General features: G+C 55.2%; 9 protein-coding genes across 21 annotated transcripts; 5 read left to right on the top strand and 4 right to left on the bottom strand.

Moving 5' to 3' along the window:
- Window positions 1-3771: 3771 nt before the first annotated feature.
- Window positions 3772-10347, top strand: TMUB1 (transmembrane and ubiquitin like domain containing 1). Of its 3 annotated transcripts, none has more exons than XM_089533989.1 (3): window positions 3772-4358; window positions 5002-5473; window positions 9498-10347. In XM_089533989.1, exons 2-3 carry the CDS (start codon window positions 5061-5063, stop codon window positions 9859-9861), a joined length of 777 nt encoding a protein of 258 aa, XP_089390115.1. In that variant the 5' UTR covers window positions 3772-4358; window positions 5002-5060; the 3' UTR covers window positions 9862-10347. The 3 variants fall into 3 exon arrangements, with proteins under 3 accessions (XP_089390115.1, XP_089390114.1, XP_089390116.1); XM_089533988.1 differs by having other exon boundaries at window positions 3773-4036; XM_089533990.1 differs by lacking the exon at window positions 3772-4358 and adding an exon at window positions 4372-4552.
- Window positions 10348-14758: 4411 nt separating this feature from the next.
- Window positions 14759-21795, top strand: FASTK (Fas activated serine/threonine kinase). Its single transcript, XM_089533987.1, has 9 exons — window positions 14759-15260; window positions 15367-15609; window positions 15692-15840; window positions 16509-16728; window positions 16838-16997; window positions 19101-19192; window positions 19955-20342; window positions 20955-21069; window positions 21298-21795. The coding sequence occupies exons 1-9, from the start codon at window positions 14843-14845 to the stop codon at window positions 21382-21384; spliced, it is 1872 nt and encodes a 623-aa protein (XP_089390113.1). The 5' UTR covers window positions 14759-14842; the 3' UTR covers window positions 21385-21795.
- Window positions 21728-62633, bottom strand: SLC4A2 (solute carrier family 4 member 2). Of its 7 annotated transcripts, XM_089533982.1 has the most exons (24): window positions 62549-62633; window positions 56559-56665; window positions 39039-39200; window positions 35479-35650; window positions 34835-35097; window positions 34609-34742; window positions 33476-33702; window positions 32586-32722; window positions 31577-31757; window positions 30467-30602; window positions 30031-30211; window positions 28426-28537; window positions 28139-28323; window positions 27819-28044; window positions 26637-26849; window positions 26365-26513; window positions 25278-25472; window positions 24890-25105; window positions 24484-24573; window positions 23820-23986; window positions 23400-23653; window positions 22976-23145; window positions 22373-22546; window positions 21728-22248 (listed from the first exon to the last, which is right to left on the bottom strand). In XM_089533982.1, exons 3-24 carry the CDS (start codon window positions 39075-39077, stop codon window positions 22168-22170), a joined length of 3702 nt encoding a protein of 1233 aa, XP_089390108.1. In that variant the 5' UTR covers window positions 39078-39200; window positions 56559-56665; window positions 62549-62633; the 3' UTR covers window positions 21728-22167. The 7 variants fall into 7 exon arrangements, 6 of the variants coding, with proteins under 6 accessions (XP_089390108.1, XP_089390109.1, XP_089390106.1 ...); XM_089533983.1 differs by lacking the exons at window positions 56559-56665; window positions 62549-62633 and adding an exon at window positions 36224-36339 and having other exon boundaries at window positions 39039-39115; XM_089533980.1 differs by lacking the exons at window positions 39039-39200; window positions 56559-56665; window positions 62549-62633 and having other exon boundaries at window positions 35479-36203.
- A 3839-nt stretch (window positions 62634-66472) lies between these two features.
- CDK5 (cyclin dependent kinase 5) lies at window positions 66473-73157 on the top strand. The gene is made up of 12 exons (XM_089533978.1): window positions 66473-66560; window positions 66659-66747; window positions 67025-67092; window positions 68925-68985; window positions 70265-70321; window positions 70433-70528; window positions 70626-70700; window positions 71239-71335; window positions 71645-71714; window positions 72214-72274; window positions 72367-72447; window positions 72824-73157. Exons 1-12 carry the CDS (start codon window positions 66524-66526, stop codon window positions 72908-72910), a joined length of 879 nt encoding a protein of 292 aa, XP_089390104.1. The 5' UTR covers window positions 66473-66523; the 3' UTR covers window positions 72911-73157.
- Window positions 73158-73443: 286 nt separating this feature from the next.
- Window positions 73444-83412, bottom strand: ASIC3 (acid sensing ion channel subunit 3). The gene is made up of 11 exons (XM_089531487.1): window positions 82802-83412; window positions 80858-81008; window positions 80137-80264; window positions 79630-79780; window positions 78811-78867; window positions 78524-78677; window positions 78187-78278; window positions 77726-77805; window positions 76218-76295; window positions 75633-75694; window positions 73444-73924 (listed from the first exon to the last, which is right to left on the bottom strand). Exons 1-11 carry the CDS (start codon window positions 83336-83338, stop codon window positions 73846-73848), a joined length of 1569 nt encoding a protein of 522 aa, XP_089387613.1. The 5' UTR covers window positions 83339-83412; the 3' UTR covers window positions 73444-73845.
- Window positions 83413-84708: 1296 nt separating this feature from the next.
- Window positions 84709-96805, bottom strand: LOC149310241 (uncharacterized). Of its 4 annotated transcripts, XM_089533973.1 has the most exons (17): window positions 96739-96805; window positions 96404-96510; window positions 93939-94120; window positions 93295-93410; window positions 92903-93070; window positions 91844-92282; window positions 91149-91253; window positions 90784-90862; window positions 89768-90000; window positions 89433-89675; window positions 88808-88906; window positions 88021-88214; window positions 87708-87882; window positions 87316-87472; window positions 86433-86586; window positions 85472-85583; window positions 84989-85261 (listed from the first exon to the last, which is right to left on the bottom strand). In XM_089533973.1, the coding sequence occupies exons 1-17, from the start codon at window positions 96754-96756 to the stop codon at window positions 85086-85088; spliced, it is 2757 nt and encodes a 918-aa protein (XP_089390099.1). In that variant the 5' UTR covers window positions 96757-96805; the 3' UTR covers window positions 84989-85085. The 4 variants fall into 4 exon arrangements, with proteins under 4 accessions (XP_089390103.1, XP_089390099.1, XP_089390102.1 ...); XM_089533975.1 differs by lacking the exon at window positions 84989-85261 and having other exon boundaries at window positions 85490-86187; XM_089533976.1 differs by lacking the exons at window positions 87708-87882; window positions 88021-88214.
- Window positions 96806-99011: 2206 nt separating this feature from the next.
- Window positions 99012-112631, top strand: LOC149310240 (protein HEG-like). Its single transcript, XM_089533972.1, has 13 exons — window positions 99012-99110; window positions 101209-101334; window positions 101991-102122; window positions 102371-102501; window positions 102817-102875; window positions 104002-104174; window positions 104419-104547; window positions 104863-104905; window positions 107172-107209; window positions 107946-108033; window positions 108931-109090; window positions 110906-111153; window positions 112354-112631. The coding sequence occupies exons 1-12, from the start codon at window positions 99038-99040 to the stop codon at window positions 111065-111067; spliced, it is 1314 nt and encodes a 437-aa protein (XP_089390098.1). The 5' UTR covers window positions 99012-99037; the 3' UTR covers window positions 111068-111153; window positions 112354-112631.
- Window positions 112632-119853: 7222 nt separating this feature from the next.
- Window positions 119854-125961, top strand: AOC1 (amine oxidase copper containing 1). Of its 2 annotated transcripts, none has more exons than XM_089531485.1 (5): window positions 119854-119903; window positions 120929-122504; window positions 122998-123286; window positions 123836-123968; window positions 124119-125961. In XM_089531485.1, exons 2-5 carry the CDS (start codon window positions 120947-120949, stop codon window positions 124395-124397), a joined length of 2259 nt encoding a protein of 752 aa, XP_089387611.1. In that variant the 5' UTR covers window positions 119854-119903; window positions 120929-120946; the 3' UTR covers window positions 124398-125961. The 2 variants fall into 2 exon arrangements, with proteins under 2 accessions (XP_089387611.1, XP_089387612.1); XM_089531486.1 differs by lacking the exon at window positions 119854-119903 and adding an exon at window positions 120610-120624.
- Window positions 125962-129043: 3082 nt separating this feature from the next.
- On the bottom strand, window positions 129044-213665 carry KCNH2 (potassium voltage-gated channel subfamily H member 2). Its single transcript, XM_089533971.1, has 15 exons — window positions 213530-213665; window positions 209312-209542; window positions 181284-181448; window positions 178717-179172; window positions 177581-177795; window positions 154960-155385; window positions 147484-147871; window positions 144392-144591; window positions 141070-141322; window positions 134756-134949; window positions 134548-134647; window positions 132734-133012; window positions 131209-131404; window positions 130121-130322; window positions 129044-129680 (listed from the first exon to the last, which is right to left on the bottom strand). Exons 1-15 carry the CDS (start codon window positions 213603-213605, stop codon window positions 129495-129497), a joined length of 3567 nt encoding a protein of 1188 aa, XP_089390097.1. The 5' UTR covers window positions 213606-213665; the 3' UTR covers window positions 129044-129494.
- Between the last annotated feature and the right edge of the window lie 28420 nt (window positions 213666-242085).

Genomic DNA, 242085 nt, shown 5'->3' with positions numbered 1-242085 from the left:
CTCTCTCTGTCTTATATCCTGTTTTATATCCTTTCTCTGGCTTATATCCTTCCTCAGAGGGGCAGCCTGACGCACAAATCCTCCCCTGACGCACAAACGGACGGTCTACAGGACCCCTGGAGGGCCCAAACAGGCCCCTCAGCTAGGCTTCTCCAACACGCACCCCACAGGCAGCCAGAACGGAGCATGGTTGGTGTTCATTGAGTGCATCAAAGCCCCCCCCCATTCCTTCTGTGGCTGCCTATAGGGGCAGAGGAAGCCCAGAGCACCCACCTGCAGGGACTGCCACCCCTCGGGTCGTGTTCACGAGGTATTGCCCCACTGGCAGAGGCACATGGGGGGGGGGGGAGGCCCAGGAGGAAAGAACTGAAAGGAGAGCAGGTGAGGGGCAGTCCTGGGAGTAGTCACAGGGAAGACGGGTGGGGCTGACCCCCTGCAGGCCTAGCTGTGTGGGGTGCTGCCCCTTTCCCAAAGTGGGATTGTGCCCTGGGACCTCCTGCAAGTGAAACATGGGCTGTTCCTCCAGGTGCCAGTTCATCCTGCAGCCCATCAGGCAACGGGGGCAAGAGGAAAATGGACACGCTCCCCAGAGCCTGATGGTTTACCCTGGGTGCGACTGAGCCTGCGGCTGGGGATGATGGGTTAGGAGGGCACATCTCACTGGTGTTTGTGTTCAAGTCTGTCTCAAGGGGTCCAGGCAGAAAGGGGCAATCACATCCCTTTCATCCTGGCTTCAGGCCTGGATCCGGAAGAGAGCACTTGTGTCACCTTGGTGGATGGCGTCTGCCAGGACTGGACTGGGGACGTTGCTCCTACTGGACCCATGAGTGGCTCCAACACTATCGACTCTGGTGCCAGGGGACTGGTCCACAATGGGCCCAGTTCTTCTCAAAAGGTGCTGGGGGATTCTACTGACCACTGACCTATGGGGTCCCTCAGCACAGCATTGTCCCCTATGCTCTTCACACAAATTGCAGGGAGAGGCTTTTCAGTTTGGGAGGTTTGGTGCCCTCAGTACACTGCTTTTCTGCTTTCCATCTCACTCCAAGGGAGCTGCTTCAATGCTAAACCGTCTGCCATTGGTAATGCACTGAATGAGAGAGAACCACTTGATATGTATTTCAGACAAGAGAGAGGTGCTCCAGGTCAACTGAGAAGCAGGTCAAGGAGTAGGGCTTCTGCCTGATGTGCCGGAGGTGACACTCCCTTCCCCAAACTCTCACCTTCTGTCTTGGAAATGCTCTTGGACTCATTGCTGGCCTGGAGGTCCAGGTTTTGGTGGTGGCCTGTTGTGCATTTGCACAGCTAAGACTGGTGTGGCAGCCTCCTTGTGTTCCTGGAGAGGGCAGATGCATGTGTCACTAGAGACATGGATTACTGTGGTCACACTTTACGTGGGCTGCCCTTGGAAACGGCCTAGAAACCCCAGGAGGTCCCAAAGGCTGCAGCTGGACCAGGGCTGGTGGTTATAGAGAGCACCTCATAGAATCATAGAGTTGGAAGAGACCGCAAGGGCCCTGATCCAGTCCAACCCAATCTGCCATGCAGGAAATCTCAATCAAAGCATCCCCAGCAGGTGGCCATCTAACCTCTGCTTAAAGATCTCCAAGGAAGGAGACTCCACTAGACTCCGAGGAAGGAGTGGGTTCCACTGTCAAACAGCCCTTACTCTCAGGAAGTTCCTCCTAATGTTGAGCTGGAATCTCTTTTCCTGGAGCTTGCCTCCATTGCTCCATTGGGTCCTATTCTCTGGAGCAGCAGAAAACAAGCTTGCTCCCTCTTCAACATGACATCCCTTCAAATATTTGAACAGGGCTATCCTATCACCTCTTAACCTTCTCTTCTCCAGGCTAAACATCCCCAGCTCCCTGAGTCGTTCCTCATAGGGCATGGTTTCCAGACCCTTCACCATTTTAGTCTCCCTCCTTTGGACACATGGCTCCAGTTTCTCCACATCCTTTTTAAATTGTGGCGCCCAGAACTGGACACAGTATTCCAGGTGGGGCCTGACCAGAGCAGAATACAGTGGCACTATGACTTCTCTTGATCTAGACACTATACTTTTATTGATGCAGCCTAAAATTGCATTGGCCTTTTTAGCTGCTGCATCACACTGTTGACTCATGTTCAACTTGTGGTCTACTTGGACTCCCAGATCCCTTTCACACGTAGTTTCATTCAGCCAGGTGTCCCCCATAATCCTATATCTGTGCATTTCATTTTTCTGCCCTAAGTGCAGTACCTTACATTTCTCTGTGTTGAATTTCATTTTGTTAGCTCTGGCCCAGCTTTCTAGTCTATTCAGGTCATTTTGAATCTTGATCCTGTCCTCTGGAGTATTAGCTATTCCTCCTGATTTGGTGTCATCTGCAAATTTGATAAGTATGCCCCCAATGTTTACCTCCGATGTTTACCTCACTGCATCAATGGCTGCCAGTTTATTTCTGGTGACCATTTCCTTTCCTTTCTCATGGCTCTCTTTTCAACAAGAGGCAGAGACCTTTTTATTTCACCTGGCCTTTAGCATTTAACTGAAGGTGACAAAAGGGACCTTGAATGGACCCTGCTCTTCTTTCCTCTGCCCTGAATTTGTCAAAACTGTTTTAGATGTTTTAACTGGATTGCTTGGTGTTTAAAAAACGCTTGAAACCCTTGTTCTAGCTGTATTTTGTGAGCTGGCTTGAGCTGGGAGTCGCCAAACTGGGGGACCTCCAGGCCCTTCCTGGGCAAGACATCTTGGAGATCTCCCCCATCTCTTTTGTCTTGGAGGGAAACCAGGGCAGTCAAACCGGGGGAAGGGCATGTTATGCTCCGCTCCCCCAACCGAATGGACCTGGGCGACTGGGGTGCCCCAGAGTTTGCAGGGAGGGCCCTGGGACACCTCCTTCACCCCAGCCATTGACACTGGTTGCAAAGGGGTGCCCCCACCCCACCTTCAGGCTGCGACTGTGCTTCCGCATGCACTCTGGAGCCATGGCTCCTTCCCAGCTCTCCCCTGGCCAGCCTCAGCCCACCCAAACCAGGGTGGAACCCCTTCCCCATGGGCCCCTCCTCCCAGGGCCACTGCCTCATTGCCCACCCACATCCTGGCATCAGTTGGCAGCAGCTGCCAGAGCAGCCAGGGGCCGATTACACCAGGCCATAGTAGCCGGTTCAGAGCCGGTGGAGTGACTCCTCTGTGAAGGGGCAGCGGCGCCTGTGGCAAATGCGGCCATGCTGCCCTTGCGCCAAGTGTCTGTCTGTCTGTCTGGAGGAAAGGCGGCGGCGGCGGCGGGGGTCAGTCTTCTCTTCCGCAAAAGGGGCAGCAGAGCAGAAGCTGCTTTCCTTCTGGCCAAAGAGAAGCTGCAGATCAGGGCCCTCTGTCCAGAGCGGCCAAGATCCGGATCAGCGCCAGCAGGAAGGCTTCGCCGCGGGAATCGAAACACTGAGAAGCCGGAGCTCGTCCCGAGGCGGAAAGGGCGGCCGAAGGGAAGGGACCCGGGGAGCTGGGGATGTTCAGTCTGGAGGAGAGAGGGTTAAGGGGTGACATCGTGAGCAGGGAGACACGGGAGGCGAGGCAGCAGGGGCCCTTCCTTCAACAGCGTGACACGCTCCCTCCTCCATCAGTTCGGCCGAGCCTCCCTCTTTGGAGGCTAGGCGGAGGCTGGAGGGCCTGGGTCCCGGAGGGGGGCAGTCCTTGGGGCCTCCAGGACGGAGGCAAGAGGAGGCCGAGGGGCCCTCTGCTCCGGGGAGCCCCACGCGGGGCGAGGGAAGGCGGGTTCAGCACATTGCGACTCGGGGCCATTCCCCGGAGGGGCGCCTGCGGCCACGTCCGACCCGGGGCCCCGGAGGCGGAACAGGCTTTAATCGCGGCCCGGAAATGACGTCCGAGCGGCGTCAAGGGGCTCTTCCGGTGGGAGGCCGGAAGTGGGCAGGCCCGAGGACTACGCGCACCACAATGCCCCGCGGCCGGAAAAGAGGCAAGCAGGCAGGCGAGGGAGGCCAGAAGCCGGGAGGCGCCGGAGGAACGGAATGGCGGCAGCTGCGGCCGGAGGCGGTCAGTGAGCGAGAGAGAGAGAGAGCGAGAGCGACGGAGGGAGGGAACGAGGGAGCGGGGCGCGGAGGCCTTCCTCGCAAGACTCTTGCCGAGCCGGCGAAGGGGCGGGGACACGCAGAAGCCACGCCCCCTCCCTCCGGAGGAGCAGACACCGTGGGGGGCGGGGCCGTTGCACTGGCGTCGCGGGGATGACGTCACCGGCACTCACGCGTCACACACACACACACGTTGATCTCACCCCCTGCCGCAGGAGCAGTCCTGACCGGAGGCCCCGCCTCTCTTCTGACGCACTTCCGGCGCCCCTCCTCTCTCCCTCTCTCTGGTGCGTCAAACTGTCGCCCTTGAATGGGATGGTTCTGCGCGCATGCTCAGTGCCTTGCGAGATCTCAGCAATAGCGATATTTGTTTCTTACCCGCCTCTCCCTAATGATTGAGGCGGGGCACAAAAACGGCAGTGGTTTCATGTGGGGCGAGTGGAGATGCTCTTAAAAGAAACCTTAAGAGGGCTCTTAATAGGTTGTTACCGTTCGTACATCTGTCCTCCCTCCGGGGCTTCGAGGGCGGCGGGCGGAGGCCACAGTCCTTCCCCCCGAAGGCATTGGGGCCCAGTGGTGCCTCCCTCCCGCCCTCCCACCATCTGGGCCCGCCCCCGCGACCCCCAAAGCGCTTTCCTCCAAGCGACCCCCAGCTTTCCTCCCTAAGAAGCAGTGGCCTCCGAATCGGAGGGCAGAGGCATCGCCCCACAAGTGCAGGGTCCCTGGATGGCGGCAGAGGGGAAGGGGATGGGGGCCGGGACCAAGAGCCCCTCCCTCCCGGCCCCTGGGGGAGGGGAGCAGCACTTGGGGGGAGGACTCCTCCATCGAGGGGGGCTGAACGGAGCCCCCTCCCCGTCTTTTGGAGGGGTGGCAGGCCCCCAAGTGCCCCCACTCCCTCTCACCCCCTCATCTTTATCTCTCTCCCCACAGGCTGGTGAAAGGCTACCTTCGGTCCGATCCCCCCGCTGCCGGCTGCCCACCTGACCGCCATGGCCCTGATCGAAGGCGTCGGGGACGAGGTGACGGCGCTCTTTGGGGCGCTGGCAGTGCTGCTGGTCCTGGCACTGGCCTGGTTCTCCACGCGCACGGCGGCAGACCGGGGGGACCCCCTCTTGGCCCCTGTGGCCGTGGGGCAGCAGGAGGAGCCCCGGGGGGAGGAAGAGGGGGAGCCCTCCTTGGCAGCTGCTCCTGACCGGCCCGGTGGAGGACCTCCCAGAGATGCCCCACGGCGCAGGACGGTTCCTGGGCCCACCCCACAGCCCCCACTGGTGCCGCCCCCGGCGGGGTCAAGCACAGAGTCTCCTCCCAGGGAGGGTGCCTTCATCCTGCGGCTGAAGTTCCTGAACGACACGGAGCGCCTGGCCAGAGTGCGCCCGGAGGACACGGTCGGAGCCCTCAAGAGGTAGGTGGGCGCCTTCCCCCTCACATTGACCCTCCCTCCTGTGGCTTGCACCTACGTTGCCCAGTGGCCTGGCGAGACGCTGTGCCAGCCTGTTTTCCAGCAGGTAAAGGAGGGACCTCTTGGCACTCGGCTGTGCTCCTAGGGAGCTGATCCTAGGAGGTCAGCCGTTTTTCCACATTGCCCCAGAAAGGACGTGCTGGACGTTCTTTCTTTGTTAGTCCAGCTGCTCCAGACTCCCTTCCCTTCTTTGCTCTGGGTCTTTCTCCCCTTTTTCTCTTTCTCTGTCAAAGAAGAGGGAGAAGCTTTCTGTCTGCTGTCCATTCCCTTGCTCTTCCCACTCCCTCCTTCATAGCCAAGTTCTGGTCAGAAGGAGCCAAACCCACAGACACTGTTTTTCATCTGTGGCTCTCAGGGCTCATTTAGGGCTCTGGAGTTTATTTTGAGCTGCGATACATAAACTCCAGAGGTAGTTGTCTTGCTGCCAGAATTATTTGCTTTGCATCCCTCCCCAGGGAAACTCGCCAAGATGACAAGGAGGATCCAGAGGGAGAAGGCAAATGTGATTCTGATTGCACTGGCATAGCCCAGGAGGACTTGGTTCTCCAAAATTATGCACATGGTAATGGACTTCATGCCCCTACCAGTCCAACAAGATCTGCTGCCACAGGACCTGGTCTGGGCTGGCTAATGCGCCACGCCTGGAAATTGAGTGGGGTATGTTGAATGACCGTGGCTGTGCAGCAGAGATGGTCAATGCCATTCTGGCCTTGAGGTGTCCCTTGGCAGGCCCTTTCCCAGATGGCACAAACATAGACAGGTGTCTTAGTGTTTCAGTTTCCTCCCTGCTAGAGTTTCTCCAGGAGGACATTGACGACAGGGTCAGCTCCAACATGGCTGAGTGACAGGATGCAGCCACCATGTCACTGCTACCGGACACCCAAGTAGTCTCCTCGCACCTCTGTGTGTGGGTGATACTGGAAGGGTCTGGCCAATCTGGTTGTGCCCGCAGTGCACCGCTTCTCTGCCTGGGACTATCCTGAAGGCGTTGATGATTTCACCCTTTGAACCTTTGAGGGAAGTGTTGCTCAAGCATCTCTCCTGGAAGGCCCTGTTTCTAGCCATCGTCACCTCAGGAGGCATATATTTGGGGCTGGAATTGCTCTCTGTATGCAAGGAGGGTTCTGTCTTCAGCTAGAGTTGGTGGTGCTACAGCTGGACCTGGCCTTTGTCCCCAAGGTTCATTTAAGCTCCCATAGAGTGCAGGAGATGATCCTCCCATCCTTTGGCCCCTATCTTTGAAGGAGTTGGAAAGATCCGACAGACCCTGGACATGTGCAGGACCATTTGGATTTGTCTGAAAGAACAAGCAGTTTCCGGACCACAGGTGCACTGTTCTTCCAACCCTTCTGGAAGGACAATAAGGTCTCTACCTGCACCCTAAGCAGATGGATCAGGTCATGCATAGCTGCCTGTTAGGAGCCACTAGAGATTCCTCCACCAGTGGGTATCATGGCACACACCACCTGGAGTGCCTCCACCGCCTTTCAGCAGGCAAGCAATGCACCTTTTGCTCTACCCTGCGGGTGTTGGCTTAGTAGAGTGTACTGAGTCCCCCCCCTTTTTTTGGGGGGGGAATGGGTTAGATTTTCTGCTGTTGCCGCAGACATCACACTTCTTAAATGGAGCAGGCATTTTCCGAAGTCAACAAGTTGAAAGGGAAAGTCCAGAAACGAGGTCAGCAGTCCGAGAGTTCGAAGTTACCAGGGGCGGGAGACAAAGAATGGTCAAGAGACGGTCCGAGGTCAAAAACGAAAGTGATTCCAAATGCAAGCTAAAGCGAGCGAAGTTCCCTGAAGCAGCTAGCGCGGCGGAAAAAAGGAACTGGGGCAAGAGCGGGAAGGCAGGGGCCTTATAACGGTTGGGCGGAGTTACCGCCAAAAAGTTTCTATATGTTGCAAAGTAAACTTTGCCCAGTGATTCCAGAAGGTTCCGAGCAGCACTGCGCAGGCGCAGTGAAACCCATTTGTATGATTCGCAGAGACCACGAAGAAGAAAAATTGTTTTCTTTCTGGAGCATATGTTTCTTTGGCTGTTAGAGAGAGTGACCTCCTGTTTTTCCTGGCTGCCTGGAGCTGGGGAAGGGGGAGCATAACCCAAGCTAGGCGCTACAAGAGGTCCCTCTTTTATCTGCTGGAAATAGACGTATCACGCAAGCCCACAGTCCTGGTTTCATCTTTGACTCTTCTCTGTCGTGGATCCCTCAGATCCAGATCACAGCCAAGGCTTGTAGATTCCTTTTGTACAATATTGCCAAAATCCGACCTTGTCTCTCTGCCTCTTCTGCCAAGATCCTGGTCCATGCCCTAGTGATCTCACGACTGGATTCCTGTAACGTCCTCCTGGCTGGGCTTCCTCTTTCTCACCTCCGTCCTTTAATCTCTGTCCAGCATTCAGCTGCACGCATTATCACTTCCACCCACCGCTCTGACCATATCTCCCCTGTCTTGGCATCCCTTCACTGGCTCCCACTCCCTTTCCGCATTCAGTACAAGCTCCTGCTGTCGATGTTTAAAGCCCTCCATGGACTGGCCCTCCTTACTTATCAGACCTTCTTTCTCCTCACCTTCCCACTCTGTTGTTCCCTCTGTTCTGGTAGTCAAGGCCTGCTGTCCCAGCCCAGGATTTCCTCTGCCTCATCCCAGATTTGCCCCTTTTCACTCGCTGCCCCTCACTCCTGGAACCTTCTTCCCCCGCGAGACACAAGGGCCCTGATCACTTCTTTAACCAGCTTCAAAACGGAGCTGAAGACCATCCTGTTCAGAGAAGCCTTCCCAGGCATTGCATAATTGTCGCTTGCTATTTGATGTTCTTTTGTTGCCTGTTTTATTGAATCATTTCCTGTATTGCTATGTATTTATATGTATTATCCTACTAGAGAGGCCCCCTCCCCACCATCTTTCCCTTCTCCTTTTGTGTCATGTCTTTTTAGATTGTAAGCCCAAGGGCAGGGAACCGTCCAATTAAAAAGATTGTATGTACAGCGCTGTGTAAGTTTACAGTGCTTTATAAATAAAGCTTAATAATAATAAATAATAATAATCACAGGTAAGAATGTACTTTTCTTCTGGAAAAACTCCCATAACATCAAGAAGTAAATATAGCAGAGAGGCAAGCCCTTTTTTTGGATTAGTGCACACAAAACCATTTTAGGTTTCCCTTCAGGGCTCTCCAGTCCACTGAACTGAGAAAATATTGAGCAACCTCAGACTAAAGCCCAGAGCAGACTCGCTGCCTCACTGATGGGCACTGAGTGGCACAGACTGGCCTTGCCCAGCAGGCCCACAGGAAATCCTATCTTCTGCCGTCCGGTTGGTACCCCCACAAATCAGAGTGACAGATCCCCAATGGAGGGGAACATGAAGTGGTTGGTCCCTGCCATCCTTCCATCCAACTGTCCTGATGCCCCCCACCCCACTGGCATCCCTTGTATTGGGATGGAGGCATCTTCTCTCTTCCACTTCTTACCACCCTGCCATTGTTTGCCTCCTCAGGGTCCTCATGGGAGGAGGGCCACTTGTCTTGGGCTTAGGCCCCCCTGGAGCCCCTCGGACACCTCCTCCTGGAGTAGCAGGTCATGGCTCAAGACGTGGGGGACACTTGCTCCCCCCAACTGGCCACATGTGGGAGGGCAGCAGAGATGTGTACAGGCAGAGCAATGGGGAGGAGCAGGGTGAGGCTGCTAGAAGGTCTTTCTCGGCATCTCACGGCTGCTGGGAGCATGGCCTCTTTGTCTGGGAATGCTCCCACCTGATTCCTTGGGCCTCAAAGAAGTGAGCGAGAGAGAGGATCCTGTCCAGCTCTCTTGCCTAGCTGATGTGGCAGAAGTCGCTTGGTGGCATCTGGGAAGGGGCCAAGGGTCCAAATGGGTGGACAGAGGGTCAGCACTGGTGGGGGAAAGGAGGGATCTGGGCAGCCACTGGGCTGCTCAAACACTGACTACTGCTCTTTCTCTGCCTCCACCCAGGGCCCACTTTCCCGGCCAGGAGCAGCTGGTGCGCCTCATCTACCAGGGACAGCTCCTTCGGGACGACTCACAGACCCTGGCTGCCTTGCACTTGACTGACCACAGCGTCTTGCACTGCCACATCTCTCAGCACAGGCCGACCCCTGCCCCCGCCGGGGGTCCTGCTCATGCTGGGGCCCACGTTGGGGCCCACACCGCCTTGAATGTGGGCAGCCTGATGGTGCCGCTGTTTGTGTTGATGGTGGGCGCCCTATGGTACTTCCAGATGCAGTACCGCCACGTCTTCACCACCACAGCCACAACCTGCCTGGCCGGACTCACCCTCATCTTCAGCTTTGTTGCCTTTGCCGTCTACCGCAGATAGCACCTGGCCCTGGTGAACAGGAGCCTCCTGAGCCCATAGTAGGACTCGTCAGCCTGTGAGAGGAGGTGGACCTGCCTCTGCCCATGGTGCCAGGAGGTTACGCATGCACACGCTCTCTCTTTCACACACATCCTGGGCTCCTCTGGGTTGTGGGCTGTCCCAGCCATGGCCTCCGGGTTTCTGAACGTTGACTGCCTGCCTTGGGCGGCTCTTTTTGCCTCCTCTCTGGGGAGATGTGCACCGGACCCCTTCTGCAGCATGGGCTCTGGCTCCAATGGCCTCACGGCTGCAGTTCCATAGCTCATACCTGAAGACGGAGTATAATTGACGGGACTCCCACCCCCTCAATAGCGTTCAGGCATCGTCCGCCCCTCTTCCTGGATGGAGCCTGTTGCTGGGTGTGCCCCTCCTGGGTTGGAGGAGGAGGGGGCTATGCCTGACAAACGCTTACCTTGGAATTAAAGCTGTGAAGGACAGGAAGGGGTCTTCCCTCTCTCTCTCTCTCTGGGGGAATGATGTGGGGAGGGGGCCTAAAGTCCGGCTCTAATGGGGGTTGTTTAAACCTCACTTGCTGGGGTTTGCAGTGCCCTTGTAGGTGGTCCAGGGGTCCCTATGGACACAGGCATACAGGGCTCCCCGCAGGCAGTTTGCTTGGGCACAGGCCTTGCAGCATCCCTGGGGGGGAAGTGTGTTGGGGATTCCCTTTGTCCAAGGTTGCTGCTGCATCTGTCCCTTTTGGCTGCAGGGAGGCCCTTGAATAAGCCCTGGGCCAGAGACAGACCCTAGACCCTCTGCTGCCCCCCCCCCCCCCCCAAGTCCCAGCCTGCCAAGAGTATGAAGGCAGAGGGGCTGCTTTAGACTAAAAGGGAGAAGTGGTTAGTGGTGCCTGGGCTTGTGGCCTCTGCTGACCGCATCATGCAAATGCTGCGGGAGGCTGGCTTCCTCTGGGGATCAGGTTCACTGCGCGCCTTCTGCCTCCTGTATTGCTATTGTGTTTCTCCATGCCCGCTCTGACTTCTGGCATCCCCTCCTGGGGTTTTCTTGGCAAGGTTTGCACCCATGTCGACTTCTGAGGCTGAGTGTTTGTGACTGGCCCAAGGGCACCCAGTGAGTTTTCATGGCTGAGTAAGGATTTAAATCCTGGTCTCCTATAATGCAACACTCAAGCACCACGCTGCCTGTCGCTTGGTTTTCTTGGCCAGGTTTCTTCTGAGGCAGTTTTCCTTTGCGTTTCTCTGAGGCTGAGGGAATGGATTGCCCAAGGGCACCCAGAGGGGTTTTGGGGCTGAGGGGGGATTTGAACCCTGGTCTCTTGGGAGACTTAGTCCAGTGCTGAAACCATGGCACCACACTAGCTCTTCTGGTCTACTTTCTCTATATCCTGCATAGTTTTCATTTTATAATCTTCTCTATCTGCTTTAAGTGCCATTGAAGAGGAGGAGGGGAGTATCACCCCACCTGTCTCCATTTTTCCTAAGCTCGCTCCCCCCTCCTCCCCCCCAAATATTTCTTTCCAGCCCGCTGGACCAATTTCCCATCTGATTATCAAGCCACATGGAGTCGCACTGTGCTCTCCTGGACTGCAAGGTGCGCTGGGGGTCAGCCGCTCGCTGCCTCCAGCCTGGCCAGAGACTGCCCATGAGCTGACCAGCAGGGAGGAGGCTGGCTGCCTCCGGCCACCTTTTGCAGACCCTTGACCTGACGGCAGCCAACTGGCTGAACCTGGCCATTTGGCTTGGATAGTTCTAGTAACCTCTTTTCAGCAAGGTTTGATTGGTTTTAGAGCCCCTTGGACCAGCCCTGCATCTTACAACAAACATCTGTTTGTTTCCCTTTCTAGGTGTCCAGACAAAAAGTAGCACTTCACTAGGCAGAGGAAGCTGACTAAAACCACGGCATCTACGTGGATTAAACATTTACCTTGGAACAAAGCCAACAAGAGCCCACAGCAAAATGGGGGCTAGTACTTCTTATCAGCGGGGCACATAATGTTTTCCTCTCTGGCCCACAGACAGGACTGTGGGGGGCAGTTGCAAAGGGGGCCTGAGCAGGCTTGTTTCCCAGCCATCAGTTTCCTGGCCTCAGTTCAGCTAAACAATCCAGGCCCAGGCCTGCTGCAGGTGGGCAGAGACCCTTGGCACCTCAAAAACGAGAGGATAGTCCTTGGGGCAGGGCTGATGCTGATCCAAGGGGAAAACCTGCTCTACCTTTGATTATAAAGCAGGATGGAGGGGAAGCAAGAAGCTCTTGTTGGGGGAAGAGGGGCATTTCAAGGTTTTGGGACCACAACTGCCAAGCAGTCCCACCAGCCCACATGTCTGCCACTGAAGGGCACTGTCAGGACCTTTGGTGGAATGGCACCTGGCGGATGTGCTGCCGCAACAGCAAGAGCAGCACCTTTGCATTGCCAGTAGTGAAGCCCCAAGATGGCTGTTGACTTGGGTCCAGTTGCACCCATGCCTCTGCTTACTTGGCTCCAGAGGATCTGCAGTAAGAGATGGCACTTGCTCCGAGCCTGAACTCAAAGAGTTATCTTTGGCAGAAGAGCAGCATCTGTCCTCTGAAGGTGCCTGAGACCTTGGAAGGTGCAGCACCTGGGAAGCCTCTGCCAAACCTCAGAGGGGGCAGATGGTGCTGGTGGCAGAGGACAGAAACTGAAGGGTCTGGGTGCAGTGGTAGCTATTGCGTCCAGTTTCCCAGTCGAAGGGAAGGGACAGAGAAGCAGTGGAGGTGAACAACCGGCTCTGCAGATGCTGCCATTAGGAGCAGTTTGGCTTCCTGGACCACGGCGAGTGGTTTCGTGAAATGGGCTTTTGGCAAGGGGTGGCTTGCACCTCACACCAGTCGGCCAGAATGGTTTTGCCAAAAGCCTTGGAGATCTGATCAGGAGGGCTTTAAAGTGAGTTATATCAGGGAGGGCCCCAGTCTTGCTGAGGGCGGGAATTCCTCAAATGCTGGAGATGGTACCCCAAATGTTATACAGAGAACAAGGCAAATACGATGGCGTTACAAGCTTAGTAGAGGAAGGGAATGCGGTGGATGTAGCGTATCCCTGCAAACAAGCCAGTAAAATGTTGACTAGACAAAACGGCTCTTGGGTGGATTTGTATTTCGTTGATTGGTTGGACCCAAAGGGTGCTCAGCCATGGCTGCTCTTCTTCATCCTGGAGAGAAGTGACCAGTGGGGGGTTGTCCTGGGCCCAGTTTGCTATTCAACATTGACTTGGATGACAAAATTAGAGGCATGCTTATCAAATTTGCAGGTGACACCAAATTAGGAGCAGTAGCTAATACTCCAGAGGACAGGATCAAGATTCAGAATGACCTGAATAGACTAGAAAGCTGGGCCAAAATGAACTTCAACAGGGAGAAATGTCAGGTACTGCACTTAGGAAGGAAAAAGGAAATGCACAGATATAGGATGAAGGAGAGACTTGTATGTGAGAAAGGGATCTGGGAGTCCTAGCAGCCCAGAAGTTGAACATGAGTCAAGAGTGCGACGCGGCAGCTAACAAGGCCAATGCGGTTCTAGGCTGCGTCAATAGAAGTCTAGTGTCCAGATCAAGGGAAGTCATAGTGCCACTCCAGTCTGCCTTGGTCAGGCCCCACCTGGAATAATCCTGTGTCCAGTTCTGGGCAAAACAACTCAAAAAGGACATGGAGAAACTGGAGCCATGTGTCCAAAGGAGGGCAACTGAAATGGTGAAGAAGGGTCTGGAAACCATGAAGCCCTCCCTCTGAGGAGAGACTGAGGGAACTGCTGGGGATGTTTAGCCTGGAGAAGAGAAGGTGAAGAGGGGATATGATGAGAGCCCTGTTGAAATACTTGAAGGGAGGCCATATTCAGGAAGGAGCAAGCTGCTTTTCTGCTGCTGCGCCAGAGAACAGGATCTGGAGCAACGGATGCAAGCGGCAGGAGAAGATTCCACCTGAGAGCCAGGGCTGTTGGACAGAGGAGCACACTCCTTCCTTGGAGGGCTTTGAACAGAGACTGAGCGGCCGTCTCCCAAAGCGGTGTATGAAGACACACCCAACTCAAGGTGGCGGCAGCTCTGGGTGCGCAACGCCGGTCCCCTGGTGAGATCAAACTCTTTACCCAAAAAGGCTCTGAAGCTGAATGTAATGTTCAAAAAAAAGGGGGGGGGGGGTTAATTTAAAGGACAAAACTAAAGAGTTTTCTCCTGCCAGCCCTAGATAAAAGAGACTTTAGAGTTTCAGCAATCTTCAGGGCGTCATCTTTCTGGGTCTGATGTCAGTTTGCTCTCCTCTCTCAATGGAGCTGCGGCAGGGTCTTTCAGCTCCTGAATTCCTTTATTCACTTGCTGATGGTAACCAAAATGGCTCAAGTGTAAGGAATGCCCTTTCCGGCTGCCTGGGCCTCTTTGCCACCAAAGGCAGCTCTCTCTCTGCTGCTCACAGCCAAGACTGCTCCCAACTAAAGGCTTCCAGCTACAGCAGAGCATGCTGGGAAAGGGCAAAGCCAACCTGGAAAGAATGCAGGGGGTCCTGTAGCTCCTCCCACAACTCATGCAAAGAACTCTTCCTGCACTAAACATACTCTGGCCTGAACCAATGTGAAAGGAAACGCAGGACATCACAGGCTGCTTTGACTGGGAGTTCCTGCACGGCTTCTCCTCGGGACTCTGGGCAGCAAAGGACCGCCTCCTCCACTTCCGGTCAGCTGACGGTAAAAGCATAGAGGAGGAGCCATTGCGACGCTGCTGCCGCCGCCGCCCTTGGCCCCGCCCTCCCCTTCCTCCCGCGAGACTTCCTTCTGCCCGGGGGCGGGGCTAGCGGGCCGGGAGCGGAAACAGGAAGTCCGTCCCTCCGGCGTTATGCTGCAGGGAGTTCTGGTCCTGGTCTGAAGGCGGAAGCGGAGTGGTGGGCGGGGCTTCAGGCGGCCAGGTCCCGGCGGAAGTCCGGTCCGTTCTGCGTCCCTCTGGGAGTCCGGGGCGGGGTCTGCCGGCGCTCTCCGCCCGCCATGCTCCGCCTGCGGCTCCGGCTCCTCCTACTTCTCCGCCCGCTCGGGCCCCGGGGCCTCTCCTCCGGTGGCAGGCCTCCGGGGGCCCCTGCAGCCGCCGCCGCCGCCTCGTCGTCGTCGTCGTTGGCGCTGAGGCGCCTGGTGGAGGCCTCCGCCAGCCCCGGGCGCCTGCTGCGCTGGCTCTCGCAGAACCCGTGGCTGTCCTCGGCCTCCCTGCTGGCCCTGGCCCTGGCCCGCCTGGCCTGCCTGCTCTGCCTGCCCCCGAAGGGCCAGCCCCGGCCGCCGCCGGCGGCGGTTCCAGTCCGGCTCCTGCTGGCCCAGCCCGACTTCCGGTTCCTCAGCCGCCGCCTGGCCCCGCGCTGCGCCCGCCTCGACCCCGCCGCGCTGCTGGGGTGCCTGGTGGCCTCCGCCCTCCTGGGTAGGAAGGAAGGAAGGAAGGGCAGCGAGCAGGGAGGGGAGCGGCTCCCGCTCGGCCTCTGACCCCTTCCTTCCTTCCTTCCCTCTCTCTCTCTGTCTCTCCCCAGGGCTGCCCAGCCAGTGCCCCTTGGTCCGGGCGCTGGAGAGGGAGGCCCAGCGGAGGAAGCAGCAGCCGGGGCACTCCTTCCCCCTCCGGCCGGAGAAGGGCCTGGCCCCCGTGGAGGAGATGCTGGCCCTCTGGCGCCCGGAGGCCAGCCCCGCAGGGAGAGCAGACAGGGCCCTGGCCGCCCTCTTCCAGTCCAGGCTCTTCCGCCAGCACCGCCAGGAGCGCTTCCTCCGCAGCATGGCAGGTCAGAGGGGGCCCAGTGGGCGCCTGTGCCCCTTCCGCCTGCCCTGCGCTGACCCCCTTCTTCCCTCCCTCCCTCCCCGCAGACTGGCTCCCTGGCAAAGCAGAGGCCCTGGCCCCCTCCACCCTGGCCTTGCTGGCCAAGCACCTGGCCAGGCACCGCCTGCGAGAACCACGGCTGCTGGACGCTCTGGCCGCCTTCCTCCTCAGGCGGGTCGAGCGCTTGGACGGAAAGGTGAGTGGACGCAGCGCCTGAGCCCTCCGGACGCGGGGCGGTCAGTTGCTCATGGCCGCACAAGGAGCCACACAATCACAGCACACAGGCCTTGCTCTCCTTCCCTTCCTTCTATGGCAGCTGGTGGTTCCGCCACCCAACGGCACTCATTGCCAGACGCCTTTCCTGCCGCCTTTGGGGCTGGGTCCAAGTCCCTGGAGCAGCAGCAGCAGCAGCAGCAGCAGCAGCAGGAGAGAAGAGCCTCCCTCCACCCGAGATGCCTGCCCTTCTGACAGAGGGGGGCTCTCAGAAAGGGCTGTGGGGCCCTGCTCCGGAAGGGAGGGCCAAGAGGGTCCCTGGGGTGGGGGTGGGGTGGACTGCCATGGGGCTCCAGAGATGCCAGTGAGTGCAATGGGGTCTCCCCAGGTACCTTGGGGGGGGCCTTCTTCCACAGTGTCTTCCCCCTCCCCATACTTTCAATCTGGGGAATGATAAGCAGCAGGAAACATTCTTCTTTGGAGGTCTTTAAGCAGAGGCTGGATGGCCATCTGTCAGGGATGCTTTGATTGAGAGTCCCTGCATGGCAGAAGAAGGGGGTTGGACTGGGTGGCCCTTGTGGTCTCTGGGATTCTATGATTCTAGGGCCCTGAGCCGAGCCTCCCTCACTCCGGGGCCTTGCCTCCCTGCAGATGATCCAGAGGCTGGTCTTCCCCTTTGGCCGCCTGAACTACCGCCCCGCGAACCACGCCGAGCTCTTCCCCCGACTGGCGGGGGCTCTGGGGCAGAAAGCCTCCCTCCCCCCACTGGCCACCCTCAATGTCCTGCTGTCCCTGTGCCAACTCCAGTTCTGCCCCCCAGCGACCCTCCTGCGCCGGGTCTTCTCTCCCGCCTTCCTTGCAGATGTCACTGGTATGCGCCATGAAGAGAGGGGGGGTGGCTGGGGGGCACTTCAAAGTGACACGCACGATTGGCCAGTGTCCACCTCTGGCTCTTACGCAGCCTCTCTGTCCTCCCCCAGGCAGCCCCTGTGGGCAGATCGCACGGCGGTACCTCTCCCTTCTGGACATGGCTGTGGTGCTGGAGGACCCAGGCTACGACGGACCCCGCCTTGACCCAATGTACCGCGTGCGGATGTTTGACGGGGCCCTCACCGCAGACAGAGCCAACCGCCAGTACAGGTCAGAGGGCCCTGCAGAGGCGGGTGGAAGGAGAAGGGGCTCTCCCACCTGTTTTCTGCCCCCTCCCCAAGACCACCGAGGGGGGCCTTTGGAGTCTGTACCCGAAGGGGGAATGGCTGGATATGGGGAAGGAAGGGCCATGGGGCGATTGAGGGAAGCAGACCCCTAAGAAAGGGGCAGTGGGCAAAGAGTTTCCCAGCAGGAGGCAGGTGGAGGCACCGCTGCTCTTCCTCTTCCCGATGGAGGATCTTCTCCAAAAGATTTTCTGGACGGAGAATTTTTGGCAAGTTTCTCTTTAATCATTTTTTGAGGGTTTTTGGGGGGCTCTGTGAATGCCATGTTCTAGAAGAGTGTATTCCTGACGATTCGCAAGCAGCATCTGTGGCTTTGGCTTCTTCAGAGAATGCTGGCCTGGAAAGGAGAGATATGTGTATATATACACACACACACACACACACAGACACACTGTGAACCATTCTCTTTAATGTTTGTTACGCTAAATACATCCTAAAACAATTTTAACTGGCAATGTGTTTCTTCACTACAGTTTTAAGAAACCTTGGAGTTAAAAATGAGTCACTAGCTTTCCTTTTCTCAGACTCCTTCATCACACCCATCTTCCCTGTTTGTGAAACGGATTGTCAGGAAACAGTCACTCAAAATGGTGGCTTAATCCTCTGGAACATTTAGGAACATTGTTTAGTTTTTGGCCAGTTGGGATAATCCAGTGAATTGGCAGAGATACCAGTTCACATAGCTTTGGGACTTGTGCCCAAAATACGCCTGTGGACTCTGCCACTTTGGCACTTTCCTGCAGGGAACCCCCCCCCCCCCCCCGCCAAAAGGGCCCCAGGGAAGAGGGATTTCCTCCTCTGGCCTCGGAGGAGCGGCAGATGGGGAGGGGGAGTTGTGGAAGGGGTTGTGTTTTAGGATGGGATGTTCCATGACATTCCAGAATAATAATAATAATAATAATAATAATAATAATAATAATAATAAAATATTTATTTATAGCCCGCCTTTCCATAGATCAAGGTGGGTTCCAACAATAACAGTACAGAGTAAAAACACATTACACAACAACAACAGTTATACATTAAAATCACAATAGCAATATCCAACTAGCATAAGACGTTTACAACAAAGATAATAACGGTGAGGGGGAGGAAGGAGGCTACAAAGGGAGAAAATTAGGGGAAAGCTGTTTGGAACAGGAAGGTTTTTAGTTCAAGGGAGGAACCGAGCAGAGCTCACTGGGAAGCGCGTTCCAGAGCAAAGGAGCCGAGATGGAATAGGCTCTACGCGATGTTGTGGCGTGTTTAGAATCTGGGACTGTCAGCAAATGCTTCCCGGCCGATCTGAGTGTGTGGGGCGGATTATATGGGGAGAGGCGGTTCTCCAAGTATCCTGGGCCCAGGCCATTTAGGGCTTTATAGGTGATAACCAACACCTTGTATTGCGCTCGGAAGCGAATGGACAGCCAATGGAGTTCTTTTAGTATCGGTGTTATATGGGTGGCCCTGGAAGATCCAATAACCACTCTAGCTGCCATATTTTGAACCAACGGTAGCTTCCGGGTATGGTACAAGGGTTGCCCCATGTAGAGCGCATTACAGAAGTCCAAACGAGAGGTTACCAGAGGAATGTTGTTCAGAGTTCTCTCTACAAGGCCCAGCAACATAGAAAAGAGATTTACAGCTTGAATTCAATATATTATTTGGGGAGCAGATGGAAAACCAGAACATTCCCAAACGTTCTTGGGTTGTTCTCCAGGAATATATTCCTATAAAAATGTTGTCTTGAGAAGGTTATCAGTTAATGGGGGGGAGGAACCCCCCCCTGGGTCCTCAAGGGGTCTGCTTGCTGCCTCCCCTTAAGGGCATGAAGGACCTCCAGGCCAGGCTGGGGGGCGGGCGGCTGGTTGGTCAGCTAGCCAGGCATCACGCTTGGACCACGTACGCATGTGTGTTCCTGCATGGCAGAATGGGATTGGACTGGATGGCCCTTGTGGCCTCTTCAAACTCTATGGTTCTGTGCTTGCGCAAGGGGCACCTCGCTAGGTCTTGTTGTGTTGAACCCCCTCTTGCTTTTACTGTCCCCTAGCTACAAAGGCTTGGTGGGAGAGGGACTCCAGCAACTGGTGGGGCCAGACTGCTACTTGCAGGACGAAGTGGTGCCTCCAGGATACAGCGTAGGTAAGAGGGGCGCTGTGGGGGGCAGAGATGCGGGGAGGTCGGGGCAGCTGCTCCATTGAGGACTGGTCTTCTCAGAACAGAGCAAGGGGCAGCGCAGGAGAAGGGGCCACAGAGGTGGGTGGGTTCAGCTGGAAGCCTCCAGTAAACATCTGCCCAACTGTCTGTTTTTGGGGCCTGTGGGGATTGGGGGGGATACGTGTCTTTTGAGAGCCGAAAAAGATGCTTGGCACCTAGGTCTTTGGGTGGTTTCATGGTGGGGATGAGGGTCCTTTTGGGGGCGGCCTCTAGGGAGCAAGTCGGTTTAGAAATGCAGTGGCCTGGATGAGTGCCATAAGAGTTCCCTGTGACATCTTCCTCTTAAAATTTTGGTCTGTTTAAACATGTTAAGTGGGCATTAAATTTGAGTCTTTTTCCAGAGCACAAGTCTTGCCAACTATTTTTAACTGCCAGGGAGATTTGGAGGGACAATGTTTATAGTCAGATGTTTTAGACAACTTTCTAATAGTGTTAGCAAAATTTCCAAACTCTTGTTTTGGAACGTACTTTCTTCTTGCTTTTTCTGATCTTCTTCCTGCCCTGGGGGCGGTTTGCCCCTGAGCATGTGTGGAATTCCTTTTGCCACTCCGAGTCTCGCATCTTTCCCTATGGACATGGGATTGGGCTTGAGTGCCAGCAACTCTGCTTGCAGTTGCTGGTCTCTGGGGCTTTTCTCCCATCTCCCTCTCGCCCCTTCAGACTTCCTGCTCAGGGTCTCCTCTTCAGGTCAAGTATTCCCGCTGGAGGGGGACCTCCACGCGTCTACAGCTGCCACCATCAACACTGCTGTCATCGGAACCCCCGTCTCAGAAGCATGGAACGCACCCCTCCCCAGGCCAGAGCAGCTGGAGGGACCCACAGCAGAGGACAATCGCCCCAGCTCCTCGTGCTCCCCAGGAACAGCTCCTCTGACGACAGAGACCACCCTGGGCAGCTGGACCTGTGGCAGTGCTGGCAAGGCAGACCACCTCTGTTTCCTCACTCAGCAAGAGCCCATGGAAGCGATGGACCAGTCTGCTCCAGGGGTCCTGGCTGAGCCCCCCATCTCCCCTGACTTACCCAGTGCTGAGGGAATCAGGCAGAACAGGCCACAGAAGGCAGAGGAAATCCACAGGTATCCACCTCGAGGGGCCATTTCACAGGTGCTTTGCCCAGCATGGGGAGGGGGGTGTTGCATCACTGCTGTGCTTGCTGAGAAATTCACACACCCCCTTCCTGGCTCCTGCTCAATCTTTTTTCTTCCGGCTATTGCCCAACCTTGCACCAGAGGTGCTTGCATGGTGGGTCAGGTGCCACGGACCCTTATTTTCTGAGGGGTTGGATCTGCCTGCCTTTCCCAGGAGATGCAGAGTGTGTGGTCAGTCTCTCAAAGCAAGGGGGCTTTGGGCTGTGGGAGGTATTAGCCTTGGCCATGGGGTGGGGAGCACAGCCTTGGCCAGGCACCCCTGTGCCCACAGGAGAATGTGCCTTTCTTTGGGGTGAGAGAGCTGAGCTCTTGAGCTTGCACACAGTGACGGGCTTCCTTCTCTTTGGCACCCCATTCTGACCCCATACCCTGTCCTCCCCATCTGAGGCGTTTCCCCTCTAGCTGCCCCATGTACGGTGCTGGGGACCTGAGGGTGGGTGCTTGGCTTGCTGTGGGGTACAGAATTGTAATGGGCAGCTCCCTTTGGGGCTGGGGAGGCATCGGTGGCAGCTCATTGCCCTCTCCTCATCCCCCAAACAGGCTGGTGCTGTCCATCAACGACAAGTGGCATTACTGCCAGAACTCGGAGGTCCTGGTGGGCTCCCGGGCCATGCGGAACCGGCACCTGCGCTTGCTGGGCTACCGCCTCCTCCAGGTGAGGCCCCTTGCAGCCCGATGCCCCTGTCTGAGCCACTGGGGGACACAGGGAGCCTGGATTTTTGGCCTGCCCCCCAGCAGACCGCTGCCTTGTAAGGGTGGCTCTGTTTGCTGAGCATCCCTGTAGTCTGCCAGAGGGAGGGAAAGGGCCCTTCCCCATCCCACAGGACTGCTTTGTTTTAGGGGGAAGGGTAGTGGTCTCACTGGCTCTCTCTGCCCCCTTCAGTTGCCCTATTGGGAACTGGAGAGACTGCGTGGCATTGAGGAAGCCCAGCAGTACCTGTGCCAGAAGCTGAAGGAGCTCCAGCCCTGAGCTGAAGGGATGGAGAGTCTGACTGGTATGGGGAATGTTTTCCTGGCTGCAAAGGAAATGGGGGAGGCCAGACGGACCCCTTGCAACAAAACAAGTGGGGAGCCCAGGCAGGCGCACTCTGCTTTGTGGATGCCCTCTTGCCAGCCAGCTGCCAAAAGCCAGGCGTCTGCCCCAGTTCCCAGCACCTCCCTGGAATATGTCCTATTTGGTTTCCTTGAGAGAGTTGCCTCTCTGTTCTCCTTTTGAGTAGGAGGGGTGGGAGTAGTAGTGGTGGGAAACTGGACACCCCACAACCCCTTCTTGCCCCAAAAAGTCATCCAGGCAGGAAGGGGAGGCAGTCTGCTCAGATTGTAATAAAGCTATTTATTGACACTTTTAAATTAATCTTTTAAATAAGATCATGCCACTTTAGAGCCACTGGCTGATTGTCTTCTTGGAAGAGGTGTGTATGTGTGCCCCCCATCCCTTTGAGGGGCAGAGCTGGGCCATGCTGGTCACTGTGGACGAGATGCGCAGGGGCAGCTCTTTTGGACGGAGAATGCCATGGACGCAGAGCGGTGGGACGGCTTGAGCCTGGCTTGTTCCTCATGCAGCCTCCACTGCCACCCCCCAAAGTGTAGGGTGCCGCCTATGGTTGCTTGAGCTGGGTGGATGCAGAGAAGGCACTAGGTTGGTGGTGGGGGGCACAGGGGAGGCGTGAGCCATGGGGGCCCATCTGGATCACGGAGAAGCCTCTCCAGTCCCTTTCCTGGTGGGCTTTGGTGGCACTCATCCATGCCCTCGTCACACGGGCATAGACATCTCGTGGTATTCGTCCACCCCGGTCCTGGCATCCAGGATGGGTTCAGCCTCGGCTGCGTCCAGCTGAGGAAAGAGGAGGGCAGGGGTTGGAGCAGGCGCTCACTCCCAAGCCAGCACACACCAAAACTGGATGTGCTTGTGGCCCCCTCAGTGGGTCTGAGATGAGGGCATGGGACATGGCACTTACATACTGCAGCTCTCTCTCGGTGAAGATGCGGCTGAGGAGGCACAGGCGGAGTGGCACAGTGAGGATGAGGATGAAGGGGAAGGCCAGCGAGGCCACAGTGGACATCACGGCCCATAGCGCAGCCAGGCAGCTCAGCTGCAGGAGCGTGAAAAGGTGCATTCGCAGCGTCCGCACCTGCAGAGGGGAAGATGGAGCCAAATCATCAGCGCCAGAGCAGCAAAGGACGGGTGAACAGACAGCTGGATGAGAGGAGGCCTCTCCCGAAACCCCCGCACCCCCTCAGGAGCCGCTTGCCATGGGGCAGACATGAGAAAAGCTGGGACTGTGGGGCCCTGGTGTCTGGTCTCGCCAAGAGACTTAAGGAACAGGGACTCTGGCTGCCAAGGTCAAGCTGGCTGGGGCTTCTGGGAGCTGAAGTCCCAAAAAACTGGAGGCGGCTGGCTGGGCTAGCTGTCTTTGGACTTCTTGCAGCCTCTCCCCCTTGTCTTTGATGGCCAGTTCAGTGCACTGGTCACTAGCCCTCCCTTGCACAGGACAGAACTGACCAGAGCCTCTGCCACCATGGGACCCCTACACCAGCCCTCCTCCGACCCGAGTGCAAACCTTCTTGATGTAGCCCTCGTCTGGGTGGTGCTTGGGCGGCATCAGCAGCAGCTGGAGGCGTTCATAGAACTGGATCCCATTCAGGGAAGTGACCCCCATGTAGAGGAAGATCCCAAACAGCACTGCCAGGGGGATCTTGCGCAGGAGGTCCCCAATCACGATGGAGAGGCCTGGACAGTGGAATGGGGCAGAAGCAGTGGGGCGGCTTAGGGGTGGTGTCCAAAAGTAGCTCCAGTCCCCTCAACCAGTGCCAGCTCCCTAGGGTCACCCACGTTGCTGAGTGGGGCGTGTGAGATGGGGGCCTGGAGGGTTGAGCCAGTCCTTGTTTTTGGCCACGAGGCTGCTACAAGGGAAGCCGTCCTGTGGCCCTGAGCCATGCTCTCCCACTGAGCTGGACAGGGGAGGCGGATGGTACAGGACTCACCAACGAGGAAGGCCACCAGCAACCCTGTGACCCGCTGCTCCTTCACCTCTTGGATCTTGGGCTTGTCCCCGGGAGCCACAGCCTTGCTCATGACGGTCAGGGCATTGGCGTGGGTAACCGAGCGCACAGTGGCCGCTGTCAGCCAGGGCAGCCCGAAGAGGGCGCAGATGCCCCCCAGGGCCACGATGATCAGGAGGTCGAGGTGGAACCCAGAGCCCTTCTGCAGCTTCCGCTCCTTCTTGCTGATGATCAACCTGGGGAGGGGAAGGAGCAAGTTGCAGCCGCCGAAGCCCCTTAACACAAAGGAGAGGGCTACAGGTCCCTACCAGAGAGAGCCCCCTAGTTGGAGGACTGGGGGAGGAGAGGCAAAGAGGACCCCCCCCCCCCCGAACCCGATGGCTGTTTGCTTGCCTGACTTACGTAGTGATTTGCGTCTCCATGAAGATGAGGATGAAGACCAGCATGGCCGGGAGCCCACAGCCAAACATCATCCAGATGGGGAAGGGCATGGCCTGGCCCAGTGGGTTGATCACCCAGCCCCGCTTTTGGGGGTCTGTGACGGAGAATCCGTGGGGCACTGACAGTTTCTGTGGAGGGGAAGGGGGGCAGATGCGCAATGTGGCTGGGAAGTGGGGAAGTGGTGTGCAGACCAACCACCTTTCCTTGCCCAGTTAGCCACCAGGAGTGCTCGGTGCAGTTCCTAGGGCATAATCCTGCGGTTGCCCTTGTTCCAGCAGATATACACTTTTTGGCTGCGTTGCAACTCTTGCTCTTGACCCAGTTGTGCACAGGGATGCCCAATGGGACCAAACGGATGGCAGAGCCAACCCAACGTGGACCCCAGGGCCCCCTTTCCTGCTGCACATATGCTGTTCCCCGGAGGTTGGCTGAGACAAACTGCTCCAATTCGTCGCAGGGGGTGCTATGCGGCACGCAGGCCTGGCATTGGATCTCATCTGGGTAGGTCAAGGCTCATGTGGGGACACTCAGGCACATCAAAATGGAGGAAGGTTATACAATTCCAAAGGGACTCAGGGCCCACTGCTGACACCCCCCCCCCAGAAAGGCAGCTGCCTGCACTTACCTGTGTGTAGGTGTCCTCAATGTTGTAGTCCACCAGCACCATAAACAGGATGGCGATGGGCACCCCAAAGTCACCAATCACTCGCCGGACCTGCCCAGAAAGACTTGCTCAGACACAAACCGCTCCCCCAGACCCTTGCCGTTCGCTCCAGAGCCCATCTGCAGGCAAAGATCCTTTCCCAAACGGCCCTCAGAACTGTTTTCAGGCCGGGGTTTCTCCTAAACACCTAAGTGATGACGACAAAGAGCCCCTGAGCATGAGCAAAATTTCTGCCCTCTCCTTCCCACCCAAAGAAAGATCACCGCTGCCACCTCAGGCGAGGATGGCTAGCAGCCCGTTGGCTTCTTCTGTCCCCCACTAGCCACACCAACCGACTGCCCTCCTAGTTGCAGTGCAGACCACGCACCCCACCGGGAAAGAAGCGGCTGTTCTTGAACTTGCGCAGGAAGAAGGCAATGAAGAATGTCCCAGCCATGAGCACCAAGGACAGCAGGGCGGTGTTGGGCTGACCAGTCAGTTCGGGGGACACCTGGTGCCTGCTGCTGTCATTCCCTTGACTCTCTGGGACCTGGATGGAGTCGTTGAGCTGCAGGCAGCTGTTCAGCGGGTGCTGCTGGAAGATCTGCTCAAGGGAAAGGGGGTCACTCGCCTCTCTCACAGGGAGACCCCTCCAGACAGCAAGCAATTGACTGCAATGCTTCTGGGGCTCTCTTGCCCAAACAAGTGCCCCCCCCATTTCAGACGGCTGCCAGCATTCCCCCTCCCTCTGCGTCAAACCCTCTCCCTAGGGTCACCTTGAACAACTTGAAGAAGGTTTCATAGATGAAGATGAGGGAAATGAGAAAGGCAAAGATCTCCTGGGTGAAGCGGGTAACGTAGCGCACCAGGAAGCTGCCCTCAAAGGCCACCATCAGGATCCCGATGATGATGAGCCAGAAGCCAATCCAGACGCGGCCCACCAAGTAGTCCAGGCTGTAGGATGTGCAGAACTGGACACACAAAGGAGAGGGTGCCAGGAGGTGCAGAAAGCAGGAGGCGCACCTTGGGATGGGGAGACCCCACCAGTGGAGAATGCACTGGGTTTCACTGGTTGCCCAGAGTCCTTTCACCACCTCCCCCCCCCCCCCATTGTTCAGGCCAATGCTTTAAGCAGCCTGAGGGGGGCGGGCAAGCCTCTGGCCTCTGGCATGTCCTGCCCTGTAGTCAATCCACCCGTCCTCAATCCTGTGGCCAAAGATCCCTCTCCCATGGAACAGCAGAGGCACTGCGCAGGGGACTGTCTGCCTGCTCCGCTGTCCTCCTTGTCCAGCCAAGAGAGGACAGTGGAGACTCAGAAGCAGTGGGTCAGTTCCCTGTTTGGGGGGGGGGGTAGAAAGACTGGTGGAAAGAATATTCCTGTCCATTGGCTTTTTTTGCCAATTAATGGGTTTCCTGATGCTCAGGAAATCCCAGTAAGAAGTCATGGAGTTGGAAGAGACACCCAGGGGCCATACAATCCAACCTCTTTCTGCCATGCAGGAATACTCCATCCTAGCCTCTCTGTTCAAAAACAGCCTCCAATGAAGGAGACTCCATCCTCCTCTGAAACAGCAGAGTGCAAAGTCTTTGGAGTAATTATTCAGTGCAGATGGTTTTTATCCAGATATTTTTTTTTCAACAGAGACATGGTTTCTGCAGAAAGTGTGTGGTTTTGCACTGATAAATTGTGGGGTTTTTGTCTAAAATATTTTTTCCGGAACATCCTCGGATGCAAATACCTCCCAAAAGAGAACTGGGGATAAATCTTTTCTGCCTCCCTGGGGAGAAAACTACAGCGACTACCCTGCATGTGTGGATGAGAGATGCCAAGACCAGCAGCAAGGAGGGAGCCCCCAGACTCACCATGTAGAAGGCCTCCTCAAATACGAGAAGAGGCCCCGAGAAGCCAATGATGAGGAGGGGCTGCGCACCCAGCAGGCAGAAGACAATGCCTTGCACCGAGGTGGAGATGATCAACTCTGAGACGCCAATCAGACCCTCCGTCTTCTCACCTGGAAGGGACACAAAGCCAGGGCTCAGCCAAGGCAGCAGAGCCCCGTCATGGCCCTCCCTCGGGGCTGCCCTGAGTGCTAAGGCCAGTGGGGTCTTTGCAGGGCCAGCTCCTGCTCACTCACCCAGCAGCCCCCCAAAGGTGATGGCGGGAGACAGAGCCGCAAAGTAGATGAAGATCACGGCAGCCAGGCACTGGGCGTCCAGCGCATCCCGGAAGTCGCTAAGGTACTTCGGATAGCGCTGGCGGATGTCCCGGATCAGCCCCCCGAAGGGACGGCCCGTTCGCCGGAGTGAGTCAAGCTCCTCGGTCTCCAAAACCGACAGCTTCAGCAGCGCTGAAGAGAGGGAGGGATTAGCGAGAGGGGCCCCAGACCCCAGACCCCACCTGCATTGCGGCCCAGCTCCTCCTGCTCCTAGCATCCCTTTGGAATCTGGTCTTGTCGTTCTCCCAAATGGATCCAATGCAGGAGTCCTGGACAGGGCTGGCTGAATGTAAGAATGGGGATGCTGGATGCAACCCACTTGGGGTGGAAGGAAGGGGTCTATCCGTCCCCATCTCCCCTCTGAGCCGAAGTCTGCCCAGCAACTCAGGAAGAGGGAGCCCATCAATCACTGGGGTGGTGGTGGGCCATGGCATGGAGGCTTCCTGGGGCCATAGACCCCTTGACCCTGGCTCCCTTTTGGGGCTCCCAGGCCCCATGAGTGAGCCAACTGGAGCGGTCTGAGGCTGGGTGGGACCCCTGGGGAGGTCTGTGGGTTTTTGGAAAACACCCCCTTTGCGAGGCCCCTTTCCTTGCACATGCATGCGCACGCGCTCCTGTCCGGCCAGAGAAAACGTTCCCCTCCCAGCAGTGGTTTAGCCACTGACTGTGAGCACTTTTAAAAGCCTGCTGACCTTTTGTCTTTGCAAAGGATTTGTTTTAAATGGTTTCCATTCTGAGAATAGTTCAGCCGCATTTTAATAAGCTCTTTCTCAGTGTTTTTTCTTATGCCTCTGCCTGTGCTTTTATCAGTTTCAGTTCTTGTGAGGCACTTTGACTCCTGGTTTTGGAGGAAAGGCGGGATAACAACGCCAGCAAACAAGGCTGCTGCTGGTGTTGCTCATGAGTAGGCTGCAGCTACGCCAGAGCACCTGGAGTGGACAGAGGCGGGTGGGAGCCCCACAAGACCGCCAGACCCACGGAGGGGTATCGGAGGACCCCAAAGGTGCTGATGATGGGGGGCATGAGCTACTTTGGTTGGCCAGTCTTGGCCGGAGCTGCTCCATGCATGGGCAGGTAGAGGAGGATGGCCCCTGGCCCTACCTTTCTCTTCTGGAGACTTGGGCTCAGCCACTGGCCCCAGAAGCAGCCGCCGCTCTTGCTCCTCCCTCCGCCGCAGCATCTCGCGCTGGAAGTTGGCCACGCTCCGCAGGAGCTCCTCGCCTTGGACCTCGGAGGGCGGCAGGACCACGCTGCAGTCCAGGAACTCATTGATGGCGTTGAGCAGGTCGTTCCGGTCGTCGGCCAAGTAGGCGGCCTCATGGAAATGCTGGGGGCAGATGGGGAGAGGTGGGCTCAGAGGAGGCCCAATCCCAGGCAGTGCGCTGCAGTGGGGGGCTGGGGCAGGGCGGTCTCCAGCCTACCTTGTCGGACATGAGGGTGGAGATGGAGCGCCCAATCTCGTGGTAGTCCATGTTGGCATTCCGAGGGCCCAGCAGCACAAAGAGGAACCGGACTGGGATGGGGACCTCCAGCACCGCGTCCAGCTGGACCGCCTCCTGCAGCCGCACAAAGGCCATTGTGGGCTGGTCCAGGAACTCCACTGACCCTGCGGTCAGAAGGGAAGGCAGGAGGGCATGCATGAGCGAGGCCTAGCAGAAGACACTCCACCACCCCGTCCCCCGTGGGGCCATGGCTGCCTCTCCCTTACCCACAAGCACCACCGTGGCCTCGGCGTTCTCCGGGATCTTCTCCAGCAGCTTCAGCTCGTGTTTGGACTTGGAGCGGGTGATGCTGCTCAAGACGGGGGAGGCCAACTCCTTCTGGGGGAGCAAGCAGGGAGCGGTCAATGCCTGGTGGCCGTCCGTCCCTGAGCCCCCATCACCCACTGACCACAGCGACACCCCCATCTGCACTAATCAGAAAATGCCAGGGCAAATTCTACAGCATCTTCTGTTAAGGCAGCGTGCATCAAAATGGGAAAGGAAGAGACAGATTAAATGGCACCAGGGCATTCGATGCCGTTGGGCAGTAGCTGGGAAACCTTGCCCTGAAAGATCTTTTCATTCCCTTTCCAACGCCTTTTTGCTTTGGAGAGGTTCTTGCCTGAGGGGTACTGAATGGCAGAGGGGAGCTGCTTTTGTTCTTATAGTTATCCTCAAATGCTTTTTCAATGGTTAAAAATTAAAATTTTAATGTTGTTGTATAAACTGATTTTATTATAGAGATAGATATCAATTTTGCTTTAACCTGTGCAGAGCCACTACTGGGAGCCAAGCAAACTATTCTTTGCTGCAGCAAAGAATGGAACTGCTATCCTAGCCTGCATTAAAAGAAGGCAAAGTTCCCAAGTCAAGGGAAGTAATAGTCCCACTATACTCTGCTTTGCTCAGGCCTCATCCAAAGACCTGTGTTCAATTCAATTTGAGAAGGATATAGACAAGTTGGTGCTGGCTCAGAGAAGGGCAACGAGAGTTATGAAGAACAAAACATACGAGGAGAGGCTGAAGGAGCTGGGCATGTTCAGCTTGGAGAAGAAAGGACTGAGGGATGACATGAATGCCCTCTTTAAATACCTGCAGGGCTGCCCCAGAGAGGAGGGGCAGGACTGTTCTCTGCTGCCCCAGAAGAGGACTAGCTGTCGTTGTTTTAAGTTACAACATTTGGGTTGAACATGAGATGCAACTTTACAGTGAGAGCGGCTGAGCGATGGAAGCGATTGCCCAGAGAGGCAGTGGGTTCTCCATCTCTGGACACCTTCCATAAGAAGGTGGACAGCTCACTGCTGGGGATGCTTTAGTGCAGCTGTGCGTCGCGACCCCTTTGGGGGTCAAACAACCCTTTCACAGGGGTCACCTAAGATCATCAGAAAACATAAGATCATTGGAAAACATACATAAACCGAGACGAGAATAATTTTATGGTTGGGGGTCACCACAACATGAGGAATTGTATTAAAGGGTCGCGGCATTAGGAAGATTGAGAACCACTGCTTTAGTGGGAGACTACTGAGCGGGGGGACTGGTCCTGAGGGCCAACCCTATGATTCTAGGTAGTACCTAAAGAAAGATTTCTTTCTTATTTATTTATTAGGACAGCGAGTGCTGGCTAGACAGGAAGGAGTTCCGGCCCTCCCTTGCTGCATAGCTGGGGGCTCAGTCCTCCTTCCCTGCTTTCCTCAACTTTCCTTCTCATCAGGTGTGCTTCTGGGGGGTGGAAGATGCTCCATTTCCCTCCACCACTTTGTGTGTGTGCGCGCGCGCAATTGTGCTGATGGGCACAGGTACCTGGCAGCCCAAGAGCCGAGGGGTCTCACCTCCTTCTCTATGTCCAACCGGGACTCCTGCTCCATGGGGCCACCAATGAGTGGGTCAGTCACTGTTGGCTCAGCAGCCTCCGTTATGTGGTTGGTGCTGTGATAGTGGCCCAGCAAGGAGCCTACGGAGCTGGCGGAGATGTTGCGGGGGAAGGAAAACTCCTTCTCATCTGAGGGGTGGCTGAGGAAAAGGCAAGCACGGACTCAGCTGGCATCCTCTGGGCCCCTTGGCTCTGTCCCGGGAAGGGGTGCTTTCCTGCCCACCATCCCTGACCGTGGTGGAGCTTGGGAGGGCACAGGCTGCCTCTGTTGCCCCATAAGGGAAGCTTCCACATGACTGGCGACCTCTGTGCCCTCCAACCAGCCCCACTGTCCCCCTTGCTGGGATCAACAGTGGTCTCATGGATCCCAGGGGATCGGCCCCCGCTTGACCCACCTGTGCTTCAGCAGGAGCGCCCGCAGGACGTTAGCCCGGTCATCAGCACGGATCTGGTCTGAAATGATCATCTGTTCCACCACCTGGTGCGCCACCCCTGGCAGGGTCTTCTGGTCCAGGTCAAGAAGGACAGCACCTAGAGGGGAAGAGGGCAAGCTGGTACATGGGAAAGATGGCGCAGGCCCGTCTTGGGAGAGGGCGGCACGTGTGCATGTGGACCCCCCATGACTGCAGTGGTTTCTTAGGTCTCCAGGGGCTGTGGCACATTCAACCCAAAGGAAAACAGATTAGCGTCTGCCAGGCTGGACGAGAGATGGAAGACGCCAATGCCCCACAAAAACCTCCTCCCCCCACGAGATTCTGGTCATTTTCAGCACAGCACAGCACCCCCCCCCCGCAGAGTCTGCATTTGGTTTCTGTGGGAGGTGGCTACCAATGTACTTTCAAAGGTGGGATTCCCAGCCACTAGTTTCTCAGCTGGAGGCTCAACATCCTTTTGCTCCAAAGATAAACTGCACCCCAAGAGATGGCCTGCCACCCCATTTTCCCCAAGAGGAAAACAAAGTGCCAATTTCTCTCCTTTTGCTGGAGGAAGGAAGGATCCTACACCTGAGCGCTCCTCTTCCTCCTCCCCACCAGCCCTACTGCACCCAAAGGCGCTCCTTCAGCAACAGGTCCATGCCGTGTGATGGGTGTCTACTTGGGAGGAAGAGCACTGGGGCTCCCAGGGACAGAAAAGAGACCTATAACCAGAGTGGCATGAAGGGAACCCAGAGCCTCCTCCCCATGGCACTCCAGGGGGCTGGGAGGTGTGGCACTGCTGAGGCCACTTTTGACCCCTTCCACTCTCTGCCCCAGAGCAAAACCCCCAGGGCTTCCATGCCCAGCCTGGCCATGACCTCAGGTAGCTCCATGGGCAGGAGGCTCTTTTCAGGGGCTTCCCAAGAGCCTTGCAGGGCAGATGCCACAGAGGAAGGGGTGGAGGGGACCCTGGGGAGGGGGAGCTTGCAAGAAAGTTCTTCCAGAGCCACGAGGGCTACTTTCAAGGCTCTCCCCAGCCCTTTTGGCACCTCTGCCACCCCTGCCCTCTAAGCCTGTTGCGTGGCCTACCGTGGGAGAGGGTCCTGCGCAGCTCCAGCAGGCTGCGGAAGGAGAGGGAGGCCACGTGGGGCTTGCCCCAGCGGTCCGTCTCCTCCTCCACGTCCTCCTCGAACTTGATCCACCGGGCCGTCTCCTTCCACTGCATTTCCTGGTTCTTGTCCACAATCAGCTCATTCAGCTCCACAAACACCTGCACCAAGGAAGACTGGATCAGGGCCAGAGAAGGGGGTGGGGGCCAGCAAGGTAGAGGGGCAGTTCAGGGGGGGCACTACCCATGGGGGCACTAAAGGCAAGGTGGGAAGGCCATGAAGAGATCGGGATTTGTCCTATGCCATGCAGGTGCCCAGGCCAGTCTAGCTGGATTGGGCAAAATTCATGCCCCCCCCCAGCTCATTTGTCTGGACCTCAGCCACAGGGGTACTCCTCCGCCTATCCAAGCATAGGGGTCACAGATGGGGTGGATTGGACACAGGCAGCCCCCTCTTCTGCACATTCATTTGATGTGCCGAAGGGTCATATGAATCCTCACTCCCCACATGCCTAATAAGGGAAGCTGGTGCTTCTTCTCTGCCCTCCCTGAATCCCACCCATCCACCCCACAGTGGAAGAAAACTTGGCATATGGGGCGGGGAGGGCGAGTAGCCACTTTGAGTCCCTATATCGGGATATAAGAAAATAATAATAATAATAATAATAATAATAATCTGCCCCACCAGAAAATCAATTCCTCAAGAGGGAGACCTGGAATGAGGGTTTGAGGCTACAGATCTGCTTGTGGGCCCTGGTTCAGCGTCAGGCAGTTGTGGGTCCCATCCCTGGCAGAGAGCACATCTGCTTCAAGAGGTCATAGGAAAGGACCCTTCCACCCATTGGGACCCCCCGAAGGGCAGCCCTGGGGAGGGAGCCTCTTGGGAGCCAGCATCTGCCACCAGAAACTGTCCTGGGCCAGGAGGAGCTGAGGGCACAAGAAAAGGAGCCCCTCGTGCCCTCCAGCCCACTGCCAGCCCCTGCTGCTCACCTCGTGGGGCTGGCGGTCCGTCTTGCGCTGCCGAATACTGGACTCCCTGCGGCCCTTGCCAACGTGGACCACCTGCCCCTTGGTGCTCTTCCGGACCAGATGCCTCCGCACTCCAGGCACATCCTCAAACCTGTGGCCTGCAGGAGGGAAGTCCATAGGCATGAGAGGGGCTGATCTAGGAGGGAAGATCCTGCCCTAACAGGCCTCTGGGGGGTCCTCCTTCTCAGCTCCTGGGGCTGGATGCTGGTGGAAGGGATGGCAGGAACCTTGTCCCCAGTGTTTCCTGGCCAGCCACAAGGGACACAGACCCCAAACCTAAAGCCCAGGGTGGGCCCTGCCCAGCTCTGCTGCTGTCTGCCCCGTCCCACGGGCCTGAAGCAGGGCCTGGCACCCAGCATTGCCAAACCTGACCAGGGCTGGAGCCCAGGGGCACGACAGGGCCACATATGTGTCCACAAGAGCCACAGAACATGTACGCTTGGGCCCTTCATATGAGTGGGAGGTCCATCTGTGGTGGTCTGTGTGCGAAAAAGGTATAGGGGTCCAGCCAGGCTCAGGGCTCTCATGCATTTGCTCCAGGCCCTGGGGATGTGAGGGCCTGCACATGATCATGCCCCCTGCTTCTCTCTCATTCTCCCCTTCACAAAACCTCTGCCCCCAGAAGGTCCTCCAGGGCCCCCATAGGACTCCTTGCTGTTTTTACTGCCATGAAAAACACAGGCGCCTCCCTGATGCTTTCCATCCAACTCCTGGCAGGGGAGACCTCCGCCGCTCTTGCTGTGCCTGCTCTTGAGGGATGTGAGGAGGAAAGAGACCCTGTCTGACCTCAGGTGGCTTCCCTGGGAAGACGGCGGCACCCCAGCCCCCTTCCCAATCACTCACTGACTCACTCTTCATGTAGTCCAGGTCAGCAGAAGCCAAGGTCTGGGCCTCTGACTCGTCTGTGGGCACTTTCGGGTAGCGGGCCTGGTCGATGCCCGTCTGGCTCCCAATCCGCCGGCGCTCATTGAGGTTGTAGCTGCGGTGCCCGAGCTGTGACTTGGAGAGCAAGCGCCCTGGGGAGCTGCCCTCGGCCGTGCCAGGCCCCTCAGGGCCACCGGGATCCTCGGCATCTGAGCTGTGAGAGAGGCCATCATACGCATGCATGCACACAGCCGGCCCCCTTCCGGTCCCCCTCCCACAGAAAAGCCCCCAGCAGCTCCTCTTGGCACCTATGCAAAGCCAGTTTCAGTATAAAAGGCCTGGGTAAGGGAGGGGGAGACTTCTACCCCACCTTCACTTCCAATCCTACCCCCAGCCCAACTGGGGAAGGAGGAAGGGGACCCTGGAAAGAGCCTTCCCCCAACTCCTTGCAGGAGTGGCGCCTGGGAGCTCCGTAAGTGCAGGAAAGATGCACAGATAAGTTACAAATTAGATGCAAACAGCCCTAAGCCCATGGCCGTAGCCCCCTTTTCCAGTCCCACAGGTTCAGGGAAATGGAACAGCAGACCTCCAAGGCAGGAAAAGTGAAGGAGGTAATCATAGAATTGGAAGAGGCCCCAAGGACCATCCAGTCCAACCCTATTCTGCCATGCAGGAACTCTCAATCAAAGCATCCCCAGAGATGGCCATCTCTGCTTAAAGACCACCAAGGTAGGAGACTCCATCACACTCCAAGGGAGTGAGGGAGGAAGGAAGGAGAGGAGCCAGTGGCACTTTTGCCCCTAGCCACAGGGAGCTACGGAGTCACTGACACCTGGGCCCTGTGGTCCTGCTTACCCCTGTTTGGGGAAATCCAGGGCCACAAATCCATGGCCATGAAGGACCAGCTCCCTTCTGCAGATGAAGGACCCTTCCCATCCCTCCCTGTCTCGCCACCTCCCCCCTTGCCAGGAATGGTGCCATGTCCACCCAATGAACATACCCTCTTTTTTGCTCATACTGAATGAAATCCCCTCCCATTTTCTGCTGGGAACTAGAAGTGACAGACAGAATGGCCCAGAGGAGGTCACCCTGCCCCAAAATCCCCTCTGGGGGCCCTCACCTGCTTGCCTGGGCCCCCCTGGCAAGGGCAGCTTGGAGGTCCCCGGTGCTGGAGGGGGAAGTCAAGATCAGCGCTGGGGGAGAGGGCCCCCCCTCTGCCTGGCGGTCCACTGAATCATCCTCCTGCAAGAAGAACTTGGGGGGTGGGTGGGGAGAGAAAGCGGGTCACACTCGGGACTCGGGGGGGGGGGGGAGAAGGGGGTGCCCCTCCCTCTGCTAGGCCCTACCTGCACCCCCTCCTGGGAGCGCCCATGGAGAAGGGCCTGCGGGGGGCTGTGCTCGGCCTCCTCGGTGGTTTCCCCGGCCTCCGCGTCCTCGTCGCCATCCTCCTCGTCCCCCTCGGCTTCCTCCTCAATGATGGGCGTCTCTCCAGGGATTGAGGCCCTCCGGGACCGCGGGGTCTTCTTCTTGCCAGCCTTCTTCCGACGGGCCTCCGAAGGCAGGTGGCTGGAGAGAGGGTGGTGGATGTGGTGGGAAGACTGGCGGTGGTCTGCAAGTGGGACAGGGAGGCAGAAGAAGCAGGGAGGCCTCAGTGTTACTGGTAGAGGGTCTCCTTGCCCACCCCCAAGAAACAGAAAGTTGGGGGGGGATCTCGACTGACCAGTGGCTGGACTATGGCCCAGCATTTGGGCCACTGTGAGGGGGAGCTCTGCCATGGCACCCATCCCCTGGAGCCCCCCATCCCCTACTGCACCCCAACTGTCCCCCAGTGGGGCCCAGGAGTCTCTGGAACGGGGAGACATCCTGGACATCCCCTCCACCAGCCTCCCTCTGGCCTTAGCCCCTCTCTTCTGGGCCCCAGGGTCCATGTGGGCAAGGGGGAGGCAAACCCCCCAGGGCTCTCCAAGGGGTCACTCCCGCCCCCACCTACACTCAAAGTCCTCCTCGCTGTAGCTCCGCCCGGCCTCCTCCACATTGCGTGGGTGTGAATCCTGCAGGATCTCCTCAAAGCGCTCCACCCGCAGCGCCTTGCTCAGGTCTTTCTCTTCCTCCTCCTGCTCCCCAAAGGGGGGTGAAGAGGGGCCCGGCCCCTCCTGCTCCGGCTGCCAAAGAAGCACATTGGTGGGGGGAGAGAGAGAAGATGGGGGAGGCAAGAAGACCCTCCGACAATGGAAGGGCCCTGCCACTACCACGGCCACTCTGTGCCTGCCCCCCACCTTCCATGAGCTCAGGGTTGGGAGGCAGGTGGACAGGTGGTGGTCTGCCCCCCAAAGTGCAACGCATGAGGAGAAGGCACAGGGACCCACAGCCTGGTGTGAGCACATGCAACCCCCCCTCCCCCAGCTGGCTGCCATATGGAGGGCACAAAAGCTTAGGTGGGTTGGAGTCTCCTGATGGGGGAGTTTCACTGAAAAAGAACATGTAGTGGATGGGGGGATGACATGGGTGGTGGGCTACCACCTTCCCCCCCAATGAGAGCCCCCTCCTCTGGAACCCTGGCCTTGAGGGAGGGGGCGCAGGTTGGGAAGACCCCCTCCCTTCCTGTGGCATAGCTGGTGCCTCAATAGGGACTGGCTCTGCCCCCAGACCCACAGAGCAAGGGGAAGTGGCAGGAGAAAGCTTTCCAGGACCAGATGATGGGGTGGGGGTGCCCCAGAGGGGCGGAGCCTCCCTACCTGCGCCATGTGGGACCCCCAAAGGCCGCCCCACTTTGCCCGTCTCCTCCTCCTCCTCCGTCTCCGCTGCTGCTGGGAGGCTAGTCTGGCTCTGCCGCTTTATTCTGCTGGTCCATCTGTCCGTCCGGAAGGTCAAGCAGGGAGGGAGGCAGGGAGGGAGGCGGCAGCAGCAGGCAGTGGGTGGCGGCTCCATCCCCTCCGCCACTCCAAATATTGACACATGGAGGGAGGGTTTTTTGGACACAGGCACCCCCCCTCCCGGGGACCTCTGTCCACCCCCCACCCCATCACCAAAAGAAAGAGGCCTGGAAGACCCCCCCCCCACCAGGTCCCTCCAGAAGGGATGTCGGGGAAGGGGGCCGGGGCTGGGACCCTCCTCCTGGCAACCTCCCCCATCCAGGCTGCTATGCCTCCCCCCCAGCCACTGCATCCAGTCTCAGGAGGGGGGGGGGGGGGCTGTGCCAGGCAGGTGCTGGCAGGGAGGGCAATGCCAAGGATGCCAGCAAGCACCAAAGGCACCCACACGGTCAAAGGGGCAGGGAGGGAGGGAGGGACCTCACCCCCACCCCGATGGGGGTCCAAGCAGGCCTCCACCCCCCCATGCCTTCCAAAAAGACCATCAAGGCTGGAGCCAAAAGGGGAGATTCAACCAGCCCCCCCCCCAAGGCCCACCCCACCCAAACTTTCCATGTAGTCCTGCTCTCTCTTACCACCCCTCTCCCTGTTCTCTAAAATGCATTTCGAGGTCAGGGCTTGTGGTTTTAGGCCTCCAAGTCCTTTTCGACATATGGCAACCCTAAGGCAAACCTCTCATGGGGTTCTCTTGGCAAGTTTTGTTCAGGAGGAGTTTACCACCACTGCTTTCCTCTGAGGCTGAGAGAGTGTGACTTGCCCAAGGTCACCCAGTGGGTTTCCATCACCCACCAGGAAACTGAATCCCGGTCTTTGGAGCCTTCGTCACACAACTGACCCAGGCTGGCCCTCAGCAGACTTTCTCTCAAGTTACCACTTGTCAATCTTCCCCCCTCCCAATCCTGAAACTATAGGGGGAAGCCCCTACTCAGGATACAATGGCTCCCAGAATCCTCCAGCCAGCATGGCTACAATGGCTAGGGGAGCATGGGAATTGCAGTCACCCCCTCAAAAGCAACATTCCCTTAACTTCCCACAGCTGACCTGCCCAGCTTTACCCCAAGGCCTCTGCCTTGCCCCCATCCACCCCACCCATTCCCCTGTGTGGGGAGCCAGGGGGGACCCCCAAGGCCGCTTTAGGTCCAGAGGAGGCTCAGCCTGCCAGCCTTCCTGCTTCCTTCCCCGTGACAGAGGAGGCCAGCCAGCCATGGCGGTGGTGGGCCATGGTTGGGGGCATTACCTGGGAACGAAGCAAGAAGTCCATGGGTGCCAGTGCAGGTGCTGGGGGGTGGGGGGCAGTGGAAGGAAGGGTGGGGGTCAGCCACATGCAGCAAGCGGGTGCTGAAAGGAGTCCTTCCGGGGTCAACCAGCCATTCGGTACCCAATGGCAGGCAGGCACAACGCAAAGAGTTAATCATTAACCCAGCAGCAGGAAAGAGGGCCTCCTTGGCCAGTGAGCGGAGCTGGGATGGTGCAAAATGATGGAACCCCTTCCCAGTGGCTGGGCAGCAGAGGGTCCCTTACGGGTGGAGCGAGCACCAGACCAGGAGGGCAGGAGGGCCAGTCTGGTACTTGCCCCCGTCCCCCGAGGGTGGGAGGACACAACACCCCACCAGTCTGTCCTCTCATCTACTGAGAGTTGGAAGGGTCCACCAGGATCCAGCTAGTCCAACCCCCTGGGAAGGAAGGAGACATCCGCAGTGAATGACCCCAGAAGCAGATGGCCTCCTGGTCTGTGCTTTGAAAACCTCCAGACAGAGAGAGCCCACCACCCCTCCAGGGTAGCCCACTCCTCCGCTGTTGGGCAGATTTTACTCTTGAGGTAGGCAGGGGGGTGGGGGGGGAACCAGGAGGGGATGCTATTCCTCAGACAAAGGGTTGGGGTCCTTCTTTCAGCTGGAGATGCAGCAAGAGTCCCCTCCCACACACACACACACCCTCCTCTCCCCCCCCAACCACATTCCTCTCTCAAATAGGCTGTTTCTGGCAGGGCTCCTCTCATGCCTTCAATTGCTGTGTGACAGGCAGAAACTCAACAGGTAAAGCCCCCCCCCCCCCCCCCCCCGTCAATCCCTCATGCCAGGAATAAGGGCCCTTGCTACATTCCTGACTGTTGTTCGAACACTTCCTTGTCCCTTGACCCAGCAACAAGAAGCAGCCTCGAATCAGGACTTTCACAGCCCCAATTTGAAATGGTGGCTTCATCTAGCGGCCATCTGGCCACCCAGAATCCCTGGGGGGCTTTAGGTGGGGGAGAAAGGAGGGCTACAAGTTGCACAAACTGATAGGAACAGACAGTCCATCCTCACTTCAAGAGAGCCCCCCCTCCAAAAGAACCCAGGCTAATTCCATGGCCAGGCAAAGGAAAAGGCTCCTCTGCCTCCCAACTGCGATGGGAGTGGGGTGGAGGGACAGGCGGCTCAGGTGGGGCGTCTCTTTGGGTCCAGCCTCCTAACCCAGATCTCACAGAGCAAACATGCCCAGCGTGGTCATGAATATCAGGTATCCGATTGACCGCAGGGAGCCCACATTCTTTGCTTTGCTTCCAAGTGGCTTCAGCAACCAAAGCCTCCCCCCCCCCCGCCTCTACGTGTCTCCAACGTGACCCCGATTTGCAAGCCAAAGACTTCAGCCCTTGCCCCCCCCTCCTAAAGGCCCCCTCTGTGACTGCACAACTACTCACCTCCTCGAAGGCAGTGGAGATGATGTGGTGGAGCTCCATGGTCAGCAGAGGACGGATAGATGGACAGTGGATGGATGAAGGGAGGCAGGGGAGGGGATGCTGGCGCTGCTAGCCTTTCTCTTTCTCCCTGGCGCTCAGAGGGTGAAGTGAGGGTAGCATAACCTGCAGGGGGGCACACAGAGAGGAGGTGAGGCCAGAGGTGGGCATGGGGCATCCGTGGCACTGTGGCTCCTCCTGGGAGACCCAAACTACCTTGCAGGGTTCAGGGAGGGCAGCAGGAGGAGGGGAGGGGTTAAAGGGGGAGCCCCAAAGTCTCACTTTGAGACCCTTGGTGGGAATCATCATCATCACTACCATCACCCCTCCCCTTTTCAGTCTATCAGATGTGAGTGGCTGGCATTTTGGACTGTCAACTATACTTCTCTGTCTGAGAATCTAGGCACCATTGGAGGCATGGGGCAAAATGGTGTTCCAAAAGGGCCTCTTTTTGTGACTGAGCTGTCGTGGTCATTGGGAAGATAAGCCAGAGTCTGCACTCTCATCCCAAAATCAGATTTTTGAAACACTATATGTAAAAACTCCATAGAGACAATATGGAGACAATAGTAAGACCCAAAATGTGTGTTGAGTGAAGAAGGCTGTTCCTTAGAGGGAGGAAAGAAAGCCATTCAACCGCCCAATTCCACCAAATGGCAAAGGAGACTGCAGGACCTTTTTTGTGCCAAATGAGACAGGAAAGGCCTGCCCCAGTCATTTTCACCCTCCTCCACGGCCAAAAAAGCACCCCTCCATGCTCCCATCCTCACTCATTGGGCGTGTGGCCTGGGGCTTTGCGGGCCAGCCAGGAAGGGCTGCCCATGAAGCCAGCCAGGGTCCTGACGGCCCAGTTCTGCCCAGAGCAAAACGCCTGGAGCGCCACCACCTTCCAGGGCAGAGCCAGCTTTATGGACACCCAGCTGGGAGTCGCTCACTGGAGGTGGCTCTCTGTGGTCAGCCTGCCGCTAGCCAGGAAAGGCCCACTTGAGCCAGTGAGAGCCCCAAGAAGCAGCACCGCTCACACCAAACTCCCTCCCCAAATGAGGGCCCCCATCTTGCAGGATTCAGCCTCTGCTGACTGAGAGGTCCTCCCCTCACCCATCAGCAATCCTCACCTGAGTGGGGTGACAAAGGGAAATGGGGGTGTCATCGGCATGTCACACCTGCGCATGACTTCCTCCACCCCCTACCACCATGGGCCCAGAGGATGCTGTGGGGTTGAGCAGAGCCCCACAATGTGGTGGGGACCCTCTGTGGGGAGGGAGCACACTGGGCTGGAATAGGCTGCTTTGGAACCACTCTCCCCATGTCTTAATTGGGCAGCCACATAACCGTGTGGAACCCAGTCCCCAAATTATATGGAGCTGGTCAGTGGCACCCCAAGCCACAGAGGCACCCAGGAGATCAAACAGCCCCCCCCCCTCCAGCAGAGTGACCAGGCCTTGTGGACACTTGGCCCTAAAACCAGATCAAAATAGGCCCCAAGAAAGTACAACAGAGCTGCAAAAGTGCCCTGTGCCCCTGTGGCAAGTGTGCCCCTTCTGTACCCAGTCACAGGGTCTTTCTTTTGGCCCATCCCATCTTGGCTGTCCTCGCAGCATCCCATCAGGAATGTGATGGAGTCTGAAAGAAAGACCCTTCTACCCCCAAAACTACTTGCAAGGACTGGAGCCATGTTCCCCCAGAGAACCTTGCAAGGCAAAAGGGGCACAGTGCAGATGGAGACCCACCATCATAAAGCAAGGGAGCCTTTTGTGCCTGCTACGTGCGCATCCAGGCCCCTTCGCCACACATGAGATACCCTTGACTGGCAGCATGCATCACACTGTTCAGATGGGCACCCACTCGAAGTGGTACCAAGAAATAAAGAGACAGGTGGATATCTGCCCTCCTGCCAACTAGGTAGCACCCCCAGAGCTCAGAAGACAGCCTCTGTCTCTTGATGCCAGGTGCGGCATCCCCCTCTGGACCTGGTGGCTGAGGAACGCCAGGCAATCCTGACCCGCTCATGCTGGCAACCCACCTAGGTATGGGATGAGAGAAGGGGCACATTCACACCAATGCAGACATCCGTTTGGGGCCAGAGTAAGGGCTGGATGAGAAGAAGACCCTCCTCTTGGACTCGGCCCCAGATCAGGGAGGGAAGCGGGAGCTCCACAGCATCTTCCGGCGTGAGCGTCCTGAGGCAGCCTTTTGACCAGAGGGGGACCTTGGGGACCGGATCCATGTCTCATGAAATAACCAACAAGGGCATCAGAGGAAGACAGCGGCGGGGAGGGGGGAGGCAGGGGTGTGACACTGAGAAAGAAAGAGTGCTGGGGGGGGGGGCGAGCAAGGAGAATGCAAGTCTCCTCTTTGTGCCCCCTGAGATAAAATAAGCTCTGGGCCAAGGGAAGGATGGCAAGGCAGGGCACCTTCACCTTCTGCCCTCAAGAACAGTCCCCCACAGCCACAATGCCAACCCCATGGATCTGCCCCAAGCAGGAGAGCTCCACCCCAAAGACCTTGGAAAGTTACAGACCTAGAGATCTCCCCACCCTCAGACTCTCCACCCTCCACGGGGGTGGCGGTGGTGGTGGTCACTGAGCCTGGAATTAGAAACCCCTGACACTTGAACTAGCCCCCCCAGTCAATGCTAAGAGCTTCAGATGTCCCTCTAAGGAGACCCCTCAATACTCGCCAGGGGAGTCTGCAAGAGAAGGAGAGGGGTGCACTGGGGCAGCCATGCAAAGGGAACCCCAGCCCCCCTCATAGAAAGGTGGGCCACCCCTTCCCTTGCCTTCCCTTCCTTTCTGCATGACCTGACCCCAAGAAGATTCCTGCATTTGGGGGGAGGGAGGGAGGGGCTGCTGAGGAGAAGCATCCGCTGGTCCTCCCGCTGGGCCACTGCTGGGCGAGGCCTTGGCCATGTTTGTTTTGGCCATGCTGCCCTCAAGCAGCGCCCAGGCGCCAAGAGCAATGCTTGGCACAGAGGGAGGTGGGGCCCCCCACCCCACTCCAATCCTGGCCTCTGAGGGATACTGGTCTGATCCAGCCAGGACCCCGCTTTCACAAGACATGCGCGCGCGCACACACGCACACACATTCTTTGCACCCCCCAGCCAGAAGCTACGCTTTTGATTAGACTGCACTTTGGGGGTACCCAACCCCAAACCTTTGCCACAGAAAAGAGGGGCCTGCATGGAGGGCAAGGGTGCCATGCTAATGGAGGGGGGTCCTTCAAAGGGGAATGAAGACCCTCCAGTGACAGAGACCTGCTGGCACTCCTTGTCATCTTAGCCCTGGACCATCTGGGCAGAGCAGAGGAGGGCAGAACCTAAGGGGACAACGCAGGAGAGAGGCTTCTGAGTATGTGCAGAGTGCCCTCTGCTCACCCCCACCAAGTTCCACCCAGAGGATAGCCGGTGTCACCTTCTGTCATGCCCCACAGAGCCACAGAGGCCCAGTCCCTCTTGCAGCAGACTCACCTCAGGTGCTCCCCAGAGCTGTGGGGCAGTGGTTGCTCTCAGTCCCTTCTGAAGGGGGACCCCCTGCCTGCCTTCCTGCCGGGTTTTATGGCCGCATGATGGCAGAGAGGAAGCAGCTGGTGACTCTTCCTCACAAGAAGCTCACTCACCCCACTGTCATCTGCCCAGTGGAGTAGAGGCCATGGGGGGCATGGAGGGCAGAGGGAGATGCCAGGCAGGAATAGCCTCCCCCCCCCTCTCTCTCTCTCTCTCTCACACACACACACACACACTTCGTGCACAAGACCCCTCCCTGTCTCCCACCTCCCATTATAAGGTGGGCAGAGGTGCTGGCGGAACAGCCTAGCAATCCAGATGTTGGGTAGGATGGGGGGAGGAGAAAGGGGGCACCCCAGGGGCAAGGAAATGGGAAAGCCACCCCCACACACACACACACTCCAGCCAGGCATTCAATTTCCCTGGCACCTGTGAGCATTCCTGCCATGGGAGGGACTCCTGGGGTCCCCACCGCCTGCTTTGAAATCCGTAAGAACTCCCCCACTCCACACACCCCACGGTTCACAGCCACATTCCTCTGTGAGACCATCCCTCGGCCCCTGACTTTGTTTCTCCACACCTGGAGGGAAACAGCTCCCTCCCCATCCTAGACCCCCCCTATGCATAGGTTGGCTGGACAGGTGTAAGCAGGGAAAGGGCCAGCAAGGCATGCAACAACAGGTGGCTCGGGCAAGTGAGCCAAGTTGCACTGCACAATCTAAGGGGGAACCACACACACCAACCGAAGGAGACACCACAAGGGCACTGGGGTAGCATGGGGTGGGGGTAGATCAGTGACCCTTGTCCCAAATCCAGCCAGCAAAACTCAACCAGGGAATCAGACCTGTGGGGGCAGATGGACACAGTCCAGCCCTCCTGCCACCCACCCACCCACCCACAATGCCCACGAGCATGTTACCATCCCCCCCCCCAGAGTCTGGCACATAAACCCCCTCCCCACTTATACTGACAGACAGACCAAAGCCCATCCACTCCCCAGCCAGCCAAGGGGAGGGGAGGGGAGGGGAAGCAAAGCAGCCTTCTGCTTTCCCACTAACAGATGACAAAAGGCATAGCCCCCCCACCACCACTGACCCCACTCCACACCCATTTTGCTCCTGAGTTGTAGAGCAACTGCCCCCATCCGGCTGGGGGATAGCAAGGTGGGTGGGTGGGCAGTTGGAGGATGTCCATGGGCCCAGGACCCACAAACACTGCCACTTATCACCAGTGCCTCCAACACCATTTCTCCCCCCACTGTAACCCAGTTCCTCCCTACACACAAATGGCCACAGAGTGGCTGCCCCCACCCCTCTGAGCATCATGCCTGTGCCACCCCTTTCTCCTAGAGAGCCCATTCTGTGCCCTGCCCCGCAAGAGCCTCTCACCCCCACCTGCCCCATTGGCCACCCTGCTGCCCCTGCAGTGTCTGCTCTGCTGGGCTGGGAGGCCAAAGCAGGAGGCATAGGGGCCTTTAATGGAGTGGGGCAGGGGCTCCCTATGAGCCAAAGGACTGCATTCTGGACACATCAAAGCGGACTCCTGCACCAGTTCCTCAGGGAAGGGGCAAAGGCCAGGTGCCCTAAGGGAGCCCAGCCAGTCCTGCTCCAAAGGGGAATGGGAAGGGTGCCCACCCTACTGCTGCTGGCCAGAAGAGTGTGCGGAGGAACACTGCCTCACTGCTGGCTCTGAAGAGGGAAGCCCCCTCCTCATTCCCTCTCCAGTCCAACCGGATCTTCCTGGGGCCTGGGCAGTGGATTCAAGAACAGAGCCAAAGCCAGGGCAATGACGGGTGGGGGGCAGGGAAGAGAAGGCAGCAAAGGCGCCTCCTAGTGGAGGAGCAACAGCAGCAGCAGCACATCAGGGCTGGCCTTGTTCTGGTCCCAGAACCCCCAACCCCATCCAAGGCCAAATGCACAGAGAACCCCCCCTAAAAAACAGGCACATTGGGGGGAAGGGAGGGGTTTGAGGGGCTCTCCCCCTCCTGCTGGTCCTCCTCCACTCCTTTGACTCCAACCCCCCCCCCCCCAAAAAAAAAAAACCTCTGAATAAGCAGATTCCTTGGCTTAATCTGGGCCGGCCTACATGCGCAAAGTGCAAGGGGGGGGGGGATTAGAGACTCATAAACAAACTCCAGATTGTTCCAGGGGAAAGCTGGGCTGAGAAGCTGCCCAGAACCCGGTTCTCACGGGACGGGAGAGGGAGGGGGAGGGAGGGAGTGGCCCCCCAGCACCTGAGGGGTTAAGGGGCAGGAAGGGAGGGGGACAAGGAAGGCCCCCCAGAACCCTCTCATCCCATCGGCTGCAGCCCCAGGCCAGCAACTACCTGGCTCACAGGTATGATTGGCTTTGGGTCTGCTCTGAGCCCCAGCACTCGTCACCAGACAGGCGGGTGGCCTCTGAGCCTATGCAGAGTGCCACACACTTTCCCTGTCACTGGGTCTTAGCCTGCAGGCTCTATTTTGAAAAGCTAGGCTCCCCCATCTTGGCTGTATGGAATCCTAGAATCCTAGAGCTGGAAGGGGACTCCAGAGGAGTCTGACCCCCTGATCAGACTTCCAGCCAAAGGATCCTTCCCAGAAGATTGGTAGCTGTCCAGCCTCTTTTGGAAGAGCCACCACCTCTCTAGGCCACTAGTTCCATTGCTGAACCACTGAACGTCAAGAAGCTCCTTCTCAGGTTCAATTGAAATCTACTTCAAACCACTAGACCTGGTCGCACCCTGCTCTGAGGTAGCAAACCCTGGACACTCCTCTCTGGGGCAGTCCTGGAAATATTGAAAGAGGGCAACTGTGCCACCCCTCTGTGCAAACAGAGTATCCTTGGCTCACGTGCAAAGTGCCACCTCAGAAGGAATGGCAGTGGGTGAGGCCAGGTCCAGAAGGGCTACCAACCTTCTTGGCTGGCAAGTGAGGCACTCATCCAGGCGAGGGACAGCTGTCCCATCCTGCTGCTCACTGGAGAAGGGGCTGCAGCATTAAAGGGGTTAGGAAGTGGTGGTGGGTAAGAACAATGGAGCCTGGAGTGACTAGTGGTCAGAGCAGGCACAGGTCAGGCCACCTCCACCCACCTGGTTGACCATTCGGTCTCCTGAAAGGGGGAGAGCAGCCTTGAACCCCCCACCCTGGGAGGGGGAGTGCCTCCAAGGCACAATCTCCCACATGCAACCAGGCTCCTTCCACCACTGGGGGGGGGCAGCATTGGGACTGGGGGGAGTGGCACTCTGGATACATTCTGGGGTCCCCACTGCCCTGTTCTGCCACACGCTTCCTTCGGCTGGCCTCAGCTGGAGGCAGCCTGGCATCAGTGCCCAGGAACAGAGAAGTTCCCTGCACCCTACAGGATTCCCATCCCCCCAAACATACAGATGACACCCCCAGTGTCCCCCCACCCACTCCTACCCACCCCCCAACCTGCCTACCTTGTGACACCTCTGCCAGGTAGGAGGCCCCCAGGGCCAAGGACACCTACAAGGGCTCCCTCCGCCCTCCTCTGTGCCACAACACCTTGGTGGCTGACAGTGCCGGTCCCTGGCCTTGGCATGGTGTCCTCGGACAGAAGGAACCACGTGTGTCACTGGCACACGCACGCATTCACACGTGCACGCACTTGCACTTGCTTGCTCCTGGAGTGTTAAGCAGCAGACAAAAGGCCCTTGTGAGAAGAGGAAGAGGGGGTGGGGGGCGTGGATGCCCAGCCAGCTCAGCATCAGGGCTGGGCAAGGCCTGGCCAAAGACCCCCCCCCCAGCCCTTGCCTTCTACCCGTCCTCCGCTCCATGCTCCACCCCCTCCCACTGCTCCAGAGGCTGGGCATTAATTGCAGTCCGGTCCTAGTTATGGGGGGGGGGCGCCTTTGAACCAACTCCCAAAGTCACATTCCAGGGACAAGCCCCAACTGGCCCAGCCTGATCCGGCGCTAAGGAGATTACGAGTCGCAACGGAGCCAGCCAGACCCCCCCCCCCAGTGCTGCTCTGCTCCAGTCTCTGGTTGGAACCTCAGGAAACTTTTTTGCGGATAAAACCTCTCGCATAAGCGAAGGTCTGAACGCTGACATTATAGCAGAACCTAGGGTAGAAGTGTCCAGAGCCTCTGTGGACTATGTTAAACTGGATCAGTTTGAGTTGGTGAGTACCGAGGATGTGGACAAGATCCTCGGAAGTGTTCGGAAAACAACCTGCTCTCTTGATCCCTGTCCCTCGTGGTTAGCGGCCCAGGGGGGACCGGCGGTAACACTATTGTTACGCCGGATAATTAATACATCTTTGAGGGATGGGCAATTTCCATCGGATCTTAAATTGGCCATTGTAAAACCGATCCTAAAAAAGCCCTCCCTCGACCCCCTGGTTCATAATAATTATCGGCCTGTCTCGCTGCTACCATTTTTGGGTAAGGTGATCGAGAGGGCGGTTGCGATCCAGCTTCAGGCGGTCTTGGATGAAACGGATTATCTGGACCCATTTCAAACTGGCTTCCGGGCGGGTTACGGGGTTGAGACGGCCATGGTCGCCTTGGTCGATGATCTCCGTCTGGGCATCGACAGGGGAAGCGTGTCCCTGTTGGTGCTCTTGGACATCTCAGCGGCTTTCGATACCATAGACCATGGTATCCTTCTGGGGCGCCTGGCAGAGGTGGGGATCGGGGGCACTGCGCTCCAGTGGTTCCGGTCCTACCTCTCCGGAAGGTCCCAGATGGTGCAGCTGGGAGACGTGTGCTCTGACGAGAGGCCCCTTAAAACTGGGGTTCCTCAAGGAGCCATTCTGTCTCCCATGCTATTTAACATTTACATGAAACCGCTGGGAGAGATCATCCGGAGACATGGGGCGCGGGGTTATCAGTACGCTGATGACACCCAAATCATTTTCTCTATGTCTCCGACTGATGCAGTGACTGAGGATGGCGTCTCTCCTCTCGTGGCCTGTCTAGAGTCAGTAATGGGCTGGATGAGGGAAAACCGACTCAAATTGAATCCAGAGAAAACGGAGGTACTAGTGATAGGTTCTCCTGGTCCAGGAATGGCGGTGGTTCCACCTGTCCTGAACGGGGTCACGCTCCCTGTGAAGGACTCCGTGCGCAGTTTGGGGGTGCTTCTTGACTCGTCGCTTCACCTGACAGCTCAGGTGAATGCGACGGTCAAGAGCACCTGTTATCAGCTTCGGCTTATTCGCCAGCTGCGCCCATACCTGGCCCAGAGGGACCTAGAAACTGTTGTACATGCTCTGGTAACTTCGAGACTGGATTTCTGCAATGTACTCTACATGGGGCAACCCTTATACCAAACTCGGAAGCTGCAAATGGTGCAGAATATGGCAGCCCGGCTGGTCACTGGTGCTCCCAGGACCAGCCATATAACACCGGTTTTGAAAGACCTCCATTGGCTGCCTATCCGCTTCCGAGCTCAATATAAGGTGTTGGTGATCACCTATAAAGCCCTAAATGGCTTGGGCCCAGGATACCTAAAGGACCGCCTCTCCCCGTACATTCCGCCTCGCACCCTCAGAACGTCTGGGCAGCAATTACTGAAGGTGCCTGGGGCTAGGTTAGCCTCCACCACACGGAGGACATTCTCCACGGCTGCCCCAGCCCTTTGGAATACGCTGCCCACTGAGCTCCGCTCGACTACCACCCTGGCCCAATTCAGGAAGGACCTGAAAACCTTCCTGTTCCAACAGGCATTCCCCGACTAAAATCCTGTGGGCCTCCCTCCTCTTCCGTGGCCAAGAGGTTGGGCTATGGGGCTTTTATGCCTGTTATTTTAAATGGAGGGCTGATGTATTTGTATTTTAATCTTTTGTATTGTATGGATTGTTTTAATCTCTGTTGTAAGCCGCCCTGATCGCAGGAAGGGCGGGATATAAATAAAAATTTTATTATTATTTTATTAAACTCCCCCCTCCCATACACACACATACAGCCGTGTTCCAAGCCAGAGGGCCAGACCTTCTGCTCGGTCAAGCTGACCCCTTCGCCTTCTCTCCCCGAAGACCCCCACCTTGAACCCAGTCTGCCCAGCCTGGCACCCCTGCAACCACTCCGTCCAACCCAACCTCAGTCAGGCAATGTGGGGCAGAGGGGCACCAGGCACACCTCTGAGCTCTGAAGTGTGGTGCCTTCTCAGTATTACAGTGGCACTCTGCACAAGTAGAGGAGTGCATGCCTTTTGCATCACCCCCTCCCAGGCAACAGAAGCAATGTCACCCTCAGTGGCCTGGAGCAAAGAAGGCAGCAGGGGGCAGGGAATATAGTGCCCCACTGGTTCCTCCGTCAGGTGCACACACTCATGCCCCCCCACACACCCCATTGCAACTGCATGCCCAATGCCCCCTCAGTGCACAGGGAGGGGGCTCCATGCCTGCCCCCTCCCCGGTATGGAGAAGGGGAGGGCAGAGAGGAGGGCAATCAGGTTTTACAGCTCCAGGAACTCAGAGAACCCAAGTGGGCAGAGACTGCCGCCTCCACCCAAAAGTGCCAGCCTTGCTCCACATGAAGCCCTTGCCCATCCTGAATGGCAGAAGGGGGGAGGGACATCCCACACGTGGCTCCTGGGCCCTCTGTCCTTCCCACCCCCTTAGTTGCCCAAGTACTGTAACTGACACGCATCCAGTTGCCCCTTTTATACAACACAGAATTCTGCTGTATCCTCACAACCGTCCTGCAAGATAGGCCTGGACTGAGAGATAGTGGTCAGCTCCAGGCATCCCAGGAAGGGGGACTGAAAGTCAGTGGCCGTGGCCTTCCCCGCAAAGTCCCAGAGCATGTACAAAGGGCACAGGGCAGGTTATGGGGCCGGAGAGGGAAGGAGAGCCATTTCTGGACGTCCAGTGGCCAAGGGCAGAGAAGAGGCATAAGAGCAACAAGGCAGGGGCTGGCTGCAGGTGCAAAGGGCAAGTCCTGCAAGTGTGGGGGCAAAAGACCCCTCCCCAGTCAAGACATACCCCACTCTGCTCAGTCCCTCTGCCTCCTTGGCACTTGCACCCACAGCACTCAAAGCAGGAGAGCGTAGGGGGCATTCCCCCAATCCCACCCAGCTCTTCCTAGTCTATGATTCTATAACTCTATCACTCACATGGCTACGGGATGGCTGCAGGGAACAAGACTCCCCCCTGCACAAGGCTGGCCTTACGCTGAGTAAACGCAATGAGAATTGCTCTGCAAACTTCAGGAATGCGTCAGAGGAGACCATTTTAAGTGTTATAAATGATGTCGTTTATGCTGTTTGGGGCAGTAAAATGAGGCTTGATAAGCCACTCTTTGGGAACTGCAAACACCTTGAGGTTTCTCAGTGGCTTCAAGACTTCCAGAAATGCGACAGGCGGTTGCCCAACAGGATCAGCCAAAAAGGATGCCCAGCCTGGCGCTGGGAACAGGCAGCCAGTGGACAGAGGCGAGTGGGCTTGGCCTCCTCACTGTGGCCACACCAGTTCCTTTGGTGGCCAATTTCTGTGCCCACAATGAGGGCTAGAATGTTGTTGGTCTGGCAACTGTGTAAGTGGCTCTAGAAACTTTGAACCCTGGGCCCAGATCGGCCGAGTCGCGTGACGGAGCAACCCAGCAGAGCGCCAGCCACTGGTCGGTGGGGTGCGACGCCAGATGGAGCCCTGGCTCTCAGCTGGGCCCAAATTCTGGCAGGGAACCCGAGATGTCAGGGACCGCTCTGCAGGATGGGAAAGGGTCCCTTTTGGCACAGGGAGGGCAGAACGCAGTTGGGTCTCCCCAGGGGTGTCTTGGCACGCTCCCCCCAGCCTTGCCTGTTTCGACAGGGAAAGGGACTCCGCATGGCGAGGGGGCACTGGCCGGCTCCCACCCCAGTGAAGGTCACCCTTCCACATGGACGCATGTGTAGGCACTTATCCTAGAGGGTCTGTACACCTCTGTCTCTTCCTCCCTACCTCCCTCCAGAACCCCCCCCCCCCACCGGATGTCCCAAGCATCCTCTCCAGAGGGAAGGAAGACCACTGGGTTGGGCAGGAGAGAGACCGCCTGGCTGTCAGGGCTGGAAAAGGGCACACCCAGGACGGCTGGGCAGGAGGCTCCCAGGCGGTGCCAGTTAAAAATAGCCATCCTTCCACCACCCCCGCTTCCTCCTTCAAGTGAGTAAGAGGATCCTGCGGATGAATCACAAGAGACCCTGCGAGGCACGTGTGCCCCACAGGCAGTGCCAATGGGGCAGGGACACCCGCCTCTGGGGCCTCCTCCCCAACCTCCTGCCCCCCTCCCTTGGCCAGGAGGCTCCCCCTCCTCAAAATAATCCAGGCTGCTCCTGCACCTTGGTGGAACAGTGCTAAGCCTCTACCAAGGGGAAGGAAAGGCACTCTGTGCATGCTCAGAGGGTTCCCATTTGCCCCAGCAGCAGCTAAGCTTGACTTTTGGTAGCCCTCTCCAGCATCTCAGTTGCCCTTTGCATGAGACCCTTTCACAGCTAGGCAGTGGAAAGGCTGAGGCTGAGAACAGGGAGCACAAGGCTGAGCCAGGACTGGAACCCAGGGCACGTGCCTCCCTGTTCGTGCTCATCATCTGTGCATCTGCAGGTGCACCGCTGGCCCCGGAAAGAGGAGCTAGCAGGGCAAGGAGAGGCAAGAAAAAACCCAACTGAACACACACAAGGGAATGGATCAAGAGACTTCCATCCTCTCTGGGCCTTGCCATGGACACTGCACCTTTGAGCATGCACAGAGTGCCCTTCTCTCAGGAAGGACAGACCCCAGCCAGTCAGGGCAGGTGCCTTTGGGGGGGAACCAGGCATGTTGCCAGCTATCAGGGCTGAGCTCCCTGTGAATATCTCCCCACTGAGAGCTCCCCATGAGGCCAAGAGAGCGTGCCTCTGGCCTCCGCCCCACCAGCCAAGACCCCAGACCGAGCTAAGGAGGAAGGGAGGAGAGGGAGAGAAGAGGCAGGCTGCTACCCCCCAGGTAAGGCCCTCACCTGCCTGCCCACCTGCGCCGCACGCACGCACCCATGCTCACGCTTGTGCCAGCAGACAAGATCCAGCGACTGGCAGCTCTTTATACCTGAGTGCCAGGCAGGGAAGGGGCACCTCTCTTCTCTCCCCAAACAACCCTCAGAGTGCTGCCAAATCCCTACCGTTGCCACTGAGCCGGCGGCCACACCTCCCTCAGGCGTCACAGACACACGCACACACACACAAGCACACATGGGGCAGGCGGGATGAGAACGTTGAGACACTGGCTGTTCTCAGGGCGGGCAGGGGGGGGTAGTTAGGGAAGCCCCCCTGGCCCTGGATCTCCTCCTCTGGTCAATGGAAGGCCCTCTGCACATGCTCAGAGCTTCTAAGCCAGACTAAGATGAGCCTTGCCAACAAGGACCAGGAGGGTCTGGGCCTGCCATGGGCCTTGCGTGGGGGGTGGTGGTTGGGGGTACAGGGAGTGCATGGCCTCTTTTGGGAAGGGGGCAAGTGCTGGCGGCACGGAGGGGAGGGGCTACTGTCTGGGTACACATGGGCAGGAGAGAAGGAGAGAGAGGGAGAGAGAGAGAGAGCGCTGACCAGTGGCTACTGCTACCCCACCTGTCCCCCTTTTCTCTCCCTTTGCACCCTCCACACTGCCCACAGCCAAACAACCCCCCTGCGGCACCCCGCTTCCCGCTCTAACCGCCACCAGGCATCCTCCCCCTGCTGAAATGTCTCTTGCCACCCTCTTGCCCATGCCAGCAAGAACTGCCCCATGCACCCTCAGAAGGCCTGCTACACAATCCCACTGTCTGGAGGGGTCGGGAGGGGGAGCTGGAGAGAACCTCCCAGCCCCACGTGGGGCGTTGTGGGGGGCAGCCCTTCCCACTGTTTTCCTTTCCATGGAAGAAGGGGCGCAACATCTCCAAGGAAATGACAAATGTTTGGGGCCCAGGCAGGCTCTCCCAGCAACATAGGACCCCCCAAAACACACAATAAACAGAACTGCATTCCTACCCCCCTCCCGAAATCAAACTGACATTTCCTTCCACAGCCGCTCTGCGTAGTTGGGAGAGTTGGCCATGCCAGGGGCACCCACCCTCCACCTGGTCCCAAATCTATTGACAGCTGGAACCAGGGAGGAGGGAAGATCTCCCCTTGGCAGAAGGGTCCCAGACGGAAAAGGGGGTCTCCCCACCCCTCATTTGTAAAAGGAAAGGAAGCCATTCCAATCTTTAGCGGGGGTTGCTGGGGAACCATAATAAAACATCACCCAGAGAGGTCTTTGTAGATTATTATTATTATGTTTTTTTAATATAGCGCTGTAGATTTAGATCAGGTTGTAACAGCAGCAGGTAAGAGCCCTTCATGGGGCAGGCAGTGGGAACTGTGCAGCTCCCTTGGCCTGTATTCCCCCCCCCAAAAAAACACACACAGGGGGGCAGGCAACGCAAGTCCCAATTAGAGCCCACCTCTTGTTCTGCGTAAGCCAGGAGTGGCCTGGACTTGAGTGGCCAAGCAAACCCACTAATGCCAGCCTTGCTGTCCAGACCCTCCTGCCCCCCACTCTGCCCCGCTAGGAGGTAATTACACCCTCCAACACCCCACCTGCCCCAGACCACAAGGCTCTCTGACCTCACTGCACGGGGTGGGGTCAACTCTGCAGGAACACTAAGACCCCTCCTGGTCCTCCACGTCTGTGGCCAGTACCTGTGGGGTGGGGGCACAAAGGCACTGCCCCAGTGAGTCTGGCTCCCACCACCGGGAAGAAAGGAGAGGAGTGGATGCTGGGCTCAGCTCCCCCGCCCCACAGCAAGAAGAGGAAGAGGAAGGCTGCCCTCTCTGCCTCGGCTTCCCACTCTGACCAGCAGCAAGAGTGTGGGCCCACACAAGACCCCAGAGGGACTGAGTCAGCCCCACATCCGGCAGCGGTTCTGCTGGGGCACTTCCAGGGGACTAACCCACTGCCCGCCTGGCAGGGATGTGAGTTCAGCATCCAGCCAGGAAAGGGAGGGAGGGAGGGGGCAGTGGCCAAAGTGGCTCCGCGTCTCCTTTGCACCTGTGCACGCACACACATGGTACTCTCTCCCCCACCCCCACCCCGGTTTCCATTTCCAGACTTTTCAAGGTGTGACTCCTTTTCCAGGAAGGTCCAAATTCCTGGTCCAGGCAAGGAACAAGAAGCATCTCCTGCCCTGGAAACTTGGTGGACTGTAGCTCCCATCATCCCTGATACTGTCCACACTTGAAGAGCTGCCCCTGATTTCTCTGCCCCCCCCAAGATATTCCAAGGTCAGCAAGAGAAACACTGGGCTATGCCAGAGCCCTGTTGCCTGCCCCCCACGCTATGGGGCACCAAGGATGCAGGGGGAGTAGTTTCAGATGATGCCTGTGGGGCCTGGAAATGTCTGGTCTTTCTGGAGGAGGGAGAGAAGACCACCCACCCTCCCCTCTGGGTCTCCCTGGCTCCGAGAGGGACACCAGGATCCCCCATCCAAAACGGGTGGGCCTGGACTTTGGGAATCAGTGCCCTCCCCAATGCCCTGTCCCAAGCACTGGGATAACTGCCAAATAGTGAGGGGGGGGGGTGCCCAGAGCCAGCCTGGCACCAGGGAGGCCAGGGAATTATTTGGGGGATGGTCTTTGCAAAGGAGGGTGAGGAAGGAGAAGCGCCTTTCTCTGAGGCCCCATAGACCACTCCTGGCCACCAGACAAGCCTCCAGCTGGCACCAAAGCCACCGACACCACGGGGGCACACCCTAATGAGCTGAGCCGGCCGTGGGGCGGAAGTGCTCATGGGCAGAGGGGGGCAGAGGCAGCGGGTGCAGCCAGGGCACAGGCGTCATCTTTGTACCAACAGCCCCTCAGGGGCTGCCCTGGCTGGGTCAGAGACACGTGTGTGCACACATGCGCACAAGCCCCTTCCTGCCTCTCAAGGTGTGAGTCCAGAGTAGGGCCAGAGGGATGGGCACAGAGATTGGCAGGAAGGACGGAGCCCAGCCACCATCCTCAGGCCCTCCTCAGTCAGGACTAATGGGCACAGGGCCTTCTGCCTTCAGCCAAATTGAGAGGGGCACCTTGAGGCCATCCAGCCTGGCCCACCAGGCCCACTTCTCTCAGCTTCCCTTTTGGCTGGCACATGTCATAGAATCATAAAGTTGGAAGAGACCACTAGGGCCATCAAAGCATCCCCGACAGATGGCCATCCAGCCTCTGTTTAAAGACCTCCAAGGAAGGAGACTCCACCACACTCTGAGGAAGGAGTGTGTTCCACTGTCGAACAGCCCTTACTGTCAGGAAGTTCCTCCTAATGTTAAGGTGGAATCTCTTTTCCTGTAGCTTGCATCCATTGTTCCGGGTCCTGTTCTCTGGAGCAGCAGAAAATAAGCTTGCTCCCTCCTCAACATGACATCCCTTCAAATATTTAAACAGGGCTATCATATCACCTCTTAACCTTCTTTTCTCCAGGCTAAACATCCCCAGCTCCAGGGCTTCTCCTCCAGGCCAGATTCCTCCAGCTGAGAAGGAAGCAAATGCACCCACCGGGCTGTTGACGGCACCTTGGCCACCTGCACACAGCTGGAAAATCTTCCTGGGCACAGCCCAACAGAAAGAGGGGTCCTTCTTCCCCCAACCCCCTTGTGACAGACAAAGTGAAGCCCAAGGGAAGACGGCCCAGGACAGGCTCCCTAGCCGTTGGTGGCCCCTGGCTCCAGCCTTCCACAATCACGGGTCCATCGCTCTCCCATTCTCCCTGCTTCCCAAAACACCCTTTCATTATTCACACACCTCTTTCTAACATCTTTGCCAAAATCAGCTCCAGCCTCTTCTACAGCATCGGCTGTTTCAGCAGATGGCAAGTAAGTAGGCAGAAGAGCTGATCCCATTTTACAAACAAGGAAGACTGAGGCCAAGCCAGAAAAGTGCTGTAGAGGAGGATGGCAAGGGAGTCCATCCTACTTGCTGGTGGTGGTGGGGGGGGGGGGGGCTGGAAAGTGGACATCCCAAGCCAAAAACCTCCCCCCTCCTGACTCGGCTCCTTCTTGACTGCCTTCCCATCATGATGGATATGGCAGTGGAGGGGCCGAAGGGCAGACCCTCCCTGAATAATAATAACAATAATAATAATAATAATAATAATTATTATTATTATTATTTCTATACCACTTTTCCGCATTGATCAAAGCGGTGTACAAAGCAAAGGTTACAACAATACATCAATACAGAATAAAATTACAATATATAAACATACCATAAAACAGTGTAAAAAATTTCAAGTGCAATTTAAAAACTATTAAACCCAAGTCAGAGCCAGCTGAGCTGGTAAGCATCCCTCTTTTCACTCCAACACTCTTCTAGGGCCTTTGCCCAGCCTTGCCCCTCACTAGCACCATGTTCCTCCCATGCACTGCACGGCCACACTCCATCACTGCCACTGCAAGCACAGGAGAGGGCAGGAGGTGTCCACTTCCCACTCCCCTTGGCACAGGCAGGGGGCACCCACTGGGATGTGGGCAAAATCACATTCTTCGCCTTGAGAGATCCGAGTAATTGTGGCTGGACTGATGCCCTGAATCAACCCCATGGCTTGACCAGAGGACCAATTAAGAAACACATGCCCCCTGCGTTCCCCCATCACTTTCCCTGTAGACTGGGGGGGGGGGGGATAGAGCAATTGCACAACCCAACACTCACTCACTCTTCCACACACAAACACACACAGACCATGGAACAAGCACAAGGGCAGGAGGATGTGGTCTCAGCAGACAAAGGCTGTGCCCCCAAAACTCCAGAGGGATTCAGAGGAGGAAGGAGGGACCCCCAACTGCTCCCCCCTCACAGCCCTCCCCACCCTGGAAGAGCCCAAGACAGACCCCCTCACCCCCAAAACCTAATTCTCAAAAGCCAAAGTGAAGGAGCCCCTTCCACCTGCGAGATGGTTCTCCCCAACTCAGGCCCCAGTGGAAGGGGAGAAGGAGCTGCCCTCATGAATCTGGCATCCCTGCCACCCAACCCCAAATCCAACAGAAGACCTGAAACCCACGCAGCTGCCACACACTCCTTTGCCCGCTTACTCACCTCCTCCTCTTCCTCCTGGTCAAGGGCCACAGTCTCAGGACTCAGTTTGGACGGGGAGAAGCAGCTGCTTTGGGCCAGGCCATTCCAGGGGGGTGGGTGGGGGTGGTCTGAAAAAGAGGGGTCCAGAAGAGGATGAGTCACCTGGCAGGGGGCTAGCGAGATGCCCCCTCCCCACATCCTCCCCTCCCATCAGGCCATCCCTCTCCCCAGTGAGGCCCCTCCAGAGGGAAGCACAGAGCCCCCTGCCAGGAAGAGGGGTGAGGGTGGGGGTCCCCAAAGGCCACACGGGATGTGCCCTCCAGAGGCTCTGGACACACATGCGCACTCAAGCCTTTCAGGACATCTGCCAGAGTTTAAAGACTCAACAACCAGGATGGGACATTTGAAAGGTGTTTAAAGTGAAGGCAGAAGACCACTGGCAACACGGAGGAAAGGGCACCTGCCCACCACCTGTGCCACAGTCCCCTAAAGAGCGTAATAAGGCTGACACGTATTAAGGCAACATGGCTAAAATCGATCTTTGGAGAAGCAGGAAATACAAATACAAATTATTATTATTATTATTATTATTATTATTATTATTATTATTAAAATTGTCCAAATGGGCAAAGCTAAACTGTGTGCCCCCACCCCAGCTGGAAGGGTTCACAGGGACAAAGTGGAAAGCTGGGCCCTTGGGCTACACGGTGCCCAGAAATGGGGAAGAAGGACCACCTACCTATCCACAAGGTGGAGAAAAAGTTCCCACACTAGGCCCCACCACTAAGAAGACCCCACACTCTCCACCCCCTGCTCCTCACCCCCCACCCCACGCTGGACCTCTGCTGACCACAAAGGCCCCAATAAGGCAGGTTTTAAAGCAGGGACAGGTTTCAAAAGCCATTGAGTGGAGGCTCAAAGTGGCACTCTGAACTGCGCAGGATCAAAGGGCTGAAAGAGATAGGTTGACCCAGGTCCAATTTCAAAGGCTGACCACCTTTCTGGTCAGTGAAGACCACTTGAAGCCTATGGGCTGACTGCAAGGGCGGCCCCATGCAGAAGACCCCATGCCCTGAGTCTGTGCTGTCCAGCTTTGGCCGCTCTCAAAGGGCTGAAGCTGGGAAAACCTCAGGGGCAAAGGCGGGGGGGGCACACATGCATGCTCAGTGCCCCAAGATATTCGGGACGTTGTCACACACCTCTCATCATGCAAAAAACAATTTATCTCTGGCAACGCCCCCCCCCCCCCATGCATTACAACTATCCTTCTATGTATCAGACTCTCTCTCAGCCCTGACCAACAAAGGCAACCCCCCCCCCAGGCCTGGCACTGGAAGGCACTCTGCCCCTGACCAAGGAGGCTCTGCAGAGCAGTCATGTCCCCCTGCCTCTATAGGACTGTCTGTTTGCCTCCAGGCGGCGGGACATGGCCACATTCCGTGGCAGGAGTTCCTCTGTGCCATCTGCTACAGCAGGAGAGGCACCCCGGGGACCCCAGGCCAGACCCTGGGGTACCCCAGTCCACCTAGTCCCAGCAAATCCTGGCTTGGAAAGACCTCACCGAAGGCAAAGAGCAGAGCTGCCTTGCCCCACAGAATGCGGAGTGGGGGGCAAAAAGACGCGCAGGAGGAGCCACTCGGCCCCAACCCACCCAGGCGCCTCTCTGAAGCCCTTGCGGAGGAGGCTCAAAGACTGGGCCCCAAAGGCCCCGGCCAAAACATTTAAGACAGGCTCCCTTCGTGCCCTTGAGAACAAGACTGTGCAGCCTCCACCTGTTATCTGGACTGGATAAGGTGAGCCTCAGTACACACACACTTGAGACCCACAGCCACAGGCGTGTGCCCACAGACATACGCACATGCAAACACACCCCTCTGGCCGGCCGGTCTCCTTTGAAAGTTGGGAAGGCAGTCGCGGTTTGCTCCCTTAATCTCTCCTCCTCTGGACTCAACTAATGTTTAACTTTGGCCTAATCAGGGTCCCATGGCTCCCCCCAATGTCCGGGGGGGGGGGCAAGGAGCAGTGGCTAGTCAAGGTCACGGCGGGGGGGGCACATGGATCCTTAGCCCCAGCGTATCTCGGAGTCCGAAATCAAGCCTATGGGGCAGGTGGGGGGACCCCAGAGGGCTCTGGGTTGCAGCCCCGGTTCACCCCACTTCACACACACAACCCATTTGCAGACATTCTGGGGACCTAAAATAATTTCAGCTGCAGAGCTGTCACTGAAGGGGCCCTGAGACTTTCCAGAAAGAAAGGAAGGAAAGAAGGAAGGAAAGAAAAGAGAGAAAGAAATCAGTGCAAGAGGGAGGCAGGCAGGCAGGCAGGAAGGCAGTGCAGGTGGAGAGAAGGCCAAGAGGCCTTGTGAAGTTGGTAGCCGCTCAAGACAAACCCTGGGCAGCAAAACTGGGGGAAAGGCCTGCAGGATGTCTTTTGGAGGGGGTCTGCAGGAGAGAGCTGGCTCCCCCCAACCTCCCACCCCCACAGCCAAAAGCCTCCTCATTTGGGGTCCTCTTTCCACCAGATCAGGCGAGGGGGAAACACCGAATCCTAGAGCTGGAGCCGGAGGGAACCCCAAGGGCCATGCAGGAAGACACACCATCACTGCAAAGGAATGAGCCAAGGCTCAGGAAACTAGGCCTGGGGAAGTGGGGGGGGGTTTTTACAGGAAAGTCCCTTCCCCTTCCCTGGCACTACCAGGAGGGGTTGTGGGGGAGGGGGTTGTGGGGAGTGTGGGGTGGCACCCGCTTAGGCACCGGTGACCGCAAAGGGAGGGTGCCAGCCCCCCAAACGCCCCTGGGACACAGGCTCCTGCTGGAAGGTCTGGCTGGGAGGGACTTAAAGGGGAGGAGGGGTCTGAGGGTGACCCTGTCTCTCTTCTTCCTCCCCATGGATCTGACTATAGCTGTCGGGCCTTCAGGGCTGCAATGGACCATTGAGGTCCCCCATAGCTGGGGAGAAAGGAGGGAGAAGCCTTTGGTGGAAGGGAGTGCCACAGCCCCGGATGCTGCCATGGGGGGGGGGGGAGACTTCTCTGACCCTCCACCTTCCCAGGGACCACTGGTGGGGCCATGGGAGAGGATGGGGGTTCTTGGTGGCTTCCCTCCCAGGATCTCTGGGACTTCCTTCCAAGAGAAGTTAGACAGCAAGCTCTCTGCTTTCGTTTCACAGACAAGAGAAGAGTTCTCTGTTCCAACAGGCATTTTGTGATGCAAAAGGCCTGTCTTGCCTAAACATTGTACTGGATCTTGCTAATTATTGTGTTGCTGTGTGAGTTTAGCAACATATGTTTTCAATGTTCTACGTCTTGTGAATTTTTAATAATGTGTATTTTAATTTGTTGCAAGCTGCTTTGAGTCCTGAACTGGGACAAAAGCGGCACAGAAATACTAGCACTAACAATGACAGGAGCAGCCTTATTTTGTCTACTTTGATGGGCCGTGCCTGGCAGGACCCTTTCCCAGCCCCACTTGGAAAGACTCCACATATTCCCCTTGGGCAGGTGATGGGATGGGGGTCTCCCAGCTAAAGGCTAACCTGGCCTGGCCCTGCTTGGCTTCCAAGGTGAGCCATGACCAGGTGTGTTGAGGTAGTGACAGGACAGAACGGGAGGGGGGGCAACTTGTATGAAACTGGTCTTTGGGAACACTTCCGTCTCCCTCTGTCTGGTGAGACATGGAGCACTGAACAGAAGGAAAACCCACCTGCCCTTACAGACCACCCCCAGAACTAGCACTATGCACAGCCTCCGGCCGGCTACCCAGCACCCTGACGGACTGTGTCCGATCTCCCCCCCCCAGCTGGTGTTTTGCCAAGTGGGAGCCCTGCCAAGACAAAGCAATCGCCCAGATCATCTTTGCAGTTGGCACCTGTCAACGGGCGGAAGGAATCCATCTCCGGCCAAACCGTCCAGCTGCACGCTCTGCTAACTGCCACCAAGCTGGCCAGCCGGCCGGCCGACCTGAGTGGCGGCTCCCCCTGCAACCCCCAGGCCATCCAGGCCAGGCCAGGCTCCGTGTGCCGGACCTTGAAGCACTGCAACACAGAAATACAGCCCATCTGGCAAACGTCTGCCAAGGGCATCCCTAACCACTGGGCAAAGGGAAAGTGGGCTTGACCCTCCGCACTGCCCTGGTCCGGGTGACACACCCACCGCTTCCCAAAATCAGTGGGTAACGGGGGGCGGGCAGGGAATGCCAAGACCCCCAGAGGGCCTGCTTGGCTCAGTTCAGCAGATTCGGAGACAGGAAGGTCCATCCTGCAAATCCCAAATGTGCAGAGTTCCTTAAACTATTTCTCCCCCCCCAACAACAATCTGCCTTCTTCCTCCAGAACAAGGACACACAAAGTCTTCCACAAAATAAAGGACAAAAAAATGGGGCTCAACCCAAGGATGGGGAAAGACCCCCCTCCCATGCCTGCAAACAAGGTCTAGTGACCCCAGAAGTCAGGGGTCACTCCAGGTTGCTTTTGGGGGATGATTTTAGCTGCTCTTTAAACACTGGGGGAGGCTCAGGTTAAATCGGATTCACATTTGTAGGACAAAAAAGTCACCCAAATCTCCCAAATTAAAATAGTGGGGGGCTTTGGGGTTTTCAAGGGCCCACAGGCTGCACTTTCCTTTGCCCTGGTTTTGAGGAACCCTTTGCTGGGTTCCATTCTGTGCCATGGTTCTGCCTCTTTGATGGTGGTTTTGTGATCCATTTGCTGCTTTGGCTTCTGAAAAAGCAACATGGAAGTAATCATGCATTTATTTAAACGCATTAAAACATTTCCGTCCCAGTCTTTTATCATGAGAACAAATCAAAGAAGGCAAGTGGTTCTGTGCCGAAGATAAAAGCATATTAAATAACCCAAGCAAGTTCCAAGAGCTGCCAAAGACCTGAAAGGAGTTAAAACCTTGGGCATGTCTGAATGTGAATCAGGCCCCAAAGCCTTAATTAAGAGCGGTGTCTCTGCCTGACGCCGGAAAGGAGCCAGCGCCGGACCTGCGCAGGGTTGGCGTTCCATGCGCGGGGCTGCCACTGTCTGTGAGTGTGGGAAAGCGGAGCACTGCAGAGAGACAAGCACAACTCCAGTGGCAGGAAGGGAACCAGCGGGCGGATGTCTAAACCTGGGGCAGCAGCACCCCACAAGCGGCTCTCGCACATGCACCCCTTCCAACTACGTTCAGGCACTCGCTGTGCCAAGCGCTCCTGGCAAAGGCGGTGGCGGCACAGACGGGCGCAGGAAGGGAGAGGGTGCGGCTGGTGCGCCTGTCGCCCACGGAGGGCAGGCAAGCGGGTGGGCAAGTGGCCACCCCTGCATCCAGTGGCCAAAGGAGCAGCGCTCCCTTGACCACCAGGCTGAGGGGAACAAACCGGCCTCCCATTGAGGCCCGGCTGGCTTTGCTGAGCCTCCAAGCGAAGTGCCTTTGGGCCGTCCTCCTTGCCCCGCTTTGCCAGGCTGTTTGCAGAGGCTGTTGCCCACTTGGCTTGGCTGATGTGCTTCGGATGGATGGAGATCCTACAGTTTTGGGATGGGGGTCAATGCTTTGGTTAAATACGCACAACCAGTGGGGGGGGGTCTGCAGTTGGGGGGAGGCCCCAAAGTCAGGGCCAGGAAGGGGCTGGCATGCCAGGGGTGCCAGGGGTGCCAGGGGTGCCAGGAGTGGGGTGCCCCAGAGGCCAGTGGGGGGACTGGCGCTAGGACCACAGCCTTTGGCTGCTTGACCAGGTGGACAACTGACCCAGGGCAGCCAGTGGGTGCCAGGGGAGCCATGGGGCCCTGCACTCTCCCTCTTGGGAGGGGGCTCCAGGGACCCTCCTTGGCCTGGCTCTTGGGGATATGAATTGGGGGGGGTCTTTCCAGCCCCCATTTCCCCTGGGACGAAGGGCGGGGCCCTCTGAGCGCGCGCAGAGTGCAGAGCCCTCCTCTTCCTCTCCGCCGGACAGAGGCCCAAGGGACCAAGGAAGGGAGGAATGTCCGGCCGCGCGCTCTCCCTGGACCCCCGCGTGCCCGCGCCCCGCTCTCACCCTCCGCCGGGGCCGCGCCTCGCCTCGCCCGGCCGCGCGCACGGACTGCCCAGAGAGACAGACCGCCTTCCTGCCTTCCTTCCTTCCTTCCGAGGAGGAGGAGGAGGAGGCTGGCGGCCGGGGGAGGGCGCATGCGCGAGGGAGGGAAGGCCCCGGCCGGCGCGCCCCCGACGCCTCCCCGGCGCCACGTGCACGCAGCGCAAGGCCACGCCCCCGAGGCCGCCACGCCCGGCCACGCCCACAAGGGCGGGGCCCCGAACGCGGCGGGACGGAGCTGAATCGAGATGAGCGCGGACTCGAGCGGGGCTGCCGGCGGCGTCCCTGGGCCCGCCTTCCCTCGTAGGACCCTTCCAGGCCCTCTGAGTCTCGGGCTTCGGCCCCCCGCTCTGCTCTATGAATGCAAAGCCAGGCTTCTTGGCTAGGCCCTCGCCCCGAAGGGGAGTCATGCTGCGCCTGGAGAGAGACACATGGGCTTTGCAGTCCCAGGAGGGGCAAGGGAGGGTGGGCTTCCCTCCGTTGCCCAGCCGCGGCTTTTCGGGTGGGGAGGTGGGCCCTACCACCCTGGGGACCCCCTTCCTTTGGCCCCGTCTCCCCATGGCTTCAGTTGTCTTTGGGGCCCAGTCCTGGGGGGCTGCTCTGCTGGGGACCCCAGCTGCCCACTGGCCGCCCACAAGCCTCTGGCAAGCGTCCAGGGCTCCCAGCTCACTTTGGGGGGCCTGGGACTGTATTTGAGCCCCCCCCCCCATACTTTTGCGGACCGTTTCCAGGCGGACTTGTCACTGGCTGAGAGAGAGGGGTCAGGACTTCAGCCTTGGGCCACAGCTCTAGAGATCAGGGCTCCCTCCAATCAGCCCCTCGGTGGCCTTGGGCACCTCCCAGGCTCTCAGCCTCAGCAGAGGCAAAGGCAAGCCCCTCTGGGCAAAGAGGGCACAGAAAATGCCAGGAGAGGGTCCCCTTGCCCTGGCTAGCTGCCTTCCAGTCGGCCTTGGCTCATGGCCACCCGGTCAGTCGGACGCGGGTCACCAGGAACTGGGAACGACTGGAAGGCACACAACCACAACAACAACAACGACAACAACCACTATTCAAAGAGATGGCCATGTTAGTAGAATTTATGATGATGATTATGATTGTTATTATTATTAACCTTTATTTATGAAGCGCTGTAAATTTACACAGCGCTGTACAGACAAGCCTTTAATTAGATGGTTCCCTGCCCTCAGGCTTACAATCTAAAAAGACACCACACAAAAGGAGAAGAAGGGAATGGCGGAGGGGAAGAAGGGGATGGGGGCCAGCAGTTCCTCTCTACCTCCGAGGCCTGGATCAGGGGAGAGGGACTGGAGGGAGGGCTTGGCTTCTTCCAGGGAGGCCTGTTGGAGCTAGCCTGCCTCTCTAGTAGGATAATACCTATAAAAGACATAGCAATACAGGAAATGGTTCGATAAAACAGGCACCAAAAGAACATCAAATAATAAGCGACAATTATGCAATGCCTGGGAAGGCTTCTCTGAACAGGATGGTCTTCAGCTCCGTTTTGAAGCTGGTTAAAGAAGTGATAAGGGCCCTTGTGTCTCGCGGGGGAAGAAGGTTCCAGGAGTGAGGGGCAGCGAGTGAAAAGGGGCAAATCTGGGATGAGGCAGAGGAAATCCTGGGCTGTGACAGTAGACCTTGACTACCAGAACAGAGGGAACAACAGAGTGGGAAGGAGAGGAGAAAGAAGGTCTGATAAGTAAGGAGGGCCAGTCCATGGAGGGCTTTAAACGTCGACAGCAGGAGCTTGTACTGAATGCGGAAAGGGAGTGGGAGCCAGTGAAGGGATGCCAAGACAGGAGAGATATGGTCAGAGCGGTGGGCGGATGTGATAATGCGGGCAGCTGAATGCTGGACAGAGATTAAAGGACGGAGGTGAGAAAGAGGAAGCCCAGCCAGGAGGACGTTACAGGAATCCAGTCGTGAGATCACTAGGGCATGGACCAGGATCTTGGCAGAAGAGGCAGAGAGATATGGTTGGATTTTGGCAATCTACAAGCCTTGGCTGTGTTCTGGATCTGAGGGATCCACGACAGAGAAGCGTCAAAGATAAAGCCAAGACTGCGGGCTTGCTGGACTGGTTGAATAGAAATGTTGTCCACAGAGACAGAAAAGGAGTGTTGAAGGGTGGGCTTAGGAGGAAAGACGAGAAGCTCCGTCTTGGACACGTTGAGCTTCAAACGCTGATGGCGCATCCACTGCGAGACAGCTGTGAGGCAAGACTAGACTTGCTGTCGAAGCCTTGGAGAAAGGTCAGGGGCGGAAAGATACAACTGAGTGTCATCGGCATAGAGATGGTAGGAGAAATGAGTTTTCCTAAGGACAGTGTGTAGAGAGAGAACAGAAGGGGACCCGGAACAGAGCCCTGTTCTGGAGAGAAGGGGACCCAAACAGAATCAGTATGTCGAGATCTTACAGCAGCCTTGAGACTAAATGAAAGAAGTTGGCAGCATGAGCTTCCATAGACTTATGGCTACTTCCTCAGATGCATTTAGATGCAATAATAATGATCATAATAATGGAGAGAGATCTCTTAGCACCTTTTGAGACTGACTGAAAGAAAGAGGTTGGCAGCGTGAGGGTTTTCCTCGGCTTCAGTCTCCTCCTGAGGTGCGTTTGGAGAGCAGGGAGCGTTGGTCCTGGAGAGGAGCCAGGAGCCGGGTGCCCTGTCCTTCATCAGGGACTCAGATGACAGAACAGAGGGCATCCTTATCAGATTTGCAGCTGAGACCAAATTAAGCAGCAGGTCGGGTTTCAAAATGCCCTTGTCAGACTGGAGAGACGGGCCAAAAGGAACACAATGGGCAGAAGAAAGGGAACGCACAGATAGAAGATGGGACCCGGCTTAAGGAGGCTTCTGCCTCGGACAGGGACCTAGGAGTCCGTCCACCTTGCGATGCTGCAGCTGAAAAGGCCAATGCGATCCTGGTCTGCAGCAAGAAGAGTGGAGGAGGGAAGTGACCCTTGGGCTGCCTTGGTCAGGCCCCACTTGCTCCGGCCGTTACTGGGCTGCCTGCCACGGCTGGACATCGACGGCCAGAATAGCCGCTGCGGAGAGGAGGAGAGGACAGGGCCCGACCCCCGGGGCTCAGAAGCGCCCCACTGGAAGTGAGGAAGACGGCCGTGAAGCAGAAGGGATGCTTGGGCTGCACCTCTGACCCGGGGGCTGGGCACAAGAGATGGGGCTTTTTGGGGGGCAGCAGAGGCACCAGACCCTGGGAGCTAAGCAGGGCCAGCCCCGGTCAGTACTTGGAAGGGGACAGTGGGCCCCGTCCTCTGGGCTTTGGTTCAGGATGCCCAACTCCAGGGACGGTCAAGCCCCACGGAATGCAGTGGCCGAGTCAAATGGCGCCCCTGCTGCCTCCAAAATGGCGAAGTCAAGGTTGGGCGGACTGGGCTTCTCTGCGGAGGAAGCCTGGCGGAGCGGAGAGGCGTCGCGGGGCACGCCGGGAGCCGTAGTCTCCGCCCCTGAACCCCGGGAGCGGTGCACGCTGGGGGATGTAGTCGGAGGGAGGCCCGGAGCGGAGGGGTGTCGCGGGGCACGCCGGGAGCCGTAGTCTCCGCCCCCTGAACCCCGGGAGCGGTGCACGCTGGGGGATGTAGTCGGAGGGAGGCCCGGAGCGGAGGGGTGTCGCGGGGCACGCCGGGAGCCGTAGTCTCCGCCCCCTGAACCCCGGGAGCGGTGCACGCTGGGGGATGTAGTCGGAGGGAGGCCCGGAGCGGAGAGGCGTCGCGGGGCACGCCGGGAGCCGTAGTCTCCGCCCCCTGAGCCCCGGGAGCGGTGCACGCTGGGGGATGTAGTCGGAGGGAGGCCCGGAGCGGAGAGGCGTCGCGGGGCACGCCGGGAGCCGTAGTCTCCGCCCCCTGAGCCCCGGGAGCGGTGCACGCTGGGGGATGTAGTCGGAGGGAGGGAGGGTCCTGTCGGGGTCTCTCTCGGCAGCCATGCAGAAGTACGAGAAGCTGGAGAAGATCGGAGAAGGTCCGCGGGGGGAGCGAGGGAGGCAGGGGCGTCTGTGTCCCGGGGCCCCTTCCCCTCCTGCCTCCCCTCATGACCCGCTCTCTCTGGCTTCCCCACAGGGACCTACGGGACCGTCTTCAAGGCCAAGAACCGGGAGACCCACGAGATCGTCGCCCTCAAGAGGGTCCGCCTGGACGACGACGACGAGGTCCGGAGGGTCACGGAGGGGCTCTTGGAGGGGAAGCCAAGGGATGAGAGAGACATGGGCAGAGCGCCCCCCCCCTCTCTCTCTCTCAGGGTCCCTCCAGAGGGGCCTTGGGGGGGTGTGTGTGTGTGAGCGCGCGTACACGTGTCAGCAGCAGCAGCAGCAGCAGCAGGGCCTGGGCCGGGGTCTCCGGGCGGGGGAGGGCCCTTTGGAGGCCGGGTCCCTGGAGCCAAAGAGGGGCTTCCTCCCTGCCTGCCTCCCTCTCTCTCTCTCTCTTTAGGGGGTGCCCAGCTCCGCTCTGCGGGAGATCTGCCTCCTGAAGGAGCTGAAGCACAAGAACATCGTCAGGTGAGTCGGGGGGGGGGGGTCTCCAGGGGTCCCTCTGGGCCGGACTTTGCCTTAATAGCAGCATGTCTTTCTATCCCTTCCCTGGAGAAGAGGCCATCAAAGGGGGGGGGGGGCTTACAGAGATTAAAAGCCCCTCAACCCCCCTCTTAGAATACAGTGAACGATATCAGAGTTAAAGCAAAATTGTAGGGCAGCCAGCCCTGGAGCATGCGCAAAGTGCGGCCGGAGGTCTTGGGTCCTTCTGCTGCGGAGAGAAGACTCTTTGGGAAAGGCCTGCCGGCAGAGGCCCCTCTCTGGCGCTTTGCAATGGGCCGCATCTCCTCCTCCTCCTCCTCCTCCGCAGGGCACCCCACAATCCAAGCCCTTTGGGGGCCCAGGGCAGCCTTGCTTTATAGGGCTGGAGCAGATCCCTCCCCAGGATCTCAGTCTGCCAGGAGCATGATAGGGAAGCAAGGAAGGAAGGAAGGAGACGCTCCCAAAGACAGGTTGGGCCCAAGCCATTGAGGGCTTTCAAGGCAATCACCAGCACCTTGTTCTGGGCCCAGAAACTGATGGGCAGCCAGGGAAGGGGTCTTAGGGTCGGTGTTGTATGGTCTCTTCTGGATGCACCAGAGACCAGTCTGGCTGCCATGTTCTGATCTAACTGAAGTTTCCGGACCAAGCACCCAGGGGTTGGGCTGGATGGCCCTTGCGCTCTTCCAACCCTCGGATTCTATGGTAGCCCATGTGGATGGAGTGCATTACAGAAATCAAGGCGTGAGGTTGCCAGCGCACGTACTACTGCCTTACCTGCCCCGCTTCAGGGGTCCATGTGTCCTGAGGGCCCCCCCACTGCAGCCCTGGCCCCCTGGCAATGGAGGCATGGCTCCTGTGCGGGTGAAGAGTGGGCCCTGGCAGCTCCTGCATGTGTCCCTCCACAGCACTTGCACAGAGGGATTGTGCAAAGTCTGGCTCTTCATTAGGGTCTTGTCTTGAATGCATTTCAGACTGTGCTCCAATCTGACATTGCCTGTTTTGTCTCCTAACAAGGCATGACTACTGCACTGTGCTTTATATAGGGCTGCCCTTGAAGAGTATATGGCAGTTTCAGCCCTTGCAGAGTGGGGTCGCTGGCACAGTGTCAGAGGGGGTGCCCAGCAGGGCCATGCTGTGGCACAGCAGTAGGGCTGGGTGCTTCTGGGCTCCTTTCCAGCGGCTAGCTTTACTTCTTTACAGCCCAGCGCCCCTGGGACCCACATGCTGGGAGCTGGGCCCTGACCCATGTGCCTAAAACCCTGCCCTGCCATGGCTGCACCAGTCCTAAGGGCAGAGCGGGGCCTTCCTTGCGGTGGTTTCTTATGCTCTGAGAGGCCCTCCAGTTGCAGAGAGAAGGCGGTCTTTTGCAAGGCTTGCAAGACACTCTCTTTAGACTTATGGTTAGTTTTGCAGTGGGCTTGCCAGTTACTTCTCTTGAGGCTTTATTTGCAGCCCTGGTGCCTTTTCTGGTGGTGATGGTGGATCTTTAAATGTTGAATTTACTTGACTAAATGTTTGGCTGAGCTGACCTTGAGTGCCTAGAAAGAGCAGGCCAGGGCACCCGAAACACCCAGCCCTCCCTGCCGACAGAATGGGGGGGGGGGGCGCTGGTGTGGTTGTGGCCCTCCAAGGCCCCCAGGGCTCTTTGCCTTCTCCCTGTAAGATCCCCACAGCCTTCTGTCTCCTTGCAGGCTGAGCACTCCTCTGTCCGTCCAGCCATCTGCCCCCCCTTGCCTTCTGCTCAAATTGGAGGGTCATCTGCAGGGGTGGGGGGCTTCTTCTCTGCCCCTTTGAACCCTTTCTCTCCCCCCCCCCAGGTTGCATGACGTCCTGCACAGCGACAAGAAGCTCACGCTGGTCTTTGAGTTCTGCGACCAGGTAAGGGGGGCGGCGGGGGGGGGGGCTGGGAAGGTGGCAACTGGACTTTCCAGGAACATTGGGAGAGCCCCGGAGTCAGATGTGACCAAAGCAGCCCTAAAGGCTTTTGCAGCACGTTCTCCTTCTGGCAATAGTGGCGGCAGCGTTTGGACCTTTCTTTCTGAGATGGATAAAATGCTGTGGAGGGTTCTGCTCCCACAGGCGCCTGATGAGACCCCCGCATGGGAAGCCCACAAGCAGGGCATGGGTGCTGTGGCCCACCCTCCCCATGGCTCCCAGGGGGTGACTCTGTGCCTTCTCCCTGGAGGAGAAGCACACAGCTGCCGCAGTGGGTCATTTGGCCAGGAATTGCTGTCTGGCGGTGGGTTCAACTGGGTGGCCCTTGGGGTTCCCTCTTCCAGACTGGAGGCACTTCTTCCACGAATCTGTCTGGCCCAGAAGTGTAGCTGTTGAGGGGGAGGGGAAAATGCCTCCCGAATGAAATCTTCCTCCAGTCCTGAAATTTCTAGCATTGCAAAGAGTGAGACCATGAACGTTGTTCCCTCCCGGACCCCGTCCTCTTTTGCTTGCTGTGTCTTTAGTCCCCTGGTCTGCCCCACATCTTTGGATGCCTAAACCGTATTTCTAAATGATCAGCTGAAGGGTTAAGTCACTGCCACACTAGATGTTTAACGCTGGATGAATATTTAATTGCAAGTGGGCAGAATACTTGTGGGGGGCTATGCATTCATTTTGCCACCGCCCTCCATCCATAACCTACAGCCCCAGCCCCCCTGATGAGCAGCTCCTGGGTTGGTGGTCCAGGGGCAGCCGCTGTCCCCATTGCCCAGGTGTGGGTGATCCCTCCTGGCATTGCTGGACCTGATCCCTTGGGCAGCAGGAGGAGCAACGGCCATTACAGGAGCGGATTCCTCATCCCTGCAGCACCGGCCGCCATGGGGTCTATTGGGATGACCTGTGGCTACAAATTCCCAGGGAGAAGGTGAACTGCAGAGGGGCCGTCCAGGTTGCCCACTCTCTCTCTGTACAGTGACTACCGACTCATCATCATCATCATCATCATCATCATCATCATCACTATTATTATATTTGTTTATATTCCGCTTTCCTCCCAGTACAAGGGACCAAGGCAGACTTCAAATCTAAAACAGTCCAAGTTAAAGCATTGTAAAACATGCAAAATACAAGTTTAAAAAAATTAAACAATTCAAACAATTAAAAACATTATATTATTAAAATTTAAAGTTATTATTATTATGTTTATATTTGCCCCTTCCAGGATCTGAAGAAATACTTTGACAGCTGCAATGGGGACCTGGATCCTGAAATTGTCAAGGTGAGTGAGATGGAGCAGAGGGCAGTGGGTTGCATTGGCGAATGGGTGGCATCGGTGAAACTGTTGTTGTGGGTTTTGGAGCCACAGCACCTACTGGCCTCCTCCCCACAGTCTTTCATGTACCAGCTGCTGAAGGGCCTGGCCTTTTGCCACAGCCGGAATGTTTTGCACCGAGACCTGAAGCCCCAGAATCTACTGATCAACCGGGTGAGTCTTTGGCCCTGGAAGAGCGTGGGAGCCCCTTCTGCCTCTCCAAGCATTGAGTGGTTCCCCTGGCAGTGCCAACCGGTGCCTTTGTTTGCAGAATGGGGAGCTGAAACTGGCGGACTTTGGGCTGGCCCGGGCCTTTGGCATCCCTGTGCGGTGCTACTCGGCTGAGGTGAGCAGAGCAACACGCGTCCTGAAAGATTCCTGACATATGAGGAATCTGCTGGCTGTTCCCCATTTCTTTTTTTTTTGGTGGTGGGGTGTCATGAATGTCAAGTTCACCCTGTTTTCACTGAGGGTGCAAATGTGAGTAAGGATGCTTTACTGCTCCTATGGGGAATTAAGGCTCTTGGGGGGGGGGTGTGAAGAAAGAAGGAGGTACATCATTCTGTGGAGTCAACGAGGGAGAACCTTCCGCTTCCAGCATCTCAGCATGGATGCGCCTCCCCCTCCCATGTTTTCACTCTGTCCTAAGGAGGGCTGGAGCGATGGACCCCCTTCCCAAATCCCACAGGTGGTCTTTTAATTTCATGGGAGGGGGGATAGCCTCTCCTGTCCACATATGCCCAATGAGCTCTGCCCGCTATGAAGTGCACTCTGAAGGTACGCAGGGGCCACTGTCCTTGGGTGGCTCTTGGCCCCACAGGCAGCCATGGGGAGGGCTCCCGAAGGGTTTGCCCCTGCTCTCTTCTGCCCTTCCTTCCCCACAGGTGGTGACACTCTGGTACCGTCCTCCGGACGTCCTTTTTGGGGCCAAGCTCTACTCCACCTCCATAGACATGTGGTCAGCCGGATGCATCTTTGCAGGTAATGCGGCCCTCCCCTGTGGGCAATGGGGCACCAAGGATGGGAGAGGGTGCCCCCCTGGGCAGAACCAACCCTGGCTGGACTCTTGTATGTATTTTATATGTCTTATCCTACTGGAGAGGCCCCTTCCCCACCACCACTCCCTTTGTGTCGCATCTTTTTAGATTGTAAGCCTGAGGGCAGGGAACCGTTCAATTAAAAAGATTGTATGTACAGCGCTGTGTAAATTTACAGCGCTTTATAAATAAAGGTTAATAATAATAATAATAATAATAATAATAATAATAATCTCTTCCTTCCCTCCGGCAGAGCTAGCAAATGCTGGGCGGCCCCTCTTCCCAGGCAATGATGTGGACGACCAGCTGAAGCGCATCTTCCGATATCCTTGGCTTTTAACATGTGGGGCTGGGGAGGTGGGAGGGTTTCCACAATTGGGAGGCCATGTGTTGTGTGTGCATGTGCACATGCTTGCATGTGTGTTTTTGATGCTGGAGGATCACAGTCTGTGGAGTCTAGGCATGTAGATAAGTTGTGTGTTTCCTAGATGGTAATGTGACTTTGCAGAATGTAGGTCTCCCTGCCCCCCCCCCCCACAGCCTGAAGCCTTGGGGTGGCTCCCCTTCTTTCTTTCACTCCCCCACACATACTTTTGTAGGTTTGATCAGGGATTGCACATCCCTTGTGTGTACTGCTTCAGGCTTGGGGCGGGGGGGGGGGGGGTGTTCTGAATGTCCTATGCCAAAGCATGGTGCATGGGGGAGGGCACATGCCTCAGCCAGCCCCAGTTCTGGGGAGGAGGGTTGAGTGGGAGGGGGCTTCCATTGAGGTTGACAGAAACGCACTCCCCTCCCAGCCAAGGCCCTTGACTGCTCTGCCACGCTGCTGGGCACTCCGACAGAAGAGCAGTGGCCGGGAATGACCAAACTACCTGATTACAAGGTGAGTCTCTCTCTCCTGGGGTGGGAGGGGGGCTCTGGGGTCAGGAAGAGCCCCCCAGCATGCATGCCGCCCACCAATTTCTTTCCCCACAGCCGTACCCCATGTACCCAGCGACAACCTCTCTGGTGAACGTGGTGCCCAAGCTCAACACGACTGGCCGGGACCTCCTTCAGGTGGGTGCTCTGCCCCCCATCCCCCAAAATGCCTGTGTTTCCCATCTTGTGCTGCTCCCCATCCATCTCTGGGGTTCTCCCCCACCCATTCCCTCAAATAGGCCCGGGGGGGGGGGGGGGGCTCAAACTGGCATCTTAGCAAGACTGGGTTTTTTCCCTCCAACTGTGCAGAGTGGGGCAGCCCTTCTCTTCTTGTGGGGCTTCTCCTCCCCCACCAACCTGGTGGGGGGGGGGGCAAACAGCCCTTTTCAGGCCTTGGGAAGTGTGTGGGGCAGGAGGGGTGGGGGAAATATCCCCTCCCCACCTTACTGTAGGAGCATCATCTGCTACTGGGGGGCTGAGCTTTCCATTTACCTCCCCCCTTTTGGCTCTGCAGAACCTGTTGAAGTGCAACCCAGTGCATCGGATCTCAGCGGAGGATGCGCTGCAGCACCCCTACTTCACGGACTTCTGCCCCCCCTAGCCCCCTCACATGACCACCTCTCCCACCAGGGAACCAGCCACCTTTGGATATGTGAGGGGGGATGCTGCTGGCATGGCTGCTCCTTCCCCACACACGGGACCAGCTTCGGGGGAAGAATAGCACTCCCACTCCCACTCCCACCCCTTCTTCCCCCCAGACCCCATGGGAGGGGGGTGTCACCAGGCTGGGGGGGTCCTTTCGTTGATGTGAATATTTGTGAGTCTTATAAAACACTGCTGCTTCTCTGCTCTGGTGGCTGCCTTTCTTGTTGGGGGGGGGGTCTTCAAGGCAGTCTTGGGGGGGATTCTGTGCCTACCCCAGGCACCCCAACAGAGGGGCCCTCAGCGGGATTGTGGGGGAGGGGGTTACATGATACAGCAGTGCGCTCATGCATGGATCTGGGAGCAGACGGTCAGACAGACATCAACGCACTCATGCTGGTCCTACCCCAGATGTCTGGGATGACAGAGGTCCCCAGCCTCATCTGATCATCCAATCCAGCCTCCTGCCAAGACAGGAACCTATGGCTGAAGCATTTACATTTTCACAGCCCCCTGAGCCTGCTTGGAGCGAGGTGGGATGCAGAGCCAAATTGGGGGGGGGGGTGTCCCCAAATAACTGCCCCGTGCCACAAAAGCATCCAAGCAGCGCTGACTTTAATGCGACACTGCCTTGTACGTGTCCGGCACTTGGCCAGGCGGTTGAGGCTCCCCACACACACCACCTCCTATGGGTCGGGAACCCATAATGGGAGGCCCTGTGTGTCCTGAAGCCCTTCTTGCTTGTGGTCAAGGGGTGGTGGTGGCCAGTCCCCTTCCTCAGTGACCGCAGTGAAACAACATTGCTTGTGTCAAGCTGGCTCTGGTCCGGTGGGATAGACGTATGGAGTCAGTGGCCGTGGCTGTGCCTTCAGCAGGGCAACTCCTCCAGGTGGCCTAGAGCCGCGTGACCAGGTAAGAGGCGCGGGGGGTGTCCGAGGCTGTCCGACTGACCGCGCAGCATGTGGCAGGCGCCCTGCGGAGAAGAGAGCAGGTGAATGGGGGTTACTAGAACAAACCCCCGCTTGGATGCTGGGGGGGACAGTGATGTGTGCATCTGCACATGTGTAGCTATGGGCACACCTTGGCCCAGCCATTGCCACCGCCACCCCACCCTTATTGCAGAAGGAGAGCTGAGTAATGGAGATATGGCCCCAGGAAGGGCAAGGGGGACCTGGGAGCAACTGGAAAGAACTTGGGCATTCCATTGTGGGAGGAGAGCCAAGCCCAGAGATTAAAAGGGGGGTGCTGGACTTCAGTGTAGGGTTGCCATAACCCGCCTGCAGGCAGGACAATCCCGGTTTTGGCGGAACTGGCCCGGTCCCGGTCTGGTTCCACCAATTCAGGGAGTGGGGGCCGGATTTTGCCTTCGCTGCAGGCCGGGCGGCACACCTCCTCCCCCGCGCGCTCCCGCAGTGGCCACCCACCTCCTCCTACCCACCTCCTTTTCTGTGCGGCTGCGCAGCCTGCCCTCTTCTTTTTTTGCACGCGCACGGCATGCAACCCACCTACCTCCTCCTTCGAGCGGCTGCGCCGCCCGCAGCACTTCCTTCGGGGTTGTGGCCGGCGCCAGCTCATGTTTGCCCCGCGCGTGAACGGGGCCATGTAGGGAGCGCTCGTCCCCTTCAGGGTGGTTGGTCAATGGCAGAAAGGCAGGGGCGGGACTGTTTCCAGTCCCAGCCTGCTATTGGCCAGCCTCAAGAGGGAGGTGGAGCCTCAGAGGAGGAGAAGGAGGAGGAGTGAGCCTCTGGGCCAGCCAGGGGGAGGTAAAAGTGCCCTTTCTTGGTGCATGGCGCCAAGGAGGAGTAGGAAGAGACAAAGGAGGATGAAGAAGAGGAGGGGGAAGAAGTAAGAGGAAGGAGGATGGGGAAGAGGAAGAGGAGGGGGAGGAAGAAGTAAGAGGAAGAAGAGGAGGAGGATGAGAAGGAGGAGGTGGGTGCCCATTTCCAAAAGTTTTTTCCCCCCAAAGTGTCTTTTTTGTGTCTTTTTGGTGCTTTTAATGCCTTGTTTTAACAACGATAGCCATGTTAAGTAAAGCCATGTTCAATGCCCAAATGTGCTGTTGTGTGTGTTTTGGAATGGAGGGGGTTGGTTTGGCCAGAAAGGGAAGTCCATTTCTGCCATCTGTCTAGGAATAATGCCCAAATGTCCTCCATTTTGATCATGCCTAAGAAACATGCATTTAGATTTACATTTTTAAAAAACCATCAATTTTTTTTGCGTGTCCTCCAATTAAAAAAAAGTGTCCTACATTTGTCCCGGTTTGGAGGTCCTGACTTATGGCAACCTTACTTCAGTGGGAGGGAGAGCCAGAGTCAGGGACCCCTCTTCTTCCCTCCCCAAGCCCCATTTCATCTGTGTGTGCGCGTGTGCGTGTAAGAGAGTAGGAGTTGGGGGACCTTGTGGGTTGTGAGACTGCCTTTGGCCCTCCCAATGGTTTGGAGTTCAGCTGCAAAGTCAAAGGTCAGGGATCCAGGGCATCCTAAGCATCCAGAGGACCAAGGCTGCAAGCTATGCTCTGACCCGGAGGGGTGGGGAGGCGAGAGGCAGATGGGCAGCAAGCGGTTGCTGGTCAGCATGGATCCTGCAGCCAAAGCCCAGCTGGCAGAAAGGGGGTCCCCTCCCCCCAGAGAAGGAAGTGGGGACCCCACTAGTGCCCCCCAAAGTGTGAAAGGAGGCCCTACCTGGGCGGACGAGGTGGTGCTTGGCCTCTGCCCATTGGGCCACGTGGGAGATCCATGTACTCCTGGTGCAGGTGGGCAGCCGGATGGAGAGGGAGGCCAAGGTGATGGAGACGGAAGGGGAGAAGGGCCAGGGGACAGAGAGGAGAGCAATGAGGTGCAGGAACTGGTTCCCTGGCCCCGGAAGAGGCCTCTCTCCAATGGGCCTGGGATGAAGATGATGAAGCCAATGGAGGGGGGAGTGCCTCTGAGCATATGTCGAGTGCCTTTCCCTCTCATGCCCTGGGGGTATGTGTGGCAAGATTGGGCCTACAGTTCTTCTGAATCCCCCTTCCCTTTGGAGGAGCAAGCCCACAAAGTTGGGTAGGACCTAGGACACAAGACTCCCCCCCCCAAAAGGGGAGGCAACAGCGCTTGCCCCTGCCCCAGCCCCCCTCTCCTTGCTCAGGGAAGTCAGTCTTTTAGAATGGGGAGACCCTGAACCTGAGGGGGACGGTGGGAAGGGGCTGCCTTGGCATGGCCCCCAACTGTGGGATGAGGGGGAAGAAGGTCATGGGGGGGCCTTTTGGGGGGAGGCCCACATATTACCAGGCTGTTGCTCTCGCTCTTCCTCCTTGCGGCCTGTTTCCTCGCCTGGTAGAAGCCCAGAAGTTTTTCTCGGAGAACCTGCCAGGAAGCAGCAGAATGGAGGAAAAGAAGGAAGGAAAATGGCAGAGGGTCCCACCTAAGTCTCCAGCGGAGAAGCCAGGCCCTTACCCCCCTCCCCAGTTCCATGGTGCCCTTCCTGCCCCCTTGGCTGTAGGGCAGGGGGCACATTTGGGTTGGAGAGGGGATATGCCCCCCCCATGTGTGTATATAATAATAATAATAATAATAATAATAATAATAATAATAATAATAATAAATTTTATTTGTACCCCGCCCTTCCATGGATATGACCAGGGCGGCTTACAAAATTTATAAAAACATTTCAATACAAAGTTAAAATCCAATATAACAGTTAAAAACATTACTACAAAAAACAGGAAAACAGTAAAATAGGAAAATGCAGATGTCAGGGGCAGGAAAAAAAATTAAAAAGTTACATCGATCCAGGGTCAAAAGGGGGAAAAGGGGGAAAAGGGGGCAGGAAAAATAAATAGACAAATTAAGGTGGGAAGGCCAGCCGGAATAGATATGTTTTCAACTGTTTTTTGAGGCGGCGGAGCGAAGCTCTACAGGGAGCTTATTCCAAAGGGAAGGGGCAAGAGTAGTAAAAGCCCTCTGTGAGGTCCGTATATGGTTGGATCTAGGGACCTTCAACAATTTAGTCCCGGAAGTTCTGAGTGTGCCAGGCGGATTATATGGGAGGGGGGAGCTCAGGGCAGGAGCCAGGAAGATCTGGCCAGACCAAGGGGGAGGGCAGCTGGGTGAGTGAACGGCTGAAGGACTGCTGCAGGACCAGGTCCAATGGTCTGAAGATCCAGGGGGTGGATTCGATTGAACCCGAGAAGGAACTTCTTGGTGGTCTGAGTGGATCAGTGATGGAACCAATGGCCTGGAGAGGTGTGTGTGTGGGGGGTCTCTTTCTCAGGACGCATCCAAAGGAGGCTGGGGAGCTAGCTCCATTCTCTGGGGATGCTTTAGTCCAGGTGGATCTCTTGCTATGAGCAAAGGGCTGAAACGGGGAGGCCACTGGGGATCCCTCCCAGCTCTAGGAATCCCAGTGTGGCCATCTCCCTGCCGGGGAGAATTGAGACCCCAGGACAGTGGGAGAGACCCCCTTGGAAGAAGATCCCAATCGGAGGCAAGTGCTGCCCCCTCATCCTCCTCCTCTGCCCCTCAATTCCCCCAGCAGCACTTCCTGGCTGCTTTCCTGGTCTGTGGTCCAGCCCATCCTGGGGTTCAGTGGCCTGCCTCGGGGGGCGGGTGCTGGGCGTGAGTGGAGGGCACAGGGGCTTAACCGCCATGGTGGCCCCCTTCCCCTTTCATTGGCCCACCTAAAGGGCAGGACTCAAAAGTCAGTGCCCCCTCCCCAGCCTCCCACCCTTTCCAACTGCCCTGCTGACCACACCGTTTCTGGCTCCAGACCCTTGTGCCCCTCGCTGGCCACTCACTTCGTACAGGTAGTCAAAAATCTCCAGGATGGTCAGGAGGCTGGCTCCGATGAAGAGACCCATTTGGCCCCCAATGTCTCCTAGGGGAGCAGCACAAGGTTTCATGGGAAGGGTGTTCTGCCCAAGGAGACCCCCTCCCCATGTCAATGGCTCCTCCATCACCCCCCAGTCAACCTCAGCAGGGGTCTGCAATGTAGTATGGTGGGGGGCTTCAAAGTGTGGGGCCCCCAGCCTGAGTAACTGCTACTTCTGCCTTCCTTCACTCCCCCCCCCCTTTTACTCCACGGGAACCTTTCCGGTGGAGGGGCATTTCCCATCTTCCAGGGCCTGGGACCCCTTGTGCTTCAGTCTTTTCACCCCACTATTGATACCTCCACACAAACAGAAGCACAAGAAGGGGGTTGCTCTGCGTCTGACCAAGAGGGTCCCATAAACCCCTCACCCTGTTTGGTGCCACTCACCCAGCAACCCGGCCACATCATAGGCCTTCTTCTGCTCAATGGTTTCGTAGTTCAGAGCTTCAAAGAAGATGTCCAGCACCAGCAGGTTTTCCCTGGACGCAATGGGCAAGCAGAGGTAGGATCGCTCACCCACTGGCCCACCGAACCCACCACCCTCCCGCCAGGGATGCCCCAGACGGACCCAGAGAGGATGTGCTCCCTTTGACCTCTGGCCAACTGGAGAGGGGTCTCCTGCCCCTGGACACAGGAGACGGCACTTCATAGAGGGAGGGGAGGGGAGGGGGTGGGAAAACCCCCCTTGGGGCAGAATAGGGAGGGTGGGGTGACGGTTACTCACGCAATGTACTCCTCACTGCGGTTGTACTTCTTGGCCAAGTACCTGGCTGAGGCCTTGCTAGGGATCTTGACCACAGAGAGCTCTTTGCCATAGCGCACCATTTCGCAGGGGGTCTGACAGGAGCAGAAGTCGTTGTCTTTCTCCACCAGGAAGCCTGGGCCAAAGGGGCGAGGGAGGGGTCAGGGCTGACCGGTGTGAGATGGCCCACCCTCTTCAGCTCCAGCCCCTTCCAGCATCATAAAGAGCAGTGCCACACATGTGCCAAACGAAGCGCCGCTCCTGCTTACCCAGGGCCGGGTCAGCACACTCCTTGTACTGCTCTGGGGTGCAGACGATGGCATTACCTGGGCAGGACAGAGAGAAGCCAATGAGGCCACGCAGGCCGGGGGGGGGGCAGGCAGGGTGTGTTTGGGGGAAGAACCAGCACTTTTTGCACCCCATGGCTCTCTTGCATGGACCTTGGGCACCAAAATCAAAGGAAGTGCCAGGCCACAGAAGGTCCTCCTGTGGCAGAAGTATGCCATGACCACTCTCAGGAGAGACTAGGAGGGACCCATGTGGACCCAAACATTGACATTAGGAATAACATCCTGAGGATAAGAGCTATTGAACAGCGGAAGACGCTGCTGCCTCAGTGGAGGGTGGTGGAGTCTCCTTCTTTGGAGGCTGTTTTTAAAGACAGGCTGGATGGCCATATAGAATCATAGAGTTGGAAGAGACCACGAGGGCCATGCAGTCCAACCCCCTTCTTCTGCCATGCAGGAACCCACAATCAAAGCATCCCCTACAGATGGCCATCTGGCCTCTGTTTAAAAACCTAAAAAGAAGGAAACTCCGCCAAAGTCTCTGAGGGAAAGTGTTCCACTGTTGAACAGCTCTTACTGTCAAGAGGTTCCTCCTAATGTTGAGCTGGAATCTCTTGCAGGGAGGGCTTGGACGGTGTCTTCCTGCACGGCAGAAGGGGTTTGGGCTGGATGGATAGCCTTTGGGGGTCTCTTCAACTCTATCAATTGTATAAATAAATAATAATAAATAACTTTATTTATATATATGATTCTCCACCCACCCAGGACCCCTCTAGTAGCCCCCAACTGCCCTCCCCAAACCTGGCATGTGCACCATGCGGCAGTTGCAGTTCTCAGCCAAGTAGCGCGTCTCGCATTCAATGCGGCAGGCAGCCATGCTGTAATTGGTGAAGAAGGCAGACTCGATGGGGCCAGATTTGCAGATGCCCCATGGGGGTGGGAGGTAGAAGATCTGCGGCAAGAGACAGTTAAGGAAAAGGCTGTGGGGAACAGGTCATCCCACCCCAATGGCCCCTGGTAACCCCACACGGCCAGAGGTCTGGCTGGCACGGCTCAAGCAAGTCCCCCATGCTCTAAACATTGGGGTCCCAGTGAGCACCCCCTTGCCCTTGCACCAGTGCACGCCAGTTGGAGCGCTGGTGCTCAGAGTTGCCAGGTGGGTGCGTGCCCCTTGACCCCCAGACTCAGAAAGCAGAACTTCCAGATAGACCCCCCCCCAAGTGCAGAGAGAGGGGCAAAGGGGGGGGGACAGCACTCAGAGGGGCCCCCTCCTCTACAAAGGGTGGAGGTCCCAAGCCAGGCTAATACCCTTTGCTCCTGGCAAGAAACAAACGTCTGGAACCCAGGGGCCACGCCGAAGCCCAGCTGGTCAATGGAGGGTGGCTCGTCTTGGCTGTGGATTTGCACCTTCAATCCAGCTTCATAGGAGGTTTCATCTGCAATGGAAGAGAGAGAAATGCAGGAAGGGGAGGGGGCAAGGCTTGCCACCTGGCTCTTCTCAAGGCCTGTCTCTGTGAGTGCAGCTGTGGGTCTGCTGCCCCCGACTTTGCCACCCAGAGCCCCCCTGACTGCTCCTCAGACCCAGGGGCACATGCTCACACATGTCCCTCATCTCAGATGCTGTGCAAGAGACTCTTCACTGGCCTCTTGCATGGTGCCCCAAAGTGCCACCACAACAACTGCCAAGCCCCATTGGGGAAAAGGGGGACACTGTGGTGGTTGGAGGCAACCAGGGAGCAGCAACTGCAGCCAGAGAGGAAGGAAAGAGAGTTGCCCCATGGCCCAGCAGCAAGGCCCCTTCCAGGCCCCCAAACACAGTTCTTCTCTGCCTGCAACCTGACCAGGTAGCCCCCTGCCCTTGCCCCTCCACAGTCCCAGAAATGGATTTCCCCCTTTCCTCCTTTGCAACAACAAGCAAAGGCCGGGCATCCCAGGTGGCCCCCTAAGATGCCCCGTGGAAGCCTACGTGGGGCAGGGTAACTGCTGCCAGGGTGGCCATCTGTCCTGGCACCCATGTCCAGCCACCCACCTGTGTCTCCCCAGACGGGCAGGTACTCGTCCTGCTGGACGTTCAGGGTCAGTTCCAGGCCATTGCCAGTGCCACCCTTAACCGTCGTGAGGAGTTCATAGCCTGGGGCACCAGAGTTGAATGTGTAGCACTTGCCCAGGCGAGTGAAGATCTGCAGGAGAGAAAGAGAGGGAAGCAGGCATGGATGGATGGATGGACCACCTGGCATGGAGGCTGGAGGTTGCATGCCCACTGCAGAGAAAGCCATTCATGTTGGCTGCCTTTGTAAATCCCACTGTGGCTCTGTCTGCACACCCAAACAGACAAACACACACATGCAAAGACCAAGAGGCTTAAAGACGGCTCTGCAAAGTTTTACAGGAGGATAATGCATCCCAAAGGGAACCCAGGCAGGGCCCAGGGTGGCCCAGAGATCCTCTGTCCGAGGAGAGACCCAAAGGCTGGCCCTTCAGGGCAGGGCAGGCTGAGGATGGTCCATGCCTTTTTCAGGCAGAAAAGGGAGAGAAGTGGCGTTTTTACAAGAGTTTAAAGTTGGCAGGAGGTTAAACAGTGCAACTGAAGAGGGACAGCAACCCACTTTGCATGTGACAAAACGCCTTCTGTCATTTTAAGCCTAAAGAATCTCCTGCCCATTAACCACAACAAAGAAGGTACCTCTTGAGCTAACAGCCTGAGGAGAATGGCCACTCATGTGCTACTTGATGGGCCATAGAAATGGCCAAATCAGCTAGAAGTACAGCAAGCTTAAAAGTGCTGAAACTTGACACATTTGGCTTTTCCTCCATTTTTCAGGAAAGCTTCTACTTCTGCCAGACTTTTGTGAATAGCACTGAGATACTTTATTCACCCTTCTTCAAGACAGAACTACTTACTCAGTTTGGTGATGTGCTGAGCAGAGGTTTTCCAGCCTCATTCAACTCTGTGGCAGTGGCAGCTGCTGGCAAGGCTGTGCCACGCTTTGCCCCATTTCACTCTGGCCCCAGAATTTGCCCCCAAAGTCTTGGCGCTGAGCAAAACCGTTGCTTCTGCTGCTGCTGCACCATTTGCTTTGGGGTCAGATTCTGCCGACTTGGCATCTTTGCCCCTTGGCAGTGATTTTGGGCCAGGTTTCAGAGAGAGAAAGAGAGAGAGTGCGGCCACTCAGCACTGAGGCGAAACCGGAGGAGCCTTTGGGACCCAGAGGAGGGGGGCAAGCACTCCTAGTCAAAAGTGGATCTGCCAATGGGGAGGAGGGGGGCAGGGGCCCCAGGAGCCTCTTGAGGACCCCACTGCACTCCCCCCAAAGACACCCCACCTTTTCGGCCTCCATCCGTGAGTGGCAGAGAGGAGCTCCCACCCTCCATCTCCCTGGACCCAAAACAGCTGCCACCCACAGCCTCCATCCCCATTGCCCGGAACAGATGGAAACCCCACATTAGGAAGCAAGCACGGGAGTCCACTCTGCCCATGTGCAGAGGCAACTCAGTCCACATTTGGCCCTCACAGTGTTGGGCTCAACTTCACCCTCAGCTCCCAGCAGAGTTCCAGTGGGACCCCCACCCCACCCTAGCACCCCATGGGGCTTGGGGCCTGGACCAGGGGAGACATGTGCCATGTGCCGCCTGCCATGGAGCCAGCAGCCCTTCCAGCCAGCCTGCCATGTTGCAGCTGTGGGAGACATGTGGAGCACGGTGGGTCTGGCACAGTCCATAACTCCCTACAGAGGCATGGGAAGGGGTCAGAGACTGGATGCATGGAGAGTGAGGTGGCCTGGAGGCAAGGAGCAGCAGGCCAAGGGCACAGTTGCCCGTCCTCTTGTGGCTACATTGCCAGCTAGGCAATGTGCCTCCAACCATGGCCTGATAACCTGGATGTCTGTGGCTGTGCATGTGGCTGTGCATTGTGTGGGTCCTCAAGGCATAAGATGTGTCCAGTGAAGAGAGGCATCCAATGACTCAGACTCACAGTGGTGAAGTTCTCAGGGCCACACTCCCGACCCCCAAAGCGGCAGCCCAGCAGCATCTCCTCCAGGCTGTGGCCTGTCCGCTCAACGAAATCCCGCATGTCGAAGGTGGTGCTGGGGAAGAGGCCGGGGGTCTCAGCGGCGGCCGGCCCACCCAGGGCCTGCAGGTAGAGGGGGAAGTCATGCGGCTCCACTCCCAGCAGCTCCCGGCCCACCCAGCGCAGGTCATCAGGGGTCAGCCGGGACCTCCGGATGCGGTTGAAGTTGCAGAGGCTGACCGCAGGGAAGACCAGGAGCTGGCCCTCCTCCTCATCTAGCATGGTGACATGGTGGTACTCCCGGTAGTAGTGCACCCGCTCAGCCACCTGGTACAGGAAGATGCCCACCGCTGCCAGGACGGCCCCGGCCCAAGCCAGGCGGCGTGGTGTGAAGGGCCCCGGCAGGAAGACATGGCTGAGCCCATGCAGAGTGCAGGAGCTGGCGAAGGCCACCAGGTGAGAGGGCTTGGGGGCCGGTGGGTCCTCTTGGGGCTCCTTCATGGTCCTCAGAGGTGGGCAGAAGGTGCATCTATGATGCCACTGGCCAGGAAGGTTGTGTTTCAGGCGCTTGCCAGAGCCCGACTGAAGCCAAGGAGGTCCAGGGAAGCGGCTGCGGCCAATCCCAAGAAGGGAGGGGAGAGCCAAGCAGGTGACCAAGGATGCCTGGCCGGTTGCCAGCAGAGGCCTAGTGGCAGCCACTGAAGAGGCCCAGCAACCATCTGCCTTCGAGGCGGAATATTCTTTCTTTACTTATGTTTGTTTCTGCCTCCATTTCTATCCCTTTGTCACCTGTAAAGCTGTGCTCCCCAAGGCTTAGCCTTATTGTTCCACTGAACCCAAGCTGAGAATGGATCGGGTCCTCCTGATCAATACATAGGGAGAGGTGGCAGGAACTGGGGCCTCCTGAGGCCATGGGAGAGGGGCAGGGCAGAGGCCACAAGCCCCCCACCCTTAGCAGGAACACCTGGTGTGCTCTCCCCTCCTTTACGAGGGGGCTGGCACCACACCTGGTGGGCATGAGATGGCAGCTGTTTGGGGCAAACGGCCCTCCCTGCCTTCCATGGGGATGCTCCCCACCTCGACCCTCCCCACCATCTTCTGGCTGGGACAAGGGCCCCCCCCCCCCTCGAGCAATGGGTGGGGGGGCTTGGCACAATCCCCACTGGTTCCCCTCCAGGAGAATGCTTTCAGCACCAGCCGCTCACCCCACCTGAACCCCCCAGGCAAAGATTACTCAGGTGGAGGACCCTAGTACCCCAATAGCCTCTTTTGCCTCAAATGGGTATCAAACGCCATCCTGAGGGTGGAAAGTGCCAGGTGAGATTCAGCCAGGAAGTGCTAAGGGCACTCAGGCAGAAAGGTGTCCTTTGAAATTAAAATCTATTCCTCTGATTTCATTTGTCTGGAAGTCAAAGAGACAAGCCAAACGAATCTGCCACCTCTTTTGTTTAGGATGGCTACACTTTATGACACAGGGGTTTGCTCTTTCATCTCCATCACCTAACCTTCCCAAAAGATTACCCACAAGGTGAAAAAGTATAAAGGAGGGCTGTTTGCCCTTTGTTTCCAGTCTTGGGTGAAGTCGGAAGGCATGATTCTACCCAGACCCCTCAGAGTCCACTTTCTTTGCAATTTTCCCTCTGATCTGGACTTTTGGCCTTTGCATTGGAAATATCCCATTTAACCAAAATTTAAATACTTTGCTCTTGCATGAATGTTTGTGTGAATGTTGTAATCTCTTTGGCTGTATTAATGAAAAAAGGCATTTCAACTTGCATTCTGGAATCTACTTTCTTGGAACTAGCAGACACAGGTAAAAGACTCCCTGCTTTTTAAAGTTACCAAAAAAGCCTTCCCGCTGTTCCCTTGAGCTAATTAATTCATTCCCCTATAAAAATTAATTTGGAGCAATTTAGTTAGCAGTCCTATGTTTAATTGCAAAATATGAAGGCACAAATGGCAATCAAGCACCCTCCCCTCTGCTGCCCGCTGGCATTTCTGCTCACGGTCTGCCTCCCCCCCCCCCAGACAGGGGCTCTCCTTCAGCCCCTGCGCAGATCCTCCTCCTCTGGTCTGGAAGCAAAGGAGGCACTGGCACACTCCAAAGACCCCCTCTGGAAACGTCCCTTGTGCATCCCCTCTTGCCCTGCAGCGACATAGCCATCAAAGCAGTCCCAACGCAAGCCAACCACAAAACCGAGGCCTGGGAAGGGGCGAGAGAAACGGCCAGGAGGCTCTCTGGCCCCACCTAGCTGGGCCCCTCTTCGTCTGAGACTTCCTCTGGGGGCAGGAAGCGCAGGTGGCTGGCGCGGATGCTGCCCAAGGACGGGCAAGCGGCCTGGAGGCTGGCCACACCGAGAGTGGTTACTCCGGAGCCATCGAAGTTGAGCTGGATGAGGGACACATGGCGGAGGAAGCAGAGGCCTGAAAGGAAAGGGGGGCCAGGTGAGGCTTGGGGGGGGAGCAGAGAGGCTGCCCTGAACCACCAGCTATTCTTGCCCAAAGGACGCAGCAGCATGCCTGAGATTTACAGTCAGCTCTGGGTGGTGTGTCTGAAGCAGAGACGGCAGCCATACCCTCACACATGCCCAGTTTGCTCCAGCTTTACAGATGGGTCCCCAGGCAGCCCTTTACCTCGGTCGGTGAGGCGGGTACGGCTCAGGTTCACCTTGAGGAGCTGTTTGCAGCGGGCAATGCCCAGCCTGGCCACTGTGTCTCCAACTGGCGTGCTGGCGAGACTCAGCACCTGAAAAAGCACAGCAGCTGCCTTTGCCCATGCCTCCGATGCCCATGCCCTGTTGGTGGATGCTGATCTGTGGGGCTGGCTCTTTGGCTCAGTGCCCCCCAAGTAAGCATTTACACCCCCTGGCAAAGTCATATGTCTGGGCAGGCAGCCCTTCCTGGCGGCCGTTGTGGTACTCTGTTCTCAGCCCCTCATGTGGCTTCCTGGCATCGTGCATGAGAGAGGCATGTGCCATTTCCATCAAGCATACGGCAGACACACACTCTTTGGAGGGCAGCAAGGAGCTTTACCCAGCAGAGAAAACCCATCCAAACAGGCCAAAATCCTGGAGGGGCTCAACTGGGAGAGAGGTCCCCGGGTTCAGTGGGACTTACTTCTGAGTAGGCAAAGGATTGTGATGCTGGCCTCAGAAGAACCCACTGGCCCATCGCAGAGACCATAGAGAAGTGCAGAGGGTGAGAGGAAAGACAAACAGATCCAAGGGAAAGGGCCAGCATACTGTACCTGATGGGTGCTTTAGTGCCAGATTTTTTTTGGGGGGGGGAGAGGACAACGCTTCTCTCATGCAAGAGATGGGAAAGAGGATGGGGTCAAGAGGAAAGGGACCCTGGGAGGAGAGAAGCCACAGGGTCTGTATGTGTCTCTGTGTAACATTTTCTGCTGCAAAAAGGAAGCCATTCTCTGGGTGAGGCGCTGCCTGCCTCACAGTTTTGACCAAGGTGGGGGGGGGGGGGTGGTGGTCAGGTGGGATAGGGGTCATGGCCCACCCAACCCATAGTCCAGGTGTGGTTACTTGCGCTGCAATCCCTCCCCATGGAGTTCCCTTAGGGGCCCAGCCAGGACTGCCAATACCTGCAGGTGAGGGAGACGGACGATGCAGCGCGCCACCCCTGTGCTGGAGACCCTGAGGCGGTCCAAGCGCAGCTCCTCAAGGAGGGCCAGGCCCTCAACATGTTGCAGGCCAACGTCTGTCACCAGCGTGTTGCAGAGCGACAGGCGGCGGAGCCTGGGGATGGGGGGGACAAGCAGGCACTGAGAAAGTCCCACAACTGTCCGCCTCACATGCTACTCTAGGAAAGGGGTCTCAAGAAGTCACTGCCAGCCACTGCAGGGCCAGTGGGCAGGTATCCTGGGAGCCAAAGTCCAAAGCCCCCTCCTCACTGCCAGTTGGCCACATTCTCTCCTGAGACCCTCAGCTATTTGAAGGAGAGGAGTAAAGCGTGAGAACCAAAGTTCCTGGGCCTTTCCCATGACCTCCAAGCAGAAGGGAAAACTTGTCTAAGGAAGGGGTTTCCCAAGAGCAGTAAGCATTATGTGTCTACTAAGAAGCAAGGCCAGCCAAGCTAAATGGGGCTCTGTTCCACATGACTCTGATTTATCAAGTGGCAATCCTGTTTGCCCAGATGTCGTTGGACTGCAACTCCACCATCAGCCCTGCTGGCTAGTTGGGGTGATGGGAGCTGCAGTTCATCAACACCAGAGAAAGGCAAGAATTCCCACCCTGGCAGAAAGGAACGCAGTCTGGCACTGACTCCACTGGGTCCGGCATCAGGACCCAACCTCCTCCCTGGGGCCACCCCCAGTGTTTTAATTCTGGTGCACACCAGAGGAATGCTTTCAGCTACTGCTTAACCCCTCCCCCTCATGTGCCAGGAACCGGGGTCCCAAGCTCAGCCCTAGAGAAGCCCATGGCCTCGGAGGGTGGGATGCACATGCACAGCCCTCTGCTCCTCACCTGCTCAGCTGGGGCAGGTGCCGCAGCCCCTCATCGGTGACATGGGTGTAGTCTGTCAGGTCCAGCTCCATGAGGCCGGAGAGGCGGCACAGTGCAGCCAGGCCAATGTCCGTCACCGTGTGGCGGCTGGGCAGAGAGAGATGCACCAGAGGCAAACCTGCAGGAGCCACACAGTGGGGGGCAAGGGGAAGACGAGGTACCCACTGGTCACAATGCCCAGTTGGCATGCTTTTGGGTTTGATGATAGGCACTTGCTCTGTCCAGCCTCCCTCTTTCCACGTGGCTCTGCTCCCTGTGGGCACAGAGGCTCGGCAGTGGTTCTGTGCCAGTTGTTAGAAGCACTCAGGTGGCTTCCACTGCAAAGGCTCCATGGATGCCCTCCTGCCTGGTACCTGAGATGAGTTCCAGGGCCCTGTTGCCGTCCAGCGACTGGACTCCTGAGAGGGTCAGGCTGGAGAGGGAGGGGTGTGAGGAAAGGGTCTGGAGGGAAGCCTCATTCACAGGGGTCCCGTCCAGGTGGAGCACCTGCAGAGCCCCCAAGTGCCGCAGCGCTGAAACGTCCGTGACCTGGGGGGGAGGGGCAGATTAACCCCATGGAGCTGGGAAAGCTCCCAAACAACCGCTGTCAAAGGATGTCTCCCCATGACTAGTCCCCCTGGGGTGTCAAAGGTGCTGAGCAGAAGGACCTCCCCAGCCCCAACTTACGCCTGTCTGCTTAAGGCTGAGTGCCCAGAGGTTGGGGACATGCTGGGACAGGAGGGCAAGGGTGCTGTCTGTGATTCTTGTCTGATTGAGGCTCAGGTGGGTGAGGGTGGGGGGCGCTGAGGGCAGAAACTCTGCCAGGCCCTGATCCGAGACACGCGTCTGATCCAGCGCCAGGTGGGACAGGCGGGACAGCCCTGCAAGGAGAGCAACACAAGGAGACAGGAAGAGGAGAGGTGTTTTGTGTGTGTGTGTCTTAACTGTATTCTTCTCCCCTGATGAAAAGATGTAATGTGATAATACAGCACTCCCTTTCCTTCTTACAAAGCCTACGGATCCATAGTCATGGCCACTTGCAAGCATGCCCTGGGCAGGAGGCAGCCCTAATCTGCCACCTTGGCCTCTCTTGAGACACATTCAGAGTTAATAATCAGCACCACTTGGGCAGAGCCAGATGCATGCCTCATGCCCCTCCCTCAATGGCCCCAAGGTAGAGGGACACCCATCGCTTGACCCCTATCCCCTTTGGCCTGGCTGGCTAAGTGGGACCCACTCCTGCCTTGAGAACACTAGACCAGCTTCCATGCTGTTCTCCAAATGCTAGTCACTGGCGGTGGTGGAGGAGGAACCTGTACTCCACTTGCTCTTCCCCAGCCCCTTCCTGGGGAAGCTTCTGATAGGCAGCCAGGGGCACCTCTCCTGCCTGGAGGGAAAGTGCTACAAGAGAGAACCAGGGAAGGATGACTCCAGGGGGAAGGTGGGGCTGAGGCAGACAGGTGGATGGACAGACCTTTGAGGAACTGCAGGCACTTGTCGGTGAGCTTCACGCAGGCGGAGAGGTTGAGGTGCTGGAGCTGGGAGAGGTGTTGCAGGACAGAGAGGCCCTGGTCTGGAGGGAGAGGAGGGGTGGTCAAGGAGGGGTTGGTCAGCACAGTCAAAAGTGTGTGTGTGGGGGGGGGATAGGAGACTTCCAGTGGAGATCCCTGTCTATTAGTCTCTCCCCATCCCACGCTCCCCACTCCTCTGACTGTTCGTGAGCCCCCTTTCCCCTCCACCCCCGCCCCCTTGGGACTACCACTTTTGCCTTTTCTGGCCTCAGGGCGCTTCTGGATGGGTCCAGGCCCCACCAGCCCCCACCCCACCAGGACTGAACAGGTGGCTTGAATTCTGCTGCAGGACATTGTGAGTAGGAGCTGTTCTGAGAGCAGATGATGCCAAGGAAGCAATACCACCTGACAGCCACGTGGCCCACAGATAGTTACTGGCAAAGTTTGAACCCTCTTCTTGCCATAAAGAGAGGCAGAAAAGGGAGCGCCATCCCCCCCCCCAAAAACAGAGCACAACACAGGAGGGCTGGAGGTGGGGGCATCTGGCAAAGGCTGGGTGAGAGAGACCCCCCCTCCTGGCATGCTCACCAGTGATGACAGAGCAGGAGAAGAGGCTGAGGTGCCGGAGGGCTGGGAAGGCCTGGAGCTGGCGGAGGAGCTCATTGGTGGCATAGGGGTAGCAGTCCAGGCGCAGCCTCTGGAGGGGGCACCCGAAGAAGAGCCGCAGGCTGCGAGGGCTCAGGAGGCCCCCTTGGGCCATGTGTGCCAGGAGGTGCTCAGCCAGCTCAGGCGTCAAGGCAGAGAGGCTGCTGCAGTATTGCTTGCTGGGGGCTACCGGGAAGAGAAGAGGAGCCCACAAGACTGTTAAGGAGGCGCAGGGGGTGGGGGGAGCGAAGGTGGGAAGGTAGAAGGGAAGGGGCTACCTTTGAGCAGGGCCACAGTCCCCTGTAGGGACAGCTGGAAGAGGGGTGGCACAGCCGGGTGGAGACGTCCTGGGGGGGTTGTGGTGCCAGGGAAGCCCCTCTGCTCACGCTGTTTCTTCTCTTCCTCCTCTCTCTCGCGTCCACAAGTGGCTGCCTCCTGCAGGCGCCGTTCGGCCGCTCGGGCCACAGCCAGCGGAAGCTCTGGAGATTCAGCCCCGCTCTCTCCTGTGGCACTGTTGGGGTGGGGTGGGGTGGGGTGAAAGAAGAAGGGTGTTCTGAGCTGGGACTGGTCGCAGTTGGTTTGTTACCAAGAACCAACCTACCTCCTGGGTGTTAAGTCAATGAATGGGGGGAGACACCATGGCAGAGAAAGACCCCCGCCCTTCAGCAAGGAGGTCTCAACCCCAGAACGTTTTACTATATATGCTCACAGGCCAAGACTCCAGACACCCACTGTCAGGTAATGGGTCCCCTGCATGGAGTACAGTGTTACCTCACAGACATGGGAAGATGGGGGCTCCCAGAGTGTACCCGGCACAAAAGGGAAAGAGACTGAACTACGCAGGCGCAACCACCTCCTCTCATGTCAGCAGAGAATAAAGTAAGTGCAGGTGGCTGGCAGGAAAGGTGGCCCCCTCCTGGTCAGCTCCCAGCCCTGCACTGCCAGCTGTCCAGCAGCCAGGATGACCCTTCCTGGGCCACTCAACAGCTGTTTGTGTTTGGCCATGATGCTGACAAGGACTCCAAATCCCCATCTGCATGGTGCCAGAGGCCATGAACCACAGAGGGAAATGTAGTTGACCTAACGGAGCAGTCCTTCAACTCCCCCAGCTTTATATCCTACGTTCCCCATAACTCTTTTCCCATGCCAAAATGTGAGTGGGCACAGCCCAGACAGCACCACCCTCTCAGGGACAACTCACTGCCCTAGTTGCCCTGGACCCTAAAATGAGCCCTCAACGCACCCCATCCCCCATAAACCCCTCCAGAGGTTGCAGGACCAGACAGTTGCATACCTGAGCCGGTTGCCAGCTGCAGGCCAGGGGTGGCTGAAACCCATAGCCCTTCGAGCACCTTCCAGGGAGTGCGGGAAACCTTTGGCAAGAACAGAAACATCCACCTGTCCCCTGTCAGGATGGGGGTCACTGCCTCCCAACACACACAGAGGAGCCCTGACATGGGCAGCCAGCCCAGCCCCCCCCCCCCGGTCTTCTGCCCTCTCTCTGCCAGCCATCCAGGGGCTCCACAGCCCTCCGTGGCTCAGATGGGATCAGAAACACGGCTGTGCTCCCCCCCAGACTCCTTGGGTCCCTCCAGCCATCCCCAGACCCTCCTGGAGCTGCCCCTCCTGCCTGCCCCTCCCCACAATGCCTAGGCTAACCTGGCAGATGGTCATCATCCTCATCCTCAGGCACCTCTTGCCCCATGCTCTCTAAAGGGCCCTCCTCCATGGGCTCCTCATGCGAGTCCAACTTCTGTCCCCGGCCTGCAGGAGAGTCAGAGAGAGCAGAGCCTTGAGGGGGGAGTCCACTGTCCACAAACAGGATGGAGAGATGCAGGGATGAAAATTGGGAGGTGGGAGGCAGTGGGAAGGCAGAGGTTGGGCAAAGTCTCCTCCGCCTCTCTGTCTTCCAATGGGGCTCCTGATGGTCAGCCACTCAGACATCAGCATCGTGGATGCTCAGAAAGACAGAAAGAAAAGGTGGGGCTGGGCGAAGCCAGGGCCGCTAGTACCAAGGGGCACACCAGGTCAAACACAGGGGACTGTTCAGAGCCTCCTCTCCGTCAAAGAAACTAGTTTTCAAAGAGATGCCCATGTTACTCCATTTTTGCATTAAATGGGGAATGGAGACACAAGGGGGTGCATATGGAAAAGACCCCAGTAGAACCTGCGACTCTCCCTGCCTTATTTCAGGAAGAGCATCATCTTGAATCCGCAAAAGCTCCAGCTGAAATAAAGTCGTGTTTCTCAGTGGTGCCTCCATCCCTGTCCACTTTTCCATTTTGCTCCCTTCTCCCCCAAGAGAAAGTATGCAGGAGAGGAAAATGTGCCCCCCCCCCCGAAGGGTAGCTTACCCCAGCGGTGATGCTCAGGAAAGTCGGGCCCCCCGAGGCGGCTGCCATCTCCTCCCGGCTGTTGCCTTGGGGCCCCCTGTGGCAGCTGCTTTGGGGAATGGAGCACAAGCGCCAGGCCCCCCTTTGAACGGAGGTCTCCTCCTTCCCCCGCTTGGAGTTGGCTGGACCCCTCAGAGAGAGCTTGCAGTTGGGGATCCAGATGGGGGCTCCCAGAAGGTGGGGAATCCACAAGGCAGAGGGTGGCACTGGGGGTCAGGCCCAAATCCCGCAGGGTGGAGGAGAAGTCAGCTGGGCTGAAGCGTCTCTTGGGGAAGGTCTGAAGAAAGGAGGAGGATGGGGAGAGCTCCGGGTGCTGAGCCAGGAGGCGCTGGTGGAGGGTCTCCAGGGGGGAGTCGGCTGGGAAATGCTCACGGATGGAGGCCCCTGTGGGGAGGCGGACCTTGGGGGGAAGAGAAGTGGCAGTGGTGAGGGAAGAGGGCACTCTGCCCAAGCTGCTCCTCATTATCTGCAGGGAATCGGTGGAGGGGGAAGCAGGGAACCCCAACCTGGCCAGACTCCCACTCATACTTGGGGGGGAGTTGCTACCTATTTCTGACTCTGATCTCTCCTGTCCATCCCCTCTCAGGAACAGAAATGCCCATTTGACAGATGGAAAGCTGAGGCTAAGAAAGCACAGGACACCCTCACAAGTTAAACAGCAATGGCTCACACCCAGAAAGCTGGGTCTACTTCCATCTTGTCATTGAGCTTAGAGGGATCTGGATCCCACCATGGCCACAAAAGCCCAGTGGGTGGCCATGGACAAGTACAGCCTTTTGCCTCAGTTTCCCTGCATCTTATCTGGCTTCCATCCCAGGGCAATTTGCAGGATGAGTTATGCATGGAGCACAGTGAAACCAACACAAAAATTGGAGATTGCTCCCCTGCTGGACACTGCAAAGCCTCATTCCACTCTCTTGGTTGCAGCTCTCTCTCTCTGTGTGTGAGAGCCTGTGCGAATGTGAGTCTGCCTCTGGGCAGCCCCCCTGGATTCAGAGGCTAAGGAATGGGGCATCTCACCACAAGGAGGCACTGTCCACTTTCTTCAGAGGTGTGGGGCTGCTGCTGCTGCGTTCTGACTTCTGATGGTGGAAGGCTCTGGGTGGAGGGCAAGGCCTGGGTCAGCTGTGCCTTCACCTGGACCTGCCTTCGGTCATCGGCTATTCTCTGCAAGATCAGCTCATGTTCCTGGGAGAGGAAGGAGAGCATGAGGAGGGCCACTTTGGCCATGGACAGTTGAAGAGAGAGACATAGGATGGAAATTCCTCCAAGCCACCTCCCTCCAAGCTGCAGCTGCATGGAGACCCTCCCAGGGCAAGACAGGGCAGGGCCCAGGGATACCCCTCCTGGACTGCTGACCAGTCCTGCCACTGACCAGGGGGGCACCTTGGCTTGGCCACACATTCTCCCACCTTCCTCTTGTTCCTCTTCTCGGCTCTCAGCTGCTGAGCCAGCTGCTCCCGCTGGGCCAAGGCCTGGCTCTCCACTCTCCCATGAGGCTCTTCTGTGGCCAAATCCAGCCTGGGGTCTAGATGGGAGGCAAGAGGGGCTGCTGTTGTACTGAACTGAGTAGCATGAGTTAAATCAGACTCTACCCCAAGACCAAAACACAGACAGGAATATAACATAAAAAGAAATGCAAGTGAAGATAAAGGATGTGATTTTACAATGGTGTTTGGCTGTCTAAGGAATTAAAACCGGGGGAAGCATCTCCAGTTGACAGCAAGGACTAAAATAAGCATAACACATCAAGAAAAGCCCCCTTTGAGTAGAGCAGTTCCCCAAAGCCTGTTGGAATAGGGAAAGTCTTCTGCTGCTAATGGAGAAATACCCCTCTAGAGTCTCTGCGAGTTCCTGGTCCTGGGAGGGGTGTCCACCGAGAAGGCCCCGTCCCCTGGACGTGCCAGGAAGCCCACCCCAGGCCTGGCCAGTGGGGCAGAAGGAGGGGGAATGAGAGCAGTGGGGAGGGGGCCTTTCCAAAGGATCCCACAGACCACTCTGGGCCCAGCCTCTGCCTCTATGCCAGGCGTGGTGGGTGGGTGGGGGTCTTACGTACCTGGCGACCTGAGGCTCAGGCGGGGGGCATCTGGCCCTGAGAGGACCACCAGGGGCTGCCTGGGTGGATTGAAGGCATCCATTGCTCTTTGGTCTGGGGCTCCTGGGGGGTTGCGGTGATGCTGCTGCTCCTGCAGGATGAGTGGTGGCTGCTGCTGCTGCTCTCCAGCTTCTTGCAGCAACCTGGGAAAGAAAAAGAGGTGTGCAGTGGCCCTAGATCGCTTGTGCTGGAGGGTGCTCTGGCACCAAGATGGACTCCCTGGCAGGACCTCAGAAGTGTGCCAGCCATGCGCAGGACTGTACTCACCCTGATCCGGTCCCACCCCATTGCCCTCTCTGCCCTCCTAAAGGGAGCAGAACCACTGCTTGTGGGGCAGCCTGGTGGCCACGGGTCTCTGCGTCCTCAAAGGGGGAATCTGGGGCTGGATGGCACAAGAGGGCTCCTTCCACACTGCGCCACTTGGGCTCCCTCTTACTCCACTGGTCACCAGGGCACCTTCCTGGGATCCAGATGCCCTCTCTGCCAGGGAGGACAGGTGCCACTACAAATCCCAGGGATGGAGCCCTAATGGTAGACCCAAGCGCTGGGACTCGCAATGTGGAAAAGGCCAAGAAGACCCCCCCCAACTTCAGTTTGTGAAGGGCTTATGCGTGAACCTAGGTTTTAGCTAAAGCCGGGCAAGGAGGGACTAATACTGCCTATGTGCCTGCCCTTAACGCTGCCTCACAGCATTTTAAACCCTTTTAAAGGGTTTAAACCCTGCTGTTGAAAGTGTTACAGAGTTTGGCAGTGGATTCCCTTCGCTTCCAATTGTGTTTTGAACCTTTAGGCTGATCTTATTGCCTGCTGTCTGGCATCCCTTCCATAATAAATACAAGTGGGGGGGGGGGCTGGTTTGGGTGAGGGTCCCTCTGACTCTCCATTTGGCCTTTTGAGGAGGGGTCGGTGGGGCTGGTTTGGGTGGGGGCCCCCTGACTCTCCATTTGGCCTTTTGAGGAGGGGTCGGTGGGGCTGGTTTGGGTGGGGGCCCCCTGACTCTCCATTTGGCCTTTTGAGGAGGGGTCGGTGGGGCTGGTTTGGGTGGGGGCCCCCTGACTCTCCATTTGGCCTTTTGAGGAGGGGTCGGTGGGGCTGGTTTGGGTGGGGGCCCCCTGACTCTCCATTTGGCCTTTTGAGGAGGGGTCGGTGGGGCTGGTTTGGGTGGGGGCCCCCTGACTCTCCATTTGGCCTTTTGAGGAGGGGTCGGTGGGGCTGGTTTGGGTGGGGACCCCCTGACTCTCCATTTGGCCTTTTGAGGAGGGGTCGGTGGGGCTGGTTTGGGTGGGGGCCCCCTGACTCTCCATTTGGCCTTTTGAGGAGGGGTCGGTGGGGCTGGTTTGGGTGGGGGCCCCCTGACTCTCCATTTGGCCTTTTGAGGAGGGGTCGGTGGGGCTGGTTTGGGTGGGGGCCCCCTGACTCTCCATTTGGCCTTTTGAGGAGGGGTCGGTGGGGCTGGTTTGGGTGGGGGCCCCCTGACTCTCCATTTGGCCTTTTGAGGAGGGGTCGGTGGGGCTGGTTTGGGTGGGGGCCCCCTGACTCTCCATTTGGCCTTTTGAGGAGGGGTCGGTGGGGCTGGTTTGGGTGGGGACCTCTGACTCTCCATTTGGCCTTTTGAGGAGGGGTCGGTGGGGCTGGTTTGGGTGGGGGCCCCCTGACTCTCCATTTGGCCTTTTGAGGAGGGGTCGGTGGGGCTGGTTTGGGTGGGGACCTCTGACTCTCCATTTGGCCTTTTGAGGAGGGGTCGGTGGGGCTGGTTTGGGTGGGGGCCCCCTGACTCTCCATTTGGCCTTTTGAGGAGGGGTCGGTGGGGCTGGTTTGGGTGGGGACCTCTGACTCTCCATTTGGCCTTTTGAGGAGGGGTCGGTGGGGCTGGTTTGGGTGGGGGCCCCCTGACTCTCCATTTGGCCTTTTGAGGAGGGGTCGGTGGGGCTGGTTTGGGTGGGGACCTCTGACTCTCCATTTGGCCTTTTGAGGAGGGGTCGGTGGGGCTGGTTTGGGTGGGGGCCCCCTGACTCTCCATTTGGCCTTTTGAGGAGGGGTCGGTGGGGCTGGTTTGGGTGGGGACCTCTGACTCTCCATTTGGCCTTTTGAGGAGGGGTCGGTGGGGCTGGTTTGGGTGGGGGCCCCCTGACTCTCCATTTGGCCTTTTGAGGAGGGGTCGGTGGGGCTGGTTTGGGTGGGGACCTCTGACTCTCCATTTGGCCTTTTGAGGAAGGGTCGGTGGGATTGGTTTGGGTGAGGGTCCCCTTGACTCCCCAGTCTGCCGAAGGGGTGGGCCGATGTTGATTTGGGTGGGGGTCCCTGTGTCTCTCCCTCCTTCCCTCCCCACTTGGCTGTTTGAAGAGGGGTGGGTCAGAGTCTCCACTTTGAGGAGGGGGCGCGGGGGATCTGGGTGGGGGTCCCCTGGGTCTCTCTCTCTCTCTCACCAGTTGGCTGCTTCCGGGGCGCTGAGGCATCCTGCGCGGAGGGCGGCCCGGACCTGTCCCTCGGAGAAGCCCATTTCGTAGAGGCTCAGCAGCAGGTCCCCCAAAGTCTGCAGCGGGGAGCCAGGGAGGGAGGCAGGGAGGCGGGGGCGTCAAAGGGGCAGCGGGCCCCTGCCAGGCCCTCCCGCCGTGCCCCCTGCCATCGCGCCTGTCCTACCTGGCAGGGCGGGCCTCCCTCCCTCCCTCCCTGCCTGCCTGCCGCCCCTCGGGGTCCCCCTCCACTGACCAGACCGGGGCCTCCCTGCCCTCCTCCTGCTGCTGCTGCTGCTGCTGCTCACCGGGGCTTCCGGATCCATGGCGGCGGCGAACCCTCTTCTGGGGCGGAAGTCCCCGCCGACTAGGAGGCGCTCTGCGATTGGCCGAGGAGCCCGGGGTCAGAGGGCGGCGTCAGGCCACGCCCCCTCCCCGCCCCCAAGAGGCGAGGGAAGCCAGGGCCCACCGCGCTCTGGTCTTCCGGTTCCCCTTCGCAGGCCCTGGACCCCCCCCCCCAATTCCTCTCCCTCCATTCCCTGGCTTTTAGGAGCATTCAGAGGCAGAAGAAGCCCCTGGAAAGGCCTGGCAGCAGGGAGCCCTTTGGGCCCGTCGGGGGTCTCCAAAGGCCCTCCAGTCCAAAGGGAAGGGGGCCGTAGGGGCTTTCCTTGGGCGGGCCTTGGCTCTTCAAGCCCCCCACTCCCTTCCCTGCCCCCCTCAGTGGCCCCTGGCTCCAGGATGCAGAGGGGCAGCGAGACCCTCCCCATCGCTGGGGTCCTCCTGGGGCCATCTCTTGGTTCCAGTGCAGTCCTGAGGAGGCTTGGCCACTAGGCCTCCTCCTTCCCCTTCCTGGCCCAGACCCCCCCCAGGACCCAGGACCCAGACCCACCTAAGAGGGCCATCATCCGGCCTGGGTCAGTCCAGGCCAAGAGGGTGCCCCGTCCTCCCTCCCTTCCTCGCCTCACTGAACCTGTTTTGTGTCCAGATCTCTGACCCCAGCAGAGAGAGGGGCCCTTCCCATCTTTCCAAGAAACCCCATTGCGTTAAAGCTAACTCAGGCTGAAAGTGCCCCAACGCAAGCAAAGAAGTGCTGAGAGCAGCGCTTGGCCTGCTTGCCTTCTGTACATGGGCAGAGGTGCCATGCGCTTCCCTTCCAGGGACTGAAAGGATGGTGCTGGGGAGGGGGGGCTGTAGTGGGGTCAGAGGCCAATTGCCTGTGGCAGGTCCCCCATTGATCACACTGGAAGGCACTTAATGGGGCTACAGGTCCAGAATCCGGCTGCCTGCCCTGAGTTCCAGTCCTAAGCATCTCCGCTCACCAGGCAGATCAGCAGCACTTGGCGACACCTCCAGCCTTGCAAGCTGGAGGTTGGGTCCTGCGCTGTTTGGTCAGCTGGCCTTAGAATAGCCAAGTGAGGAGATGGGAAGGGCCACAGTGTGGGTCAGACTACAGGCCTGCACCACATCCAGCATTGACGTTTACACGGGGCCAAAGAGTTGCCTTGGTGGTGGTCCAGAGGATTCAAGAGGAAACGGCCCACAGATTCAGCTCTGAGCATCGACTGCTTGCTTGCAGTCGCCTGGAAGTGGAACTGGCAGATAGACTGCCTCTGCTCCTGGAGGCATTATGGCTGGGATAGGTGCCCCCCATGAGCAGAGCATGGGTTGCAGGTGGGTCACATACTGCAGCCATCATGATTAATTCCCTTCCTAGTGATGCCTAGTGTGGAATTTGCCTTCCTCATGGCAGCTCCACTCTGAGTGGGGTTTTCTCAGCTGCCACAACTGCCTCTCTAACTTCTCCACACTTCCCTCATTTCTCACCCCTAACCCTCCCCCCCAGTCCCCAAATGCTGCAGAGATGTGCCTGCCCCCTTGATCCTTCAGGATGCCTCATTCTCAGCTCCACCATGTTCGTTTGGGGGTAAGATGGGCAGAAGCGCAGGTGCTGTTCCACACATTTGCACCCAGGTCCAAGGACAGGGGCAGCTTTGTTTTCTGTCCCCTTTTGGCCTTTCCCTGGCTGCTGCATGCTGGACGAGCGTCTTCCTCTCTCCTTTCAAGACCCAAGTTCCCTTTCTTGGTCAGTCTGTCCGTCCATCACTGCCCATCTGGCCCATTCTGTGTAACCTATGAGGCCGGTTTCCTTCTCAGTTAAAGTGCCACCTCTGGGCCCCTGATCAGACTGCCCCTCACTCTGGGTCACTTTTGAAGATGTTAAAAAGCACTTTCTTCCCTTCTTGTTGGCCAGCCACTCTTGTTTTGTTGCCTCCTCCTCTCTCCCCAGACTGGCCATGGGTTTAAAGGAGGCCCCTGCCTTTCCTTGCCTGCATACTTGCACGGGGTATTTGTCCAAAATGTACTGGACCCATGGCCTTGGGGGTCACAGGGTCCCTCCTGTGCCAGGCCGGCCCTGGTAGTGGTCAAGGCAGCCATGCTGGCCTCTCCCCCCTTTGGCCTCCTTGGCTCAGCCTCCCTGCGTTAATGAGTGCCAGGTGTGTGGGGCCAATGACCCCTGGCTTCCTTCCTTCCTTCCTTCCTTCCCTCGCTTCCCCATAGCTCTTTAGCAGCCTGGGCCAGTTGTGAGCCCACCTTGGGCGAAAGAGAATGTGGGTCGGCCTCTGCCTTGCCCTGGCCGTCCTGCAGGGGGGGCTGGTGGCCAGCGGGGGGCCTGGGTCAGGTAAGTGGCCACACAGGTGGGGGGGGGAAGGTGGGTTGCCATGGGGCAGGAGGGGGCTGCGTCTCCTCCTCCTCCTCTTGCCACTCCTCTAGGCCACACTAGGAAAGGGAGAGACTGCTGCCCACCCTCCTTGTTGAGTGTGCACTGTTTTTATGCTGCCCCCCAGTTAACGCAGGAGACCTCCCACTCATTTGGGTGGGACTTGAGCCCCCCAGGACGCCCTCCTGGGCAGGTAAGCAGGGGGCTTTGGGTGTGTGTTGGGGAATCCCAGCTCCCTTTTGCCCCCTTCTGGCTGCGAGAGGAACTTTCACCGTTGCTGCTGTTGGCACTCCTGGATTATGTGAAGGACAAAGGGGTGGGAATCCCCTTCCTTCCCCACATCCACTTGCGCCCCTCGGTCCCTTGGTCAGTTGCTCACCATCCCACTGCTGCCCCCGGGCTGAGAAGCCTCTGGAAGGTGGGCTGCTCCTGGGCCTCAGTTTGAGATGGAGCTCATCCTTGCTTTGGTCCTATTCCCATCCCAGCAACACAGCTGTGGAAAATGTGCAGGAATCAAATGCGTGGGGCAAATTCAAGTCCCAAGCAGGCTGCCAAACCCTCCCCACAAGGTCCTGGAAGCCACCCCTAAATCATGCCTTCTGGCATTCCAGTGAGGGGCCAAAGGTGAGGCCAGGGCACAGGTACACCTGGGCATCATGCACACCTGGGCAGATTTAGGCAGGTGAGCCAGCATGGCTTGGTGGTTTGAACATTGCACTATGGCTGTGGAGGGATTGATTCCCAGTTCAGCCATGAAAACCCATTGAGTGCCCTTGGGCAAGTCACGCTCTCTCAGCCTCAGAGGATAGCAATGGCAAACCCCCTCTGAACAAACCTTGCCAAGAAAACCCTATTGTAGGGTCTTGCCAAAAGTTGGAAACAACTTAAAGGCACACAACAACAATGGGAACCAGAGAGCCTGTTGTTCCCCTGGGCAGCATTCAGAGTACATCAAATCCATCTGTCTGAAGACCAGTTTATCCATGTGGTGGGATCCTGTGGCGAATCTTGATCTGTATTCCTGGGGCTCACATGCTTCCTATGGTTTTTGAGGGATTTGGGGGTGATGTGGAAGCTCAACATGGGCAGGTAGGCTATTACTCTTGCCTTGCAAATTACTTCTGCTTTCAACGTGAAGTCGAAGGCTTTCATGGCCAGCATCCATAGATTTTTGTGGGTTGTTTGGGCTATGTGGCCATGTTGTAGAAGATACTTCTACTTTCCCCCACCCATTCTCATCCTAGCATCCTCTCCCAAGCGCAGTGTGTTCTTACAAGTGCTCTCTCCACACTTTTACACCTGAGTAAGTGAGCAGAGCATGGATGGCAGACACAGCCTTTATGATTTCTGAGGGGCTCAGCTGCAATTGCAGTTTCTCTTCCTAGCTTTTGACCCTTTGGCCCCCTTCTGACCCACCAGCCTGAGGGGGCTCAGCCCCACAGGGGCCTGGGTGGCCCAGTTTTGTCACACATTTTGTTGGGTGGGGGCTCAGCCATCCAGCCTTGTCTTGGCAGGTGAGCTGTTTCGGGGGCCTCCATCCGTCCCCCATTTTGGGATCAGTGTGCTTTCTGGGGAAACATTGAATCCTCACTTCCGGCGGAGAGCCATGTTGTCAGGAGGAGGGCATGGCTGGTCTTTCTCTGTGGGCACAACTCTTATGGGGCCGAGCACCTGCCTGCAGCATTCAGTGGGTCGGTTCAGGAAGACATTTTGCCAGGGGGTTCTGTTGGCATCTGCAGACCTTTGGTTCTTATGGGCACACATCCTTGAAAGGGAGGGCATGGGGATGGGTGGATAATACATTGGTAGACAGGTGCCCATATCTGGGGGCTTCATGGATGACACCAGGTCTGATCAAATGCAAGCCCCTTGCCCAGTTTCTCAGGATTTTCCTTTTGTGGGGTGTCCCTGTGTCTTTCAGGACTCCCCCCCGCCCCGACCTGTTGCAACTGGCTGATACTTGTGTCCCGAAGGAGCCACAAGATGCCCCTTCTTGGCATTAAATAAATCCTGTGTCATTTCCCCCCAACCTTATACCAATCTCACCTCTCTCTTTCAGAGTCCAGCATGGCCAACTGGTCAACAGGACTGGACCTCTCTGGTCTCAGCCCCACAACCTGGACTGTGCCCCCTGCCATGAGGAAAACAACTGCCAATGGGGTGCATGGTGTCAGCGGAGAGCCAGGTGAGCAGCTGCAGCAGGGGATGGATTTCCCCTGGTAAAGGGGGAAAGAAGGAGCCCACCTGGACCAGGGATGACTGCTGCAGGTGGAGGGGAGAATGAAAGTTTTGCCCCAGACTCTGGAGTGGCTGCACAGATTGCCAGGAAAGCCCTTCATCCTGGAGCTTGTCTCTGAAGCAAAGCAGCAGGGAGGCTGGCAACCCTTTAAAAGGGGAGGCAACCCACCCTCTTCCTCCCCCAGAAAAAGGGTGACCTGGGAGATTGGGAAGGGAGGTTGAGAGCTGCCCCTGCAAAAAGCCCCAGGCCCTGGCAGCTGCCCACTTCTGGCCTCACATGTTGGTTCCCCTGAGGCTGGGGAAGCCAAAGCCCTTGGCCCAGAACAACAGCCTCTGTGGGGAGAAGGGGTCTACCTCTCAGTACCAGTTGTGGGGCAAAGTGGTGGGGAAAGACCCTGTGCATCACAATCTGAGGAGATGGCCAGTTGCTGGGTTTGAGGTCCCCCTTTTTCTGGCCAGGACTGGGCTTCTGCTTTTTTCTAGCCAAGGGGCAACTCTCAGCTCTGCTGCCAGCCCTCTGAGGCGGGCCACCCTCTGCCTGGCTATGGGGGCTCCTGGTGCTTCCTCCGACTCTGTGTGATGGTCCTTTCTCTGCCCCCAAAGCAGAGGCCCCCCTGACCTGCAATGGGGAGGACGAATGCCCCCCATGGAGCCACTGCGAAGACCAGGCTGGGCGCAACTCCTGCCACTGTGGCCTGGGCTACCACCTCCTCCCTGCCCTGGGCTGCGTGCCAGGTAAAGGGGGGGGGGCTTACCCGGGACTGCCTTGGCCCCTGAAGGGAGGCAGCAGCAGCAGGAGGAGTGATCTGCTGCCTTGGGTACCCCTGCCAGTTCAGAGGCATATGAGAGCCAGAGGACATGTGAGGGGAGGCTTGATCCCCTTTTCTTTGACCTTCACCTGGGATCCTTGGGTTTAACCTTGCCCCTGCCCTGCTTCCTTGTGCCCCTGCTCACCCACTCACCTGCTGCTCTCTTCCATGAAGCCAGGGCCTTCCCTGCCCGGCTGCTAATGCTGCTGCAACCGCCATCCACTCCGGAAGCCTTGGGCTGGTGGACCTCAGAGCGGCCAGAGGAGTTGCAGGGGTCCCGGGTGGCTGCCCGACTCCAGAGCTTGGTAAGGGTCTCCCCTCCCCTCCCTAGGTGCCCCCTTGAACCAACTGATCACTGGGCTCTTTGGTCTGGGGGCTGGGCCAATGCCCCCTTGGCTGCCCTTCTTGCCTCCTTTGAGGAGGTGTCTGGTTAGTATTTCCCCGAAGAATGGAGGGGGTGCAGAGTTCACAAGAGCCACATTGTCAGCACTAGAGGTAGGACAGAGTGATCATGGGGGGGGGGGTAGGAGGTGTTGCTGATTTTGGGAGAATTTGGGAGGCGGGGGAGAAGGGGCCTGGATTTATCACCCTGCAATACACTGCCGTCTCCATCCCAACAGTTCCAGCAGATTTTGGGGCACCTGGACGGGTACCTGGGAACATCTATCCAAGAGCTGAAGTGAGTTGTGGGGTGAGAAGGGGAGAGGAGAGGATCTGGGCAGAGAGCGTGGGCATGCTGTTAGTGAGCTAGGAGAGGCTGCAGCGTTTGCTTCTTCCTGAGTCTGCAGGGAAGGTCAAGACTCCACTCCCCCAATAAGTACTTTTGCCCTTTGAGCTCCATTGACAGCAACTGTAGTAAGAAGCTCAGGACAAAGAGGGAAAGTGGGAGGAGAGGAGAGAAACCAGGACACTTTAAACACAGCTGGTCAAATGGATAGCAGAGGAGGAACTGTGACTGCCAAGCGTATGCACTGGATCCCCCATGGCCTTCTTTCTCTCTGCAGGAAGGAATGGAGGGTCCCAGGTTCAGGTCCTGACAGAAGGAAAGGAGAGCAACCTTTATTTTCTGGCCTGCTTCCTTTTTATGACCTAGCAGGCTGTGTGTGTCCTATCACAAAGTTGTAAGGAGGTTATAAGGAAATCCCTTCCCAGCCTCCCATCCAGTTTGGGATACCCGTCTTGGTATATCTGATTTGGCAGGACGTCTGCTGCTCAGAGGAGGAACGGCTTGCTCTGTGCAGCCTCTTCTTTCCTCCTGTCAGGAGGCATCACCAGCCCTCTCTTGCCCCCCAGCCTTTCACAGATGAAACCTGGGACAAAGTGGCCAAGAAGCATCAAAGTGGTCAGGATGGCATAAGTCATAATAAGTCAGGAAGCTCACATAAACTAGATGAGGTTGCAGCAGTTTGCTTTTGCTTGAGCCCATTGGGAAGGGCAAAACTCTGACCCTTCTCAATGAATTAATGGAATGTCAGCTGCGTTTGCACTTTGGACTCAGTTTGCAGCTACTGGAGTAATCTGAGGGCAAAGAGGGAAAGTGCAAGGAAGAGGAGGAGGAGGAGGAGGAGGCAGTGAGAGAAACTGGGACACTTTAAAAGCAGCTGAGAAAGGGAGATGGCAGCGGGTTAATTGGGACTGTCGTTGCCAGACTAGACAGTTGGAAACTGGAAGTGGTCTCAAAGCCAGCAATCCTGTGCTCCTTGGAAGAGAGAGCGAGGAAGGGTTGCCACAGGTTCTGGGCAGAGAGGGAGGGAAGAGGCCGACCGGTTGGATGGCCCACTTCTGCCCCTTTGTTCCCTCCTCAGGTGGCCCAACCTGGAAGCGACTCTGATGCACCATTTCTCAGCCTGGGTGCTAGTCACGATCCAAGAGGTGGAAGTGGCTGTTGCCACCTTCAGGACGCGGTGCCACGACAGCAGCAGCCCCCTCAGCCATACCCCGGCTTGTGCTCTCCTGCGCCATGTGGGCACCTACCAGAGTGAGTGGAAGCTGCGTGCCCCCCCCCCCCACTGCCCATGAGGGGCCAGAAGGACCATCAGCCCCTTCTCACCCTCCTGGGCTAAAGAGGGCAAAGTGGCTGCATAGCTTGGAGGCTTCTCTGGGGCAGGTCTCCTGTGGCCGGACAAGGGACAGGTAGACCCCAAAGGGGTTTGGGACCATAGGGGCAAGGCACTTCCCCACTCCAACATCCTTAATTCTCTGCCTCCTCCGTCCTGCTGCAGGCCTGGGCCTCTGTGACTTTGACCCCTGCGACTCCACCTCGGCCACCTGCTCCTCCCAGGATGGCCTCCTCCGCTGCACCTGCCGGCCCGGCTACCTCCAGGTCCACCCCATGGATCACACCTGTGCAGGTGGTGCGGGAGTCCCTGGGCTCAGTTGGGACCCTTGGGGACCAGTGGTTTTTCCTCCGCTGTGGATGGGTGAGAGGACCTAGGCCTTGCAATTGAATGGGTCTGGCCATGGGGCCACCAAGTCACACCAGCAATGCAAGTTATTCTGTGAGGTTGTGGAGGGGGTGCTGCCTGTGGAGGCCTCAGTGGCCATTCCACTTTGCTCTTTTACAGAAGGGGCTTCATAGGAAGGGAAGGGGCGAAAGATGGTGACTCTTGTTTCTCACTCTCCTCTCATTTTTGCTCCCTCACTTTTTCTCTCCTGCCCCCCTCCAGTTTGCAGCAGTGGCTTTTGGCTTCAGGATGGCACCTGTTCCAGGTAAGTCACCCTGCTCCAGTGGCCCCCCAGCCCCTCCTTTCCTCCCCCCATGCCAAATATTTTACCCTGAAACCTTTCAGGAGTGCAACATCTCCCTTTGAACAGGGGAAAAGATTGAGTGGCAGCAGTTTGTGGGAGACTACCCTTGGCCTGGCACCACTCACAGATGTTTATCACACTATACTCTTAAAGTGCTACTATTCCACTTTGACTCCTCTAGCTGCCTCCTGTTGCATTCTGGGATTGGCAGTTTTAAGGAGGGGTATTTAGAATTCTCAGGCAGAGAAGTTCTTAGCCTGAGAATTCTAAATACCCCTCCTTAAAACTGCCAATCCCAGAATGCAACAGGAGGCAGCTAGAGGAGTCAAAGTGGAATAGTAGCACTTTAAGAGTATAGTGTGATAAACATCACAGAGGGTCAGGGGGAAACGTGCTCTATGCACCATGTCCTTTTTGAGGCCAGGGGGCCATCATCTCAAGATGCCAGCACCAGGCCCTGTCCTGGAATTTTGGTCCTCTGGGGGTCTGGCCAAGGGCCGGAATGGTGGCATCCTCCTCTTCCTCCACTGGAATGGGGGCCAGGGGCAGTTTCAGCTTGTAGAGCAGGGGTAGGCCACCTTTTTGACCCGGGGGCCGGGTTGCTGTCCCTCAGACAACTCGGGGAGCCGAAGCCAAAATAAATAAATAAATAAATAAATAAATAAATAAATAAATAAATAAATAAACAAACCGGGCCAAATGTAGAACAAAACATTAAATTGGAGGACACTTTATAAATTAAAAAACATGGAGGACACGCAAAAAATCTGCTGATTTTTAAAAAAATGTTAATATAAATGCATGTTTCTGAGGCTTCTATAGACAATTGCCCCCCTTGCTCCTCCTTGCCCGCCACTTGCCCCGCGTGCAAAGGCCCCCGCGTGCCTGCGCCGGAGGCCAAAGGCCCCTGCGCGCCTGCTCCGGAGGCCAATGCCGTTGCCTGCTGCGGGGGCCTTTGGCGGCGGCAATCGGCAGCAGGACTGAGCAGGGGCCGGTCCCAATGGCTCGGCAGGCCGCATGTGGCCCACAGGCCATAGGTTGCCGACCCCTGTTGTAGAGGGTTGCTGGGTCAGGAGCACCACAGGACCTGAGCTGTCAGGGCAGAAACCTGAGGACCAGGGATGCTTCCTGTTGAGGGCACAGAGGTCCTGGGGGCGATCCTGTCGCTAAATCTGACACATTCAGCATCAGCCAGAGTTAATGCCAGCAGGGCATTCAAAAATTAAAAAAACCCAAGTCTAACAAATGAGGAAATATTTTCATGGTTGGACAGAAAGAGAAAAGTGACCCCAAAGTTCCCCCAGCTCTGTTCTTTATCACCTTTTCCCACACATGTTTTAGTCCAGGTATAGAGCGTTTTCCAAGCCCCTCTTAGAACAGGAGAAGGTCCTAAGGAGGTGATATTAAGTGCGCAGATGCAACAAGGAAAACAGGGACACAGATCTAAGGAGGCATTTTCATGACGGTGCTCTCATCCTGAGCTTCCTCCCTCTTGCCTTGAAGGGCTGGAGAAAAAGGGCCACCCTGGGAACCTAAATTCTGTTAAAGGGTGGAGATGGAGGTGGAAAGGACGACCCCTTTGCCTCTGGCTGACCCAGATCTGTTTGGGGCTGGCCAGACTGTTCCTCTGGCCTTCTGCAGGCCCTGGACTCTGCCCCCCTGCTGTGCCCTTTGTGTATGTTTGTGCATGTGTTTGTGTAGACGAGGTTCCCATCCTTCAAAGAGAAGGCATGTCCTCCAGGCCCAGATTTCAGAGGAAGGCTATGTCTGGCTGTCTTCTGTCAGAGAAGGGATGGGCCAGGCGATCTTTGAGCCAGCCAGCACCTGACGCCAGGCCAGCAACCTCCTTGTCGGGCCTGTGGTTCCCACAACAGCTCCTTCTGATCTCCCAGATCCGTCTACCCTTCCACCCCGATGGGCACAAGACCTCCTGCTGGCAAGGATAGCTTTCCTTCCTGGGCAAGCTCTGTCTCCAGGGACCCCCAGGCTGCCTTCCAAATGCCCCTTGGCTTTCTGGGGGAGGGTCCAAAGCCCCTTCTGTCTGGGCTTGCTCCTCTGCCTGGCGAATTTGGCCACTACTAGCCTCCTTCCAGAGGGGTGCTTTCTTTTCCTCTGGTTCTGCCCCAGACCAGCTCCGAAGAGGTTCCCAAAACCAATAGCAATGCCCTCCTCATGTGTGCATGGGATGCGATGCAGACAGTGACCGCCCTGCCCTTTTCTCTTCCAGGTGCCCATTTGGGTTCAGTGGTCCTGGCTGCCAGGAACGTAAGTGTCCCCCTTTGCCCCCTGTTTTCCTCTTCCCACCCCACAGGGGTTTAAGGGGACAAGAGCAGGAGTGGGGAGCATAATCGCCCCTCCAATGAAACCAGCCATCCACCAGAGCCCACTTGCGTCCAGTTAGAGCATGGCACAGCTGAGACTCCGGGACTCCTTGCCACTGGTTCCCATTGGGATGGCTCAGTCTGACAGCAGCTTCCCAGGAATGTGTCTGCACTGTTCCTTGTACAGCAGTTTGGTACCACATTAACCATCATCCTGTGAAATCCTGGGATTCATAATGTCGATGATGTACTTTGCATTGTCTGGCAGAGAGCTCTCATTCTGTAGTAGTTCAAGGGAGAGTCATTCAAGCCATCTTTAAATATCTGAAGAGATGTCATGCGGAAGATGGATCAGGCTTGCTTTCTGCTGCTCTGGAGATGAGAAGAAATGGGTTCAAATTACAGGGAAAGAGGTTCCAGCCAGACCTTAGGAAGAAACTTTTCACTGTTTAGAGCTGTCCAAGGCAGTGGGCTGTCCATCTTTAAGCAGCGGTTGGGAGGGCATCTTTCAGGAGTGGGGATTCCTGCATGGCAAAATGGGGCTGTAGGGCCCTCAGGGGTCCCTCCCAACAGGTGCAGATTGGGGGATCCAGTGGGATTCCTCAAGGCAGGTTGCCCTTGGGATCTGGGCTCTCAAGGGACCCCCAAAGCCACACCTTTCTCTCCTCTCTCCTGCACAGCCTTCCTGCTGGCTTTGGTTGCAGTCTCCTGCGTTGCTGGCCTGGTGATCCTCCTCCTCTTCCTCCTCCTGGTTGTATTTCGTTTAGGGTAAGAGGGGCAATGGGAGGGCTTTCCTCCCCTTCTTTCATGCCTTGAGCCCCTCCAGCCCAGACAGGAAAGGCCCAGCTCTCCCCCCCCCAAGCTGCCCCCTTCCTCAGCCTGGAGGGGTCTTGGGGGTCCCTGTCTGCTCCCAGGGGACCAGATGCAAAGAACAGGGCAGACAGGTGGCAGTTCAGCAGGCACAGCTTCTCCAGAGTTTTCTGCTCCACACATGCCTCCTTTCCTTCGCCTTCTCCAGTGTGGATTCAGCCTTCTTCTCTCCCTTCCCCCCCCCCCCCAGGGCTTTTCTGGGGAATTTTGGCAAAACAAATGAGGTTGCGGGGGGGGGGGGGGAGCTTTGCAAGATAAACCTAGCCAGCTCCCCCCCTAAAGGCAGTGGGGCTTGTTTTGCAAACTGGGGGCAGAGATGGAAGTGCCCCCGGCAGCGCTGGCCTTTGCGTTTGGGTGCAGCCCTCCTAAACTTTTGGGGGCATTGGTTCTTTGATGCTGAAGGGGAGGCATTCTCAGTGCCAAAAGAGCTGCTTGGACCCATCTACTTCTGGCTCTGGCTCTCGGCCCTAGGTCACATTCTCACCCCTGCCCACAACTCCCCTTCCTTCCCACCTGTGTTTTCTGAGAGGGAGGCGGCTGGGCTGGGGGTCATCTGCCCCACACCGGTGTTCCCTTTGCCTTTGAACCATGACACCATGACAGCTAGAAGGCCGCTGTGGGGGTCAACATCTCCCCCCCCCCGGCCCATGCTGGATAAGGCCCCCATCCATCCTGATAGTGTCTAGGCCCCTCTCACCATTAGCAATACAGAGCCACTGACTGGGCCAGGAGACCCTCTCCCTTTCTAGCTCCCCTGCCCCCCAACTCCCTCATTTTTGGTTTCTCCTCCTGCAGAAGAGCTCAGCCCTCCCAGGAGCCCCCCAGCCCCCCACAGCTTCCTCTGCACTCTCCGACCCTGAGTCTGCCGCGGGTGCGACCCCCTTGGACCACTATGGAGGCCCCGGTGCCCCACGCAGGCAGCCGCCCGGCCCCCTTGCCCCAATGGTGGGAGTCGGTGAGTATATGGTTAGGAAGAGCGCCTTGGGGCAAGAGATGTTTGAAAGAAGCAGGATAGGGACTGCCTCAGAGGGTGGGGGGCTTGAATTCTTTGGGGGTCTTGAAACAGAGGATGGATGGCCATCTTTCACGAGTGCTTTGTCTGTGTGTTCCCAAATGGAATAGGGGTCCCCCATGAACCAGCCAGGGCTCTCTCCATAGGGTTGGGTGGGTTGGGGGCCTTGCTGTCCTCCTCCAGCCCCATCATTGTCCTTAAATGAAGCACATAACTGTTGGCAAGGCAGCAAGAGAGCTGCCCCTTTCCTGCCCCACTTCAAGGGCAAAGTGGGAACTGCGAGCAGAAAATAGAAGCACACTTCAGGCAAATGCAGTTGGAGGAACTTCTTCTCTCCTGCGCCATGCGCCACTTGGCCATCACCCCTGCCAAGACCACCCCTCCATCCTTGGCCAGTGCCAGGTGTCACGAAAGGTGTGGTGTGTGTGGCATGGACCCCTTAATGAGGGGAATCCTGGACGGATGAGCATCTTTGCAAGAGGTGATATGATAGCCCTGTTTAAATATTGGAAAGGACGTCATATTGAGGAGGGAGCAAGCTTGTTTTCTGCTGCTCCAGAGAACAGGACCCGGAACAATGGATGCAAGCTCCAGGAAAAGAGATTCCAGCTCAACATTAGGAAGAACCTCATGAGAGTAAGGGCTGTTCAACAGTGGAACAAACTCCTTCCTTGGAGAGCAGTGGAGTCTCCTTCCTTGGAGGTCTTTAAGCAGAGGCTAGATAGTCATCTGTCAGGGATGCTTTGATTTGGATTTCCTGCATGGCAGAATGGGGTTGGACTGGATGGCCCTTCCTGGGGTCTCTTCCAACACTATGAGATTCTATGAATTCGGGAGTTACTTTGCACACCTTTTCACACATATATAATAATAATAAATAATAAAATCTTTATTTCTATGCCGCTTTTCCTGGGAGATCAAAGCGGTTTACAAGTTCAGAAAAGATATACATCTCAACATACTACGATGCAAAGTACAACCACAAGTACACTTCCATAAAACATCATATAAAAACAGTTTAAAATCTCACAATCACAAGTTAAACATCTTGAGGTACGCTTCAATTAGAGGATAACTTTCCCTATAAAGAGTCAGGAGGGTATGCTAAGCGGAAAAGATGGGTTTTCAACGCTTTCTTGAAGGCATCCAGAGAAGAACTGAGTCGAATCTCTTCAGGGAGTTTATTCCAGCGCACAGGAGCTATAGCTGTAAATGCTGGTTGGTGAGTTACAGCCAATCTCACCCTGGAGTACTCAAGTAAGTACTTGCGGGGCGGACTGTGTAAGGAGAGGCGTTCCCTCAAGTAACTCGGGCCCAAGCCATATAGGGCTTTATAGGCAATAACCAACACTTTGTATTGAGCCCAGAAGCTAATTGGCAGCCAGTGAAGAGATCTTAGTATTTAGCAGACTGTGGCTGCATCCACACTGAAGAGATTACCAGGTTTGGCACTGCTTTAACTCTTTTCAGGCTCAAGGCTATGGAATTCTGGGAGTTGGAGTATGTTGTGGGCCTGGAGCGGAGCGGAGCTCTCGGCTCCACAACATACTCCAACTCCCAGAATTCCATAGCTTTGAGCCAGGATGCTGAAAAGCAGTGTAAATCCCAAATTCTGTGAATATTTTTTGAAACTGGTGCAGGAGGAAGAAAATTGCTGAAACTGCCCATTGCTTCCTTTAAGAATGGAATTAGTGAAGTCTTGCACATACGCATGCATGCGCATGCTCATGCTCTCACTCTTTCTGTTGTTCCTTGCAGGACGGGGGCCCGCGCTTGGCAGTGGACACCCCCAGCATGAAGACCTTCCTGGGGTCCCCCAGAAGGTCCCCCTCTGCTGCAGCCCCACAGCCCCTGGGGGGGACCAGCAACTTCGTTTTTGTGGGCGACGGAGAGGAGGGGGGCAAGAGAAGCTTCTTCTGAAGAACTGGGTGTGGGTCTTCTTTGGCCTTGGACTATTGACTTTGGGCTGAGCTGCCCTCCACCAGAAAAAGAGACGTAAAGCCAAGGTCAGCCCCCCATTTTCCTCCCCTTGGCGCTTGGGGCCAGACTCTGCACAGCTCTGCAGGCAATGTGGGGCTGGGGGGTCTTCTGGGGAGGGTGAAGTGGAGGGCAGGATAGGCTGTTTTTGGTTGACTTGAACAGGACCCTCACCTCCAGAAGGCTGCTCCCCCCCCCATTATTGGTATCTGTAGCTAAAGTGGGGAGGGGGCTATCAGGGAGTCTTTATTCCAACCCCACCCCCCACCCCCCCAATTGCATCTCCTCCTCTTGGCAGAGGTTGCCCAAGGGGCCTTGGCTCCTTCTTCTTCTCCCCAATTAGAAATCTAATTCTAAGCAAAAGCCCCTGCAACATCTCCCCCTTTTGTTGGGACCCTCCCCCCCTTGGGTCCACTCCATCAGCCATGAATATAAAATATAACCCCCCACACTGCTGACCCCCCCCCCCCGGAAAATCTTTGCTGAAACTCTCCCATTTATTCTGTAAAGTTGCAGTAAAACGGGGGTCTGGAAGAGAGGGTCTGGATTTGCAATGTGTGGGAGATGTTACACTCTCTTTGCACCCGTGGTAAACAGCAGCTCTTCACCTGCAGCTGTTATCAAAAGGGGTTTTATGGCGAGGTGGAGGACAAGGCTTGGCCGTGCCCCAGCCCTCCTCCTCCTCCTCCTCCTCTTCCCAAGTCCAAGGTCCCGCAGGGCGGGTGGCCGGCCGGGCGGCTTCCTGGGCCAAGGAGCCATTGACTGAGGAAGCAGCAGAGCCGAGACCACCATGTTTTTTAAATAGCAAGTCACGGGTCTTTTAAAGTATGCTTTTGGAAAGCCAGAAATAAACATAAATGTGGCCAAAGGCTTCGCTGTCCTCTGAATGGCCTTGCTTTCTAGCTATCCTGCCTTAACTGTGGGTTCATTCTCGGATGGGGGGCCAGCATCTCTGGTCAGGGCTGGGGAAGGGTCCCGTCAGAACCACTTTACAGCCAGAGTGGGCAGTGCTGGTGGTCTCAGTGGGCAGCTGGGGGTCCGACTCCATATAGCAGTGCGTTCACATGTCTCACATCTTCAGCCCGTTCTGTGTTTGACTTCATTGGTCAGAAAGGAATGGATCGTGTGGCGGGTGGGCCTCCTCCCCATCTCACCTTCTCTTTGCTCAGTGGGTTCTCCTAATCCGGACTAATGCCCGTGTCTTGTATACCATTCCATTTGACCCTCAGATGAGGGATCCTGGCATCAGCTCCTGAAGCACTGCATTGGTTCAATTAAGGAATAGCTACGGACCTTAGGCACTTGGGAAGGAGGTCCTTTGAGAGATAACCGACCTCCCTGAAGGGTGCATCTGAACAGAGCGATCCCAGGCGCTGCCTCTGCTCAGGAAGACAAGTCTTCCTTTTTTCAAAACAGGCCTTACACCAAAATAAAGTGCAGCCTTAATGCAGAAAGAGCATCAACAACATGCAGACTGATTTTATCAGCACTCCTTCAGACAAACACACCCTCAGCGCATACATTCAGCTTGGTCTTAATTGCTTAAATCCCAAACTAACCTTGAAAAGAGCAAAGGTGGTGACTGCTGACTGCTCCGAAGGTAAATTTCTTTTGGCGAATTTCCATCCCTTAAGGTCCGTTCTGGTGGAGGATCATCACTGGAACCACCAGCCTTGGCTTGGCCAAAGGCAATTGACGCTGCCTCTTTAAAAGCCCCCTAAAGACCCCAACGCTGTGAGAAGGGTCCTGGGGGGGGGATGTTGGGGGAGGAGGGGGCCTCTGCTTCTGGTTTGCAAGGGGGTCGTTTTGAAAGATGGTGGGCATTTTAAAATATGTGCACAGGTTGAGCCAGGTAGCAGTGGGTGCCATGGCTGATGCAACTCCTTGCTCTGGACTGGCAGCATGATGCCCCCAGAAGCCTCTGGAACCCCAAACCCTTGCATGCTTGGCTCAAAATGGATGCCCCTTCGCTGCCTCCTGATCGCACACCACCCTCTGCTGAGATCATTGTGGGCCATTTCCTCAAGAAAGGCCTAGAGGAAGACCCCAGCAGTGCCTTGACCCCTGCCACCCAGCCCCTGGTCAAGCGGTGGGTGGCATCATTAGAACCCATGCCTGCTCCCCATGGCAGCCTTCAGTGCATCCTAGGCAGCAAAGGCCATGCTCCACCTCAGGAGGAGGAATGTTTCAGAAGCCAGTGGTACCCACGGCAAGGGATGCCCCTTCTCTGGTGATGGGAGACCCCAAGGCCCGCTTTGGCCAGAGGGTAAAGGTTCACCCCTCGGCTCTTGAGTGTCCCTTTAAACCCTAAAGCCTTCCATTGCTGCGCAGGCAGGGCGGGTGGCATTGTGGCGCAGAGAGACAGTTTTGGGGAAGAGCCAAGCCATGCAGCGCAAAGCCAGACCATGGAGGCAGAGCCTGACGAATCGCCTTGCAGAGGAGGCATCCGCTTCCCCAGCGCCTGCAAATGCTCGCGCAAAGGGAGCAGCTCCCATTATGCATCTTTGGAAGGATTCTGCTGGTCCTGACAGCTCTTTTCAAGGCTTCCCAGGGCTTTTCAGAAAAAGAAATATAGACCCCAAGAGAAATCCGGGTGATGTATTCATGCAAGGAAAACCGCTGGCGAAAAGTCCACCTGGGGGACGCACAAGAAGAAATACATGTAAGGCCCATAAAATGTTGGTTTCTGGGATGAAGTCCCCTCCTCCCCAAATTGGTTTTCTTCCCATCTGTTCACACCAAACAAGGGATGCACAGAAAATAGACCGGCACCAAAAGAGAAAGAAATGTGAGTCTTCCTAGCAGACAGCTTGCCTATCTTTTGGGGGATGATCTTCAGGCGTCTTCATGCTCCCCAATGGCCCACCGCCCACTTTCCTGCCCAAACCCTCCATCGAAGGACGGTCACTCAGCCCCCAAATGCTTAATTTTTAAAAAATCCCCATTCTCTTTAAGACAACTAGGAAACAAATCTAGAGATATAGGCACCTTTAAACCATTAATACTGGAACTAGCTCACTCTCTGAATATTTCCCGTTCTCCATTTTTGAACTCAGGCGTGTAAATGTCACTGCCTTTTATTCGTCTTGAACATTAGTTTTGTCTGTCCTGAATGCAACTTGAACTGCTACGTTTTTATAGGGTCCTTACTATGTCCTTTAGGGCCTAAAGCACCATCAATCCTACTTGGTCTTGGAAGCTAAGCAGGGTCAGCCTCTTAGTACTTGGATGGGAGACCACCAATGAAAGCCAAGCGCTGGAGGCTCTGTTTCAGAGGAAGGAACTGGCAAAACCGCCTCTGAGCATTCCTTGCAGCTGAAAGAAAACCCAAGGAAATGAATGGAATCACCGTAAGTGGGCTTTAAGGCGCAGACACACACAATATAACACAGGGCCTAAAAACCCTGACAGCACAAGATCCTGTCTGATCTTGGAAACTAAGCAGGGTCAACCCTGGCTGGTATTTGGATGGGAGGTCACCAACAACTGACAGGCGCTGGAGGCTCTATTTCAATGGGGTTGCCATAAGTCGACAGGAGACTCGAAGGCACACAGACACAAATACTTTCTTTAATGGGTTTGGCATCTTCCTGCCCTCTCCTTATTTAAATTCCTTCCTTTGAGTCTCCTCAGCTGTGTATTTTTCTTCCCCATCCCTCTTTTCTTTTCTGTCCTCAATAATTTCAGTCCCAACATTGCAAACGCTCAGGTTTATTAACAAATTTCTAACTTGCAGTTGCATATTGAACGACGCTGTAAAATATGGAAGTGGTTGCTCTTTGGTTGGTGCTGCCCCTTTCTTGGCCTGCCCCATTTTCAAAGAAATGGAGGAGATTTGGGGGGAGTCTTGGTCTGGGACCCTCGTGGTTCTGCGTGGCGTCCGGAGAAGGGCATCCTGGTGGGCAGATGGGCCCCTCTTGCCCTGGGCATGGTTGCCAACATTAATTTGTCCCAGTGCTCCTAAGCGTGGGCTCTGAACATAAGGGCTGGCACTGCCCATGGGGGCAGAAGCGGCCATTTTGTGGAGTGGGGCAGGAGGGATGGCCGGATCCTTTCCTGACCTTTAGGGATGGGAGTCACAGTCCTGGAGATTTTAGCCTAAGGAATGGACTCGGCTCAGCTACGTATGTGTATGTCTGTGCGTGAGCATTTGCGCCTGGCAGCTCTGGCCAGTGCCCCTTGGGGGAGCTGCGCAGTGTCGCCTTACTCCCTTGTGTGCGCACCTGCCCTTTAGTGCCAAACCTTCCTGTGGTGTAAGCTGATTATGCAACAGGTGAAACAGCCATGCGCTCCTCCGTTGCACAACAGCCCCAGTCCACCTGCCCTTTGTGGCCACAAAGGGCCACGCTTGTGGCAACTCCCTGGCAGCATCCCTCAGCACAGATCCATGGGCCTTGTGCCACCCTGAAGAGTATGCAGCCTCTGAGAAATTGCCACCGCTTGCATAAAAAGGGCACTGATGCCCCTTTCTTCTCTGAAGGAGGGCATGTCCCCAATACCTGTCTGGATGACGCAAGATGCGAGAGGAATCCAGACTTTGTCTCAGGAGCAGCTGCTGCCCAGAGAAAAGTCCACAGCCCTCCTTGTTTTCGCGTCTCAGCAAAAGTCCTCCAGCCCTGAAATGTGATCTTTGCCGGGCCATAAAACGGGGGCAGGCGCATGGGGGGGGGGGACATGGCCTTGGCTGGGAGTCCTCAGGATGGCCATGGGGACAAGACGTACCAGCCTGGGCTGCGATGCATCGTTCTGTCTTCCCTACAGGATTTTGCCTATTGTGGAAAGCAAGCCACTGGCATGGATTCCTGCCCTATCTGTTCGTCAGTAACTGCACTTCTTGGGTTCAATGCATTAAAAGTACATCATGCAATTATAACACCATTGACATAATTGAGGAATAATGCAGTAAGACGCTGTCAAAGGCCAAGAGGAAAGAGAAGAAACAATGAATGAAATGTACGAAATGTTTAAAGGAGTAAAGGAGAGACGAGATGCAAAACAAAAGGGACCAGAACCATGAATGCAACTGTGCAATGGCTAGTGCGCAAGGATAAAGAGATAAAGAGATCTACTGCAATGATCAATGCAGAGAAACAGAGGAAAAGAGCAAAAAGGGAAGAAAGAGACTCCTCCTCCTCCTCCACAAGATCCGGGAACTCAAAGGGAATCTCTATGCCAATGAAAAGAACATACTACAGGATCACGAAGAAATAAAAAGACACTGGATGCAATACACAGAAGAGTTAGATAATAGAGATGAAAAAGTGAGTGACACAAGAGTCAAAGGACCATAGGAAAATGAACCCCGAATCATAGAATCGTGGAGATGGAAGAGACCTCAAGAGCCATCCAGTCCAACCTCATTCTGCCATGCAGGAACTCTCAATCAAAGCATCCGCATTGACAGATGGCCGTCCAGCCTCTGCTTAAAGACCTCCAAGGAAGGAGATTCCACTACACTCCAAGGAAGGAGTGTGTTCTGCTGTCGAACAGCCCTTACTCTCAGGAAGTTCCTCCTAATGTTGAGGTGGAATCTCTTTTCCTGTAGCTTGCATCCATTGCTCCGGGTCCTGTTCTCTGGAGCAGCAGAAAACAAGCTTGCTCCCTCCTCAACGTGACATCCCTTCAAGTATTTAAACAGGGCTCTCATATCACCTCTTAACCTTCTCTTCTCCAGGCTAAACATCCCCAGCAGTTCCCTCAGTCGTTCCTCATAGGGCATGGTTTCCAGACCCTTCACCATTTTAGTCTCCCTCCTTTGGACCCATGGCTCCAGTTCCTGAATGTCCTTTTTGAACTGTGGTGACCAGAAATGGACACAATATTATTCCAGGTGGGGCCTGACCAGAGCAGAATACGGTGACACTATGACTTCTCTTGATCTAGACACTGTACTTCTATTGATGCAGCCTAAAATCACATTGGCCCTTTTAGCTGCCGCATCACACTGTTGACTCATGTTCCACTTGTGGTCTATTAAGACTCCTAGATCCCTTTCACGCGGATAAGTCTCTCATTCAGCCATGTGTCCCCCATAATCCTAGATCTGTGCATTTCATTTTTCTGCCCCAAGTGCAGGGCCTTACATTTCTCTGTGTTGAAGTTCATTTTGTTAGCTTTGGCCCCTCCTAAGAAACGAGGGAGACATTGCAGTAAGAGAAACTGGCAGAAATAAATACCCAGGGAGGGGCAAAGGCTATTCCAGCTGAACTGCTAAAATCCACACCTGCAAAACCAAGTCTAGTATGTATTAACCAAAATATCTCAACAGATATGGAAAACAAAATGGTAGCCAACAGACTTGAAGTGATCGATATTCATCCCCATCCACACAAAAAGGGATTACAGGCCCATGGCATTAATATCTCACGCAGGACAAGCTATGCTCAAATGTCTGCAGCATAGACTCCTATTGTAAATGGAGAGAGAGGTATAAGAGGGGCTCAGCGAAGGAAGAGGCACCAGGGACCACATTGCAAACATTGCAAACGTACCATGGATAATGGAGCGCACCAAGGAATTCCAGAACAAAATCGGCATGCGCTTTATAGACAATAGCAAAGCCTTTGAATCATAGAATGATAGAATCATAGAGTTGGAAGAGACCGCAAGGGCCATCCAGTCCAACCCCATTCTGCCATGCAGGAAATCCAGATCAAAGCATGCATAGACCATGAAAGGCTATGGCTGGGATGCCAATACATCTGATAGTCCTGATGAAAAATCTGTCCTTGGGACAAGAGTTAAATGTTAGAAGAGAATATGGAGAAACAGAATGGTTCCCAATTGGCAAAGGCAGCCAGGCAAGAAGGAGGCATTTCGTCACACGATTTGTTCAAGATATATGCAAAAGGCATCCTGAGAAAAGGAGGAGTGAAGATAGGAGGAAGCAGCATCAGCAGCGTACGTTACGCAGGCGACACTGTACTTACTACAAGTGGGAAACATGGCGGATTTGGAGGAATGACTAAAGACGGTCAAAGAGGAAAGTGCAGAGGCATAAGGAAGACGGGAATAAGGCCTGAAGAAGATAGATAGACATTCAGCCTAGAAACGGAAACAGTCAAAGAGATCTTGCACCTAGGAGCAGAACGGAGGCTAGGAACGGGAAGGGCAGCTACAACGTCCTAAATCTAAAGATACACAACTGAGGAGCAGCACATCTCCCACCTCTGATCTCAAAGGATTAGCCCCACGGACAAAAGAAACAACCATCGGATCTCATCTGAATCCCATGAAACGAATGCTTTTATGAGCGCAATGCTCCCTTGTCCTCTCTCCAAAAACGCAAAACCTGTGGCCAAGCCTTTGGGCCTCCCAGGCCTCCTGCGCCTCCTTTTCCAGCTGCAGAGGAGGCCTGGAAAGAGAGAAAGCAGCAGCAGCTCTGGCCGGCCTTCAGTCCCTCGCCTGCCTCCAGGCTCCCAGGCCTCAGGAGGAGGAACCTCAGGAGAGAGCGCTGCCTTGCAAACCCCTGGGAATACCCCTCCTCTGTTATGGCATTTGTTGGGGGCTCTTGAAACATGTCCCTGAATGGCACACTCTGGGCAGCTCTGGCAGATGCTGAATGGACTAATCTGAAAGGGGCCCCCAGACTCTGCCCCCCCCCCAATGGCATCGCAAGGGGCTTGTGGCTTGTTGGTCCCAGGTTTTGGCCCCGAAGCCCTGGCAGCCCTGGCTCAGGTGGGCATGGCATCCCCTGTCCCTCCATGCCCAAAGGCAGGGTCCCTGTCCTGTGCCCTTCCTTCCCGGGGTCTCTGACGAAGGAGGCCCTCAGCCAAATGTTTGGGAATGGGGGGGGGGGTTCTCCATCCCACAATGCACTCCTTCGCTGCGGTTCCGAAATGGCACCAATGCCCGTTCCCTTGTTGTTCCCCTTCCTGCCATACGCAGCAGAGCCAGCCAGCTTGGAGCCTTGGACCATGACTCTGGAGACCAGGGTTCGAATCCCGTCTCGGCCATGGAGACCCTTTGGGCGGCTGTGGGAAAGGCACACTCTCCCTCCTCTGAACAGACTGGGATGATAAGATAGCCCTAAGTGGGAAGCTGTACCATCCCCACAATAGGCACGAAGGGCACACAGAGAGAGCGCCAGAGCCAGCACTAGAGGAGGCTGAGAGAGAGTGACCTGCCCAAGGTAACCAGGGCTCTCCATGGAGGGCGATCGTGGGCTCTGCCAGGCCGCCTTGGCCTGGGGGGCTGGGGGCTGGGGGGCTCTGTGTGGGGCACCAGCGGCTGGACCTAGGGCCCAGAGGGCCTGGCAGGAGGGGAAGGGCCCTCCTCATGCCCCCAACACTCCCTGGGAGGGGGCTGTGGCTCCGGAGGGCAGCGTTGGCCCTGGAAGCCCTCCGGGGCCCTGGGCATCCCGCTCCCTCAGCCCCACCAGCGAGTTTTGGGGAGAGAGGGGCTGGAGGCAGGGAGGGGCTCCAGGGAGGGCCAGGGGCACACTCTCTCAGCCTCCGGAGGAAGAGCCCTGCCTGCCGGGGGCCGGGGAAGGCCCTTCCTGCTCCAAGGGGCTCTTCTCCTCCGCAAAGGCTGCGGCCGAAGCGGCTGGCGAGGCTCCCTCTTGCCCTCCCCGCGAGTGGCATCCCTCTCCGCCGGAGGGCTCTCGGGGCACCTGGCCTGGCAGCCCCCTGCCCGCCCCCTCGGGGCTCCAGCCAATCAGGGCCCCTGTCCCCGCCCCCTCCAGGTGAGCCCCCTCCGCCGCTGGGCCGCCCGAGGCTCAGTCCGCCCGGAGAGGAGCCCCGGCCGGGAGCAGCCCCAGAGCCAGCCAGCCAGCGAGTGAGTCAGTGAGTCAGCGGCTCTCCCCTAGCCCTCACCCCCGACCCCGGGCGCCCCCTCCTCGCCAGCCTCCCTCCCTCCCTCCCTCCCTCTCGGCTTCCGCCCGATCCCTGGCTCTGGACGGCTCCGAGGGAAAGCACTCTGCACATGCTCGGGGCAGCCTTCAAGGAGGGCCTGCCATCTCTGCCCCAAGGAGGAGGAGGGCCCCTCTGGCTGGAAGGCCCCGGGTCTAATAGCCCACCGCCTGGATGCCCAGCCCTCCTCTGCCTCCGGAGCCTCTTCCAGGGGGCACTGCCACCCAGCCCTGCCCCTCCCGCCCTTCCCACTCAAAGCCCCAGGACCACCCCTCCCAGGGTCTGGGGGTCTGGGCCATCCTGCCCTAAGTCGGGCCCAGGGCCAGTGTGTCCTTCCTTTCCCAGAGGCTCCAGAGAGGGACGCAAGGGCCATAGGCCAGGCCAAGGGGGGTCTGGGTGGGAAGGCTCCCCTTGCCCTCCATGCCACAGGTGCCCTCACCAAGTGCTGAAGGGCCTCAACCCCCGCCCCCCAGCCATGCCCATTGCCCATCTGCCCTGGCACTGACCCAGGAGGAGCAGGGGGCCTGTGCCATGATGGACTCAGACAGCCATGGGCTCCATGACACCCTGGACCTGCCACTCTAGTCCTTCTGCAAGGACTGCCCAGACCTGGACAAGCTCAGGTCAAGCAGAGGAGAGGGCAAAGCGCTGGTGAGCGTGGCTCCTCTAGGGCCACAGGGGAGGAGGCGCAGGGCATTTCCCTGCTAGAAGGAGCGCCTGGCATGGCTTCCTTGCCCGCCCTTTCTTCCCGCCTGCCTTCCTTCTTCTATGCTTCGGTGCCTCTTCCACCCTCACCTTGGTAATCGTCTCCTTCTTCCTTTCACCAACTGGACACCTAAAGCCCTCACTTTCTGGCCACTGGCATTTCCTGGAAGCCATAACTGGCCAGGAGGGACTTGGCATAAGGGCTGCCCTGGCTTTCTTCCTTAAAACGCCTCCTCCTCTTTTCCTCCAGCAGGACCTTGGAGTCAGGATGGGTGCCCTGGGGGTGCAGCTGGCAGTCATCGGGACACTGATCCTCTTGGCACGGGCGGCATGCCCTGGCCCCGTCCCTCCATCCCCGGAGAAGACGTCCATCTTTGCTGACTTGACTTCCGCAGAGCTCCGTGCCATCCGGGACTTCCTCACCAGCCGCCCGGAGCTGGACCTCCAACCCAACCGAGGAGGGTCCCCGGGGGGCTCCCTCGCCAGGAACAGCCTCTTCCTGGTGGAGCTGCTGGCCCCCAAGAAGAGCCAGGCTCTGCGCTACCTAGACTTGGGGGGCCGCCTCCCCCGCCGAAAGGCCCGGGCGGTGGTCTTCTTCGGCTCTGGGTCCAAGCCTAATGTGACTGAGTATGTGGTGGGCCCACTGCCCAGGCCCACCTTCTATCGCCCCTCTGGCCACCCGGTGGCCTACACTGCCAGGCCGATGTCTCGGCTTGAGTTTCAGTTCCTCATCAGGAGGCTGGCAGACCTCCTGGAGCCCCTGAAGGTCTTCCTGATGGACATATCAGGCTTCAGTCTAGGCAGCAACTGTGGCCAGAGATGCCTGACCTTCACGGAGGTGGCACCTCGTGGCCTGGCCTCGGGTGAACGCCGCACGTGGCTGATGGTTCAGCGCAATGTGGAGGGCTTCTTCCTCCACCCAGTAGGCCTGGAGGTCCTGGTGGAGCACCAACAGCTTGACCCACGCCTTTGGTCAGTGGAGAAGGTCTGGTACAATGGGCAGTACTTTGCCAGCCCCCCAGAGTTGGCCGAGCAGTACGGCCGGGGTGCAGTGTCCGTGGTCCGCCTCCCACCACACCCAGAGGAGAGCCTCTTCTCCACCTTCGTGCCACGCAGGGACTTCACCACTGGGCCCCCCACCGACAAACCCGGGGCCAAGGTGTGTGAACCAAGTGGGCACAGCTATGCCTTGTGTGGGAACCATCTGGCCTACAGTGGCTGGAGCCTGGCCTTCCGCCTCCGCAGCTCCACCGGTCTGCAGCTCTTTGACATGCGCTTCAATGGAGAACGCGTGGCCTATGAGGTGAGCGTCCAGGAGGCCATCGCTTTCTACGGGGGCAACTCTCCTGCCGCCATGCAGACCAAGTACATTGATGTGGGCTGGGGCATGGGCTCCGTCACGCATGAACTGGCCCCAGGCATCGACTGCCCCGAGGTGGCCACCTTTGTGGATGCCTACCACTACTATGACGCTGACGGACCTGTCCGCTATCCACGTGCCCTCTGCCTCTTTGAGCTGCCCACCGGCGTGCCACTCCGGCGCCACTTCGACAGTGACTTCCAGGGGGGCTCCACCTTCTACGGTGGCCTGGAGGGTCACGTGCTGGTCCTGCGCAGCTCCTCCACCGTCTACAACTACGACTACATCTGGGACTTCCTCCTGTACCCTAACGGGGTGATGGAGGCCCGGGTCCACGCCACGGGCTACGTCCACGCCTCCTTCTACACCCCCGAGGGAGTCCGCTACGGATCTCGCATCCAGGCCCATCTGCTGGGCAACCTCCACACCCACCTGGTCCATTTCAAGGTGGATCTGGATGTCGCAGGTGGGTACAGGCTCAGGAGATGGGGGATGGGATGGGGGGGTCATGCAGGGTTATGGGGGGTCACACTTGCAGGGCAGACCCCCCCCCCCCGAATGTTTATTCAGTTTTGCTGTGGTTTTGTCTCCCTCCAAAGGCAGCTTCACATCCAGTTTCACGTCTCAGATACTTCTGGGATTGAAAATATTTGTTTTGCTAAAATTATGTCCCCACTCCCTGAAAGTTCAGACCCTACAAGGCATACCTTACCCTCCCCCCCCCCCCCCAATTTTGTTAAATATTGAGAGGTGGAAGGACCTCTGGGGCATCCATCCTTTTGCATAGCCCTTGCAGTGTTTTCTGATGTGTGTGTGTGTATGTGGGAGAGCCCCCACTGTCACGTGGGGGCTGGATTAGATAGCCCTTGGGCTCGCCCTCCCCAGTGATGCAGTTGCCACTGTCCTCTCCTTGCCCTTCTCTCCTTCCTTCCTTCCTTCCTTCCTTCCTTCCTTCTCAGGCCCCAGGAACAGCTTTGAGACAATGGATGTGGCCTTTGAGAACATCTCCGTCCCCTGGGAGCCCAGCCAGCGCCTGGTTCAGCCCTACCTGGACCGCCAGCCTCGCCTGCGGGAGCGCCAGGCTGCCTTCCCCTTCGGGAAGCCCCTTCCCCGCTACCTGGTGTTCCTCAACCCCACCCGGAAGAACCGATGGGGCCACCAACGCAGCTACCGCCTCCAGCCCAACTCCCACGCTGACCGCGTCCTCCCGCGGGGCTGGAAGGAGGAGAACGGTGTCTCCTGGAGCAGGTGAGCTGGATGGGGGCAGAGGGGCTTCCAGCATGCTCCACATCCCTCCAGGCAGGTTCAGGAAGTGATGGGATCTTGTGTTGGGGCTCTTGGGCTGCAGGGCCTGCCCTGGAAAAGGGGGAGTCAGACTGGATGACCCCAAGAGACACCTGAACCTGCGGCCTGAGCTGCTTCTACCATGGATGCTGGAGGGTTCTGGAATACTGCCTCTGATGGTCAGAGCAGCCCTGGGCAAAGGGTCCCCAGCCCACAAATACCTTTGTTGGCCCACAAATGCCCCGTTATTTATTTATATAAGTTTCTTATGTCCTGTTTTGTTCCCAATAGGGAACCCATATTAAATGAATTAAAACAAAGCATACAGTAATGATTAATTATCATTAATTGGCCTAAACCCTGTTGCACTGACGCTGTGGGGTTGGCCACAGAGGGTTCAGGCACCCAGGAGGAGGAATTGGGGGTGGGGAGGGGTCTCCTTCTCCTCTTCCCAAGTATGGGCATGATGCCCCCTTCCTCCATCCCACCCTCATGCTCCCCCCCACGTGGCAGGTACCACTTGGCTGTGACTCAGCAGCATGACAACGAGGACACCAGCAGCAGCCTCTACATCCAGAATGACCCTTGGCAGCCCACCGGCTCCTTTGAAAACTTCCTCCGGAACGACGAGAGCATTGAGAACGAGGTGAAGTGAAGGAGGGGAGGGGGCAAAGGGGGGAGAGGGAAGACCTCCACCCACCCATCTGGGACCCCTGCCAAGGGGCACCAGTCTGGTGTGGGCTTCAGTGGGCCAGGAGTGACCAGCAGGGTCTCCCTCTCTCCCTCCCACCCACAGGACTTGGTGGCCTGGATGACGGTGGGCTTCCTCCACATCCCTCATGCGGAGGACATCCCCAACACGGCCACCCCAGGCAACATGGTGGGCTTCTACCTGCGTCCCTTCAACTTCTTTGATGAGGACCCCTCTGTGGCCTCCAGACGCACTGTCATCGTGCAACCAGCCCCACCGGGGAGCAATGAGGGGGTCCACATCCAGCGCTGGGGTCCAATGGCCTCTGAGGTCTGCTTTTTCCACGAGCCCTTCAGCTACAATGGGACCTACTTGGAGGAGTAGCAGCAGCAGTGGGGCCTCAGGAGGCATGCCCCCCCCATGGCAGCCATGTCCATCCTCTCCTGTCTCCCCACGGAAGGTCCACTGGGTCATCTACAGCCCCTGGGGCAACTCACCCCCCCCATAAAGGAAGAGCCTCCATGGGACCAGGCCAGTCCTTCCCCCTGGCCTTGGGAGACCCAGCCCCACGGCTTAGAAGAGAGGTGGGCATGAAGGCTGGAGAACAGTCAACTCATGGACAAAAAAGGGGCCTCTCCAGAGCCAGAAAGCCCAGTTAGGAGACCCCTGGCCAGACTAGAACCCCCTTCACTCAGGACTCCTGCACAAAGACCACACATGGCTGCTATGCGTATGTGTGCATGTGTACAAACCAACCACAGGTGTGTATTCTTGGGCAGAGACCCAAACTCTTCATTTTTTCCACAAGGACTTTCTCACAGGAGAGAAAAATTGTAAAATTCTTTGCTCTTACCAGAATGAGTTTAAGGAAGATTTGCATTCCTACAAAGGAATTCTTTCCTTCTCTCTGGCGAGCTTTGTGTCACAAAATCACACAAAGCAATATTACCTGGGTGGCCACCCCCCAAAAAATTTCCCTCCTTCGGCATGAAATCCAGGGCAGTGGAGGGATGTGAACTGGTGGGCAATGACCGCCAGCCTCGGCTCAGGTGGCTTTTGTGAAGGATTGGAGGAAGGCAGAGGTCAGGAGAGGCCATCCACGAGTGGCTGCGGTCCCCAAGGCTGAAAGAGGAGGTCCCTGTGTTTGGAGCCCCCTAGACCACCCACTCTGGGCTCCCCAGGATGCTGGAGCATGTAGTCCCCTGGGGCGCTTAAGCAGTACTGCATGTCTGTGTCCCAACCAGGCCCCGAGCCACCACCTCCCTTCCTTCCTTCCTTCCTTGCTTCCCCATGCAATGCATTTATATGAGGCCTTAAACTAGGGCTCCCTGTCCATTCCCTCCCAGCACTGCCCCTTTCAACTTTCAAGGAAAACTCACTGTGGGCCCACTTCAGGGGTTCTGGGTTCCAGTTCTGCAACCAGGACCATTGTTGTCCCCCCTTGCCCCTCTGTGCGAATGGCAGGGAGCTTTGCCCTGGCCCTGAGTGCATTTCTTAGCTCCCTTTTCGCAAAATGAGAACCTTACAGCCTGCCTCACAGGACTGTTGTGAAAACAAGCAAGAAAACCTGTAAAGCACACTCTTAACTGGGCTGAGTAAGCCTACCCACAAACCGCACCAAAAGTGAAGAGTGTGTGCCATTGTAGCCAGGGAGGGCACCTGCCCTATAGCCAGTGGGGCAGGAAGGGAGCACCATCTGGAGAAGGCAGAGGTGGTGAGGGGGCTGCCCATAGTACTCACTGTCTGCCCCACTGCCACTGCTGCTTACTTGCTGCCCACTTTGAAAGGGAGGCAGTCAACTCAGTGCAATGGACGATGTGCTCCATCACCCATCCCTGCCTCCCAAGTAGTCACTGATACCCGAAAACCTCCAATCCCTTCATCTCCAAGATGTACCAAGAGGGGGAGAAGGAAGAAGGCCCCCAACCAGCTGCCCCCTCTTGAAGTGCACAGGAACATGGGGGGCTCCCTGGGTAGGTGGGTGGGGGACAGGAAAGAGGGGCCACGGGGCCCTTCCTGCGAGGATGGCTAGGGGATAAAAAAAGACTGCCCCCCTTGAGAAGGCCTTCCTGTGCCAAGTTGCTATGAGAAATAAACTGGTGTCAGAGCCATGTACCTGCGCAGTGCAGAAGGTGGGTCTTCTTCCCGGCCCAAATGCAAAGAGCCCTCCAGCCATTGCCCAGGGGCTCATCCTGAACTTGGCTAAAGACCATCTTTTAAGCAGTGCCCATCCTGTGCCACCAAGATCCCTCCGCACTGGGCAGAAGACCGGTTGGCCCCTTGCACCCGCTTGCCAAGGTAGGAGCAGGTAGGGCAGTAGTCACACCTTCAGCATTGGCTGGCAAAGCTGGGCCCTCAACTGGTCAGAGGTTCTCAGCGGGAAGAAGCAGAGAAAGAGGCAGAGGATGCATGGGCGCCAACCAGTACATGGACATTTGTGTGTAATCCCATGGTCTTAATGGCAGAGCTCTTTACTGGGAGGGATGCAGCTCAGCTTTCAATGGGGTTTGTGCCCCAGAGGGGAACAGTGTTTTCCCCCAAACCTTTCTGGGCTGTTTTCCAGGGTGAAACCCTCCAAAGGGACATGTGCAAAATTTGGTTTTTGTTTTAAATAGTATGGTCACTCAGTACAAGTGACCAAGACTGATAGTAAAATCATTGCAAAAGCTCCTCCTGGAGGGCTTGGGACCAAAGGGCCTGGCAAACCCCAGATTGAAGTGGGCGCCAGAGCTCGGTTTCGCCCAATAAAAAGCTGCTGTGTTCTCCTGCATCTACCACTTTGCCGCCCTTAGTAACAGTCAAAATTACCCGAGTGGCCAACCCCCTCCCAAATGCCCCTCTGCTGGCAGACGTATAGTGCTGGAAGGGGCTGCAAGGCAAGGGTTTATTTCATCCAACCCGCTTCTGTCATGCAGGGATCTGCAACTGAAGCCCAATCTCCGTTTAAGCAGGAGAGTGCTGGACGGTGGAGCAGGGACCTCAAGATGGCTGCATCCCCCTTCTCAGGGGTCCCTTCTCCAAACTCAGTGCCCCCAACAATCCCTGTAGGGCCCCCTCCACCCCACAGCTATGTCCCAGCTCTTTCCTGTGGCTTTTTCTCACCATCTACCTTTGCCCCCAAATGCAGAGTCCCATGCCGCCTTGGGGGAGCTTTGTTTCTCTGGACCCTGGATCTCGTCTCTGGGGGTCTCGACCTTTGTCTTGTCAGTCCCAGCGTCACTTTTCTGGGCTCCATTGCCTGGGAGGAAGGGATGGTGCCAGTGACCCCCACCCTGTTGCCTCCTGAGGCTGAACAATGAGGATTACAATGGCATTACAGAATCATCCAGTTTGAAGGGGACCCAAGGGCCATCTACTCTGACCTCCTTCTGTCATGCAAGGCTGCCCAACTCAGGCCCTCCTGAGGAAGGAGAGTCCCCCACCCTCCAAGGCAGTTTTTGATCTTCTTCCACTAAACAACTCTTAACCCCTGGGGAGTTCTTCCTGCATGAAACCAGACGTTCAAAGAAAGTGGCATGGGGCATATGGGCAGAACCAGTCTTTAAAGGGGGGGGGGGTCAGGGGGCATTTCCAGTCAAAGCTCCGGCTGCCAGGGCAGAACTGGAGGGGGGCACCCAGGGGTCTTCCCCTTCTCAGGGCATCCCTTCCACCCGCATGACATCCCCCCCCCCCGCCCCAATATAGACAGATGGATCAAAAACAGGTGGACAGCAGGCATCCAACTTGGAAGTTTATTGGGCACCAGTTGCTAATGCTGAGTACAGCATGCAGGGGAGGGATGGGGGGAGGAGGTGGGGTGGGGGTCACGTGCATTCAGACATCAGGGACCAATGGGGCATGACTTAGGCCTGGAGCCCGTTGGGCCACCCATGGGGGGCCTCCAGGAAATAGGGGTCTTGAGGGGCCCCATGGCTGGGCTGATGCCCATCCTGTTCAGCCTCTGCAATGGGTTTGGGTGGGTTAGTGGGGGGGCACTCAGCAGAGCCCCTCCCCCTTGCTCTTACATCTGGATGGCAGGGCTGTTTTGCTGAGGGAGGAGCAACGGCACAGAAATACACCTGCACTGCCTTCCATTTGCCTTCAAGAGGACAACCTGGGTCAGAAATGATCCTTGCAATGGTGGGGGGGGGCACATGAGCCCATGGAGAATTGGGCCCAGGGTGCTGTTGGCGGAGTGGGGAGACAGATGAAATGAATAGAGACACATTTCAAGGATGGGGAGATAAACTGGACTTGGAGGAGTTCCTTTTCGGACCGCAGCTCCCAGAATGGCTGGGAGATTGGGGTGGGGGCACAATTGGAAAAAGTAACTTTTGCAGTCTCTGCCCAAACATGTCCCCTACCAACGTGTGCCAGGGTGTGGGGCTGCCCATGGAGGTGAGGGAAGTGTGCCAGTTCTTCCCCCTCACAGAATGACCTCCATCCCAGACGCGAGGATCTCCTGAGCAGTCTCCTCAGCCTCCTGTATGACCATGGGGCTAGGGGTCAGTTACCCTCTTCCTCTGGGACCCCCCAATGCCCACCCACCTTCTCGCCCCAACTCCCAGGAGCCCCCCACCCACCTTGAGCTCCAACTGGTCTCTTTCAGGGCTTTGACTTGACCACCGGCTGCCCCTTTGCAGGGACCCAGAGGAACCTGGAGGGCTGGGCGGGTGGTTACCCGCAGGCAGGCCCCACCAGGGATGAGGAGGGGGAACCCTGCACAGAAATGGGAAAGGGGCAAGGCCTAGGTTGAATTGGGGGAGACATGGGCAGAGATAGTTGGCGATTGGTGTAGCCCTCCTGGCACAGAACAAGCTGCATTGGCTGCAAAGTGGCCCTGTGCCTCACCTCAGGGTGCATCTCTCTTGTTCACAGACACATTCCCCTACACACACACACACAACCTAGAAGTGAGTCAGCCCCCCCCCTCAGGGAACGCAAAGGGACAGGAGGGGTATTAGGGAGCAAAATCATGGGAGACCCCCACTCCCTCCCAACCCACAGAGCCTCCTGCCTGAAAGCCAGACCCCCCCTGACCCCCCCCCCCCAGTCTGGATGGTTAGGGTTGCTGGAGGGGCAAATGGTGGCTCACTCCCCCTCCTCTGGCCACCTCTGCCATCACCGGATGCCTCTGCATGTCCTGCTGGTCTCAGGTGATAGATATGTCTGGGGTCACAAGGGGGGGGGGAGTTCTAATCCTTATCAGTATTAATATTATTATCTGTTGTTACTTGTTATTACCACTATCCCTGCAAGCAGACCGTCTGTCCATGAATAGTCCTTGCCAGCTCACCGGCCAGTGGTCACCCTGGCTGCTGGCCCATCCCTGTTAGGCCGGCTAACAGCAGAGCGAGTGTGGGCTGGACCCTCACCTGGCCACAGCCCAGAACGGCCTTCCTCCTCAGAAGGCCTGAGGGGCCCCCCTGCCCACAAGATGGTGGGGGGGTGGTACCCGACTCCCAGAGCAGGCCCTCCACTGGGGCCTTACTCAACAGGCCATTAACTGCCCGGGTCCGAGCAGTGTCTGTGTAAGTCCGTGCAGGAGTCCGGGAGGGTGGCGGGTGGCAGCTGACCGGGCAGAGAGAGGCGCCGGGGGATGGGCAGCGGGGGCTCCACCAACAGCACCACATCGCCCTTGCCAAGGTAGGCCGCTGGGTCCAGGCAGGGGGCCAGGAAGTCTGGGACCTGAAGGGGGATCAAGAGGAGGATAGGGTCGGCCAAGGGAGGTTTAGGCGGGGAAGCAGAGGGCACCCCAAAGGACACACTGGGGTCTCCCAACCCCAACCCCCAAGTCATCATCATCATACCACTGATATTTCTCCAGCACCACCATCATCATCATTGCTTTGGCAGTCTCTCAAGACTCACCGGCTGGTGTTTTAAACCAGGTTTTAATCCAGAATCCAGGAATCAGTGACATTTGGTCAATCTGCCACTGGCCAATCAGTGTTTTGCTAAATTCCAAGCCAGAGCTGGGAAAAGGGTACATTTCTTTGGTCTAGTCATTTTGCTATGAGGATCATTAGTCCCCACAAATAACTTCTCCAAGCCTTGCATGCGGTGCAAGGATTGGGGCCTGGCAGGCTGGACATGGGCACCCGGGCACAGGGGCACATGTGTCTTACCTGAGCCGGGATATGCAGCGCCTGAACCTCTGTGGGGCCGGCCAGCAGGGGCCGATCCCCAGGAGCTGTCTCAGGGGCCGGAGGTGGTGGTGGTGGAGGAAGAGGAGATGAGACTGTGCTGTAGGCGGGTGGCACCAACACTGCCTGGCGCTGCAGGAGCTGCAGGATGGTTGCCACATCTGCGGTCAAGCGGCTCTCCAGCCTGCAGAAGGAAGGACAGGCAGAAGGGTGAAAAGGGGGGGGGGAGAGAGGGCGAGAGGCTGTGCGTGCGTGTGGCCGGGGGGCACTCTTCCTACGGACTCCCCTGTGCCCCACATCTAAACTATTCAGGGGCTGACCTCAGGGCAAAGTGCCTGGAGGAGTGAAGGGAAAGGGACCCACATGCCATGGGGGTCCTCAGGAGAGTGGGAGCCTCACTCAACAAGAAGGGACTCCCTGTGCCCCCCAGACTTCCACCATCCTAGGAGCTGCAAAAGTAGTTCTGATGTTTTACTCTTAATTCTAGTTGCATGGGGCCTGGTTCTGAGGTGGACTCTGCACGTCCTCAGAGACACCATCTCCTTCAGTATTAGCACTGCTTCACACCTTTAATGGCTGAGCATGCCCACATTGAGCTCTGGTCTTGGCACAAGGGTCAGAAGCCAAGCCTGGCCTGGCTGGGGCCAAAATCGGCTCTGTTCAGGGTGCATCCCTGCTTCCAGTCTCCTCTCCCTGCCTCCAGCCTCTAGTCCATTTCTGCCACAACATTTCCAAGAAATCCTTGTTTCTCTGGCCCTTCTTGTTGCCTGGATCAGCCCCAGAAGGAAGATACAAAGCAACAGCAAAGCAGAGAGTATCTCTGAGCATTTATGGAGGGTGCATAACACACAACAAGCAACCTCCTTCCCCTTTGCGAATTTGGGGCACAAATCCCAGGACCCTTCTGTCTCTTTCCACCTAGAAATGGAGCCTCAGCCCCCAAAGGCCCAGCAAATGACCCCTCAACCCTCGCTTCCACCAAGACGCTCAAGTCCTGGCAGGAATGGAAGAGGAGGTGCCCCGGTGGGCTTCTGCCTGACCCATCACCTTTGTCATTGCTGCCGTCGTACCTGTTGAGCTGCTTCTGGAGCAGGTCCATGCGGCCCTCCAGCTCGGATCGGTGCCGGTGGCTCAAGGGGTTGGTGCCGGTCAGGGGGATGTTGAGGGCGGTGGGTGGAGGGACTGGGCAGCGGGGCAGCACCTGGTACTGACGCTCCCGGCCCTCTCCCCAGAAGCTGAAGATGTTGGAGACGCCCGAAAAGGCCCCTGCGTGGCAAAGGAAGAGGAAGAGGAGGAAGGGGAGTGCCCCCCAATGCCATCTTGCCCTCAGGGGGTCCCAGGGACAGAAAGTGGCAGTGCCTGAATTTGGACAAGGGAATGGGCACATTTGGGGGATACAGAAGAGACTACACCTTCTGTGCCTGCTCTGTTGGCATTAGCTACCCTTTGCTGCCTCCGTCACGTAACAGTTACCAACCCAAGGAGCACAGATTTTATAGGGTTCTTCTTGTTTCCCTACTTTTTAAATTACTGTGTTATGATTTGTGTCTGTTTTCCTTCTTATCATGCATCTCTGCTGAATGGCTCACTAAGACGGTGAGTGTGAGCCAAGTGCTGCCCTCCAGATGCTGTTGGACTGCAACTCCCATCAGTCCTCCAGCCAATATAGTCAACGGTGAAGAATGCTGGGACTTGCACTCCAGCAGCATCTAGAGCGCAATGGGGAATGAAGTATCAGGTGGATCATTAATGCAGAAAAATCCCCCCTAAAAGGGACTCTCTGCCTTTTCTCCTCCAGGGCTCTTATTTTTTAAAACAGTCATGCCTTTGATTTCCCCTAGAATTTCTGGATTTCATTTTGGAAGCAATGCTGGGCAAAGGCTGACCACACATCTTCCTTTTTGAGGACCTGCCCTACATTTCAACATTCTGTCCAGGCGGAATTCCAAAATGTCCTCCATTTTGATCATGGTTAACAGAGCCCAGGGACGTAGCCAAGGGGGGGGGGGTTCTTGGGGTCCAGACCCCCCCTTCCATTAGAAAAATGAATAGTGCGTGCTGCTGCACCGCCGCGCCCAAGCCCCAAAATAATGGTGGCACTTAGTCTGAACCCCCCCTTCCTAAAATCCTGGCTACGTCCCTGCAGAGCCCAGGTGCAGTGGTTAAATGCCTGTATTGCAGCCACTCGCTCAAAACCATAAGGTTTGTGAGTTCAATACCAGTGAAAGGGCTCAAGCTTGGCTCAGGCTTGCCTCCTTCCAAGGAGGTGGCTAAAATGAGTACCCAGCTTGTTTCCCCTCCAAGAAACAAATGTGTCCTGAGCTCTGGGTGTGGGTCTTGTCTGCTGCTGCTCCTAGGAAAAAAGAACTTTAGGAAGACCTATTCTATCCTTTTATTTCAGAGAGGCCAACTAGACAGATTAATTGAAGGGGGACAGCAAATGGGGCGTTATTCAAAGGGCTCCTTAACCAAAAACAAAACAGCTTCATTTATATACTGCTTCATACTGAACTAATAGTGTCTAAGCGGTTTACAACTGTAGGCGAGCTGTGGCTGCAGACCCCCAATACCCCCCCCAACCCCCCCCAGTCTTACCTGAGAGAGGGTTGCAGGGGTCGCTGCCCTTCTGCTCAGCCGGAAGAGGGGAGGGGGGCTCGCCAGGGGTCATGGCCGGCCCGAAAGGCGATGGCAGTTCTGTGGCGCTGGGGAGTGGGACGTGGCCATCCTCCTCTTCATCGCTCGAGGGTGGGCTGGAGGCCACTGAGCTGCTGAGGCAAGGATCCCACCTGGGTGGCCCCCCGGGGCCCTGGCAGTTCTGGCCCAGGTGCAGCGCCTTCTGGGGGGCCCTCATAGAGTCTCCCGTCTTCTCCTCGTCTGTGGGAAGAGACAGTAGGAATTGGTGAGCCAAATCCTGGCAAGAGCACATGGGCAAAGGAGTGCTGGCAGCCCACCTCTGACCATTCATGCAAGCCCCCTCCCAGCCCTGGGGTCCAAAGTGGGAGAACATGCGGGCTGCTGGGAAGGAGGGAGCCAAGAGGGCTATCAGTCAATGGGGGTCCTGAGATCAGCCCTGGGCTCCTCCGGAAAGCAACAGCGAGGGCAGGTGGCACAGTCCTCAAAGGGTCATGCTCTGAGTGGGACTTCTGGATGCTAATTTCTATTTCGCACTGATGGGCCATTGCAGAAAAGTCCCCTCCCTAATTGCAAGCCCCCTTGATGAAACACTAAGCATGGGCAGGGAAGTGCCAAGCCATGTATGTGTGCATGCATGTGCCACAAATCTCTCATTTTATTTCACTCATCCCCAAACACGCACAACATCCCCTGCAAGGGCAAAGGCAGAGTTTGTAATCATAGAATCACAGAGCTGGAAGAGACCACAAGGGCCACCCAACCCCATTCTGCAACGCAGTGACACCCATCAGTTTAAGATGCTCAGGTGGCAGTGGTGAATGGGAGATGGTTTTAACCCATTTGGACCTTCAAAGAGGACTCAGAAGCATCTGTTCGTGGAGTATAAGGCCATCTGAGTAAGGTGAGGCCCAAGCAGTCAGTCCACTTGGTACCAAAGTTGCACCAGCGGCACAAGTGGCCACTGTGATTCTGAGCCCACTTCCAAGTTCTAACTTCCCTGCAGGACCCTCTTCCCCCAAAATAGCCTGCCCACACTTTTGGAGATGTCTCCCACTCATCCACACCGTGAAGACCATAGTCTTGGAATGTACTGGAGATGTGGCCTTTTCAAAGTGGTACCATGTAACACCTCTGCCATGGCAGCACTGCCACTTGTGGTCCATAAGACCCCATCAGTGCAAGCCTTTGGGAAAACTTTGGAGACTTAATTTCTCTGTTTTGCTGTTCTCTGGCTAACTGTGTGTGCAGCAGCAGCTGCTGCTGGAAGAAATCCAAACTTGAGAAAGTGAGCCAGCTGCAGGGCTAAATAAGAGGTGCCTGAGTGACTCTTTTGCAAAGTGAGCCAGCAGGACATTCTTCTTACTAAGTGCCTCATGTATATGAATGGCAGATGTCCCAAATGTGGTGAGGACTTTATCACATGGGGAAATCGGGGATTATCCCGTGAAACCCACATGATCGTGATTAAGATTTTAACATGACGTTGTGATTAAAGCATCATTGTCCGGGAATAACTAGGGAATAACCAGCAACAAATCATTCACAGGGAAATCCCGTGAATGCGTGACAGGGTCATGTTTCCTTCCTGTGCCCTTTTTAAGGTGCACAAAGGCCCACCTCTCTGGGGGTGCAGAGTGTGATGGCAACACAATTCCAGGCGGGTTGCAGCCAGTCAAAGAGATGCCAGCCTTCTGTCTGCGTCACACACAGCTGGTGGTTATTGTGAATGGTAAGGAAGAGGGGCGAAAGGGGCCCCGATCCCCCACTGTCCTTACCTTTCTCGGTCCGCCGGCGGAAGGAGAGCTTGCGGCGGCGTAAGCGGTTGAAGCCGCCGTTCATTTCATCGCTGCTCGGTGAGCCTGGGATCATGTTTGTCTGCAATGCCAGAGAAGGCGCATTAACTGCCAGTCTCAAAATGGATGGGGGGGGGTGTGTTGAGGCATGTGTGGCAGGGCAATTCCCCCCCCCCCGAGCAAAACTCACATCTCGTAGGTTGAAGGTAATCTCCAGGTTGGACCAGAAGTGGTCGGAGAACTCGGGGTACATGTCCAGCACCTCCAGCAGGTCTTCCCGGTGGATCTTGTGCAGGTCGCAGTAGGTCAGGGCTCGCACGTCTGCATTCGACTTGCCAGGCCGCGCATACAGGTTCAGTGGCTCCCCAAAGATATCATTCTTCCCTAGGAAGAAAAGGAAAGGTGGTTGCATAAATACATAATAAATAAAGATTTTATTTGTATACCACCCTTCTAATGGTGAGGGCGGTGAACAACATATTAATAACAATACAAATACAATTACAATAAATATTAAAATACTATACAACCATATTAAAACAAAACTAAAACCCCATCAGCCAGCTGCCATTGCCGTCGAAGGGGGGGAAGACTAGCTGGCGCTTGATTCGGGGAATGCTGATCGGAATAGGAAGGTTTTTAGTTCCCTCCTAAACTGGACCAGGGAGGTGGCCGAGCGGAGCTCTATGGGCAGCGTATTCCAGAGGGCCGGGGCGACGATGGAATATGACCTCCTCGTTGTGGAGGCTAGTCTAGCCCCTGGGACCCTCAGTAGCTGCTGCCCAGATGTTCTGAGTGTGCGGGGCGGAATGTATGGAGAGAGGCGGTCCTCCAGGTATCCTGGGCCCAAGCCATGTAGGGCTTTATAGGTTATCACCAACACCTTGTACTGTGCCCGGAAGCGAATGGGCAGCCAATGCAGATCTTTAAGTATAGGTGTAATATGACTGGCCCTGGAAGTACCAGTGACCAGTCTGGCTGCCATATTCTGTACCATCTGTAGCTTCCGGGTATGGTATAAGGGTTGCCCCATGTAGAGCGCATTGCAGAAATCCAATCGAGAGGTTACCAGAGCATGTACCACCGTTTCAAGGTCTCTCTGGGCCAGGTATGGGCGCAGCTGGCGAATGAGCCGAAGCTGATAACAGGTGCTCTTGACCGTCGCATTCACCTGAGATGTGAGGTGAAGCAACGAATCAAGAAGCACCCCCAGACTGCGCACGGAGTCCTTCACAGGAAGTGTGATCCCGTTCAGGACAGGTGGAACCACTGCCATTCCTGGACCAGGGGAACCTATCACAAGTACCTCCGTTTTCTCTGGATTCAGACTGAGTCGGTTTTCCCTCATCCAGCCCATTACCGACTCCAGACAGGCCACGAGAGGAGAGACGCCATCCTCGGTCACTGCATCAGTCGGAGACATAGAGAAGACTATTTGGGTGTCATCAGCGTACTGATAACCCCGCGCCCCATGTCTCCGGATGATCTCTCCCAGCGGTTTCATGTAAATGTTGAAAAGCATGGGAGACAGAATGGCTCCTTGAGGGACCCCAGATGTCAGGGCCCTCTTATCGGAGCACACGTCTCCCAGCTGCACCATCTGGAACCTCCCAGAGAGGTAGGATCGGAACCACTGGAGCACAGTGCCCCCGATTCCCACCTCTGCCAGGCGCTCCAGAAGGATACCATGGTCTATGGTATCGAAAGCCGCTGAGATGGCCAAGAGCACCAACAGAGACACGCTTCCCCTGTCAATGCCCAGACGGAGATCGTCGACCAAGGCGACCATGGCCGTCTCAACCCCGTAACCTGCCCGAAAGCCAGTTTGAAATGGGTCCAGATAATCCGTTTCATCCAAGACCGATTGAAGCTGGATTGCAACCGCCCTCTCGATCACCTTCCCCAGAAATGGCAGCAGCGAGACTGGCTGATAATTACTATGTATCAGGGGGTCGAGGGAGGGCTTTTTTAGCAGCGGTTTTATAGTGGCCAATTTTAAGCTGGATGGAAATTGCCCATCCCTCAAACATGTATTAATAATCCGGTGTAACAACGAGGTTACCACCGGTCCCCCCTGAGCCGCTAGCCATGAGGGACAGGGATTGAGAGAGCAGGTTGTCTTCCGAACGCTTCCAAGGATCTTGTCCACATCATCGGTACTGACCAACTCAAACTGATCCAGTTTAATGGAGTCCACGGAGGCTCTGGATGCCTCTACCCTTGGTTCTGCCCTAATGCCGGCGTTAAGACCTTCGCTTATCCGAGAGGTTTTATCCGCGAAGAAGTTGTTAAATTGGTCACAGCAGGCCTTAGAAGGTTCAAGGATCTGGTTCAGAGTGGGAGGGAGCTGAGTTAGCTCCCTGACCACTCTGAACAACTCTGCTGGACGCGACTCCGCGGACGCGACACGAGCACCATAGAACGAGTATCGCCTCTCCGTAGTCCTCCAAGAGGCGGTCTAGGAGAGTCTTGTCGGCTAAGCGTAGGTGTTTCCGCCAGCGGTGCTCTAGCCGTCGCAGGTCCCGCTTCCTCGCCCGGAGATCTTCCGTATACCAAGGCTTACGTTTGGAAACAGGCCTGAGAGGACGCTTGGGAGCGATACTGAATATAGCCCTAGAAAGACCGGTATTCCAGATACCAGTCAGGGCATCAACAGAGTCGCCGTCACTTCCAACCATGTATCCCTCTAGGGCTTCCTGGAACCTTTTGGGTTCCATCAGCCTTCGAGGGTGGACCATTCTAATAGGTCCACCACCCCCGGGGGGGATCTGGGTAGAAGCCTTGATTTTTGCCTCAACCAGGAAATGATCCGTCCATGGCAGGGGGGAAATATTAGTTATTTCCGCCCACGGATTTTCCGCATCCGTACAAAAAAACCAAATCCAGTGTATTACCCGCAAAATGCGTTGGACCCGCAATCAGCTGGGACAGGCCCATGGCCGCCATGGTATCCATGAATTCCCGAGCCGCACCGGATAGAACATAGTTGGCCGCGAAGGGGATGTTGAAGTCACCCAGGACTAGCAGCCTGGGTGTCTCCAGCATCAGCTCCGCGACCAGCTGTGTCAGCTCGTTAAGGGAGTCCGTTAGCGCACGGGGTGGCCGATACACCAACAGAATCCCTAGACTGTCCCTAGCCTTCAGGGTCAGGTAAATACACTCGATAAAAGAAGTTTGTCGGATGTGGTTCCTGGTGAGAGACAAGGTGTTCTTGTGGACCAAGGCAACACCCCCCCCCCCCCCGCCCACCTAACCTGGGCTGGTCCTTCACCGAAAACCCGGCAGGGAGGGCCTGTGCCCACACAGCATTTCCCTCAGGCCCAAGCCAGGTTTCGGTAATGCAAGCCAGGTCGCTATTACTGTCCTCCAGCAGATCATGGAGGATGTGGGACTTGTTGTTGATTGACCTGGCATTGCACAGGAGCAGCGACAGGGTTTGTGGCACGGTTGGAATGACCCTCAGGTCCCTTTGGTTAGGAGGGGGACCGGAAGGAGAGATAGATATTAAGCATCGATCTCGCCTTCCTCTGTAACGCAAGTCCACCTTCCTACCGCCATACCTCCCCCTGCCCCACACCACCTCAATAGCGCATGCTGTGTGTGTGTGTGTTTTGGGGAGGGAGTGTGGGTGACCTGCAAGGCCAAGCTCAGGACTTGGTCATTGGGACAGGAAAGGACAGGGAAGGGGAGAGAGAGAAGGAATACCCCTCCAGACCCAATCCTCTAAAGAGATGCTTCTGCTTCTCTGGAAACGATCCTCTGCTGCTCCCTTCTAGCATTGCAGAGTTTACAAATGAGAAACAAGGGTCAGTCCAGGCTGGCCAGGACCCCTGAGGCCACATGGCCTATGCAAGGAGCATCTCTGTTCTTGTGACAGTTCTAGACCCCTATGAGAACCCCAAAACCTTGGAAATCTCACAAGGTTTACTGCCGCCAAGCTGAGGGCCCAGTTCAGCCTGGCGCATGAAGAGTAGGCAAAAGCCACACACACACATCATACACACACACACACGACACACATTTGATGTGTATCTTGCAGGGTGTGAGTCTGACCAATAGTTGAACATGCAGGATTTTTGGCATCCTCTTCAATGCCCACACGGGACAAGCTTTTTGTCCCTTAAATAAGGGCCACCGCTTGCAACAAGGGACACCAAGCACCCTGTGCCCCACATCCTTCTCTGCGGCTGGGATTCTGGTGCAGCCGCCACAAGTCCTGGAACGCAATGCGGGAATCACCAAGAAGATTGAGCTGTGGAGTTCCTTTGTGGCATAGGACTGGTCTGGATGATCTTGTGGCCCCTTCCAACACTATGGTCTTGTGAACCCCAACAGAAACGGGTCCTGAAGAGTGGATTTGCATCCAACAGATGCCCAACAAGAAGCAAAAGCTACTAGCCAGGTGTGCCCCCGCTGACCTGGGGCAAAGCCACCCACAACTGGGTGATTTGAGGCACAACCAGGGTGAAAAACTGGGCAAAGGGGAGCAGTTATTCCCTTTTCATGGTGGGTGGTAGGGGAGACACACCACTCTACTCTCTTCTGGACAGTTTCTAAAAAGCAACTTGTACTGAACCTGGGGCTTTGGCTGACCAATTCCAATGCACTGGAGGGTCTAAAAAGGCTTCTGCTTTTGTGGATGCAGAATCAACGCCCACAACATCCAAAGACCCAGTGTGTGTGTGGGTGGGGGGGGGCACCCAGAGTTTAATTCGGTTTTAATGTTGGATTGTCAGGAAATCTTTGCAGGAGACTAGGCTGCAGTGTTATATTTCTCTTTCATAATTTTGGGCACTTCTTCCCTCGAGGCACAGCTTCTGCAGCATCTGGGCACATTTCAGTCCCACAGGAATAAAACCCATCCAGGTATTTCCAGGTGGATTTGTGCCTCTGTTCTCTTTCATGGGGAGGGAGGAGCGCCCATAAATCAGAACGCCCTGATCAATGGCAGGGTCCAAAGGTCCCAGAGGCAGCAACTATAAATATACTGGGGTGCCCCACTTTTGGGAAAGAGGCATGGCTGGGAAGACAGACAAATGCCTCATGACCTTGTGTCTCTCAAGATTGTGCTGGATTTGAGGGCAAACCCATTAGCTCTCTTGGTGACTCTGAACACCGCTGTCCCAGGGAGAAAAGGCTGGCCAGAGCAGAGCGGTTGCCTGATCCTCAAACCAGAGGAAGGAACCCCTGGGACCCTGTGCCAAGGCTTCCTGTTGGAACGAGAGCCAGGCGAGGGACCCAATTGACCATCTGCAAAGGAGCCTTGTGCCAGAAAGTGGAGCCCAAGAGACCCCTGCTTGGAGGGCAATGCAAGGCCAGACTCAGGGGGCCAAGACCCCTGGAGCAGTCACACCAGCGGCAAGGAACCCAGTGGGCATAAGCCTCCCCAAGAGCCAGGCCCCTTTTGGGCTCAAGAAGGGGGCAGAGGGAAGCTCTGGACACCATCCTCAAGGGGTGGGTGGCTTCTAATTCTGCTAATTCCCCAAAGTCCTAATCCCAGCATTCTGTAGAACTGAGCCAGAGCAGTTAAAATGGCAGCAAATACACCTTCCTCTCTGGTCAGCATTGGGAACATCAAAACCTGAATGGACCATTGTGCTGAGAGCCAGAAGAGATGCGGGAAGGACCCTTTCTCTCTCTGCCATTGAGTGCTCTCCCCATCATCCCCAGACAGAAACACAAGGACTTTTCTCTGTCTCTGGCCAGAACAAAGTGGTCAGTGGCCGTACCAGGGAGCCAAGGAGGGGACCTTTTTAGACACACACACACTTGCAGCAGTTGAAATCTGGCAGAAAGGAGACTGATGGGGATGATGGGGAGAGAAGAGAAACCCCCATCTGCAAAATCTGTGCCCCTCCCCCAAAGAAAAGAAAAAGACCCTTGAATTGGGGGTTGTCTTTTGGCCTTTCCTGGCAAGGGAGAGTGCAGCACTCGGCTCACTTGGGTTGTGGCTTCAACACATGTAGCGCGTGCCAGAGTTGTGCTACAAGGTGGGCAACGAAAGTGGGGAGGGGGTGGTGAATTGTGCCTCTAGATGGGGTTTGGAGTCCTTAGCATCCTGGCCAAATGTCTCCAGCGGCAAAGGAAGCGTTCGTTGATAGGAGTGACTTTTTGCTAGAAACACTCTTTTTGCACTGGTTTTGCAGTTTGAGGCTGGGAAAAGATCTGAGAGCCGGGAGCAGACTCCTTCCGACATTTTCAAGGCCCTGGGAGGGGGAGAATGGGCTTTGTTTTCCTTTCTTTCCTTCTGTACGCTTTAACCCATGGGAGCCCATCTTCTGGTGGGAGATGCACACCAGACACGGGCCCCGTGTAGCATCTATGGGGAAATGGAGCATTGGCAGGGACAATCTGGTCAGAATCAGTTCTTTGGGTGCCCAATTCTCCCCTTGGCTGTGAGGGGAGGCTGGAGCCCCTCAGCGAAAGGGCTGTGATGCACCTCTGCTGGGGACCACCATCCCAAACAGAGTCCATAGGCAAGCGCCATGCTCCTCCCCATCTCACCTAGGATGGCCACCACCACGTCGCCGCGCAGGATCTCGATGGAGCCGCGGGAGATGAAGTAGAGGGCGGTGAGGACGTCCCCGGCATGGACCAAGGTGTCCCCCGGGGGAGCGTGGGTGGTCTTGAACTTCATGGCCAGGGCCCGCAGGCAGCCCTTGGTGGCCCCCTTGAAGGGCCGGCAGTTCTGCAGGAGGCTCCGGTTCAGGTGGAGGCAGATGTCTGCCTGGAGGCACTCTGGGAAGCCCTTCAGCACCTGAGGCAGGGGAAGCAAGGAAGACCCTCAGGAGGGACACCAGAAGGGGCACTCTCTGGCCAGGCATCCTGGGGAGAGCAGTGGACCGAGGGCTCCCTCGCAGGGTTAGGGTCAACCAGAAGGGCAGGGCATGGACTTTGTGGAGTTCCATCCCTGCCACTTTTACCCCGCCTTTTGCCCAGGGTCTGCCGTTCTCTTCATACTCCTACTTTCATCTTCCCAAGAACCTGGCCAAGTAGGTTCCATTACAAGAATGTGGCCTGAGGCCAACTGGCAAGCAAGGATGTCCACCTGTGGCCGCAACAGTCCAGCCCAGTGCAGTAGTTCTGCATGCGTAGGCTTGCCATATCCCGCCTGGGGGCGGGACTTTCCCGGTTTGGAGCAGGGCCGCACGGTCACGGCCCGGTTTGGCCCCATCCCCGGGATTGCCCCTGCTCCCGGGCGAGATATAGCAAGCTGAGGGAGGCTTTCGCTTGCCGCTTGGGCCCAGGCTTGCAAGGAAAGCCTCCCTGAAAGGGAGGAGTCCCTCTCCGCCTGGGCTCCGCCCCCGCCAAGGGCGGGGCCCAGGCCCAGAGGGAAAGCCTCCCTGAAGGGGAGGAATCCCTCTCTGCCTGGGTTCCGCCCCTGCCGAGGGCGGGGCCCAGGCCTGCAGGGAAAGCCTCCCTGAAGGGGAGGAGTCCCTCTCCGCTTGGGCTCCGCCCCCGCCGAGGGCGGGGCCCAGGCCCAGAGGGAAAGCCTCCCTGAAAGGGAGTAGTCCCTCTCCGCTTGGGCTCCGCCCCTGACGAGGGCGGGGCCCAGGCCCACAGGGAAAGTCTCCCTGAAAGGGAGGAGGCCTTCTCTGCTTGGGCTCCGCCCCCGCTGAGGGCGGGGCCCAGGCCTGCAGGGAAAGCCTCCCTGAAGGGGAGGAGTCCCTCTCCGCTTGGGCTCCGCCCCCACTGAGGGCGGGGCCCAGGCCCAGAGGGAAAGCCTCCCTGAAGGGGATGAGTCCCTCTCCGCCTGGGCTCCGCCCCCGCCGAGGGCGGGGCCCAGGCCCAGAGGGAAAGCCTCGAAGGCTCCTATTCAAATGTAGGACACAAAAAAAAATGTGTCCTACATTTGAACATTTTGTCCTACATTTGTCCCGGTTTGGAGGTCCTGATGAATGGCAACCCTATGCATGCGGAGCTATGCTACGGCTGGCCATTCCTTGACCCTCGGACCTTCCTGTGCCCCCCAATTGATATTCCATGACTGATGAGAAAGGTGGAGGATTGGAGAAGGGTCTGGCTATGGCCCTGTAGTCAGAGGCAAAACTATGACAGCACCTAATGAGGCTCCCATAGGACACCAGTGAAACCCAGCTGACAATGTAGTCATTCCCTGTCATGGCTACGGGTGTTAAAACGCTGTTGATGTTGCGCAGCGCATGAGGGAACACGCCAACGTTTGGCGCCAGATTCTCCACCTTCGTGACCGTAGTCAGCAGCTTGGAGAAGCACCTCTTCCTTTCTTCGTGAGCAAAGAGACACTGTAAACCTCTCTCAGATGAGGCTTTTATCCTTAGAAGAAGTTCCACTGTGTGCAACTCTATATACATGGACACCCTCCACCACCCACACTTGTAGCAACCCTCTCTGGGATAGAATGCTCAAAGTCACTACTCTAGCCAAGGCTCCATGAGGCCTACTAGGCCTTGCCTCTCCCTCTGTGCCACAAAGGACCCAGCCTCCCTCCTGAGTGACTCTTCAGACTGGAGGCATTCCAGAGGTCTTTTCAGCCCTTGTTGACTATCTCTTGAGGTCGCTTCCTGCTTAAATGCCTAATCATTATGGCTCACAGTCACCCTTTAATGCCTGGTTACTATTTAAACCCACACTGAACATTTTCCTTGTGACTCTATATCCCAACAATGGGGCCAGAGCCAGATGCTTTTCCAGCGCCCCTCCCACCCTCACCAGTCATGGGATGGCCATGGAGGGGGCTTCTGCAGTGACCCTAGAGTGGGTTGTGGGTGATGATGGAAGAGGATACCAAAATGCGCAGCTACAAGGTTGCTGTGGACCTGCGTATGCCGCTAGCAGGATGCCTCCATTGCTCTGCTCTTAATGCCCTGGACACTTGACGCTTACTCTGGCCGTTTTGGGGCCTAGTCCCACCTTCAGAGGTCCTTTGGGTCCCATGCTCCCCCAAAGGCCACACTGCGCATGCATTTCTAGCCTCAGTGACCTCACTCTATTCCTTTATTGCTTGGGACTGGAGATGCAATGTTTCTGGAAATCCTGAAGCCATGGAGAGGAGCAAAGGTTTCACCCTTTCCTGGGGAAAAAACCTGAACGTTCCAGAAAAATGGGGGAAATGACACATTAATAATAATAATAATAATAATAATAATAATAATAATAATAATAAATATTTATTTATATTTATACAGTATTTACATTGCTCCCCTCCAGAGACTGGAGCCCATCCTCTCACTAAATCCTGCCTCTCGGTGCCAGGCAGACAAACACGCTCCTCCTCGCCATAAAAAAAGGAAACCAAGAACAGGAATTGTCATGATCTAACACCGTTCAGGGTCTTACATAAGAACCTTCTTCTTAGATTTCAGATACGCTTTTGGGGCAGGAAATATGAGGAGAGTTTGTTGTGAACATTCTAGCCATCCTTAGAAAAGAGTGCGCCCATCATTTCCCCCCGTTTGTATAGGAAAAATGCTTCAGAAAAAACAGGGAAAACATACCCCCCACAATTTCCCCCTAGTCCCCCCCCCCAACCTCAGGCCTTTGCATCTCTATTTATAACTCTATTTGTTAGCCTGAGGGCAGGGAACCGTCTAATTAAAAGATTGTATGTACAGTGCTGTGCAAATTTACAGTGCTTTATAAATAAAGGTTAATAATAATAATAATTGTATCAGTCTAACTGTGCTGGACTGTAGCTCCCAGGCTGACAGAGGCTGATGGGAGCTGCACTCCAACAACGTCCAGGTCATCGGATACCCACAGTCAAAGGTGCTATTCATACAGAAGTGTCCAAAGTGTTTTGCAGCAGCCATTGCCCGCCACCCAGGTGCCACCTGTGCAGACTCACCGCGTTCATGTCGATGCCATTGGTGTAGGACCAGGCGTGCTGGAAGTACTCCTCCAGCCGCTGGCGCAATGGGTTGGGGATCTGGTGGAAGCGAATGAACTCCCGCACTCGCAGCATCTGGGTGTGGTAGCGGGCCGTGCCGGAGTAGAGCCGCTGGATGATGGCTGAGACGTTCCCGAAGATGCTGGCGTACATCAGCGCTGGGGAGGGGGTGACAGGAGGAGACCAATGAGAGGAGGGGTCTGCGCCCCAGATCTGACCCTCCTGCCCCTCTCAATTAACCCACCTGGACCCCTGGCCATGGGAAGAGCCTGCTGCCATGCAAGCACCGTGCTCTCCATCCTGGGCCAGGCGATGCCCCACTCCTGCCCCCAAGGGAGGCATCTCTATCCCTCTCCCCACACCCCAAAATCTCCAGTGCCACCCCTAAAGTCTGAAAGCTGCCAGCCAAAGGCCAGACTGGAACAAGGAGGACCCAAGAGAAGTGTCCGGTGGGACACTCTGCCTCTGGACTTCCCAAAGCCCACGCCTGGAAGCACCTGGGAGAGGGGTGTGCTTCTCCAGAGGACCCCTGACCCACCTGCCATGGGGCTGCCCACCTCCCGCTTCTGCATGCCATTGAATTTTGGCAGTAGAGGTCAGAGGGTTTTTTCAGGGAAGGCTTTACTTTTGCTCAATCTGAAGTAAGTGGCGCTGCAGGGATTGTTTCAGCAGAAATTCACACTTTCTGGAGGCTTCTAGAGCCTGGTCCTGCTCCAAAAAAGCAAGGCAAAGCCCTGGGACATTGTGGTTGGCACAAGTGGTTTTCGTAAAGCACCCTGCTGCTTAATTTGGGTGCATTCCCAGGCATTGTGTGACTGTTTATCTGATTGTTTTCATATATCTGAGTTGATATTTGATGTTTTTAATTTGTTGCCTGCTTATTTTATCTCTCTCGTATTATTATCTATTGTTTTATATGTATTTTGTAGCATTACACCATTGGCAGGTTTCATTTCTATCGATTTTATTGTTTGTATGTACAGCGCTGTGTAAATCTACAGCGCTATATAAATAAAGTAGAATAATAATAACAATAATAACAACACCAGGGTTCGAATCCTCTTTTCTTGGCTATGAAACCCACTGGGTGCGCTGAGCAAGTCACACTCTCTCAGCCTCACAGGATGGCAAGGGCAAACCCCTTCTGAAGAAGCATGCCAAGAAAACCCCATGACAGGTTTCTCGTAGGGTTGCTGTAAGTTGGAAACAACTTGAAGGCACAGAACAGCAGTGATGAACAGGAGGGACAGAAGGGGTCTGGGGACCCCCATACGGTCTGCAAGCCAGGCAAAGCTTCTAGCAGGGGCCACCTTTTGCTCTCTGGGGTGGGAAAGGGGCGCGTGGGGCTACACTCGAAGAATGCAGGCTGGGCATTTGTACAGCCCCGGGTTCAGGTCCTGACATCTCTGGCTTGCAGGGTTTTTTTGGAAGAGAGTCCTTGTTGCACCATTGAGACTCACTGAAAGAAAGAAGTTGGCAGCATGAGATTTCCTAGACCAAAGTCTACTTCCTGAGATGCATTTGGTGGAGTGGAAACCCAACGGACCTATATATGCCATTGGTATACGAGAATGTCAATTCAAATTACTTGAATGCATCTGAGGAAGTAGACTGAAGTCTAGGAAAGCCCCTCATGCTGCCAACTTCTTTCTTTCAGTGAGTCTCAAAGGGGATACAAGATCTCTCTACATGTTGTTGTTGTTGTTGTTGTTGCATCTAAATGCATCTGAGGAAGTAGACTGAAGTCTAGGAAAGCTCATGCTGCCAATTCTTTTTTTTCAGTGAGTCTCAAAGGTGCTGCAAGATCTCTCTACAGACTGATTCTACAGACTAACAGGGCTATATCTTTGAATTCTTTGGAAGACATTGGGCCTGCGTGTGCGTAATTGGGCACATGAGTGGGCAGTGGGCCAGTGCGACAGCCATGGCTGGTCTTGGACTGTTTCCCTCCCAAGGTTAAGGATCTTTGGCAAGTGCCCTTGCACCACTTGCCAGATCCTCCTCCATAGTTTCAAGACAGGCTGACCCATAAATCCAGACCTTTGTGGGTTGTTGCTGGTGGTTCCCAGCAAAGGGCAGAACAAGTCTGCAAAGTGAACCAGGGGAGATTCTGCTGCCCAGTTTTTCAGCAGTGGGCCCCTTGTGCCAGGGCAGCCCCCCTTGCTGGGATTGATTGAGAGTTCCTGCATGGCAGAGGGTTGGGCTTGATCAGGGCCCTTGTGGTCTCTTCCAACTCTATAATTCTATGATTCTATGTTCTGCCCAAAATGCACAAGGGCTCTTTTCTTGCTTGTCATGTGCCTCCAGTCCACTTTGTCTGGCACCTCTTTCCCAGGGTTTCCTTGGCAAGAGTTATTATTCAGAAGTTTGCCTTTGCCTCCCTCTGAGACTGAGAGAGTGTGACTTGCCCAAGGTTGCCCAGTGGGATTCGAACCCTGGTCTCTTGCACTGCACTATACTGACTCCTACCTTCAAGTCAACCCTGAGATATGGGACCCTGTCCTAGGATTTTCTTAGTGAGACTTCATCAGAGGAGGTTTGCCACTGCGACTTGCTGGAGGTCACCCAGTGGGCTTACCCTTCCTGTGGTTACAAAAAGCCTTTCCTAGGTGAGGCTCTGCAGCCTGGTCTCAAACCATGACAGCACAGTGCCTCCGATACGGTGCCCCTCTCTTAGGAATTTGCAATATTTATCATTCAGTGGAGGAACCTGCCTAGGGTCACCTAGTAGCAGACTGAGGATTTGAACCCAGGTCCTCCCGACTCCTGCACTCAGATATCACACAAACTGTGTGTTTTATTTAACTCCATCTCTTTCCTTTTTAACTGGTCCTTTCTCCACTGAGGCCAGGTAAGGGCATGCTGTCCTCTCTCTGCTCCCATTCTGTCTTCCCAAGAACCCTGCAAGGTGGGCTAGACGAGAGAACATGGGCACCCAGCAGTCAGGGGTCTCAACCTATGCTCCCTTGCATGTGTGTATGTGTATGTGTACGTATGTGCCCCTGCCCCAGACAGAGCCATGCCCCCTTGCCCCCTGGGCTGCCACTCACAGCCGATGAGCATGACGCAGATGGAGAAGATTTTCTCTGGGTTGGTGTTGGGGGAGACATTGCCGAAGCCCACGCTGGTGAGGCTGCTGAAGGTGAAGTAGAGGGCCGTGATGTACTTGTCCTTGATGGAGGGTCCCAGGTGAGGCGTTGAGTCGTTGAAGGGCTTCCCAATCTGGCTGCCCAGCGAGTGGAGCCAGCCGATGGTCTTGCCCTCCATGTTCCCGATGGCGTACCAGATGCAGGCCAGCCAGTGCGCAATCAGCGCAAAGGTGCACATCAGTAGGAATAGGACGGCCGCCCCGTACTCAGAGTAGCGGTCCAGCTTGCGGGCCACGCGCACCAGACGCAGCAGCCGTGCCGTCTTCAGCAGCCCGATCAGGGTGGTGGTCTGCGGAGGAAGGGGAGCAGGGGCCGTTGGGAGCGCCAAGCAAGGAGCCACAGACCACCCTGGCCTCCCACCAAGACACCAGCCACCCTTTTCGGATACGGCTCATTATGACAGGACAAGGGACGAGGACGGGGCCCCATGAGGCCATGCAGCACACCCACTCCATGTACTCCAACATATTCACACCAGTACAGGGTCCCTTCTGCAAAACACCAGAGAAGGACAGTCCATCCTTAGGGCTGGTGTCACCCGATGCAGTAACTCATGGCGTCACTGACCCATTGACCTCCCCCTATAACACACCATAGAGAATCCCCAGTCATACTTGTTGTACTAATGTTACTTGTAAATCGTAATTTCCGTATATTATTGAATGTAATGTTAGTGGTTGTGATTAAAATTATAACTTTAAATTACATACGCACAGCCTAAATGTGTTTACATCTACATACAGTGGGCCCTTGGTATCTGCTGGGGCTTGGTTCCAAGACCCACTTGGATACCAAAATCCAAGGATGCTAATAGAATCATAGAGTTGGAAGAGACCGCAAGGGCCCTGATCCAGTCCAACCTCATTCTGCCATGCAGGAAATGTAAATCAAAGCATCCCCATTGACAGATGGCCATCCAGCCTCTGTTTAAAGACCTCTAAGGAAGGAGACTCCACTACATTCAAGTCGCATTAAATACAATGGCATAGTACTTCTTGTACAAAATGTCAAAATCAAGGTTTGCTCTTTGGAATGTATATATTTTAATTGATAATTGATTGGTTTTAATTGATTGATCAATTAAAATATATACAGGGCCCTCCCACAACCGGATGCATCCAGAAGCAGCCCCCCAGCCTTGGAAAGAGAGGCCACCCTCAAGGGCTTTCCCCTTGCTGGCCTTTCCTGCACCCTCCACGCCTGGGGTGTTGTTCTCTGGGGAGGCGTGGGGTAGCCCCCGCTTCCAGTCTCCCCACTGCCCCCTCCCCAATACACAGACTAACCGACTGTCATCTGAGCTGATTCACACAGAGCAAAGAGCAATTTTCCAGCCCAGGAGGGTCTCGGAAGCTGCAGACCCTCCCCTGCCAGCCTCTGGGGCTGCTCCCTCAGGCAAGGAGTGTCCTCCATTACCTGTCTTCTGGGAAGGATAGCCAATTCTGTGGGGCTGGGCAGGGGGAACTGCTGAGACCATCCAAACCCTCCCTCCGGCCCAGCTGCACCACAGAAATGCCCACTTTCTGAAAGCCAGGGAAGCAGCACATGGCACATCTCTTCCCTTCATGCTCTCACCAGCAGGAGAGCCTAGGTCGGGTTCTCATAGAATCATAGAATCATAGAGTTGGAAGAGACCGCAAGGGCCATCCAGTCCAACCCCCTTCTGCCATGCAGAAAATCCAAATCAAAGCATCCCTGACAGATGGCCATCCAGCCTCTGTTTAAAGACCTCCAAGGAAGGAGACTCTATCACCCTCCGAGGAAGGAGTGCATTCCACTGTCGAACAGCCCTTACTCTCAGGAAGTTCCTCCTAATGTTCAGGTGGAATCTCTTTTCCTGTAGCTTGCATCCATTGCTCCGGGTCCTGTTCTCTGGAGCAGCAGAAAACAAGCTTGCTCCCTCCTCAACGTGACATCCCTTCAAGTATTTAAACAGGGCTATCATATCACCTCTTAACCTTCTCTTCTCCAGGCTAAACATCCCCAGCTCTCTAAGTCGTTCCTCATAGGGCATGGTTTCCAGACCCTTCACCATTTTAGTCTCCCTCCTTTGGACACATGGCTCCAGTTTCTCAATGTCTTTTTTGAATTGTGGTGCCCAGAACTGGACACAATATTATTCCAGATGGGGCCTGAACAAAGCAGAATATAGTGGCAGTATGACTTCTCTTGATCTAGACACTATACTTCTATTGATGCAGCCTAAAAATTGCATTGGCCTTTTTAGCTGCTGCATCGCACTGTTGACTCATGTTCAACTTGTGGTCTACTTGAACTCCCAGATCCCTTTCACATGTAGTTTCATTCAGCCAGATGTCCCCCATAATCCTATATCTGTGCATTTCATTTTTCTGCCCTAAGTGCAATACCTTACATTTCTCCGTGTTGAATTTCATTTTGTTAGCTTTGGCCCAGCTTTCTAGTCTATTCAGGTCATTTTGAATTTTGATCCTGTCTTCTGGAGTATTAGCTATTCCTCCTAATTTGGTGTCATCTGCAAATTTGATAAGTATTCCCCCAATTCTGTCATCCAGGTCATTGATAAAGATGTTGAATAGCCCTGGGCCCAAGACAGAGCCCCACTGGACACCCCTCTGGTCACTTCTCTCCAGGATGAAAAGGTGCCATTGTTGAGCATCCTTTGGGTTCGTCTGGTCAACCAATTACAGACCCATTTAACAGTTACTTTGTCTATCCCACGTTTTACAAGCTTGTTTGCAGGAATGTCATGGGAACCTTGTCAAAGGCCTTACTGAGATCAAGATCTACTACATCCACAGCATTCCCTTCATCTACCAAGATGGTCATTTTATCAAAGACGGAGATAAGGTTTGTCTGGCATGACTTCTTTCTCTGAAACCCATGTTGACTCTTTGTGATCATGGCATTGCCTTCTAGAGCCCTGGTGGCGCAGTGGTTCAATGCCTGCACTGCAGCCATTTGCTCAAAACCACAAGAAGGTTGCGAGTTCAAGACCAGCAAAAGGGCCCAAGCTCGACTCAGGCTTGCATCCTTCCGAGGAGGGAGCTAAAATGAGTACCCAGACGATTGGGGGCAAATTAGCTTACTTGCTAATTAGCTTACTTGCTGTTCACCGCTATGACCTTTGGAATAGCGGTATATAAATAAAACAAATTATTATTAATTATTATTAGATGTTCACAGACTCTCTGTTTAATGATCTGCTCCAGAATCTTTCCTGGGATTGATCTCAGACTAACTGGACAATAATTGTTGGGATCCTCTTTCTTCCCCTTTTTGAGGATGGGGACAACGTTTGCCCTCCTCCAGTCGGCTGGGACTTTTCCTCTTCTCCAGGAGTCCTCAAAGGTTATTATTGCCAATGGCCCCGATATTACATTTGCGGTTCTTTTAATGCCCTTGGATGTAGTTCATCTGGTCCTGGAGACTTAAATTCATTTAGATTAACAAGGTGTTCCTCTACTGTCTCTTGACTTATTCTGTCCTCTGCTCCATTATCCTCAGGTTGAGCCCCTTTGCCTTTTCTGAGAAGACTGCGGCAAAGAAGGTGTTGAGTAATTCTGCCTTTTCTCTATCTCCTGTTAGCATTTTGCCATCTTCTCCATGCAGTGAACCTACCGTTTCCTTCTCCTTCCTCTTGCTGCGGACATATCCAAAAAAGCCCTTTTTATTGTTCTTAACCTCTCTAGCAAGCCTGAGTTCATTCTGCGCTTTAGCTTTTCTGACTTTACCCTACAAATGCCTGCTATTTCTTTGAATTCCTTTTTCATGATTTCCCCCTTTTTCCATTTCTTATACATCTTCCGTTTCAAACTTAGCTCAGTTGAAAGTTCCTTAGTCATCCATCCTGGTTTCTTGAGACATCTCCCATTTTTCTTCCTCATTGGAACTGTTTGAGATTGTGCCTTCAGTATCTCTCTTTTAAGAAACTCCCATCCATCTTGAGCTCCCTTCTCTATTAGTATTGCTGACCATGGGATCACACCCAGTATTTCTTTAAGTTTACTAACATCTCCCTTCCAGCCAGAAAGGGTCTTCTTGGCTTGGCCCAGATGGGTCAAGGGGCCATGCTGCGCTGACTCTCGGGATTTGGGCTAGCCAGCTGGGGACCTTGCCCAGCGCACTGACCTCCCCATGGCATTCCCTCTTGCTTCCTCATTGCTCCATGGAAGCACCTTCACCCCCCCCCCCCCCCACTGCAGGCACACCTGGGTCCCTCTCCTCCTGCTCCCCATGCCAGCTTGCCTGCGCTTGGCATGAGAGCCTTGGTATGAAAGAAGTGGTACCTCCCTCAGGACCAGACCCAGTTTCTTCCCAGGCTCCTGCAGTTGCCACGTGCCGGGCGAACGTGGCTGGGTGGGCAGCAGGGCAGGGGCAGCAGAAGCCCAAACCACCTGGACTGCCTTGGCAGCAGGAGCCCTGGTCTGAAAACGCCGGTGGTGGAGAATGTCAGGCTGGTGAAGAAGGCATGGACAGTTCCCTTGTCATGGACAGATCGCCTGCCGGTGGGGTTTAGGTTTACTGGGACTCATCTCCTCTGCAGGGGTGGGGGTCCCATGGAGATGGCCCACCCCAAGAGGCTTATGGATCTGGATGGACTCTTGACAGCTCTTGGGGAGTTTCCTGCCACCTTGGCAGGCGATCCTGTCAAAGTCTTGGCCAACCTCTGGGATGGAGAAATGGGCACAATTACTCCTAGGCACTCCCTCTCATGCAGTGGAGCCAAACTTGCTCCTGGTTTTCCAAGGAGCTGGGGATGAAACAAGTGAGAAGGAAGGTGAGAGAGGTAGAAAACCCAGACTGCACCTGATGAAAGACAGGCTGAAGCCTATCTTAGGGCCTATGCTGTGGCAATTGAGGCAGCAAAGGCTAACTCCTTCTCTGCCTCTATTGCCTCCTTCTCTGCTTCTATTGCCTCTGCAGAGAGCCAGCCAGCAGAGGGGTCTTTCACACACAAGCCCAAGAGAGAAAAATCCACTCAACAGCCACTCCAAACACCTTGCCTGGCGCTTTGCAGATCTAGTCGCTTGGATCTGCACTGACTTGGATGCTGTAATTGATACAGATCCAGTGGATGTAACTTGGCCCCTGCGTGTCCAGTGACAATGGAGACCTTTCAGTTTGTGCAACCTGAGGATGCAAACAGGATTCTTGGAGAGGTGAAACCCTCCATGTCAAGGTTAGATCCTTGCCCTTCCTGGCTTATTAAAAAAGCGAGAGAAGGCAAAGGAGACGCTTAAAGCCCCATTGAAACAAGGCAGAGTTCCAGCGTTCCTGAAGGAGACTCTCAGAGCACCATTATTTTAAAAACCCTCCCCGGATCCCACCATTTGGGATAATTATTGGTCAGTCTCTAATATTAATAAGATATGAAGATATTCATGATTCAGTCTAGACAACCAAGAAATAGAAATAGCAAAAGAGTTCCTATACTTTGGATCAAATATAGATCTGAATGCAGACTGCAGCCAAGAAATCAGAAGACTAAGAATGGGGAGGACAGCTATGAAAGAACTAGAAAAGCTCCTAAAGAGCAAAGAGATACAACTGAGCACAAAAGTTAGAATTGCACAAGCAACTGTGTCCCCCGTTGCCCCGTACGGGTGCGAGAGCCCGACAATTACGAAAACGGATAAAAGGAAAAGGAAATTTGTTTGAGATGCAGTCCTGGAGGAAGAGTGCTGAGACTGCTGCGGACGGCCAAAAAGGCAAACAAATAAATGGGTCCTAGAACAAATCAAGCCTGAGACCCCCCTGGAAGCCAAGAGGATGAAACTGAGGCTGTCGTATTTTGGTTGTGTCACGAGAAGACAGGACGCATTTGAACAGGCAATAATGCTAGGAAAAGCAGAGGGAAGGAGAAAGAGAGGAAGACCGCATGCGAAATAAGGAGGCCATGGGTATGAATCTGCAAGAGCTAAGGCTGCATCCACACTGGAGAAATAACCCGGTTTGGCACCGCTTTTCAGCATCCTGGCTCAAGGCTATGGAATTCTGGGAGCTGCAGTATGTTGTGGGGTCCAGAGCAGAGCTGAAAAGCGGTGCCAAACCGGGTCTAATCTTCCATTCTTAGGCAATAGTTCTGAATGATGGCCCCCCAGCTCTGGACAAGACATATTATCTAGACCCAATTCAACCTGGTTTCAGGTCTGGTTATGAGACAGAGACAGTCTTGGTCACTTTGGTGGATGACCTCCGCAGGGAACTAGACAAAGGAAGGGTGTCCCTGTTGGCTCTGCTGGACCTCCTGGCAGCTTTCATTACCATCGATCACAGTCTCTTCCTGGGCCGCCTTTCTGGGATGGGACTTGGGGGCACTGTCATGCAGTGACTCCGTTTCTTCCTGGAGAGACGGACCGAGAAGAGGACACCAGGACTCCTGCTTGACCTCTTGGCTGTTGGCCTGAGGATCCCTCAGGAATTGGCTCTGTTCGCCACGCTACTTAACAAATGCATGAAACTGCTGGGAGAGGCTGTCCAGAGTTTTATGCTTTAGTGCCCTAAGTACGTAAATGACACCCCTCAACATACCTTGGGCTCCTGGGACTCAATATCAATCCCCCTTTTCCTCTTTCTCCTTCCCTTCAAACAAGCAAACAAACAGCTTCATTTCTATACCACTTCATACTGAACTTGTGGTTTACAATGGTAAGCGAATTGCCCCCAACAATCTGAGTAATCATTTTCATGACCTCGGAAGGATGCAACCCTGAGTCGAGCTTAAGCCCTTTTGCTGGTATTGAACTCGCAACCTTATGGTTTTGAATGAGTGGCTGCAGGACAGGCATTGAACTTGTCCACCAGGGTTTCCTTCTGAAGGAAACCTTGCATTACTTCACAAGCACAGTACGCACTTCAAACCTTTGCCCTGACAGAGAGAACCCCTTCTCCCAATAGCTGCCATGATGGGAAGTCTGCACCTGTTGAATTTCTGTCTGTCATTCTGCTGTTGACAACAACCTTCTTTGCCACAGTAAACAGGGGGAGCATTTAACAGGCAGAAGCTAAGCTGCTTGCATCTACTGCTGGTGCCTTTCCTCTCAGCAGTAAGCATGTTTGTGGGCATCCCATGGCATCCAAGAAACAGCTGGCCTTGCAAACAAGCAGGAAAGACTCACCAGATTCAGGGGACAGTGGAATGCATGGCACATGCACATGCGCATGGAAGCAAGGGTGGGTCAAGGAAAGCCTGCAAGATGCATGGCAGAAGGGGGTTGAACTGGACTGGACTGGAGGTGTCTTCCAACTCTATGACTCTATGAAGATGGTTGTGGCACACAACTCCCACCAGCCCTGGAGCCATGACAGCCAATGGGAGTTGCAATCCCAAAACCTGTTTGGTAAGGGGGCTGCCTTGCCCACCCTGCAAGGCCAGAGGTTGGGGGGCACATGTCCTACCTCCTCAGACCCGGAGCCAAAGATCAGCAGGTCAAAGGGGATGGCGGCCACCATGTCAATGAGGAACCAGCCCTTGAAGTAGTGGATGGCGATCTTGGCCGGGTGGCTGACCACCTCCTCGTTAGCGTTGACATAGGTGGTCCGGAAGTTGATCAGGATGTCGATGATGAACATGATATCCACAATGAGGTCTACCACGTTGAGGGGGCTGCAGGAGTAGCCGCAGGAGCGCCGTGCCGGCTCATCCTTGTCATTCAGCAGGAAGGCCGCAGAGTAGGGGGTGAAGATGGCTGTGTAGATGACCAGCAGCAGGATCAGCCAATCCCAGACCGCCTTGAAGGGGCTGTAGTGAAGAATCGTCCACTTGTGGATCCGCGGGGCCTGGAGCTTGTATTCCGGAAGGACATCAGCGCCCAGAGACAGGACCTGGGGATGCGAGGGAGGAAGAGGTCAGCACCTGTGTCCAGCCCTGTGGTCACTGGAGCCACGCCAACTCACCATGCCCACTCCCCCCAGGAGTCCTGACCCCCTTCTCCATTTTGCTGAACTCATCCAAAGGCAGCTCTCAAGGGTCACCTCCTGGACCTCAGGGTCATCTCCAGCATGCACACATTCTGGATGCCACCCCATTCTACCCGGGTCCTGAGGCCAAGAGCTCCTCAGAGGCCTGGACCTCTTCCTCCGGGGAAAGACCACCAACTCCCAGCTATGGGGACCCATAAAACTGTTGTACAAGGAGCCACAGGATGGGCTACTCAGCCCCAGGGCTGGCTACTCTGCCTGCCAGCAGCCCGTGGCTCCGCAGGGTCTCAGGAACAGACCCTTCCCCAGCCGTTCTTGTGAGGGACTCAGGAGCATCAGATACTCATCATCTGGGCAGCTGGCATAAGGCGGAAGCCCACTCGGGAGGTTCTTGTGGCAGAGGCTCCCTTCTCACTGAGAGCCAGATCAGCCAAATACGCTGCAGCACAAAGAGAGCGGCTCACGCTCAGCTCTGAATGGCGGGGGCCAGTGACGTCATGGAGGCACCTTCTGGCTCTTTCAAAACAGACATTGGAGGAGTGTGTCCCTCGTTTACTAAGCGCAAGGGCAGTGATGGAAGCATTAAAACAGGTGGGCAACACAACGCAATGGCACAGGGAGGGCAGTCTGACTAGTCTGTCCGGCCACTGCAGTCTTCACGCAAGAGGAGGGCAGACATACAACCCTTTGTGGATGAGTGCCATGCACCTCTTCTTTCCTTGGGGATGACCCAATGGATGCCATCCCTATGAGGCAGGGAGCCTTTGGGCACCTTTGCTGGGTTCTTTGATGCTGGCTCCAGCCCAGCACTAAATGGGTCTCTCAGGGAGGGTCTGTCTTGTGCCCCCCTCCCTTGATGGCTAGAAGGTCCCCCACTCCCACGGGGCAGAGGGCAGGTGAGAGGGCTGGCTGTGGTCAGGAGGGGCCCCACACAGAGGGCAGCCCTTTTACTGAAACCCAAACCCTGCCTTTGCTGGCATGCAGAAGGGGCACCCCTAGGCTGGCATCATTCCTCCCCCCCCCCAAGCCAAATTCCTGGGCACTCTGTCCCCTTCCTCCCAAAAGCAGGCTGTGTCCAGCCAAAGTCTTCTCTCTGCATGAGATGCGACAGAGGCCTTGGAGGGAGGGAGTGCCATGGTGTGCCCCAGTGCCCAGGTGAAGGAAAAGAGCTCCCCCCAAAGCAAACCACCTGCCAAGCCCCATTGCTGGGCAGGATCCCCTCAGGTGCGACACCCACCTCTATGCAGGATGCACTGTCTTGGATTTGGGAGAGGGGCTGCTCCCTTCCTGCCCCCCTCCCAGGAGAGATGCTAGACTCAGGTGTAAGGAAAGACCCCATAGCGGCCCCAGTCCCTAGGTTTGGGTGGCCTGGTCAGCCTCCCCTCTTAGCCTATAGATCTGAAACACTGGCCTCCATCAGTCTGGGGTTACTCTCCCCGCTCTGTGACGTCACTGTCAGAGTGGTCCAGGGCAGCCCCCCACCCCATTGCTGGACCTGTGTTTGCAGCTCATGTGAGGACTCTGTGGGCTGGGAGGGGGGAATTTGGGGTCCCTCTTGGGATCAGTCCAAAGGCCAGAAAGGCAGAGGAGTTTGTGGAGAGGGGGCATGACCCCAGCCCCCCTCCCAACATTGCCTGGCAGCCTCTTTGCTCTCCAAGGGGAGCAGAGGCCATCCCTGGTGGGGCTCCTTGGGAACAAGGGGGCCATTCATCCCCCATCCAGCGTGCACGCACTCCCATGCACCTATGCGCCAACGCACTCCCTCCTCCTTCTCTCTGCCAATGAGGAGAGCAAGCCAAGGGAGCAGCCGCTGCGTGGCCAAGCGTGAGTGAATCTGGCCGTGGGCAAGATCCGTCCCTGGGTGCCTCATCCTCTCTGACAAGCTGCGCGTGGCTTTGGCTCACAAGGCGGCTGCTGCATCCCCCTCCTCTCTTGTCCTCCCAGGACAGACAAGGCCCAGCAGGGAGAGAGAGGGGGGACCCCCATCTTGAGGAGGGGTCCTGGCGCTGTGCTCCCTCTCGGCCCACACACTGGAGCATGCCTGGCCCAATGCGCCTGTGGAGGAGGAAGGGAGGGAGGGAGGGAGGGAGGGAGGGAGGGAGGGCTCCTCCTGGCTCCCAGCCTCACTTCCACCCCCCAGCCCCATTGGGCCACTCATGCCCCAGTGTGTGGCTCAAGAGGGGGCACAGTGCCAGGACCCCTCCTCAAGGTGCCAAAGCCATAACGCGATGATGGAGAGGCTGCCTGTCTCTCAGCCTCATGCAGCTCCAAAGGCCTGGCCACTCAGTCCAGGGAAACAGCAAATGGAAAGCATCCTCAGCATAATGCCAGAGGCATCTGGGTGGGTGAAGCAGGAATTAAGGGCAAAGCACTCCCTGGAGCATGTGCAGAGTGTCTTTCACCACCACCAGCACTGAGGGCACACAGGTTGGAGGAACACCCCAAGGCCTCCCCTTTGGCAGAGAGACCCCCCCGACTCGAACCCCTGCGCGTGGCACATTCTGCCATGCAGGAATACACAGATATAACCAGAGAAAACCAGAGCTGGAAGGGACCCCAAGGGCCATCCAGTCCAACCCCTCCCGCCATACAGGAACTCACAATCAAAGCACTCCCTATGACCATCCAGCCTCCAAAGAAGGAGAGTCCACCCTGGCACTGCCCAGCCTGACCACACCAGTCGCCTGCCAAGGGCCCCTCCATACTAGGGGTACTTGGTCAGCTTCCAATGGAGGCCCTCTCAGGTGCCCAACCCAGCTGTGTCCTGGGCACAAAGTCAGGACAAGGGCAGCCCAGAGTGGGGGGCAAAGGGTCTTAGACTGGCCCTTGGGGCCCAATTGAGTCAACCTCAATGGGAGTCTGCAACCCACTTGGACTAGCCATGTCCAGCACCAGAGCATGGATGCTTCTGAGCATGTGCAGAGCGCCCTCCTTCTCTCCTGCACCCCCTTGAAGGAGATCTCAGGCAGGAGAAGGCCCCCTTGCCCAGAGGGGCCACTGCCAATCCCCCTTCCTTCCCTGCCACTCTCTGGGCCTGGATCTAGCGATTGGGAGGAGTGCCCTCCCTGCCCCAAAGGCTGGCAGGCGAGGAAAGACCCGGAGAGCCAGAGGAGAAGGGCAGCCCTTGCGCTGCCCAGGAAGTGCCCCGGAGCATGTACAGAGTCCCAAAGGAGAGGAAGGGCCCGGCCCTGACTCTGCTCCAGAGGATTTTTTTTGGGGGGGATGAGAGAAGGGGCCCCCGGTCAGTGGCCCCTTCTCCTGCTGCTGCTCCTCCGTGGGGCCGGAGGGCAGCCCCTCCCGGTGCCCCCTTCCGAGGGGAGGGCCCTACCTTCTTCTGTCGGGGGCTGCTGCTGCTGCTGCTGCTTCTGGCCGGGGCTCTGGGCTGGCGGCCCAGGCGGAGGCAGGTGCCGCAGAGCGAGAGGGCGGCCATCGGGGGAGCCGAGGGGGAGCCCGGCAGCACGCTCCTGCCCTTGTCCGAGGAGGAGGAGGAGGAGGAGGAGGAGGAGGAGGGCAGCTCCTGGAGCAGCTGCAGCAGAGAGGCCAGCATCCCGGGGAGAGGAGCAGAGGCCCAGGCCCAGGAGCTTCCCCGGCTGCCCCTCTCGCCCGGAGCCCCTTCCCCTTCCCCTTCCTCTCAGGGGCCCCGACTGGGCAACTCTGGCTCTCTTTGGGGAGGGACTTGGGGCGCCCTGCCAGGAGCCGACGGAAGCCCCTCTGCTCTCCGGCCCTTTCCCGGCTTCCTCCTCCTCCTCCCAGGCCCAGGAGCCCCGGCCTCCCTCGCCTTCTCGGCCAGGCGGAGCCGGACTGGGCGCTCTCGCCCGCCTTGCCCAGAGGAGAGCCCGCCTCCCTCCCTCCTTTCCTTCCTTCCTTCCTTCCCCGGCCCGAGAGATCGGGGCCTTGGAGGCTCTCTCTCTCTCGCTCTCTCCCGGCAGCGGAGGCCGAAGGGCAAGGGCAAGCCGATTGTTTGGCCTCAAAGGCCAGGAGCCTCAGGCTGCCAAGGAGCTGCTCCTGAGGCTGGAGGAGAGGCCGGGGAAGAAGGCGGCCAGCTCCTTTGCTCTCGGCTGAGCTCCAAGCAGCCTGGCCAAAGAGCCCCGGCCGGCCAGAGCAAGCGCCCGGCTGGCTGCCTTTCTCGGGGGACGCTAGGAAGCCCTTGGGGGCCTTTCCTTCCTTCCATCGGTCCTGCTGCGGATGCCAAGCGGAGCCCTCGGCCAGAAGGCAAGGCCAGGGAAGGGCCTCTCCCTCCCTGCTTCAGGGCCAAGAGCAAGTGCCCCCTCCCCAAGAGCCCCAGTCCAGGCAGAATGATCCCTCCAGGAAAGAGCGCAGAGGAAGGGCTCTCCTGCTAAAGGCACCGAGAGAGACACGGATCCTCAGTCCAGGCGGCACAAGTCATTCCACCAAATGCGGATCCTATTTTGACCAAACTGACAGAAGTGTGACAGGGACCATACAGACAGACGGCGGGATTGGAGGATCTGAAGATTGGTGGCAAAGGGACTGTCAAACTCTCCTGCAAGGTGCCAAATGGTATAGTCATGGAAAACACCGTCAGCGATGCCTTGTATGTTCCTGACCTACAAGGCAACATGCTCAGTGTATGGGCTCTAGGCAAAAGAGGATACGAAATCACCTTCAAAGGAGGACAATGCACAGTTTCTAAAGACAATGTCGCATATGCACAAGCCTTTGAACGCAATGGGATCTATGGAGTAGACCTTTCAACTCCACAAGTGAATATGCCTCAAGGACACATGGATGAGGACAGACATCGTGGCACCAAAGCAATTCTCCAGCTACAAAACCAGGACCTGGCTTCTGAGATCAAAATAAGGCCCCAAGGCTGTGAAAAGCCGGACAAAAGGCAGTGAGTCCTTCATTTTGACCAAGTCCTGAACAGAGAAGTTGTCAAGTTCTTCAACTCGGACATTCGGACATTCGGGGACCGATTTCTGTACCCTCAAGAGCTGATCTTCATGGACGACTGTTCAAAGTTTTGTGTCACCTGCCTCCTAAAGCAGAAAAACGAAGCACAAGAAATGCTACAGAAGTATGGTCTGACAATGACAACAACATTTGAGAAGACACCAAAAGCCATCCAGAGGGATTGCGGAAGCGAATGTTTGTGGCAATACCCCCAATCTTTCTTAGCAGAACGTGGAATTCAACACGGAAGAAGCGTCGCTTGGGCTCCTTCCCAAAATGGCTTTGCAGAAGGAAGGCTAAGGTCTCTCCTAGAGATGGCCAGGTGCCTGTCAGCAGACGCAGGTCTCCCTAACAGTTTCTGGGCGACGCAGTCATGATGGCAACGTATTTACAGAATCGATCGCCAGCCAAAGGCATTACGCGGGCGCCATTCCAGCTGTGGCATGGCAAAGTGCCAGACCTGAAGCACATTAAACCTTTTGGCAGTCCTACATGCCCTCACAAAAGAGGCGCAAGCCAGGCACCAGATCAGGACAGACTATCTTCGTTGGATAGGCACCCGCATCCCAAGGACACAAAGTGATGAACTTGAAAACTGGTGGAGAGTTCCTCAGACATGCGCTTCATTTCGACAAACAAAGAAGAAAAAGAGACAAAAGAGGAACTCTCCTTGAATTCATCGAAGAACAAGATGGTGCATTGGGCTTCTCAGAAGAGAAAGATGCAATTCGTTCCTTGATCAACGAATTGTTGTCCTTGTCGGAGAAGACCTACAAGCCGACTCTACACCTTCAGAAGCGGATGCAGATGATGCTGAGCTGATGGCTGGACCGGAGGATGCTGCGGAGACAGAACAGTTCCAGACCAGGTTCCCAGACACTCACTGAGACCCTACAGAGCTGTATCACCTGCACCATTTTCTGGCCTCACAAAGTCAAAATTACCCAGAGAACCGACAAACAGAAGAAACTGAGCTAATGCTGCTGATGAGGCAAATAAATGGCGACGGCTGTTTCCTAAGAGCACACCTTTCCATTTGTCCCTAGAGAGAATCCGGAGGAGCATCCCTTCCCTTGCAGGCAGAAGGAAACTTTCTTAAGAAGAATGTAGTCCACTTTTCTACCTCCTCTTCTTTACAACATGAAGTTGGCCTTTGTATACCTTCATACACATGATTTTGTAAGTCAACGTGTTTTATTCTCACTCTAACCAAAGAGTACCTTTTAATTGGGAGAAACGTGAGGCTGGGAGATGGAAGAGGAGCCCAGGTGGCGCACTGGTTCAGTGCTGCCTGTCCTGCAGCCACTCACTCACTCACAAAACCATAGCTCTGTGAGTCCAGTCCCAGCCAAAGGGCTCAGGCTGGACTCAGGCTTGCATCCTTCCCAGGAGATGGTTGGGGGCAATTAGCTTCCACTTTGTAAGCCACTTAGGAGTGCTTAAGTGCACTGAGAAGCAGTATAGAAATGTACTTGCTATTGCTAAGTGGACCTAGGTTTTTCCTGCTCACCTATATTCTGCTATGTTTGCTTTGCTGGTGAGATTAAGCAATCTTTCCTACTGTCCTGAGTTTCTAATGAATTGCAAGAAAGTAAATTCCAATACAGATGGGCTGGCATGGGTGAATAAGGCGGGTGGGGGGCAGATCTCAGCCCAGCGGGGGCACCCAGAGGCCCCATAGTTTGACCCCTGGGTCAAGGCAGGGCAATGCGGGCAGAACCCCCCACAAGAGTCCCCTGCTCAGTTCTCCTGGGCACCACAGGTGGAGAAAACATCAGGGGCAGCCATATTGGCCATAGGAAGAGGCCAGAGGAGCTTCCAAAGCTTGCCACACTCATGCTGTGCATTGGGGTCAGTCCCATAAAGGGATCCCTGTTTGGTGGTTTGTTATACATATGTTTATTATTATTATTATTATTATTATTATTATTATTATTATTATTACTACAGTTGGGGAAGGATATGGGGAAGTTGGGGAAGGACCCTCCTTTGCAGTCCAGGTTGGGTGGGCCTCTCCCCAAGTGCTTTAGTTGTATATTCCTGTATGGCAGAAGGGGGTCAGACTAAACCACCCTGATTGCTTTTTGTAGAGAGGCGGGATATAAATAATAATAATAATAATAATAATAATAATTATTATTATTATTATTATATGGCCATTGGGGACCCAGTCCTAAGATTCTATGGTTTTATGACCCTCACGCCAGCAAGAGAAAGGGGCAACCCTAAGCAGAGCAAGCTCCTCTGTATCTCTCAAGCAAGTGAGCCAAGGGGCATGTGCTGCAGAAGATGAGATGCTTTGTTCTACCCCACTCTCTTCAAAGCAGGACTCTGATCCTCTGACCCTCCCATATGGCCAAAGGCCACTGTGATATGGCGAAAAGGCCATGCATCTTCACAGCAGCAGCACAGCCCCACACTGCCTGCCTCACTGGATTTCCGTGCCCCCCCCAGCTGCACAGATACCCCAGCACATCCTTACTAGCTGGGGCTCTGGGGCATGTGCAGAGTGTCTTGCGGCTTCTGGACCCTCAGGTGTGCAGAGGTGCATAAAGAAGTGTGTTTCCTGAGCTGCCTCTGCCCCAGTAGCTCAGGAAAGGGGAGATGCAGCAGACCCTCCCTCACCAGAGAAGCCACACCAGAAAGCCAGGGGATAAACAGTCAAAGGGATGCTCAGTGCCTCTCTGGCGTTCCTTCATAACTGGCACCCTCCAAGGCAAAGGGCACGCTGCTTTCTGCAGCAGGGAAAGTGAGACTTGAGTGCCCCACAGGCTGGTGAAGGGGGCATGACAAGCACCCACCAACCTGCATAGCCAACCCTGCATCTGCACAGGAAGGAGAGGAGCAATGGGCACAGTGTTTGACTGGCAAACTGAGGCCAGGGAGTTCCATCTTTCCAAGCACACAGGGTTCCCTATGATGGCCAGGAGGTTTGGCCTTGTGAAGGTCCCACCCAGGTGCATCTTTAGGACAGACACCCCTCACCCACTGAAGACCTTGCCCCCATCTATGGCTGTCCTGGGGTGGGGCATGATGGGAAACTCCCAGCTGGGCTGCCTCTTTAAGCTCCAGCAATGTTTTCCTTCCCCATCATCCCATTTTTAGCTGGGGTGGAGAGTCAGATGTCCAGTAGATGGATGCAGGGGGGGGGGGGCAGACTGGTTACCTAAGCACTGACCCTGCCACCGGACCTGGTGCTAAAATTAACTGGCCCCAGCTGGGCACCAAATTGGGTCAAAATCTTTGCCTTTGCTCAAAAACTCAGACAGGGCTTGGCTGGGCCATGAAGGGGGAAGGCACACCCTCCGGGGATATGTGTGTGTGTGTGTCTGCAGGAGTGGCATTTGCCCCCCCCCCCAAAGTGTGTGCTGGGGGGGGGGCAAAGCAAGGGAAGGAGGAGACAGCTACTGCAGGAGATTGATGGCAAGCGGAGGATCCCTGGGAGTGCATGCACACAACACTGACGCACCAGAGGAGAGCGTTCACAGGGGCTCGGTTCCTGCCTCTTGCGAGCGCTGGATCCTCACTGGAGCAGTGGCTGGACCCTGGAATCGTTGGGAAGGGGGACCCCGGGGGTCATCTACTCCAAGCCGCTTCTGCCAGTGCAGAAAATCCACCTAAAGTACCCCTAAGAATCAATGCAGGCAAAGGCGGATCTCATACAGCCCACCATCTATCAGAGGTTTCTTCTTTTGGGGAAAAGCAGGTGTGGGCTGATGCTGCTCATGGCCTGAACCCCAAATTCCTGGCCTGCCAGACCTTTGGGCCAAAGATGCTGCTGCTGAGTAGAGAGAATAGCCTCCATCCATCTACCAGCCATAACCCCCAACACTTTGGGCTGCAATGGCCCCTGGATAAGAGCAAAAGGCAGCTTCTCCTTTCTCCAACCTGCGTTCCATCCATCCTCTGTCCTTGGGATCTTCCAACTCTATAAATTTCTGGGTCATTAGTCTGACCAAAGAACTGCCAAACTAATTTCACACCAACCAAACACTGAGGCTGCAGCCTCCCTGCTTCCTCTCCCCCCAGATGACCAGTCCAGCTGCCCACCCCATCCTTGCATCCGGGCTGCCCAAACCCACCCCCCATACACCCTCCTCTCCCCCCAAGTCAAGGCTGGACTTACTGCTGGCCAGGTAGATGCCAATCCCCCCTTCCCTTCCCACAGCTGGGGTGTTCATGCCAGGCTAGAATTGGCATCTCGCCAGTGCCCATTGCCCATCCGTACTGGTCAGCTCTGTACCCTCCCCCCCCCCCCAAAAAAACCCCAATTTTTTCATCTTGGAGCCCCTTCTGCAGCCATCCCAGGCGATGAGACAAGAAGCATCAGACACTTGGGCCAGACAGGAGTGCCCCCCCCCCCAAATTGCCGCTCTTGCAGCCAACTTCCAAATTAAGGAAAAGCTTGGAGCAGGGACAGGACTGGAGACGGGGAGGGTGGGAAACTAACCAGACCCTGGGAGCTCGACTCCAAAACACATATTTGGGTGGCACAAAATACTGAAACCCCCCCCCGCCCCCCAAATACAAGAAAGAAAAGCCCTCCCCAAACAGCACCCCCCTCCACCAGAAAGCTGGCAGCAATAGTTATTGCTCATGTGTTGTTATTAGTCTGCCTTTTCCATGCAAAGTCTCCACTGGGCTCCCTATGGACAGGCAAGCCCTATGGACAGTTCCCCACTGTCCCGTTTTGGGGATGTGGGGGGAGAGGCTGAGAGCAGGAGACTGGCCCAAGGCTGACTGGCAAGGGCTGGGGGGGTGGACCAAGGCAGCGGAAGGATTCAAATCACATTGCTAAACCATGTGGTGGCTGAACAAGTGGGGCTACCCACTGGCCTGTCGAGGTTTGCAATGAGCAAATGGCCCACATTCAGGTGGGGCCCCACATGCAGCTGGCAACACCCCCCCTTCCTCAGACCCTGCATTCCCTTACGTAGAAAGGGGATATTTGCCCAATCCTGTGCTTCTGTCCCCATTTGCCACAAAGAACCCATGAGCCCCACTGAGGCAGAAGTGTCTGTGTGTGTGTGTGGGGGGGGGGGGTCTGCCTGTGAGATGGAAGGGCCTACCTGACCCTCAGTGGAAGGTTTCTAAATATACACGATGATGATCCTGAATACAACAGAAGGCGTGCAACCGACCGCGTGACCAACGCTGCTACATTCATTATGCTTGACCTGAAAGGCCTGGTTTTGTGCCATTCTCCTTCTCAGCCCCCGGGGCATGTTCGTGTGATGGTTGAAGGGGGCTAAAATGGGGCTGGGGCAGCGGGCATTGCAGGACCATGCCTCCTTGCCCCTTTTAAATCCCCTGGCAGGCAGTAGCTGTCCGGGACTCCAATCAGGAAGAGAATGTTTGGAGGGAACCTTTCGCCAGCCCCAGTGGGCATCCCTATAGGAAGCGGGGGGCTGACAAGGGTCCCATGGGGTTGAAATGTGGGTTTCTCCCTAGTGCCCAGTAAGAAGTGGGGCAGTGGGAGGGGGGGGAGAAGGCTCTTGTTAGCTGGGAAAGTGGTGATGTGTGTGTGGGGGGACTTATAACTACTGAAAAGAAACCCAGGAAAGGTGGCCCCAGATGGCATCCAAGGAGGGCCTTTGGCCAAGCGTGCCGGGAGAAGGGCACGGGAGAAGGGCACGGTTTTGTTTCCACGGATAAGGAGCTGGGATTACTGGTGCATGTGTGTGGGAGTGTTGGTCTGCAATGGGATTACGAGGGGGCGAGGGTTTGCATTTGGTGGGGATTTCTGGAGATGCCCAGAGGAGGGACACTTCGATGGTGGGTGGCCTCTTTCTTTCTAAATCATTCCTTTTCCCCTTCTGTTCATCAGTGGCTCTGCTTGATCTCACAATTGCACCAATGCCCCCTCCCCACATGCCCCCCAAGTTTCTTCCTCACCCCTCCTCTTTGCCAGGGCTGCCCTCTGCCTGCCCCACTTCATGTAGGGGAGGGGGCTCCTGGCATTTTGAGCCCACCCACCAGCAAGAGCACGCCCCCCCAAGAGGGGATAGCGGCCCTCCCCCACCTGCCAGGACAGTCTTCCCTGAAGGTTTGGAGGGGGGAACCAGGTGTGGTGCCCCCCTTCCCCCACCTGGGCACCAGCCTGTGAGCCTTGCCCTCCCCACCAACAAGCCAGAAAGCGGGGGGCACACCTTGCGCATGAGATCTCCCTCCCTCCCTCCCTCCCTCCCTCCCTCCCTCCTTTGCACAGGACTCAGTGCCAGCTTTCAGGCCAGAAAGGGCACAAGCAGAGTGGATTTGTGCAAAGCTATGAGTACACTGCTTGCTCCTCCAGACTCCCAGGATGCTATGGGTGGGATGCTAAGTGGCACAGGTGGCAATCAGAACCACATGCAAGCAGGGGCAAGTGAGAGTGGCATTGCAAAATCTGGAGAAATAACCCAGTTTGCACTGGTTTTCAACATCCTGGCTCAAGGCTATGGAATTCTGGGAGTTGGAGTATGTTGTGGGGCTTTCCTTCCTTAAGCTCTGCTCTGCTCTGCTCTGGGCCCACAACAAACTCCAACTCCCAGAATTCCATAGCCTTGAGCCTGGGCAGTTAAAGCCATGCCAAACCGGGTTATTTCTCCAGTGTGGACACAGCCTTAGACATCGGGGGGGGGGGGGTCTGGTTTTTGTGATCCAAGTGACATGAGAGCAGGAGCAGCCAAGCCAGCTGCCAAGAGGCCGCAGAGGAGGGTGGGCAGGGAAGGGGGCACTTGGAATTGGGATGCCTATGGACCCCTCCACCAAACTGGGCTGCTAAAAGCATAAACCCCAAACCCTGTTTTTGTATCTGTTAACAAACCAACCAGTCACTTCCAAGCTTGGGCTGCAAAAGTTGCTCCTGTGAGGGGCCTGAAGGCAGGGAAAAGACCTTTCCAACAACTGACCAGAAAAACTCAGTTGGCATTGGCCACAGCCAAAACAAGAGGGCCCAGTAAACTAGCAATAACAGTCTGGGAGTTTTTGGAAGCTCAAAGAGAAGCACTGAGGCCACCAGGTCCAGACCCCAGGAGTAAGGGGCAGCCCTCACTGACCTTTGAAGGACTGGACACTCCTGACCAGCCTTTGCTGACAAAGGGGTGGTCTTTGGGGGGGGGGGGTGGCACCAGCACCCAGAGGTGCCCAGGTGTCCTTCTGGCATGAGTGCCAGGCCAGAGTCCAGACGGAAGAGCAGATCTGGATGGACTTCTACCAGTCCCCCCACTTAAAGGAAGCTGGGTTCAATTTGGAAGGGTTTTATTTGGGGGGGGGGGTATGTGACTTCTATGTAGGGAGGCCTATGTGGGATTAGGGGCCCCAGCGATGGCAGGAACTATGAGAGAGGAAGAAGGCGCCATGCAAGACAAGACTGATGCAGGAGTTCAGCCTCAAACATTGAACCAACAAGGAGGCTGTGTGTGTTTGTGTGCATTTGCGAAATCAGGAGAGGGCTCCTGTAGCTGAGATTCCAGCTCAACATTAGGAGCAACCTCCTGAGAGTGGAGGTCTTTAAGCAGAGGCTGGATGGCCATCTGTCAGGGATGCTTTGATGGAGAGTTCCTGCATGGCAGAAGAAGGGGGTTGCACTGGATCAGGGCCCTTGGAGTCTCTTCCAGTTCTATGATTCTATGCTTCTATATCTATGCCCTCGAAAACCTGCAGAGAGGAAGGGTTTTGCTGCCTTGCTGCATGGAAAGCCAGCTCTCCCAAAATCCCCAGGAAAGGCACAGATGCCCCTCTGGTTTTCAGGATCTGGCCAAGTTTTCCTCACAAGGGAGGGGTGGCCCTCATGACCCCCCCCCCCCATGGTACTGTCTCCCCAGAAAGGCCCAGACCCACTGCGCCTGGAGGAGGGCGGCATGGAGGGTGGGGGGGCCTGCAGACCACCTCGGGGGGGGGGGGCAAGAGTGGCATGGCCTGGGCACATGTTGGGCAGAGGGCAGGCAGAGGCCAAAGCAGGATCCTGCCAAGGTCAAAGTCAGGCCAATGGCTCTCCCTCAGGAAGAGCCATGAGATGCAAAGGGGGCAATCTTTGGGGGGATTGCTCAGGCCTAAAGCGTTCCTCATAAATGTGTCTCCGTTAGTTTTCAGGAGAGGAGAGCCCCCCCCCCCGAAGGAGGAGAAGGGGGAGGACAACTGTTTGGCCCAGCCACAAGCTTTGGGGTGGGGTGGGGTGGGGGTCCAGCCCCAGGAAAGAGGTCCCAACTGGGGGGCTTCCTTTGGGGGGGCTGGATGGGGTCACCTCCCAGGGACCCCAAAGCATGGACCTCTGCCCCGGGGGGGGGGCTTTGCTTGGGGCCTTTCCAGCTGGGAAGGAGGGGGGCTGCCTGGGCTGGGCCCTTTGTGGCCCCCCTGCCTTTCCCCAGAGCTCAGGGCCGGTGGGAGGGCAAGGGACCCTCCTTTGGCAGGCAGCCCAGGGAGATGGAGGGCCACGGAGGCTGTGAGGAAGAGCCAAGGGGGCTCAAGGGCGAGCCTTTCCTGCCCCCCAAGAAGGGGGGGAAAGGGGCCCCTTGGGAGGGAGGCCCTGAAGGCAAGGAAGGCAGGAAGAGACCCCGATACTGCTGCGGGGGGGGTTGCCTTCCTTGGAGGAGGGGGCATTGGGGGCTGGATGCCCAGGGAGGGCAGGGGTGCTTTGGCGGCGCAGTCCCCACCCCAGCACCACTACCCTCCTCCTCCTCCTCCTGCCCCCCATCTGGGGGTGGTCTAGATGACCCTGGGTGACCCCCTTGTATTCGGAGCCCCCGTCCCTCGCCAGTGTGCCCCCTTCATTGCCTCCAAACTCAGAGAGAGAGAGAGAGAGAGAGAGAGATCCTCGGCAGAGTTGGCACAGACCCAGCCGGGGGGGGGGTTCCCCATAAGGCTGGGCCCCTCCCCCTCCCCCTCCCCGAGGACCATCCGGGGCCCGATCCCGAGAGGCTCTTCTGGCCGGACAGACTCTGTCTGCCTGCCCCCCGGGAGGCGCAAGTGCTGGGCGAGGGCTCCTCTGAGGGCGTGCAGAGCGCCTCTCCCTCCCTGGCTGGCTGGCTGCCTACCTACCTCTTGGGCCACGAGGCTGGAGATGCGGGCGGCCCTCCGGACCCTCGCCTTCTGGCCCTCCGAGGCCTGGGGGGCCATCTCCCCAGCCAGAGGGGCTTCGGGGCCGCAGGGAAGAGCCAGAGCCCCAGCGCCGCGGGAGGGAGGGAGGGAGGCAGCCGGCAAGGAAGGAGCCGCCAAGCAGCCGAGGGACGGAGCAGGGGCGGAGGGAGGAGAAGCCCTGGAGCCAGACCCCAGCAGAGCCTCCCCCAGGAAGCCCCCCCGCCGAGGGGGACCGGGCTCAAGGTCTCCACGGAGGAGGAGGAGGAGGAGGAGGGAGCCCCACTTGCCCCCTCCCCCCCCCGAGGGAGAAGGCAGGCGGCGCCGGGGGGAGGACGGAGGGGGAGCCCTGCGGACCCCCCCGGCCCCTGACCCACAAGGGGGCCCTGGGGACAAGCGCCCCCCAAGAAAATGGCTCTGGGACTGCCAGGCCCAGAAGGGAAGCAGCAAAGAGCCCCCCGCCCCCCAGGACCCCCCCCCGGGAAGACTGCGGCCTGGAAGCCTTGGCCCACTTGGCCTTTGCTTCTCCAGAGGAAGGAGGGAGGGTGGCTCTGGGGGAAGTGGGGCCGGTCTCAGGGAGGGAAGGGGCCCCAGTGGGCCCCTGAAGGCCAAGGCCATCTCTGGGGAGACTCCCCCCCCGGGAACCCAGGGGCATTCCTCCATCCCAGGGGCAAGAGCAGGGCAAGGGGGGCCCTTCACAAACCTGTCGCAATGGGTCCCAGACTGGGCGCCCTGAGTCTGAGCCTGTCTCCATCATCCCTTCCTCCAAAGCTGCCATTGCTGAGAAGGAGAGCCCTCCAAGGGAGGCCATTCCTCCCTCCAACAAACTGCTCTTACAGCCAGGAAACTCTCCCTCTTGTTTGGGTGGAACTTGAAGGCATCACCTGATGATGGAACCTTCTCCAGGGTTCACAGAAACCCAGGGTTGGAAGGGGCCCCAAGGGCCCTTAATCCAGCCCCCCCCCAATAAAGGCTGCCCGTCCAGCCTCTCCTCAAAGACCCCCAAAGAAGGAGCCTCTGCTGCCTCCCGGCTTTTCTGAGGTCCTCTCTGCTTCTGCTTCTGAGGAAATAGGCTCCAGCCTAGGAAAGCTCATGCTTCCAGGTAGCCTCAAAGGGGGGCTACAGGAGCCCTTTGCAGGCTGACTCTCTGCACCTGCTGACCCTTTGACATCTGGGGGATCTGGAAACACCTGCATCCCACCAAGTAGTCAAGGCACCTGGCAGATCATTTGCAACGCCCAGTTTGCTCCCCCAAACAGAAGCCACCCCCCATCTGTTCCCTCCCTGGGAGCCCCTGGACTTGGCTCTCGGTCCAGTCACAGACTGTCCAGCCGCCGGGCAGAGGCACCTCTTTCTCCCTGTCCTCTGCCCCACTCAATGGGGGTATGCTTTGATTGTGATTTCCTGCATGGCACAGGGTTGAACTGGAGGGCCCTGGTGGTCTCTTCCAACTCTATGATCCTATGAGTCTATGGACATCCAACACAATACCAGTGTGGACTCAAGGCTTGCTTTCTTGACTGATAGTGACCCAGGAATGCTGAGACCGTGACACTTTGACATTGCACCAGGGCACAACAAGCATCCTTCCAACGGGTGCCTCCCTGGACAGCCCTCGCCCAGACTGCCAATGTCCGCTCAGCGCCACAGAGAGGCATTTTTGCACGGACGCTTCCCAGTGGTGGTAACCCTTGATTCCGTTTCCACATGGGGTGCTTCTGTCCCCACTAAGTCCAACCAAACTGGGAGAATCTGCAGGTAAACTCACAAAATGTGAAGCCGTTCACTGCTTGGCACCCTCAGGGGCAATCCTGGCACAATTGCGAAGGAGGCCTGCCAACGCCAAGCGGCCGGAGAAGGCCATGACGCAGAGCGGGGGAAGGACACTACACTCCCACGCCAGGCCAGGGAGGCTGCTGGCCTTGGTCCCAATGAGAAAGAGCAGAGGGCCCAACACAACATGGGAGAGAATCACATGCACCCACATGTGCAAGACCAAACCCACAGGGAGACCCCAGAGGAGCCCCTCCTCTCTGCCGGCCCCCAAAACACACCAACCAAACACTGACAGGCATCCCATAATTTCAGGCACAGGCAGAGTCTCGGCTGAGCTGCTGGCTATGCAGACTTCAGACCCCCAAAGCACCAGGATGCTTACATGATGCCAATGACTTCCAGAGAAAATACCTTCCTAATCTCAGGGGAGACCCCCCCAGGGATGTAGCCAAGGGGGGGGTTCTTGGGGTCCGGACCCCCCCTTGTATTAGAAAAATGAATGGTGTGTGCTGCTGCGCCACCGTGCCCAAGCCCCATTATAATGGTGGCACTTAGTCTGCCCCGCCTTCCTAAAATCCTAGCTACGTCCCTGACCCCCCCCTTACTGTGTCTGGGGGGGGGCTGTGGCAGGTCTGGGGCCAATCTCCTGTCCTGTGACCCCTCCAGGGACTGACCAAATTACCTAAACCAGAAGTCCAAAACAGGCCTTTTTCTTTGAAATGTCCAGCAGAGCAACCTGTCCCTGTGACCTGCTCCATGGGAGACCATGCTGCTCCAGGAGGCTTCTCGGCAAGGCAGTCCATGCTCTTGTTTGGCCAGAAGACCTCTGGCCTGGAGAGGTCAAGGACTGCCCCAAAGCATCCTGGTGGGGGCTTCCTCCTGCTTCTCTCCCCCAGGAGGGATGGCAAGTGCCCAAAATACCCTTCCAGCTGGAGTTGCAGCACCCTCAGCTCCTCGACCCCTAACCCCCTCATGATTTCACCTTTGGACAGAACATTTGAAAGGCATGCGCATGGTGGCACAGGATGCTAAGGATGCAGCCTCCTCAGCTCCTGGCCTCTTCTCCTCCCAAGCCCCAAGGAGAACCTCTTTGTGGTCTGGGCTCATCCGCCAGAAATCACCGTCCTAGAAGGTCCCTTCCATCAGGGCTCCAGGCAGCCCAAGAGGTCCACGCCTGGACATGGGGCATAATGGCCCCACAATGAGGTTGGCTTAATGGGCATAATGGGCACTTCCTCCTGAAAACTGAACAGCTGCTACCTCCACACCCATATAGAAAAAACCCACAAAATCCACTCTGTTCAGCAGAAACTCCCAGCCGAAATACTTGCATCTATTGTTTTCGGAAGCACATCACCTGCTCCATGAAGCATCTGGGGGGGGGCACCAGAGGACCCCTCCAAGCCAGGCTGGAGGAGAAAGCGAGAGTCCTCCTCCTCCTGAATCCAGGCCCTGAAGTCCCTCCAGCGCATCCCGCAAGAGCTCCTGCCTGCCCTGGGCACAGAGTCACAGAATCATGGAGATGGAAGGGGACCACAAGGGCAATATAGTTCAACCCTTTCTGCCATGCAGGAATGCACAACCAAAGCACTCCCCAGAGATGGGTGCCCAAGATGGCAACCTTCGCTCATTTCTCTCCACCAGGACTTTCTGCATTTCTCTCCCCTCTGACCTTGCTGTCCTCCATCCAATTCCCAACCCACCCTTCACTGGTGTCTTTATTAGAAATTCTGCATCACACTTCATGCATCCGATGAAGCAGATTCTAGTGCCCTTAAAGCACATGCTTGAATGCATTTGTTAGGCTTTAGGGTGCTGGGGAACCTCTAAAGCCAAGGTTGGAAGCCCACCTCTCTGGGCACTTTGGCGGTGGGTTCCTGCTTCTCAGAAGGGGATGAGGACAGATTGCAATCCCTCCCCTGCTAAGATCCCATGAGCCTCTGCCACTTTTGCAGCAAAGACTGTCCTGACTGCCTCTTTGGAAATGCAAATAAATCTACTGCTGTGCTATGGATTTTGCATTAATCGTGGATTTATGGGGACATGGTGCTAAGAGGAGGCAGCCTGAGAGAGAGGAGAGGGAGAGCGGAGCTGGGGAAGATCTGAACCTGAGCCAGCTCCAAGGGACTTGGTGTGATGCTGCACCCCATTACTCTCCAGCCTCACGGTTCCCACCTTGTCGGAGCCTGTGGGGCACGTCCAGCAGTGCCTTCTCTGGCCCCAGACCTTCCCTGCCATAGGTGCCCCTGGTATGACCCAGCTGGGCCACCCTTCCCACATCGTGCTCCTGACAACAGATCAATGCAGCAGCAGCACTTCACTAATGCTGAGCAGGAAGGGCAGGGAAGCATTGCTGCTCTCCTCTGCTCTGGGGCAAGAGGACGGATGACCCACGGCAAACAGGGCTGCTCTCTGGCTCCTTATGGATGGGGGGGGGGGGACAACAGGTGGAGCAGGAAAGGGAAAGGGAACTCTGTGAGCAAGCCAGAGGACCCAAGCCCACCACCACCACCACCAGAATCCCATGGGTGGGTATCTTCTTTAAGTGAGCAAGGGTTTTGTGGTCCACTGTGGAAGCAGCTGGGTATTTTTGTCCAAATGGATGTGCACATGCAGGTGTGCCTTGCACACTGGGCATGCAGACAGACAGGCATATCTGGCTGAAATTCACTAATTAGTAGTGCAACTGTCTCAAAACTCTGTGAGCATCAAGTAATGCGCAGTCCTGAGTGTGCAAGACCATGCAACCACGTTGCATGAACTTTCCCTAAACCTATACATGCCATGGTGTGATTTACCCCTGGAGCTTTTATATGCCCTCTCATTGCATCTCTGGAGCAGGCAAGTGGAGGAGAGCATGCCAAACATGCAGGAGTGCACCCAGGTGCACGGGGATGGGCAGATGAGTTTCTGCTACGAACCTCATGTGACTACATCACATGCGAGCCTCACACACCTGGGTACACAACTGGCTTGTGCGCGTACAGAGGGAGGCCTTTGATGGAAGCACATGCGTGTTAGTCTGTATACATGCAAATTAGTGCGCAGGTGACCCCTCTGCCCCCCGGCAGCCTCTCCCTCATTAGGACAATGTGCGCTCAGCCCGTGATGGAGCTGCCAACTGCCGTGAGCAAGGGGCAAAGAGCGTGCCCCTGACCAGACATACCGCCATACCATCTCAGTACCAGGAGGTAGCCTCATTCTTTCTGGACAGCGCACAATGCTTTTTTTTTTTGTGGTGATGGGAGAAAGGAGCCATGAGGAAGGACCAGTGGGGGAGAGGGCCGCACGGAGGGCACAGGCCAGTGCTCCCACTGCCCCTGCGCCCCTGCCCCTGCCTGACCAGCCTGAAGGGCATGATCCACATGGTGCCACAGCTCTGTGGCAGGCTCCATCTTTTGCTCTCTGTCTCCTTCTCTCTGCAGGTGTGAGCATGGCTGTGCCTCCAGACGCCTCTCCAGGTGGGGCTGGGAAAGGCATGGTTTCTCCAGGTGCCCTGGGGGCCATTCGAAGAGACCACACAAGGCACAAGGGACCAAGGCTGGTGGTCACTCCCACCAACGTCACAGGTCTGGCTGGTGGGGATGCCAGGGAGGAGGACCTTCTCAGAGGTTGCCCCCAAACTCTGGGACTCCCTGCCAGAATGGGCCCATCCTTGTTGTCCTCCATTTGGACAGGGAAACCTTTTCATTCGGACAGGCTTTTCAAAGTAGAAGTTTTAAAGCAGTGATTCCCAATCTTTGGTCTTCCAGGTGTTTTGGACTTCATTTCCCAGAATCCCCAGCCAGTTTGGCCAATAGTCAGGAATTCTGGGAGCTGAAGTCCAAAAAATCTGGAGGACCAATGTTTTGAAACCACTGTTTTAAAGAATGGGCTGGCGAGAGGGCAATATTGTTTTAAACTGTTTTTGCTTTTTCTAATTGCATTTTATCCTTTTAACTGGAGGGCTAAATTGTCTTTTTGTAAGCTGCTTTGGGTCAATTTGAGAAGAAAGGAGGTGTAGAAAGAAAATAAATAATACATCTTAGTACTGGGAATAGTCGAATTCTAGTTTAACGTTCATTTTTTATATGTTTGTATTCGTATAGACCTTTCAAATTGTATGCTACTTTGACTCCCAGTTTTGGGAAGAATGATAAAATCATAGAATAGAATCATAAGAGTTGGAAGAGAGTCCAAAAAGGGCCCTGATCCAGTCCCACCCCATTCATTCTGCCATGCAGGAACTCTCAATCAAAGCCCCCCATTGACAGATGGCCATCCAGCCTCTGTTTAAAGACCTCCAAAGAAGGAGACTCCACTGCACTCTGAAAGTGGGATAGAAATAAACATAATTGATGATAAAGTCGAAGGCTTTCATGGCTGGCATCCATAGTTTTTTGTGGGTTTTTTGGGCTCTGTGGCCATGTTGTAGAAGAGTTTCTTTCTGACGTTTCGCCAGCATCTGTGGCTGGCATCGTCATTCTGGCATTCTTCTCTGAAGATGCCAGCCACAGATGCTGGAGAAATGTCAGAAAGAAACTCTGCTAGAACATGGCCACATAGCCTGAAAAACCCACAAAAACTATAATTGATGATGATGATGATGATGATGATGCCCTGAGCCATTTCCTGTGCTGCCCTCCACCCATCTTCCTTTCCCTTTAGAACAGATGATGCAAACACATGTGGGGAGTGTGGGAGGGGGGCTCTCTATGGGGTTTCCTCCCGATCGCCCCAGCCTGGCCCCCTTGCAGCTCCCAATGGTCCAGAGGTCTTTCTCCAAGGGGGGGGGGGGAGATGGAGATCCAGGTTGCAAAAGGAGCAGCAGAAGATGCCAGCCAGCACCCCCCTCCCAAACCAAAAAGATACCCATCATCCTTGGCACATGTAGAAGCGTCACCGGCAGGCACTGACCACTGGGACATGCTTGGCTCACCTCATCTGGCCTCCTGCTCTGGTCTTCCTCCCTGGCAGTGCTGACCGCCTCTCTTTCAGCTAAACCATCCAGTCAGTCCAGACCCCAATTGGGGCTAAAGGGGGTGGGAGGCAGGCACATTCCCCCCTCCATCACTCTCAGCCTCCGCAAAGCTGCCACTTGAACTGGGACCCCAGTTGAGCCTCAGCCCTGGCAGAAGGTGCCACAAAAAGTTTCCAACAGTAGAACCAGCCCAAGACAGCTGGGACCCCTCCTCAGAGCCACACCAGAGAGAGAGAGAGAGAGAGAGAGAGAGAGATATCACACACACACACATACACACACACCATTGACATGAGGAAAACTGGAGCAGGATCTCGCCCCCCCCCAACTCAAACTCAAGACCCCTTCCCAAAAGAACTGATATTCTCAACTCCTGGTTTAAACCTCCATTTATTCCTCCCTGCATCCCATCGCACCTGAGGAGGTAGGAAAGAAGGGATGGAAAAGATGAAGCTCTCTTCCTAGATGCTCCTCTTTAATTATTCACACTCATAGCACCAAAGAGGGCCCTATGCTTCCCATGATTCCATAAAGTGAATGTATGTTCATTAGGTCCACACAAATACCCAGGCCTTCATTCTACCCAGGTTCAGCCAAACTCTTGAGCTGCACACAGGATTTCAGAGGAGCCTTGCTCCCGGGGACCAGCCAGGAAGGAACGCAACGGGGACAGCAATGCTCACAAACCTCTGTGCATGCAAAAACACAACCCACACACACCAGGTGCAATGTGCAAATGGTCTCCAGCCAGTCTGACCTTCTGGACCTACAAAGCAGCTGCCAGACAGAGACAGCGGGGAAGGTGCTGTGGTGGAGGTAGAGACACATGTGGCCCTTCCCAGGTTTAGAGAACTCTGGTCCTTCAGGGTCCCCCTGAAGGACCCCAATGCATCCCCCCAGACACAGACAACCAAAGTGGAGACTTGCAAACAGCCCCTCCCACAATGTGAAGCTTGGGGGTCCTGTTTGCTCTGAGGGAGCTGCAGGCTAAGGAGGGCCCCCTGCCCCCAAGGGATGTCCGGCTGGGTCTCTTCATCCCACACAATTATAGGGCTTGGGTGGCACCTTAACTGCCGCATCCCACAGAATCTTGCAATCTGATGGGTGAGCGGAGCTCTATGGCCATGGATCCTAAATACCAGATCTCTGTAGGATGGAGTCCTGATGGTAGTCAGAGCTGAACCAAAGTGCCATAGTTGTGTAATGAGAATGCAGTTCCCACGGCTCCCTTTGCCAAAAACCAAGAGCACCAGGCCTTGACCTTGGCCCATCCCAACCAACTTGGCACAAGAATGGCAATAAGCATGAGTGCCAACCCCAGGCCTGGAGGAAGGAGTGTTTCAGGGCACAAATGCCATGCCCGCCTGCCCCTCTGCCTCCTGCCTGGCTCACCTGGGTGACCTTCTCGGTGACGTTGTGCGTACGGTCCTTGAGCTTGCTGGAGGCGATGATCTCCTTCTCATTGGAGGGTGAGGTCAGGAAGGCCTCCGCCTTGAAGTCCACAAAGTTGAGGGTGATCTGGGGAATCTTGCTGATGGCCCGGTAGCGCATGAGGTCCGAGTCGGAGGTGGAGTTGAGCAAGTGGCTCCGGACATTGTTCATGGCACCTGCCGAGAGCACAGAGGGAGAAGAGCCGATGGGAGAGGAGTGGGGCAAAGGCTCTGCAATCTCCCCCGACCCACTCCCACCACTGGGCATGTGCTCTTGAGGCGAGCACAGAATTGCCATAACTCTCCCAAAGGGCCTTGGAGATGAGCCAGCCAGCCTAACCAACAGCATTAGTGCCACTCCAGGTGGGCATGATTTCTTGGTGTGGAGAAGAGAGCAGACCCCTGACTGGTCCTCTGCTTCTCAGATGATATGATGTCAAAGATCAGCAGTATTTTTCTAACCTTCCAGGGACTGGCACCAAATTTGTGCCCACTGGCCAGAAGGGCTTCCTTCTGTCCTGGAAACTCTCCAGGGGCTGGAACTGGTCCCAGGAACACCCCTTGGGCCACCACTGCTCTCCTCCGTGCCACAAGCCCTCTGAGGACTGCCCCCCCTTACATGCTCCCCATGGCCTTGCCCACCTCCCTCGCCAGGGCAATACTAATAATAATAATATTTATTTGTATACCGCCCTATGGGAAACCAATCCGGGCGGTTGACAACAGTAAAATATAAAATACAACAATTAAAAGCCACCCTCCCACTGTGGGCCTCCATTTACCACAAAGGTAGAGAGGACTTCAGGAAGAGGCTCTCCCTTCCTCCCTGGTCCCAACCAACCCCTCCAATGGCCAGATCTGGGGAGTCAGAGAGGGCCATCTGGGTCATGCTGTTGGCCAAGGGCAGAGTGGGCTCCAGACCCCTCATCTTCTGCTTGCCTTCCTCCCATGTCTCCCTGTTGTTATGCATGCTTTTTTCTCTCATCACAAGAGCAAAACCATTGTTGTTGATGGAAAGATGGATCAGTTGCCTTTGGGTGACTTTGGGCAGTGAGCACCAGGGTTCCCATGTGCCACCCTCCTCCCCATGTGGGCTACCTGTGCTGGCATGGCGGTTGTGGCCCCGGCCCTTATCGCTCTCGCCCTTCATGGCCTCGATGTCGTCCACAGAGGAGGCCCGGCGCACGCTGTAGAAGCTCTCGCGTGAGCGGCTGCGCGTCAGGCTGCAGTTGGAGAAGGAAGCATCCAGGTTGAGCCGGGCCTTCTCTGTCCGGGGCGAGGAGTGGGTGACTGGGGGCTCCAAGCCCCCTCCGCCTCCTCCATTCTCCTCCCCCTCGGACTGCATCAGGGCCTGGCGGTCTTCCCCAGGCCCCCCGCATCCTAGGCAATGGTTGTCCAGGGAGGAGGTGACCTCGTCCAGGGCCACTGACTCGCTGCTCTGCTTGGAGAAGTCCACCACCACTGCCTCGTCCGGGTCATCCTGTGGGAGCGACTGCTTGCTGCCCGCCAGAGCCAGCAGCGCCGGCAGCTTCAGCCGGAAGGACTTGCCACGGCCTGGGAAGGGGAAACACCGGACAAGATGGGGGGCAGTTAGAGGAAGTGGAAGACACACCCCAAAAAGCCTCATCTGGATAGTCTGACCTTCCAGAAGCCCACCTGGAATCATGGGGCTGGGAGGAACCCAAGGGCCAACTGCTCCAGCCCCTGCCACTGCTAAAGGCATCCTTGACAGAGATGGACATCTCGAATCAGAATCGAGCTGGACAGAATCCCCAAAGGGCATGTAGTCCAGCCCCTGCCAGGAATGCACCCCCAAAGGCACCCTGCGTCAAGCAGCTGGCCTGCTGTTAGCTTCTCACGAGCCGGGCACAATGCATTGGAAGCCTGGACTGGTCCATGTTCAATTTGCACCCCATTGTAACTGCAGCCTCCACCGAGTCCTATTCCGCTGCCTCATTGTGGTGCACAGGTGGCCCTCAGAGTCTCTCAGCGCCTCCTCCTGTGGAGACTGAGGTCTATTGCACAGGGATGAGAACTGCACAGCTCTCCAGATGTTGTTGGGAGCGCGTGTTCCAGCATCCCTGTGGCCAGCGCAGCTGATGTGCAGAATGCTTGGAGTCTCACCACATCTGGACAGGCAGACGATTCCTGCCCTGCCATGCTCTACCAAGGTGGCAAGGCTTCAGGTGGGGCAGGCAACACCTTCAGTCCTCCTTTTTAGTCCCAGCTTGAACAGAACCACTGCCTCAATTAGATCTGCCTTTGTTTTGACTCAGCTGACTGAATGGCTCTACTTTAATTGGAGCTGGTTTAGTTTTCCAGCACACATGTCTCTTGCCTGAGGACCAGCCTGGCTAAGGAAGGGGATACCCACCACCAGAAGCTCTTTTAATGGGTCTTTTAACAGGTCTTGCATGTGAGCATGCTGTGATGTCAATGTTACATTTTAATTGCATTTAAACGGTTGCTCTGTTTTTCATAGGATGTTTATCTGGTTGTTGTTGCTTACATTATTTTTAGTATTATTATTGCTTTTAGCTGCACTTTGTTTTACTTTTCGTTTTGTGTCGTGAACACCTTAGGTCCCATATTGGCAGAAAGGTAGGATATTTATTAATGAATTCATCAAATATAATAGGCCCTTCTCTTTCTGCTGTAAGAGGAAAGGTGGAAGAAGTGATGCCCAAACAAGGAAGGATCCCAGCTGGAAGACATCCTCATCCTTTTCCTCATGCCACATGAGTAAATAAATAAGGTGGAGCACTGGCTTAAGGTCTGGAGGTAGACCAGGATTGGAGAAGTTCCTTTTTTGTACTACTGGCCCCAGAATCCCCAGTGCCCCATCATTGCTGGGACCAGAGCTCTGGTCAGGCCCCACCTGGAATACTGTGTCCAGTTCTGGGCAACACAATTCAAAAAGGACATTGAGAAACTAGAGCATGTCCAAAGGAGGGCGACTAAAATGGTGAAAGGTCTGGAAACCTTGCCCTGTGAGGAACGACTGAGGGAACTGCTGGGGATGTTTAGCCTGGAGAAGAGAAGATCAAGAGGTGATATGATGATTGCCCTGTTTAAATACTTGAAGGGATGTCACATTGAGGAGAGAGCAAGCTTGTTTTCTGCTGCTCCAGAGAATAGGACCCAATGGATCAATGGATGCAAGCTCCAGGAAAAGAGGTTCCAGCTCAACATTAGGAGGAATTTCCTGACAGTAAGGGCTGTTTGACAGTGGAAGGCACTCCTTCCTCAGAGTGTAGTGGAGTGTCCTTCCTTGGAGGTCTTTAAGCAGAGGCTAGATGGCCATCTGCTGGGGATACTTTGATTTGGATTTCCTGCATGGCAGAATGGGGTTGGACTGGATCAGGGCCCGTGCGGTCTCTTCCAACTCTATGATTCTATGACTCTAAGTAACTCTTCTCAGCTCAGGGCTGAAAAGGCAGCAAGGCTCAGCTCAGCATCAGTGGAATTGCTGTCACATCCATGGAACTGGGAGAAAACTGGGCTTCCTCTGTGGGAACTGGGGGTCGGGGTTGGCTGAGGTGGTCAGCCCACAGCCGCACCCACTGGACCTTCTTTTTGGGCTGGGGGGGCGTTCCTCACCCCTAGAGAGCTCCCTCATGACCCAACCAGTGGGGCAACGGTGGGGAGGAAGCCATGTTACGCACCTGTGGGGAGCCAAGCGGCCGGGGAGACCCAGTGGTTGGTGTTCTTGACCGGACTGGTCAGCAGGTCCCGATCCATCACCACCTCGAAGTTCAGGATGAACATGATGACGGCCCCATCCTCGTTCTTCACTGGCACCACGTCCACCAGGCAGAGGAAGCAGCTGCCTGGAGTTGGGGGGGGGAGAGAAATGGGGGGCATAAATCCCTCTCCCCACTTCAGGACTCCAGAGGAAGGGGAAGAAGGGGAGCACCAGAGAGTGGCAGTGGCCCCCTCACTACGAATCCCAGGATGAACCAGGACAGAGCGAGGGCAATTAAAGTGAGACTAAACTGCTACAGATGTGCAGTGTGTATGCCATAGCACTGTGTGCATGATAAAGGATGGGAAGAGAGTCTCTGCAGGTGGCATTAAACTGTGCCTTAGGGGCTGGAGACCAGGGTCACTGGCCTTCCCAAAGCAAGGAGGACAATGTGTGGCAATGGAAGCAGTCCCTTTCCTGCACAGCGCAGCCCTTTGGGGAGAAGAAAGAGACTATGATTCTATGAGGTGGGGAGAGTCGCCCACAATGACCCAAGGAAAGCTGGCCAAAGGGGTCCGAGACCCTCGAGCGAAGCCCTGCCACTGACTCTCTGTCTGGCCCTGGCCACATCTTTTTCTCTCTTGCACACACTCAAACATCGGTTCAAAGTGGGAACGGATGGGAGGTAGATCACCATTGCTACCAAAAGGGTGATTTTGCAATGCAAAGGCTGAGACCTACAAGGGAGGCTGGTGTGGGGCCGGCTCCAGCCCCAGTGCCCCTTAGCCAGGCCACGCTCTCTCAGCCCCCTTCTTCCACATATGCAGTTTCTGTTGTGGTTGTAGCAGTGAGATTATGCTCAGTGTCATCGCACATCCTAATGGGCACCTCCCTCGCATTAGCCTCTTGCGCAGCATGGGTCATGGTGCCAGACACAGGAAAGAGCCTGGCATTGCAGTGGGCAGAAGGATGGGGGGGGGGGTTATGATGAGGCCGGGTAGGACATAATCCCGCCAGAGCATTTTTAACAGCTGTGGCGCTAATCCGGCACAACTGGAACTGGGGGATTATCTCACGCACACAAACACACCCATCTGTGGGAGGCAGAAGCCCAAGTTCCAGCTGCTGTCCTTTGCTATTTTGCACCCAATGGCTGGCACCAAGGAGGGCAGCCTCTCTCATTCCCCCCAAACGAACAAAAGAGGGAGGGGAGGAGGAAGGGAAGGAGAGATGGAGGAGGAGGCCTCCTAAATGGGGGGTGGGTGGGTTGGGGGCAGACTTTGCAGCCAAGACGTGAAGGTCCAAGCCTCACTGAGGGGGAGAGAAGGGGCTGTGGGAGAACTGGACACGCAGCTGTTCTGACCTCATTTCCAGAGGAGGATTTGGAGCCCTCCGAGTGCAATCTTCCCAGAATCTGCTTAAAGGCCCCCCAGGCCCCCTGCCCCACGGCCCTCCAGCCTCTCCCCCAACCCAGAGATCCGAGACCAAGGGGAGACCAAGGACGGACCCTCGGCCCCCTCCCACTTTGTCAGACTACAAAGCCTTTGCAAGGCTGGGGGTGGCAGAGAGAAACAGCCATGGGACAACATTGTGGGGGCCCCTCAGCAATGAAAGCCTTGGGAATGCATAGGGGCAAAGGTACTCTGCACATGCTCAGTGGCACCCTTAGCACTGCGAAAGAGCTCTGGAGCCAGGTGGGGCTGACAGGTGCTCTGGACCCAACACACACACACACACACACACACACACATATACTCGCACCCAGGGCCAGCCTTCAGGAGATCCAAGTGTTCAGGTGCCAGTGAGAAGCATTGCTGAAGTCAAGGCCCAGGCCCAAACTGCGCCAAGAACAAGGTGACCAGGCACCCTCCTTTCCCAGGACATGTCCTACATTTCAACCTTCTGCCCAGGAGGCATTTCAAAATGTCCTCCATTTTGAGAACAACCAAGAAGCATGAATTTATATTTTATATTAGTGTGTGTAGCTTTTTGTCTTGTCCCACACTTTTTCTTGCATGTCCTTCATTTTGTGGTGCCTTGTCCTCCTTTGTGGTGAGGACATCTGGTCACCCTGGCCAAGGAGAGCTAGCCTCTGAGCATGTACAGGGAATCCCCTTCTTCCCAGAGGAAACCCCCAAACACCAGGATTGGGCGAAGCTCTCCTTCCTGCTCAGAATGAAGATGGAACAACATTATCTGCCAATTTGGGATTAGTAATTGCCACCGGGCAGAATTTACAACACACACCCCCCGAGCAAAAGTTTGGGAACATTACTATTTTGTTGCTGTTTGGAGTTTCCTCCCTGAACTCAGGGAGCATACTCCAAGAAAGTAACTTTCCCAAGCACTGAGAATGAGTAGAACAGGAGAAATGTCCTCAGTCACAGCTTCTGCTCAGGCATCCTCTGGCATCTGGACCCAACACACCTGATCCCCCCCAAAAACAACAGCAGTATCTCAAGGTCGACTTCAGTGGCCCCCTCCATAACTTGCTAGCCCCCCAAACCCCTGAGAGATGAACCCTGCAAGGGAAGGAGCCCTACCCTGCAGGGATGTTGGCAGCAATTGCCTAGAACTCCCCTGCATTCCACACACAAATTAAAGGGGAATCACTGAGCATGCACAAAGGGCATTGCTTGCTCCGATGCCATCCCCCCCCCGCCCAATGTGTGGAATTAGCAAGGGCTTTCTGGGCAGGACAGACCCCAGTGCCCAGTTCTTTAAGGGGAAACACAACAAAGAAATGAACCGAATCCACTGCTCTTCCCTTGTCAGGCCCAGTGGGGGGATGTGTGGGGGGCATTTGCTGCCCTCCTGGTGGGTTCCCAGGTGATGGCAGCACCAGTCTCCCCAGGTGAGATAAAACCCTGGGCAGGAGGAGAGGCCGGGCACATCTGCTACTCACCACCAGGCCATGGGCCAAGGCCAAACACAGCGGATGCCCACGGGCACTGACCACGTCTGCCTGGGTGGGGAGTGACCAGCTGATGACCTGTGCCAGGCAAAGGGGCAATGCCATGGGGCATGCAGGGCTGGTCCTTAGACACGGATGGACAGTGACCACAGCAAAACAGGGGGAAAGTTGGCGGAAGGAGGCAGCGGGGCGGCTGTGGGTCCTGGCGGTGGGAGCTGGAGCAGCAGGGATTTCATGCCTAAATATGGCCAGGTCCAGGAGCACTGCCCTGGCAACGGGGAAAGCAGGCAGGAGGCACACTGACCTCTGGCATGGAAGGGAGGATGGGAGGACAGGAGAGAAGCCAAGGAAGAGAGATAAGGGAACAGAGACAGAGGAGAGGTAGACTCGGAAGGAGAGGAAGCAGAGGCATCGTGCCACAGAGCCACAGAATTGGAAGGGCTTCAGGGGCCATAGAGTCCAAACCCCCCCCCCCCCCCGATCAGGGCAGAGCTCCAGCCAAAGCATTTCCAATGGCAGGTGGATGTCCAGCCTCTTTTTGGAAGGAGACCATCCCAGAGAAGGAGACCACCCACCACTTGAGTCCATGGCCAAACTGCTCTCATTGTCAAGAAGTGCCTTCTAATGTCCCACCAAAATCTACTCTCTTACAATTTCAAACTGTTAGCCTGGGGCATCAGTGTTCAGACTGGCTGAACCTAAGAAATGTAGGATATGTAGGACATGTAACACATCCTCATCCTCATTCTTGGCCCTTGGTCTGGAGCAATACCCCCCCCCCCCCCCGTGACTGCATAGACCTTGCTAAGGCATGGGGTGTCCAGTGCCCAGGTTTGGCCAACATGGAGGGTGGCAGGTCAGACTGTCCCCCCTGGCGGCTCAGGGCCAAGGGACCAAGGATGACACCTAGTCCATCTGGGTGACAGGAGCTCCAGCTGGTTAATAATAAAATAATAAAAAATTTATTTATATACCGCCCTTCCATAAGATCAGGGCGGTTTACAACAATTAAAATGGTTGCTTTTGGGGTTCCATTCATGCCTCCTGTGCCACCGAGCCAGGCTTTGCTCCCCAACTCAAATCACAACTCACTTTTCAGTTTCCAAAGAGGGTTGCCACTTGCGTTCCTCACCCCCCATTTCTCCAGTCCCTCCCTGTCCTGGTCCCTGGAGGTGGAGGGACCACGCTGGCCCTCCATGGTTTGGGGTTGCCCACTCCACAGCCTCCCCATGGCTTGCCAAGCCCACTTTGCCCCAGGCCTCTGGGTCTGGGCTTCTGCTGGCCTTTTGCAAAGTGGACTTTCTAATCCGGACAGCCCAGACCTCCGCCAGGGTTTGGACAGAGCAGCTTCCCCACGGCTTGAGAGTTTCAGGGGCTCCTTTCTCCCCAGTCACCCCAAAGGGCAAAAACAAAGAACACCCCCCCCCACCAGAAACCAAAACAGCCCCATTCATCTCAGGGAGAGACAAATAAAGACGATATTAAATGGTGAAGAGAGAAGAGTGTGCAGGAACGCAGGACGGCTTCCATGTCAGTGGGGGCAATGGGTCTGCTCTGGAGTTTAGTCCCAAGTTAGAACTGAACAGATGGAAAAGAGAGCCAGAGATGTGTAGTGTTTTGAGCGTTTGACTATGGAAGCTCAAGGTTTGAATCCCTGCTCAGCCATGAAACCCACTGAGTGGCCTTGGGCAAGTCGCACTCTCTCAGCCTCAGAGGAAGGCAAAAGCAAACCCCCTCCGAACAAATCTTGCCAAGAAAACCCTGTGATAGCAATAGCAATACCCAATGGCATTGGCATTTTTATATCATTTATCAATGAAATCAGCTCTCTCTCATGGTTCATAATCCATGAGACAATTGGCCCCAACAAACTGGGGGCTCATTTCAAGGATGGAAGGCTGAGTCAACCATGGAGCCCTGCAGGATCGAACCCACAACCTTGTGGCTGCAGGACTGGTGGGTCACTGCGGGTCAGAAATGACCTTAAGGTACACGTCTCTACTAACTTGCCTTTTTCTAACCTAAAACGGCAGCAAAGCCCGTAACCTTGTCCCCAAAGGGAGCTGATTCAGCCCCTCCATCATTTTGGCGCTTTGGCAGCCCAAACTGCTGTATACATTACTCCCAGTTACTCCAGTGTGGTCAAACCACAGCTTTGTGCAAGGAGAGCATGATATTGGCAGCTCTGCTGTTGATCCCGTTTCTAATCAAGTCCAACAGACTTTTTAATGGCAGCTGCCACAGGATTGGCATTTTAATCCCTGTCTTGCCCCATCGTTGGGACCACCGTCGCTCCCGAGAGCATCACTTCACACTTGCTTTCATGGAGGACTTTATCACAGGATAATCCCATCTTTGGTTGGGGCTCATTGCAGAATGCCATTCTTCTTCCATTGTTGGGAGACCAACTGGAAAGCGTTTCTTTATAGTGATGCCAAAACCTGCTAATGACCTCCTTGGTGAGCTAACCTCCCTCCTTGCCAACGCACCAGCTTTGGACATATCATGAACCAAACTGGGAATCAGTGGGAAAAGAGGAGGGCCAGGCGACCGGGATGGAGGCAGTCAAGGCATGGGAGTTGCTGTCCTGAGTCTGCAAGAGCGGAGCAGGGCTCTGGGTGACCAGAGGGGCCCTGGAGGACTCTCATTCTATGATAGCCCATGACAACAACAACAACAACAACAACAACAACAACAGCAACAGCAACCTCTTCCCAGTGGATTACAATTCCCTGCCTTGATTTCCTGTGAAAGTTTCTTGCAAGGTCTGACTTCTAGGAAGGGATGGCACTAAAGAGCCTCATTGGCTGAGCTGGGAGGCCTTCCCTTCGATCTTGGCTCCTGTAGAGAGGGAACTGGGCAGGGAAAGCAATCCAGACATGCTCAGGAGCACTCTTCTCTACGGTCAGCACTTTTGCCTCTTCCACAGTGAGAGCCTAACATCAGAGAAAGCACCTTATGTGCCTCTTCTGCTGGTAGCTCCATTTTACCTTTTAACAAATATTTTTGGAACAGGTGAAAGGAGAGACTTGAGCTGAAATGTGCTCTTTGGGTGGCAGAGACCCAGCGCAGTCCCTCCGCAAAGCAGCCTCCCTTGAGTCTTCCTGGCGCTTCTTACAGTCCCTTTTTTACAAATGCAGGGAGGTCCACAGTGACCCAAGGCACACGCCCAGGAAGACCTCCTTCAGGCCAAGCAAAGGCTGCAAAAGGGTGCGCCTGGCCCCTTCGCCGGGGAAATGTCTGGGGAATCATGCAAGGCGGGGGGAGAGCCTTTGGCGTCTGCGAGGGTTTGGGTCTAGCAAAATCCATGGGTGCTCAAGCCCCATTACATACAATGGCAAAGGAAAATGCTTTCCCTTCTATAAAACAACAAAAACAAGGTTTGCTTTTTTGGAGTGTGTGTCTGTATACATATAAGATTTTCAAGCCATAGACGTTTGAATCCTTGCGTTAAAAAATCTGTGGATCTGGAGAGCTGACTGTATGAAGAGTCATGGCTCTGTGCCTTGATGGAACTGGTCCGTTGTTTATCCGATGGTTGCCTGAGATCTGAGATTTGATTTGATATTTGATCTTTTTAATTTGTTGTCTGCTTATTTTGTCTAAGTCTGTCTCGTATTATTATCTATTGTTTTATATGTATTTGGTAGAATTCACACCATTGACAGGTTTCATTTTTACTGATTTTATTGCTTGTATGTACAGCGCTGTGTTTAATAATAATAATAATAATAATAATAATAATAATAATAATAATAATAATAATGGTCCTGGGGGAAGTCTATGCAGACAGAAAGGCTAGCCCCCTCCCCTTTGCCCCCCAGAAGCAGCCGGCCATAAAGTGACCGGGAACAAGACGCAGGACATGGAAACTCACAGCGGCAGAACTGAAAGGCATAGCGCTGTCAGTCTGTAGGACCGCCATGATCAGCCTTATGATCACACTAGATAGAATCCCACCCAGAAACAGCATTTTAGAAGGAGGGAAAAACCAGCAAATGCAGGATGGTTTTCAGACACATTTCTCCCAGTTTTTGGAATAATGCGAAAATAAAGCGAACGGAAAGTGGACAAAAACGACTCAGGAAGTTCCCAAAAGTAAAAAGGTGTTGTTTTTGCCCACTTTCCGTTTGCTTTATTTTTGTGTTATTTCCGTTTGGGAGATCTTCCGCATTTGCAGATTCTTTTTCTACCTGCAAATCCTGTTTCCAAGTGGGATTCTCTCTCGTGTGATAAGGTCCTTTGTAGAGAGATCTTCTAGCAGCACCTTTGAGACTAACTGAAAGAAAGGAAAAAGTTGGCAGCGTGCGTTTTCATAGATCTCCGTCTACTTCCTCAGATGCATTCCTCCACTGAATGCATCTCAGGAGATAGGCTGAAGTCTACGAAAGCTCATGTTGCCCACTTCTTTATTTCAACTAGTCTCAAAGGTGCCGCAAGGTCAAAACCCAGAGCAGTCCTCTCCTCCTTTTCTTCTCTCCATCCTGGAGCTGAGCAGGACAGTTCTGCAGGATGGCCAGCAGGTGGCGCCCTTGCCTCAGTGTTAGTGCCACCCATCCATCCATCCATCCATCCATCCAGGCATCTATCCATCCTTGAAGGGCATCCTTGGAGTGGGTCAGCTGGACTGGCCAGAGGAAGCAATGTCCTGGCTCCCAGGACCGGCTGAAGGTCTCGGTCTGGTCCAGCTTGGCTCCTCCGTGAAGCAGAGCCCTACTGCGCTCGGCTGGTGGGCTAGTATTGTATTATTTTAGCATGTTATAGTGTTGTGTTTTATTGTCCGTTTTGTTATTACAGGGGGTCCGTTTTATCCGCTGAGGTTTGGCTCCAGGATCAGCTGCGAATACTACAATCTGTGAATATTCAAGTCCCCTTAAATACAGTGGCATCACAAAATGGTGTCCCTGACATAAAATAGAAAACCAAGGTTTGCTATTTGGAGTTCATACTTGTCCCAGTATTTTCAAACCATGGTTACTTGAATCCGTGGACAATGAGGGCTGGCTGTATATAATATGCTTCATGTTCCATCCTTTGATGGAAAGGGCATGATAAATAAACATTATTATTATTATTATTAGTAGTAGTAGTAGTATTCCTGCCACTTTGCCAGGGCTCCCTCTGCTAGGAATTTCCTCCATTGCAGCCAAAGGGTCAAGGCAGAGTTTGCAAGTAACTTTATTGCCAGGAACAAACGGCCTGTAATTAATTAGACCTGGTTTTGGCAACAACTATCAAGCTGCATCAAAAGTCTAGTGTCACAAAAGGCAACAACTGCTCTTTTTGAGGAATTAGCAGTTTCGGGTGTGTGTCACCTCAGTAACTATATGTGTTTTGTATGCAAAGCCTGCAGTTTGGGCTATTTTAATGTGTGTTTTAAACAAGCACACAACAACAACAACAACAACAACAACAACAACAACATTCTAGTTACATTTGAATAACAAGGAAGTAAAAAGCAACTCTTAAAGAGTTCAAGGGCAAAGGGGTTCTGGAGTGTTAACAGCAACAAATGGCTTTTGTCTTTATCTCAGCTGTGTGCAAAGAGGGACCAGGGACAGGGGTGGCAGTGAGGCGTAGTGGTTGGAGTCTGGGCCTAGGACTCCTCCTGCATGACCAGGAAGCCCGCTGGACAGCTTTGGGCAAGGCACACTCTTCTCTCAGAGCGAAGCAATGATGCCCAACCCCTGGGAAGGAATCTGGGCAAGAAAATGTTGTTTCTAGAGCCTTTGTGGCATAATGGTTCAAGTGCCGGACTTGACCTTTGGGAGGCCTGGGTTCGAATCCCTGCACAACTATGGAAACCCACTGGATCATAGAATCCTAGAGTTGGAAGAGACCCCAAAGGCCATCCAGCCCAACCCCATTCTGCCATGCAGGAACTCTCAATCAAAAGCTACGATGTGGCAGCTAAAAGTCATAGAATCACTTTCTGCAAGGTGCACTCTGCTTTCAGATCATTGTGGCTCACCTCCTCTGATGATAGGTCTGTGGCTGTATGTTGGCATTAACTGGAAAGTGCATAGGAATGACAGCTCCGGATGGAAGCCCACTAGCCCTCTCCCCCTCCCACGGTGGCTTTCCATGGGGGACCCCTGTGCCACCTCCCTTCCAAAGGCAAGGCCTCCCTGGGGTCTTCTCAGTCAGAAGGAGCCAGGCGGCCCACCCGGCTCTTTCCAGCACTGGAGACTGGAGTTCGAATCCCCTTCACTCAGCCATGGAGACCCCTGAGTTACCTGGGCTGAGTCACACTCTCTCAGCCTCGGAGGAAGCCAAGGGCAAAAGCTCTGAGGAAATCTTGCTAAGAAAACCCCATGACAGGGTCTCCTTTTAAGGTCACCATAAGTCAGAAGACAACAAGGAAGACAAGGGAAGCAAGAGGAGGAGGAGGGAGGGGGAACTGGGGAGGGACCGAAATGGGGGATGCTGGTGCCTGGACTGGGGGGCAATGGGGGCTTTGCTCCAGGCCCAGGGCCAATGAGGCTGGCACCCAGGAACAGTCCCTACCTGTGCCCCCAGCCCTGGATGGGGGGGGGGGAATTTCCTGCCTCCAGACCCCTGACTCACCTACTATGGCTGCTGCCAAAGCCCTGCAGGTGCAACAGCATCACACACACAGACGGAGACACACACAGACACACACTCCTCCAGCCTGGAAACCTCTCTCTCTCCAGCAGCATCCTCAAGCACTGTGAAAAGGCAACCCAGGGCCCCAGAGGAGCCCCAGGGCACGGATGTGGGCACAGGAGGAGCATCCACTGCAGAGTCCCCCAGGATGCAGCCGGAGGCCCAGAACCCCCTGCCAAGACCCTCTCCCTTCCCACAGGCTGCACAGATGATGTGTGTGAAGGGGTAGGGACCCCCAAAGTCCTGGCATTTGGGCCCCACAGACAGAGCACAGAATGCCCCCCTCCACCGGAATACAGCAGAGACTCAGGTGGGGTCTCCCCCATCCTCAGTGCCAAGCCCCCAAAAGGGTGGGCAGGGATTAGGGGCTGGGACAGAAAGTGTCAGGGGTGTCTTCTAGGCCACAGCAAGAGGGAAGGTCCCAGGCCACAGGGAGGGGGGTTAGGGGGTGCCAACCAATCTGCTCCCACAACCTCCTCTGCGTTTGCTGCCCTCGGAGGTGCCCTCTTCTTGGTGCCAAACAAACAAACCACTGGAGTGTAATGAGCACACAAACAGAATAAATGAACCCCAGACATATAAAGCTGAGATACAGTATACCCATTTACCCAATAATCATCAAATATAAGCTAGCTGTAGCAATGTTCTTACTACACCCCCTACAGAACTACTACAGAACTACTACAGACCCCAAGCAGAAAGGGACTGAGGAGTAAAATGTGGTCTCTGCAATTCAAAGGGGAGTGGACTAGAGCTCTTTGGCAGAAGGATTATTATTATTGTTATTATTGTTATTATTATTATACCACAAATCCCAGGATTCTGATTCGGCCTCAAGCATCTCCCTCTTGTTCCTCTGACCGCTGCAAGGACCCCAAAAAGAGGGTGTGGGGCAGAGGTGTAGCAGGGACAACAACACCCATCATGCCCCTTCTCCCTCACAGTTTAGCTGCACTTTGCAAGTGACAATGTGTGTTTGCAAGTTGTTCCTGTTGCACTGCAAACTATCAGAGGGGTGGCTTGGTTTGGGTGAGCAAGGTCCATTAGCTTTGCAAAAGTCCTGCTCCTGGTCAGGATGGAAGCAGCTAGAAACAGTTTGAGACCAACAGAGCATCCATCATTTAAAGGGACATGACCATCCAGATTCCAGAGCGTCCTGGAGGCATCCTTCCAGGCAGGCCACCAACCACTGAGATCTGCAAAAACCCTCCGCAAGCCAGCCAAGCCGCACGCCAAGGGGAGACTAAGAAGAAGACCTCTCTCAGCAGCTGTTCCCCCCGAAGACCGTCTCTCTGCGTCTGCGGCCACTTTGCCCCAAACAAGGGGCCCTTAATGTTTCCCAGCCTCCGATGCAGCAACTGCAGCCAGCCCTGCTTTTCATCCCAGTGTGTTTACATGGTTTCTTATTATTTTTAATGCCATGCTTTAAAGAGTTTTTAATCTTATTGACAGTTCAATTACTTTTTAACATTAACCTTTTGTATGTTTTAGCTGTAGAGCCCTTGCTTTAATGTTCAAAGCCCCTGAGCTCCGCTGTGGAGGGAAAAGGTGGGAAGCGAGTTGTGAACCGCAGCAGCCAAAGCCAAAGGCATTTCCAGCGCAACTTGTCATCCAGGGAGAAGTTCATTGGGTGAAGAAAAAGGCCCAAGAAGAGCCCCTGGTCCCTTCCCCAAACCACACTCCAAACCCTCATCCACTAATCCACAAAGGCATCTGGACCATCTGATTCTGTTTACCGAGTAACAGAAAGACACTCTGCACATGCTTTGGCAGCATTGCAGTGGTGCAGCCCTAGCAGTCAGAGAAGGTTTGGGGTGAAGGGAGGGAGGCGACCCAGTCCTCGTAATTCGGTTCTCTGTGGGTCAAGCTGGTCAATGCCGCCTCCACATCCGGTCATTCCATCCTTTCTTGTTTCAGAGGGGGCTGTTTGCAGTGGAGCTGCACCCTTGCTTCCCAACTGGGGCATGGTTTTCTGACACTGTCCTACTGGCAAGTTTTCATTCTCCACAACTTAAAATGACAATATTGTGGTGCGAAAGGGCCATTTTACTGATGCACTATGACACTCTTAACCATCCCACTCCCAATTTATTAAAAGTGAGAGAGAAGAGGAGACGCTTTTGTTCTGATATGCCTTGGAATGAAAAAGAAACCCAATTGAATGTGGGAATAAAATGTTGCAACGGGTGCCAAGAATTGCTAAGAAATATCCTAGGCGTTGGGTGTATGTTCAGCTTGGAGAAGGGAGGAGAAGATGGAGAAGTGAGAGGAGAGAGATGGCTTTAGACTCTTGAAGGTAAGAGAAGATGGAGCCAGCTTGGTTTCTGCTGCTCCAGAGACTAGGACAAGAACCAAGGGAAGCCAGCAAGCCCCACTAGGAAAGACTTAGGGGTCATTCCCACTACAATTTACCATGAATCGCCAATCGGGTTATATGACCATCGTTCCCAATTGAAATTGATTCCAGTTCTTATTTGATTGAATTCTGTTGTGATACAGCGGGGCAAAAGCAGAAAACCCGTTTTTCCCCCGACACTACTTTTCCAGCGGTTCCTTTGCAAAGATTCAATTCCGATGCAGGTAGGAAAGATATTGGGAATGAACCAAATCATTCCGGAGGAGAGGGACAATAGCGGAAAGGCTGGCCAGGGGCTGTCACCCGGGTCTGGAAATCACAAAGCCCTACGAGGAAAGACTTAGGGAACTGGGATGTTTAGCCTGGGGAACAGGAGGTTCAGAGGTGATATGAGAGCCCTCTTTAAATATTTGAAGGGATGCCATATTGAGGAGGGAGCAAGCTTGTTTTCTGCTGCCCCAGAGAAAAGGACACAATGGAGCAACGGATGGAGGCTACAGGAAAAGAGATTCCAGCTCAACATTAGGAGGAACCTCCTGAGAGTAAGGGCTGTTCGACAGTGGAAGAGGCTGCTTTGGAGATTTTGGAGGAGTCTCCTTCCCTGGAGGTCTTTAAACAGAGGCTGGATGGCCATCTCTCAATGGGGATGCTTTGACTGGCAGAATGGGGCTCGACTGGTGGCCCTTGGGGTCTCTTCCATGAGTCTATGGCCCTCCTGTCCACATGGGGGCCGCCATGATGACACAAGCCCTGTGCAGCGTCCAGACGTTGCTGGTAGGAAGGGGCATTATGGTGGCGCCCTTTCCTATTTGCGATGCCGCAAAAAAGAAGCCGCTCTAGGCAGTGCATCAGTGCTGCAGTCTGCGGCTGCTGCAACACCGACTCGGGGCAAAGACAGGCGGCATGGAGCTGCCCATCTGTCGATCCCCTAGGATTCACATGTCAAGATTCCCACAGAGGCTGGTGGATTCTCTAACACTGAAGATATGCAGAAAGAGGTTAGCTGGCAATCTTCCAGGAATGTTTTAGCTGTGGATTTGTGCATGGCAGGGGTTGGACTACATGACCATTAGGAACACTTCCAACTGTATGATTATGCAAAAGAAACATGATTTGGATTTGTTTTTTAACCCAAGAAGTATGACAACAAATATGGCGACCTCAGGTGACCTCCTGACCCATTTCCCCAATTGGAGGAGCCCTGAAATAGCTGAGATGAAGCTCCTTTTAAAGATCCCCCAAGCAATGCCAACTGAAAGAGCCTCCAGCGCCGGAGCAGCCAACTGGCATCCCACCAGCATCACCTGCTGGTCAGTGGCTCCATTTGGCACTGTGACCCTCTCCTTGTGGTGCATATCCGAGGCCACCAGGCTCAGAGGTAAAAAGGAGGCGCTTTGGATGGAGGGGGAAACCATGGACCCCTCAAGAGCCTCAGATTCCCCTCCGGCCTTTTGTCTGTGGACCACTGACCCTTCCAAGATGTGGGGCCCTCTTGCATGGACAGTCATGAAACACACACAGAGGCCCAATCCTGGCAGCCATGTTGTGGCATAGGAGCGTCTGCCTGGGGAAAGACATGTGGCTGAGGGAGCTGTCATCTCTCCAGGGATTGGGGTCTTCCTGCTGCTGGTCCCTGTCCCAAAATACCCTCCTCCTGGTCTCTGTTGAGGCGGCCCAGACCCTCCGCCTCCCTCCCTCCGGAGACACAAAGCAGCCGCCGCCGCAGCTGTCAGGCTGCCGCTGCCTGGAAAGGCCCCAAGGAGGAAGCATGGATGGAGGCAACTGGCCGCATCGGCGTCGTCTCTGGCACCAGCCAGAAGGAGCCAGCCGGGCGTGGAACGAAGCCGTGGCCGAGCAGAGGGGCCTTGCCAGGCCTGGAGGCTGCAGAGGCGGCCAGGCCCACCAACAGGCGCAGAGCAGGGCTCCCCTGCCCCCCATGCGCACACATGCATTCATACATATGCATGCGCACACAAACAAACACACATAGAGAGGGCTCAACCACTCCAGACCCAGACAGCCCTTCCTTCGGCCTCCAGCCACACCGAGCAGCCCTTGACCAGGACAAGAGGGTCTTGAGGTCAGCCCCCCATCTCTCCCTGCTGACCAGCTGCCTGCGTTTGGGGCCTTGGAGCCACTCCAGGACCAGGGCCCCTTTGGTCCCACGTGGGAGCTATTCTGGGCAGGAATGGCACTGACGCTCAAGCCATAAATGAAGGAAAACCACAACGCTCCTTTTCTGAGCAAAACGACTTCCAGCCCTGAACCTTGTTAGCTGTGTTAACAAGGAACAAGTGTTAACTGGGGCTGCCAAGCGCAGGGACAGGCGGCCTCCTCCTCGCAAGAGTCGTCTGGCACGATTCAAAGCACTGGTGGTGACCTATAAAGCCCTGGATGGGTCAGGTCCAGGCTGTCTGGCAGAGCATGCCCCTCCTCCTCTGCAAGACCCTTCGAGACCCTCCCCCAGACACCGAGACCCTCAGGGGAGCCCCCATGTCAGTCCCACCAAGACTGGGAGGAGTGCCAGAGTAGCAAGGCATTCTGGGTGGTGGCCCCAGGCCCTGGAAGCCCCTCCCCAGGTGGCCCTTCTTTCATGGAATCATTGAATCCTAGAGTTGGAAGAGACCCCAAGAAGGGCCCCGATCCAGTCCAACCCCATTTTGCCATGCAGGAACTCCCAATCAAAACATCCCCATTCAGATGGCCATCCAGCCTCTGTTTTGCTCTCCTTCTTTCCATCCATCCGGAGGCAAGACCTTTTTTGTTCTAAACCTGAAAAAACTTGAGGTTTCCAGAACTGAAGATCTTTAAGGAAAGGGCTTCTAAGAGCATGAAGTACTGTTTTATACTTTACTGTAGTTTCTGCTTTTTATCTTGTTTCAGTGTTTGCTTTAAACTGTTTCAATATTGTTAACATAACATTCCCTTTGCATTGGATGGAGTCGGGGGGAAGGATCTCGGAGGAAATGTGGAAAAAACACAAATAATAAAAAGCCCACTATTATTATTAGATATTATTACATATTATGATTGTTGTTGTTGTTGTTGTTTATTTCTATAGCGCTGTAAATGTACACAGCGCTGTACATACAAATAATCAAATCAATAACAATATAAAACCTGCCAGTGGCGTACAGTCTACAAAATACATATAACAAGTGTTATCTTTTTACCAAAGAGAAGACCCCTCTAGGAATCTCCAGGTCCTCCACTGCAACTCTGTGGTCAGCACCTGACAGAAACTGACCACAGAGTCCTGCTGGAGGACCTACAGTTGCCTAGAGAAGTATTTGGGGAAAGACAGATGGAGCAAAAAAGTGGACCCTGATCCCAGGCTACATCAGGCAAGTAAAACATTTATTAGTCCTCAGTTTTACACAAAGTGTGGAGGACAAGGGAAACACCAGGCCAGATTCAGGAAGGGACTTCGAGAGGAGGGGTCCAGCGACCCCCTTTTCCCAGCCGTCCGGACAGTGAGAAGCTTGGCAGACCTATCGCAGCCAAACCCCCAAAGACCCATCCTTATTATTATTATCATTATTAACCTTTATTTATGAAGCGCTGTAAATTTACACAGCGCTGTACATACAATCTTTTTAGTCAGACGGTTCCCTGCCGTCAGGCTTGCAATCTAAAAAGACATGACACAGAAAGAGAAGGGAGTGGTGGAGGGAAAGGGTCAGAGGTCCAGCAGTTCCTCTCTACCTCCAAGGCCTGGACCATCCACTGCCAAGACCAGACCCTTGCCGCCTCCCAGACCCTCTTCCTACCTGCAGAATGGGAACCAGCACGCTCTCCCTCACAGGGGTGTCGGTGGGGGCTTTTGGAGGGGGGAGGCCTTGGCAGAGGAAGAAACCCAAAAGGGGCAAGCCCACATTTAGCAATTGCCAAGAAGGGCACAGGGGCCAAACAGATGAGGGGCTGGAGGGGTCTTCCCTTTGGATCTACAGCAATGAGTCCGGATCCAGGGGCCTGATTCATTTCTAAAAGCAAAGACTAAGTGGTTTTCTCCATTTTGCAGCACTGGGAGGAGAGGGTCAGCCGTGGGGGAAAGTGAAGCCCCCCAGCGCCCCTGGCACCCCTGGCACGGCGGCACCCAAGGCCAGGGCAAGACAGCCCGGTCCCCACGTGGCCCCCATTTGCACGGCTGCCTTGGGATGGCCTGCCTCCCGCTGTTCCCATGTCTTCCCCCCATCCGCCTCTCCATCGGCTCCCAATTATCCCCTTTGCCAGCAAGCCAAAAGCCGGAGAAGCCACAGAGGACACACGGACACACGGACACACACACACACACACTGAGAGAGAGAGAGAGAGAACGAGAGAGAGAGGGCGCCTTTGATTGAATCTTAATTTTTCATTTTGGCTTCTTAACCAGGTCACTTTCGGCAGAGGAGGGAAAGGTCGGCCCGGCTGCCTTGCCTTTTTTTAGCCAAGTCTCTTCCGTTTTCACTCTAATGGGATTTCTGTATGGATTTCTTTTTTAAAGTGATGCTTTAATGCACCGTCAGGCTTGCTTTCCTTGTGCATCACCTTCAGCTGCTGAGATTGGCGGCCGGAGGCCAGAGATGGACGGAGGAGCCATTTGGACCCTCAGCCCTGGCTTTGCAGGGACCTGGCAGGAAGGAGCCCCTTCTTCTCCAAGGGGAATGCATCCAGATCGAGGGGCCTTTCAGATTTGGCATGCCCCCCCCCCCCCCGCAAGGGCCTTGCGTGTCAGAGTGCTCTCCTCGCACCTTGGAAGTGTTACTTCTTGGTTTGAGGAAAGCTTTTAAAGCACTCTGGATGCATTTAACAAGTTAATGGAAGTGTTTCTGCCCGGCTCTGGCTCTGTGGTTTGGCAACCTGCAGCCAGGGCTGAATGCCACAGTGGGAGATAATGGCCTCGGCGGCTGCGATAAGGAAGAAACAAAGGAACACGGGAGGCTTCCAGGCAGACAAAGACGCACACAACACACCCAGAGAGGCCTTGTGCGCCCTGGCAAAGTGCTCCCCCTCCATGCGCTGCCGATTGCACAGCTAGAAAGATGGGAAACAGATGTGGGGGGGGGGGGGGAGCAGGCAGGGTGCAAGGAAGGGGCCCAGCAAGCGTCTGTCTGTTTCTCTGACTTGTCTGTCTGTCTTTGGGCTCGGTTCTGGTGCCTTCTGGCGCTGTGCAGGAACCAAGAAGCAGATGCTCTCCTTGGAGGAGGCAAGAAAGGAGTCTGGCCTACCTTCTTCAGCCTTAAGCAAAGGAGGAGGAGAAGGAAGTGGGGCAAACCCAGAGGCAAGGCATGGATGCCCCCCCATTCCAGGACTTGCTCTTGGGGCTCCCTCCGCAACCTTCCCTCTTTCTGAGACACCCCCCATGTCTGGACTGAGGAGGGGGATCCAGTGCATCTTGGCAGACGCCCCAGACCTTTGTGGCTGCTCAACAGGTGGAAAACAGGCACAGGAGCCTCTCTTCTTGGAGTGTAATAATAATAATAATTTGTTTTATTTATATACCGCTATTCCAAAGATCATAGCGGTGAACAGCAAGTAAGCTAATTAGCAAGCAAGCTAATTTGCCCCCAACAGTCTGGGTACTCATTTCAGCGACCTCGGAAGGATGCAAGCCTGAGTCGAGCTTGGGCCCTTTTGCTGGTCTTGAACTCGCAACCTTGTGGTTTTGAGTGAATGGCTGCAGTACAGGCATTTAACCACTGCGCCACCAGGGCTCCAAATGTAGGAGCCCCTTGCAGGCCAGAAGTGTGGGGTGGGGGCTGCTGAGGCCCAGGTCTTTGGGTCTCCTCTTGGCTGGGACTCTTCAGAGCAAGCAAGGAGTATAAATTCAAGATGGTCATCTTTTGGCAGAGGTAGCGGAGCCGATGGTGCTGAAGAAGAAGCATCTGAGGATGAAGGGTTTGGGGAGAGAAGCCTGAACCTGGGGAGGAGAGGGGTCCCTCATACATGGTCCCCCCAAGAGGAAGAGGAGGAAGCGGAGGCTTTGCCTTTGGCTGCCCTTGGCCTCTCCCGGCTCCTTCCCTTCCTCCTTCTCTGCCATCTTCTCACGTGACGCTTCTGGAAATGATCATGGCTCAGCCCTCCAAGGAGGCAACCGGGAGGGAGGGGGCAGGCAGACGCAAGAAGGACCCCCACCCTCCTTCTCTGCAGACTGTGCATGGGTGCCTACATGGTGTCCAGTGTGCATGCATGCATGTCTGCCTGCTCATGTGGGGATGTGGGAATGTGGGGAGGGGACAGGCTTGCAATGGATGTGGCGGAGGGAAGAGGTGTCTGGTGGGGCTGCAGCTGGGAGCTGCCTGTGTTTACACGGCTGGCTTTCCTTCGCCGGAACTGGGCTGCTGACGTGAGCCGGAGGCAGATGCCGCAGGGGAGAAGAGCCACCTGGCACGCGCCAGGCCCCAGGGGAAGGGGAGGCAGGCGCTGGAGGCCCACCTGGCCTGGTGCCACCCTTTCTGGCCCCCAAGGACTCCTCCCCTCAGGGACAGGCGGGGGACAAGGGGAGAAAAGGGGAGGGGGGACACAACAGACCCCTTTCCTAGCTGCTCCTGTCCCTTCCATGAGGAGGGATCGCCTGTTCTTTCTGCAGGGCACAGTTCAAAGTGCTAGTCCATGAAGCCCCTGAAAAGGAAGAGAAATGTGGTGCTGGGGGAGAGTTCTGTGGACGGCCCAAAAGACAAATCAATGGGTCCAAGAGCAAACCAGCCCTGAACTCTGCTGCCCTGAGTTTGCAAGACCTGAGCAGGGCAGCTGATAACAAGAATCTCTTGAAGGTCTTTCCATTCATGGGGTCACCTTAAGAAAGTCAACTTGAGGACGAAACACAACAACACCAAATGCAGCTTAGAATCACAGCATCCTAGAGTTGGAAGAGTCCACAAAGGCATCCAGCCTGACCCCCTTCTGCCATCCAGGAAGACACAAAGATGAGAGGATCAAGAAGTGTAGGTTCAGACTATTCGAAAGATCATATTTTCCCTATATGAGTCCAAACAGTCTTAAGACTGCGCATTTGGGAATTGCTGGGATGCTGAAGTCTTGCATGATGTGCCTCGGTTTCCAAAAGAGTAACCGAGAGAGAGAGAGAGAGAGAGAGAGAGAGAGAGAGAGAGAGAGAGAGATTGCTAAACCAGAGTGAGGTGCAATCTTTTTAAAAAGTGAAACACAGAGAGAGAGAGAAAGAACCCGTTACGACTGCTACACCTCTCCATGTACGTGTCAATCTGCAAACGATCAGCATGCAAATGAGGCATGACTTACATGTCTTTAATGCAAAAAGTGGAACAGAGACCAAAAAAGAAACCCCAAAGACATCCCTGCCCATGGACGAGAAAACCTGGAAACATTTTTCGGCAGCAGAACCCAAGATGTTTGCAAGCAGAGATTGGCCCCTGATCCCCAGCCGAGTGAGAGGAAAAGGGGATCCCTCCCCACACACATCTCCCCTGCTCTCCCCAAGAAACACGATTTTGGGAGCTGGACGTTGTTTTGCAGAAGGAAAATGTGGGGCTCAAACTCTCCATCCCCTCCTCTGTCTTGACTGACCACCACCAGCCCCCCAAAAGCACATTTGCTGCTTCCACGCCAGCAGCCCCCCTCCAGTCTTTCAATTGTCCAGCACTGACCTTTGCTGAGTCTGGTTTAGTGGGGAGGCAGGACCCCTGAATGGCTGGGTGTGGAAAGGGGTCCTAGGGCAGAACCCATTCCCTTTGGACCCAGCACAAGGACCACAGTTTGGACTGTAATAGCCAGACTATGAGGTGTGTGTGTGTGTGTGTGTGTGTGTGTGTGTGGAGGCCAGAGGCAGCCCTATACTATGCGGGGAGAAGGCATGGGGAGCTGTCTCCAAATATTTGCAGGGCTGCTGTTGCAGAGGATGGAGCAAACTTGTCTCCTGCTTCTCCAAAGTGTAGGACCCAAACATCAATGGGTTCAAACCACAAAGAAGGAAACTTGATGAAATAGTTGGGATAACATTTTGAGGGTAAGAACTGTTCAACAAGTGGAAAACGCTGCTTGCCTTGAGGGTGGCCTTTGGACTCTTGGGAGGCCTTTGGACCGAGGCCGGATAGCCATCTGTCTTGAATCCGTGAGCTGTGGGTTTCTGCAGTGCAGGGGTTGGTTTCCCAAACGTTGGTCCTCCAGGTATTTTGGACCTCAACTCCCAGAAGCCCCAGCCAGCTTGGCCAACAGTCAGGAATTGTGGGAGCTGAAGTCCAAAACATCTGGAGGGCCAAAGTTTGAGAACCACTGGCCTAGACTCCAGATGGCCCTTGAGGTTCTTTCCGACTCAGAGACTGTATTGTTCTAGGAGAAGATTCTAGCTGGAATTTCCTCCGAGTAAAAAGGATGGACCCCTCAAACAGTGATGGACTATCCTCCATTTTGAGCAGACTATGGCCACCTGCTGGGGTAGTTTTGCTGTGGATTGCTCCTATCATTGCCTGGGGCTGGACTAGATTGCCCTTGGGGTTCCCTTCCAACTCTATGATCCTATGATGATTCTTTTCGGGTGAGGAGGAGACAGAGCTTCAGGGACATGGGGGGGGGGGCAAGAGATGACCCACTTTCTCCTCTGACCCCATTTTCACTCCAGCGCAGCCTGGAGGGCACAAAGTGGCAGCCTCCCCACACAATGCCATGTGGGGAGAAAACCATGGGCCTGAACAGCTCACCTCTTGCCAAGCCAGGGCTGCTTTTGGCCCACGCTCTGACCCTGGGGTCCCTTTGGGTATTTGCTCTGCAAAGAACGAGGGGCCTCATGGTCCGAACCTAAAACCAAAAGGGGAAGGAGAGGGATGCAGGCTCAACCACGGGAGGATATGCCATTCCTGAAACGGAAAGGGATCCCAAGGGTCATCTAGCTCAACCTCAACCTGCCTTGGGATCCCTTTCCTATGCTCTTACAAAGAGACAGCCATCCATCCTTTGATTAAAAATCGCCAACCAAAGAGAGACCATCTCCTTCCACAGCACATCAAGAAAACTAGTTCTTGCTAAGGTGTGCCAAGATCATTTTTTCTTGACATCTACCCACCCACCATTCATGCTGGAGATAATGGTTCTTTGGGTCACAACATATTGGCTTTGCAAAGCGAATGCCACCGCCGCTGGCCACTGACCACTGGCTATTTGTGCCCCTCAAACCCTTCCACACATCCGTTGCCCCTTGTAGACCCAGGCTCCCTCCCTCCTTGCCCTTTCTGAAGGAAAGAGAGGAGACTCTGCAGTCAAACCCAAATTCTCCAGACCATCAATGTGCCCCACCTTGTTCCACCCAGATACATGCCACTCTTATGAGGTAGACATGTTTCAGCTGGTGCTTCCGAACTGAGAGCCACCATGGAGCAGCAGATTGTGTTGAGTGTTGGACCATGATTATAGAGACCAGAGTTCGATTCCCAGCTTGGCCATGGAAACCACTGGATGACCCTGGGCAAGTCACACTCTCTCAGCCTCCTCAGGGGAAGGCCATAGGAAAACCTCATCTTAACAAAACTTGCTAAGTCCAGAACAGAGTCGACTTAGGGTCTCCATAAGTTGGGAAAGGACTTGAATGCACCCAACAACAACAACAAACTTCCTAAATGGCAAAGCGTGGCCCCAAGGCGGCATGGAGGCCCCCCCTACAAGGGGTGGGTCTCAGCCCCCCTCCAGACTCCCCAGGATGAGCCTTTTCCCACAGGACCAGCAACTTGCTGCCTTTCAAAGAAGGTGCAAAGCCAGACCCACGGCTAGAAAATGTCCCCTCTCCCCCCAAACTGGAAGGGGACTTACAGCCACAGCTGGGCTTGGCTTTGGTTTTTGGCAGCCCTATAGAGACCTGATCCCCTGAGACCCCCGCGCCCACCGCAGCTACAAGCAGGTTGGCATTTCAGGTGGGTTTTCTTTTACACTTTAATGTCATTCTAAGCACCACTTCTTCCGGTGCGCTTCCAGGGACATGTTTGTTTAACTCGTGTTTCCTTTCATCGCATGAGCTGCCTTGAGTCCCAGCATTATGGGCAAAGGCCAGGTATAAACTAAAACAAATACTGGCAATCCCAAGAGATGATTCCCAACGAAGCTTTGCTGGCAGGAGCTCTTGGGGTGGACCCCCGGCCCTGTCCCTTGCGAGGGTCCCAGACCCAAGAAACAGAAAGGTTATAAATTCAGGGGTGATACTTTTATCGCTACTGACTACATCTGAGTGTCTTTTAGTTACAGTTATTTTGATGGCAAGCTGCTTCCCCTTTTGGGTGTTTCCTTACTTCCTTTCTAATGTGAAGTTAAAGGTTTCTCTGAAGATGCCAAAGCCACAGATGCTGGAGAAACGTCAGGAATAAACTCCTCTAGAACACAGCATTCATGGAACCCCAACCCCCCCCCCCCAAAAAAAAAATATTTCCTTTCTGATTATTTCACAAGTCAACTTTCCTCATTAATCTTCTGTTTGTCCCCTATAGACTTTGATTTATAGACACTATACAGATTTTGGACTACATGGATTAATGTACATTTATCACCCAAGGAGGAAGGAGCATCAACAATGTCAGGTGCGCAGATGGCACCATGCAAAGACTTGGCGCGATTCCTGCAGGAAATCAAAGCACAAAATGCCAAGGCAGGTTTACAGCTGAACATTAAGGAAACAAAAATAACGACCCCAGAAGATAAACGCAATTTTAAAGCGGACGATGAAGACAAGGAATGAATTCAACTTTTTCCATACCTTGGCTCAATACTACTACTAGTAGCAGTTGCTGTTACTACTACAACTAGTATAGTGAGCCCTTAGTATCCACTGGGGTTTGGTTCCAGGGCCCCGCCATGGATAACAAAATCCATAGATATTCCAACTTCCATTAAATACAATGGCATAGTAAAATGGGATCCCTTACGGCAAAATGAAGGTTTGCTTTTTGGGACTTGTATATTCTAAAACTGTAGATGCTTGAAGCACTGGATAAACAATCCGTGGATATGGAGGGCTGACTGTATCATCATCATCATCATCATCACCACCACCACCACCATCATCATCATCCCACTTTCCCCCCAAAATTGGGACTCAAAGTGGCTCGCAGTTTAAAGTAACAATACAATTAAAAACATGCAAAAATGTTAATCAGACCAGAAATCGCAGTCAAGAAATCAGAAGAAGACTAGGACCTGGAAGGGCAGCTAGGAAGGACCTTGGCAAGATCCCGAATACCAAAGATTAGGATTGCCCATGCCATTTTACCTCCCATTTCTATGTAGGGTTGTGAAAGCCGGGCAGCGAAGAAAGTGGACAGAAAGAAAATATTCATTTGAAATGTGGTGTTGAAGGAAGCTCCGCTCTGGACCCCACAACAAACTCCAACTCCCAGAATTCCATAGCCTTGAGCCAGGATGCTGAAAAAGGGTGCCAAACCGGGTTATCTCTCCAAGTGGCAGTTAACAACAACAATCACGCCCGTTCCTTTACATGCTTAAAAAGATGCCATCTTATCACCGAACTCGTTTCATTATTGGTTGTGTGCATTCTTTGCCAAAGGGTCACTGCTATATCTACTGACCTCTCCCCAACTTTGCTCAGTCCCTTTCTGCCCTTTTAATGTATGTTGTAACGTGTTTTTTTCTTGCATGCTTCTGTTATCAGCCGCTGAGATGGTTCTTGACTTGAAATCACCTTTTGACATTACGGATTAGATGTACACCTGTTTAGGAATGAATGAATGAATTACTGGATGTATATCCTGCCTTTCTCCCAAACTGGCACGTGGCATCCAGACATCTGCAGGGCCTACAAAGTGCTGTTATTTGTAACCCAGGTAGATCGGAGGCTCAGTGCCCGTGCAAGACGTAAACCCTTGGCACCAGCCATCCCACGGAAGCGCACGTTTCGCCGCATGCCAACCACGGCATGCCAGGGTGGCATTGAGTTACAGAGCGACATGCCCGCCCACCTCCAGGCCTCTTAACTCGAGGGCCCTGTCTGCCCCTGATGGATGCCAGCCTTCACGCAGGCACAAATAACCATAAATCTCCTGGCAGCCCGCTTTCCAGGAGCACCATGCTGGCAGGGTCCCAGGGGGCAGTTTCACTCGGTCTCCACAGGGACTGCCAAAACATTAGCGCCAGAAGGTGGAGGGGGCCAGTCTGACCAAAGGGGTCCTGGCACCCATCCCATCCTGGGGTCCGAATAAAACAGTACCAAAGGGTCCCAGTGGCTCCCACCTAATTGCCCCCAATTGCACTGGGCAGAAGGTGGCACCCGCCGCCCAAGGGACCGAAGCCCTGCCCGGACCCTCGCTCACTGCCCCGCGCCAGGCCTCTCTGCACCATAATAGAAGCGGATGTGCCAGGACACGCCCCGGTCCCTTGCGGCACACGGTCCAATTGGCGCCAACACTGGCTTCTTTGCTGTGCCAAGTCAAAACATCGTTTTTATTTTAAAAGCCTTTGAGGCCTAATTTACTTCTCCCCCGCTGCACCCTGAAGCGCACATGCGCACCGTTCAGGCCGTCTTAATCTTTGGAACTGTCTTAACTTGTTGAATTGTTTAAGAACATGGCTCTTCAATCTGATGAAATTATTATTTCATATTGTTATTATTATTATTCCAAATGTGGAATGCTTTAAAATTGTTGTTATTTGCACGCTGGCCTGAGACCGCACAACAGAGGAGGGAGCTTTTAAGGAAATAAATGCATGCACCCTCCAAACTCAAAGATGCTCTGCCCCACTGGCAGCGAGGGCATGGGTCCAAGTGGCACGGGTCTCTCCCAGGATTTGGGCAAAGAAAGAGGGATGGAAGGGCCCTTTTTTGAACCTGTCTCTACCCCATCCACCCCCCCAGACCCCTCTGGCCCCAGAGCAAGAAGGAAGCCCTCAATGCCACCCTTAAGCGTGAGATTGAGACCCTTGAGCATGCAAAACATGCGCTCCTGGCCCCCGGCGCTTGTGATGGCGCCCAAGAATCTGAAATATTTTCTCTTCTTCCCTTGCTAGGAAAGACTCATCGCACTCCAGAGGACAGGCTCTGGCCGCCGGCCAAGAAGTCCCAGGAATCCTGTTCCCTTTTAAAAAAGTATCACAAAGAAGCCCCAGGCCATTTATCTCTTCACCATCTCAAGGAAGCCTCTCTTCCCTCCCTTCTTTTTCTGCACTGTGGCAGTTGGGAGGGATTGGCTCTGAGGCAAGAACAGGCCCCTAATCCTCTATGTCCTCAGCTTGGGACTCTTGCTGGTCCCAGACGGATGATGGGGCCTGGAGGTCCATAACAGCCTGCCCCACTGCTCTGGAAGATGATGGCGTTGGGGGTCTGCTGGCCCTCTGGGGTCACACTCACAACTGCTTGTGTTGAATCAAAAGCCAAGGAAGCAAAAAGAGGGAGGGAGGGAGGGAGGGAGGGAGGGAAGGAAGGAAGCAAGGAAGGCTGGGACTCAGTCCAGCCCTGCCAGGGATCCATTTCCCAGAAAGAACGGAGGAGTTTCTGTTTCCTCAACCTTTTTTAAACCAACCGCACCAGAGCAGCTGGCAGCAAAGCCAACTCCATTTGGGACCAATTTGGGGCTCAGAGGAAACCAAGGCAGGTGACCTGGTGATGCTGAGCAATGGCATTAAAGGTGGATGGATGGGGGGCAGCACTCCAGCAGAGACCTCCATCCCCAGGACTCAGATTGGGCACAGAGATCCATGGCGGACCCTCCTGGTGGGAAAGTGGTGGGAAAGTGGGGGAAAGGCGAGGGAGAAATAAACCGGTTGATGGGCAACATTGATGGATTCTGCCTACCGGGGGGGGGGGTTTCTGGATTTGGGGTGGGTGAGCTTTGGCTCTGGATGCCTCTCCGCAACCATCCCTCTCCCTTCACAATCAGACAAGTATTCCCACCCCCATCATCCCCACTTAATTCACACAAAATTTTTGCAAGGGGTCCAGTGCCCCAACTACACTTTCTTCCATGCCTCTCCTGCCTTCTTTCTGCTCAGTGTGAAAGTCTGTTGAAGAGGGCAAAGGGGGTGAGAGGGGCAACACCTGCCAAGTGAAGCACCCAGAATTCCACGCTCCTCCGCTGAGCCATTCTGCCCGCCTGGGACGGAAAAGTGGGCAGAGTGGGAATCCTGGGCCTCAGTGCCCACCCAATGCAGCCCACCCCTCTTTTAAGACCCTGTTCATCTCTTTTGAACCCACCTTTTAATTGGCTCTGAAGAGCTTTGCTGGCCAGACAAACATATTTAGAGAAAGAGGTAGGGCATTATGAAACTATTAATAATGCAATGTTAATTTTCACATTATGCCGTTATAATAAAACTAATTGCTAAAGCGAGATAAAAAACAATAACAACAAGCTCCAACCATTTTAGCAACTTGATCGACGGTGCAGAAAAGAAACCTTTTTCTTTTTATCTCTTAATATTTAAAATATAAATATCAAGGACCAGCAGGACGCAGCCCTTTCAGTGTTGGACTATGGCTCTCTGGACTCTGGAGACCTGGGTTCAAATCCCCACTCAAGCATAAAAACCCACTGAGAGCCCTTGGCCAAGTCACACTCTCTCAGCCTCAGAGCGGATAGCAAGGCAAACTCATTCTGAAGAAACATGGCAAGAAAACACCCGATGGGCAAATTCTGCCAAAAGAAAACCCACGATAGATCTGCCTTAGGGTTGCCATAGCTTAAGAATGACTTGGAGGCACAGAACAACAAGAAAACATATGTATACCTGTATCCAACATACCACCAAATAATGCACCCAAGATTAACCAATCAAATTTCCAGAACACATAATACAAAACAGTCTGATGGAATCCGACTTATTTATCCCAACTGGAGGAGACCCCCCCCCCCGAATGAACAGTTGTGAGCCAAGAGGTAGGTAAACCCAAGCAACCCTTCCAATGGGCCTCCTCCGGCCGGCACTGACCAAAGCCTGGCAGGCTGAACTGCGATGGATTTCCCCCTCCAAACCCCATTCCCTTAAAAAGAGAAAAGGGAGCAGAGAAAGGGGGCGGCTGGGAGGGTCCCACTGAGTGTGGGGGGGTCTTTTTGGCGGTGGCTCCCAGCCTCTGGACTCCCTGCCAAGAGAGACCAGGCCGGCTCCCTCTTTGGCGCCTTTCCTTCAGAAACATTTTTATTTTGCTTTTAAAGAAAGGGCTTTGGACAGAGTGCAGCGTTGCTTTCAATTGTGCTGTTTTTCACTCTATTAAAGGCACTTTAAATTATTTTAATGGCCTCTTTTTAAACTGTTTTCAACATTGCTGAGGGTTTAGGTCCATTTTAATGTTGCCCTTGCGTATGTTTGCACTGTGATGTTTGCTTTGATTTGTGAGTCCCTGCCATGCTTAATGGCATCCCCAGAGACATCCATTCTGAGGGGGAAGCCGGGGGGGGGGGAATAAAGTTGACAACAACAGCAGCAGCAGCAGCATCAACAAAATCCACACCCCTGAACAAGCAGAGTCTCTACTGCCTGAGACAACACTAAAGAGCCAGCGGAACATCTCACAAAAGGTGGGCTTCTGGGCCGTGCAGATGCTCCGTGTGACCACCATCTCCATCCCAGTCCCCCCAGAAAGGAGGAATCTGCTTCCTTCCCCATTGCCCACCGCCTGAAACCCCCAACCCATCTCTAAGATGCAGCAGTAGGTGGGGGGCTCCCACTGCATCGCTGCAAAGGTTGAAGCAGAAGACCCCCTTCCACAAAGCACACATGACTCTTCCCACATTCAGGCTGACCCCACCATCTGCGGCACAGAGGAGGGTCAGCCGCGGCCATTCCCCCTTTTCAAAGGCCTGGAAGGGATGAGAGCCCTTTGGCTACTGACCTGGTCCAAGTCCTGAGAGCAGAGGAGATGCCTGCTCTCAACCCAGAGAGGAAGAGACACAAGAGCAGGAGTCCAGCTCCTGAAATAATGTTGGAGGAGAAGGCAGAGCGGATGGCACATTGGCATAATTCATGTTGCAAAGGGTGGGTCTGGAGTCTGGGGATCACTACCACTGAGGACAACGAGGCAAGATAAGCAAGGCAAGTGGTACGGCTGCAACCTGGAGCCAAGCCCACCCGAGAGATGTGCCCATGCACCCCACCCTCCACCACCCTCAGGTGGTCTCCCTCCCCCCCATAAGATGGACTGACTGATCGCCGGATGTCAGGTGCTCACCATCTTTCCGATAGAAGGAGATCTCCACCTTGCGCTCCTCGGAGCCCATCAGGGCCTGGGCAATCTGGACCGCAGCACTCTTCTGGGTGCAGGGTCCATGGAGGAAGTCGCAGGTGCAGGGCCGCTGCATGACCTCTGCCCGCGTGTAGCCACACAACTCACAGAAGCCATCGTTGCAGTAGATGATGGCGCAGTTCTCCACCTGGGCATTGGCGATGATGAACTTCCGGCCTGTTGAAAAGGAGAGGGGTCAGACAGGGGGCTCTGGGGGTAGACTGGGCGGGCATCGTGCTTGGAGGAAGCTGCCCCACTGCCCAAGGAGTCTGGGCAGCCAAGGCTTTGCAAGATAGGCACCCTTCCTAGAAAGAGAGGCCATGGGTTAAAGGTTAATGGGAACTGAACCCAAGGCCTTTCCTTGAGCAGCAGTGGGAGCCAAAAAGACCACCTGTTTTAGTCTCATTTAATCCCAAAAGACATAAAGGAATCCAGGGGCATCTTTGAAACTAGCTGGGAAGAAGAAAAAGAAGAGGCTTCTTCCACCTGCTTTTTTTGGGCCCAGTCTGTCCCACCAGATGTGCAGCAATGGAGTGCACCGAAACCAGTCAGCCCACAAACCCCACAGGCCTGGTTTCACGATCCCACCCCCTCATTCCCAACTGAGATGAGGGAGAATGCCATCTCCTGGATCCAGGGCACGGCTCTTGTCCCCTGTGACTAATTCTCCTCCAATTAAACTGCCATTGAAGTGACCCAGATTATGCCCGCTGGCACAGAGGGGCCTCCTGCTCCCTAAACACCAGGGCAATTAATGGAACTCCCTGAAGGCCGCAGCCGGGTGGCCAAGTGGGCAAGCAAGCCAGTCTTGTCCAGGAGTGAAGAAGCTGGACATGGATCTGGGTTCAAGCCTCATCTCTGCCAAGGCAGGTCCCTGTTCCCCTTCCTCTCTGCCCCAGTTTTCCCATTTCCCCTGAAAAGGGGGAACAAGGGCCCTCAGTCCTGCAGGACCCCAGAGCCAGGAAGCAGAAAGGAGTCAAGCCAGACCCCCCCTCTTGGAAAAATGACCCCAACCCCAGAGTGACACTCCCCCAGTCCCTGAGGGGTCAGGCCCCAAGGAAGCCACCTCAATGTCCCAGTCAAATGATCTGCAGGGTCTCCCTTGCACTGAAGAGGGTCTTTGCCCCTGCTTGCCCTCCTCACTGACCCAAAGGCTTGGGAGGAGGCCTTTGGTGGCAAAGACAGTAGGAGGGGGAAGAGGGCTCTTCCAGTGCCAAACTCTGCCCCCTCCCCAACAATGCCCCCCTGTTGACATGGCACTGCCTGGGCAAAGAGGCCCAAAGGACCCCCAGGCCACAAGCGGTCTCAAAAATAATGTTGCAGCTGAGGGTCCCACAGCAGAATGGGGGGGGGGGAGCATGAAGTGGGGAGGGGTCAGCCGGCTGACAGCAACCCTGGCTCTGTGCCAGCCTTGGAGGGGGCACAAAGAGGGGCAGAGGGGGCCTCCCAAATGCCACCTAGCCAACCTCAGCTGACCCCTCCTGACCAGTGTGTTCCCTGGGGAGACTGGGGGGCAACTGCATTGGCAAGAGGTGGTTGTGGGGAGAAGAGCCTGGATCTGTCAGGCTGATCTTGGGTCCCTTAACTGACACCAAACAGGAGAGAACCGCACAGGGGGCAGGGGGCACTCCTCTCTTGCAGAAGGGGTCTGGGCACCAGAACAAGGGCTTTTCCCACCAAGGCCTTGCAAGAAGAACGGCCAGTCGTCCTCCTTTCCTAGGACATGTCCTCTCTTTCAGCCTTCTGCCCAGGAGGACATTCCAAAATGTCCCCTTTTTGGAACGACTTTGCATTTATGTTTTTAGCTTTTACATGGACATGTCCTCTGTATTTCAGGATGGTCCTACATTTTGCCTGGCCCTCCTTTGTGGTTAGGATGACATCTCTTCCCCTTTCCTGGGGGGGTCCCTGAGCTGGAGCGCGGGGGCCAAATTGGGACAGCAAGGGACAGATGGCACTAGCAGCCCAGGTGGGAGGCAGGGGCAGCCGTGGGAAGGGGGCACAGGAGGAGACCCCCCATGTGGCAATGGTGGTCAGCAGAGTGCCAGTTCTACCTCTGTGGGCGCCCCCACTGCTGTCCCACCACCCACATTGCTCCCCCAGATCCAGTTAGGAAAAGAGGTGCTTCAGGGACCGTTGGGAGAGGAGTGAGCCCTGACTCTGCACATGCTCCGGTGAACTTCCTTTGCGGGGCACGCAGGGAACAGGGCTGCTCAAGGGCGAAGAAGAGGCCTCTGGGCCTGCCATCCTTTCTTGTGACCCTCCTCTCTCCGGAAGAGTTCCCCCCAGGGCTGCCCCTGGCCCCCATCCCAACGCCCACTGCCCCCCCTTGCCCCCCAGCTGCCTTTTGCTGAGGCCAGCATCTTCTGCTCCCTGCCAGCCCTGGCTGCTGTGTGGATCCCTTGCCCTCGCTGCTTTCTCCTCCTTCTCGGCTGCCAGCAGCAGCAGCAGCAGCAGCAGCAGCAGCAGCAGCATATTTGGAGGAGCTGCTTCTCCTGGGCCTCCCTGCTCCGGCCCAGAAGGCTAAACAGTCCGGCCTCAACTGTTTAACCTTTCCGCACTTGGGCCGGGCGCCTCCGCGGTCACCCCCTTCACCCTTATCTCCCTCCCCATCCCTTGCAAACTCTCTGGGATCCTTTCCAATCTGTCTGCCTTGGCCTGGAAAGAAAGAAAGAAAGAAAGAAAGAAAGAAAGAAAGAAAGAAAGAAAGACAGCAGCAACAGGGATGGTGGCTAGAGCAGCCAGGGCCAGGGCCACTGTGGCCTAGGCCTGGCAGCGGCAGCGGCAGCGGGAGCAGAGGGGCGCTTGGCTGCCCCAAAGAGGGCTGGGAACCCCCTGGAGGCCCCCAGGGAGAGGAGGAGGCTGTGGGGCGGCTGTAAGGGGCAACTGGGCTGGAGGAACAGCCATGCCCCCCACAACAGACTCCTTGGAGGAAATGGGGCTGAGTGAGGGGGAGACCCCCACCAGAGGAAGGATGCTGGACCAACTGCTGAGGAACAGGCTGCCAGGAGGCCAGAGAGTGTGCCCGTCCCTAGAGCCACTGCGGAGGAGGACAGGGGCAGCCCTGGCAAGGGGCCTCTGCCAGCGGAGGGTGGGCTTGGACTGGGGGTGGCAGTACGGGGGGGGGGGGTCCTTCACACAAACCCCGCTGCTGCCAACCTTCCCCAGTTGCAGTTCTCCGGAGCATCTCCAGAGGAGAGCAACCAAAATGGAAAGCATGAAGCCCTATGAGAAAAGACTGAGGGAGCTGGGGATGTTGACCCAGGAAAAGGGACAGTGAAGAGGTGCTATGAAGGGAGGTCATATGGAGGAGGAGGCAAGCTTGTTTTCTGCTGCTCCAGAGAATGGACCCAATGGAGGCAAGGGATAGGAAAAGAGATTCCGCCTCAAGATTAGCAGGAGCCTCCTGAGAGGAAGGGCTTTTGGAGAGTGGGCCATGTTCCCTCAATGGAGGGCGGTGGGTCTCCTTCTTTGGAGGCTGTTGATAAGCAGAGGTTGGGGGCCCCTTCTGCCAGGGAGGGCTCCCAGGGGGTCTGCTGCCAGGGGCCTCTTCTGGGAGCCAAGGGCAGCCCTCCTGGGCCCCCAGAGAAGGCCAGGCACAAGGGAAGGCCACCGTTGATGCCCTGCAGCCTCTCCTTCCTCTTCCTGGGCCTTGTTTGTCTCCTCTCCCCGGAGGAGCCGGGCCTGTCCTCTTGGCTGGGAGCCTGGAGCCCTTCTCCTTGGCTGGCATCATGGGCACCAGCCCCAGGCCTGCCTCCCTTCCTCCCTTCCTCCTTCTCTGGGGGCAGCAGCAGCAGCCAGGCTGCAAACACATTGCCTGTGTGTGTGGATATACTCTGCCTCTGTGTATAACACACACACACACACACACAAGGAGAGAGACAGAGGCCAGCCTTTGTGTCTGGGCAAGGCTACGCAACACCCAGCGGACCCAGGAGAGGCGGGCAGGGAGAGATGGATGGATGGATGGATGGATGGATGGATGGATGGATGGATGGATGGATGGGGGGCCGGGCCCTGAGGGCAGAAGGGGGATCCCCCAAAGCAGCCCTGGCCTCCCCCCAACACTCCTCCATCGCAGCCAGGAGCAGCGGAGAGGACCCTGCCCCCAAAGGCGCCCCTCATCCCCCGCCCGAGCTCCGCCCAGGGTCCCCAAAGACTTACTCTGCCCCTCGAACTTGCGGATGATGGTGTCGAGGAAGGTGTTCTGGGGGGCCACGTGCCCGCGGCGGACCGGCATCCTCCGGGCCCATGGAGGGGCCCCCGAGGCCCCCAGCAGCAGGGAGAGCAGGGGGGGGCCCAGGGCTTCCTCGGGGTCCTCGTCCTCTTCTCCTCCTCCTCGGAGGGGCCTCTAGGGCCGGCTGCCTGCGGGGGCCCCGGGCCCCGGGGGCCTCTTCTTGGCGGGGGGCGCCATGGAGGGACCGAGAGCAGCCGCGGCGGCGGAGGAGGAGGAGGCGCCCTTATTTAGGCAAAGCAGAAGCAGAAGGAGGCGGAGAAGCAGCCCAGGAAGGAAGGGAGGATGGACTGAGGGACCGCCGACCGAGGAGGAGGAGGAGGAGGAGGAGGAGGATGCGGCGCCTCCCCCTCCCCTCCCCTCCCCTCCCCCTCCCGCGCGCTCCCGACGCCGATCTGTGCGCGCTCCCGAGGGAGGAGGGGCGGGGCCAGCGAGGAGGGAGGGAGGAAGGGAGGGAGGGGGTCCCCAAGAGCGCCCCTGAGCTCGTGCAGAGCGCCCCCGCCTCCCTCCTGCCTCCTCCTCCTCCTCCTCCTCCTCCAGGGAGCTCTCCTTGGTCCTGGGAAGGGATCCAGACGGAGCCTCCCTCCCTCCCTCCCTCCCTCCCTTCCGTCCAGCAGGGACTGCAGCACCCATCAGCCCCACTGGCTGGAAGGAGGGCAGAAGGGCGCCCTCTGGTGGTCAGCACCGCAGGGACCCCCTCTCCCCCCAGGAGCCTCCCCCTGGGCCCCGAGGGCTCTCCCGGCCAGGAGAGCAGGCTTGGCCCCTTGGGCAGGAAGGAAAGGGAAGACTCTCCTCCTCCAGGGCAACTCTAGGCTTAGCATCTTCCCTCTCTAGGAATCCCTGGGCTCCCCAGCACAACTCTATGGTCAACCTCTGGCAGAGTTGCGCTGGAGGAGGACCTAGAGGTCCCTAGAGAGGACGCATGAATCAAACCCCAAAAGTCAAAACCACGAATGGAGGCTCAACTGTCATTGGTTCATGGTTCAACACAATGGAATTCTGGGAACTGTCGTTTGTTATGGGCCCACAGCAGAGTCCGCTCTGGGGCCACAACAAATTACAATTCCCAGAATTCCAGCACATTGAACCATGGCATTCAAAGTGGTGTCAAACTAGATTATTTCTGCAGTGAAGATGCAGTCCTAGAGTCCCAGGTTTGGCAGGGACCTCCAAAGGCCATTGACTCCGGGGCCTTCAGCCTGGCAGGAGTGGCCAACTGAGAAATGCCCTCCATTGCCAGACAAGGCAGTCTGTCCCACCGTCCAGCGGCTCTGGACCCTCAGGATGCTCTCCCTGAGGTTGAGGTGGCATGGCTTTCCTTGCCCTTTGACTGGTTTCCGTCCCGGTCTCTGGGGCAGCAGGAGAGAAGCCCATCCTCCCCATGGCCCTGTTCAGGCCCCTGCTCAGCCATGGAGACCAGCTGGCAGGCCTTGGGCAAGAGGCCACGCTCTCTCAGCCCTGGCAGAAGGAGGCCGACTCTGGACAGACCTTGCCATCATAAGCCAGAAATGTCTGGAACCTGTCTCTCTCTTCCTAAGCCTCCCAGAGGATGACCCTTGAAGGGCAGCCCTACAAATGGAAGCAGATAAAGAAGGACATATAGGCCAAAATCTTGGTGGGGTTTTTTCATCCAGCGCAGAAGGTCCACAATCAGGTCAAAGCTGTGAAAGTGGGTCATGTGGGTTCTGCCGCTGCGCATGCAGATGGACGTTGTGTCTGGATGTGTGGCCTTGCGCATGGAGGCGGGGGTGGATTTGTTTCCGCATTTGCTGTCTTGGTTTGGTTAAGCAGAATCCACCTTCTAAGTTGTGGAGCACCATTAATGTAGAATCACAGAATCCTGGAGTTGGAAGAGACCCCCAAAAGGGAGGTAATTTTGGGCTCTGGGCAGCCTGAGTTTGGCAGAAGTGGAAAGAGAGCAGGGAAGAGCCTGGAACATGCCCAGAGCCATCCATGCCCAGCCCCACAACCTATGGGGCTGTTGGAGTCGGGGGCCAGTGATTCTCCCCATAGCCCTGCCCTGGTAGTGCCACTGGGTATGAGATTGCCAGCCTTGGGGCCTGGGATGCAACCTTTGTACTCCGGGGGGGGGGGAGTCTTGAAAAGTGGGTCCCACCTCCATTGGGGGTCCCTGGGGGGCTTCCCTGGCTGTGGGGGCAGGGGCAAGGGCAAGGGCAGCCAGCGGAGAGCGGTCTCGTTGTCATTGTTGGGCCTAGCATTTCCCACAATGCCCCAGGATGGCGCTGCTTGGAGAGCGCTGGGAGAAATTTAGGCAGGGGCCGCAGCAGCTCCTTGGGGGCTCAGGGGTCACCTCTAGGTCCTGCCAGGACACTGGGGCAGCCCAAGGATGCCAGGCTTAGTGGAGCCCATTGGGATGAGGAGGCAGCATGGGCATGCAGGAAGGCCCATGCAGGAAGACACCATCCAAGCCCTCCTTCTGACAGATGGCCAACTATCCTCCAAAGAAGAGGCTGCACCACTCTCCATATTCCAGTATCCAAGGGCTCTTAACAACGTTTAGCTGGAATCTCTTCTCTTGCCATTTGAATTCATTGGTTCATGTTCTATTCTCTGGCGCAGCAGCAGAAAAGCAGCTTGCTCCCTCCTGAATATGGCCTCCCTTCAAGTATTTCAACAGGGCTCTCATCATATCCCCTCTTCACCTTCTCTTCTCCAGGCTAAACATCCCCAGCAGTTCCCTCAGTCTCTCCTCAGAGGGAGGGCTTCATGGTTTCCAGAGCCTTCTTCAGCATTTCAGTTGCCCTCCTTTGGACACATGGCTCCAGTTTCTCCATGTCCTTTTTGAGTTGTTTTGCCCAGAACTGGACACAGGATTATTCCAGGTGGGGCCTGACCAAGGCAGACTGGAGTGGCACTATGACTTCCCTTGATCTGGACACTAGACTTCTATTGACGCAGCCTAGAACCGCATTGGCCTTGTTAGCTGCCGCGTCGCACTCTTGACTCATGTTCAACTTCTGGGCTGCTAGGACTCCCAGATCCCTTTCTCACATACAAGTCTCTCCTTCATCCTATATCTGTGCATTTCCTTTTTCCTTCCTAAGTGCAGTACCTGACATTTCTCCCTATTGAAGTTCATTTTGGCCCAGCTTTCTAGTCTATTCAGGCCATTCTGAATCTTGATCCTGTCCTCTGGAGTATTAGCTACTGCTCCTAATTTGGTGTCACCTGCAAATTTGATAACTATGCCCTCTATTCCTTCATCCAAGTCATTGGTAAAGATGTTGACTATCCCTGGGCCCCTATGGCCCTCTGCTAGGATTATGGCACATTTCCTTTTGGACTGATGCATAAAATGTTTGAAGAGGTGGTCTTGACGTTATTTCCTGCCCCAAAATCATTTCTAAAAGCTATCTAATGTAAGAGGAGAACTTCTGTGCAAGACCACGTTCAGGATCTGTTCCTTGCAGTTCCTGGTCTTGGCTCCCTTTTCTCTGTTCTTCTTTATGGGAAGGAGCGTGTTTTGTCTGCTTGACGCTCTGCAGGACGAGCGGAGACAAAATAATACCCTCCCTTTGATGAACGCTGGTCTTTTGTTCTGCTGTCTTTGGGGCCTGTTTTTGGTTGGTTTCTGGAGGCGCTCATGAAGGGATGGAAGCAGAATGACAGCCTCTGCTTCCTCTCCTTTTCGCGTGATGCCATCACTCATCTGTTGCTGATCTGTTGTTACACCATTATCACTGCGCAATTTCACATTGACAGGTATTTCTTGTTAATGTGAAATTGTGGAATAATGGTACAATAACGGATCAGCAACAAATGAGTGACAGCGTTGTGTGAAAAGGAGAGGAATCATAGATTGCAATTCCATTTCAGTTCCATCGCTCGCGCTTTGTGTGGTGATTGTGCAAAAGAAGCTTTCCTAGACTCCGGAGATTATCAGTCGGGGGACGAAACGTCCTTGTCCTGTGCTTTTGCCATTCTTAAAGCGTGATTGCAAGAAGATTTTGTATTACGTGGTGCTTATCCTATCATTTCCACTTGACCATGATGGTGTGAAAGCCTTTGGAATGATGTGCAGATCCCGGCGTTGAAGCGGCATTGCCCTCCATTTTGCATTGACGGGCATTTGCGTTAATGCAACGCCTCTTCAATGATGGGACAATAGCACTGTGATCTGGAAGCCTTTCCTGGGATCAGAACCAAAGATGGGATAAGGATGCGGGAGCGATCCAGCCCTTATCCCCTCCGTGTGGGATCCTCTCCTCAGTCTACTTCCTCAGATGGAGTGAACGGATGCACAGGAAGGACCTTTATAAGCAGACAGTATGAGCAGCCATGCAAATGCAGTGCATTTTATACGTCTGGTTTTTCCCAAATGTTTATTATTAAGGAAACAAAAGGAAAGCCCCCCGCCCCCCCTTCCACAGAGATGGGCAGAGAAGGCGCGTTGCCATGATGGAAGCGCCAAGGCGAGGGGCCGGATTTGGTGACCCTTGTAAAAGGGCCCAAAGAAACGCTTTCCTTGCTTGTTTGTTGCAAATATTCCTGCATCCCTCTTGCCCTGCAGTTCATGTCCCTCACAACCTAAACAACAACAACAACAAGTTACAATGCCTAATATTAGAATAAAAGCCACAAATGTAGAGCAAGCTTTTTAAAATGCACTGATGGCACAATAGACTCATACACTACACTTTAGGAGAGATACAACTGCTCCATTAGGAAAGCCAATACACAGCAGAGACAGATGTCTATCTACAGGGACTGGAGGAACCGGACACATTTCAAAGTCTCTCCAGCACCTGTTTATTTCCTTTTCAACACATGGGCTGCCATCCAACTTCCCATCAGCGCAGCATAAATATCCGCGCATAGAGATATGCTGCACCAGCACCATGCAACAGCTGTGCAGTATAGCAACAACGCACAACACACGGCAATGGGTGGCCGTTGTTGTGTCATGTGCAAGGCACACAGGAGAACCACAATGCACAATGCATGGTGTGTAACTGCAATGTACAAGACTGCCAATAGACATTGTCTGTTGCATTATGGTGAGTAATTTGGCCTATGTGTGCATTGCACAACCGACGCCTGTGTATGTCACCAATGGAGCACCAGCCATAGTGACTTGCAGTGGAGCATCCCATCATGGCAAAGGGCTAGGTTTTAATCAGGATCAACTGCATGGACACTGAAGAGATGCTCTTACCAGATTAACTGCTTGGTTTGGCTCATGATTGCTCTCACTGGTTTATGTCTTCAGTGTTTTGCATTTCAAGACTGATGAAGTTTTTTGAAGTTGCCTTTGGTGGGTCATGGAGGGCCAGAGGGAAGCTGGGTCCCAGCCTTCAGTATCCTTGTGGGTTTTGCTCCAGACCCAGAAATGCAGACCTCCTGGTTGGCAGCTGAAGCCAAACTCAGGAGGGCATTTTGCCAGCGCAGCGAAGCCCAAGGACAACCATCCTCCAGGAAATAAAGACAATTGGTCGAGGGAAGAAGCTGGCCTGCTCAGCTCCGGCCAAGACCGTCCTGTCCGCAGCTGGGAAGGAGTGGATGGCATCCGTTCACTGGCCCTCAAGATGGCTGCAAAGGTGGCTCTTCCTCTGCCAAGTGGACATTCCCTGGCAAGAAGCAGGAAGCCCTGGCTTCACTTTGGCCTGGCTCTGGCTTGCGCAAGGGCCATTGTGTCCTGGGCAGGCCTTCGGATACATGGAGGAGCTGGGCAAAGGGAGGCAATTTGGGGTCACAGAGCCCACAGCCGGAATGGAGAGCCATGGGGCAGGAGCAGGATATTTGGAGCAGCTGGAGTTCCTGCCTTAATCTGCCCAGGAGGAATTGTTGTAAGCCGCCCGGATTATTATATTAAACTTTATTTCTAAAGCGCTGTAATTATACACAGTGCTGTACAAAGTCAGTAAAATTAAAAAGTATATAAAAGCCTGCCCAAGGCGTACATTCTAAGATAACAATAAAAGAGGAATAGATAAAATTACCATATAGAAAAGAAAAAACAAATTAAAAACAAATTAAATTTGGATTCCCAGTGATTGGGCGGCATATAAATAAATCCTACTATTATTATTATTATTATTATTATTATTATTATTATTAATTGTGGTTCCCTTGCCAAGTCCATGAAGGAACCTGCCTTCTGCACCAAAGGTGCCAAACAAACTTCCCTTTGCATTATCTTTGAGACCGAGGCTGCATCCACACTGGAGAAATAACCCGGTTTGGCATCACTTTAACTGCCCTGGCTCAAGGCTATGGAATTCTGGGATCTGGACTTTGAGGTGGGGACCCCCACAACATACTCCAACTCCCAGGATTCCATAGCCTTGAGCTGGAAAGAGTTAAAGCGGTGCCAAACTGGGTTATTTCTCCAGTGTGGATGCAGCCTAGGAAAGGTTTGGGGAAGTCTGGCATCTAGTGGCTGAAGCTGGCATTGCAGGCTGATTTGCATTAACCAGAATTACTGTCAATACTGGCGCATGGCTTGACATTTGAGTCAAAAAACTGACCCAGAAAACCTGGCTGACGACGCATCCATGGCTCAGTGCAAGTACTGTACTTCCACACTTGTTTTGGAAAGGAGCCATGCCCTGGCGAAAGGGCTCTGCGCTCTCATCCTGCAGCCTTCCGTGTGAACACAGTGATCGCTGATGGAATTTTGTAGGTCCTTTGGCATCCTTTTCTTTGCTTCATCCTTTAGATCCTTGGTTACGTGCCCCTAGGAGGTTTTGCACCCAAAACCTGCCCTTGACTTATGCATCAGCTCAGCGTATTGCCGAGGATATATATATATATACGGTAATTAATCCATTTGGAAAACTAAAATATACTCTCTGAAGACGCAGCCCCAGATGCAAGCGAAACGTCAGGAATAAAACAAAGGACACGGCCTGAGAAACCCACAAACAAACTATGGATGCCAGCCATGAAAGCCTTCAAATATATTGTTTGTGGATGATATTTTTAATTGTTTTATTCCTGTAATCTTTTTTAGAGTTTTTATTTGTGGGCCGCTTTAGGTCCCTTTCGGGGAGAAAAGGGGGATAGGAATCAAACAAAGAAAGAAAGAAAAGGCAGAAGGCCAAGAGTCTCTTTGCATCTACACCAAGTTTCACAGAGACCACAATACTATCCTTTTGTTGTTGTTGCTGTTATGTGCTTTTGAGTCATTTCCAACTTATAGTGACCTTAAGGGTTTTCTGGGGCTGAGAGTGTTTGACTCGCCCAAGAGCAGAAAATCGAACCCAGGTCTCCAGTGATGCAGCGACTCTCAGACCAGTAAACCACACTGGCTCCCAGCCTTGTACATTAGGAGACTATCCATGCTTGGAGACAATCAATAGGGAAGCTGTATTCATTTGAAATGCATAGAATCATAGAGCCACAGAGCTGGAAGGGACCCCAAGAAGGGCCCTGATCCAGTCCCACCCCTCCTTCTGCCATGCAGGAACTCTCCATCAAAGCATCCCCATTGACAGATGGCCACCCAGCCTCTGATTCAATTTCCAGGGGAATTGGTGAGAAACAGTAGTTATCTCCCACATCCACCCGGTAGATGTTTTTCAGACGCTGGCAGCATTCATAGCATAGTAAGTGGGCATTTCCCTGTCATCCAAGCGTCCCTGGGCAAATAATACTAATAACAAGGCCTTATCCGGTGGCTGCATTTTCTCTCCAGAAGGCTGGGCAAAGTCAGCTCATGTTGCAGAGACAGATAAGACTGTTTCCATCTTAGAAAGCCTGAGAAACTGTTCCTTTGTTAGGATGCGATGATTTTGCCCCCCCAAAAACCCCATTAGGCTGGAAGAGTCTCAGCACTTTCCAGATTGAGGAAGAGTTATTGAAGGCTGGGAAAGATCAGTTCATAGAATCATAGAATCATAGAATCGTAGAGTTGGAAGAGACCACAAGGGCCCTGATCCAGTCCAACCCAATCTGCCATGCAGGAAATCTCAATCAAAGCATCCCCAGCAGGTGGCCATCTAACCTCTGCTTAAAGATCTCCAAGGAAGGAGACTCCACTAGACTCCGAGGAAGGAGTGGGTTCCACTGTCAAACAGCCCTTACTCTCAGGAAGTTCCTCCTAATGTTGAGCTGGAATCTCTTTTCCTGGAGCTTGCCTCCATTGCTCCATTGGGTCCTATTCTCTGGAGCAGCAGAAAACAAGCTTGCTCCCTCTTCAACATGACATCCCTTCAAATATTTGAACAGGGCTTTCATATCACCTCTTAATCTTCTCTTCTCCAGGCTAAACATCCCCAGCTCTCTAAGTCGTTCCTCATAGGGCATGGTTTCCAGACCCTTCACCATTTTAGTCTCCCTCCTTTGGACACATGGCTCCAGTTTCTCAATGTCCTTTTTGAATTGTTTTGCCTAGAACTGGACCCTGGATTATTCCAAGTGAGGCCTGACCAAAGCAGAATAGAGTGGCACTATTACTTCCCTTGATCTAGACACTATACTTCTATTGATGCAGCCTAAAAATTGCATTGGCCTTGTTAGCTGCCGCATCGCACTGTTGACTCATGTTCAACTTGTGATCCACTTGGACTCCCAGATCCCTTTCGCACGTAGTTTCATTCAGCCAGGTGTCCCCCATAATCCTATATCTATGCATTTTATTTTATTGCCCTAAGTGCAATACCTTACATTTCTCCGTGTTGAATTTCATTTTGTTAGCTTTGGCCCAGCTTTCTAGTCTATTCAGGTCATTTTGAATCTTGATCCTGTCCTCTGCAGTATTAGCTATTCCTCCTAATTTGGTGTCATCTGCAAATTTGATAAGTATGCCCCCAGTTCTGTCGTCCAGGTCATTGATAAAGATGTGGAATAGCCCTGGGCCCAGGACAGAGCCCCACTGGACACCCCACTGGTCACTTCTCTCCAGGATGAAAAGGAGCCATTGTTGAGCACCCTTTGGGTTCGGCCGGTCAACCAATTACAGACCCATTTAACAGTTACTTTGTCTAGCCCACATTTTACAAGCTTGTTTGCAGGAATGTCATGGGAACCTTGTCAAAGGCCTTACTGAGATCAAGATCTACTACATCCACAGCATTCCCTTCATCTACCAAGATGGTCATTTTATCAAAGACGGAGATAAGGTTTGTCTGGCATGACTTCTTTCTCTGAAACCCATGTTGACTCTTTGTGATGATGGCATTGCCTTCTAGAGCCCTGGTGGCGCAGTGGTTCAATGCCTGCACTGCAGCCATTTGCTCAAAACCACAAGAAGGTTGCGAGTTCAAGACCAGCAAAAGGGCCCAAGCTCGACTCAGGCTTGCATCCTTCCGAGGAGGGAGCTAAAATGAGTACCCAGACGGTTGGGGGCAAATTAGCTTACTTGCTAATTAGCTTACTTGCTGTTCACCGCTATGACCTTTGGAATAGCGGTATATAAATAAAACAAATTATTATTAATTATTATTAGATGTTCACAGACTCTCTGTTTAATGATCTGCTCCAGAATCTTTCCTGGGATTGATCTCAGACTAACTGGAGGATCATTGTTGGGATCCTCTTTCTTCCCCTTTTTGAAGATGGGGACAACGTTTGCCCTCCTCCAGTCGGCTGGGATTTCTCCTCTTCTCCAGGAGTCCTCAAAGGTTATTATTGCCAATGGCCCCGATATTACATTTGCGGTTCTTTTAATGCCCTTGGATGTAGTTCGTCTGGTCCTGGAGACTTAAATTCATTTAGATTAACAAGGTATTCCTCTACTATCTCTTTACTTATTCTGTGCTGAAATTCCCCTATTCTGTCCTCTGCTCCATTATCCTCAGGTTGAGCCCCTTTGCCTTTTCTGAGAAGACTGAGGCAAAGAAGGTGTTGAGTAACTCTGCCTTTTCTCTATCTCCTGTTAGCATTTTGCCATCTTCTCCACGCAGTGGCCCTACCGTTTCCTTCTTCTTCCTTTTGCTGCGGACATATCCAAAAAAGCCCTTTTTATTGTTCTTAACCTCTCTAGTAAGCCTGAGTTCATTCTGCGCTTGAGCTTTTCTGACTTTACCCCTAAAAATGCCTGCTATTTCTTTGAATTCCTTTTTTGTGACTTCCCCCTTTTTCCATTTCTTATACATCTTCCGTTTCAAACTTAGATCGGTTGAAAGTTCCTTCGTCATCCATCCTGGTTTCTTGAGACACCTCCCGTTTTTCTTTCTCACTGGAACTGTTTGAGATTGTGCCTTCAGAATCTCCCTTTTGAGAAACTCAGTTAATCTGAGATGGTGGACAATTGCTGGGGACGATGGGCAAGGTGCTGCTGCTGGCATTCATGTCCTTCTAGTGTGTTGTTGTTGTTGTATACCTTGAAGTCATTTCTGACCTATGGCAACTCTAAGGTGTTTTCTGGGCAAGATTTGTTCAGAGGAGGCTTGTCATCCTCTGAGGCTGAGAGAGTGTGACTTATTGCCCAGGGTCTCCCAGTTGGGTTCATGGCTGAGCTGGGAATCGAACCCTGGTCTCCAGAGTCCAACCCTCTAACCCAGTGGTCCCCAGTCTGTGCCCTTTATAAGAGATTTTGGACTTCAGCTCCCAGAAGCCTCAGCCACGTTGACCAATAGCCTGGGATTCTGGGAGCTGAAGTCCAAAATCCCTTATAAAGAGCACCGTTTGAGGACCACTGCTCTAAGCACTATGCCATGGTGGCTCTTACTGGTTCTGCTGGTGGGCTCCCAGTAAAGCCACTGGGCAAGGAAATGTTGGATTGAAGAGGCTTCCCTTGGGTTTGGCCCAGTTGCGCAACTTTGCTCACATGCATTGCTCTCTCTCTCTCTCTCTCTCTCTCTCTCTCTCTCTCGTTACTGAAATACCTATTAGCTGGACGCCTTGGACCGCCCAGTAAGTCACAAACCCCCGTGAGCCTGATAAATCACCTTCCATTTCCCCAGTGGCAATATGGCTGCTTACGCTAAACATCTGTGAACACCTGGGAGAAACGAAAAGGTGAATGCCTTCCTCAGACCTGATGGGAGCATGAGATTCGGGAAGAGGCTGGATGGCCATCTGCCAATGGGGATGTTTTGATGGAGAGTTCCTGCATGGCAGAAGGATGGGGCTGGACTGCATCAGGGCCCTTCTTGGGTCTCTTCCAAATCTTCTATGCTTCTGTGTTTCTCAGAGGCAGAGGGATGGCACAGCTCAGCCCAGATGAATCTCCCACAGCTTCCATGATAGATGACCTGCGCACCAAAACCGAATGAGAAACATTTAAGCTTCTGAGAAAGCCAGAGCCATGGAGATGTATGGCTGGGCTTAGGGGAAGGGCACTTTGTATAAACACAGGGGTCCTCTGGCCTCCGTCATGCGCCAGAAGGGAAAGGGATTGGTCCTCCTCTTGAGGAGCTGAGTCTGCAAGGGATGAGAGTGAACCTGCGAGATGAAATGGACCTGTCCTTTCAGGTGGAAAAGAGGTGGATTGGGATATGTTATCTTTCACATCCGCCCTATAGACATGTTTTATACGCTGGCAGCATTCATAACAGAATAACCGGGCATTTTAACCAAGCAGTTCTGTAGCACATAATGCTAACCATGAGGCCTTCGGTGGTTGCATTCTCTCCAGACGGCTGAGCAAAGGCAGCTCACGTTCCTCGTTCTGTTACAAGAAAAGGATGCCCTGCTGTTATTGACTGAGGTTTCGGACCATGTCCAAGAATCTAGGAATCGAAGAGGTTTTGTCGCATAAAGGGGCCCATTTGAAATCCTTTCTGACTGATGGCAAACCTATCACAGGGTTTTCTTAGCCAGGTTTGGCCACCATTGCCTTCCTCTGCGGCTGAGAGAGTGGGACTTCCAGTGGGTTCCCACAGCTGAGGAAGGATTTGAACTCCGGTCTCCAGTAGTCCTAGTCCAGCAATCAGACTGCTACTACAGCAGCCTGGATCAGGTTGGTGTCATTAGTCTCCTAATAAATAACAACAACAACAACAACAACAACAACAACAACAATAGTAGTTATGTGCATAGTTTTTTGTGGCCATGTTCTAGAGAAGAGTTTATTCCTGATGCTCCGCCGGCATCTGTGGCTGCAAAATGGTCAGGAATAAACTCTTCTAGAACATGGCCACATAGCAGCCCAAAAACTAAGGCCATGTAACCCTCTGACTTCACAATAGTTATGCATCTTCCATCTGTTTCCACCTTAAGGTGACCCTAAAGTAAACCTATCCAGGGGTTTCCTGGGGCTGAGAATACATGATTGACTTAAGGTCACCCAGTGCTTTTCCATGGCTGAGCGGGGAATCGAACCATGATCTCCTAGAATCCTAGTCCAGCATCCAATGGCTCTCAATCTGTCTGTCTGTCTATCCATCCATCAATGATCTTTCCAAAAGAGTACCTGGAAGGGGACCTTTGTGGGAAATGCCACTCCGCTCCCCTCCTTGCCCAAACTCCACAGCCGTGGCATTTCCTTGACTTCAGCCCCTTTTTGTTTCCAGATCCCGGCCTGGTTTGTGCGCTCCTCCCCGGCCCTTAATCTGAAACACTGGTTTCTGGCCCCGCAGGGATTAGGTTCTCCTGGGTGCCTCTAATCCATGGGCTTCTGGACTGAGCGCTTGGGATGCAGAAAGAAAGGCTGCAAAGGTCTATGGCTGGGTGATCCGACTGCACACCTGAGCCCTTAATCTTGCTTGGTGAAGTGGTTTCCATTCCCACCAGACGCTGATGCATGATGCATGCCACTGTGCCGCCATGCACACATTCTTGCCCCACTTTGTCCATGGGGCAAAGGAAGCCCTGGCTGTGTGCGTGTGCTTTGGCTACAATAGGAGTGAATTGTGGGACAGGAGGGCCATAGGGACTTCCAATCCTTTCTCAAACCAGGAGAAGTTCAACAAAAGGGAAGGGAGGCAGGAGGGTGGCAGTCCTGTGGCCCTCCAGATGGCAGAGAGTGCCAACTCCCAGCATTCTTCACTGCTGATGGGAACTGCAGCCCAGCAGCATTGGGAGATGGGGGCCTTGCCTCTCCTTTCCAGAATCTCAGGGGTGCCATGAAGAGCTAAGCCCCAGGTGTCTGTCAGAGGGTCTTTCGCCACCCACAGCTGTGACCAGGCTTGCATGGGGAGTGGGCTGACCAGGGTTGGCTCTCTTGGCTGCCCAAGAAGAGAAGGAGCCCAGAGGCCCAAAGTCATTTTATGGCCTCCTCTGGTGTAAGGAAGGGCCTCTGTGGCTGCATGGAGTCCCTACACTTCAGCCATAGAATCATGGAATCCTAGAGTTGGAAGAAGCCCCAAGGGCCAACCAGTCCATGCAGGAACTCTCAATCAAAGCATCCCCATTGACAGACGGCCATCCAGCCTCTGCTTAAAGACCCCCAAAGAAGCCAGAGTTGGGGAAGCCTGCATCAGGTCAGCAGGTCAAGCTTTGGATCAGACTCCATCCAGTGTCCTTGGCTGTCCATCCAGTGAGGCCACGGGAGACAGGGCCTTTTCCGTGGCTGCTCCATGAGAGGCTAGGCTGGCCCCCTCCGCATCTCCTTTCGCTGAGGGTCTTTAGTGCTGTCTACTTGTATCTTGTAGAAAAGTTGGGATATAAATGAAAAGAACAAGGAAAACAAGACTCCTGCTGGCTGGTCCAAAGTGGCAGCCCATGGCCCAAACATGCGTGTGCGTGCGTGCGTGCGTGCGTATGTATATGTGTGCATGTGCCAGGCTACATCATTTTGGGGAAAGGTGCTCACAGGCCCCAGTTCCAGGCCCCAAGGCTCCAATTAGTCCATTCCTGACAGATGTAGCCACCAACTGTGTCTCTTTCCCCTTTACTTTAGAGAAAGCACAGGGGACCCAATCTTGGGCATGGAGGGGTGTGTGTGTGTGTGTGTGTGTGTGTGTGTTTAACCCTTTGCCCCTAATCCAGATGCCTGGGCCCATGCCTGCCCCTCTCTCTGCCCTCAAGTGCTCCGTTGCTTTTAATGGCTCCCTTGGGGCAATAACACCCCAGTCCTCCCTCCCTTTGCTCTCATACTGGGAGGGCCAGTGCCGCCTCCTTCCCTCCAATCCCCCCCCCCAAGAAGCCCAATGGCTCTGCAGGGCAGGGGGGCAAAAAGGACCCCAGACCCAGCCAGGACCATGGCAGGGTCCAGGATCTAGGCATCAACATCCAGGCAGGGATCTGCTTGGCGAAGGTGCTCTTTGCAGCCAATGGGTCTCCCTGGCCAGGGAGGCTGGACTGGCTTCCTCCCTCCTCTCCTTTTGCTGCCAGGTTTGGGGAAACTGTTTAACCAGAAAAAAGCTTTTCAGTGTGCTTACAAGTTTTCTCCTTTGCCTTTGCTGTAAATCGCTATGGTAAATGGCTTTCATGCTATAGAGGGTTTAATGCCATTGCAACCATAATCTTTTCTTATGTTTCCCACCTCTCTCTTTGTTTCTAGTCCCATTGCTTTTTATCTATAATCACCTCGAGGGCCAAATTTGGCAAAAAGGGCAGGAGTACAAACAAAGTACCCATGGCAAGGCATACAAGGCTTGATGCCGAACATCAAGAAAACAAAAGTAATGACCATGGAAGAGCTGCAAGAATTCAGCCTTGAAACAGTCAAAGCGTTCCCATGCCTTGGATCAAACACTGATCAGAATGGAGGCTGCAGTCAAGACATGAGAGGAAGCAGCCTTGAAAGAACTGGACAAGATCCTAAAATGTAAAGATCTAACTCTGAACACTAAAGTGAGGACAGCCCAAGCTACTGTATTCATCGCAGACCTGTATGGATGCGAGAGCTGGACAGCCAGCAAAGCGTCTGAAAGGGAAATGAATTAATTTGAGACGTGGCGCTGGAGAAGAGGATAGTGCGGATCGCCAAGAAGACAAACAAATGGGTTTGAGAACAGATTGAACCCCTGGAACAGATCAAGATGACAAAACTGGGGCTGCTGTTCTTTGGACACATCATGAGAAGGCAAGACTCACTGGACAAAACAATGATGCTAGGGAAGGTGGAAGGATGTAGTAAGAGAGGGAAACCCTCCCCAAACCCTCACCCTTTCTCTGCCGCTTGCGGTGCCTCCATGGACCCCAGCCATGGCTGCCATGTTTATGCAAGGAAAGGTAAGAGAGCAGATGTCCCTCTGCTGCCTTCCTTCCTAAGGACACTTGGTGCCAGGGATTTGGGCCCAGGCACCCGCTGCAAATAGCAAGTATAAATGAAATGGGTGGGTGGGTAGGTGGTGCCCGGCTGGCTCCCCTCCTGCAAAGCCCTTGGCAAAGGTGGATTGGAAAGGCCTCATGTGAACCCATGGGGTTTGGGGCTGAAGCAGGGAGGCCAGGGGACGCTGAGTTTGTCTTGTTTTAAATATTTGGTCCCTGCCTTTTGCTGCAGAGATGTCCCTCCGCTGCCACCTTCCCTTCCTTCTTCTCTGGAGCCAGGAGATGTCGCTTCATCAGGCCCAGCGGGCAACCAAGGCAGCACTGGGCACATTTGGAAGGGAAAGTTAATTAGACAGAAGCCATAAAACTGGCAATAAAGAGCCAGTCTGCTTGGGCAAAATGGTTTCATTAGAGGAACAGCTCAAACATGGAGAAGAGCAAACACGGCTGGAATCTTTGCCAAGACCCAGCGGCTCTTCTCTTCCCACTGCTCTCTTTCTGCCTTTTTGGACAGCAGCAATTCCTGACTCAGCCAGAGCCACCTGGGCACAAAATGGGGGCTGAAAGGGACTGAGTCCAATCTGGGGTTTAGCTTGAACTCTAAAGGGGCTGCCCCATGCGCTGAACCCAGATGTCCGTGAAATCACCTGGGAGGGCAGAGGAATCTGGATTACGGGGGTGGGGGGGGCCAAATATGTCCTCCTTTTCCAGACATGTCCTGCGTTCCAACCTTCTGTCCAAGAGGAAATCCAAAATGTCCTCCATTTTAAGCATGCGTTTACATTTACCTTAGTGCTTTTAGCCTTTCTTTGGTCATGTCCTCCATTTTTATTGAATGCCCCCCATTTTGAGGTGCCTTGTCCTCCTTTGCAGTTAAGTCACGGGGTGGGGGTGGGGGGAGAAAGGAGGGCCTGAGAGTCTTCAGCATCTTAATTCACTTTATTCTCTGCAGAAAGGGGTTTTCTGCTCCATCCGGAAGATGGCTGCAGCCCTGCAGCCCTCTCTGCTGCCTCATTGCTGCTTGGCTGGATGTCCCTGGGAATTACTCTGCACTCAAGTCGATTATGTGGGTTTTCGGTGCAACAGCCAAGGCGTGTGGGTGGGAGTGAGAGAAGGGGAGAGAGAAGGAAAGAGAAGAACTTGTTACCTGCAAGGTGTGAATCCTGGGAGAAGGCGGCGCAGGATCCGTCATTCTCTCCTCCTGCAATGGAGAAATCGATCCCCTCCTTCTCTAGATGACTGTTTACATCTCAGTTGCATCTATTAATTAAAAACAAAACCTAGAACCACACCAAACATTTTGTTCCTGAAGAAGGGGGTAAAACAAGGGGCTCTCAGAGATGCTGCAGCCGTCCCTTCTGCCACCAGCTCCTTGAAATTCCCCTGAAACCCTCCTCTCTTTTTGGCTCATTGCTGACCATGAGGACTAGAAGCTCCTTCTTTGGCTAAGCTCGCCCAGTCACTCCTGCCTCTGCCCAGTATAGGCGTATAACAGGGGCCACTTGCCCAGTGGCTGAGAGAGAGCGGCTGGACAGAGGGCAGGGGTCACTTGAACCCACCTGGTGCCCCCCAGTGCCCCTAGGATAGGCCCTCCGCACAGGGGTGGCTCAAAGGGACTGGCATGCCCTTTCCTGCCCAAATGCAGCCACGGTGGGCAGGGGATGGGCGAGGGGCCTGCCACTATGGGGTGCCCGAAGCTTCCAGGGTGGGGGGCAATGGCAAGGCTGCAGGAGAAGGGATTTTGGGGGGAGGCTGTGGCTGCCATTGGCTCTCTCCTGGGCAAGGATGCGGCTGCCTCTGGGCGCATGGGGTCTCTGCATGGATGCATCCTCCCAGGTGGGCATGCTGACCAGGTACCAAGGGAGCCTGCCTCTTTTTCCTCCTCCTCCTCCTCCTGGTCAGTGAACTTTGGCAAGTCTCATGCTCTCAGCCCAGAGGAAACCTGCCCTGGACAAATCTTGCCAAGAAAACCCTTTGTTAGGGTCATCTCCGGCCAGGTCACCTTAAATCAGAAACAATATGGAGGCACACAACAGCTACCCCAAACATCCCCACTTGACCCCAATGGCTGGCCCTTCTCTCCTGCCATTCCCGCATGGGACTCCAGGTGGTGCTCATGGGGTTCCCAGGCCATCCCTGGTCAGCAGCATTGACCAAGCCAGAGCTCCTTCCCTCGCAACAGCATTCTCCGGCCAAGGCCTCCCTGGCCAAGTCCTCCTGCTCTGTGCAGACCTTGCCTCTCCTCCTTCTCCTCCTCCTCCCAGGGTTACCTGCAAGAGGCAGCGACAAACACAAACACACTCACAGACACACACCTAAGCCCTGAGCCCTGCAAAGCTGAGAGGCTGGGAGGTGGCTGATGGGTCCTACAGTGGGCAGAGGCAGGGAGAGCGGGGTGGGAAGAGGGGCTTATACACAACATTAAGAAGCACTCCTTTATGGTAAGCGGTGCTCAAGAGTGGGACATGAATGGCCTTGGAGGCTGGAGGGCTCTCCTTCCTTGGAGGTCTTCCTTGGAGGCCGGATGGGCATGTAATCCTGCATGGTATGGTGACGGGCAGTACATTCCTATTACAATTATGCCAACTACGGGTATTTTAAATTTGCTTATCTGTCTATCTATGGCATTTATCAAACGGGGTTTTTCCAGCTCAGGTCCAGGGTGAGTGCGAATTGAGCAATGCGGATTCACGTCATAGCATTAATGTATTTTCACACCTGGTTGCTTTCAATGGGAGCCCCTCCCGTGGGGCTTCCGCGGGGCTTCTGAACTGAATCCTTACTGGTTCTTCATTTTTGTGAGTCCGCTAAAAAGTGAGTTGACAGGATTCGCATTGAGGCTCGGTTCGAATTCACTGCGTATTGGTCTGGTGTGGAATGCCAGTTTGCTTGCGCTCTGGAACGCCACTGCAAAACCCCCGGGTTGCAAATTTCCCATGATGCCATGCTGCAATTTTGCCCCATTTGCTTCCAGTGCTCCTCCCTGAATGAATGCATTCACGTTTTAACATGGAGAGGAGCCATGCTGGCAAGGAGAAAGGGAAAAGGGGGGCAAAGAGAGAGAGAGTGGGGTTAGTAAAGTTTCTAGAGGACTCTTTGGGGGTGGGGGGCAGGATGTCCTCCAAAGTGGGGCCAAGGGGGAGGCAGGGTTTACTTCCAAGGAGAACTGCAGTTTCTACACGGATTATTTTGCAGTGAAAAAATTTATTATTATTATTATTATTATTATTATTATTATTAATAATAATAATAAATTCTTTCACTGCAAAATAACAACAACAACAACAACAACAACAACAACAACAATAATAATTTTGCCGGTGGGTGATACATCCGGATGAAGCAGAGAGCATTTAGAGATAGGTGACATTCCCTATCCTTCATGTGAGGCTAGGGATGGAGATCCAGATGGCAGATCTGAAGGGAAAGAAACAGAGGCTGGAGGGAGAGATGGAACTCCCAGAATTCCATAGCCTTGAGCCAAGGACCCCACAACAAACTCCAACTCCCATAGTAATATTTTAATAATAATAATAATAATAATAATTTAAGTTATTAGTTTGCTGAGGCACCAGAGCTCTCTGGCAGAGAAGGCTCGATGTCTCAGGACACTACAGTTCCCAGAATTCCATAGCACTGAGCCAGGACAGTCAAAGTGGAGTTAAACCAGATTATCTCCCCAGTGTGGATGCAACCTAAGAGAAGGCAACTGCTACAAAGGGAAGGAGAGATGTAGATGGAATAGATGAGGGGAATGACAAGAGGATAGATGTGGATGTGGCTGAAATGGATGGGGGCTCAGACAGGGAGGACCCTTTGAATTTGGCTGCCAGGGAAGAAGAAAGAGGAAGCTGTCATTCTCATGAAAGTGGAGCCAGGCTCCCTTCTTCACCTGGAAGTGCAAAGGTTCAGGATGCCTTCAGGGCCCCACTGGGCATGCGCAAGGGTCCCAATTCGAATCCTTGAATCCCCATGGTATGCACCGGTGTGGAAATACAATGTGCAGTCACTCCGTTTTGCCTGAATCCGCACCACGTGACTTGCCCCTCAGTTCGGAAGGGCAACGAATGGGCAACCAGGTGTGATAAAACACTTGCGTTATAACGTCGATTTGCATCGTTCGACCCGCACTCACCCCTGATCTGAGCTCCAATAACCTCAGTGTGATAAACACCTATGTATCCACACCTCTATCCAGAATTTGCATCTATATCTGATTTCTGTGAAAGCCGGACAGTAAAGCAAGATGACAGAAAGAGAACTCATTTCAATTTGTGAGTACCATAGACCACCAAAAAGGACAAATGAGTGGATCTAAGAGCAAATCAAGCCTAAACTCTCCCTAAAGGCTTTTGTGCTTTGGACATATCATGAGACAACATGGTTGACTGGGTTAGACAAAGATGCTGGAGAAGTGGAAGGAAAAAGGAAAGGAGGAAAAGCAAAACAGGTGGATTGACTGAAGCAAGGAAGCCAAACCCAGGTCTGAGTCTGCAAGGCCTGAGCAGGATGGCAAGAAAGTCACCAGAAGTCAAAGCTGTCTTGACAGCAAATCCACAGAAACCTCTGCTCTTTTGTTCTGGGGATGGTTTCTTTCTCTCAGTCTTTTTCTCTTTGTTGTGGTTGTTGGGTGCCTTCAAGTCATTTCTGTTTCATGGAGATCTTGAAGAAAACCTATCAGGAGGATTTCTTGGCAGGATTGTTCAGAGAGGATTTGCCTTTGCTTTCCTCTGAGGCTGAGAGGTTGTGACTTGCCCAAGGTGGGCTTCCATGGATGAGCAAATGGGATTTGGACCCTCGCCTCCAGAGTAATAGTCCAGTTCTCAACCCAGCACATTAAGGGCCAGCTGGGAGGAACTGAGGCCAAGGCATTAGATAAAGGCGGAAGGGGCTGGGGGCAGGCAGAATGCCCCAAGGGTCCGGAAGGGATCTGGGGCAGCCAGCGTGGCAGAGGAAAGCCGGCTGCCAAGAGGACAGAAGGAATCGCTCTAAATGGAAGTCCTCCCTTTGCAGAAAGTGGCCACAAATCCTGGGGGCTCCTTGCGTGGATGAACTGGAACTGAGGAGCCAGAGGAGGATGGGGGGGGGGGCAGAGGGAGGCACTCCTCCAAATTCCTAAGTCCCTGCAAAGAAGTGTTGGCAGGGCAGCTGAGCAGCTCCTTGCACTGCCCATTGGCATCCTGTGCCTTCCTGGTGAACTGCTTGACCACTTTGGCCAAAACAGGGTGAAGCAAAAAAGGGGTTGCAGGCTGGTAAAGGCAGAGCGGGAAGATAAGTTAAAGGGTAACTGTGCAACTGGAACCAGCAGGACGCATGCACCCCCCCCCACAACTCTCGGCACCTTCTCCCTCCCTCCCTCCCTCCCTCCCTCCCTCCCTCCCTCCCTCCCTCCCTCCCTCCCTCCCTCCCTCCCTCCTGCCCAGCTCTCTGTCTCTTTTGAGCCACCCTTCAGCTACTGAGAAGCCAGCTTGAGCAGAAGCAGGGCCTTATGACCCCCCCCCCCCCCGCTCCATTAGCTGTGGCACAACAAATGGGTCAGCCCTGGGTCTCAGGCTTTGGCCCTGAAATCGGAGGCCCTGGCAGGGTCCTGAGCTATCAAGGAAACTGTCAAACATATGTGAGCATCTTGAGAGTTCCACTGGTCAGACTGCATGCGGTGGCTTCTTTGACACCCCAAAACTCACCCTGGCACCAAAGACAGACACTCAGCCGCTTGTATTCAGTGGGAAAGCCCCACTTCCAACATCCCCACGCAATACCATGTGCAGCCCTTCACATGTACCCAGGCGCTTGCTTTTCCCACACAGATCTGGTCAGAGCAGAAGAGACCCTAGTGGTTCTCTGGGACCCAGTGGCCACTCCCTGCCTTCTCACCAGAAAAGCAGCACTTCCTCAGGCAAACTGCAAATCCCTGGTCAGGATCCATGAAGGGGATTGGGAGACTTAGCAGGGGCAGCAGAGACCCAAAGGCCCCAATGAGAGGGGAAGGGAGGGCTTGACCGGATGGACATACTGCTGGGGGGTGCGCTGGGAGGGTAAGGGGCTCCGGTTTTGAAGGGGAGCAAGTGACACATTCCTCAGTCTTGCATCAGATGTTGGGCTGCTATGGCCAAAACACTTGGAGCCGCATCACGTTTATCAGCTTGTTTGTCTTCTTTGAAATGCAGAGGAGCCCTTGCATTGTTATTAAACTGTGGGGAGGGGGCAGCATCTCAGTGGGAGCATGATGTCAGGGGACCCCAAAGCCAAGGCAGAGGCAGATCAAGGGTCCTCCTGGGCAGAGGAGCCTGCTGCCAGGGATGGAGATCACCATCACCACCAGGTTTCACCCCAGGCTTCCGTTCCTTTCCAGCAGAGAAGCAGCCCAGGGCCTGTACTCTTGGGAAGAGGTACATACCTGCAAGCCCCTGCAATTTCAAACACTGGATGATGATGATGATGATGATGATGATGATGATGATGATGGTGATGATTTATTTCTAGCCCGCTCTATCACAGAGAATCCGGGCGGGTTACAACAATAAAATACTGTACATCAAAGTTACAGTAAAATCTGAAGCAAACCAACCCCTATCCCCCCTCCCATTCCCAAAACTGAAACAGGATTAAACAGTCATAGTAGAGAAACATTAAAAACAATAAAAACATTTAAAACATTCAACTAAAATCTGAAGGAAAAAAGCAGACCAAGAGGCATTTTCTGTAATCGTGATCATGTTCTATATCTCTATCTCTATAGATACAGCTAGATGTAAATCCCATCCTCCCCTTGTAACAACCTTGCCATTCCTCCTTCATCGACAGAGTGGGTGCTTCTGAGCACGGGCAGAGTGCACTTCTGCAAATCCTGCCTATGGGCATCACCCTCTTACAATAAAGACTTTCTTCCTAATGTTTAGGTGGATCTGTTATATACAAGCCCCTCTTGCCACCGTTCTCTCCCTGCCTCTGCCCACTGTAGGACCCATCAGCCACCTCCCAGCCACTCCAGTTTGCAGGACTCAGGGCTTGGGTTGTGTATCTGAGGGTGCCATGCCTGCTTTTGAGCCGCATGAGGCCAAAACCCAGCACTGAGGCTGAAGGCAGCAGAATGCCCTTCCTTGCCAGTTTGCTTGTGGAAGTCGTTTCACACCTCTTGTGTATATATCAATACACCTCTCAAACCCATCATCCACCCAGGAGGAGTGCCTCTGAGTTGGAGGCTATGACTTCTATGGAGTTCCCGCTTCTTTCCTCCTGGAATTGATCCAATGGTTTTAAATGGGAATGAAGGCTGTTTGCCCCGAATCCCGCTTCGCAGCAAACTGCAGGGAATGGCCCCTTTGGATGTGCTTTCTTTGGGGAAGAAACAAACCTTGATTGCCTTCCAAACAAGAAGAGACCGGTTCAGTCCACTGTCAGATGGTGATTCAACACACCGGTAAATCTCATTTACTCAGTGGGTCTACTCTACATCTGACTAACAACAAGGTTCCGACAACAGTCTCCTGTAAGTAACTTGTGCCACCTTTGAATCACATTTTGGGAGAAAGGCAGGATATAAATTATTTAAATGAATAAATAAAAAGTGGTGACTTTGGGGTATGATAAACTTCCATTTCAAAAGTGTCATAACGAAAAAGAAGGGATTTCCTTATGGAACAGCTTCCAATGACTCTGGACCGAGACCCATTAAAGGGCATTTTTAGCTGCATTTTGGTTTCAGCCAATCCTTTATCAATCCAACCTTCCTCCAACACCAAAGCAATGGAAAGTGAGAGGAAAGTCCAAGGAGGAGTGCAGCTCCTTCATCAGTAAGTGAGGCCATGGCTTTCCCTTCTGCAAGCAGCCTCATTCAGGCAGCAGAACAAGCCGCTCTCAGAAAGTGGCATCAGATGCCAAGCCAGGGCTGAGTGGGCCTATTCCCCGCTCAGGCGCCCACCAACCCACCTCAGTGTTCAGCCAAAAGGATGGAGGAGCCAGTGTCTGGGGGGCAGGGAGCTGGTGCCACTGGGCACGGTTCCTGGCAGAGCTTACGTGCTTCCTAGAAGACCTGATCCTTCCCACTGTTGGCATGGAAGCAAGGCAAGACACCCCATCCATCATGACCGCCTGCCCCAGATGCCCACCTGTGCTCTCTCTCCATTCCTGGAGGCAACCCAGCAGAAGAAGGGATGAGGAGCAATGACTGCCAACCTGGCCTCTGCCCGGCTCCTTGCCCACCTCTGGAGGGTTGCTTCGCTAGAGTGGGTCAAGTGGGGGGTCTCTTGCTTTGGTCAGAGCCCCAGAGGAGGAAGGCAGACCTCATAAAGCCTGTCCCTGGGTCTGGCAGAGGCTTGTCTTTGGGCCAAGTCTGAAAAACTGGGATGGCCAAGGCCTCTGCTGCTTTGGATGCAGCTCCAGCTCTCCCAGTTTAGCAGGAATAGCCCATTATGCCTCTGCCTTCCCTTTTTTTCATCCATTTTAAAAATGTCCCAGTTTCTCATTCCTTCTGCCCCCACATCCTCCCTTACTTTCAAAATAGTTTGTCCTCCTTTAGCCCAACAGTAGGAGAGGAGGGGGAAGACTCCCATCCTTCCCGGGAGGCTCAAGTGGGTCCAGGCACAGGTATGGCCTCTGCCTCAACTGACCTTCTGCAGGGGATGGATCCTATCATAGAATCCTGGAGATGGAAGGGATCCCCAAAGGTCCTCTAATCCAACTGCCTGCCATGCAGGAATCTCCAACCAAAGTGTCCCTGCAAGCACTCTGTTTAAAAACCTCCAGCAATGGAGAGTCCACCACCGTCCAAGTGGGTCCTTTCCACTGTCAGACACCTCTGAACATCCGTATCTTTAGGTGGGATCCTGTCATTTGAATCTCTTGGTTTAGGTCCTGCCCCCGGAAAGGCAGAAGAAAGCTCCCTCTGCCTCCCACAACCTGACTGCCCTTTGGACATGTTTCAGCTTCTTGATGCTCTTCTTAAACTGTGGTACCCAGAACTGGATGCAGGACTACTTACTCCTGGTGAGATCCAATGCATGCAGTGGGTTTCATGGCCAAGTGGGAAACTGAACCCTGGTTTTGAGTCATGATCCAGCACTGAAACCACAATGCCACACTGGCTCCCCTCGGCCTGGACACTGTAGTTCTGCTAATGCAGTTCAGAACTGCATTAGCCTCTTTTGCCATTGCATGACACTATTGATTCAGGTCTCTGTTATCCTTTTTTAGTATCTCACCTTTCTTTCAACATGGGACATAGTTTGTCACCTGCTACGATCCCCTACATCCTGTGTCAACCCCACTTACACACCTGGTGCCTGGGGCTGCCATGGCCCCCCTTAGAAAGAGGGCTCCTGGACTGGCTCAAGGAGAACAAGGTTCACCGACCACAAGGGCTGCCCTCTGGGCAATGGAGCCGTGTGCCCTCTGGCAAGGAGGAAACTGCACCAAAGTGCCTGGTCATCAGCCACGGCTGAGAAGGATCCGGACCACAACATGATTTATTTATTGGAGTATTTATAGCACGCACTTTCCGCCCCAGTGGGATCCTCAGTGCATCTGCTCCCCATCCGAATATCAAAGTCCACGCTGGTCAAACCACCCACCAGGAAGAATGGGGGAAACTCAGGAGCAGAGGACTCAGAATCAGGCAAAAGCCCTGCAGGATTTAATAATAATAATAATAATAATAATAATAATAATAATAATAATTTATATACCGCTATTCCATAGATCATAGCAGTTCACAACAATAATAAAACCAGTTAAAAACAACAATGTACAACAACAATCACAGTAAAACGTAACATCAACATTTATACAAAAGGCTAAAAGGTGGAATACATCACAATTTCAGGGGAGAAGAATGACAACAAGGTTCATGGGGGAAAAGCCTGGCGGAACAGATAAGTCTTCAAGTTTTTCTTGAATACATCAAGGGAACTGGTCATGTGGAGCTCATTGGGGAGAGAGTTCCAGAGTTGAGGGGCTGAAACAGAATATGCCCTCCTCGCAGCAGCATAACAAACATCTGGAACTGTTAGGAGATGTTTCTCTCCCGACCTAAGAGTGCGGGGCGGATTATATGGGGAGAGGCGGTCCTCCAAGTACCCTGGGCCCAAGCCATTTAGGGCTTTATAGGTAATAACCAACACCTTGTATTCGGCCCGGAAGCGAATAGGCAGCCAATGGAGGTCTTTCAAAACCGGTGTTATATGGCTGGTCCTGGAACATCCAGTGACCAACCTAGCTGCCATATTCTGCACTAGTTGTAGCTTCCGAGTTTGGTACAAGGGTTGCCCCATGTAAAGCGCATTACAGAAATCTAATCGAGAGGTTACCAGAGCGTGTACAATGGTTTCAAGGTCCCCCCGGTCCAAGAAGGGTCACAGTTGGAGTATCAGCCGAAGCTGATAACAGGTGCTCCTAACCATCGCATCCACCTGGGATGTAAGATGAAGCGACGAGCCAAGGAGCACCCCCAAACTGCGAACCGAGTCCTTCATAGGGAGCGTGACCTCATTCAGGACAGGTGGAAAAATTTCCTTACCTGGGCCAGGGGAGCCTATCACCAGTACTTCCGTTTTCTGTGGATTCAGGCTGAGTCTGTTTTCCCTCATCCAGCCCATTACCGACTCCAAGCAGGCATTCAGAGGAGAGATGCCATCCCTAGTTACTGCATCAGTCGGAGACACAGAGAAGACTATTTGGGTGTCATGAGCGTACTGATAACACCGCACCCCATGTCTCCGGATGATCTCTCCCAGCGGCTTCATGTAAATGTTAAATAGCATGGGGGACAAAATCGCTCCCTGAGGGACCCCAGATGTCAGGGCCCTCCTATCAGAGCGACAGTCCCCCAGCTCCACCATCTGGAATCTACCCGAGAGGTAGGAACGGAACCACTGCAAAGCAGAGCCCCCGATACCTAACTCCCTCAGGCAATCCAGAAGGATACCCTGGTCGATGGTATCGAAGGCCGCTGAGATGTCCAAAAGCACTAACAGGGACACGCTTCCCCTGTCCATGCCCAGACGGAGATCATCGACTAAGGCGACCATGGCAGTTTCAACTCCATAGCCCGCCCGGAAGCCAGTTTGAAATGGGTCCAGATAATCAGTTTCATCCAGGACTCCCTGAAGCTGAAAGGCGACTGCCCTCTCAATCACCTTCCCTAAAAATTGCAGCAGCGAGACAGGCCGATAATTATTCCGAATTAGGGGGTCAAGGGAGGGCTTTTTTAATAAAGGTTTTACTATGGCCGTCTTCAATGTAGATGGAAATTGCCCATCGTTTCCCCTTGAGCTGTCAGCCATGAAGGACAGGGATCGAGAGAGCAAGTCGTCTTCCTGACACTTTGCAGAATCCTGTCCACATCCTCGGTACAAACAGACTCAAAGTGATCCAGTTTAACCGAGTCCACGGAAGCTCTGGACACCTCTACTCTAGATTCTGAACTAATGCTGGCATCAAGATCAGCCCTTATCCGAGAGATTTTATCCGCAAAGAAGTTGTTAAATTCATCACAGCAGGCTTTTGTTGGTTCCAAAATAGGGTTCAGGGCAGGAGGTAGCTGAGTAAGCTCCCTCACTACCCTGAACAGCTCTGCTGGACAGGACTCTGAGGACGCGATACGTGCAGAGAAGAAGGAATGCTTCGCTGCACTTATCGCCACTCCATAGGCCTTCAACTGAGACTCTAGGAGTGTCTTGTCGGATAAGCGCTGGTGTTTCCGCCAGACGCGCTCTAGTCGTTGCAGAGCCCGCTTCCACAACCTGAGATCTTCCGTATACCAAGGTTGTTTTTTGGGAGCAGGCCTGAAAGGACGCTTGGGAGCGATGCTGTGTATAGCCCTGGAGAGGTCAGTATCCCAGATGTTAGCCAGGGCTTCAACAGCGTCACCGTCAGTTCCAACCATAAACCCCTCTAAGGCTTCTTGGAACCTGTTAGGTTCCATCAGCCTGCGAGGGTGGACCATTCGAATAGGTCCGCCACCCCCGGGAGGGATCCGGGTAGAAGCCTTGATAACTGCCTTGACCAGAAAATGATCCGTCCATGACAAGGGAGAGATTTTAGTAACCTCTGCCCACGGAGTATCCAAATCCGTACAGAAGATAAGATCGAGTGCCTTACCAGCTGAATGTGTGGACCCTGAGACTAATTGGGACAGGCCCATGGCTGTCATGGTAGTCATGAACTCCCGAGCTACACCAGTTAAACCACAACTGGACTCGAAAGGGATGTTGAAGTCCCCCAGGACAAGAAGCCTGGGGGACTCCACCACCAGCTCCGAGACCAGCTGTGTGAGCTTGGCTAGGGAGTCTGCTAGCGCACGGGGTGGCCGGTAGACTAACAGAATCCCCAAACTGTCCTTGTCCTTCAGGGACAAGGACTCGATATAATCTGTCTGACGCAAATGGTTCCTGGTCAAGATGATGGTATTCTTATGGATCAAGGCCACACACACACACCGCCCACCTAACCTGCACTGGTCCTTCACTGAGTACCCAGCTGGGAGGGCCTGAGCCCACACCGCTTCACTTTCAGGCCCAAGCCAGGTCTCAGTGATGCATGCCAGGTCACAACACTTCTCCTCCAACAGGTCATATATAATGTGGGTCTTATTCTTTATGGACCTGGCATTGCATAGGAGCAGAGACAGGGTTTGTAGTACAGTTGGACTGACCCACAGATCTCTTTGGCTAGGAGAGTGGATGGAAGGAGAGATAGATATTACGCATCGATCCCGCCTCCCCTTCCGATGTAATTCCACTCTCCTACCGCTATATCTCCCCCTGCCCCACACTACATTAATAGGAGCACCACATGAAATGGAACAATCCAAAAACCCCTCGCCAAGCTGAACATCACCCATGACCCAAAAGAACCCCCCCAACAATGTGACAAGGCAGCAGCAGAGGAAGAGAACCCTAAAAATCATTCCCCTGCTGCGTACACAGCCACACAGAACCTGCCCCGGCCCTGCAACCATGCGCAATTCCCCTGCCCCGGTGGAGTTGGGGCTTGGGCAAGCGTCTTCTCAGGGGCTGCTGGACTGGCTTCTGAGAGGAGCCACTCTCACTGGCCCCTCCTCCCTCAGAAAAATGCTGCAGAAGCGGCCAGGTAAGTCCTTCTCCGCAGGAGTTTTCCCCTGCCCCGGTGGAGTTGGGGCTTGGGCAGGCTCCCCCTGACCAACAGGCTCCCCCTGACCCCCATTAATGAGGTTGTTCATCAGTGGAAGCCAAGGGGCTCCCATTAACAAGAAGGGTCTTTCCTCTGCCACCCTCCACCCGCTTCATGCTGCTCCATCCCAAGTGCAAAACTGCCTTTGCAGACCTTCCAAGTGGACAGCCCCAGTTAACCCTCTGGAGCCATTTTCAGCCTCTTTTAGAGCCTCTCTCCTCTTCCTCCTCCTCCTCCTCCTTTCCCTCTTTGTGTTCAGATCCCTTCCACTGCTGCA

Source organism: Sceloporus occidentalis, unplaced genomic scaffold (genome assembly GCF_023333645.1).
Source record: "Sceloporus occidentalis isolate IW3139 unplaced genomic scaffold, rSceOcc1.0.p SCAF_7, whole genome shotgun sequence".
Classification (NCBI taxonomy): Eukaryota; Metazoa; Chordata; class Lepidosauria; order Squamata; family Phrynosomatidae; genus Sceloporus; species Sceloporus occidentalis.
Note: the sequence above shows the minus strand (reverse complement) of the source record. Positions and strands in the feature narration are given on the sequence as shown.

Bases quoted from the DNA above. Each gene is read 5' to 3' on its own strand.
- TMUB1 (XM_089533989.1), top strand. From the start codon at position 5,061: ATGGCCCTGATCGAAGGCGTCGGGGACGAGGTGACGGCGCTCTTTGGG. The intron at 5,474-9,497 runs GTAGGTGGGCGC...GCCTCCACCCAG, and splicing joins ACGGTCGGAGCCCTCAAGAG to GGCCCACTTTCCCGGCCAGG.
- FASTK (XM_089533987.1), top strand. From the start codon at position 14,843: ATGCTCCGCCTGCGGCTCCGGCTCCTCCTACTTCTCCGCCCGCTCGGG. The intron at 15,610-15,691 runs GTCAGAGGGGGC...CCCTCCCCGCAG, and splicing joins CTTCCTCCGCAGCATGGCAG to ACTGGCTCCCTGGCAAAGCA. The intron at 16,998-19,100 runs GTCAGAGGGCCC...ACTGTCCCCTAG, and splicing joins AGAGCCAACCGCCAGTACAG to CTACAAAGGCTTGGTGGGAG.
- SLC4A2 (XM_089533980.1), bottom strand. From the start codon at position 35,902: ATGGCAGCCAGCTGGGGGAGGGGGGGTTGCATGTGCTCACACCAGGCT. The intron at 25,106-25,277 runs GTGACCCTAGGG...TCCCTTGAGCAG, and splicing joins CCTTCTTCAAGTTGTTCAAG to ATCTTCCAGCAGCACCCGCT. The intron at 23,654-23,819 runs GTAAGTCAGGCA...TCCCCTCCCCAG, and splicing joins ATGGAGACGCAAATCACTAC to GTTGATCATCAGCAAGAAGG.
- CDK5 (XM_089533978.1), top strand. From the start codon at position 66,524: ATGCAGAAGTACGAGAAGCTGGAGAAGATCGGAGAAG. The intron at 70,322-70,432 runs GTGAGTGAGATG...TCCTCCCCACAG, and splicing joins TGGATCCTGAAATTGTCAAG to TCTTTCATGTACCAGCTGCT. The intron at 70,701-71,238 runs GTGAGCAGAGCA...CCTTCCCCACAG, and splicing joins TGCGGTGCTACTCGGCTGAG to GTGGTGACACTCTGGTACCG.
- ASIC3 (XM_089531487.1), bottom strand. From the start codon at position 83,338: ATGAAGGAGCCCCAAGAGGACCCACCGGCCCCCAAGCCCTCTCACCTG. The intron at 76,296-77,725 runs GTGAGTGGCCAG...GCTTCCTGGCAG, and splicing joins TTTTTGACTACCTGTACGAA to GTTCTCCGAGAAAAACTTCT. The intron at 75,695-76,217 runs GTAATATGTGGG...CACCTGCACCAG, and splicing joins AGAGCGAGAGCAACAGCCTG to GAGTACATGGATCTCCCACG.
- LOC149310241 (XM_089533973.1), bottom strand. The intron at 91,254-91,843 runs GTAAGCTACCCT...ACTCTCCTGCAG, and splicing joins TCCTGAGCATCACCGCTGGG to GCCGGGGACAGAAGTTGGAC. The intron at 85,262-85,471 runs GTAAAGGGCTGC...CTTTCCTTTCAG, and splicing joins TACCCGCCTCACCGACCGAG to GCCTCTGCTTCCTCCGCCAT.
- LOC149310240 (XM_089533972.1), top strand. From the start codon at position 99,038: ATGTGGGTCGGCCTCTGCCTTGCCCTGGCCGTCCTGCAGGGGGGGCTG. The intron at 102,123-102,370 runs GTAAAGGGGGGG...TCTTCCATGAAG, and splicing joins TGCCCTGGGCTGCGTGCCAG to CCAGGGCCTTCCCTGCCCGG. The intron at 107,210-107,945 runs GTAAGTGTCCCC...TCTCCTGCACAG, and splicing joins TGGTCCTGGCTGCCAGGAAC to CCTTCCTGCTGGCTTTGGTT.
- AOC1 (XM_089531485.1), top strand. From the start codon at position 120,947: ATGGGTGCCCTGGGGGTGCAGCTGGCAGTCATCGGGACACTGATCCTC. The intron at 122,505-122,997 runs GTGGGTACAGGC...CTTCCTTCTCAG, and splicing joins GGTGGATCTGGATGTCGCAG to GCCCCAGGAACAGCTTTGAG. The intron at 123,969-124,118 runs GTGAAGTGAAGG...TCCCACCCACAG, and splicing joins ACGAGAGCATTGAGAACGAG to GACTTGGTGGCCTGGATGAC.
- KCNH2 (XM_089533971.1), bottom strand. From the start codon at position 213,605: ATGCCGGTCCGCCGCGGGCACGTGGCCCCCCAGAACACCTTCCTCGAC. The intron at 179,173-181,283 runs GTGCGTAACATG...TCCCCTTCCCAG, and splicing joins GGCCGCTTGGCTCCCCACAG to GCCGTGGCAAGTCCTTCCGG. The intron at 134,950-141,069 runs GTGAGATGGGGA...TTTTCTTCCTAG, and splicing joins CGTGGTGGTGGCCATCCTAG to GGAAGAATGATATCTTTGGG.